This window comes from Mirounga angustirostris, unplaced genomic scaffold (assembly GCF_029215605.1).
Source record: "Mirounga angustirostris isolate CCGP_5_RB_7025 unplaced genomic scaffold, mMirAng1.0.hap1 SCAF_15, whole genome shotgun sequence".
NCBI classification, from domain to species: Eukaryota; Metazoa; Chordata; class Mammalia; order Carnivora; family Phocidae; genus Mirounga; species Mirounga angustirostris.
The window spans coordinates 43,170,699-43,459,056 of NW_026991723.1; the positions used below are offsets into that span (position 1 = coordinate 43,170,699).

The 288,358-nt window shown below is 40.0% G+C and overlaps 1 protein-coding gene across 5 annotated transcripts; it reads left to right on the forward strand.

Moving 5' to 3' along the window:
• The first annotated feature begins 13,898 nt into the window (after positions 1-13,898).
• On the forward strand, positions 13,899-232,327 carry SH3GL2 (SH3 domain containing GRB2 like 2, endophilin A1). Of its 5 annotated transcripts, none has more exons than XM_054509237.2 (10): positions 13,899-14,303; positions 174,571-174,741; positions 186,923-186,991; positions 196,464-196,536; positions 221,018-221,161; positions 222,004-222,137; positions 224,196-224,354; positions 226,100-226,203; positions 227,831-227,961; positions 230,719-232,327. In XM_054509237.2, the coding sequence occupies exons 1-10, from the start codon at positions 14,259-14,261 to the stop codon at positions 230,916-230,918; spliced, it is 1,230 nt and encodes a 409-aa protein (XP_054365212.1). In that variant the 5' UTR covers positions 13,899-14,258; the 3' UTR covers positions 230,919-232,327. The 5 variants fall into 5 exon arrangements, with proteins under 5 accessions (XP_054365212.1, XP_064436209.1, XP_045738416.1 ...); XM_064580139.1 differs by lacking the exon at positions 174,571-174,741 and adding an exon at positions 44,929-45,033 and having other exon boundaries at positions 13,906-14,303; positions 230,719-232,326; XM_045882460.3 differs by lacking the exon at positions 174,571-174,741 and adding an exon at positions 193,017-193,068 and having other exon boundaries at positions 13,910-14,303; positions 230,719-232,325.
• The last annotated feature ends 56,031 nt before the right edge of the window (positions 232,328-288,358 follow it).

Here is a 288,358-nt window from a genome sequence, read left to right on the forward strand (position 1 = left end):
CAATAAAGCTAAATTATATACCACTAATAATATAGCCTTAAATAAAGAGGAAGTTCAAGAAGAAATATTCATATTCATAGTAGGAAATTTTAACACAACATTTTCAGTTGTTGGTAAGATAGACAAAAATCAATTAGAAGATTTAACAACCTAGTTAGCAAACAGCCAGTAGACATACATGGAGTATTGGACTCTGCAATAGCAGAATATACATGATCTTCAAAAACACACAGCACATTTACAAAAATTGACTATATTCTGAAACCTGACACAAATCTCAACAATTTCAAAAGATTCTGATGAAACAGAGTATGTTTTGTGTCCACCATGGAATTAAGGTGGAAATCAATTATAAAGAGATATTTATAAAATGGTGCAATATACTTCTAAATCATCCATGGATCAAGGCAGAAATTATAATAGGAATTAGAAAATAGTTTGGACGGAATAATTAAATTATTACATATTGAAATCTGTGGGATACAGTTAAAACCACGCTTAAAGGAAAATTTGTAACTCTGTAAATGAGGATAGCTGTATATCAGTGAGCTAACCATTTATGACACGAAATTAGAAAGGAATTACCACCTTAAAGTAGAAGGAAGGAAAGAATAAGATCAAAAATTAATGTAATAGAGCAAATCAATAAACCAAAAATTGTTTCTTTTGGAGAAACTCTGAAAAACTGCTCAGACAGATCAAGAGGAAAAAAAAAGGGGAGAGAGAAAAGATGAACAAAACCAATGTCAGGAATGAAGAAAGCAACATCATTATAGAACTTATCGACATTAAATATATGGAATATAAGGACCAACATGATGTCAGTATATTTAAAAATGTAGATAAAATTGGGCACTGGGTGGTTCAATTAGTTAAGCATCTGACTCTTCGGCTCAGGTCGTGATCTCAGGGTCGTGAGATCGAGCCCCATTTTGGGCTCAATACTGGGTGCAGAGTGTGCTTGTCCCTCTCCCTGCCCCCTGCTTGCATTTTCTCTCTCTCTCTCTCATGCTAAAAAAATTAATAAATAAAATCTTTAAAAAAAGTAGTTGAAATTTACAAATTCCACGGAAAACAATAAATCTGATATAAAAGTAATAGTTCTGTAAATATTGGAAATAACAACTCTATCATTTAAAACCTCCCACAAGGTAAACTTTGGTCTTGTGACCCTAGTAGTGAATTCTACCAATCATTTAAGAAAGAAATGCCACTAATACTATATAAATTCTTTCAGAGATTAGGACAAAAGGGAACATACCGAACATGATTTATGATACCAGCATAACCCTGATACCCAAACCTGACAAGGACACTATGAAAAAGGACAATTTCAGGCCAGTCTCATTTCTGAACAAAGACAAATAGACTAATGGAATAGAGAAAAATTACCTGTGACATATATAACTGACAAAGGGATTGATTCCAGAATATATTGAGATTGTCTACAAATCAATAAAAAAAAAGACAATCCATTATGGGCAATAGATTTAAACAGCATTTCAGGAAAGAGAATATTTCAGTGGCCAATAAAAATATAAAAAGATGCTCACAACTTCATTAATAATACAGGGAATGTAAATTAAAATCATGAGATACCACTGAGTATCGACCAAGACAGCTAGTTAAAAGGACTGACAATACTAGGTCCAGTGAGGATATGGAGCAAAGGAAGCTGTCAAATGCTGCTGGTGAACACATAAATTGGAACAACGATTTGGCAAAAAACGATTTGGCATTGTTTGATAAAACTGAGCATACCCTATGTGTATGAGCAATTCTACTGTGACTGAGCAATTCTCTTCCTGGGTGAATACTCAACAGGTATGTTTGCATATGAATGCTAAGAGTGCCACAGACAAGAATGTTCTCGGTGGCATTATGCATAACAGCTCCAAACCGAAAGCAGCCCAAATGTTCAGAAAAGAAAAATAAATTACAACTGGAGAATCCTCTATAACCGGGGACAAGGAATGTGGGTTGGAAAAAGAAGACATCTGAAAGTGGTCCACGCTTTGGTGTAGACAAACTTGGGTGGGGAGGAATGGAATCAATACGAAGAGGATGGCTTAATCCACATCAGCAACTGTCTGTTCTTCACAAAAGCCTATCTTTAAGGAAGGTCAAGTGAAAATCCCCTGAAGGACATATGAGCCTCCCCAACTTGACCTTCCTCAAATTCTAATCTTCATCATGCAAAGCACGAGAAATCTTCATTCTTGTACTTTATTGGTTTAGCTCCTGAAAAGATTTCCTTTTCCAGGTTGTGGCGTTGTGTCCTGGACATTGTTCTGAAGTCAAGCCTGTGTCCTGGGGCAGAAGCAAAGCTGGTGGAAGAAGAGCCCTTAAGAGACACACAGAGCTGGACACACATTGTTGATGTAGGTTTGAATTCTTCCACTTCTTTCCAAATTGCAACCCTGGGCAAAATTACTTGATCTGTCCAAATTGCCATGTCCTCATCCATAAAATGGGGATAAGAATCCCTACAGCCTGCAGGTGTATGATGATTAAATGAGGTAATGTCTATAAAATGTCATACACAGAAAGATGCTCAAATGGTAACTATTAATATTTTATGTTGATTGATTCTTACTAGCTTCTGCTTTAGAATGTGTGTTTTGACCTTGACTCATACCTTGCCCTGCCTTCCCCTGACTACACTAAGAATGCTGAGAGTGAGTTAACCGGCTCAAACCAGACTTTGCTGGGTCTGAGAACTTGGACTCATCCCCCACTGAGCTGATAAGGGAAGGCATTTGCGTATCACCTGAATGCAGGCTGATTCCAATGGACAGAAGCTGGAAGGGGAAGAGAGACAAGAGGAGGGCAGGATGGATATCCAGGCAAAAAGAATGATATGAACCTCCTGACTCTCTTTTGGAAACTGAACTTCCAAATTACAAACATGTGAGGGCTTATAGCCTTCCTGGAGCTTGCTAGCCAGAGGGGATTTTCCTTGTTGGCTTTTTCCCTTCCTCTTTAAGGGGAGTTCTGTCTGTGCTAGCTCAATTTCTAGGTCTCTATGTTGTAGCATCAGGCAGGGGGAATCCACAAACTGGGTTCTGGGAAAGACAAAAGAATAGGGGCAGATGGAAAAGAACCATGTGAAAGGAGACAGCAGGCTGGGTGTTGAGAGATTTATTTGGAGGTGAGAGTCGGAGAAGGAATGGGGTTTTGAGGAAGCAATGGAGGACCATTTCAGAGAACTCTGTGAGTGGGAGAGCTACTCCTAGCCACAAAATGGCAAATCCAGGATTTGGAACCAGTCGTGCATCCTTTGCCGTGATCTATTTTAGAGCTTTTTTGTTACCCCCAAATGAAACCCTTCTCTTTAGCCATCAGCCCCAATCCCTCTAGCGGCCTCCCACCTCCAGCCCAAGGTAACCACTAATCCACTCTCTGTCTCCAAAGAGTTGCCTTTATCTTTTTGATAATGGCCAGACTAGTAGGTGTGAAGTGTTATCTTTTTTTTTTTTTTAAGATTTTTATTTATTTATTTGACAGAGAGACACAGCGAGTGAGGGAACACAAGCAGGGGGAGTGGGAGAGGGAGAAGCAGGCTTCTCGCTGAGCAGGGGGCCCGGTTGGGGGGCTCGATCGCCCGACTCTGGGATCATGACCTGAGCCGAAGGCAGACGCTTAACGACTGAGCCACCCAGGCGCCCCGAAGTGTTATCTTATTATAGTATTGATTTGCATTTCCCCAATGGCCAATTGCCTGAATTTCTATTTAAGTAAGATGCTTTTTGGATACAAAGTTAAGGGTACAGTTTTTAAGTTGATAACGTAGTGTCAAACTGGATTCTGGGAAAGACAAAAGAATAATGTCTTCATCAAAGTAAATATTATATTTAAAATCTTGGCCAATACAGTGAAATTGGAATTATTTTAATACCATTTCTTATGAAACTGGGTTTTTTTTCATACACATAAGAATTATTTATATAACTTCAGTAAGCTCATATTCTTTGTACATTTTCCTCTTGGGTCTTGGGTTTGTTTTGGAAATTTTTCTTAAAATAGCTAACATTCATCTTGAATAACAGTTTATGCTAGATAAGGAGTTTTTAAGTAACTTGTCACTATAAAATATGGTGAGAGAAATTAATCTGTTAGCGTTCTTGCAATGACCAACCAGAATGATCATTTTCAAAGTATTAAAAGAGGTTTAGAAGGTTTTAAAAGTTCATATTTGATTGTTTACATAATACAAAATATTAGACAAATGGAAGCTAAATGAGAGAGAATGATTTGATTATAGGAGACATGAATGCCTCTCCCTGAATCTAACTGAAAATTTGATGATTGTTTATGTTCAATGAAATGGAGGAAATTAGAAGTGGTATTTATTTTGGGGTGATCCTTTCATTTAGCTTCTTTGGCACTTTAATTGAAGTCACGGAAATATCTGGAGCTTTTAAAATATTGTCCAGTGTTGATCTCTCAATGTTTACTTGAACTTAAAAGAATTTCAAGATAAAATCTAGGTCCGAATGCTCCATCATTTTTTGGGTAGCACAATTATTTTTTTTTTTAGATTTATTTGAGAGAGAGGAGAGAATGCGAGGGGGGAGAGGTGGAGAGAGAGGGAGACAAGCAGATTCTGAGCTAAGCAGGGAGCCCAACATGTGGCTCGATCCCAGGACCCTGAGACCATGACCTGAGCCTAAACCAAGAGTCGGATGCTCAACAGACTGAGCCACCCAGGCGCCCCTTGGCTGGCACAGTTCTTCTTTTTTTTAAATTATGTTCAATTAGCCAACATATAATACATCATTAGTTTTTGATGTAGTGTTCAACAATTCATTAGTTGCATGTAACATCCAGTGCTCATCACAACACGTGCCCTCCTTGATACCCATCACCCCATTCCCCCATTCCATTCCCCCACCTTCTTAAACAGACATCGCTGAAGTACAAGGTGCACCTCTGGCTAACAGAGCTTCCATAAGGCCGGTGTGAGAGGTAAGCTCGTAGATACTGAATCACGAACTCCATCTCCCTTCCTGTTTGTTTAATGCCTAAAGGTCTGAGTTGCCCGTAAGTAGATTACAAACATCTTCAGTGTGTGTGTGTGTGTGTGTGTGTGTGTGTGTTGGGGGCAGGGGGAAGATCTGTGAGTCCAAAAAGGCTTATTCAAAACTCCAGCATGGTTCTGAATTTATAGTCTTCTGAATTTAGATTCCCTTCCTCTAGGTCTAATGAGTCTCTCCTGCTGCCTGGCTTGGTTGTTTTACACGCTACAGCCAGAGGGAGCACAGAGTAATGTGGGATGGATGATGGGTGTTATGTCCTTCTCTTTAAACTATGTCTTTAAATAGGTAGATATTGATCTAAGAGAAAGGTGGAAACGATTGTGTTTAAGTGGACCAGATATGGAATGGGAAAGAAGGGTCCCAGAAAATACCTTGTTGATGTTTATAAACATCGCTGCTTTGGGGACACACACTGTGAGGGGAGTAAGTTTTTTTTTTTGTGAGTTTCTAGGCCAGTGGCATCAGATGAGCAAATCTGCCAAGTACCTGTATTCCTGGTGTAGGGGAAGGGAAGGATGCTGAGGACTGAGGAGCGTTCTCGACATGATTCCTGAGTCGGGGCCCCCCCCCCGACTGTGGAAATCCTAATCCCCAGTACCTCAGAATGTGACTTTACTTGGAAATAGGTTCGTTGCAGATGAAATGAGCTCAATTAAGATGAGACCATACTGGGATAGAGTGGGAGCTTAACTCATAATGACTGGTGTCCTTATCAGAGCAAAATTTAAACATAGACTCACAGAGTCCGGAAAACACTGTGGGAAGACAGAGTTGGAGACTGGAGTGAAGCATCCAGAAACCAATCATCAGAAGCCAATGGAGGGCACAGAACAGATTCTCCCTCACAGCCCTCAGAAGGAACGAACCCTGCTGACTCCTTGAGTCGGGCTGTCTAGCCTCTAGAACTGGGAGAGAGGGGATTTCTGTTGTTTCAAGCCACCCACTTTGGGATAATTTGTTACAGCAGCCCTAGCAAACTGATAAAGGCCTCAAATCTCTACCCAGACTGCTTAATAATTTTGCCTCAATTGTTTTTCTTATAGAATAGAAGTAAAAATAACCTGCCCATTGTGAGGATGCAATGGGCTTCTAAAGGGGAAAACTTCTGGGTGGCTGTGTGCGCCTCCTGGCCTGAGGGGAATTCCCGAGACTCCCACCCCTCTCAGCACTCCCACTGCAACTGGTGGGAGACCAGCACTCAGCCTGGAGCATCGCAAGGACCCAGAGGGCGGGTTAAATCAGATCGCAGGGCCCCATCCCAGAGTTGTTCAACCAGCGGGTCAGAGGGAGGGTGTCAATAATTTGCTAACCCAACAAATTTTCAGATGCCGCTTCTGTTGCTAGTCTGGAGGCTACAGTTTGAGCTCTACGGGATTGGACATTTGGGGAAGATCTGTGGGGAGGAGGAAAGTAATAAGGGCAGCCTCAGAAGAAGCCTTGAAAGGGTGGGGGCTTTGTGTCATGTGCAGATAAACCATAGGTTGTACTATCATAAATGTCCTTCCCTCATGTGGGAACACCTGAGACTCTTGCAATGTCTTACTGGTTTCAGGTTCTTTTCTCATCTTCATTCTGAATTTGAAAGTTCTTTTCTTGTATGCCTGGGTTCGGGCTTGAATGTATACCTGTTGTTGGATCCTGAGACTCCCTGAGTGATGAGATTTGAGACTGATTGAAAGTTAATTTCAGGATCCTTGTCTCACCCCAGCCTCACCCCCATGAAGCCTTTTCACCAGGACTCCTCCCTTCCTTGGGTTCCTAACACATGTCAACCTAAAAAAAGAGGTAAACTGAGGCAAGCTCAAAATTCTCAAGAAGATGAATTATTTGGGAATAGCAGAGGAATTTCAATTCCCAACACATAGACTGTAGCCAACTACAGGCAAGTCCACTGAGGGTTTGGGATAGGCTGTATTTATGGGCAGAGAATGTAAAGAGGGGTGAGTTCAGTTAGTCTGTTAAAATAAAAAACAAATGCAGACTGGCTTTGAAAAATTCTCTGACCAGACAAAACCAGTCCAGTCATACAAAGAAAGTTCAATTCAGCCAATTTTGTGAGACCAGCCCGACCTGGGTGATTTCTTGTTCATGCCTCTGGAAACCATAAACAAAACTTCCCAAGGTTATTATGAGGCAACCCCCCGACCAATTCCCTACCATTTCAGAACATTCCAACATGATCAGTTTTCCGTAAATCAGACATTTATGGGAAATCAGTCTCTCAGTCCTTAAATTTTCTTTCCCTAAAGGCACATAGGTGAGATTTTCCATTTTATATCCTCTAGTTCCATTTTAGATTGAAATTCTTTCACACACATTTTCCTTATTATTGTGTACTTACGCATACATTCACCAGTCTTCATGGGCTGGCTACTAAGCAGCCTTCTTGCTGATTTGTGGGGTCCCATATCACGTTTAGCTGGGTGTATGAAACTAGGCCATCACTGTTCCTCAGAAACACCTTAAGTGTCTTTTTTTTTTTATTTGACAGAGAGAGCAAGAGAGCACAAGCAGGGAGAGCAGTAGAGTGAGAGGGAGAAGCAGGCTCCCCGCCAAGCAGGGAGCCCGATGTGGGGCTCGATCCCAGGACCCTGAGATGATGACCTGAGCGGAAGGCAGACGCTTAACCATCTGAGCTACCCAGGCGCCCCCACCTTAAATGTCTTTTAAGTCTTACTAAATTTCCCAAAACTTCTCTACCCACTCATCATTCATTCATTTATTTGTTCATTCATTCACTCATGAAAGGTCCTGTGGAGCACCTCCTGTATGCTAGGCCCTCAGTAATATGCTGGACACGCAGTGGTGCACAAATCCCCACCGGGCACATCCTTATGGGGTTTGCAGAGTAATGTGGGAAGGGAGGAGACAGACACAAAGATCACATAAATATGTTCAAAATCACTGCCACATTAAGTGCAACCGAGGAGCATGGTACTTAGTTCTAAAGGACAGTCATGGTGAGATTTGGGCCTGCTGGGAGGCCAGGGAAGCCTTTTGAATTGATATCTGAATGATGTGCAGGGAGTTAGGCGGGTATAAAGCTAAAGACAAGTATTTCTGCGCCAGAGAACAGTGCATGCAAAGAGCTAGTCAGAGGCAGGAACATACAGGGGACTGACTTTGAGCGCAGAGAATGAGGGTATCAGGGGACTGCAAGGGGTGCTGGGGGCCTCCAGGCTGGACAAGTGGCGAAGTAGCCAGATAGGGTGAGGCCCTCAATGCTGTGTGCTCACGGTCTGAGGATATGGGCCATCAGGCATCTCCCTTGCTTCCACCAACTGCTCTCCCCCCTGCTTTATCCCTCCACACCTTCCCACCACTACTCTGTCCAGGGGAGGAGACATTCCTCCTATTTTACCAGGTGACCTCTCCGTTTGGCCTTTCTTCCCCCCCTCCTGCATCCTTCATTTACGGGGCTCAGTGAGTCTTTAAATCTCTGGGATGACTCACCTGCCATTTAAGTGGCTCCTTCCCTTTTTCTTGAACATGTCTGGATCTCCCTGGCTTAAAAAAAAAAGCTAATTTTGCTGTCCTCTGACCTAATGACAGATTCTCTCCTCATCTCACGACTTCTCATGGTGGGTGTGTGTGTGGGGGGAGCAGGGGAAATGCAATGGGGACATCTGTCTTCGTTCCTCCCATGTCCTCTCTGCAGGTAGTTCTGCCTTGACAGAGCAGAGTTTCCTTACTATTATGTGTGTTCCACGGTCTTATGCTTGCAGACTGTGATGGGATGTCCTCCCCTCTGTAGTTCACCTTCAGAGTTAAGGGCATCTTAAAAGTTGCCGTCAAAAGGTTCCCCCTCATTCGACTCAATTCTATTTACAGGAAAAGAAAAACATTTCAAGATCTTTGTTCTAAGGAATTCCCTATTTGGCAAACTTCCTGTGACTGGATCTTGAGAGAAAATCGGTATTCTTGAGACAGTGGTGTTTTACTGTTAACTTAGATGTTTGAAATGCTATTTTAAAATAGTGCTTTATATCTGACCTGTTACTGAAGTCAAGTTTATATGTGCAGGCCAGAGATAATATAAGTTGTGCACATTTTTTTTTTTAAAGGTAAATCCGTTCTTTTTTTTTTTTTTTTAAGATTTCATTTATTTATTTGACAGAGAGATAGACAGAAGAGCACAAGCAGAGGGAGAGGGAGAAGGAGACTCCCGGCTGAGCCAGGAGCCCGATGTGGGGCTCGATCCCAGGACCCTGAGATCATGACCTGAGCCGAAGGCAGACGCTTAACCATCTGAGCCACCCAGGAGCCCCAAGTTGTGCACATTTAATAAAACCACCAATAAGTTTTTAAAAGGCAAAAAAAAAAAAAAAAAAGGCTCCAAGGGTAAATGATTTATTTAAAAATGTAAATTATCTATTCTTTTACCCCTTTTAAAGTATATTTTTGTGTTATTAAAAATATATATTATGATATAATAAATAATAACCAATATAAAATATATTAAAAATATAAAGTAGAATACATTACTTTTTTTGGTACATGAAGCTGATGCTGACAGAATTTTGGAAGACTGTACTCTGCGTTCTTCATACTGTTGACAGGTGTTTGCTGAACAAAATTATCTTTCCTTTTTTCACCTGGACTTCTCTGTCATCCAGAGAATGCTTTCTTGAGATGACAGAGTAGGAGGCATACTGTGACTAAGAGGCAGCTTTTCTCTGCGTGGCTAACCAGCTACTAAAATAGAACCTAGCCATGGGGCGCCTGGGTGGCTCAGTTGGTTAAGGGTCTGCCTTCGGCTTAGGTCGTGATCCCAGGATCCTGGGATCTAGTCCCGCATCCCTGCTCAGCGGGGAGCCTGCTTCTCGCTCTCCTTGCTTGTGCTCTCTTGCTCTCTCTGTCAAATAAATAAATAAAATCTTTAAAAATAAAATAAAATAAAATAAAATAAAATAAAATAAAATAAAATAGAACCTAGCCTCTTTGACACAAGTCTTTAACAGGCTGAGTACCCAGATCCAATGTTCAGGGTTAACGGCATGCCTTCGGAATCTCTAATGATAATATCCTAAGAGAAAAAAATAAGCCAATGGTAAGGATGCCCTCAGAATTTACACTTAATTAAGGTCGTTCTCATTCAGGAGTGGGCACTGCTCTCTCAGAGTCTAGTTGCTTGGCATTTATTTACCAGCATTTAGCTGCCAATTTCCAAGGGCCCCGGGAGGTTCAGGCCCTGGATGCCTGACACATCCTGTCAAGTAAACCGAAGGTTTGATTTGTAAGTCAGAATGTCAATGTCTTACAGGGAGAACTGATACTTACTACTCAATCTGCCCACTTTCGTAGAAGGAAGGCCAATGCAGAGCTTAGCAGGAACCGCAGTTGCTTAATTGCTGTATTTGAGTTGCTAGATCCGAACAAGAAATGGAACTAGGATTAGAATATTATTATAAGGCTTAGGTGGGGGTAGAGGGGATCGATCACTTAGGGTTTGTTGACTACAAGTCACAGGAAGCAGCAGTGGCTGAAGGAACAAAGGGGCATTTATGGGAAGGCCATCAGGGACTCTCAGGATTGACAGGAACCTGGAGATGCAGGCTGGGAAACAGCTGGGGAGTAGCAGTGATAACCACTGGATGGAGAGAAGTTCAGCCAGTTCCAGGCTTTCTGGCCCTCCGCTGGATCTAGTTTTTAAAATTTCATCAGGCTTTCAAAATTTCGATTGGCCCATATCTAGTGGGTGGCTATACTATCTGCTAGATTTGTAAAAACAAAGATAAGACCCTGCGTTCAACGACTTAAGAATCTTATATTTCAATTCATGTTAGACCAAGTTCACGCAGAGGCATACAATCATTCAGGATTCCACAAAGGAAGAGAGGCCGTGGGGTCCGAAGGTTGGGGAAACACTTCAGAGGAGTGGCACTGGAGCTGGGCACAGGGGCTGGCAGGATTTTTCTAGGGAAGTTGGAAGCATTTCCAGCTGGGATGTAAATAACAAAAGGGGCGCAGATATAAGAGCCTAAGGTGAACCACCCACCTGCTTAAATCCCCTCCTCCTTTTCCTGAGGTTGGGTTAACAGGGTTTAGTCAAATGAAGTTTTTGCAGGAAGAGGCCCCTGTGCTTTGAGGAGGACTAAGGAAATGGGGTGGGGGGTGCAGAGGGGGAAAGACCTATGCATTCCACCTTCAAGGGACAAAAAAAAAGTGTGCTTCTCTCTGTCCATTTGTTGTAGGGTGGGTGTAGGTGACAAAGTGGGAAGCCAGGCCATGGAAGGTGTCCTCCCTTGATTTCCCAGCTCCAGGAAAGGGCTTGTTAGTCCCATCCAGACCGAGTGGGGGCCTAGTGCTACTGGCAGCATCCAAAGGCCCCAAATCTTATGTTAAAGTGCTATTCACCCCAGGACAGCTGTCTGGGTCCTGCACAATCCATGTTTTAATGCCGGGCTCTTGAACATCAGACCCAATGTGGCAAGCATACATCATCAACGACAGTGACACATTGTTCCATTTTTCATCCCCATCGGTATTTATTAACACTGACTGGAGGCTCTGCCCTGACTTGAGGCTGGAGGCTAGAGTTGAAAAAAGTGAACGATGGACGAGGAAGTCACTTCTTCTCGTTAATGGCTTCTGTTTTCTCATCTGTAAAATAAAACGGGCAAGATTTAGCGCCTTTGTTTTGCTATGTTTCTTGCACTCGGTGAGCTGACACATAAAATCAGCAGCAGTTTGCCCTTGTGTGGGTGGGACGAGACGTGTCAGGGGCTGAGGGGAAAAAGATGAGAGCTGTGGCTTATCCTTTGCCACCTTGGAAAGAGGGGCCCGCTGCAAGGCGCCAGGGATGCAGCAGCTCTGTGCAAACTAGAGGTCTGGTATTTGCCAGAAGCTTTGGCATAATGCAAGGAGAAGTAGTGCATAAGTGATGTGATGGAATTATTGCTGACCATGAATTTCCTGTCCAATTAGTGAGGTGCTGTGGGGGTTTCATTTAATTGGACCTTTCCCGAGCCATCTAGGTTTATTTACCATGTTCCGTTGATTTGATCTCAGGGGAGGGAAGGGCGGCATGCTGAATTATAACAACCTTTTGTGAAACAAAGTTCTTCCTCGTTGACCTTTGATTCCCCTTTCCCTGCGTTGTGCTTCTGCATTTCGCCAGGAAGCCTGTGTCACAGCTTGTTTGCCACCAAAGAGGGCACTCATGTTGGACATTTTCCAATGTCTGGCACATTCGTCCCTCTGCATTCAAGTCACAGCAAATGTCTGGAAGGGTCTTCTGAATCACGTGCCTGGAAGCTCCTTGGGGTTCAAAGAACAGTCCATACATACCTTGGCATCTCACCTTACCCTCCCCCAATGCCTCCTACCCTGTTGCCTGCTAGTAGGAGGAGTTCAAATTTCTCTCGAAGGTAACATCTCAAAAGTCTTTATAGGTATACACTGTGGCTTCAATGGAAATCGTGGATTTACACAAGATCCCGGGGATGCCTGGCAGAACTAGCCACAGGTTCAAAAGGATTGAAAGTCCTTTCTGCCAAGGTAGTTCCTTTGATATATAGCAGGATGAGTGAACCAGGGAAAGAGAGAGACTTGTTTCATTTAATTTGTGTTTCAGGTAAGTATCCGGAGTCCTGAGGAGATTCTTCAGGTCCTCATTTCACACCTGTCACAGTTAAAGACCCGAGCTCATAAACCCCGGGCCCCTTTGCTTTGGAGAGTGGTTGCTCTCTCTCTTAGCAGCTTCACCAAGGCCCATTCTTCTACGAAAACGTTCCATTGTTCAGATCAGGGAGCAGGTAGGAAAAATGAGCTGTAAAAATACTTTTTTCTATTATACAAGTAATGAGAAATCATTTTAAAACTTGGGAGAAGAGAGACAAAAGTTCATTCCTAGTATCTCTACTCTAGCCCCCTGGTTTTCAGTGTGGTCACCAGAGCGGAGGGGAACTTGTTAGAAATGCACGTTCTTGGGCCCCACCCAGAACTAGTGAATGGGAAACTAGGACTGTGGGAATTTATGCTTTAACAAGTCCTCCGGGGTATTCCGATCCCAGCTAAAGTTTGAGAACTGCTCCACCAGCAGTCCTATTCTGCCATGGGTTCTCTTATTCACCCACTTACCCTGGCTTGTCACTCTGCCTTCTCTTTACAACTTCGGTCCCCATGTGGGGACAGCGTTCAAGTTCTTTTTTATGGGCTTCTCAGTCCAAGAAAACCCAGGAGAAGTGGCTGGTCACCAAGAACACAGAAGCCATGCAGCGCTGCTCTCCTACAAATTAATCTAATTGCATCAGTATTTGGCTTTAGCCCAGCCGTGTATATTTTGTTACATATGTAGTACTTGCACGATTTAGTATTATGCTTTTTCATGCGTAATGCTTAGATTGAAAATCCTAAAACCACTATCATAAGTGAATGGCGAGTTCATATTCGGGCTTTTCCGTATTGTAATCAGGATTAAAATGCTATTACTGTAGTAAAATCCCACATTCAATTCTATTTACCTGGCCAGCTTTAAGGTTTAAAAAATTTTCCCTTCTTTTTCAATTGTCATCAGACCAAATAAAATAAAATAAGTTGTTAGCTTTCCCTAACGTTTTGGAGGCTTAAGAGAGATTGAAACCAGGAACCAGGGCTGAAATGTTTTTTGTGACCAACTAAGTGGGCGCAAGGCAGAGAAGGAGCAATGACTTATTCATTACCCCAGACGGAACGCGCCTCCTTCCCAGGCTGACGAAACGCCAGGCTCAACGGGCGGACGGGCCAGCTTCAGGCAGTGCCACTGCGGCTACCTGGAAGCCCAGCAAGTCACCTGAGTCGTGCCGGTGTCCGGCCTGCCAAGCTGCAGCGACCGGCCCGCAGTCCGCGGGAGCACAGACCACACTCCCGGGCAGACGGACCGCCCCGGCGCTCTAACCCGGCGGCCCGCCCACGCGGCTGCCGTGCAGCCAGAGCTCCGCCGTAGGCGCCCAGGTAGCGCCGGCCGCAGCACCTGCCCGCCAGCTCCGCGCCCCGGGCGGGGCTTCCCGCGTCCCCTTTAAGAGGCCGCATCACCCGCCCCTGACGTCAGGGTGTCTCTCCGCACGAGCCCGCGTCCCGCGCCTCTCCGCGCCCCCGCGCCCACAGCCCCGGCGGCGGCACGACGAGCGGCCGCCCGGCGAGCGCGCCGCCCCGCTCGGCCCTCCTGTCCCGCGCCGCCGCCGCCGCCGCCTCTTTCCGGACCCCGCAGCCGCCGCCGCCCGCGCGTCCTCCCGCACCATGTCGGTGGCCGGGCTCAAGAAGCAATTCCACAAAGCCACTCAGGTAAGGCGCGTGACAGGTGCGCCGCGGGGCGGTCCCGGACGGAGCCGCGAGGGGCGCGCTCGGCGCCTGCAGCCGGCGGGGAGCGCGGGGAGCGCGGGGACCCCGGCCTGTGCCCAGCTCGCCCTCGCCGTGCCCCGCATCGCCCGCCCCGCCCGCCGCGGCGGCGGCCCGCGGCATCGGGGGCTGGGGGCCCGCCCTCCGTCCCCCTCCTCCGGCCGGGTGAGGCGCTGCGGACGCCCGCGAGTCCCTGGCGTCCCGCCTCGTCGCCCCGCGCGCCGCCCCCGCCCCGCCCCGCGCGGGAGCGGCCGGGAGGGGACCGCGGTTGCACGGTCGCCCCGGCGTGCGGGTGCTCCCGCGGCGCGGTGGGAGGTTAGGTAAAGTCGTCTCTTACCCGGTGACCTTGCGGTGTTTTGCCCCAGCTGTCCCGGGATGTGCTGGCGCGAGCGGTGGCCCGCGCTGGGGGTGACTGCGGTGATGCGGCGGTCTGCGCTCTTCCACTGTGCTTTCTGCATCTCCCCTTCATGGCTCCAGAGCAGTGGGACGATGGGGCTTCCTTCTGGGGAGCTCATGCGTTAACTTTTCCTTGGAGAACTCAGTGGTGAAGCTCCTTTGAGGCCAAGGCTTGACCAGCAGTTTGTGTGTCTTTAAGCATTTCCTGTGAGTTTTATAGCCTTAACACAATCAAATCATTATTTATTTCCAAGTATTATTTTTAGTGAGCCTTTTATATCTCGAATGTGCCCATATTCCTCTGTGGGGTTAGTAAGCTGTGATTACAAGTTACTTAATTCAGGTTCTAATACTTGACATTTCCTTGGGCTCTGTTGAAGAATTTTACATAGGGAAAGATAAGTGCATACTTATACTGTGACCCATTTCTTATGTAATGAGGATGGTTACTATTTTTTTTTTTTTAACCTTCTGAAACAGTTCTAGTTTAAGAGATCTTTAGTTAAGGACTTTGTTGATTTCTTTAAGTATTTCTTATTATTTAGCCTTAAATATTTTTTCATAGTTAGTCTTGATTAATAGTGAGTTTTCTCATAATTTCTCAGAAGTAGTGAGGTTTTTCCCAGGCTACCACAATAACAACCCTATTTTAAACCACATCCAGAAAAGGTGAGGTTGTGTTTTACAGAATCTTGGATAAGTTAGGGGGACAGATGCAGCATGAAATACATCTTGTGTGCATCCACATGTATCTCTATCACCATAGACTTGCCTTTGTAGAATCAGTTTTATCTGTTAGTTTGGGAAATACAGAAAACTAAGATGATTTCAGTAAAAATACGCATTACTGTAATTAGTTTTGCTTTTCCAGTTGGAGCTTTCTGAGTCCTCTCTGACAGATGTTTGTAAATATATTTGTAAAAATATTGTTGGTGTGATATGGAAGGCCTCTAATAACGTGACAGTTCGAATTCCTTTAGGTTTACAGTACAACTCATGTGCTACCATGAATTCTCAGGCAGGACTTCTTTGAAGTCACTGACCTTTTTAATTCAGGTACTTGTCACTTCTCTAAAGCAGACCTGAGCACTGAATTTACCAACACCACATCCCTTCTTCACTTTGATTCTGAAGACTTCCTTTGCAAATCTTGGTGCCCTAAAAGGCAGTTAGGAACCTTGGCAAAGGCTAAGGCTTGACCCCACCTCTGCTGTCAGTGATCTTGAGCAAGTTATTAAACTTTTGAATGTGTCCTTGCTAAATGGGGTTAATATCCATTTCCTAGAATTGATGCGAGTATAAATGAGTTTGTAGAACACACATAAGAACTGTTCAATAAATGCTATTAACGTTAAGGATAATTTCACTAGTATAAAATACTGTCCCTTATATTAGTAATGATGACACATGAGGAAATTATGGAAGCTAGTCTTTTTAGTTTTGCTGTTTTAACAAAAAACAATCAGATGGCTTCATTTCAGCCAAATCCTGAAGTTGTATATAACACTGAAGTTTAGAATTGGATCTAGAAACTAGAATTGTGGTATGAAAGGACTTCTTAGATTGTTGGAGGAGGTCTGCTTGTGACAAGATTAGTATTTCTCACGCCTGATTCAGATGATGAATCACTGAGTCATTTTCTTTTTACTGAAAAGCCTTTCATTTTAGAGGTGAAAGAACACACAATATCTTATCCATAACTTAATGGAGCATAATCTTAGAAAGCCCCAGGCAAAGGTTATTCTTCCTGCACATTTATTTGTATTTGAAGGGTGTGTAAAGCCAGTGCTAATGTTTGCCTGTGACGAAGATATTAGGGGACATAGCCATGTCCTATTTTTTAAGCCATTTTCCCAGCTCCATGAACGTGATCTTATCTACAAAGTAAGCTTTACACCTAGAATTATTTCCTTTTGAGAACAGATATGCTGGATTATATGGCCAACGTTCTTAAGTGAGTTCTTAAGTGGGTCCTCTTTTTTTTTTTTTTTTAAAGATTTTATTTATTTATTTGACAGAGAAAGACACAGCGAGAGAGGGAACACAAGCAGGGGGAGTGGGAGAGGGAGAAGCAGACTCCCCGCCGAGCAGGGAGCCCGATGTGGGATTCGATCCCGGGACTCCAGGATCATGACCTGAGCTGAAGGCAGTCGCTCAACCAACTGAGCCACCCAGGCGCCCAAGTGGGTCCTCTTTAGGCAAACATTTGTTTCTATGAAATTGAGTGTTTTGCCTACATTAGTGCAGGATGATATTTTTATTAATAAAGCCCTATACCTTTGGTGTTTGCCCACTAATTTGAAATCTCTAATGAGATGTGTCAAGACTGTTTTCTTCATTTAGAACTGATTATTTCTACCTTGTTGCTGACAGTTATTTTTAATATCTCTGATATTTGGAGGTGAAAAAAATGCTTTTGCTAAGGACAATTAGAGTGGAAAAGCCTTTCAGCTTGAGAATATATTAACAGCAAACATTGATCTTCATTTTACTTTAATATGCCTTATTACTTTATTGCTTATAGATATAATTTATTATGCAATTACAATAAATAGCGTGCTCTTTTTTTTTTACTGTAAAATAGAGCAAATGAACATGTATTATTCTACTTCTAGTGCATTTTACTCATATTGAGATTTCATTTGAGCATGAATAATGTCAAGTTTTTTCACTTGGTTTAAATTGGAAGCATATCAGTTAAAAATAGCTGTCTGGTTCCAATTAACATGCTGTTTTTATAAAATCTATACTTAATTATTATTATTTTTTTACTTTATCAAGCATTTATTGTGGACATACCTTGCTTTATAGTAACAGGGGAAAGTTTGTTACAGAGAAAAATTTATTAGGTCTTTGTGTTAGTTCTCTAGAGCTGCCATAACAAAGTATCAAATTGAGTGCCTTAAACAACAGAAATTTATTGTCTCACCCTTTTGGAGCCTTGATGAAGGTGATAGTAAGGCCATGTTTCCTCTGAAGGCCCTAGGCAGGAGTCAGGCTTCTTTCCTAGCTTCTAGTAGTTTGTTGGCAATCTTTGGCTTTTCTTGGTTTGTTTATACCTCACCCTGATCTCTGTCTTCCAGTTAGCATGGTTTTCTCCCTGTCTGTGTCTAAATTTCCCCTTTCTCTAGGGACACCAGTCATATTGGATTGGAGGCCCACCCTACAACAGTATGATCTCAGCTTAAGTCATTACATCTGCAATGACCCTATTTCCAAATAAGATCACATTCTGAGGTATTGGGGATTAGGATTTCAACATATAAAATTTTTGGAAGCAGAGGAAACATAGTACAACCCATTAACAGACATTCTTTTCTTTTTTTTTTTTTTTAAAGATTTTCTTTATTTATGTGACAGAGAGACACAGCGAGAGAGGGAACACAAGCATGGGGAATGGGAGAGGGAGAAGCAGGCCTCTCGTGGAGCAGGGAGCCCGATGTGGGGCTCGATCCCAGGACCCTGGGATCATGACCTGAGCTGAAGGCAGACGCTTAATGACTGAGCCACCCAGGCACCCCAACAGCCATTATTTTCATGAAAGCATTCACCAGTGTTTTTCTAAATATTGTCTTTAATTTAACATTAAAAGGACAATTCAGTCTGTAAATAACAACTTTATTGCATTGAATGAGATGTGCTTTCTTTCTTTCAGTGAGTTTGGTTAGGATATATACCTATTATAGACTATATATCTTCTATTTTTTGTTTGTTTTAAAGATTGATTTTAGAGAGAGTGTGAATAGTGGGGAAGGGCAGAGGGAGAGAATCTTCAAGCAGACTCCCCGCTGACCGTGGAGCCTGACACGGGGCTTGATCCCACAACCCATGAGATCATGACCTGAGCTGAAACCAAGAGTGGGATGCTTAACCAACTGAACCATCCAGGTGCCCCCTTCTGTTTTTTAAATGATAGAACTCATATTTGGTTAGGTTGTGTGTTATGATATAGTCTGGTGCATGATTATGGTCCCACTCAGATTCATCAACTAGAAAATTTTAATTACATTGGTATTTTATGCCTGTTTATCTAATTTTTTCATGCTTTCATCATATTTAATACTCTATTTTATTTTTTATTTTTATTACTTCCCTCTTTTAAAGATTTTATTCATTTATCAGAAAGAGAGAGAACACAAGCAGGGGAAGCGATAGGCAGAGGGAGAAGCAGGCTTCCTGCTGAGCAAGGAGCCCAACGCAGGACTCAATCCCTGCACCCCGGGATCATGACCTAAGAAGCTCAACCGACTGAGCCACGCAGGCATCCCTAAAATGCTGTATTTTATATAGGTGCTTTGCTCTGGAGAATGTTGCATAAATCTGTTTATGCGTTTATTGATTTGGTGAGACTTCAAACTTGTTAAGATATTTAATTAAATATTTAATATATATTAAATATATATTAGTTTTAATATATATTTAATTAAATTATAATTCGTTATAACTTTGAGGTTCTCAGTTCCTTAACTGCCTGCTTTAAGTGGTAAAATCTCTGCTACTTTCAAAATTTCAAGTATGACTTATTGGTTGACACAGGGTTTCTATACCTGCAGTCTTTGTCAGATTCTTAGGCTGGTGTCCACAATAGACTGTGGAGGGCCTATGTATTTTCTAAAATTATATGTTACATTTTGTATGTGCATTTTTCTGAGGGAGAGGGTTTTTAGCCTATCATCAACTTCTTAAAGGAATTCCTAATTCCTCTCCCGCCCTTCCTCCCATCAAAGTAAAAATGCTCTGTAACAAATTGATCATGTCATCAGGAGAGAATGGGGCAGTTCTTACAGTAACCATCACTGCATCCATTCTGTTACTGGGCTTTAGAATATCTGTTCAAAATGCAGTCTTCTCTGAACTAATTTTAGGGACAATCAAATATAAAAAACCTTTCCAGAGGTGTCAGGATTGAATGAGATAATGTCAGTGAGAGTACCATGCTTGCATAATAAGGATAACCTGAACTATGTTAAAAAAAAAAAAAAAAAAAAGGTAGTCAGTGAGCTCTAACTCACTGATACACTTGGCAAATGGATGTGTGGTGGGGTTTGAAATGAAAGTGATTTCCCTTGAGAATGAGATTCTTCTTGATTAAGTTTTTGTTGTTGACACAGTTATATTTTGCAAGCCTTTTCTCCCACAGTGATTCTTTAGCTTTTTTTTTTTTTTAAGGTTTATTTATTTGAGAGAGAGAAAGCGCACAAGTGTGTGCGAGTGCACGTGCCAGGGGGAGGGACAGAGGGAAAGAGAGAATCCCCAAGCAGACTCCTCACTGAGCGCAGAGCCTGACCTTGGGCTCCATCCCAGAACCCCAAGACCATGTCCTGAGCCGAAATCAAGAGCTGGCCACTTAACTGACTGAGCCACCCAGGCACCCATTCTTTAATGTTTTAAATTGATTTTAAATGAGTTTTGGTTTCAGCCTTCTTGAAAAATTGTGATGTACCTCCCAAATTAATTAGAAATACCCTTGAAAATGACATCAAGACTTGGTTGGGGAAAATGGTTATTGTTTTGAGGAGAAATACCATGTGGGAGGGAGGGACTTAATGTTGGGGCATGAGGGCAGGACTTAAGCTTGCAAGCAGAGTCCATTCTGCCAAGCCCCTTGTGCTGCAGTTGTATTCCCAGGGCATCACCCAACCCCAGAGCTTTCATTGGAGTTGGTAGCTTGAGGAAGTGAGAGAGGAGGGCAGCACTCATTGAGAAGTGAATAAGGAGAACTGGGGGAGGTGGAGTTTAAGAACAACTCCAGAGTTGAAAGGAGTGGGGCTTTCCTTCAGAAGTTAAGGCCAGGCAGGCAAGATTCTAGAGGATAAGAAATCAGAAGATTTCCTTGACTCTTCTTTTTTTTCCTTTTATTCTTTTGATCCTTTGTACCCTTGTTTTGTTCTGCATGTGGCACCAAGAGGGGACACAGGAGAGGCTCAGGAAAATGAAGTTTATTAAACTCACAGGATTTAGGGAGACAGAGACACTGCATACTGAGGGGGCCGCATAGGAGGAGGGCCAGGGGAGTGGGCTCAGCCAAGCAGGTGGGGAGCCAGGAGAGAGTGTGAAGACCAGTGGGTAAGTACTTTTATTGGAATCAGGGTGGGGTACAGAAGAGAAGGCAGAGGGGATTTCTTTGGTGCATTTGAATGTTACTAGGTCATAGTCAGGGGCAGGCAGAGAAAGGAACTTGTGGTGAGGCCCACCTTATCCCAGTGGTACACTTGGTCACCTGGGTGGGTTGCTCACAGCTTGTGTATATGGGGATGTTAAAGCAGCAAGAAACAAAATATGGAGAATTATAATTTTACAGGACAGCCTTTCTCAGGTTTGTTTTTTTTTTTTTTGGTTTAGATTTTCTTTATTGCCCTAATCCCTTTGGACTCCAAATGTTTAAAAGTGATTTATGTGGTCTAGGGGCACCTGGGTGGCTCAGTCAGTTAAGCGTCTGCCTTCAGCTCAGGTCATGATCCCAGGGTTCTGGGATCGAGCCCCACATCGGGCTCCCTGCTCCGTGGGAAGCTTGCTTCTCCCTCTCCCACTCCCCCTTGCTTGTGTTCCCTCTCTCGCTGTGTCTCTGTCAAATAAATAAAATCTTTTAAAAAAATAAATAAAAGTGATTTATGTGGTCTATAGTGGATAATGAAGACTAAGAAGAGAGCTATAGCTATACTTATTAAAATGTCATGATTGTAAGACCCTGTCAGGTGCTCTTGCAGACCATCGATAAAATATTTTCTTTTTTTTTTTTTTAAAGATTTTATTTATTTATTTGAGAGAGAGAATGAGATAGAGAGAGCACATGAGAGGGGGGAGGGTCAGAGGGAGAAGCAGACCCCCTGCTGAGCAAGGAGCCCGATATGGGACTTGATCCCGGGACTCCAGGATCATGACCTGAGCCGAAGGCAGTCGCTTAACCAACTGAGCCACCCAGGCGCCCGATAAAATATTTTCAAATGACACTAAATCATCAGCTCTGTCTCATGCTTCAGGAAATAAATTTACTGTTTATGAAGATTTTACATTTAGTACAACTTCTAAATTTGGAGTATGATGTTCTAGTTGCTTTGCTCTCACCTCCTTCTCCCCAGCCCCAGGTCAGATCATATATGGCATGGATGACTGTGGAGGAGCTGTCTATAATTTGTGAGAACCAGGTAGCTCCTAGGAGGTTTGCTTTGATGCTCGGTCTCCTCAAGGACCACCAGGCAGTATTTTGTGGCCTCTTCTGAATAATGATATCTGAAAGAAATATACATGTCTTTTTTATAATTCAGACTGAACTTTCCCCATAGATCTTAATTGGAGCAGTACCATAATGCTAAGAAATATCTCCGTATCAAAGTACAATACTTGTTAGGCACACGCGGCTAGTCTGCCTGTGCTTTTGAATGTTCAGGAATATATTGTCCATAGCGAACACTCCCATTTGGGAAAGGAAAGAATGGGAGTCCTGGCAGTTATTGTCCATACGGTGATGTCACATGGGTAAGCATTGTGAAGTACCAACCCCTAGAGCAGAGGAAGTTCCTTGGTTTTACCCTGGTTCTGCAATCAAGAAGAACTCTTTTGTTCTTTTTTCTATCTGGCCAGAATCTAGAGAGGGTGCCAGGGAGTGTGACCTCTGTGGGAGCTACAGAGCTTCTTTAGTGGGCTTCCTGCTTATTTAATATTTGTGGTTTGTTTTACAATTACAGGCTTTTCACTACTCATGGCTCATGGCCGATTTGGGCCATAAAATTCCTTCAAAAACTTAGGACACTTCTCATCTGTTTTCTTCTTGTCAGTTCCATCTGCTCGTTACCACAGTGGAATGTTTTTGGTTTCCATTGATCCAATGGATTTTTTTTATATGTTATTTCAACCGGTAGTTTGGTTGTGTTAATCTGAACTTTGCAAGAGCACTTCATGCTTTGGTTTAAGCAAGAAGTCTTAAGGGATGTTTATTGCTCAGAGCTCTTTTCATTCTTCTTCCCTGTTATTTCCTTCAGGGATCCAGGATGACTGGGGGGTTCTTCCATCTTTAAAATGTGGTTTTCAAGATTGCCAAAGGGAAAGACTATGTTGGAAGGAGTGTGGGAGATTTCTATGGGCCAGACCTGGAAGGAGAGAGTGGTAGGCAGGATACTAAGACCCTCCTTGACCCTCCCTCTTGTATTGTCGCCTCCTCTTTGAGTGCCAGTCATCCTGTCACTTGAAAAGATGTCCCTCCTGAAATTGTTACTTTATATGGGAAAAGGGAGATTATACGTTTGGGATTAATCCAATCACATGAACCCATTAAAAGCAGAGCATTTTCTCTGGCTGGTTGTGGAAGGGGAAGTCCGAAAGATTGGAAGCATGAGAAGGATGTTAGACGTGCTGTTGCTGTTAAAGGTGGAGCCCCATGTGAGGAGGAATGTACTCAGCCTCCAGCAGCAGTGAGCAGCTTTTATTTTTTTATTTAATTTTTTTTTTGGAAGACTTTATTTGCTGGAGAGAGAGTGAAAGACAGCACAAGCAGGGGGAGCGGCAGGCAGAGGGAGAAGGAGGCTCCCCACTGAGCAGGGAGCCCGATGCGGGACTCGATCCCAGGACTCTGAGATCATGACCTGAGCTGAAGGCAGATATTTAATTGACTGAGCCACCCAGGAGCCCCAAGAGCAGCATTTAGATGGCAGCCAGCAAGGAAACAGGGACCTTAGACCCACAGTCTTAAGGCACTGGATTCTGCCAGCAACCTGAATGGAAGAGAATTCTTTGCCAATGTCTGCAGATAGGAGCCCGATCTAACTGTCACCTTGATTTTGGCCTTGTGAGATCCTCATTGGAGAATCCGGTGATGCTGGCCTAGACTTTTGACCTGTAGAACTGTGAGCTAATAAATGGCTATAGTTGTCAAGCTGCTAAGTGTGTGATAATTTGTTATGCAACAACAGAAAGTTAATAGAAAAAAACATTCACTCCTGTTTATGTTCAATTGCCTGGAACTTCCAGCCAAACTGTGGAACCCCTAAGTGCAAGGGAGGAAGAGAGGAGGCTGGGAACTGTAGTCAAGCAGTGTACCCAGAATGTAGAACTGAGTGTTGGTAAAAAGCTAGAAGTCTTTGCCATCTCTTGTGCCTGTAATACACTCGTTTGCATGTGTGCTCGTGAGTATACACACACACATATACAAAATACACAATTTAAGTGTAATTTGCTGAATCAACTTTTCTTATTACATAAGGTTCAGTCTTCCATATGCCTTTTTTTTTTTTTAATATTTTATTTATTTGACAGAGAGACAGCGAGAGCAGGAACACAAGCAGGGGGAGTGGGAGAGGGAGAAGCAGGCTTCCCTCCGAGCAGGGAGCCCTATGTGGGACTCGATCCCGGGACTCCGGGATCATGACCTGAGCCGAAGGCAGACACTTAACGACTGAGCCACCCAGGCGCCTCCATATGCCTTTTTAAATACATTTGATATTTTATAGATTTTTCCCCCCCTTCATTGTTTAGGTTTTTTGATATTTATGTTTTCCTCTGATGAAACACATGCTTCTTTTTGTTTCCTGATCAATTGTAAACAGTGAGGCTGTTAATTACTTTCTGAGCAGCCTCTAAGCCTGGTAGTTCAGTGACAGCTTCATTGACCTGGGAGTGGAGAGACTGTAGAACATGGAGGAGCTTTTGGAATTACTGGTCTCCATCAAAGCCTAAGAGATTTTTACTAGTGAGAGTAGAGTGGTTGGCTGTTCACCCAACATCTATTTCTGTGCTTGGGGAAGGCCTGTGGCGGCACAGACATAAATGAAATGCCCTTATTGAATATGGACATATGAAACAGCTACATGGAAATGAGAAGTTGTTCATTAAGTGATTGAGGATTGCAGGTGCATGTGACACACTTTGTGTTGTTTGTCTGTGATACACTCCATGCTCTGGGACATGATTTGCGGATCCATGACCATGAATGATTTTCTAAATGCAGCTGGTGGACAGAGCCAGGCATATTTTGGAAAGGATGAGGTCTGGCACCCTCAGATGTCCTGTAAGGATGTGGTGTCAGTTGAGCAGCTTGGCTGGGGAGAGAACAGTCAGGCATGGTCTCGTGATGAAGTAACCTGAAGGTGGAGCATCTTGTTGGAATTGATTACAGAGCGGGTACAACTTTTACCCTTATTCTCTGCATCTGCTGCTTACTGAAGTGACCCTGGTGTGCTTCTGTATGTTGAGTGAATGCTGCGTATGGTGGCCTGCTGGACACGTTTATATTATTTATTGAACTGCTTAAGTGGCTACTTCTAGGCAAGACCTACAGATCCAAACCCTTTGCTGGCTGTGGCTTTCCTCCATCATGTTTGTAGACTGACTAACATTAAGTACTTTCTGGAGATATTCCTCACTAATACCATCAAGATTTTACTCATGAAAGTTGATATCTCTTGTTCCCCTTTAAATTAAGTTTAACAAACACAGTTGCTTGTCATTAAATTCTTTCTTGTTCATCTCATTCAATTATGCTCTGTGCATCTTTGGTCCCTTTGAAACTCACAAATCCAAAATCTTTTGATTTTCCACTGTTTTTGGTCATTACCTTCACCTTAAGCCCAGTCCATACTTTTCAGAGAGATACTTACAGTGCTCATCATTCATCTCTTCTCTAAATTTCTCTTTGTAGACATGGAAACCACCTTTTTCCTAGCTCCAACAGAAGCTGGGAAAGCTTGTCATTATTTACAGAATTTACATGATCACAAAATACTTGAACATTTTAGATGCATTTTATTCATTTTTTACAAGCTCTTTCACCTTTGTATGTCTCAGATGTACACATAAACTACCTTAAATGAAGGATGTGTCTTAAACAGCTTATCATAAAGTCTATCAGTACATTTGTCTAAATTTGATGATTGTTACTCTACTTTTATGAGGCAATGAATTACGCTGGTATCTTATGCTGTGTGTTGGTTTGCTTTTTATAATCTAAATTCTTGGTGTCTGATGTCATTGTGTCTCCTGGTTGCTGCCATGGATGATTCAAGTGAATTTAGGCAGTCAACTTTTGTAGACTCTTTCCCTGTGGTTAAGATGGAGTAATTTGTCCCCCAAATTTGTTACTCAGTTTTATCTTCACGAGTTTTGGGCATCTGTAGTCATCTTTACATTATTGATTTTACTTTAAAAATGAATCATTATATCATTTTCATAAATGGAAAAACCACTATCACTTTTCATAAATAGAACTATAGGAATTATGGGGTGCCTGGGTGGCTCAGTCGTTAAGCGTCTGCCTTCGGCTCAGGTCATGATCCCAGGGTCCTGGGATCAAGCCCCGCATCGGGCTCCCTGCTCCGCGGGAAGCCTGCTTCTCCCTCTCCCACTCCCCCTGCTTGTGTTCCCTCTCTCGCTGTGTCTCTCTCTGTCAAATAAATAAAATCTTTAAAAAAAAAAAAAGTATAGAAATTATCATACAAAAAATGTTAAATCCTAGACACTTTTTTTTTTAAAGATTTTATTTTTTATTTATTTGACAGAGAGAGACACAGCGAGAGTGGGAACACAAGCAGGGGGAGTGGGAGAGGGAGAAGCAGGCTTCCCGCGGAGCAGGGAGCCCGATGCGGGGCTTGATCCCAGGACCCTGGGATCATGACCTGAGCCGAAGGCAGACGCTTAACGACTGAGCCACCCAGGCGCCCCTAAATCCTAGATACTCGTGCTGGAGTAAATCTGTGAGCTTAAAGTTTATTCTGCTTTTGTTAAAAAAGGAGATTAACACATGTAAGACAAGCAGCACATATCCTTAAAATACACTGAGACTTTGTCCCTCACTAAATCAGAATAACTGAAAGAAGAATAAAGTGAATGTTATTTTCATTGAGGGAATCAGTGTTTTTAAGGACGTAAGTCTGCACCAACTGTATGGTTCAAAACATGCCCCCTCCCACAATTTGACTATTTAAATAGTTGGCTATTTTTGGCCTATCAAGGAATTTTCTGTCCATGACAGGGGATTTAATTATGGATCCTGAAAGACCACTTGCTTAGAGCAACACTGAGTCACCTGTTCTGTGCCTAATGTTCAGAAGGGAGGCAGAGTTGTCCTTCAAGAGAAGATCTTGGAAACATTTAGAAAATGGTGAAAGGCCATTCACTGTAAAGCTGTATAGAATGTGGTCAGCAGGAGCCCAGGCTTAGAAACTCAGAGACTCCAAATCTTACAATTTTCCCATTCTAAGGACCTGTGAGACCTCAGACAAGTCACTAGTCACTTGACTGCTACTCGTAGCCATTGCTGAGTTCCACAGTTGACGTAATATGGTCTTGGGCATGGGTTTAGGTTTTGACATTTTATGCTTTGGTCTTGTTCTCTGATTCATTATCTAAGTGTCTCTATAGTGATCTTTCTAAAGAGCAAATCTAATGTTGCTCCTCTGCTTAAAGTTCTTCAGTGGCTCCTTATGGCTTCTGGCCCAAAGCATAAGTATCATTAAAGAGTGTGGAGTGTGATTTGACCCGTTTACCAGTTTAGTCTCTTTGCTCACAGCTCTTTCTATGTGTGCTTAACTTTTATAGCTTTGTTCCACACAGACTTGCCTTTGAGCCTTTGCACCATGCCGACTCTTCGTAGAAATCCCCCTTCCTTCTTTTCCACTTTATGCTTGACTAATCACTACTCCTCTTTATGGTCTCAGCTTGCTGTTCTCTCAGAGAGATTTGTCTTTGCCTCGTTTGGTGTGGGTCACATGCCGTTCCATGTGCAATGAAAATATACTTTTAAGTATAGCACTTGGCCACCACACTGCAAGCACCTGTTATTTTCTTGTTGGTATCCCCCAGGGTGGATATAAAGAGGGGACTCTGTCTTTGCTGTCCTTCATTGTGTCCCCAGTGCCTGGGGTACCATAGTGAGCTTTCAAATGATGTTTGTTTTCTATTTATCCATATTTATATGTATTTAAAAGGGGTTATCCTACGCATCTATTTTTAATCTGCTAATTTCTGTTTAAAAATACATCATATATTTTTAAGAGTTAATTTAAAAGTTAAATTAAAACATGCCCTCATAAAATTGTAGGTTTAAAATAAACTTTCCTAACTGTAAATATGGCTAGCATGGCTGGATACTATTTTAAATCATTAACTACTTATATATAACAACCCTATGAGGTTGCCGCATTATTATTCCCATTTTATGACGAGGAAACTTAAGCTCAGAGAGGTGAAATTGCCCAATGTCATAAAGCTTCAGTGGCAGAGCCGGGATTTAATCCAGACCAACTGGTTTCAGAGCCAGTAACTGCCAGTTATTCTCAACTCTGAGTCCTATTCCAGTCTTAAATGTTGAACTAAGAAATATCTAAAAGCACTGAGTAAGCAGTGAGAAAAAGATACACACCTTAGTAGAAAAATTAGAAAAGAATATGGAAAGGCAATCCGTGAAAGAACTACAAGTGGCCAGGATACAAACATAAAAATCATGGAAATCAAATAGCAGCATGTGACATTTTTCGTTGCTTAAACCAGCATGATGAGAAGGATGATAACATTCTGAGTTGGCCAGGGTGTAAGAACATGCATTCTCATTTGCTGGGGGCTCCAGTAAACTCTTGTAACACTTCAGGGGATCAATAGGTCTCTTCTTTGTAACTTGTTTTTTAGGAATTTATCTAGAGAAAATAAATGCATAAACATGCAAAACTTGGTACACAGTTCTTCCCTTTGGTGAGTATTGTGAAAAAATTGGAAACAATGTAAATGTCAGATGATATGAGATGGGAAAGTAAATCATGGTATGTCTGTATTATGGAGTATCTATAGCCATTTTATCCATGGGACAGTATTTATTGGTGTAGGAATGTTCATGATTATTGCTAAGTGAAAGAAGCAGGCCATAAAATGCATTTGTAATAAGCCAAATATTGGAAAAGAGGAGCTAAAATAGTAGCTAAAATATGCTGAGAACTTATGTACCAGGCACTGTGCTATATTGCTATAATATTTGTGTTTCTACATTTCCTCCTCATCTTTTTAAGTTATTATGTTTATCACTAAATTTTCTTTCTACTCCATCATCTTACTGCTTCTTCTCATCCCCACTTCCTCAGGTTAGAAGGAAAACATGGAATAAAAGAATCTTTTTTTTTTTAATAAAAGATTTTATTTATTTATTTGACAGAGAGAGACACAGTGAGAGAGGGAACACAGGAGGGGGGAGGGGCAGAGGGAGAAGCAGACTCCCCACTGAGCAGGGAGCCCGATGCGGGGCTCGATCCCAGGACCCTGGGACCATGACCTGAGCCGAAGGCAGACACTTAACGACTAAGCCACCCAGGCGCCCCGGAATAGAAGAATCTTTAAGATATCAGTGAGATTGGGAATAAGCCCAGTTTCCGGCCAAGTTCTGAAACTATAAGCCAATGTATGTTGGCTCCATGAGGCATTTAGCTTGAGTATTAAAATGCCTGCCTTGCTCTCCAAAGAGCCCTGAACTAAATTGTGCTTCCTGGGTTTCTTCTGAATGCATGGCTGCTTTTCTTGTTTCTCTAAGAAGTATGGGAACCTCAAAATAAGAATGTTGCTAATGACCTTTGCTGGCATTTCTTTTAAATAAAGATTACACCCCCCGCCCCCCCACCATGCCCCTTATCCTTAGGAAAGAGTGTGTCATGGCTTTGTATTTTGCATAAAGGAAGAAGGGCAGCTAGGACATGTAGAGTATAGAAGAGTATTTCTGCAAAATATTCTTAGTAATTTGGTGCAAGATATTCAGTCTCATTCTCCAGTCCTTATGTACCAGGAGTCTCCTGTCAGTTCTTAGCTTCTTGGAAAAAGGCTTGTAGACAATGCCATGCCATCAGAGAAGAACAAGGTGATGTGGAGACACCCTAAGAGGATAGGAGACATTCCGAGTGATACCCTTTGAACTTGAATGCAGAATTCTGTTAATAGCCTCTGGTGGGCTTCTTTTTTGAGGACAGAAAATGTGAAGTTTAGGAAGCCATGAATGGAAAAATAATACCTCCTTCTTTCTACCCTGAACAAAAATAGAACAGAATTGGAACGATCATGACCATGAAGCACAGTCTCAGTAATGAGATGGGCAGGTCACTTTCAGCTTCCTCCCAGAGAGGACACATCTGGCAAGATCAATGAGAGCACCGAGGGTGGTTGGGCACAAGTGTGCCTTTATGGGTGGTTTGGCTTTCTCTGGGGCCTGGCACTCTTTAATGGCTTCAATGAAAAGTGCTTCGAGCACTGAGACAAATAGGCTGTGAAGTCATTTCTGGAGTAAAGCTTGTTTTTCCAGTCTCTGCAGAATCTCTTCAAATTTCTGGAGCCAACAGTAACTTGTAAGTTTAGAAATGGAGTCAAAGACTGTCTCAACAAATTGGTTTTCTTGCCTAGTAATCTGATGGAAGCCTATGCTAAACTGATGCTGTTATCTTCTGCAAAACTTCAGGTTTTGGTCCTCTTAAGTTTTTATAGATTTCAGCATTTAAAAATATCACTATAGAAGAATGATTTTTTAGTTAAGGTCAATGTAGCATAATGGAACCATGTTACCTATACATTCTTTTTTAAAAAAATTTTATTGTTATGTTAATCACCATACATTACATCATTAGTTCTTGATGTAGTGTTCCATGATTCATTGTTTGTGTATAACACCCAGTGCTCCATGCAGAACGTGCCCTCTTTAATACCCATCACCAGGCTAACCCATCCTCCCACCCTCTTCCCCTCTAGAACCATCAGTTTGTTTTTCAGAGTCCATCATCTCTCATGGTTCATCTCCCCTATACATTTTATCCTGTGTCCTCAGGTTCTTCTCTTAAGAGTGGAAGGGTTTTGCAGGAAACTTGTCTCATAATTGGGCATTACTGGTGGAAGGTGAGGTGTGTGTCTGATTTATATGTTTTTAAGTGCAGGTTATTAAAATATGTTTAATAAGTTACTCAAATTATTTTGATTTAAAAACTCTCTTAATGCAAGATGGATTTTTTTTCCTTTTTTTTTAAAGTAGGCTCCATGCCTAGTGTGGAGCCCAACACGGGGCTTGAACTCATGATCTTGAGATCAAGGCAGAGCTGAGATCAAGAATCAGACATTTAACCAACTGAGCCACCCAAGTGCCCCCAAGATAGATTCTTATTTGTATCAGTGCATTAGTCTGCTCTGGTTCCTGAGTGGACTGTTGGAACCATGAACTTCTAATTTATAGAGCACCCATGGGCTGGAAAAGGGTGTGCATCTCTACTTCTGTAGATTAAATGACTTCACTTTTGCTTGCATCATAATTTTGAAGATGCTCAACCTTTGCTTCCTCCATTTGGTCATGATTCTGATCCCAGCCTAGCATCTCTGCAGGTGAAGTAGTTCCCAAACCCGGCTATGCATCTCACTGGGTTCCCACTGCTGGAGACTCTCAGGTCTCAAGTTGATTTGAGGAGGGCCACACACATTACTTAAAAATAAGCCCAAACAACTCCTCAGCTTTAGAGACTGTTATCCAAAGAGTCTTCTATTAAATATTCTATTATTAGGTAGAACATGGGGGACAGACTCATACCAAGCCCATGTAAGTTTGAGAAATATTGGATCAGACAAAAGTAAGCATGTTTCTGTGCTTCAGGACTTTCCAGAGCCTGACCATCATCAAATGTTCAGAATTCTTGAAGCAGGATGTGGTCTTGTAGTTTCCCAAACTTAATTGATTAGTACATTCTCCTGCCCATCCCCCCACTTCTTTCTTTCTCTTCCCCCTTTATGCATCTTCAACAAAAAAATTAAAATTAAAAAAAAATAAAAAAAGATTTGTTCTAGATTACTTGTACATCAAATAAAAAATAGTTTTCCTTTAAAAGTTCTTAAAGTTTGATTTTGTTATGTGTTTCTCTACAGCATTACTTCTATTTTGGAAGAAGTGTTAAGGTCTTCTGAATAATTTCTCCTGCCAAATGAAAGTTCTTTATTGGGGCGCCTGGGTGGCTCAGTTGGTTAAGCGACTGCCTTCGGCTCAGGTCTCTCATTCTCTCTGTCTCAAATAAATTAAAAAAAAAAAAAAGAAAGAAAGTTCTTTATTCATTATGTCAAATAACTGGATCATTATGATTTGACTCTTTAAAAAAATTAGCTATAATATATTGTTAATATATTATTGTATTAATATAATAGCATACAAATATTAATTCTGTATATTACATCTCCATGACCTGTTTATTTTATAGCTGGAAGTTTGTACCTTTTGACTTCCTTTACCTATTTTCCCCACCTCCCACTTCTGACAGCTACCAGTATGTTCTGTGTATCAGTGAGCTTGGTTTTTTGGTTTTGTTCTAGATTCCACATGTAAGTGAATCATACAGTATTTGTCTTTCTCTGTCTGACTTATTTCATTTAGCATAATGCCCTCAGAGTCTGTCCATATTGTTGCAAATGGCAAAATTTCAGTCTTTTTTATGGCTGAGTAATATTCTGATGTGTATGTGTGTGTGTGCACACGTATGTATGCCACATTTTCTTTACCTGTTGATGGAAACTTAGGTTGTTTCCGTATCTTGACCATTATAAATAATGCTGCAATGAACATGGGGGTACATATACCTTTTTGAGTTAGTGTTTTCATTTTCTCCATACCCAAAAGTGGAATTGCTAAATGATATGGTAGTTCTGTTTGTAACTTTTTGAGGAACGTCCATACTGTTTTCCACAGTAGCTGTAGAAGTTTGCATTCCCACCAGCAGTGCACGAGGGTTCCCCTTTCGCCACAGCCTTGCCAGCATTTATTTCTTGTCTTCTTTGATAACAGCCATTTTAGCAGTTGTGAGGTGATCTCTCATCCGGTTCCGGTTTGTGTTTCCCTCCTAGTGAACGATGTTGAACCATCTTTTCATGCATCTCCCTTGGCCACCTGTGTATTTACTTTGGAAAAATAATGATTTGACTCTTTAAGTAGTAACTACTTAGATAATTGCTTCGCTAACATTCATCTCAGACTGGAAGCTCACACTAACTTTTCCCTTTTTGTTGTTGAATGTGGAATGACTCCTTAGCATTTTATAGCATGTACGTGCTTATTATACTGCTTGAACATCTTTCTGTGGAGAAGGCACATCGATCCTGAACCACTTAACAGATGGGAAAATGGAGGCTTAGTAATTTGCGGGACGTTTCTGCAGCCATGATGGTAATTATTACAAGGCTCTTGGTGCCTCAGGCCCTGCTAGAAGTGCCATGTGTGCTGATGGCAGCTGTGAGGGTAAGCAGCGAGAGAAGCAGTGCAAGGACATCAGAGGGAGGTTGGATGATAGGTCCCAAATGCTGCAAGCAGCAAGGGCTATAGAGGGTCTGTCCCTTCCTAAAACGCCATTAATAAATACAGAACCTCATTCCCTTCTCACACCAGAAAGAACTTTGAGATATGCAATAGTAGGTTGTTCAGGAACGTTATGAGGACTGAGGAGTAAGCATTCAAAGGTTGCTTCTTGGTAACATTGTGGGGGAAAAAAAGCTTTACGATATATTATTACTTGTTTATTTATTAAAGAGTAATTAACAGTGATGTTATCGAGTTACAAATAGGTCAGTGCAAAGGCCTTTAGCCCCTGTGCCTTGTAATGTTGTTTATATAGTCGATGTATCTAATACACGGGATCTTTGTTTTCACTGTTGTTAATTAATGTCCCGTGGATGAGGGAAATTGCTCAGAACTGGGGCTCCTCTATGGGGAATAGACTTTATTCCAATTTACACTCTCATTTTGACTTTATAGGTTCCCTGATTACAATGACTTATTTCTACTCGGTACAGTCTCATATTTTGTATTGAGGTTATTAGTCATGTAGAGTTTTCTGAGGCCAAATCTATCCCCATGAAGTATTGGCACTTGTCATGTTGGTTTTTGGAATGCCGTGGGAGTTCCTCAGACAGTCCCTGGCTCACCACCACCACCTCCCACCCTAGTCTAACCCCTGACCATCTGTGTCTCCCAGCATTCCCTCCTGCCTCCTCTCAGGTCACATTTTAGCCAGAATGATCTTTTCAAAACCTGAATATATCCTTGCTGCTTCTGTGTATTGAAAGTTTTCAATGGCTTCTGGTTGCAAAGACCAGCATCCTAGATAGTGAGCTGCAAGGGCCTGCCTGATCGGACTCTTGCCTCCCCACCCTGATTCAGTGCCAGTTTTCCCCCCACACTGTGCTCTGGGCATCCATTTGTCTTACAAACAGTAGGCATTACATCGATTACCTGCCAGGCTCTGTGCTAAGTTCTGAGTGTAGAGAGGGGAATAAAATACTCATTCCGTGCCCTCATGGAACTGACAGTGTAGTTCAGAAGATAGACCAGTAATCATGAAAATATATAGTTAGACATTGTCACAAGTGCAACATAGAAATAATAGGGTCATGTCTGACATTGTGCTGTGGAGAGAGACCACATCTTCTTCAGCATGTAGAAGGGTTAAGGGTTGTTTATTAGGTACAACCTTGGAAGCTCTTACCAGCAGCGATCATTCCAAATGTGAAAAGGTACTGTTATTTGCACATAAAAAAGAGCATTTGATGGCCTTACAGAAATTTGCATATTTTAATTCAGAGAGGAGAGTTTTGAGGGTAAAGAACTGTTTCTTGGGTGTCACTGAAGCTAGGATCTTGGGACATCTCCAGCTTGAGTAGTTTCTGTTGAACGAATAAGATTGTGTGACGTGATTTATATCCTTATCTTTTTTTATCAAAGACATTATCTCTGGCGTTTTAGAAGTGGGTGGTCATGGAGTGTCTCTCTGAGGATATGAATTTAAATTGAGAAGTTGAGGGTGAGAAGAAACCAGTGCTTTGTGAAGTTGTCAGCTAAGGGCGCAGCATGCTCAGAAGAGGCAGACATGGGCTTCTGTGGTCAGGCCGCTGTGGCCGGACCGCATGCCCACCCTCCCAGTATCTTGGGGCTAGTTCACTGCTACTCCTCCTTTAGCCTTTAATTCACATGTTATTTTTTGGTAGCCCTTTCTCTGATCCGTAGATTGGATGAGGTTCCCCTTAATCCATTTTCTGTGGTTTGTTGTTATGCATTAATATTGTGACCATTTGATTAAATGTCTGTCTCCTTCACTGATCTCTAAATTCTTGAAGGCAGGGATCAAGTTTCTCTTTGCTTACTTTTGGGGATGAAAAGGATTAAGTAACATGTATATGGTGCTTATCATTTAGCTTAACCGCATAAAAAATCCTATGGTGTAGGTACTGTTGTACCCATTTTACTGATGAGGAAACTAAGACACTGAGAGGTTAAGTGCCTTATCCAAAGTAACAACAGCCATTAGTTAATGGTGGAGGCAGAATTTGACAGTGGCAGTCCTTAAAATGCTGGAGTAGATTTTAAATCTATCCCTTAATAGTTCATTTATTCAGTCAATAGAACAGAATAGAAGATCTAGAGAAGGAAAGATGGCGGAGGAGTAGGGGACCCTATTTCAACTGGTCCCTGGAATTGAGCTGGATATCTACTAGACCACTCTGAGCACCCATGAAACCAGCCTGAGATGTAAGAATCTGGATCTCTACAAACAGAATATCGCAGGCGGTTGGTTTTGAGGTACGATTCGGGGAGCCCTGATTCCGCGGGCAGATATCGGAGGATAAACGGCAGGGGGGGGCGGTGCCTGGCTGTGGGGATCCTACACTGCCGGTGAGCGACAGCCTCGCACGCTGCGGATGGGGCACAGACTCGCAGACCGGTAGCGGCGGGGAAAGGATTTTAGGGCAGCCCCCGGGTCAGGAACCCGAGCAACGGGGTCACGCGGGTGAACTGGGAGCAGCTGGCGGTTTTAGAAGCACAAAGGGCAGAGATGTGCCCTGACCTGGAGGCAGGACTGGGAGCGCTGTGGAGGGGCGCACAACCCAGGACGCTGCAGTTTATAGCAGACGGACAGAAATGGAGACGGTGTGGCCTGGAGAGCTCACTGAAGAATAGGCTGAGATCTCTCTGCTCTGAGGCAGAGGGTTGGAAATGGTCTCTTCTGCTCTGACTCGCGGAAGAGATGCGGAAAGCCGCCAGAGAACAAAAGCCCCCAAAACTGATTCCCGCTGAGCCCATCCCCCGCCACAGGGGGACAGGGCAACTCCGCCCAAACAGGGTTGCCTGAGTAACAGCGCGGCAGGCCCCTCCCCCAGAAGACAGGCTGGGAAAACAAGAGGCCAGCAACCCTAAGGTCCCAAGAAAAAAGGTGCATCTTGCTTGGGTTCTGGTCAATAATTTGGACTCTATACATTCCCTCAAACACCCATCAACAGAATGACTAGGAGGAGGAATCCCCAAAATAGAAAAGACTCAGAGATTTTGACTTATGCTGCAGATTTACAAATGGATGCAGATATAACCAAGATGTTGGAGATGGAATTCAGGCTAGCAATTGTGAAGACAATGGCTAGAATAGAGAAATCAATTAATGACAACATAGAGTCTCTAAGGGCAGAAATGAAAGGTGAATTGGCAGAACTTAAAAATGCTATCAATGAGATCCAATCCAATCTAGATAATCTAACAGCTAGGGTAACTGAGGCAGAAGAGAGAATAAGCGACCTGGAAGACAATATAATAGATAAAAAGGGAAAAGAGGAGGCCAGGGAAAAACAACTCAGAATCCATGAAAATAGAATCAGAGAAATAAGTGACACCATGAAGCGTTCCAATGTCAGAATAATTGGAATCCTGGAGGGAGTGGAGAGAGAGGACTAGAAGATGTATTTGAGCAAATCGTAGCTGAGAACTTCCCTAATCTGGGGAAGGAAATGAACATTTGCGTCCTAGAGGCAGAGAGGACCCCTCCCAAGATCAAGGAAAACAGGCCAACACCCCGGCATGTAAGAGTAAAACTCCCAAATCTTAGAACCAGGAAAACCATCTTAAGGGCAGTTAGGGGGAAGAGATTCCTTACGTACAGAGGGAGGAACATCAGAATAACGTCAGACCTATCCACAGAGACCTGGCAAGCCAGAGAGGGCTGGCAAGACACATTCAGGGTACTAAAAGAAGAACATGCAGCCAAGAATACTTTATCCGGCAAGGCTGTCATTTAGAATGGATGGAGAGATGCAGAGCTTCCACGACCGGCAGAAACTGAAAGAATATGTGACCACTAAGCCGGCCCTGCAAGAAATATTAAGGGGGGTTCTATAAAAGGAGAAAGACCCCAAGAGTGATATACAACAGAAATTTATAGGGACAGTCTATAAAAACAACATCTTCACAGGCAACATGATGACAATTAATTCATATCTTTCAATAATCACTCTCAACGTGAATGGCCTAAATGCTCCCATAAAACGGCACAGGGTTGCAGATTGGATAAAAAGACAGGACCCATCCATATGCTGCCTACAAGAGACTCATTTTGAACCTAAAGATACATCCAGACTGAAAGTGAAGGGATGGAGATCCATCTTCCATGCCAGCGACCTCAAAAGAAAGCTGGGGTAGCAATTCTTATATCAGACAAATTAGATTTTAAACTAAAGTCTGTAATTAGAGACACGGAAGGACACGATATCATTCTTAAAGGGTCTATCCAACAAGATCTAACAGTTGTAAATATCTATGCCCCCAGCATGGGAGCAGCCATCTACATAAGCCAACTGTTAACCAAAATAAAGTCATATTGATAACAATACGTTAATTGTAGGAGACCTCAATACTCCACTCTCAGCAATGGACAGATCATCTAAGCAGAAAATCAACAAGGAAACAAGAGCTTTGAATGATACATTGGGCCAGATGTACCTCATAGATATTTACAGAACATTCCACCCTAAAACAACAGAATACTCATTCTTCTCAAGCGCACATGGAACTTTCTCCAGAATAGACCATGTACTGGGTCACAAATCAGGTCTCAACTGATACCAAAAGATTGAGATTATTCCCTGCATATTCTCAGACCACAATGCTTTAAAACTGGAGCTCAATCACAAGAAAAAATTTGGAAGAAATTCAAACCCTTGGAAGCTAAAGACCACTCTGCTCAAGAATGTTTGGGTCAACCAGGCAATCAAAGAAGAACTTAAACAATTCATGGAAATCAATGAGAACGAAAACACATCGGTCCAAAACCTATGGGATACTGCAAAGGCGGTCCTAAGGGGGAAATACATAGCCATCCAAGCCTCACTCAAAAAAATAGAAAAATCCTGAATTCACCAACTAACTCTACACCTTAAAGAACTAGAGAAAAAGCAACAAATGATGCCTAAGCCACGCATTTGAAGAGAAATAATTACAATTAAAGCAGAGATCAATGAATTAGAAACCAGAAACACAGTAGATCAGATCAACAAAACTAGTAGTTGGTTCTTTGAAAGAATTAATAAGATCGATAAACCACTGGCCAGACTTATCCAAAAGAAAAGAGAAAGGACCCAAAATAATAAAATTATGAATGAAAGGGGAGAGATCACGACTAACACCAAGGAAATAGAAACAATTATTAGAAATTATTATCAACAACTATATGCCAATAAACTGAGCGATCTGGATGAAATGGAGGCCTTCCTGGAAACCTATAAGCTGCCAAGACTGAAACAGGAAGAAATTGACAACCTGAATAGGCCAATAACCAGTAACGAGATTGAAGCAGTGATCAAAAACCTCCCAAAAAACAAGAGCCCAGGGCCTGATGGATTCCCTGGGGAATTCTACCAAACATTCAAAGAAGAAATAATACCTATTCTACTGAAGCTGTTTAAAAAAATAGAAACAGAAGGAAAACTTCCAAACTCATTCTATGAGGCCAGCATTACCTTAATCCCCAAACCAGGCAAAGACCCCATCAAAAAAAGAATTTCAGACTGATATCCCTGATGAATATGGATTCCAAAATCCTCAACAAAATCCTAGCTAATAGGATCCAACAATACATGAAAAGGATCATCCACCACGACCAAGTGGGATTTATCCCCGGGATGCAAGGGTGGTTCAACATTCGCAAATTAATCAGTGTGATAGAACACATTAATAAGAGGAGGGAGAAGAACCATACGGTCCTCTCAATTGATGCAGAAAAAGCATTTGACAAAATACAACATTCTTTCCTGATTAAAACTCTTCAGAGTATAGGGATAGAGGGAACATTCCTCAAGTTCATAAAATCCATCTATGAAAAACCCACAGCAAATATCATCCTCAATGGGGAAAAGCTGAGAGGCTTTCCCTTAAGATCAGGAACACGTCAAGGATGCCCACTCTTGCCACTATTGTTCAACATAGTACTAGAAGTCCTAGCAACAGCAGTCAGACAACAAAAAGAAATAAAAGGTATTCAAATTGGCAAAGAAGAAGTCAAACTCTCTCTTTTCGCAGACGACATGATACTTTATGTAGAAAACCCAAAAGACTCCACCCCCAAATTACTAGAACTCATTCAGCAATTCAGTAATGTGGCACGATACAAAGTCAATGCACAGAAATCAGTTGCTTTCTTATACACTAACAACGCAACTGTAGAAAGAGAAATTAGAGAAACGATTCCATTTACAATAGCACCAAAAACCATAAGATACCTCGGAATAAACCTAACCAAAGAGGTAAAGGATCTATACTCTAGGAACTACAAAACACTCATGAAAGAAATTGAAGAAGACACAAAAAGATGGAAAAATATTCCATGCTCATGGATCGGAAGAATAAACATTGTTAAATAGTCTATGCTACCCAGAGCAATCTATACCTTCAATGCCATCCCAATCAGAATTCCAATGACATTTTTCAAAGTGCTGGAACAAACAATCCTAAAATTTGTATGGAATCAGAAAAGACCCCGAATCGCCAAGGAAATGTTGAAAAAGAAAAACAAAGCTGGGGGCATCATGTTGCCTGATTTCAAGCTATATTACAAAGCTGTGATCACCAAGACAGCATGGTACTGGCCCCAAAACAGACATATAGACCAATGGAACAGAATAGAGAACCCAGATATGGACCCTCAACTCTATGGTCAAATAATCTTTGACAAAGCAGGAAAAAACATGTAATGGAAAAAAGACAGTCTCTTCAATAAATGGTGCTGGGAAAATTGGACAGCCACATGCAGAAGAATGAATCTCGACTATTCTCTAACACCATTCACAAAGATAAACTCAAAGTGGATGAAAGACCTCAATATGAGACAGGAATCCATCAAAATCCTAGAGGAGAACACAGGCAGTAACCTCTTTGACATCGCCTACAGCAACTTCTTTCAAGATACATCTCCAAAAGCTAGTGAAGCAAAAGCAAAAATGAACTTCTGGGACTTCATCAAGATAAAAAGCTTCTGCACAGCAAAGGAAACAATCAACAAAACAAAGAGGCAACCCACAGAATGGGAGAAGATATTTGCAAATGACACTACAGATAAAGGGCTGGTATCCAAGATCTATAAAGAACTTCTCAAACTCAACACCCAAAAAACAAATTATTAAGTCAAAAAGTGGGCAGAAGATATGAAAAGATACTTCTCTGAAGAAGACATACGAATGGCTAACAGACACGTGAAAAAATGTTCATCATCATTAGCCATCAGGGAAATTCAAATCAAAACCACATTGAGATACCACCTTACACCAGTTAGAATGTCAAAAATGGACAGGGAGAGAAACAACAAATGTTAGAGAGGTTGTGGAGAAAGGGGAACCCTCTTACACTGTTGGAATGCAAGTTGGTACAGCCACTTTGGAAAACAGTGTGGAGATTCCTCAAAAATTTAAAAATAGAGCTACCCTATGATCCAGCAATTGCACTCCTGGGTATTTACCCCAAAGACACAGATGTAGTGAAAAGAAGGGCCATATGCACCCCAATGTTCACAGCAGCAATGTCCGCAATAGCCAAACTGTGGAAATAGCCGAGATGCCCTTCAGCAGATGAATGGATAAAGAAGATGTGGTCCATATATACAGTGGAATATTACTCGGCCATCAGAAAGGATGAATACCCAACTTTCTTTTTTTTTTTTTTTTTTAGATTTTATTTATTTATTTGACACACACAGAGAGAGACAGCTAGAGAGGGAACACAAGCAGGGGGAGTGGGAGAGGGAGAAGCAGGCTTCCTGCCGAGCAGGGAGCCCGATGCGGGGCTCGATCCCAGGACCCCGGGATCATGACCTGAGCCGAAGGCAGACGCTGAACGACTGAGCCACCCAGGCGCCCCTGAATACCCAACTTTTACATCAACATGGATGGGACTGGAGGAGATTATGCTAAGTGAAATAAGTCAAGCAGAGAAAGTCCATTATCATATGGTTTCACTTATTTGTGGAACATAAGGAATAGCATGGAGGACATTAGGAGAAGGAAGGGAAAAATGAGGGGGGAGGAATTGGAGGGAGAGATGAACCATGAGAGACTATGGACTCTGAGAAACAAACAGGGTTTTAGAGGGGAGGTGGGAGAGGGGATTGGTTAGCTCGGTGATGGGTATTAAGGAGGGCACGTACTGCATGGAGCACTGGGTGTTATACAAAAACAATGAATCGTGGATCACCACATCAAAAACCAGTGATGTATGGTGACTAACATAACATAATAAAATAAAAAAAAATCTAGTAATAAAAAGTACAGGTATGTTGTGGTAATTTGGTATATGGTAAAGACAGCATTTCAAATCAGTGGAAAAAAGGGAATATTCATAAATAATGTTGGGATAGTTATCCATTTGGAAAATAAACAGGATCCTTTTATCACGCTTTATACTCAAATTTTAGGTGGTTGGAAATGTATGAAGGTAAAAGAATGTAAAGTAGTAAAGGGAAAATATGGGTTATCTTGAGGCAGAGAAACACTTTCTGAATATGATTGGTAAGGTGCACAGACTGTAGACTAAAGTGGGGTGATTTTTGCTGCACAAAAATGAACTTCTAAGTAGCAAAAGAATTCTAAATATGATTGAAATGGCCAATGGGATTAAAATATGCAGTGTACAACTATAAAATAATATAGACCAAACCCAGCTTTGGCAAGGGTATGGTGCCAAGGATTACTGTCACGTCCTGCAGGTTCTTCATTTCTGGAAGCCATTTAGGCAATGTGTGTCGAGGTATAGATTCCCTTTGATTAAGGCACTTCTCGGAACTTATCACAAGTAGGAAAATTGGAGACCTGTGCAAAGACAGATATTCAGAATTCATCACTCTGTTAATGGTGGTAAAATATTGGTACAGTCACATAGTGGAGTTCTATGTGGCCATTAAAAATGATGTAATCTGCCCCTGTTCGTGTGGGCACCTTGCCTTTGATATATTTGGGGGCATATGTAGCAAGAACCTATATGTAAAATTGTGGGCACGACCTGTGTCTGAACGTGTGGCTGGATGGACGTTTAGTACAAGGTTCACAATGTTATTAGTTATCTCTAGATGTGGGCTTTTGAAAGCTTTCTTTTCCTTAAATTTTGTGGATGTTGTTTCATTAAAACATATTATCTTTTGATAATAAGAAAAGTCTTTAGAAAATGAGAATAAGTAAGACTGTATCTTTTAATTTTTTTCTGATCTGAACAGTTTTCTAGCTTATGAAATGAAAAAGTAAGACATTTTCTTATCCCTTTATAAGTTTTTAAATTCTTGTAACACTTATTTTTGGCTCCTGTAAATGCTATTCCCATATTTGGCATTCCTAGCCATGGTGTTAGAGATGTTTGAAATATTCAGGGTACTGAACAGAAGGTCAAACACAAAGAAGGAAATGGGGTTCAGAAGCATTTTCATTAAAATTGCATGAATACTGGAGTTTATTCTACAGCACAAAGCCTTCCTAGATGAACTGGATCAATGTTTAATAGAAACGCCGCCTTTTAAGGATCTCTTTCTTAAAGTCTTCTGTTTTTAATTAAATGTCCTATGTTCTTTAACCTTAAAAGATAGAGTAAGACAAAGGAGGGAGAAACAAAACAAAACATCCACGTCAAAGATAGGAGTGTAATGTCAAAGGGAGAATTTTAAATAACCTCCCTACACAGACTCTCCCTCTCTCTTATTCTCTCCCCCCTCCCTCTTTCTCTCTCTCCCTCTTCCCTGGGAGATAATATTAAACAGTACAGCTGGTTCAGATTATGATCTTTTCTCAGTCGCATCTTCAGAGAACAGTTTAATAAAGCATTAATTATGTAGCAGCCCCATACACACTGTAGATAGGGATAATCTAGCTACATAACTTTGCTAATGATATATCTATAGAGTGCTATTTCTATCCTATTGTAAGGTATCCATTTTTAGTTACTAGGGGTATGCTGATTTCACAACTACAAGCAGCCATTTGATATTCAACACTGTATCTGGTTCAATGAGTATGTACCACTGTTTTGGATTTTGTAGAGAATGAACTTTAAAGATAGGTTTCATGATATTCCCCAGTGTGGGGACACATTTGGGATTTACAAAAAATCTACCCATTGTCCTAGGTGAGTGAATGTTAGAAGGCAGAGGGAAGAAAGGGATAAATTGTCTATGTAGGTAAAAAATGCCAGGTGAATTTAAGGGTCGGGGTTTAGGATACGAAGATTTTAACACATTGTTGGAGTGGCAATAGATAGCATATTTCTATAAATTTTGTTTATTTTGTTTGTTTGCATGCATGTTGTTTCTCCAGCTTTATCGCACCACCTGGCATCTTCAGTGGCTAGCACAAGCCCAGGTGGGGATGGGGATGGGTGTGTCTGTCATGCACAGGTTTGTCTCCTTTTGGTTGTTGAAGCTCATGTGGTATCATATTCTTTAATCTGAACCAATCTGTTACAAAGGACATTTAGCAAAATGGGTGAAAGGTGGAAAAATTAAATGCAGGGCTTAAGTTCAGAGGATATTTTTAGACTTAGAAGCAGTTTGCTGCTTTTTATGAAATGGTCAAGTATAATTAATGGTTCATGTTTCCCTCTTTGTTCATATTTTTCTTTAAAGGTTGAAATATTGGTTTTAACTGTGTGTGTGTGTGTATGTGTGTGTATTTGGTTCTCTAGGTTCATGGAAGTGTGGTTATTTTGTCTAATGACTATATGGATAGTATTTCCTTTTATTCCTTCCAAAGCATCTTTTTTTTAGTTGTTACAGAAATCAGATCTTCACATAAGCTTCAGAAAAGGTGAAGTTATATATTAAAATAAACCATGACAGTAATTAAAAATTTTTTTAATTGCTAGAAATAAAGGAGGAAGCCAGTGAGTGGTTAATTGACATTGTTAATTTTCAGGTCCTCTTGAATGCTTAAGCAGAGCCAGGAGTAATTTTTTTTAGATCAGTTTGAGTGGTACATTTGACGACTTGAGTCCTCCCTTCAGAACTTGGGATATGGCCATTGGGGGAGTGAGTTTCACTGCAGGGAATTATCTGTCTGTATTGGATTTGATTCTGTCAAATAGTTAGAATTAATTCTAGTTCTAGTAGTTACAAAAGAGAAGTGGTCAAGCTTTTTGTGCTGGAGGTCTTGTAGATCATTTCAGACAAGGGAAGCTGGGGCCTCACCATTTTAAGTGCCCTGCAGAAAGCCTTCTGGTTTAACTTGATGAGACCCGGTTATTCCTTCCAACACTCCCAACCTTTGAAAACCAAATTGGCTTCCTTTATATAAAGTGTTGAAAAATGACAAGCTTTGTTATTGGATGGTAGGACTTTTAAAAGAGGAAGAGACTGGAGAATGACGATCAGACATCCTTGACATTCTCCTCTGGACTCAAGGCAGGATGCTCTTGGCATCGCAGCCTCCTTCCTCAGGATCAGGCTTGCGAGAGACAGAAGTGATCCTAACTCATGGGATCATGACTTGGAATGGGGCTTTGGGCTTCCAATGTTTTTGTGAAGTTGCTTGCAATAACCTTTGAATTTGTTCTCAGGGCACTATCTAAACAAACTGGGTCTGTCCTGCCACTCCTCTGCCTTGAGGCTTGGCTTCCTATATACTACTTCAGCCCACGAGGTCCTTTAGAAATGTTCCTGTGTCTCTGTGGTCCTGTCTTCTCCAAGATGCTGCATCACATGCAGGAACATTTCTTTAGGTTATTTATCTCAAAACCCAGCCAGTGGCATGTCAGTTTGATTGTTATTATCGCAACTCTTTTGTTTTACTTAAGGAGTTTTGGTAGGTCACGGTTGAAGTCAGTTAATTTTACTGGCTAAATTATGATGAAGCATAGAAAACTCTCTCTGATTTGGTACATTTTTGCCAAAACATTTTTGTGTGACTTTAGCTTTTCTCTTTCCAGGTGTTTTGTAGTATATTCTGCTCTCGAGGCACGAGGCACCGGAGCTGCTTTCTCTCTTTCAGCCTTGCCTCCCGGAGATTGGCAGGTCTGGTGACTGTTGAAAAGGTAGATCTTGCCTTTTAGGTGAGACTTGACCCCTCGTGTAGGGAGTGACCTGGTCCCATTTGGAACTAGCAGTGTAAAAAACAAATGTTACTGATTTGTGAAAGAATTAGAAGTGATGGTAAGAACACGATTGATTGTCGTACTTTCCTCTTTATTCTTCCTTTTTTTTTTGAAAATGGAATGAGGGCAGGTAGGAAACACATGAACCAGAATGAAACAATTTCTTGTAAGAATAACAAATGACTTCTATTGCTGAATCGTTTGTCTTTTTATTTGTTTATTTGAACTAACTGCAGTGTGATTGAGAAATCCTACAGTTTTTCTAAAAACTAATGTGCTGTCAGGAACGCTCCACCTTAAATCCCCTGCAAAGTGTATTCAGATCTTTCTCATTATGGTACCTTTTTGGGAGATTATTTTCTTTAGGCAGCATGTGTTTATTTTATTCTTCAGTCGTAGGCAGAGAGCCATGCTTGCGATGGGAGCCTGGGCCTCGTGAGGGAGCAGTGCTGTGTGTGTCTGATTTCCATGACATGGTACCCAGTGTCGGGGCCTGTGCTTAGAGAGCTGGGTTCAGTTCAGGAAGGTGATTTGCTTATGAGAAATCTCCTGATACGTTAAGTATTTTTTAACATAAATTGAATCCATTTTACCGCCTTAAAAACCCAGTTACCTGGATACCCATGTCAACATTATAGTCACAATAGGCAAAGTGTTACGTATCCATCAACAGACGAAGGGATGAACAGATATGTGGTCTGTCCATACAGTGGAATATTATTTGGTCTTTTTTTTTTTTTTTAAGATTTTATTTATTTGCGAGAGAGAGAAAGAGAGAGAGCATGAGAGGGAGGAGGGTCAGAGGGAGAAGCAGACTCCCTGCCGAGCAAGGAGCCCAATGCGGGACTCATCCAGGGACTCTAGGATCATGACCTGAGCCGAAGGCAGTCGCTTAACCGACTGAGCCACCCAGGCGCCCTGTTATTTGGTCTTAATAGGAAGGTTCCTGTCATATGCTACACGATAAACTTTAACGACATTATGCTAAGTGAAATAGCCAGTTACAAAGACAATTACTGTATGGTCCCACTCATATGAGGTACCTAGACTGGTCAGATTCATTGAGGCCAAAAGTAGAATGGTAGTTGCCGGGCTGGGGGAAGGGGAGTGGGAAGTTATTGTTCAGTGGGTACAGAGTTTCAATTGGAGAAGATGAAAAAATTTCTGGAGACAGATGGTGGTGATGATTGTACAACAGTGTGAGTACTTAATGCCAATGAACCCTACTCTTAAAATGGTTGGTGTGATAAATTTAACGTTACCTATATTTTGTCACAATTAAAAACAACAACCCAGAATAAATCACTCTGATTTTTTTGGGGAAGGGGGGGCTTTGGCCACAGTGGGGTGTGTTTCTCCTGGTCCTATAATTGGTGCTGGGCATGATAGAGTGAGCAAAACTATTGGTCAGAAGGCACCCTACACATCATCTGCTCTGGCACTCACATTTGACAGGTGAGAAGCCAGGTCTCAAGTGAGGTGATTTGCCCACTTCATTGGTGGGTGTAATCCACCCACCTTCTGGCTCATCCAGTCTTCGGTGGAGGCAGGATAAAGAATAGTAAGAAGTGGGATGTAGAGTCATACTGCCTGGGTTCTGCTCTTGTATCCAAATTCACAGACGGTTAAATTCTCCAATCCTGTTTCTGAATCTATAAAATGGGAACTGTACCAGTATTCCATGAGGTTTTTATGCAAATTAATTGAGTTGACCCATATTAGGCACTTAGCTTGGTGTTCTTGTGCAAAAATAAGTAACAGATGAGTGTTAGCCATTTATTATCACTATTGTTTTGTTACTGTATTGTTTTGTTGTTTTGTTGTTGTTGTTACCGGCTTCTGCTGCAAGGAGGACTGGGGACAGAGGCCTTGGGAGTGAGGCTCAGTGGTAATCACCTGTTGGCTCTCTCTCCTTAGCCAAACTGCTGTCCGTGTTAACCAGTGTGAAACAGGGTGGATGAAATGCTCATCTTGCTGCGGTGATTGTGAAGGGAGGGACTGACCACTCGCTTCGTCAGTGCTAGTAATCTTGTCAGTCTTGGTGCTTAGGACAGGTCACTGCAGTCCGGAGGCCTGGCCTCTACCAAGTTATGGTCTTCAAGGGCGTGCTGAGAGCGGCCGTGCCAAGCTCTGACTTCTGGCTGAGGGTGCAGGTGTGTTCTCTGGGGTCTGCTTTCCAAGCCTTCTTGAGGAAAGGTCACTGACTCCTTTGGGTCAGTTGTCCCCAGAGGTTGTCAGCCTGCAGGTGGAGTTTGGCTGAGTTTGAAGCATGGACGGAGGTATGAGTGTTACTGTGCAAGTACTTGTGTTTCTGACCCTGGATGAAAAGCGTCCCTCACTACTGACTCATGTCTTGTTAGCTCTTTTTTTTTACTTGCTCAGCTTTACCAGCTTATGGGGGAAGACTTCATCCAGATTTGAGATTACCAGGGAGGTCATTTGTGCTCAAGGAAAATTCCTTTAACAAACGAGTACTGAGCACTCGTGTGCCTAGCAGGGAGTAAGTGGCTGGAGATGGAAAGGGAATTAAACGACCTTGCCCTGGGGCAGTTCAGCCCTCTGCGGCCCGAGAACTGGAAAAGAACCGGCAGAGATGATTTTCTTAGGCCAGGCAGCTCCTGGGCGAGGAGGACTAGAGCCAGTGTTGTGGTCATAACATGTATCATTTAAATGTGTGTGTGCTTATGTTCGGTGTATGTGTAAGTGTTCACATGTAAGTGAAATATATATGATAGACGGCATATCAAAAAATGCATGGCATGATGTTTGTCACAGTGTGTGACATCCCTAAAGAACCTCTCAGTATTGCGGACATCCAAACTGAGTGAATCCAGAATGACTTGAAAACTGGTGCCAGAATGGGCAGAGGACCCGGCTTCGGTCTGGGTCTGCGCACACTCCCCCATATCAGGCCCACGCACTAAGTGGACTTGGGGGTTTCATCAAAGTCATCAAATAATTTTATCTGCTCTAAACTTTCCACACTTGACTCCATGATCACTTTCACTAATGGCTTATTCTTTTTCCAAGTAGTCTGATCCAGTGGTTCTCAACCCTCACTGCTGAGTTAGTATCTCTTGGGGGAACTTAAAAAAAAAAAAATACCCCACACCTCTCCAGACCAGTTGAAGGAGAGGCTTCCCAAGGGATACCAACACGCAGCCTGAGCTGAGCACCACAGCCCATCCTTTGCTTAAATAGCATCCGCTCTCCCTTTCGATTGATGTGAACTGTGCTCATCTTCTTGTCTTAATGGCCCATCGCTGTACCAGTTGGGTTTCTTCTCGTTAGCCATCCTGAGAGGTCTGAGCTAGGAGACAAAAAGCTAAAATCCGTTTAGAAAGTTGATTATCAGATTTAATTGATGTCTTTGGTGAAGCGAAAGCTCAATATTCTCCCAGAGTCTGTCACCTAACATTTTCTCTTTGATGTTTTCATTTTTCTCCATGAGGTAGGTAAAAGAGGGGTTTAGTGTTAGATGTTCTGTGTTCCGTGATGCTGATAACCACAACCACCACACATAAATAAAACTGTGAAATTCAAGGTGTGTCTTGGATAGCTTCGCTTCTTATCTAGGCACCTCTCTTCTGGCACTGAAATGGCAGTTCAGAGATGGAGCATCTGCAGTCGTTGACTTCCTGTGAATTCCTCTGAGAGGTGGAAACACCTCCACAAAAACAGTGCTCCCGGAGGCGCGTGCTCACCAACCGATGCCCTTTCATCCCCACCCTCTTGTAGGGACTGCTACAGAGGAAGAGAAGCTGTGTGTCCAGGCAAAGGGCTATTTTACTGTGCTCTTTAAAACAAGGACACATTTAGCTGAACTGTTAGGTCAAATAAATCCTATTATGGCCTTTTCCAAAGTATTTTTTGCATAGGCTCTCTATTCATAGTCTGTATATTTACATCAGATTATAGAACGTGCAGTTGGCTCTTCGACTTGTTTCTTCAGAATTGGAATGGCTAAAACTTCCAGAAGGCTCTGAGAGTTTGCCTGTTGTGATTCTGTTTGCATCAACCCACAGCAGAATTGCCTCTGTTGAGGTTACCTGAAAAATAAGTTTGTGCCACTTGGTCCCATCGCAAACTGATCACGCAGAGTCATGGGTTGAACATCGTTCATTTAATGCTATATTGAATACTTTCTGCTCCAAATACTTGTGCTCAATGCTGGATATATTGATGATATGAAATGTTTTTTTACCCTGAAGAAATTAAGGATTTTTCTTTCCCTGTAGCCTACCTGTTGAATTTAAAACGGAATCCTTGTGTTTGCCGGGCTGACTTGCACTTGTATGTAAACAACTGAGGAAGTTAGTTATTTAGAAATACATATTTTTTGAATTTGGAATTTGGAAGCAACCCTCTTCATGGTCAGACCTTATTGTAGAAATCTGGTAAAGGACACTTTGATAAACAGGTTTGCCTCTCCCCCACCCAGATAGGTTGGAAGTAACAAGTATTTTCATTTTGAGTCATACTTTCTCAAGTGAAGTGACAGTCTGTTGACGGATGAAGCACAGTGATATTTTAAGCTGCTTTGACATTCCTGAGGAAAGCATTGTCAGGAACAGAGCCCTGAAGTTTGAGAGTTCTACATGCTTTTGTGATTCTTCACTATTTCTCCTGACATAGACATTTCAAGAAAAGCAGATAAAATTATTCCAGGTTCCAAGCAAAGGAGCTGTCATCTGGATTTGAGGTTGAAATTAGGTTGGGAAAAACATGAATTGTGTTCAGTAACATACAAGTGGAAATACAATTTAACTAAACCTTTTTAGTGCTAGTAATGTAAGACGCCTAAAATTCCTATGGAGGTGGCTGCCTTGCTCTTAATTCACAATAATGTAAAAAATAACAAAGTTTTAGTAAAGCAGCTCTTTTGGTGGATGGAGATCTAAGAGACCCACTGACACATAAAGATGCTCTGTTCTTCCACTGTCCTTATCCACATGGTAAACATATCCCAGCTTCTGCTGCTTCTGCGTCACCCATTTGGGGCTCTGGGGGATGCAGAGCTGATGAAGGCACCGTCCTTACCCCGAGTGGGCTTCCATCTATTAAGTGCTCAGCATTACTGAGCACTTCCTGAACAGTCATCTCCTTAGTCCAGTGATGTTTGGAGTGGCATCCCCATTTATAGACACACCAGTGGAAGTGCAGAGAGGGAAGAGCTTCCTCAAGATCACAGTTTATACGAGGGAGAATTAGGATGCGAACCCAGGCTGTCCAGCCTGAGCATCAAGTAGTTTAGATGAAATTTTTCTGGGATTTTGTGAGGGAGGGTTGAGACCAAAGAGAAGGAGCAAAAATGTTCAGCCTTGTGTTTAAGCAAATCCATTGGGCACTCCTTTTGGGTCATGGTCTTTACCTGTAAAAGTCTGACAGGTATGAAGGTAGCAAATCAAATGCCTACAGAAGCCAGGCAGACAGAGGAGTGAAGCCTGCAGGGGGACAGGGGTAAGCTGGAAATCTTCCCAATGGGGCAGACTCTGCAGCAGTAGCCCTAGGAAGGTGAGCCCAGCGTGGCTGGTCTTGAGTAGGGCAGTTAAGGTTTGAAAAACATCTGTGGGTCATGAAGATAGGTCTTTGGGCTCTATCAAGTTCGTAAGTCTCTAATGGCCAACTCTGGACATGTACTTGAAAGCATTTTGGGGAGAATTATTGAGCATGTGGAAAAAACAGTTTGTTTTCTTTTTTTTTTTTAAAGATTTTATTTTTATTATTTATTTGACAGAGAGACACAGCGAGAGAGGGAACACAAGCAGGGGGAGTGGGAGAGGGAGAAGCAGGCTCCTTGCAGAGCGGGGAGCCCGACGCGGGACTCGATCCCAGGACCCCGGGATCATGACCCGAGCCGAAGGCAGTTGCTTAACTGACTGAGCCATCCAGGCGCCCAAAACAGTTTGTTTTCTAAACGAAAGTTACAGGTCCTATTACAGAACTCCGGCTGAGCTCTGTAAGGCTGCTGCCTGAGAAGGGCACATGCTTCCTAGCACATCCCTGCTTGGGCTGTCCTTGGTGGGTGGGAGACTCTTGGAAACCATAGCAACAACTATTGCAAGATGTGCTGCACCAGCACTTTTCCCTGAGTCATTTTGCTGTTTCTGAACATGCCAGGCTACTAACAAAGGTATTTTCTGATGCAGGTGTACTGCACAAGTATTTATTTGTAAGTTAGGGTGGAACCCTTGGTACCACTAAATCGGATTTTTCTTAAGTCGGTGATTCTGTTATGCTATCACCTGTGTGCAGTTTTTTTAGTGTGGGGGAGCAGAGGGAGTGGGAGAGAGAGAATCTTAAGCAGGTTCCACACCCAGCGTGGAGCCTGACGCACGGCTCCATCTCACAACCCTGAGATCATGACCTGAGCCAAAATCAAGAGTCGGATGCTTAACCGTTTGAGCCACCCAGGCACCCCACCTGTCTGCAATTTTAACTCTACAGGTGTGGATTTGATATGATTTGATAGTTTCCTTTCTTTTCACCCTTTTAATTGATTTCTTGATTTATAGAAGTGATAACAAATGAGCTTCTGAAGATCAGTGCTGTGTGTGAGCACAGGGCTTTGATTCTGTTTACAGTATGTTCTGGCCGATAGGCATCTGCTAGGGCATTAGAGGAATAAAAGATGGGAGTTAAAGGCCTCTTACTCTTCTCAAGGAGTTTGATTTACACTGGGAGACACAAAAAGCATTTGTTTGACTGTGGGATTAGTTTCAGTGATTAATGTATTTGGAATGACTATGGTGATTTTAACAAGGGTGAAAGCACCCTGAAATGGGAACCGAGAACTTTGGGGAAATCTTTGAACTGTTCAAGCACATGTTTTAGGAAACCAGGTGTAAGCATTGTGATGGTTGAATAATGTTTGGATTTGGGCGGCAGGCGGTGGGTAAGGGGGGTGGTTGGTCAGGGAGAGGAGTATAAATTTCACACAGTTTTAAAGCAAAGCCATTGTAGAGTAAATTTTCTAAAGTTTTGTTTTGTTTTAAGTTGTCTTCTATAAAATAGCTTGCTGACTTACAGGTAGAATTGTGATAAAAATAGGGTGGTGCCTTCTCAAAAGGAGGCCTTCTCTTATGTTATAGGAACACTTTTTCAAATGATTACATTGTAATTAGTTAACTCTTTCTTTAAGGTTCTGGGCTCCTTACACTAAAGTTAATACAGTTAAAAAATTACTGTGTGAATAGAAAGAGGATGTTAATAATACCAGAGTATTAAATAAGGCTTTCATTTCTTTTCAGTAAAGGTTATATTTTCTTAAATTGGCAGTTAACTATTTTTCCCATTTCTCTAAGACTGTGCTCACTCATTATGACAAATTTCATTTCATGAAAAATGAAAATAACTTTTAAATTAATTTTTGGTGTTCACAGTATAGACCTTATATAATAAATATAACATTGCAAATAGAAGATATACTTTATCAGTCTTATTTCATAAAGTTTAGCAATTATTTTGCTGTAAGGAAATGTACAAGTAGAGTAACTCCATCTGGTTTTGACTGTCTTGTAAGAAATAAGTCGGTGAGTAGCTTTTTAAAATCTTCTAAACTTGTTTCTGAAGCTGTTTTTAGAGAAATAGATCATAAATTTGGTATTTCTTGAACATTTTCATTATTATGAAAGTAACCTCTGAGGTTAATTTTTATGGCATAAGTATGGGTTCATGATACATACAGTATATTTTTGCTTTTGGTTGAATTGTTCATGAAAACTAAAATATATTCTACAGCAGAATAAGATTTCTCTTATCCTCGGGTCACTACAATTTAATAGAAAGGAAAGCTCATTTAGCACTTTACTGGCTCCAGTTCCTTCCGGCTACAGCATAATCAGAGACCGTGAAGGTTCATGTCATCGTAGTTGTATACGTGAGATGTGTGTGAAGTGAGTTTGGGACATCATATCTGGGACTCTGTGACTACTAACCAGAACTCCCTGTTACTAAGCTCATGATCTCATTCTGACATTCTCATAGGAAGCTGGTGGATGCCTAAGACATGGACTCAAGCTTTTGCTGCCTCTCAGAACATGTCCAGTTAACCTTGGTCACTGAGGTCTTCCTTCCCTGGGAACTGGCCATGCCTTCACTAAACCCTGTCAGAACAGAATGAGAAGGGGCCTTGCCTTAACTTTGATCTTCAGTGCCCACAGAAGGAGGCAACAGGAATTGCCAGCCCCCAGGCCTTGTCCTCTCTCTCTGCAGTACTGTGCCTGGTGGGACAGGGAGGAAAAGCCCTTCCTGGGATACTCTTGTGGCTGGACTTGTGGCAGTGGCTTTTGCCAGTGCTTTAGGATATGTTTGGAGTCTATATATGTGGTACAACATCTGTAGTGTGGGAAGGACACAAAACCCCCTTAGCCTTGCCAAACCTGGGAGCTTGCCATAAACGCAGAATCTCAGGCTCCACCCCAGACATAAGGAGTCCTAATTTGCACTTTAATAAGGCTTTCAGGTGATTTTTGTGTACATCAGGTTTGGGAAGCACCAGCTCTAGAACACAGAGGATAGGAGATCCTACAGTTGAAAATAAGGTCGGGGTATGTGTGCGTGGGTATGTCTGTGAGGATGCATTTCATTTTGTTTATGTTTGTAAATGTGAGCGTGTGTTCATCTCATTGTATTTTTGTAAAAATAACAGATTTCAAAATACAGTTCACAGACCATATCATTCACTCATTTAAAGTGTACAGTGGAATGGTTTTTAGTATATTCACAGACTTGTGCCACCATGAACAGTCAATTTCAGAACATTTTCATCACCCCAAAAAGAAACCCCATACCCACTTGCACACACTGACCTTTCCTCCCAAAGCCTACCCCTCTTCCTGAAGGCCCCCGACAATCACTCATGCACTTCAGCCTTTGTGGATTGGATCTGCCTATTCTGTACATTTCATACGGGAAAGAAGTCATGTCATACATGGTCCTTTGGGTCTGAATTCTCTCAGCATAATGTTTTTAAGCTCCATCCGTGTTGTAGCATGTATCTGTACTTGTTTCTGTTGCTGTCATTTTACCCGCCTTAAGTTTATTCTGAGCAGGAGTAAGGACATGCTGCCTTTTCTCTTATCCTTGATGCGCTTGAGACAGTCTTGTCATTGTAGGGTAAGAATTGACAAGAGTGATTTTCTTAGTGTGACCATTGCTTCTCTTATGTTACAAGCTCTAGGATCTGAGAGCTGTGTGACAGTGAAATACTAGGAGCATTGTTACATGCTTTCAAAATTGAAGAAATAAAATATTAGTGTTTTCCATTTTCCTTCCAAGTGAAGTTTTAATTCCTTAATTTTCGACCACTATTTCCATAAAAGCAGTGGTATGCCATCCATGCTCTGTTGAAAACTATGCTCGTCTTTACAAAATATCCAGCTGATGTTGGTGAAAATTAAAGTGACAAAATATTGTGTTCAGATAAATAGCAACAATGGCTATATTCTTGGCAAGAAACCACACGATTGTCCCTCCCCCAAGCAGTCTGTTCCCTTCCGTTCTGAATGTTTGGTAATTTTCAGCGTCCCAGAGGAAGACAGCACTTTTTTCCTTAGTTGTCTGTGCTAAGCTCTGAAAATTTTATGTGTCAAATAAAGGACCAATTTGTTTTCCTTTAAATATCTAAAGACCTTTTAAGGAATCTGTCATACATAATACCTTACCAATTTGGGGAAAATCTTTGCTTGGCTCTTGGGCTTTCCAGTGATCATTTCATAATGCATTCAGTGTGTGGTGACCAGGAAAAGAATGGCAGGAAAATGTTTTTATACCTATATAGAAGTTATTTTAGCATTTCACTGCTCTCTTGTTTGTTGATCCAGCGTTTGGAAATGCTTATATTGGTTTTAGCAACGTGAAAAGCTTTCCCTTTCCTTCTTCTCCCCTCCCTGACCAAAGCTCATGTTAATGCCACTAAATAACCAGTGCCTTATTTGGCTGGCTGCCTGGTAAACCAGATGACTGACAACAATACTGGAGATCTTGTGTGGTCACTTTCTAAAGGGTTTTGTGCTGCTTTTATACTTTTGTCTCCCTCTCCTACTTTGGTGGGTAGACTCAATTATTTGGCTCTGTTTGAGAAGGCTCTGGGCAAAATGCCACTCATCTATCTTTTCAACTTTTGGGGACCTGCTTTCTTAACAGATTTCTTTGGGATATAAGGTTCTTTCTTTAACCCGACTACTCTTTTTCTGGGTGCTGTAAAATGCTGATCCTTCTCAGCAAATCACAAACATTCAGTTCTTCTTCAGTGTCCTGACAAGGTTGCAGTGGTGTGTATGTACATTTGTGTGTATAATGCTGAGAGTGCATGGTTTCCAAGAAGAGAAAAATGATAAAAACCTTTGCCCCCTTTTGACTTGGAAATTAACATGACTGCATTAGCCAGATCCCTCTGTTGGAGGAAATGGGAAAGATTGGATTGAAACCTATGTCAAGGAAATTGACTTGGCTGGATTTCAGGTAGCAGAATGAGCTGGCCCACTAAAGATCTGTGACAGTATCTTTAGTGGCCCTGGAATTGGGACAGGATAACTATTTTTTGTAGTAGGTCAAACTCTGGGGAAAAAGGGCAGAAAACCAACATTCAGTGAGAATCTATGTGTCAGGGAGTGTTGTATAAACACTATGCACGTTCTTGTGTAATAGAACAACCCTGTGGGCTATGTATTGCTATTATTCTATTGTTATTATTATCACCACCACTGCTTTATGAATGGGGAAACTGAGGCCCAGAGAAGTTAACTGAGTTTGCTTAAGTTCTGTACCTGGGCAGTGGGCGATAGAGGCTGCTACCCCCAAAGCTGGTGTCTTTTTCTCCCAGGTGAGGTTTGTCTTTGCTCTTCTCTGCTCCTGTTCTTTAAAGGGTGCATTTGTCATGATGGTGAGAGGCTGATGAAAAAACAATCAGATCTAGGACAAAAATACGAGATCCCTTAAGAAGTTCAAATTTTTCTGCACCTGGATCACTATACGGTAGCATTTCAGGGTACAGGGGCAATCTTCCTGGACCTCCAGAGACCTACAGAGGTGCCAAGCTGCCCATGATGCCCCTTGATTAGGGAGAGCGCCCCATCAGATTCGCCTGAGAACGCCCTCCTCTCTCTGCTGCGAGGGTCCTCTGTTACTGTGGCCCTTTCTAACTACTCTGGCTGTATGATGCCTGCCCACAGGTGCTATGTGACTGGTAGTAACACTGCTGAGTGTTTCTTGCTCAATTTGGAGAATCAAAGTTTGACATCCTGATGAGCACCCTCCAGTAGACGGAGGCTAGGACCTGCCCAAAGTCTGTTTTGCAGAAAGTGTTTTCTGATACCTTTTAGCAGTTCTCAAACCATATAATTTACCAGCTATATTTTCTATGAATAAATTGGGCCTTAAAAAAAAACCTGTGTACTCTTTCCATCTGTAGCATTTCCCCTTATAACACCTTATTTTTTATTCCCCCTAGGAATGCATGCTCATTGTAAATAACTTAGAACAAAAGTTAAATGAAAAAAAGCCACTACCCCATTATGAAGAGATCCTTATTAAAAAAATTCTATATTTCTTTTCTATAGAAAAATACTAATGCTAATCTTGTAGACCTCAAATAGCAGTGTGATCATTTTAATCAGTTGACAATTTAGTAGTTTAAAAAATAGTTTTCCACAGTTTTGCTTTCTTTAGCGCTTGGTAGGTTGTAGTCCTTGAATAAGAAAGTTAAAACTTATGCTCAGTGGCAGGACCCCAGTGAGAATCAGGATTATGAGGCGGTCTGCATTTTGCCTTCTCCAGGTCTCCTAATTAATGTGGCAGTGGAGAGCTACCTACCCATCATTCTGTTTATCTCACATCAGTCTTAATGTTTTGAGGAAAATTCATTTACTAAGCTATTGTGTATATACCTGTATCACACAGTGGATGAAGCTCTTAGGTTCCTAGGAAAAATATAAACTAGGAAGCTTTAAGGTTTTTTAAAAGAAGAAATACAACACTGGCACAGAGACTTAATGGCTTTCTGTGATATCCACAATGAATCAGTGACCCATTTTTTAGCTGCCTTTTGTTTGTTGGAGGGGAAACATGCATGGTTACAACTTCAACTGTAGCTAATTGGTTGTAGTGATACTTTTTAAAAATTGGAATCAACAAGGAGAAATCTGCCAAAATGACTTCTGTATACACTAAACTAATAAAAGAAGCTGGTTTTTTTTTTTTTTTTTTTTGGTGGAGGTGTGTTTTTATTTTTATTTTTGGGAAGTGGTGGAGGAAGGAGGGAAGAGCCTGAGGGTCTGGGAGTTGGAGGAGGCTACAAACGGAGAGCAAAGTGCATAGGTGGATTATGAATATATATGACAGCATGAGGGGGGAATAAAATATTACTGTTAATTGAAAAATTTTTTCTCATTATTTAAAAAACAAGCTATCACTTTTGGCATCATATCATTGATACAGTAAGTTACTTGTATTGCCTTTTTATTAATAGAGCCTGCTGTTTTAGTAGATTATCACATCTTTAATTTTTGTTCTAAAGAGACTGATAAAAATAGTTTATGTACTTATTTTTTATTTTAATTTTGTGAGTATATAAAACAGCATAGTGTAAAAGGTTAGATACTGTTGTATCTATTCTACTCTGCCTGGCTGGCCTTTAGGAGAGGCAACCAGTGTTCTGTCATCCCGTGTTTCCATCCAAAGAGAGTCCATGCGTATGTTGGCAAATGTGTATACATTTTCTTCCCCTCCCTTCCTTCCTTTCTTACACAAATGCTGGCATGCAAAATATAATACTCTGTGTCTGTTTATTTTCACTTCATGTACTTTGTAGATTATTCTGTATCAATACATTAAGAATTCCCTCTTTGTTTCATGGTTGGGTAGTAATCTATTGTATTATTATGCCATAATTTACTTAACCACTGTGCCATTGACAGATGTTTAAGATGTTTTCAGTTTGCTTTTTTGAACAATGTTCAGCTTATAAAATTGTGCACATAGGTAGATTTGTTCAGAAAGAAGTAGAAACCAATAGCTGAAAGATGATTTTAAGATTATCCCTGGATGTTAGACCTCTGTCATTGTTTCACAACTGGTGCTCCTTGGAACCCTCGTTAGGAAGGCAGATGTTACTGGAGCAGAAAGGAAAACAGGATTTAAAAGCCAAGTAAGCTTGGGAAATGTGGTATTTCCTATTTTCTTTTGGAGTTTCATAAAAGAATTAGCATATTAAAGGTTTAAAGTACTTCTGTGGTTTTAACAATGGCAGCAGAAAACCATCAAAGATAATTTTTCAGACTTATTTGAGCATCACATATTTCAAGGTGCTTATTAACATCTGTCAAGACGGTTTGAGGGAAAAACCAGTTTGGGGAATGTTGACCTGTGTGATTCCTCCCTGTCTCCCAAATTCCACAGATAGCCAAAACTAGCTAAATATATATATATTTTTTCAGCTGACAAATTGCTTGCCTTTGGAGTCCTGTTTCTTGACACCTGTAGCTTGCTCACCTCTCTGATCCTAATGCTTAACGTGAGAAATACCTTGTTTGGAGAGTTGTATGTCAGGGCCATCTTGTGTTGGTGAGCATGAAGGCAGATGGCATCAGGTGTTCTGCGTGGACCCAGTGTGAACTGAAGCCAGGAGTAGTGAAACCACATACTTGGGGACAAGGGCAAGAAGTTCATTTTGGCTGGGGCTTGGGGTTTAGTAGGAGATAGAGGAGAGTGGTGAGACTTTATAAAGTAAGTAGCACTCCAGCAGAAGTTGCAGTTGGGAGTTCTGGTGTGGAATATGGAGTGGAAAGCCGTAGATCTTCTTTTGCTCTAGTGCACTGGTTCTCAACCAGGTTCTCCACAATCCCCCTCCCACCTGGGGACATTTGGCAATGTCTCGAGATGTTTTTGGTTATCGTGATGGGGAAGGTGCTGTTCGCATCCAGTAGAGATAAGGGATACTGCTAAACATTCTACAGTTACACAGGACAAAACACCTCAGTAGCGAATTATGCAGTCCAAAACATCAATAGCACCCCATTGATAAACCTGCTCCGGTGGGATCCTACCAGAGTTGGGGACTTAGTAAATTGTCAGTATTTCTTTGTCCAAGCATCTGAAGTGGCATAAATTGACCCATGTGTCGTTTTGGACTGCTGCTTTGATGCTAGTATTTGCTACTGTAGATTCAGGACTCCTTATTCACAGTTCTGCAATTTAAAAAGCTCTGAAGCTGTGAAGTTAATTCATCATTTATCAGTAAAACCTTACCTGCATTGACTTCCCTGATGAGGGTTCCAAGGAGTCTGGATTTACTTCATTTTGCGTGAATGTGTTTGATTGTAGGGTGTTGGCCCAGACTTGGCTTGAGGTTTTATATAGAATTGTGGTGCAGTGCATTATCTTTCTAAAATGGGAGAAATTCTGTATTTGATAACGCTTTGAGCCCCAAGCTTCCGGATAAGGGATTGTGAGTTTATATATTGAATTGAATTTTTGCCTAATTTGGTTTCTTTTAAGAAATTAGATACTTTTAGTGATACTTACTGATTTTTTTTATTCCAAAAATGATACAGGATCGTTGTGAAGAATTTGATGAGTGCAAAAGGATGATAATATTAACAGTCATCCGTGCAGTACCTGCTGTGTGTCCAGAGCTGTTCTCCATGTTTTACATGTATTAACTGAGTCCATCTTCAGAATTCTGTTGTTGCTTCAAGTGGAGAAACTGTGGCATAGTGACTTGCCCAAGATCCCATATCTAGTAAATAGCAGAGCTGAGCTTTAAATTCTGGTACAAAGAGGAAAATCATCTATCATTTCAACAGCTAGAGACGTTAATTGCTTTAAGCAGTTAAGAGAGTAGTTGAGTGAACTGCAGTTTACTTAAATAGTTTTCTGTTGTTGGGCGTTTAGCCTGTTTTCAGTTTTTCACAATAGAACATTGGCATGAACACATTTACATATAGATATTTGTCCACATCTCTGATTGTTTCTTTAGGGAGTATTTTTAAAGGGAATTGCTTAGTCAGAGTGAATAATTTCTTTTTTTTTTTTTTAAGATTTTATTTATTTATTTGAGAGAGAGAATGAGATAGAGAGAGCATGAGAGGGGGGAGGGTCAGAGGGAGAAGCAGACTCCCTGCTGAGTAGGGAGCCTGATGTGGGACTCGATCCCGGGACTCTAGGATCATGACCTGAGCCGAAGGCAGTCGCTTAACCAACTGAGCCACCCAGGCGCCCCAGAGTGAATAATTTCTTATAAATTCTTCATATATGTTGCAAAACATGCCAGTTTTATACTCCCACCAGCACTTCACCCTCATCAGCACTGAATGTTAACATTTCTTCCCCTGACTTCTGATTCTGAGATGTGGTATCTTGGTGTTCTCTGAGAAGATGAGACAGATGGCTGGACAGTTTTTATATTTGTCAGGATATTAGGGTTAAAAAAAAACCCTGCGGGGTGCGGTGCTTGGGTGGCTCAGTTGGTTGGGTGTCTGCCTTCAGCTCAGGTCATGATCCCAGGGTCCATGGGATCGAGCTCCGCATCAGGCTCCCTGCTCAATGGGGAGCCTGCTTCTCCCTCTGCCGCTCCTCCTGCTTGTGTTCCCTCTGTCAAGTAAATAAGTAAAATCTTTAAAAAAAAAAAAATTCCAGGAAAAAAGCACCCAAATTAAGTAGAAACAACTGATTTTTAAAAGTTCAGATTTCAAAAAATTAAATTTTGTAGCCAGTTTCTTTTCAGATTGATCCATGCAGCTAAACTGAGGCTCCATTTTAAGTTATCGTGAAGACTTGGCAAAAATAAGAATATCCAGCATTGGGGACGTTCAGGTCAGAATCTTATTGGCATGTGATCATTGTATGACTAAAATGGCCATTGAATGAATACTCGTGGAGCACTTACTGTGTACCATACACTGCACTTTGTGTTGGGGATGCAGTAAGGAATATGTTTATAATAACAGTAATAGCAAAAGTCGGTGGCTTCTCAGGTGTCTCAGGTGTATGCAAAGATGGCTTATTTGCATATTATAATTCTGGCAAATAAGCCAGATTTGCATATTATAATGCTGGCAAATAAGCCAGCATTGTTCTAACTGCTTAGTCTGTTAACTCACAGGAACCCTATGAGGTCAGTACTATTATTATGTCCAGTTGATTGATGATATTGAAGCACAGAGAGCATAAATCACGGGGTCATGGACATACAGCCCCTAAGTGGCAGAATCAAGATCTGAACCCAGGCAGAGCCTGAATGTCTGGTTGAGGGGTAGACATTAGGGGGTTGGTGCAGGAATCTGGGTATGAGAAAATAGTGGTTTTAGCTGGCAATCCAGGTATGGAATTGCAGAGAAATGGAAAGATCAGAAAGTTTAAGATGGAATTCATCAGCTTGGATGTGAAAGAAGAGGGACAAGTGTAGGTTTTCTGGACTGAGTGACTTGCTCGATGGTGGTACCATCAGTTGGGTGGGGAAGATCAGGGAAGAGAAAGGAGCATGTTTTTGAGGGAAGTAGAGACGATTTTAGTTTTGGATTGGTTAGATCGGAGGGGTCTGAAAGATGGAGATGCCGAGAAGGCCATTATATCTGAAATAGTTGGGAGTTACTAGCTTGGAAGCTTACCAGATTTACCCTGGTAGTTTATCAGAAAATTTTCTTTAAATATTTGCAGTGTGTAACTTATGAGAAGGCTTTGCAGCTTTTAAAGATATTGACAAAGTTGCATTTGATGGCTATGGTTTTCAGGTATCAAACATGTAAAAATTTGTGTCATCTTACTGTACTTTTAAAAACTTATCTTAATGCCTATAGGTAACTTTATAATGTGGTTGTACTATTATTTCCATAATCAACAATGTGTGAATGAGTAGATTATTACCATTTTTCTTCACTGTAGGTAATTTTACAGCAGATGCCTTTGCATAAAACACTTCCAGCATCCAGGATTATTTCTTTGGAGGTAGATCAGAACTAGAATTATTGAATCTTAGTACCTGTTGCAGAATTACTTTTTTTGCTAATTTATGTTTACCAAATATGTGCAAGGCTTACCTCTTAACTCAGCCAGTGGGTTGAATGTTGTCTTTGATGATCTTTGTAACACCATTATTCACTCCCTACTTTTTATAACATATTCTATAATTACAATCATATGGTAGCTTTGTATACTGTATCTTCATTTCACTTTGATCAGTACCTGGTTGGCACAGAATATTGCCAAAAATTTTTACAAAGCTAATCAGATAAGAATATGGAGATATCGTGATCACTGTTGTTTAACTCTGTCTGAAGTGTTAATGCCAGGATATTTAAAGTTACTCAAGGTTCAGTCGGCCAGAGTCTGGCTGATGACAGCAGAAATACCTGGAATTGTGTAAAAGATGCCTCTTCTTCAGTGTGCATTTTGCCTGTCGCTATGTGTTAAGCGGCAGAGAATTAAAGCCATTATGTGCATAACACAGGACAGTTATCTGATTATTTTGGGCAAAATTAGAATGACTTTTAGACTAGAATCATGCCAGTGATTGTGTCACTTTTCGACTTTATTTTCCACTTTTTCCCAGTAAAAATTTTACTCTCCAACCTTTAATTTCTATAATTTTTCCTCCTTAGTTTTTTTTACAGCCAGTGTCCCTATTTTGTGTAATTTTCTCAAAGTTACTAATTCCTGCCTCTAGATTCATGGTCTCTGGTGTTTTTTGATTATTCCCAAATGAAATTTTGGGAAAACTGGGATCAATCTATTTGTCATTCTGGAATTTTCTGCATTCACAAACTGGCCTTTTCCTTGTGACCTTTTAACGAATTTGCATTATGAATTGTTATGAAAGGTTATTACTTAGGGATTACTTATTAATCTGGTTACTCGCCAGAGTGACACATTAAAAAAAAAAAAGTTTGTCCATCCATCTGGTTCTTCCCCTATCCTCTCAAACCATCATCAACCAGAAGAATTATAATATGCAAATAAGCCATCTGCAATGTCCAAATGGGAGGATAGCTTTAATTTCTTTGTCAGAGATCTGCCAGGGGCTGGGTAGTAATTTCAGTAGCTTTCTTAAGATGGAGAGGATCTCTTAAAGAGTACCTTGATCAGGGACTCCTGGGTGGCTCGTTCGGTTAAGCGTCTGCCTTTGGCTCAGGTCATGATCCCAGACTCCTGGGATCGAGTCCCACATCAGGTTCCTTGCTCAGTGGGGAGCCTGCTTCTCCCTCTGCCTGCCACTCTCCATGCTTGTGCTCTCTCCCTCTCTCTCTCTGACAAATAAATAAAATCTTTAAAAAAGTACATTGATTAAAAATGTTCCCATAATGGGGGTGGCTGTCGTTAAGCGTCTGCCTTCGGCTCAGGTCATGATCCCAGAGTCCTGGGATCGAGCCCCGCATCGGGCTCCCGGCTCCGCGTGAAGCCTGCTTCTCCCTCTCCCACTCCCCCTGCTTGTGTTCCCTCTCTCGCTGTGTCTCTCTCTGTCAAATAAATAAAATCTTTAAAATAAAGCCAGCAGGCACCATCTCTTAAAAAAAAAAATGTTCCCATAATAATAGGGACATTTGGAATTGGGTACCCAGGCCACTTAATCAGTTAAAAATTTCCTGTTTCCAGATTCAGCCTCTAACTGTGGGATGTCTGTGTTGCATCATAGGTGTCCTCAACTTCTTTTTTTAAATCCCTCTACAAAGAAGAAAAAAAGTGATACCAACTAAAAAAATATGAAAGAATATTAATTTGGATTGAATAATACTTGTGGGCCTGTTTTGTTCCCTGAGAAAGTAGGGTACCCACAGTGTCCCGATTTTCAAAATGAGAAAGGTAAGAGGCAGCAGTGGTAGGCCAAGAATGATGGATCCTAAGGTGGACCTGTAGGTCCCTCATTTGTCAGGGTATGTGCTTAGGACATTGAGGACAGACTGAAAGGTGTGATGTCTGTTGCTGTAGGGTTTTTTTTTTTTAAATTTTCCTTTGTAGCTTACTTATTTTAATGAAGTATGTATTTTTCAGAAGCATTCCTTATAGACAATAATCGAAAGTATTTGTTTTTTTACCAATACATGAGGTATCATTTGGCTCTTTTGTTGTAGTTTTTGAGTGAGGACTGCACTTGGTGTCATGTTGCAGAGTAAAATTATATATGCTCTTTTCTTAGTTCTTCCCTTTCTCTTGAGGTTTTGGATAACCATTTTTCTTTAGCTTGCTGTTATTTGGAAGCATGAAATAAAGCATTGGTTCTTTTTTTTTTTTTTAAAGATTTTATTTATTTATTTGAGAGAGAGAGAGAGAGCACAAGAGGGGGGAGGGTCAGAGGGAGAAGCAGACTCCCTGCCGAGCAGGGAGCCCGATGCGGGACTCCATCCCGGGACTCCAGGATCATGACCTGAGCCGAAGGCAGTCGCTTAACCAACTGAGCCACCCAGGCATCCCAATAAAGCATCGGTTCTCTTATTTCCCCTTCTATTTGAGCGGGCCCCTTATTGGCAAGTAAGAGTGAGGAATAAGAGGTTGGTGTCTGGGTGTTGCTTTTATCAGGCCCCAAGCTATCTCAGAATGTTCTCCAGATCTAGAAGCTATGTCATGTCAGTTTTGAGTAGTGTTTAAAGATCTAGTGGGAATCTAGGTGTAGTAGTCTAGTAAGTAGTGTGGTTGGCAATACGGACTTAAGTGGTGGTGTGTCCATGTGTAGTTCAAACCTTGGATGAGGATGAGATTTTATTATATAAGTTAATGTATAGACTGAGAATATGAGGGGATTAATTAAAAAGTTGCCTAGGAAGGAGAAATAAGAGAGGAAGTAGGAAATCAAGAAGGTAATGATGTTCTGGAAGCTAAGACATGGCAATGTTTCAAGAGGAATGTAATCAGGTAACGAGGGCACATGTGTTTTTGTTTGTTTTTACTTTTTTTTTTGGAAATACTTTCAAACTTACAGGAAAAAAAAAGTACAAAGAATGCCGGTGTACCCTTTATCCATATTTACCTGCTGTTAAAATTTAACCCTATTTGCTTTATTATTTTCTATACACACACATACACTGTTTTTCTGAACCATTTTGAGGATATGTTACATACATCACGGCCTTTCACCTCTAAATACCTAAATATTCATTTCCTAAGAATTGAGATAGTCTCTTAGGTAACCACAGTGCAGTTATCAACTTAAGTAAATTTAACGTTGATACAATTTTTAAAAGTCACCTCTAATATTTATATTCTAACTTGGCCAGTTAACTCAATGATGTCTTTTGTAATATTTTTCCCTCCAGTGTAGAATATAGTCTAGGCTCGGATATTTTCTTTTATTTCACCCATTAGCTTTCTTTAGTCTGAAACTCTTCCATAGCCTTGTTTTATCTCCTATGTCATTGACAGTTTTTAAGAATACATCCATCCCCCTTAAAAAAAAATAGAATGGTTCTACGTTTATGGTTGTTTGATGTTTCCTCATGATCCAGTTCTCCGTTGGACACAACATCCTTCCCAGGATGTCATGTTTAAAGGCAAATAAGTCTGTTGGTGGTGATAACTTTGATCATGCCAAGGTGTTGTCCTGTTTCTTGACTGTATAATTGCCATTTTCTTCTTAATCTCTTGCAACTAGTAAGCGATCTGTGAGGACACACTGTAAGATCATACAAATATCCTGCTTCTCATCAAAACTGATGCAGTATTTAGCATCCATTGGTGATTCTGTCAGATCCAGTGTTTACTGATAGGTGCCCAGTCATGAGTTTTGAACTCCGTATTCCTTCCATGTTTACCAGTCAGCCTTCAGCATTCTTCTGTAAGCAAGAACCCTCCCTTCATTCCTGTCTGTTACTGCTATGGAATTGCTACGAAATCCTGTTTTCCGGTGAATGATAGGTCACTACTGACCTCAACTATTTTGTTGCTCAAATTATCATAGAGTTGGCCAGTGGGAGCCCCTTCATGCTGGCTCATGTCCATGTTGTATTTCCCCATGATTTTATTACTTTCTGTCATAATGAGATATTCCAGCCTCAGCCCTGGATTCAGCCATTTCTTTGAGGAGCTTGGTTCCCTTTGGTGGAGAAAGGTTATAGTACTTCCAGGTGCATATCTTCAGTGATCCCTTCTGCTGTATGAAGTATTGGGCCCAGACTTTGAAAACTGCCAATTTCTTGGCTGATGAATTTCAGATCAAGTAGAAATGTTAGGTAATGAGGAAGGGCAGTTTTGGTCTGCAGTTGTTAAATGAAGAATATGTATTCAGAGTGTGTCTGAGACCAAGATTGTTCTTGTATTCATTTGTAATCCTTGGCTAGAGCTAGCCTGACAGATGGTGGTGTCCTTTTTCCTCCAGCCATATTTTTGTTGGGAGGGGTCTGGCCCGCATTTAATGAACATGCATATTCTGGTCCTCTTTCACTCCTGCATTTTTAGTTGTTCTGTGGTCTCACCAAGCTTGGTAGGTTCTCCCTTAATATTAGATTATTGCATGTGAATGAGCAGGTGGAGGAGGTGAGGAGGGGAAGGTGTTTTAGTTTCATCACAGAAGCAGCCTGCAGATGCATTCAGTCCAGGTCTGTTGTTGGCCGCATCCTCTTCTGGGAGCCCCACCTTGAATATTGCTGTGTGGGATGAGGGGGATCACAACCACAGGACTGTGAGTTCCTTTTTTTCACAAGCCACCTTTCTTCACTGTCTCCCACCCCATCCACCTGATTGTTTCTGACAGTTTTGTGCTGTGTGGAACCATTTAAGAAGTTTCCCCACGTGCCCTGTACAAGATTGTCTGCACAGTAGCCTGTGTGGTGATGGGGGAGAGATTAATTCTATTTCACAGGTGAGGAAGCTGAGCAAAGACAGCAGCTTTCCAAAGGGGAGATGGCTAGTCAAATGATAGAACCAGGACTTCAACCGAGTGTTTCTGTCTCTCAATTCTGTGCTCCTTCACCTTGGTCTTGGAAATTCAAAGACTGAAGAAGGTAAGTCAGTCCTCTAAAAGTGGCCTAGGTTTGGAACTTGGTGGCCATAGGAGGTGGGGTAGATTTCTTGCTTCTTAATCTGTTTCCTGTAAGGGGGCTCACATATCAAGGGTATAATTTTTCTGTGTGAAGAGAAGCTGAGGTCACTGTGTAACCTCATGGAAAACCAGACCCAGGAGTATGTCCAAACCCCAGGGTTACCCAAAGACAATTAGGGAAAACTGTACAAATCTGTCTCACTGCTTTCTGGTTGATGAAGTAGAGCAGAAAAGCTGTTCTTTTCTCCTTGTCTTTATTTTGGACTTTATCACCCGACCTCCCTTATCTGATCTGATGGGCTCTCTTGCTGGGGTGGGAGAGGGATCCTCTTATTTTTCTGGTCATGGTTCACAGAAGGAGGCTCTGGCCATTATGCACAGCAGATGGAGCCTGTGGGAGTCCATATTTGTATGCCTCAGCAGGTGCAGGTCTGGGATGGGTTCTGACCTCTACCTGGCACCTGTTCCTTTCACCGCCTCCATATGTCAGGAGAATCTCACCTCATATGAGTATTTCCACATTTCCTCTGGTGTGAGGCCAGGTTTGGAAGCACCAGCAGTGATGTTGAGGGGGACCTTTGTGAGGGGCAGTTGAGGAGATGGTTTGAGGTTAGAGAACAATATACAGCTGCCTCTTCTAGAAGCTTCACTGGGCCTGAGGCATCTTCAGAGAAGCCATAGTTGGGCTGCATCTTTTATGTTTCCTGCTCCAGTTTTGTTTTTGTTATTTTGTTAAAGGCTTCACGTGCTTGGATTTTTCAAATGGGGTGATATTTTTGTTGTTGTAGCTATTGTTTTTGACAATAAAACAGTGGCAATCTAGTACAGTTACTCCAAGGTGTATACCAGCAAGTCTTCACCAGTAAATTGAAGGCCGTTAAGTCAGGAGTTCTTCGGGAGTCTGTCGACCCCCCTGAAATGAAAAGCAAAATGTATGTGTGCATGAATGTTTTCTGAGGCAAAGCTTCCATAGCTTTCTACAGATTCCCATAGGTATTTGACAGCCCTTCTCCAAAGTACATCCTCTCATGTGTCTTTCCCACTCTCCCTCAGAGGACTGGCTTTGCTGGCTGTGTCCCTGATAGGTTCATAAATCCTTAAAATTGTGAGAGAGGCCAGGCAAGATGAGGTCTTAAAAAAGGCCTCTCTTTACTGCAACATTTTGGGTCCTGCCCTCCCTCCTCCCCCGCTCCCTGCCTGGTTCCCTGAGCAGGGCTCTGAGCTAGGATGGTTTTCATTCTCCTTGACTTTGTGTCAGGCACGTGCTGTGTGACTTTCCCTCATTTAATTCTCCTGACTACCCTGTTAGGTAAGTGCTAAACATGGAATACCATGTTCAAGCTATTAAATAGAGGAAGTGAGGCCACCTGTAAACTCTGCCAGATTCCAAGGCCGCTGTTCTTTCAGTACACTCAAGGAACAAGACACCAACTGTCATTTTTCTTAGCACCCACCAGGCCGTCCTCCAGTTCTGCTGCTCCTTGTTCATCCTGTAGGACACGCCAAAGCATGGATATGCCCAGGGGCCACCTTCAGCTTATCTGCCTGTGAGAGGCAGAGATCTCAGCTTGCTCTTTGGGGAGTAATGATAGAACTTTCAGAAGGTGCTTCATCCCCAGCTACTTTGCTGGATTCTTCACTCCTAGCCTAGCTGAGGGCTCTTCTAAAAGTGAAGACTGGAAACTATGGCCTTCTTGCCTACTGTAGCTCGACTGGAGACAGAGAAGTAGTAGAAATGAAGTGTTAGCAAGCAGACTCCATCTGTTATCTGGCCTTTAAAATTAGAAATAATCATAAGTAGAAGGTGGTTTTAATGTAGTCACATTGGCATGACAAATATACACTTTGGAGCTCAGGAATTTTAATTCTGGGAGTGTAATTTGTATGTAATGCTATGAATATCATCAATTACAATAATAAATTGCCGTGGCTGTGCGTTGATGGCATTCTGAGAAGGTAAAGGTATTTATTACCCTACTGTGCCCCTTCATCCTTCTGTGACAACTGTGTACACAGAGGATAAAACCCAGGTAAATCTGACATAGGCGTTCCCAATGACCTTGGCTGAAAAGACACTTAGCATCTAGAGTGGCTGTGGGGTTCTTTGTATGTGAAACACGGGGATAGTTTCTTTTCACTGCTCTAGAGGCTCAGTAGTACAACGATGGTCTGGAAAGGGTTAGCTTTGGCCTCTCCTCTGCTGTATTTCAACCTCTTCATGCTCACATTTCTTTTTTCCAGCCATCCCACTGGCTGGTGGTGAAGACGAGTGCCCAAGCCATGTGAGAGCTCTGAGCCCTCTTGGGTTGCAGGACCGATTCCCCTCTGAGGAATTATCTTTGCAGCACACAGCCAAGTTGCTGAGTATCAGAGACGTGACTGTGAGACCCTGGGAAAGTCGCTTCCACGCCCCTGAGTCTCAGTTTCCTCTTTTGAACATGATGACATCATCAGGATCATGGGTTGTTGAAGTATAAGTGAGCCAGAACAGATCAAGCACTGAGTGTTGTTACTGACACGTGGGCATTCAAGAGGTGTGTGACTCTTCCCCCTACTCTCACCTCCCCGTGCTCCCACCCCAAATAGAGCCTTCTGCTTGGCTGGAAGTAGAGGAGGCACATTAATCTATTTCTCAAACACAGTGCCAAGCTTAAAAATACATCTCTAGTTCTGGAGATGGCCAGAACACTTTATTTTGTGATGTGTGTGTGTGTATTAATCTGTGTGTGTAAGTATGCATAAGTCTGGGTCCTGCCTAATGATATGACGGGTGCCTTTGTGACTTCAAACATTTGACTTAGATTGGAAAATCTCAGGCTGAAAAAAGTAGAATAACAGATAATAGTTGAAGCTAGAAGTCTCAGCAGCTTGTTTGCAGGTTTTTTGTTTTTTGGGTTTTTTTTTTTTTTTTTTTTAATGGGTAGCTTTAATTTTCAGCAAAAAGTTCTGGGTAGGTTTTATCTAGTTAAAGAGAGAATTGCATATTGGGCACTAACTATTAATGGATGAAATCCTGCCAGCTACCCTTTTATAGATCTGTGTGAAACACGGCTTTGTATAGGTTGCCAGCTAAGAATTGATCTCAGATCCAATTCCATCAGAGAAGGTTTATTATTTTTAGAAGTAACGCTCACTCTAGCACAGCATACGGTGATATGTAATACCAGCTGTTTATAAAAATCCATGTTTTAATTAATTTCTAGAAAATTAAATTGCTTCTTTCCCCACGATGCCTTTTGTGTAAACTGTATGAAACTGAACCAGAGTTCAGGATGAGGCCTTTGCAGAAGACGCGGTGATGAATTGGGATGTTGACTTGAGACTATGGGGATCTCATGGTATTGGTATGGCTGGCAGCCAGGAGACCTGGGGTCCAGCCCCAGTCCTCCTCTCATGAAATGTGTCATGTGGACCTAGTCACAAGGCCATTCTGTGCAGTTATTAAATAAGGGGGCTGTATGGTCTTTAAAATCCCATGATGTATTAATTTCCATAAATAATTATTTTAGCTTCATGATAGAAATGAAATTCAATGTTTGTAAGTCTCTCTAAATTGTGATAGTCTATCCTTTAGAACCATGCCGCTGGGTAGTTCTGAAGAACAGTCTGGGAAAAATGAGATTTAAAGAATCTGGATACTGATTTTTGGCACACCGGCACAACATCCTCGTATCGAGTGGATTCCCTTGTTAAATATTCAAAGAGCATTTTTAGGTCACCTTAAACCTGTTTTTTGTTGTTGTTGTTGTTTGTTTTTACTTAAATCTGTTTCTTATTTATTTGGGTTTCACTTTTTGTGACTGTGCACTGGGAGGCCCACCTCCTGCATGATTTGTGACCAGGTTTCTCAGTTCAGCGAAGTCCTGTAGTCCTGTTCATTGACACTGATTGGGACTTTGAGATGCTTCCTCGAGTATTTTTGTATATTCTGACTTCTCTTCAACCAGTGTCTAAAGTCTGGTTCCTAGACTACCTGCAGTAGAATCACCTGGAGGTGCTTGAAAAGTGTGAATTTCTGGTTCACATCCCTTTCTTACGGGAGTCAAGTCTCTTGGGGTAAGACATAAAAATGTTCATTTTCAGCAAGCTTCCCAAGTGACTTTCAAATCTAAATCTGCCTCAGAATCACTGTCTTTGGGAATTGGGGCTGTTCCTCTAGTCATGTCCTCAGGGTCTAACATATAACTAGAGTTCAATGAATATTTTTGAGCAAATGAATCAGTACATGAATGGGTGAGTATGTAGTAGTTAATTAGAAAGCTATAGAACAGCGTTACCAGCCCATTTATAATGGAAGGCTCTGAAATATTTATTAGATGAATGAATGGTGTGATCACAAGGGGATGGAAATAATTTTTTTCATTAATTTCTAACATACTACCTTTCATTCCATAACGGTCTTCCAAAAACAATATATCTATGCTAGAATATGATTGAGTGCACATTGGATATTACTAGACGCTGCTCTGGTTGTGCACAGGTGTCTTTGACCACTGTCTTGGTGAGAAGCTTGCAGGAGAGTCCATGCGCCGGGTTGCAGTGTTAGGAGAGCCATGGAGTGGACTGACTGGGAGGGATAGAATGTGGTGCGTGGATGAAAAGCAAAAGGCGCATGCTCTGGCCCTTGCTTTTTTTGTTGTTTTAAGAGCTTGCTGGTGGTTACATAGCATCACTAGAACTAGAGAGTAAGCAGGCCAAAGATGCACCAATAAAAGAAATTACTGCTAATTAGCAGTTAATCTGGAAATCAGAGCTCTCCTTTGTTAGCTGTATAAGATGATGTAGCCTGAGGAGCATCCTAATCCTGTTTGGGAGCTGGGAGATGGAGCTTGGTTTTGAGGCCCAGTGTCTGCCTGCCCTTTATGGTCAGGACGGGGCTGGACCAGAGATGAGTTCCTCAGTCATGGCCCCCTTTTTCCATAATAACTGTAAGAGGGTTAAGACCCTCTTAATTGTTTAAGAACTTGAGTATTTAGCATGTAAATCTAATCAGAACGATGGAAAAGAGAGGTATGTAGCAATTGATTTAATTTGTGACCATTGATAGCATTAAAAAGCTATTAAGGAGCCTACACATGCTATGATTGCTTGATAGTCTAGTTTTAATTTGAATTATGGCATAGAGATAGTGATTCTATAGAGGAGAGGATGAGAGGAAGAATTGAACTGATCTTTAGCCTTATTCTTGGAAACTGTTCTGTTAATAAAATAATCCTAAAAAGGTAAAATGTACAAACTTAATAGCTAATGATGTACACATAGCAGACTCTTTACACATTTCTTCTAAGTAATTCTGTTTTGGCAGTACATTTTGTTTTTACAAAATAAAACAAAAAATTTAGTAATTAATTTTTCAGAGAGCAAGATGGATACCGTCTACCTTTATCCCTTCAGAATTGATGTTCCTAACATAAATTATTTTTCTAGTCTTCTGGGTCTCAGTTTTCTCATGTTTAAAATGAGAATTTTGTATCACAAATTAATATTTTAGACCTCTTTCAACTCTCACAGTTAGATTCTAGATAGGAGACTGTTTTCAAAATGGATAATCAATTAAGATAATGATTTACTTTCAATATTTTAGAACTTTTTACCTCTGTAATCTATGCTCAATATATATATATATTTTAAAGATTTTATTTAATTGTTAGCATGAGCTGGGGGTAGGGGGGTGGCAGAGGGAGAAGGAGAAGCAGACTCCCCGGTGAACAGGGAGGCGTGGGGATCGATCCCAGGACTCTGAGATCATGACCTGAGCCAAAGGCAGACAGTTACTGACTGAGCCACCCAGGTGCCCCCTCAGTATCTTTTCTTAAAAAAATTTTTTTACTGCCTCCATCCCCCCATCCTCTTTCCTAGATTTGTTCAAAATGTATTCTGTAGTTTGACTAAATTACTGTAGGAAGGCTTTGAATGTCAGATTGAACTTAGATTTTAGGTAGACTGGCAAAGGCAGTCTTAAGAGGGAAGTACATAGCAATACAAGCCTTTCTCAAGAAACTAGAAAAGTCTGCAATACACAAGCTAACCTTATATTTAAAGGAGCTGGACAAGGACATATTCCATAAAGGGTTAGTATTCAAGATCTATAAAGAACTTATCAAACTCAACACCCGAAAAACAAAGAATCCAGTCAAGAAATGGGCAGAAGACATGAACAGATATTTCTCCAAAGAAGATATCCAAATGGGCAACTGACACATGAAAAAATGCTCAGTATCACTCAGGGAAATACAAATCAAAATCACAATGAGATACCACCTCACACCCATCAGAATGGCTAAAATTAACAAGTCAGGAAACAACAAATGTTGGCAAGGATATGGAGAAAGGGGAACCCTCCTACACTGTGGATGGGAATGCAAGCTGGCGCAGCCACTGTGGAAAACAGTATGGAGGTTCCTCAAGAAGTTAAAAATACAGCTACCCTGTGACCAGCAATTACACTACTGGGTATTTAACCCAGAGATACAAATGTAATGATCCGAAGGGGTACACACACCCCAGTGTTTATAGCAGCAGTGTCCACAGTAGCCAAACTATGGAAAGAGCCGAGATGTCCATCGGCAGATGAATGGTAAAGAAGATGTGGTCCATATATACAATGGAATATTACTAAGCCATCAGAAAGGATGAATACTTAACATTTACATCGACGTGGATGGAACTGGAGTTTATTATGCTGAGCAAAATAGGTCAATCAAAGAAAGTTATATAGTTTCACTCATATGTGGAATATAAGAAACAGCACAGAGGATCATAGGGGAAGGGAGGGAAAATGGAATGTAAAGTCATTAGAGAGGGAGACAAACCATGAAAGACTCTTAACTATAGGAAACAAACTGAGTGTTGCTGGAGGGGAGGTGGGTGGGGGGATGGGGTGATTGGGTGATCGGCATTGAGGTGGGCATGTGATGTGATGAGCAGTGGGTGTTATATGCAACTGATGAATTACTGAACTCTACATCTGAAACTAGTGATGGCTAATTGAATTTAAAAAAATGTACTGTAGGGTGACTAACACAACATAATAAAAAAATAATTAATAGACTGAGTTTAAAAAAGAGATTTTAGGTAAACTGTATTCCAAGGTTGGGTTGCAGTTTCATCAATTCCATGAAAACTGCTGGTGGTGGATTTCTGTGCTGTTCCATCCCCTGTATTCTGTTGACCGGTTCCCTCTTAGGTTTCAGGGCAGTGATGATGACTAGTAAGAGGCCCTACGTATATGAAAGAGTGAAGAGAACCAAGAGTCTGTGCATACAAGGCCCCTGGGAACCTTGGGCATAGCGTATTCCTGGTTTCGCCAGGTATGGCTTGTGTGACACTAGGGAGGCCATTGAATATGTGTCTTGGCCTTTGCGTATCAGTAAAATGACAGGGGTATAGTAGATAAGCATTAAAATAGAAGACCTGATACTGACTTTCAGTGCTTTTAAAGGTGACTAATATGTCTTCTGAGTTGTCAAAGAAATTATACTAGCTGTAGTTTGAATATAACACAAACTAATATTCTAATTCACTAAATATTGGTAATCTAAATATGGACTAGAAGAGGTGGTTCCACACTGGGTGTGTAAGATGGTGTGTGGAGATGTAGGAAAAAATACTAGAAATTAGTATTTCTATATATTTCTGAAACTTAAGAAACTTATAAACTTTATATTTTGAACTCGTGTAGTTGGATGCATTCAGTTTATTAATAAAAATATCAGAGGCTTGCATGCTGAGATTTCTTACTGATTAGGGTTTATATTCAGAGTCAGAAAACCAGTAGAACTGATTATATTACTTTTTTGCCCAAAAGACTGTATTTCATTAGTACGTTCCAGTGTCTGATTATTAAGCAACAGGATCTTCTACCTTTCCTTGTGTAAGATTATGATACAGGATAATTGTTTGAATGTGTCCTATTCAACAAACCTTTATTGATTAACATGTATCTTGGGGTGTGCTGAGAGGGGAGTAGGTTTTAAGGATGGCATCTTTGACTCCACAGCATATGGTTAAAATATAAATAACAGCTTTTGTATTCTAATACCCTCTCTTTGTCAGTTCTTCGTGTTCACATTATCTTGTGATGTGTTTGGTGAATCTTGGCCATTCCAATTGTTTCTGCTTCCGTCTCTCTTCCTAGCCTTTTCTGGGGTTTGTTGTTTTGTAAGCCCACCAAACAAGACTTCTGGCAGCTCTGTAGATGAAAATATAAGGGCTTAATTTGATATCCTACAGAAAATAAAGCCCTGCCATACTGGATGTTCACATAAACTGGGCTGGGTTACTGTTGCTAAGTCAGGGCTTTGGAGGCATTAGGTTTAAGTGTTTTGAATACCACCTTAAGCATAGAACTTGGGTTGGGTTCTGTGGGACCTTAAACATTCTTTATTCTAACGCACTTTTCACTGACCTCTGCAAACACGTTACAGTTTTCAACATTTTTTCCTGAAAATGAGCTTTTTAATTTCCCAATATATACCTGGAGGAGACTTACTCTGAAAGACAGAGAGGTTGGCTTGTTGATGGTTTCAGAGCTGCTCCTATTGACATGTTCGTGTTTACGATTTGAAATTGACCATAAAATTGTCAATATGTTGTTTTAGTTTTGAAATGTATCTGATAATTCCTTTCTGGGCATATTAAAATACTGTTTTATTGGCAAGGGCATTTTCTTTTTAGGTTATTTTAGAAAAGATTTTTGTAGAGCTTAAGGACTTTCTTTTCTCCCTACAACATTGTTTCCTTGATCTGTTTATAGGAAAAAGGATCAATAAAAGGGTTAATATAACACAAACTAGTGAATGTCATTTTCTCTAATGCTGGCCTAAAATTGTCTTTGCTTTAGGAAAGAGCTTTAAAATTGATCAAAACTTCATGAGCAGCATGGAAGCATTAAAAAATGGACAGATGTTCTGTGTCATGCACAAACTGCCTTATCTGTCTGGGATTCCCAACATTTTATCCCACACCGAAACTCCTTCCATCTTTGCAAACAGTGTTCCATTTTCCTTTCAGCTAGACTATTTGTGTAAGAAAATGTTATGGTGCACAGCAGTGTGGTGTAGCCCAGATACATCATTCCATTTTCCATTTTTCCATGTTGACCTTAACTCTCAAAATGACCTTCTTCACTACTGGATTCATGCCAAGGTACAACTTCCAGCAGTTTAGCTGTTCTTACAGTGTTAAAGGAAATGCAGTATTTTCTTTTGGTCCAGGAAGATTATTTTCCCACTGTGCAAGATTACTACACATAGAGTGGGTAACCCTTACATCAAGTCAAATATTTACACTATACTGGAAAACAGTTCCAAATAGACATTTAAGTCAAATACTGTTTCTCTTGTGTCCATTGAACTGGCCCTAGTTACCTTATGTTTGGCATAGTCTCTAAAGCCAGAACTAAAATTAAAGCCTATTGTGTCTATTGTTGAAACAGTTGCCTGCACTGCGTTTCCTGGATTTTCTTTGTGGATTTAAATTCATGCGATCTACTCTAGAGTGTTGGAGAGTAGAGCAAAAAGGACGTCTTCAGTCACTTCATACATATGAATGTGTTGTGTTATTATTGCTCAGTTTTTCTCTTGTTTTGCTTATAGTAGAAAACCTGCTCTAACTTGCTGATTGCCTAAAAAGAAAAAGAATTCAAAGGATGGACAGTTAAGACCATATCACAGCTCTGACACATATTTTATTAATGAAGATTACTTCTTGAGTAAGCATTGCTAGTAAATGGAGAATGGTTGGGATATGGCCATCAGATTCAGGCCCAAACAGATCATTCTCAAATTCCTAGTCTTGCATAAGAGTTGCTTTGCAGCCCTGGGAGCCCCCTCCCAGCTCCCATAACCTCTGCTCATAGCTCCTGTGTAGCGCTGGTTGCATTGTTTATTATCTGTGGATATGTCTGTTTTGTTTTCTTCACTCAGTTGTGAACTTCTCAAGTTCTCTTAACAAGGGAATGAATTCATGTAAAAGACAGCATTCCACACTGGCCTTGCTAAGGATAGAGAAATAGTGGAAACAGTGGACTCTTTGGATAGAGAAGTATGCGTTGAGTCCTGTCTTAATCGTTTACAAACTGTGCACCTTTAGATAAGTGTCTTCTCTTTTTTGAGCCTCAGCTTCCTGATCAACTAAGCTGGAAAAATAACCTCAGAAGTCATTGTTAATGTCTTCAGGACCACCTCAGTGGTTGTTTTGAGGGAGCTGAAGGACGTCATGAAGTGCCTTGCACAGGTGCCCAAATGGTGGTCCTGTTACTCATGTCATACTCAACTTCCATTCCTCCCTAAAGCTCTCCTTTTAATCTTAAAACACTGATTTCATAAGACTGATGTTTTTCAAGATGTCCCAGAGAAACTCTTCTTACTTTCTCAATTCCCTGCACATTTTTTAAGTCAGGATCAAAAAAGTCATTATGTTCTTGGAAGTTCACTTATTTATTCATCCACTATACAAATATTTTATTGAGTCTTTGCTGCATTTTAGAGCTACAGATATGAAAATGAGCAAAACAGATCAGTTCCCTGTTCTAAAGGAGCCTCTTAGTTAATCATAAAGATAGACAAAGAGTCAGCAAGTAAATGAAAGCAGTTGGTTGTAAAAAATGCCATGCAGAAAACCAAATGATGAGGTGGGGAATAGTTGGGATGATGGAAAACTATTTTGAACAAGGTGGTGAGAATGGCCCTTTGAGAAGGTGACATGAGCTAGGAGACTGAGATAGTTCTGTCACCACGTTCTTCATTTTTTGTGGCTCTGGGAGACCTGTAGAACAAGGTGCCTTGTGGCCACCTGGCTCTTTGAACCAACCTCAGCAGGTAGATGGGCCTCCCTTCAGCCAGGCTTCCACCCTCTCTCCACTAAAGTAATCCTACCAACCACCCCACCCAATCAGCCAACAGGTTCACCTCTCCAGACTGTGCAGTACGGCTTCCTTAATTTCCTTGGCTCTCAGATTTCATGGATGTCAGAATCACTGGGGGTTTCTCAGAACTGCATTGCTAGGCTCCACCTCCAGAGTTTCCGATTCAGGTAGGCCTGAGAATTTTCATTTCTAGCAAGTGTTGGTTTGCAAGCTCCTCAGGAGATTCCTGGGTATAATCTGAAACCGGCCCCTGTATGTAGAAAGAAGGGAGAGACTGAAGAAAGAGTAGGCCACTCCAGAGTAGTAGGTGGCAGGTTTAACAAGCAAGGGAACTTGCATGTGAGACTTGTCTTGGGCAGCCACAGGATGAGTAGTTCTCTGCACCTGCCCCCGCCAAATCCTGAAAGTTTATGTAGAGGTCTTAACTGGGTTCAGTCATGTATACCATCCAGATGGTCTCCATACCACTCACTGTCTCAAGGCTTCATCCTTAGAGCAGCTTCCAGGAGTACAGGGAAGGCAAGTTGAATGCAAATTCCAAGGACAGGGGAAGAGGTGAGGAGCCTCCGATTGCTGGGGTCCAGCTCATGGGTCTACCAGACTAATAGCTTTTTGCCCTCAGACATGTAAGTTTCATGTATTGTGTCTATTTGATCTATTTATAAAATAAATACAGGCAGAGCTTACATAGTGCCTATCAAATGCTGGGCACTGTGCAAAGTGTTCAGCACATGTTATTAATATTTATAATGATCCTTTGGGGTAAGTATTATCCTTTTTCCCTATGCTACAGATGAGGAAATGAAGGCACAGAGAAGTTAGGTGGCTTCCAGGTCACTTAGCTAGGAAATAATGGAGCTAGTGTTTGAGTCTGGCTCCATAGAGCCACTAGGTGAAAATAGAGGTGGTGGGTGGTGTCTACCCCCTCAGGTGTTACATGACATTATATGATATAAGCTGTAGGGTGGGCTGACTTGCGTGTGTGTGTTGAAAGTCTGCTTCCCTTGGGGCACCTGGGTGGCTCAGATGGTTAAGCGTCTGCCTTCGGCTCAGGTCATGATCCCAGGGTCCTGGGATCGAGTCCTGCATCGGGCTCCCTGCTCCTTGGGAGCCTGTTTCTCCCTCTGCCTCTCTCTCGCTGTCTCTCATGAATAAATAAACAAAATCTTAAAAAAAAAAAAAAAAAAGAAAAAAAAAGAAAGTCTGCTTCCCTTATCCTTATTCCTTATGTGAAAATGAAGGCTAATTGTCCAGTTATTGAGTGTGTTAAAACACTGACAAGAAAGTGACTTTTTCAGTAGGAGTGCCTACTAGCCCAGGGTAGTTATGGAACAGTGGCCCTAGAAAGGTGAGTTGAATAAAGGTGTGAATTTTGAATGGTGGGAATTAAAATGAACGCATTGGCATTTTTTCTTGTGTTCCTGGATTAGATTTCAAATCTGAGATGTCCTGCACCAAACACAAAAACCATGAACTACAAAAGAAAAAAAAAGTGGTGAAATGGACTTTGCCAAAATTCATAACTTTTGTATCTTTCAAAGAACATCTAGGGAAGCAAGCCATGGACTTGGAGAAAATATCTGTAAAACATAAATCTGATAGAGGGCTTGTGTTCAGAACATATAAAAAACTTTTGTGTAGTAATAAAAACAACAACACAGTAATAAGAAGATAGGCTCCCTAATTAAACTTTGGGCAGAAGATTTGGAGAGGCAGGTCATAAAAGAAGATACAGATAACCAGTGAACATATGAAAAGATGTACATCATCACTAGCTGTCAGAGAAATGCATATTAAACCCACAGTGAGATAGCCCTGCGTACCCACTAGAATGGCCAAAGTGAAAAAGACTAACAATACCAAGTGTTGGTGAGGCTTTGGAGCAGTGAGAACCCTTATATGTTGCTAGTGGGAAGACAAATTGGAAAACAGTAGGGCACTGTCAATATTATAATGTTAGACATACATCTGCCGTATAACTCAGTCTAACTCCTTGGTGTTTGTCAAAGAGAAATGAAAACATGTCCATACAGACTTTCCTGGGAATGTGCATGGTAGCATTAATCATACTAATACCTGGACACAAGCTAAATGTTGTATGTCTGTATTACGGAATGCTACTCAAAAATAAAAAGGAACGAAATATTATATGCAGATACATGCCAGATTTTAATGACTTAAAAATTATACTAAGTGAAAGAGATCAAAGTCAAAAGAATAAATATGGTCTGATCCCTTCTATATGAAGTTCTGAAGTTGGCAAAACTAACGATAGGAAGCCGACCCATGGTTGCATGTGCCTGAAGTTGGGGAGGTCATATCGACTGCAAACGAATACAGAGAAACCTTTCAGGGTGGTGGTATGGTTATAACTTGGATGTTCTGGAGCTTACAAGGTTGTGTACAATTATAAGATCTGTCACACTGTACAATTAAAATTTTATTGTAATTTATTATTTTAGTTGTAATTAACTCGGGAAAGTATAAATTGTACCTCAAGAAAGTGAAAACATTTAAAATATATATAGCCTCCTCCAACTTCTCTTATTTGCTTCTACCCGTGAAGCATTCTGCCATGTTTCTTAATTAAGCGTGGTAATAAAGGATTATTCTTCTAGCATTTCATATTATTCTTTTACTAGTCATTATGTGAGTAGAGAACTTGCAAAGAGGTTACTTTTTTCTTATTTATTGTTTAAAAAAGCATATTAATCCATTTTGCTGGCCCTTTATTATTTTTTTTTCAAGAGCATTATTTTCATTCATTATTAAAAAGGACCGGTTTAAGGGGAAGGGGGAACAACAACAAAAGGACAGGTTTATGGTACACATTTTCTGTTTGGAACTATAGCTTGTACTTCATAATATTCAAGAACACTAACACCATTTGTATTTATTTAAAAGTGGCTCTCTCAGCCGGTTTTCTCATTTGTGAAACAGGCTGAGCAGTGCCCTCCTTGCAGGGCTGCTAGGCATGTGGACCGAGACCATCCGTCAGACTTAGGGGTCCCGTGCACAGACATGGCTCTCATCGGGACCACCGGATCTCCTGTGTTTCCCAACCTTTCTTACAGTTTTCCCAGAGCTGAGGCCTGAGAAGGTTTTGAAAGGTTTAACTTGAAATGTTTATTTACGGTGACTATTTTATTTAGTCATTTACTGTGTCCTTGAAATGACCAAATTATACAAAGATTCAGATCAGTTTTAACTGAGGGCTCGTAGAATTTTTTTTTCTTTCAACATGTTGCCTAATGTAGCATAATAGTTAATAGCATTATGGATTTCAACTTTTTTGCTTAAATTCCAGGGAAGAATGTAAATATAGAAAAGCTTGCCTTTAGAGATTGCCCAAATTTATGCATACATTTTAAGTGAAATAGTGGAATTGAATTTAGATATAGAATTATATGATCCTTTTTATGATAAAATGAAAATTTCTGTTTGGTTTTTACCTGTATGAGCTCATTGTTAAAAATTGTTGAGCTTTTATAAGGGAGCCTTTTTAGGAGTAGATGCTGATTCTTTTATCAGTTTTCTAATATTATAGTCTCTGTGCTGTGCTGAATATTACAGTTTCACCTCCTAACAGCCAGTGGTGTTTGCAATCAAAGAGCTTTTCCAGTCCCTCTGAGATTAAGCTCAGTCACCATCTCCCCACTGCTCCTGGAGTGCATGCTGCTTATGGTAGCAGGTGAGAGGAGAGATGTGTCAGTGAGATCAATCCATAAATGCTTCAAATTCAGATTCCTGTTTTATTATGATCTGAAGTTAACAGGGCACAAGCTGCTTTTCTAAATTGACCTGTGAAATAAATTTGTTTTGAGAAAAGATGGAATGCATTTTAATCACTAATCACAAACGTATTTTTGTTTGTTTCTCCAGTGTGCAAAAACACTATGTAAGATACTGTGGGGAAAGACTAAAATAAATAATAGCTAACACTCAGCAAGTTCTCATTGTGTGCCAGATGCAATGCTAAATGCTTTTTGTGGGTGATTTCATTTAGTGTTTACAACAGCTCTTTGAAAGAGCTCTTGTTAGTTACACACAGACACACACAGACACACAGACACACAGACACACACACACACACTTTATCATTTGAGGAAAATGCTGCAAATGGTGGAACCAGGATTCAAATTCAGACCACAGAGCTGGTGTTCTTAACTCTCACCACCTTCCTCATCTGTAGGATGGGGATAACAAACTAGCATGTTGTGAGAGTTCAGTAAGTACTAAAAACCCACGGTATCATGTATAAGGACTTATCAGTAGCAGCTGTTAACAGCTACCATTGGGATGAGATTGTAAAGATTAAATAGGTAATATATATAAAGCACTTAGGACTCATTGTGTCATGTAGGCACTCAGAGAGACATCCTTTAAATTGGACCTTGAAAATTAACAAGATTTTTATATATGGAGATCAGTGCTTGGGGGAAGGAACATGATCAAGATTAGGGGAATGCATGTACAAAGGTATTGAAGTGGGATTGAGGACTATCAAGTATTCAGTTTAGTTACATTAAGGTACTTAGGAAGAATAGGAAGCTGGATAGCAAAGGTAATTTGGGGCCAAATCATTAAAGATGAATGACAGGCAAAGAAGTTCGCCTTTATCCTTCTTTAGGAAGGGCAGTATGCCTATTTAACTTGCTCATAAATGCACAATATTTATTTTTTAGCATTGGCAAATTAATTATTTAGACGCTTGAGAAGGAGAATTCCCTTGGACTATTTTCTTGTTGGTGTTATTTAATACATTCATTTTCCAAAATGTACTAAGATAGTGTCTAGATAGAATCAAAGCTGCTCTGAAAATGAACTGTTGGCTTCTTTCAAGTAGCTTCTTAGGGTTCTAAATTATTGTGTTGATGGATCTCAGATATTGTCTCAAGTCTGTCTTTTGCTGTATCCATATGTTCAAAAGAGCTTCCTGTGATAGTTTGGTTTCATTCAGGTTAAAGTCATGATAACTCCTAGAAAGAGGTGACAATGTAGGTTGCAAATGAGGACCCAGCTGCAAAGTATTGTGAACTGTTCATCACATCATCAGTCAACCCTTTTTCAGTTATTACAATGAAATCTAGATACAAAAAGCATGACTTCATCAAAGATTTTATTTTACTCTAATTGTGTTGTATGAAAGTGCGTGTTTAAAAATAGATCTGTCAGTGGGGGCTTTTATGCTTTATTCTCTTAACTCAAACATTCATTATAGTGTTCTGTAGTATACATTTTTAAAGGCAAAATTACAACCATATTTTGAATTTAACAACTCACTTTACCTCACAAATACTGCTTTTCTGATTTGGTCAAAAGGTCTCTGTTTTCAATATGATTAAAATGAAATAATAATTACTAGTTGTATGATAAAGCTAAATCTGTAAGTCACCAAATGTGTGATATTTTTTATTTTTCCAAGTGTGTGATTTTTAAAAAGGCACTGGGAAATGCCATAAAACTTACTTTTTCGACTCCAAATGAAAAGTAAATTAGTTTTCTGTGTGCCTGTTGAACTTACATAAGTGAGTTTAGCTCATTAGACTTAGCTCAAATGAGGCAACACAAAGTTTCTTTTAATAAAACTATATATAAGGCATCATTTCAGGCATAAGGAAAATAATGTTTTCAGTTATTTTGAAAAAAAAATGTATAATACTGTTTTTCCTAGAAAAGTTGAGGTACTTTTTTGCTATGCTGGAATTCTGAGCAGATAAACATTTCAAACCAATTTGTTACACATCTCTTGTAAGAGAGAGAAATGAGGAAGAGGAATCACAGTTCATGGTTTTGCAAGTTTGTACCAAAATTGTATTTAATATATCCAGTGTTCCACCCAGAAAAAATGTAGAATGACTCATACTTTAAGTTAATCTAGAAGAAAAGCCTTCATATCCACTAGTTTTTATTTAGTGTCCCACACATTTCTAATATATTGATAACAGCATCTTCCTTGGAGGGAGTAAAGTTGACTTTCTAACAGCTCTGCCTAGAACTTTAACTAAAAACAAGTTGGGATGATGTTATTTTCATTCAGACTTTCAATATCAGTTATGGAATAAAATATTGCACATGTGTATTGTTATAAAATAAGTAACACATGATTACTGCCAGGATTTTTACTTAAACTAGAAATAAATGACATCCTTTTATAACAATTTGAAGGACACAAAAGAACATGAAATCTGGCCTGCTATTTGGGGTGATATCTACTTGATCTTTTCATGGTCAACTAACTGAGATATATTTTTGTAAAATCCTAGGTAAATGTTAATATAAAGGATAAAGCAGGCCTTCATACACCTGGTCCTATTTGGAATATATTAATACATGAGATTGCTCATGATAATTCTTTATTTTAAAGCCTTTAGAGCCTTTCCTCTATTCCTCCCCTTTGCTGTTCAGGTCACCCTGATGTCCTAATTATAGAACCATAAGAAATCCCCCAGACCTGAATTCTGACACCGTATCACTGATCCCAGACCTTTTCTCTGAGTCTCCTCTTTCCTCTATATTTGTGTGTGTGTGTGTGTGTGTGTGAGAGAGAGAGAGACAGAACATGTATACTGTTTCTTGACTTTGCTTCTTGATTTTTTTCCATAGTTTTTTACTGTTCTTACTTTATATATACATAACTAATTTTAATGGTTTTTGTTTTATTTTCTTCCCCCCAAATTTCTTAGCTATTAATTTTTCTTTCATATATATTTTTAGAATTAGTTGTCAAGCTCCCTCAAATGCTTGGTAGGATTTTATAAGAAGTGCACTGATGTTATAAATTAATTGTAGAGAAACTTGACATCTTCAAAATGTCAACTCATCCCTTCCCATGAACATCTTTTCTCTGCCATTTATTCAGACCTTTAAGTGTCCTGTAGGGTTATAATGTTTTTTATTTGAGAGTCTTGCACAACCTTTGTTAGGTTAATTGCTAGCTATATTGTCTTTGTTGCTGTTATAATTAGTACATTGTTTTCCTATTTTCAGATTGATGATTGCAGTACAGAGGAGTACTATTGATTTATGTATGTTGGTTTTATACCTGACAATTTTTTTTTATTATTATGTTATGTTAATCACTGTACATTACATCATTAGTTTTTGACGTAGTGTTCCATGATTCACTGTTTGTGTATAATACCCAGTGCTCCATGCAGAACATGCCCTCTTTAATACCCATCACCAGGCTAACCCATCCTCCCACCCCTCTCCCCTCTAGAACCCTCAGTTTGTTTTTCAGAGTCCATTGTCTTTCATGGTTCGTCTCCCCCTCCGATTACCCCCCCTTCATTCTTCCCCTCCTGCTATCTTCTTCTTCTTTTTTTTTTTAACATGTAATGTATTATTTGTTTCAGAGGTACAGATCTGCGATTCAACAGTCTCACACAATTCACAGCACTCACCGTAGCACATACCCTCCCCAATGTCCATCACCCAGCCACCCCATCCCTCCCACACCCCATGACTCCAGCAACCCTCAGTTTGTTTCCTGAGATTAAGAATTCCTCATATCAGTGAAGTCATATGATACAAGTCTTTCTGTGATTGACTTATTTCGCTCAGCATAATACCGTCCAGTTCTATCCATGTTGTTGCAGATTTATACCTGACAATTTTATAGAGCTCTGCCATTAGTTCTCCATTACCTTGTTATTCCCCTTTGTTTTATTTTTAGTGGTCTGTGGGTGATGTATTCTTTTGGCTTTTGTCTCTAAAGAAGTCTTTATTTCACAAGATAGTTTTTGCTGGGTAAAAAAATTTTAACTTGATTTTTCCTTTCAACACTTTAATGATGTCACTTGTATTTCCTGTATTTTCTCATCTTTAATATTGATATTAGTTATTTTAAATTCTTATTCTCTCTGTTCCCTCACTCAGTGGTTCAGTAGTTATTTTTCCTCTCTTATTCTGTCTTCACAGGTTTTGCCTTTTCTTATGGTGTGAGGCAGGGATCTTTGCCTGCCATTTTTTTTTTTTTTTTTGCCTTCTGTCTCTTATCAGTCTTGCCTGAAAGAATTCTAAATTATTACACTTTTAATGCTACTTGGTTTACTAATCAGTTCTGTTTGTTTGTTTGTTTGTTTTCCAGTTCATTGATTTCTGCTCATATCTTCATTCCCTGTCTTCTCCTTTCTGGCTTTATTATCTTGGTTTTGTCTTCCTTAATGAATTAAATTATTGGCTTCTTTTAAAATCTTTATTATTTTTATTAAAGGCATTTAAAGCTCAGAATTTCCTGCTATTATTATTTTAGGTGCATAAGTTTTGGCATGAGTTCTTCCCTTGTTGTGCCCTAAGGATTTTTAGTTCCCTTTAATTTATCTTCCTGAAATCACAAGTTGTTATTCATTATTATTTGTACATGTGTTATATTTTGGATATATGAGATATCTTCTAGTTATCCTTTATTATTTGTTTCTACCTTTATTGAGGTGAGAATATAATTTGATGTTTTTTGTGTAATTTTTTGAGAATTCCATTATGGTCTGTGAATAATCAAGTTCTATGAATATCACATGAGTGCTTAAGAAGAACAAATAGTCTGTGTTTTGAAAGTTTTATGTGTTATTAATTGATATATTTACATTTTTCTATCATCTCTGAGAGCAGTGTATTAATATTATATGTATCATTTAATCATTTAAATCTTCTATATACTTCCATGGGGGAGCAAATTAGCCAATAAAAATAGTTGGTTTATCTGTTTATCCCAGTACATCAGTCACTTGTATCCTTATATATTTTGTGGTCATATTTTTATGTACATATATCTCTGTAATTGTTGTATTTTGTTCTGCATCAGTTCTTTGATAAGTAGGTAAATTCTACTCTTTGTCCTTTATAATGTTATTGGCTTTAAATTCTATTCTACCTGATGGTAAAATTGCTATCCTGGTTTTTTTCCATTTTATGCTTCTCTAACATGTATTTTGCATACCTTAATGTTGACTGTTTGAGTCATGATTTTTTAAAAGCCCAATCCGAGAGTCTGTCTTTTGGTATTCAGTTTTATCAGCTTGCTTTTATTTTAAAGATTTTTATTTATTTTTTTGACAGAGAGAGAGAGATAAGCAGGGAGAGTGGGAGAGGGAGAAGCAGGCTTCCCATGGAGCAGGGAGCCCAACACAGGGCTCCATCCCAGGACCCTGGGATCATGACCTGAGCCGAAGGCAGACGCTTAACAGGACTGAGCCATCCAGGTGCCCTATGGTTACATTTCTGTCAGGCTTATTTTTGCCATCTTATTTTGTGTTTTCTATTTTTCATGCCTGTTTTCTTTCTTGCTTACTTGCTTGCTTCTTTTCCATCTTCCAATGGCAACTCTTTTGATCCCATGTCTTACTTTTAACCCTAGTTCTTGGAAATTCTTGACTGTTACTTTTTAGTTATTTTCTTACATCTGTTCACTCATCTTTATTCTTCTGAGACTCCTAAATTTCTACCTCTAGCCTCTAAATTTCTTATATTTGATTCTTCCTCTTCTTCCTCCCTTCTAGATGCCATCTGGAGAGTTCTTTGACCTGGTTTTCTCAGATACTATATTGATGGCTTGAGCTTTTGTCTTTCAGTCACAGTGCTTACATTCCTCAGATTAGTTACTCTGGAATTGTTACCTGCCTTGGTGATGATGTCTACCTGAAATTAGAAAACTGTGATGGAAAAAAACACAAGAAAAGATAATTACAGGCGAGTGAACAGAGATATGGAAAATCTATATACAATGTTAGCTAACAGAACCTAAACGTGTTTAAAATGCCAAAACCAATAATATATTCTGACCATGTAGAGGCTCAGGGTTTGCTGCTACACGGTGTTTTCTCATTAATGGTTTTCACTGACAACTTAGATTGAGAACCACTTAGCTTTTCTCTAAGTGAAAAATGACCCTCTCTGAAGCAGAAGTTGTGTGACTCTATGGGAAATCTTGTATGGAGTTAGGTTTGTCCAGTAGGAGGAAAAAGGAAAAAAAAAGAATTTTCATGAGTTGAGTTCTTTCTGTGTGGAAAAGACACCATCCCACAGTTTTCTCATTTAATTCCCACAGAAGTCCTCTGAGGGATAAGTAGCTACCACTCCCATTTTACAGATAGGGCCTAGAGAGAGTGACGGGCAGAAGGTGCTAAATAGAAGGCTTGGAAGCAGATTCTGAAGCAGAGTCACCAGCTTGAGATACTCTTGAAAAGAGAACCATGCGAAAGTTGTAGTGCTGGAGATTAAGCATACACTGTGTATGATGTGTGGGAAGGGGTAAAGAAAGACCAATATGTTGAAATGATTTGTTGCTCTAAGGAACTTAACTTAGAAGCCTGAAGAATGAAAGTGGTTCAATTTGAGGGCAGTGAATTGGGCTAGTTCTATAAAAGAATGGAACAGATACTTCTTTGGTGAACATTTGTGGGGACCTTCACAAGAGGCTGACATGGGGTGTACATGATAACCCAGCCTCAAGTAGGTAGAAGACATCAACTTTATAATAAAATAAGTTACTAAGAAGATTTTTTTTTAACCCTGAGAAAAGTAGTTGGGCAGTTTATTTACACAGCCAGGCTTCTGTCATTATTCATTCTGCATTTTAAGCTTTGACTTTTCCTTTACTTTAATTAGCAACTTGTTGCTAGAAGGTGTTAAGCCAAGGAGAGAGCCAGCAGGCTGCAGGATGGCAAGAAATCCAGAGTCAAATGAGAATCCTTTTACTGGTCAGAAGAAAACCAGGCCGGAAAAACTAATACTTCTCTGGCTGTTCCTTTTTCCTAATCCCCAGCCCCTGCTGCCCTGCTAAAGAATTAATCGCCCTTTTTCTATGTCTTTTTCATATATCATTCATAATCTCTCTTTACTATGGTATTTGTAATGTATTTCTCTTGTGGGTTTCTGTACTGCTTCCCCTAAAAATCTTTAAGAGAGAATGAGGATTGTTTTTTGTTTTTTTTTCCTCTGTGTTCAGTGAAGCTTTGTTATCCAAATGAGTGGATAAGCAGTAACTGAAAATGTAGCAATAGATATGAACCTTGCCTTTTGGCTAGACAGTGGAGGTTTTGGAGACTCTTAATTTGTTTATAAATGAGTTATGTCCCTGAGCCAGTAGCTAGACCAAAAGTGTAAATTAGGGTTCAGAATGAATAGAATTTAATGATGAAAGTAATATATATAATGTCTAGGAATCTCATAAGAAAAAATAAGAAAACTTTAAAAAAAGTTTTGTGAAAATAAAGTTGTAGGTAAACAGGAGTTTAATCACCACCGACCGCACTAACCAGTAGTGTGTGTGAATGAGAACTGGTGTGCCAAGGAGTATGAGAACACATTGTTTTGTAGCAAAAGTATAATTTCCTCTCATAAGGATGCTTAGTCTATAATAAGTAGAGAAAAATGAAGTTCTAGTAAAAAAAAGGAAGATAACAGGGTGTGGTAACGTGGACATTTTCCATCAGAATTGTTACTTTTACTGACAAAGATGTGCTGCTCCTATAGGATGTGATAGGATCTCAGCAGTGAGAGAGAATAGGTCCCAGAAGAAGCTGTGGTTCAGTGCTCTGCCGGTGTTCATAGATCAAATAGTTTTTTGCCTTTCTATAAAAAACCCCTTAGGGGAGGGAGGTGATGAAGAGGAATTGGATCAGCATGCACTATCCGTTTTCTCTGGAAATGCTTTGGACACCTAAGAGGCTTTAAGCCAGGGTCCATGAGTGGAAAGCTATAAAGGGTAAAGGAAAAATCACAATCCAACAGGTCAGAAGACTCTAATTTATTGTAAAATAAGTATCTAGATGATGTTTCATTGTCTTGTCTTTCAGAATGCACGTAGTACTTCCGTTCTCCAATCGCTGTAGAAGGAGGACAGCAAGGAGCACACGTTCAGGCTTTCTTTTCTTCTAGCCCCCCCTCTGCTATAGGGACATTGGGTTTTACTACATCTCTGGCTCTGCCTCCCTGATCATGCCGCTTGAGAAGTAGTGATATGAACTGAGTCTAATACAACACACAACGGCATGACTTGGCATTTCAAAATATGTATTATATAATGGATTGACTCATGTATCCCGTAAGTTGAGTCTGAATATGTAATTTTCAGCTGATTTGAGGAAAATTTGTTTTACATTGTACCTTAATTACCTAAAACCATAAAAAACCCCAAATAGTGCTTATTTAAACACACCACTTGCAAATGAAATGTTTTGTATATATACTGCCAAAGTGAGGACAAACGAAATGTTTTCAAATGGTGGTTGAAGAATTTTTTCTTTATTTTTCATATCAACTGACCTAGTGGCTGGGTCATAGTCTGGATCTACCTCCTCTGGCCTTCTAGCCCCATGCACAGCTTTTGAACACATGGAACATAACTCATCCATGTGGTCTGAACCTGATGATCTGAGGGCCACTATCCCTCAGTGATTGACTTCAGCCAGAGTCCCTGCCTGCTCCATCCCAAGAAGAGAGTAAAGGGGTTCTGGGTTGCTCTACACAGAGACCTGCAATTTTTTGACCTGCAGAAAAGTACCGTTAAAAAAGACTAACTTGGCATATTTTCATTTGGGATTACATTTGAAGTGGCTCATCTCTTCAGTTCTCTGTTTTAGTGCCCTGAAATCCTTTTGGCAGTAAAGTATGGCTATGTATAAGGTCTTCCTTTTACCATTTCTATGTTCTGGCTTCTAGTAATAGGCTTTTATTCTGATAAAGTTTTTGATTTAAATGCCACATAAAGGGCGCCTGGGTGGCTCAGATGGTTAAGCGTCTGCCTTTGGCTCAGGTCATGATCTCAGGGTCCTGGGATCGAGTCCCGCATCGGGCTCCCTGCTCCTTGGGAGCCTGCTTCTCCCTCTGCCTCTCTCTCTCTCTGTCTCTAATGAATAAATAAATAAAATCTTAAAAAAAAAAAATCTAAATGCCACATAAAAATATATGCATGCTCTGACTAGGGCTAAGAGTGTCCATATTCAACATATAAAATTTTAAATTGGTTTGGAGTGTCTGCAGATATTCTGTTAGTTATAAGCTAAGCTTAATTTCAAAAGCAGTAAAAATACTACCATGGCAATACTTTTAAACTTAAGCATGGCTTTGAGGTAACATTAGTCTTAATTTCATGGGCCAGTGAACTGCTCAGTACAAAGGAAAGGAGTTCTGACGATGCTAATAATTTTATGGTGATTTGTTCCCTGTGTGAAGTATATCATAATTATATCATACTTTGAGGGGAGAAGATGGACTAGAGAAAATTTGTGATCGCATTCTAGCTTCTGATAAAAAAAGTTGAAAATCCCTCAAAGATAAGTTTAAAATTCCTATTCTTTGGATAAACAGTTCTTGTGTTCCACCCAGAAGCTTCAGTCACATGACTTTCATGGTCCTTAATCGAGTTTGCTTTAAAGTGCAGTGTGAACGGATATCAAAGTTGCTGGGATTTGTATTTGTTCAAATATAGGACACATGATAAAAGCTCAACCAGATGATGTTTGAGAGAGAAAATTTGAGGAGTTCAAGTGAAAAATTGGGATGAGGGGTTGGAGAAGAAGTGTAGGCAAGGATGCAAAGTCACACTTTATTTATCTCCCATGGCTCTTTAAACAAAGTGACTTGTCTACTGAGAAGCAGTGCTTCATTTTTTGGGAGGACGGTTTGTGAAAGAGCTAGACTAGTTTAGAATTCAGTCTTCAGATGGGTTTCTTTTTTTTTTTGTTATTAAAGATTTTTATTTATCTGAGAGAGAGAGGATGAGCAAGGGGGGGGGGGGCAGTGGGAGAAGCAGACTCCCCACGGAGCAGAGAGCCCAATGTGGGGCTAGATCCCTGGACCTTGGGATCATGACCTGAGCTGAAGGCAGACACTTAACCAACTGAGCCACCCAGGCGTCCCTTCAGATTGGTTTTCTAAAAATTATTTGTCACTTAGGCAATACTGAATTTCATTATTTTCCCTCTAAATTGTGTTGGTAGATCTGTGTACAATATTATCTCATTGATCATTTATTTCTATTGGGGTGTTTTTAATTTTAATTATTTTGATGGACAGATTTGTACTCAGAAAGTTACCCATAAATAGGGGAAATGTTAATATTCTTTAATATGTACTATTTTTCAGATTAGCTAACTGATCAATATCATAAATTCAGTAGAGTGGTCTTATCAAAGGGCCAGTTTGTTGAAAGTTGAATTTTTTGCATGGATCCAGATATTGGATAATAATTTAGATATTGGACCATAACTTAGAAAAATAATTTTGTGCTACTGCTTTGTAGATTGTAAGTATGTATAGACTTGCCTGTGGTACATTGGTGAAAATTTGTTGTTGTATTTGCAATACCACAGGTTCTCAATAATAAGTAATTGTTAAAGTATATGCATATGATCATTATCTTTTAATTCTGTTCATACTTTTAGTCATGCAAAGAAGAAGTAACTGCTAGGGGTAGCTATTTAAATTACATTCAGATATCTTGAGGAGCTTGTTTGAACATCTTTTATGCTTATCAAAAAAAGGCTTTTCCATCAAAAGGAATGAGATCTTGTCATTTGCAACAACGTGGATGGAACTGGAGGGTGTTACGCTGGGCAAAATAAGTCAATCAGAGAAAGACATGTATCATATGACCTCACTGATATGAGGAATTCTTAATCTCAGGAAACAAACTGAGGGTTGCTGGAGTGGGGGGTGGGGTGGGAGGGATGGGGTGGCTGGGTGATAGACACTGGGGAGGGTATGTGCTATGGTGAGCGCTGTGAATTGTGCAAGACTGTTGAATCACAGATCTGTACCGCTGAAACAAATAATGCAATATATGTTAAGAAAAAAAGAAGATAGCAGGAGGGGAAGAATGAAGGGGGGGAAATCGGAGGGGTAGATGAACCATGAGAGACGATGGACTCCGAAAAACAGAGGGTTCTAGAGGGGAGGGGTGTGGGAGGATGGGTTAGTCTGGTGATGGGTATTAAAGAGGGCACGTCTGCATGGAGCACTGGGTGTTATGCACAAACAATGAATCATGGAACACTACATCAAAAACTAATGATGTAATGTATGGTGATTAACATAACAATTAAAAAAGTAAAAAAAAAAGACTTTTCAATGGATAGTCTCTTGTTTCCTTAAAACATGTATGTGATTAAAAAAAAAACATATATGTGATTACCTGACAAGTTAAATAGACACAATTTAGGTTAGGAAAAGAGTTGATTAAAAAGGTAAAATAGCTTTTAAAAAAATTTATAGTGAAGATTGAAAAACTGACTTCATTTAATGATTTCATGAAAAAAAACACAAAAACCTTGGGTGGTACCAAACTGCTTGAAGTGTAGATTAACAAAAGTACTCCCTGGTACTATAAATGTATGAAAATTCTTAAATTATAAACAAAATGTGACTGTTCCTAGGGAATGATCATGAAATACTGTTTAAACCTCAAAGAAGAATGTAACTGAATAAACTTATGCACACTGAATTAGCATTTCAGTTCAACTTTTTTTTTTCTTAGCGCCTACTAGTTGCTAGGCACTTTATGTTGAGAATTAGTGTGTTAGGTGATGGATAACACACAAGCCTGCCTTCTAGGAGCCTCTTGGCTAGTCAGAGAAAGAGAGGCATGGATAGGCCATTTTATATACTGTAGTAAACACTGTGGTAAAGCTGTACAACGACCAGGTGTAAAATTTGGGGCAACAAAAGAGCAAGATTTGGGGGGCAGCCAGTCCTCTCATCGCCCTCATGTCACATCATGTAGAGATGAGATGTCTGGTCTTGGCAGGAGGTACAACCCGCATGGGTGGGCTGTTGAGGATGACTTGGATTCTGAGGTCAGCCCCTGTAATTACTTGTGCCTTTTAGGTAAGATCGTTACCTCTCCATTTCTTCTTCTGTGAATTAGGGATAGAAGTGAAAATACTTGCCTCACCAAGCAGTTACGCGGACCAGCAAGGATAATCATGCCTGAATGAGCTTTGCAAACAGGGAAACAGCATATACGTGCTGATTGCTAATATTTTTGGCACTCACTTTCTGACTTTTGGCTACTTAGACCCCTCTATGCACTAGATTTATGTGTGAAGAGGCATAAAAATAGTTTCTCTGACATAGGGTAATTATAAGTATTAAATGAATCAAAATTTGTAAAGCACAAAGAAAAATTGGTCACTATTTTAATTAATATTCTTGTAGCAGAAGAGGGTAACCTTTTCTGTGATTCTGGTGGAAGATTTTCAGCATATCCACATTCTGGTATTCAGATCATACTCTGTATTGGCTGCAGAGTGGGCTTAATGAATAGTAATTAAGATGTTGCCCTTTTGACCGTTATTAATAAATCATTAATTAAAAGCCCCAGTGTGGAGTGTCTGCTCCTGTTCCTCAGATGAATGGCCACTTTCACTTTACTTCTCTTATGAGATCTATATAGTGTCAGTGTCAGTTTCCTCTGGGTACTGTTTCCAAAGGAAAAAGTAAAACCTGGATGTATCGTATATAGACAACTATAGCAAGCTAAGTAGCCATTTCTGATACCCTCTCTTTTTTTTTTTTAGTGAATTATAATCCTTCCTCTTTGTTTGATTTCTCCTAGTGGCATATTTTAATTCCCCTCCCCTTTGGGATGACTGACGAAAAGCTTTATTTTATCTGAATTGCACTGGATCCTCACACTGGATATGTGAAGGAAAATAGTTTTATCATAACAATAAAAAACAGTAACAAATAATAGTGCTTATGTTTACTATGTATACCAGCTACAGTTCTAGACCTTTTTTAAAAAATTTTATTTATTTGTCAGCGAGCGAGCATACACCACAAGCAGGGGGAGCTGCAGGCATAGGAAGAAGCAGGCTCCCTGCTGAGCAAAGAGCCCGATGCAGGACTCAATCCCAAGAGCCTGGGATCATGACCTGAGCTGAAGGCAGATGCTTAACTGACTGAGCCGCCCAGGCATCCCTTTCTAGACATTTTTAATACATTATCTCATTTAAGTGACTTAACATTGTGAGATATCCCCATACAATTGGGGTGCCTGGCTGGCTCAGTTGATAGAGTATGTGATTCTTGGTCCTGGGGTCTTGAGTTCAAGCCCCACATTGGGTGTAGAGCTTACTTAAAAACCAAACAAATAAAAACAACAAAAACAAATGGATGTTTTTTTCAAAGGTGGTATTAAGCTGTGTTTGCATAGTAAGAATTCTGTCCTGTGTTTATTGGGAAGGGAGCTGTTGGAAATTATGGGGAGGGGTGTGGCTAAAGTCCTTCAAGCTCTTCCTCTAGATCAACACCCCTTTCTCTGTCAGGGTACCAGGAAAATCTATGAGAAAAAAGTCCTTTAGATTAAATCTTTGTATCTTTGGGAGCCCCTGCTTAAAATGCAAATGTCCATGGGGGAGTAACTGATTAAATAGGAACTCAGTTATGAAATTTTCCTCTTCTCATCAAGAATGGAACTGAATGAACTTCAAGTGACTTCTAATGGGAGAAGGAAAAAAAAAAGTGATGAAAGGTTTCTTCCTAGAGAATTAACTGGAGTTAGAACTGGGAACCCAGATAGGGAATATAGAGTGGGGAGGGAAAGTGGGAAAGGGGGGGAATGGGGATGAGGTAAATGACTACTGAGGTCCCTTCTTGTATTTACATTGGGATCCCAAATTATGAAGAAAAATCCGTTTGGCTATCATCACTCCCTCAGTGCTTTGTTTCTCTTCGATCCTCCATTGTGTGTTCCTGGGAGAACTCCTCAGCCCCATCCAGGCTCAGCAGGAGATGCTGCAGCTCTGGATGGCAGCCAGCAAAGCCATTCCTGAGTTACCTTGTAGGTATGGGAAACTGGGACATAAAAGTCATCCCTGGAATGTCAGCCCTTGAAGTAAGTGGGGGGGGGTGTGTGTGTATTTTCACACCAACATATTCTCACATCCCACGTCTCACATCTGGGCTGGAGAGACATTCATGAATGAGTGGAGGTTAAGAAAAGATAGACAATAGTTAATCTCTGGGCTCTATTTTTTAGATTCAAGGAGAGAACTCTTAGTCCTTGTAACTGAAAATATTGTATTTACATGTCCTCTAGAATCCAAGTTAGAAACTGGTAGTAAAACATAGAAATTAGTTTACTCTTGGGGTTTACTGATTATTTCATCAGATAGAGTTTAAAATTAGTGTTGTTTGATAAAATTTGAAATCGGCTTCCTTTGGAGGCACAAGATACCTTGACAACAACCTCCAAGCTAAACAAAAAGCAGTTTGGAAGTCAAGAAATATCTTACTTTTAGTTTAAGACTCACTACTTGGGAGTGCTTCATCTCCATTAAGAATGGAAGACAAAAATATTATGATTTTCATACAACGGCATTCTTGATATGACTTCAGGCCAGAGTCTACTAGTCTCTCTGACTGACTTTGCCCAAATGGTGAACATGGATAATGGTAACCCTGAGGGTGGTTATAAGGTTTAAATGAGACAATATGATGGCAGTGTTAAGTAAACGGGCTTGAATTAAGACTCTAGCATTTGTTAGCTATGTGGGAAACTTTATTTAATCTCTGACTTACAGGTGCCTCATCCATTAAAACCCTGGTTGTGGTAGGAACTTAATAAAAGGATATATGCAAAATGCCTGGCATGCATTAAGTGGGCCTGCCATTCAGATGTGGTTTTTTTGGCTAGAACTGTTTTAAATTGGAAATAATTGCTAACATTTATATGTCAGAAGAAATCTGGGTATCAGAAATCAGAGGATCTGTCAACATTACACCTGCATCTCTGGCTGGCTGCATTCCTCAAGCTGTGTACCTCTGAGCCTCGTTGGGTGGATCACTGTTCCCTGCTGACTTATACCTTCCCTGCTCATTTACTTAACGCTCTTTAACTGATCTTGTGGGCTTTTTTTTTTTTTCCCCAAGAGATGGAGGTTTGGGTTAGAAAGTCTGTAGCACTGAGTGGGATATTTGGCACACAACACCTGCTCAGTTAATGCTTCACTTTTTCTCTATTAGACCACTGGTGATGCAGTGAAGAGAACCAAGTTTAATCCAGATGATTTCAGCCCGGAGCTAGGTTCTAACTTAGCTCACTGACTGGGTGACCTGAGAAAACTACTTAACGACTGAGTCCCAACTCATCATTTTCCAAGGAAAACTGGAGTGTTTGGACCATCTGATTCTGAGTTTCTTCCGGTAGTGAACTGCCTGAAAAGTGGTATATATCACACTTAGACTTCTCCAGGGTGTTTGAAAAAATCTTGTGTGATGTCCTCTATATAAAATGATGAAGTATGGATTGTAAAGACAATTAAGTGAATTAGAAAGTGACTGAAAAGTAATGTTCCAAGTCATTGGGAATACCAGTCTGGTCAACTAAAGGAGTAAGTCTTTTAGCCCTGTGCTGTGGAAATTTTCATTGTTTGGATAGAGCTATTGGGGGCAGGTCCATCAGCGTAGCAGCTTTCATGAAGCTAGGAGCGATAGTCATATGATGGATGACAGGCCCAGGATGGAAAGATATCTTCACAGAATGGAGCGGTGCACTGTAATTGAACAAGGATAGATGTGCAGTGCTGTAATTTGAGATTGAAAAACTAGCTGCACAAGTACAGATGGGGAAGGAGATATTTTAAGAGTAGATAAAAGAGAGCTGGGGTTTTGGATGGAATGCTCAACCTCAAGGGCTCTCTGTGGCCAGCACTGTTACATAAAGAAAACGTTAGGACTTCTGTTCCTGTTTATTTAGACAAGAATCTTTTCCAAAAAATCAATTTTTTGTATATTGACTTACATAGTAGATGATAATATATGAATAAAAAAATACATTTGGGGTACAGGCTTTTTTTTTAAGCTAATAGGGGTGAGTGTGATCAAAAGTTCGGAGACTGCTGGACTGGAAGCTCTGTTTGTTGAGAGGTAACTTAGTGTAGTGGAAACTATAGGCCTTGGAGTCAGATATTCCTGAATGAGAATTTTGACTTTAAACTTAAATGCTTATGACTTTGCATAGGTAGCAGCTTCTTTGAGTCTCACTTTTTCATTAAGTGTAAGGTGTGTTAGAATACTTCTCTCAAAAGTATGGCGGGGATAGTTACAATGAGATGATTTTCCTGTTGTTTTTCAGTTATTGATTTCTAGTTTGATATTATAGTCAGAGAATATACTTTGTGTAATTTCAGTTTTTTTAAATTTGTTGTGGTTTTGTGAGCATTTGTTTATGAGAGTTTGATTATGATGAGTCTTGGTGAATATCTGTGGGCTCTTGATAAGAGTGTGTATTCTGCTCTTGTTGGGTGGTATGTTCTATGTCAATTAGATCCTGTTGGCTTATGTATTGTTCAGTTCTTCTGTATCTCTGTTAATTTTCTGTCTACTGGTTCTGTCAATTGCTGAGTGTGGGATAGGGTAGTTCCCATGATGAGATGATTTTTTTACAGTGTGTCTGGCCTGGTGTGCCCAGAGTGGTGAGCATGGTATAGCTTAGAGCAGAGAAGAGTTAATGCATGTGTGATATTAAGTCTCCAGATATTTGCAAAGCTGCTTAATGGAAAACAGTTGGTTGTACCTCTTTTCATATCAGAAGACTGAACAAATGCAAAGAAGCTGTATGGGAAGAATATTTGGCTCCATAAAAGGCAAGTGTTCTTATCCTGTAACTTTCCATGAATTTAATATATGAGTCTGTCACCATTAGCTTTCTGGGGTTTATAGAAATACTATTATGACTTTGTCCCTCTCATGGTTATTAAGCAAGCTTGAATACCAGAACCCTCCAATTCCTTCTTTATAAAATGAATTGGATAGGTTAGGCTTCTGGTTTTTAGTGACTTTCAGTCAGATACCGATTCAGTATTTGGCCCTCTCTTTTGGCATGTGAGCACATAGAATGAACATGTTTTCACATTTCATAGCAGCAAATGTGAAATTATATGCTTTCTTTTCTTTGGCCAAATCCTTTCTTAATAAACGTCTTGGGGAGGATATATTCTAATCAAAAGAAAGAAGTTATATGTTAAGTAACAAAAAATAGCCTCAGGCTTTGTACCTTAACAAAGCAGTCATTCTTAAAAATCGCATTTTATTTCTTTACACCTCATTTTCTGGAGAATGTTGTCAACTTGTTTGGGCTCTTTCTTTTTCCCCAGGGGGTTAAGAGAAATGAAAGCAGCTAAATATCTGTTGGTGTCAAGAAAGATACATAAATATGATCTTCTTAGAAACATCAATATTTAGTAATAACCCTAGCAGGGCCATATCATTGTGTTTTAGAGGTGTTTCTTTTAAATAACTTTATTGGAGTTTAAAAAAAAACCTGGCTGAATATTGATATTTAGCTGGTGATTTTTATAAAGAATAGTTACATTGACTGTGATGACTTTTATATTGAGATTTATTTCCCCTATAGATTTTTCTTCTCCATTCTCAATTTACTTATTTTTTTTACTATGTACCAGTGCTTTCCCCCCCCCTCTATTATATGGATTAAATTTATTTTTTTCATTATTTTCCTTCCAATGATTTGGATTGCATGCATTTTATTTCTGTTAGACTTAAATTTTAACATATGTACTCTGATTCATTTTACAAAAGATGAATCTAGCTTCTGGCAAAGCTTGTGAATCAAAGAAGTAGGAATTTATTCTGGTTTCAAAAAACATGATGGCTCAGGGGTTTGAAATCCAGGTTTTTTGTTGTTTTGTGACTGTCGCCTGAAGTTTCATAGTTACTTGTTAATTCTTACTAATGGTTCTGGGGAATGATCCATCCTAGAGTTGTGAAGGCTGGTGTAAATCTACTGTGGCAGGATTTAATGCATGCCTCAGCCCTGCAGACATACTGTTAATGGAGCTGTAATTAAAGTGAAGTTGCTGCCAGTGAGTGAACTTGGGTTGGAAAATGAAAAACAACAGCAAATAGTCAAAAGCAAAAATAGACCTTTCTTATGGAACCAGAGTAGCTATTGGAATAGCGTGAATTAAAGACTTGCCATTTCATTAGTGAACTGAAATTTTTTTTTTTCCAGGTGTGGAGAGAGAGACTCCTCCAATCACTATGTCTTGGTTGTCACCACCAGTGACAGTTTTAAATGAAAGAATGCTGAGGAGGAAAAATACTGAAGTGGAGAAATGTCATTTTTTAAAACTGTATTTGTCCTTTGGAAATGGTCTTTGGTTTTAGCTTTACTGTATTTGTATTCAAAAGCTTTCATTGAGTATGACCAAATGAAGTTGCTAGCAGCTAAAGGAACAGCTGTTGGAGTGCTATTAGGCTTAAATCTCTGATTAAAATATTGGAATTGTTTTTCTCATCTCCTTTGGGTAAAAATGAATTTCCATGAATATGTTAGCAAAGTGGGCTTCCTGTTACTATTTCTCTTACCATATGTGGTATCCAGAAATGTGCTGATGAAAAACAAAATCAAATCAAGGCAATTGTGATGTGGAAATTGGATCAGGCTTCTGGAATTTTCAGTTCTTGGCTTGCTTTATGTTACTTACTCTGAGATGCATGCGCAACTCTATATGTCTTTGCTTTAGCTTGTTGCTCTTTAAAGATGAAAATTATGATGAGCTTGAACTCATGGTTGTGAGACAGTGGAGATCTTTGAAAAAGGCAAAGTTCTGCATTTGAATGAATCATATATGACAATGTATTAATATCAACTTTATGAGATAAACTTATTTCACACAGGGAAAATGACATTGATTCTATGATTGTGTAGAGAATTCAGAAGAATTTTTTGGAAAGGGGAAATATTTTCCAACTACTTCCACATATAATCTTTATTCCTAACCCTTCTTCTTCTTTTCCCTTTAATTACTTCAACTGTCCTGGAATACGTGACATTCCAGGGGGAGGGAGAGTCATTCAAAACACAGAAGGAGATTTAAGAAGATTTTCTTTGCTTGAAAAAAATATTTATATTTCTTTGCTTTGATTATATTTTAAATAAATTGATAATTTTAAGTAATTTTTTATTTTGAAATGATGTCAAACTTAGAGAAAAGTTACGTGGTTAGCATACAAACTGCCACATATATACTTTACCCATATTTGTCAGGGTTTAACTATTTGCTTCATTGGTTTTATTGTTAGCTCTTTCCCTCTTATATACTATTGTTTTCACAACTATTTGAAAGTTAGTTGTAGACTAATCCTTAAATATCTCACTATGTATCTCCTAAGAACAAGGATATTTTCTTACATAATCTTAGTACAGTGATCAATACTATATCTAGTCCACAGTCTGATTTTAAATTTTGTCAGTTGTCCCAATAATGACTTTTATAGCATTTTTCTCCATCCTGGGTCCAAGACCCGTTTGTATGGATAGTACTTAGTTTTCATGTCTCTTTCCTCATTCTTACTTGTTATTTCATGACCTTGATATTTTTGAAGAGTACGGGCGCATTATTTCATAGAACATATCTTAACTAAGATTTGTCTGTTTCTTTGTATTGTATTCTAGTATTTGCTCATTTGTTTACTCATTCATTTACATTCATCATGGACTTATTTAGTGGTTTATAAGCTATTACTACCTGTATTTATTTTGATGTTCAGATTGTCCCAGATTTGCTCAGTGGATACTCCTTCAAACTGGCTCCTTAGCTTTTTGATATGTCTCCATCATAATTTGAGTAGTCCCTTACTTTCAGGCACAACATCATGGTCCAGCCTTTTTGTACTTTCTCTATTTCAGTACTGGAGTCAGCCAGTTCACCAAGGAACCCTAGGTCCTTTTAGTGGAGAATGGTATTTATATCTTGGTGCCAGGTGTGTGCTCATTGTACTCATTTAGGCCTTCTTGGAGGTCAAAGCTAGAAAGAAAGGAAGAAAGGAAGGAAGAGAAAAATATACATATATACATGCTGCCTATGATAAGTGTGTATACATATGTACACATAATGTATGTGTATACATCTGTCTGCCTATCCATCCATCCATCCATTAGAAAACATGAATTCACACTGATATTTTCAGTTTCAGTTCAGTACCACAGAGTTCATTCTAGCATTCATCCTTTCTGTATTTGTAACTCATTCACCATCTGTGAAAAACCCGGCTTCCATTATTCTCAATATACCTATTAGCTCAATCCAAAAAAACAAAGTAGTTTTAGAATTTCTAACTTATGTTACCATGAAAGAGAAACCTAATCACTAGAGTTCAATATTTGTTTATGATTCATTTTGTCTTTGGACTGAGGCTGTATAGCAAAGTAGTGCATTCAAAAGATACATGGGCTAGTTCCTTCTCTCTACAATGTGACTATGTTCTTTATTTGACATATAGTTGGTTCATGTTTCTGTTATATTCCCTTTTAGGATCCCTGTATTTATGCTTGTTGGTTTTATTTATTTGAATATATAAAACATTAATATGGATTCAAAAGTGAAAGATGTACTCAGAAATGTTGTAACTCCAATTCTTTCACACCATTCCCATCCTAGTTCCTAGTACATATAGGTAACTGGTGTAATTAGTTTCTGGTTTATCCTTCTTTTATTTCTTTTGCAAAACTATGCAGGTTCCTGAATATTTTCTTTTCCCATTCTTTCATGCACAAAAGGTAACATACGTTATATATTTTTCAACTCTTCTTTTTTCATTTAACAGTATATTCTGATGTCATTACATATTAGTTCCATAGAGATTATCCTCATTCTTCTTTATAGTAATATAGTATCCTTTGTCTGGATACTACAATTTGTTCAGTCAGTTTTCTAATGTTGATACTTGTTTCTGATATTTTGCAATCAGAAACAATGCTGCAGTAGATATCCTAATGCATATATATTTTCACAATGTTGGAGATGTATATTTAGGGTAAATTCCTAGAAGTAATATTGCAAGGACAAAAGGTGAACATATATATGTGATTTTGGTAGATATTGTCAAATTCCCCTCCATAAGGACTGTAGCAGTTTTCATTCCTACCAGCAGGTGTGAGAGGGCCTTTCTTCACAGCCTTAGCTAATACCCCATGGTAACTTCTCTTTTTCAGTGTTTTTCTAGGACGGATGGGGAGGAACAGTTCTATTATGTCATTGGCATATTTTGTCTAGTTTATTGAATTGCAAATGGGCCATCAAATGGCGCTTACTCTGTTTCCCCGACTTCAACTGTTTTTTCCAATTTAATTTGAAAAATAAAGTTATGGAATCAGATTTTATTCCTCTCTTACCTACTCAAAACAATGGGGCTTCTGTATATATCAGTGCTTATCAAACTTTAGTGGGCATCAGCATCACCTGGAGGAATTGTTAAACAAGGATTGAAGGGCCTGGCTGGCTCAGTTGGTTAAGTGTCTCCCTTTGGCTCAGGACATGATCCCAGGGTCCGGGAATGGAATCGTGTGTTGGGTGCCCTGCTCAGTGGGGTGTCTACTTGTTCCTCTCCCTCTGCCCCTCCCCACCACTTGTGTGCTTTCTCTCTCTCAAAAAAAAATCTTAAAAAAAAAAACAACCCACAAAGATTAATGGGGCCCACCACCAGAGATTCTGATTCAGTAGGTTTGGGGTGAGGCAGATTATTTGCACTTCTACAATCCCAGGTGATGCTAATGCTCCTGGTCTGGGGTTCCACACTTTGAGGACCACTAGTCTATATTAATGGAATGGCTTATGGAATATCTCAGGGAAGTTGTTAGATGTTATGACTGACACTGTATTTGAGAAATTGTATAGGACAGACATCATCATGGCCGTACTGCCGAAGAGACAAGTTATCTTACAGGCCTTTAAATCTTAGTACTAGAAGTAGATAGACTAGTCTAACTTTTTAAGTCATTCATTTATTGAATCATTCACTTATCAGATTTCTTGGCGTTCAGCTATATTTGTCAGGCATTGCAAGGGCTTCTATTTTACATACTGAGGAATTTCATAAGACAAGTTGAGTATATTTTCTGAGATCCTGCATTTTAAAAACAAAAAGCCCTTGACTTCAGGATGCTTTGAATAACTTTGGCAGTTCTGTGCCTTTTTGTACATAATTGACTTTTACTGTAGTGGAACTGAAAGTTACAGCTGAAATTTAATTTCACAAACTTAATAATGGCCTTACTAACAGATACTGACATCTGGGTTGCCTTGAGATAAAAATGTCTTTGGCTGAAACACTATTCTCGAGGTGTTTTTTTTTTTTATTTTTAAAGATTTTATTTATTTATTCATAAGAGACAGAGAGAGAGAGAGAGAAGCAGAGGGAGAAGCAGGCTCCCCGCCGAGCAGGGAGCCCGATGCGGGACTCGATCCCAGGAGTCTGGGATCATGACCTGAGCCGAAGGCAGATGCTTAACCATCTGAGCCACCCAGGTGCCCTATTCTCGAGGTGTTTATCTTGCCTCCATAACAGCTCTGTTACTTCATTGATGATAGTACCCATACCTTGACTGCAATGAAGCTACACCAGTTCGCTAATGCCATTGAGGTCAGTGTTGAATTGACTGGCAACCCACTGACTAGTGTCCGGGTGTAGTATGTCACAAGAGACCTAACACGGAAACTCACCTCTGCAACCTGATGTCTTATTTTGCCCTAAATTTGCTCTGGCATATGAAATAGGTATTTAAAGATCCTTGGGCGCTTGGGTGGCTCAGTCGTTAAGCGTCTGCCTTCGGCTCAGGTCATGATCCCAGGGTCCTGGGATCGAGTCCCACATCGGGCTCACTGCTCGGCGGGAAGCCTGCTTCTCCCTCTCCCACTCCCCCTGCTTGTGTTCCTGCTCTCGCTCTCTCTCTCTCTGTCAAATAAATAAATAAAATCTTTAAAAAAAAAAAAAGAAATAGGTATTTAAAGATCCTTAAAATGCAGATACTGAATTTATTTTAATGTTAAGATGATACATAGAAATTTCTGGCTTGGCAATAGTTAAAATTGGGAGCAGAAAAGGAAAATTTGAGAAATCTTGGTTTCCAAGCAACTGAATGCATAATATCAGACCCTTATACCACTTGCCTAATGTTGAGATGACTGAAGTGTAAATAATTGATTGAATGGAGACTAAAACAGCCATTATAGTCAACTGAATTCTAAGCTATTTGACTTGAGCTCATTATGGCCAGGTTAGTGAATAGGGTGGCTAATTCTTCAAGAAAAGGAGCCCAGATACAATCTCTGGCACGTCCATGGATCTTGAAAATTAGTTAGACTTAAATGCATTTAATTTTCAAACTTTGATTTAGGGACTGTGGGAATCTTGAGTGATGACCCATCAGGAGGTGAATGGGCTATAACAGAGCCTTGCATTCTCTCCCTTTATCTCCCCCAATATAGAGGACCTAAGGAATGATTATTCTTTTTTTTAAATTTATATTCAATTAATTAACATATAATGTATTATTAGTTTCAGAGGTAGAGTTCAGTGATTCATTAGTCTTATATAATACCCAGTGCTCATTACATCACATACCCGCCTTAATGTCCATCATCCAATTACCTCATCCTCCACCGCCTTCCCCTCCAGCAATCCTCAGTTTGTTTCCTATGATTTGAGTCTCTCATGGTTTGTCTCCCTCTCTGGTTTCGTCTTGTTTTATTTTTTCCTCTCTTCCCCTATGATCCTCTGTTTTGTTTCTTAAATTCCACATGTGAGTGAGGTCATATGATAATTGTCTTTCTCTGATTGACTTATTTTGCTTTGCATAATACCCTCTAGTTCTATCCATGTTGTTGCAAATGACAAGAATTCATTTTTTGATGGATGAGTAGTATTCCATTGTGTGTGTGTGTGTGTGTGTGTATACACATACATCTTCTTTATCCTTTCATCTGTCAGTGGACATCTGGGTTCTTTCCATAGTTTGGCTATTGTGGACATTGCTGCAATAAACATTGGGATGCAGGTGCCCCTTTGGATCACCATATTTGTATCTTTGTAGTAAATACCTAGTAGTGCAATTGCTGGGTCATAGGGTAGCTCTATTTTCAACTTTTTGAAGAACCTCCATACTGTTTTCAAAGTGGCTGCACCAGCTTGCAAGGAATAATTATTCTTATAAAAGAATGCAGAGTAATATGCCTTACATTCATTAAACTCTGCAGTAACATTCACTTCTAATTCTACCTGTGATATTCCTCTTTTCACTCTAGAAGCTTTCCCTGATTGATTTAATCTATGCTTATAGTTTTAATTCATGTACTTACACAGATGACTTCCAAATGTATGCCCTTAGCTTTATTCTCATGCTTGAGAATTCAGACTTGTATATTCCAATACATTCTGGGCATCTTAACTGTCCATTCATGAATCAAACTTGAAATGTCCTACAAGGAATTTCTGTCTTACCTTCTCCTCATGGTCCCTCACCTTGACCCAGGCTGGTCTACCTGTCCCTGGATGTGACCATCTCAAGTATCTTCTATACAGTACCATAATCTTTTAGAAACACAATTCTGCCTATGTTACTGCCTTTTAAACACTTGGATGAGGCTTGATCACCAACGGGATAAAGTCTAGACTCCTTGGTTCGACCTGATAGCCTAGTATGATCTTACTGTTGTCTCCTTTTCCAGCTGCTTGTCTTGACTTTCTCTACACATATTTTAAAAAGCAGCTATTTGAAACTGCTTTCAGTTCCATAAAATCACCATGATATTTCATGCATCCTCCCTTAGGATTGTGCTAGTCCTTCATACTGACCTTTGTGCTCCCTTTTGATTCTTTTGCTTTCAAGACTTTGCTCTGGCTCCTTTAAGATGCCTTTCTTGATTTCTCTTGCTCACCTACCTACTACCATCCCAGATTTATGACGTTGACCTTTCTCTGTGGTCTCCGTAGGACACCCTGTGTATGTCTCTGTAGTAGAATCTTGTTCACTTTATTGAAATCATCTTTAAGTTCCTTGAGTGGAGGGTCTCTGTTTTATTTCTCCTTATATTCCTCTTGCTTAGTATAGCTCTTAAAATCATTATGAATTGATCTATGCATTTGGAGATATACAGAATTAACTAGATAATAGTAGCAAGGAGTGTCTTTGCCTTTTCAGTGCCAATGATTGGTGGTGACATTTTTTTTTATTTACCTTGGGTATCTATTGCTGCATAACAGAGCACCTCCAAATTTTGTTACTAAATCAACAAACATTTCATCTGGTCACTGTTCTGTTAGAAAAATCATGGAATCCTAATTGGACTGGGCTCAGCTAGATGTTTCTTCTTTTGATCTTGTCTGGGGTCAGTCATATGTGTTCATTCATCTGATGGCTTAACTGAAGATGGATGGCCTACCATGACCTCACCCACCTGTCTGGTATTTTGTTGTTGGCCCTCAGCTCTGCCCCTTTCTCATCCTCAAGGGAACTGGCCCAGGCTTCTTTACATGGCAGTCTTAGGGCTGCAAGAAGGTGAGGGCAGAAGCTGCAGGCCCAGAAATCACATGGTGGCAATTCTTGCACATAGTAGATCAAAGCAGGTCAGTAGGCCAGCCCAGATTCAGGTGTGGGAAAATAGATTCCACTCTTGATGGGAACAGCAGTCATGTCACACTGCAAAGGAATGTGCAGACAGGGATGGAGGAATTTGTGACTTCTTTAAACCATCAGCACAGTATTCCTGGTTAGAATTGGATTGACTTCTTTACTTTTTGAGTTCTTTTTGCACATTGTATTATTGCTCTTGTCTTACATGCTTTACATTTTGTATGTCTTCCTTCTTTAGAAGGTTGTCTATTTTTTTTTGCATTTAGGAAGAACATGATAAACATTTGTATCCCCCCATAGTGCATACCAGATTTTTTTAATTTGGCAGGTTTTCAATAAATACTTATGGAGTGAATTATCTTTTCTTGGTTAAGAAATATTTCAAATACAGTTGGCCCTTGAACACTGTGGGGATTAGGGGTACTGACCCATCAAGTAGTCAAAAATCCATGTATAAATTTTGACTCCCCCAAAACCTAACTACTAATAGCCTACTGTTGACCGATAACCTAAACAGTCAATTAACACATATTTTGCATGTGATATGTATTATATGCTGTATTCTTAAAATAAATTAAGCTAGAGAAAAGAAACATTAAGAAAATTGTAAGAGGGGCACCTGGGTGGCTCAGCCATTAAGCGTCTGCCTTCAGCTCAGGTCATGATCCCAGGGTCCTGGGATCGAGTCCCGCATCAGGACCCCTGCTAAGTGGGGAGCCTGCTTCTCCCTGTCCCACTCCCCCTGTTTGTGTTCCCTCTCTCGCTGTATCTCTGTCAAATAAATAAAATCTTAAAAAAAAAATTGTAAGAAAGAGAAAATACATTTACAGTACTATATTAAAAAAATCTGTAAGTGGACCTGTGTCTAGTTCAAACCCACTGTTCAAGGGTCAACTATATACAGAAAAGTAAGAAAATAAAATAAACATCTATCTACTTACCATCTGAACATCTTTCCTGAGATAGACATAGTGCCATGAACTGATAATTAAAATAACATTGCCTTCTTAGTTACATTGTGAGTTGTAAGCTGTGTTGGCTGGCTTGGGCTTTTAACAACTATTTATGACCTTGTTTCAAAAAGAGATTGAATTCTAAATTTCAAGCACTCTGCCTTGCAAATTTAGTTGAGTCATAATTTGGGGATTGCTTTTAAAGCCAAGGAAATTCCCCTGCATGTGAATATTATAAGCATTTGGGTAATGTCAGTATCTATTTGGGAAGAATGAGCTAATTACAGAGTTCTTTAAGTTGTATAGAGGTTATTTTTTTCCTGGAACTTCAAAATTCTTTGTCATAAGAGAGGGAAGAGTAGATAAAGGTGTTTTAAAGATGTAGACATGGTGCTTCTGGTACAGTTATTTGTTGTCAGTAATACCCTGCTAAAAGTCCTAAAGCTTTTACTTGCATATTGGATTTGCTTTATGGATGACCAGTGAAACCCAGTAAAAATCCTAAAGCTTTTATTTGCATATTGGATGTGTTTCATGGATGGCTTTTCCCCAGAGTATTTAGAATAGGTGTGTGTACTAAAGGGAGCTGTAGGGTGAGAAAAGGCAAAAGGTTTAGTTAGAACAGGGAGAAATACATTCTAGTTTAGGGACTGTGCATATATTCTTAAGTTTACTTTGCCCTGTGTTCTATCTGAAAAACATAAACCCTGTTATTAATCTTAATTCCTGATCTTAGTCTCTGGTGCCCCACCCCCCTTGTTTGCCTCCTTTTGCCTAACTTTACTATAGAAATACTTATGCCTCTAGAATGGGGCGAATTTTTTGGTCAAAAATTTGAAAACTACATCACAGATCTCATTAAATTTTCTTCCTTAATACATAATTGTGCATTTCTCAAAGTGACACTTTCCACATCATCTCAATATAGGTTTCACAGCTCAGGTTTGTCTCTGAAAATGAGAGTGATGGTACCACCTTCATTGAATAAATAGGGTGTGGTTAAGAAGGCCTGAGACCTAACATGTTTCCCTAATTGATTTTTCCATCTTCCCTGGTTTCCTTTCTGTCCTTTTTAATTTTTCCTATTCCTTTTCTTTTTTCCATACTTCTGCCTCCCTGTTTCTTTTCTTATTGGCATTTCCACCGTATGTGCCAAATATCTTAGCTCCTCTGTCTTGGTTCCTTCCCAAAGAGACTGATGGAGGCCACTGCAGCCCCAGGGCTGCCCAGAGAGATCACAGGACAGTCCCCCAATGGAAGCATTCAGAGAGGGCCTCCTTCTTCCTCATTCGCTTTCTGTCATTCCTGTGGACTACAGGTTTCTGCCAGGGTGAGCACAAGCTTCTGTCTAAAAAGATCCAGCATTTACACTCTGACTTACTCTCTTTGAAGATTTAAAAAACTTTTTATTTTTTTCTGAAAAGATACGTCTGTGCCCATTTGTGCAAACACTGGAATCTGTTGTTATCTTGCTTTGATCATTCCCATGTTCATATGTACTGAATTATCTTGTTTTTTGCTTATGTTTGGCTTTATACATACAACATGGATTAGATAATTTTCTGGTGATGCAATGCTCCGACATTGTGAAGGTGGTATTTCAGTATTGATCTAGTGAATGCTTTAAAATATGATCAGCTGGAAGCTTTTAGCAGTTCATAACTTTACACCAAGTATTTATTTGGGGGTCTACAGTGCTTTTGAATGTATCAAATGAACGAGTTATTATTTCACACAAGTCACACCACATCTCTTAGCCATTCTTTCTTCCACAAACTTCGAAGGAATCTAAAAGTGATTCCACAAATCATTTTTAGGATATGTTGTATTCCTCTTAAGCATAGAGCCAAAGAGGAAGATAAGTGGCAAAAACAACATCCTAGTATAATTAGTACAGGATTGGAAGCCTGTGTTACAGGAACGGTGAGTGGTACCCTTAAAATATTACCGATTTTTGTCTTTTTCTGTTCTTTCTTCGTTCCCATTGTGTTGTCCTCTCCCAACTTACTGGATAAAACACAAGCACATTTCTATACCCACTTTAGGCTTTCCTGTCATGCACCCATGTGTCTTTAGGAGGTCTGTTGACTCTGAAGTGAGGAAACTTGGTATCAAATGGGATATATGTTTCTCCTTTGCAACACCCATTTTGTTAAGATGAGTTCTAAGAGGTAGCATTTTAACTAGAGTCCCAAGCACTTGCCAACATAATTCTAGTTAGCAAGTTGACATGATACATGTGCATTTGTGTGTTCGAAGTGCCAGAATCTTTCATATTAATAAAAACAAAAATTCATAAGAATGGGGTTCTGCTAGGATGTAAGGAAGCTGGAAAGAGTACTGCCCCTGTGCTTACAACAGTGAAAATCCAGGTAGTCCACAAAATCATAACTTTTTTTTTAATCCATCAGAGAGTTTAAGTCACAACTAGCCTACCATCTAAGGAAAGTCATGCTTCTCTAAATAGAGACAGGATGAGATGGTTCCTTATCTAGGGAAATGCTGGAAACCATATAAATTGGTAAGAAGAATTCAGCTAAAATTTTCTTTAAAAGTACTAAATGGGAGTGGCAGTTGCAAAGATAATATGCATTCCCTTATAGGCTTTTCTCCACAGACGCCACCAGGTGCTCATGGGAAAAATGGGGGCAGGTCAAGTGACTGAAAAAAGCCTCCTTTGTGGATCAGGCCTTGGAGGAGCTGAATAGCAACCAAATGCAAGAAAGGCTGAAACTCTTCTCCATTATCTCTATCCTTATGATGGAACAAAAGCCTTAAGCTTGTGGGGGAAGGGTAGCAAAACTTGTAGCCTCAGGGCATAGGTGAAGCTGTATTGCAGCTGGGGTGCTGGAACAGGAAAAACCCCCTCTATCCCTGGAGGAGGGGCAGGAAAATATTCTCCACATGGACTATTAGAACCCCTAACACTGGGGGAAGAGCAAGATTACTGCGAAGACCCTAGCACCAGACATACAAGTCCTGCCTGAGACTGAGACTGAACTAGAACAAAAGAAACACACATGCACACATGCACACGCCAGTTTCACAAGAACTGAGTAACAACTGACAATAGTCTGCTGCTGGGAAAGGGGAAGAATGTGCGGAAAGATCCCCGAGGTGCAGGCACAAAGGGAAGAGCTAAAGCTGGGGGTACAGCAGATAGTGAAAAAAATTATCTGGCCAACCAGCCCCACCTTAAGTACAAGATAACAGTTAAGCCATAGGAAGCCTATAATGCGCAGAGGGTAACCATAGCAACAATAAAACCCATATCCAGTCTCATCTCCTGTGTCGACTGAATCATCTCCCACACTTAAGGTTAGCAAAGTAGAGACATGATCATTTCCAGGCATAAATACTATATTTACCTCAGTCTCTCCTGTTCTACACAGGATGCCTGGCTTTCATCCAGCAATTACTGAGACACACAAAGAAGCCAAGAAGAGCAAAGAAGCAAAGCAATCAATAGAACCAGACACAGATTTGACCCAGATGTTAGAACATCAGAGAATTTAAAATAACTGTCATCATTAAATGTTAGCCTCATGGTAACCACAAAGGAAAAACCTATAGTAGAAACACAAAAGGTAATGAGAAAGGAATCTAAGCATAGCACTAAAGAAAGTTATTAAACCACAAAGGAAGAAGGCAAGACAAGAAGGAGCAGAGGATACAAACAGCCAGTAAACAATTAACAAAATGGCAATAAATACATACCTATTAGTAATTACTTTAAATGTAAACGGACGAAATTCTCCAATCAAAAGACATAAGGTAGCTGAATGAATGAAAAAAACAAGACCCAACTGTATGTTGCCTCCAAGAGACTCAGTTCAGGTATAAGGATACACACAGTCTGAAAGTGAAGGGATGGGAAAAGATGTTCCATGCAAATGGAAGCCAAAAGAAATCTGGGGTAACTATACCTATATCAGATAAAATAGACTTTAAAACAAGGATTGTAGTAAGAGACAAAGAAGGGCATAATGATAAAAGGGTCAATCCAAAAGAGGATATAAAACATTTGTAATTATTTATGCACCTAACAAAGGAGCACCTAAATACGTGAGGCAGATATTAACAGACCCTAATGGGAAATAGCAATGCAAAAACAGGGGAATTTAATACCCACTTACATTAATGGATAGATCATCCAGGCTAAAAATAAATAAGGAAATATCAGTTTTTTTTTAATTTCATTTAAATTACAGTTAGTTAACATACAGTGTTATATATTAGTTTCAGGTGTACAATATAGTGATTCAACACTTTCATACACCACCCAGTGCTCATCACAACTGATGTACTCCTTAATTCCCATCACTTAGTTAACCTATAGCCCCACTCACCTCCCTCTGGTAACCATTAGTTTGTTCTCTAGTTAAGAGTCTGTTTTTAGTTTGCCTCTCTTTTTTCCATTTGCTCATTTGTTTTGTTTCTTAAACTCCACGTGTGAGTGAAATCAGATGGTATTTGTCTTTCTCTGATTTATTTCGCTTAGCAGAATATATTCTTGCTCCATCCATGTTGTTGCAAATGGCAAGATTTCATTCCTTTTTATGGCTGAGTAATATTCCATGGTATGTATATGTGTGGGTGGATGTGTGTATATATACACACACCACATCTTTATCCATTCACCTATTGATGGATACTTGGGCTGCTTCCATAATTTGGTTATTATAAATAATGCTGCTGTAAACATTGGGGTGCATGTATCCTTTTGAATTAGTAGTTTTGTATTTTTTGCGTAAACACCTCATAGTGCCATTGCTGGACCCATAGGGTAGTTCTGTTTTTAATTTTTTGAGGAACCTCCTACTGTTTTTTAGAGTGGCTATACCAGTTTTCATTCCCAGCAATAGTGCACCAGTGTTCCTTTTTCTCCACGTTCTTGCCAACACCTGTTGTTTCCTGTGTTGTTGATTTTAGCCATTCTGACAGGTGTGAGGTGATATCTCATTGTAGTTTTGATTTGCATTTCCCTGATGATAAGTGAGGCTGAGTATCTTTTTATGTGTTTATTGGTCATCTGTGTGTCGTCTTTGGAAAAATGTCTGTTCATGTCTTCTGCCCATTTTTAATTGGATTATTTGGTTTTTGGGGTGTTGAGTTTTTAAAGTTCTTTATATGTTTTGATACTAACCCTTTATCAAATATGTCAGTTGCAAATATCTTCTCCCATTCTCTAGGTTGCCTTTTAGTTTTGCTGATTGTTTCCTTTGCTGTACAGAAACTTCTTATTTTGATATAGTCCCAATAGTTTATACTTTTGCTTTTATTTTCCTTGCCTCTGGAGACATATTTAGAAAATTGTTGCTATGGCTAATGTCAGAGAAATTACTGCCTATATTGTGTTCTAGGATTTTTATGGTTTCAGGTCTCACATTTAGGTCCTTATTCCATTTTGAGTTTATTTTTGTGTATGGTCTAAGAAAGTGGTCCAGTTTCATTCTTTTTTTTAAAAAGATTTTATTTATTTATTTGACAGAGAAACAGCGAGAGAGGGAACACAAGCAGGGGGAGTGGGAGAGGGAGAAGCAGGGAACCCAATGCAGGGCTTGATCCCAGGACCCTGAGTTATGACTTGAGCCGAAGGCAGTCGCTTAATGACTGAGCCACCCAGGCACCCCTAGTTTCATTCTTTTGAATGTAGCTGTCCAGTTTTTCCCAATACCATTTGTTGAAGAGACTGTCTTTTTCCCCATTGCATATTCTTGCCTCCTTTATCAAAGATTAATTGACTATATAATTGTGGGTTTATTTCTGGGCTTTCTTTGCGGTTCTACTGATCTATGTGTTTATTTTTGTGCTAATATATTGTTTTGATTACTACAGCTTTGTAATATAACTTGAAGTCTGGAATTGTGATACCTCCTATTTTGTTTTTCTTTTTCAAGATTTTATGGCTCTTCAGGGTCTTTTGTAGTTCCATACAAATTTTAGGATTGTTTGTTCTAGTTCTGTGAAAAATGCTGTTGGTATTTTGATAGGGATTGCATTCAATCTGTAGATCACTTTGGGTAGTATGGACATTTTAACAATAAATATTATTTTAATCCATGAACATGGAATGTTTTTCCATTTCTCTGTGTCATCTTTCATCAGTGTTTTATAGTTTTCATAGTACTGGTCTTCCACCATTTTGGGTACAATTGTAAATGGGATTCTTTTCTTAATTTCTTTCTGCTGCTTCGTTATTGGTGTATAGAAATGCAACAGATTTCTGTATATTGATTTTTGTATCCTGCGACTTAACCAAATTTGTGTATCAGTTCTAGCAGTGTTTTGGTGGCATCTCTCAGGCTTTCTATATATACTATCATGTCATCCATAAATAGTGAAAATTTGACTTCTTCCTAGCTGATTTGAATGCTTTTTGTTTCTTTTTGTTGTCTTATTGCTGCGGCAAGGACTTCCAGTACTATTGAATAAAAGTGGTGAGGGTGGACATCCCTGTCTTGTTTCTGACTGTAGAGGAAAGGATCTCAGTTTTTCCCCATTGAGGTTAATATTAGCTGTGAATTTTTCATATATGGTTTTTATTATGTTCAGGTATGTTCCCTCTAGCCCTACTTTGTTGAGGGTTTTTATCATAGATGAATGTTGTATTTTGTCAAATGCTTTTTCTGCATCTATTGAAATGATCATATGGTTCTTATCCTTTCTTTTATTAATGTGATGTATCATGTTTTATTTGTGAATATTGAACCATCCTTGCAACCCAGAAATAAATCCCACTTGCTCATGGTGAATGATTTTTTTAATGTATTGTCAGATTTGATTTGCTAGTATTTTATTGAGAAGTTTTGTATCTGTGTTCATCAGATACAAATTGACCTATAGTTATCTTTTTTAGTGGCATCTTTATCTTGTTTTGGTATCAAGGTAATGCTGGCCTCATAGAATGAATTTGGAAGTTTTCCTTTTTGTTTTGTGGAATAGTTTGAGAAGAATAGATATCAGCTCTTCTTTAAATGTTTGGTGGAATTCGCCTCTGAAGCCATCTGGTCCTGGACTTTTGTTTTTTGGGAGTTTTTTTTTTTTTAATTACTACGGAAACATCAGTTTTAAATGACACATTAGACCAGATGGACTTATTAGATATATACAGAACATTTTGTCCAAAAGTGGCAGAATACACATTCTTCTGAAGTGCACATGGAACGTTCTCCAGTATAGATCATATGTTAGGCCACAAAACAAGTCTTAGTAAATTTAAGAAGGCTGAAATTATATCAAGCATCTTTTCCAACTACAGTGGAATCCAACTAGTTATCAATTAAAAGAAGAAAACTGGAAAATTTGCAAATATGTAGAGATTAAACATACTACTGAACAAGCAGTGATTCAATGAAAAAAATCAAAGAAGAAATAAGAAAATACCTTGAGACAAATGAAAAAGGAAATACAACCTACCAAAACTTATGGGTTGTGATAAAAGCAGTTCTAAGAGGAAATTTCATAATGATAAATGCCTACCTCAAGAAGCAAATTAAAAAAAAAAAAAGCCTCAAATGAACAATCTAACTTTATATCTCAAGGAACTAGAGAAAGAAGAAAGAAATGAAGCCCAAAATTAGTAGAAGGAAGGAAATAACGAAGATCAGAACTGAAATAAATGAAATAGAGACTAAGAAAACAATAGAAAAAAAATCAATGAAACTAAGAACTAGTTCTTTGAAAGGGTAAACAAAACTGACAAGCCTTTAACTAGACACACTAAGAGAAGAGAGAGGATGCAAGTAAATAACATCAGAAATGAAAGAAATGATATACTGATGCCACAGAAATATAAAAGATCATAAGAGACTACTATGAACAATTGTATGACAATGAATTCAGCAACTTAGAAGAAATGAGTAATTTCCTGGAAACATACAACATATAACATACAATTTTTAAAGGCTGAATCATGAAGAAATAGAAAATACCAGACATATGACCAACAGACACATGAAAAGATGCTTTGAAATCATTAATCGTCAGGGAAATGCAAATCAGTACAGTGAGATGTCACCTTACACCTGTCAGAATGGCCAAAATAAAAAACACAAGAAATAACAAGTGTTGGTGAGGATATGGAGAAAAAGGAACTCTTGGGCACTGTTGGTGGGAATGCAAATTGTTGCAGCCACTGTGGAAAACAGTATAACAGTATGGAGATTCCTCAAAAAATTGAGAATATAATTACCATATGATCCAGAAATTCCACAGCTGAATATTTATCCAAAGAAAATGAAAACACTATTTCAAAAAATTATACACATCTCTATGTTTATTGCAGCATTATTTATAATAGCCATGACATGGAAGCAACCTAATATCCATTGATAGATGAATGGATAAAGATGTGATACACACACACACACACACACACAGAGGAATATCACTTAGCCATAAAAAAAGAATGAAATTTTGCCATTTACCACAGCATGGATGGAGCTAGAGAGCGTAATGCTAAGTCAGTCAGATAAAAGACAAATACCATATGATTTCACTCATACGAGGAATTTAAGAAACAAAACATGAACAAAGGATAAAAAGAAGGAGAGAGGCAAACCAAGAAACAGACTCTTCACTATGCAGACCAAACTGATGGTTACCAGAAGGAGGGTGAGTGGAGGGATGGGTGAAAGAGGTGATGGGGATTAAAGAGTAAATTTATCATGATGAGCACTGAGTAATGTATAGAATTGTTGAATCATGATATTGTACAACTGAAACAAATATAAACTGCATATAGTATCTGTAAAATTGTCTTACCTGTTTCAATTTCTTGCTCATATCCCATTCAAACTAGAATTAAATGTGGCTCATGGCCATATTCAAACATCTAAGAGTCCAGCAGTTGATACTTTGGTGTGAAGCACCTCATCCTTTCTTTCCAAGCGAACACTATCGGATTGCATTCTTACTGAGGATTTTGTCCAACCATATGTTGCCATGAATTAACTCTACCACCTCTCTTCTTAAGAATCAAAACCAGTTTGATTTGGGCATCTTCCCCTTTCCAAATGAAATAGAGATGCAGTACTTAACTTTTCTTAGTGTTTGTAGATATTGCCTTGTGCATTCCATTTAAAACCGTAATCTAGTTTGTAAAAGAGATGGTGATGCATGTAAATAAAGCATCAGTGACACTCCAAAAAAAGGGGGAGGGTTAAGCGTCTGCCTTTGGCTCAGGGTGCAATCTTGGGGTACTGGGATGTTAACTACACTGGATGTTAGTGTATGTTAGCATCCCTGGATGTTAACTACACTGGAATTAAAATAAAAAACAATAAAATTAAAAAAATAATAAAATTAAGAAATAAATCCCATGGATCAGCCTTGAGGACATTATGCTACATGAGATAAGTCAGAGAGAGAAAGACAAATACTGTATGATCCCACTTAAGTGTGGAATTTTAAAAAAGACAACAAACCAAGTTCATAGATATGGAGAACAGATTGATGGTTGCCAGAGGCAGTGAGTAGGTAGATGGGAGAAATGGGTGAATGAGGTCAAAAGGTACAAACTTCCAGTTATAAAATATTAAATCATGGGGATATAATGTACAGCGTGATGACTACAGTTAATAATACTATATGCCATATTTAAAAGTTACTAAGAGAGATCTTCAAAGTCCTCATCACAAGAAAAAAATTTTAACTATGGTGACGGATGTTAATTAGTCTTACTATGGTGATCATTCATAGTATATGCAAATGTCAAATCTTTAGGTTGTACACCTGAACTAATGTTATATATCAGCTATAGCTCAATTAAAACAATTTGTGAGCCTGTATGTCTAAAAGTAAGGAAAGCAATAGAAAAATTTAGACTTGATGTGAGTTGGAAACAAAAATGAAGTAAAGTAGCAGTGTTCAATATGTTATAGGTTCTCATAAAGAAAGTAAACAATGTACATGAACAGATGAGGAATTTTAGTATAGAGGTAGAAATGATAAGAAAAAATAAAAGGAAAACACTGGAGTGGCAAACACAGTAAATGAGGTGAAAAATGCCTTGGAGAGCTCATTGGTAGAGTTGATACAGTTCAAGAAATAATCACTGTACTTGAATATAACTCAAAACAAATTTCCTACACTGCAACACAGAAAGAGGGAAAAACAAAAGCAGAAACAAAAAAAGCTCCAAAGAGCTTTAGGACAGTATTAAAGTTTACAACATATATGTGATTAGAATCCCAGAATGAGAAGACAGTAAAGAAGAAAAAATATTTGAAAAGATAATGGCAAATGATTTTCTAAAATTAATGATAGATAACAAATAACAGATCTAAAAAACTCAGTAAAGAGAAAGCAAGAAAAATATAACACACACTTATATACCATAGTCAAACTGCAAAAACAAAACAAAACAAAAAATCTCAAAAATTACTAAAGGAAAAAGACACATTATATATAGAAGAACCAAAGATAAGAAAGCAAATTTGATCAAAATGAGGCAAGACAGAAATGCTAAAAGAATGAATTATCAACCCAGCATCTCATATACAGCAAAAATATCTTTCAAATGCAAGAGAAAGAAAGGAAGCAAATCTACTAATGACATTATTCCTCATTTCACCGCCAGCTTTTAAATGTCTGTGGAGAGGAAGATAAGCATCTGGTCTCAGCCACTTTGAAATGAACTGACAGTTGTGTTAAATCACATATGTGTTTTCATCACTACATTTGCCTATGACTTTGGCGTTTTGCATGATCCTAGTATATGGTTGCAACTTTGATGGCTTATAAGGGTAAGGTGCTTGATATCTTATCAGTCAGGGTTCTCCACAGAAACAGAACCAATAGGAGATTTTGTGTGTGTGTGTGTATCCATATGGAGTGTGTATTTGTGTGCACATCTCAAGAGAGTTATTTCAAGGAATTGACTTAATTTGATTGTGTAGACTGACAAGTCCAAAATCTTCAGTCCAGACCAGGATGGGAGCAGAATGGATACCCTCAGGCAGGAGTTGATGCTTCTGTCTTGAGGCAGAATTTCTTCTTCAGGGAAACAGTGTTGGCTTTTAAGATTTTTCAGTTCATTGGATGAGGCCTACCTACGTTATTGAGGATAATCTTCATGTAAAGTCAGCTGAGTATGGATATTAGCCACATCTACAAAAACCTTCACAACAATACCTAGATTAGTGTTGAATTAAATAATGGAGTATTTAAGCCTAGCCAAGTTGACATAGAACTAACCATCACAGGATCCATTATGAGAATTGTGGGAAGATTGATAATGGAGTCTTTACAAAAGGGTAGAATTGTAAGAGTGGACTACATTTTGAGTATTTGTATTTTTGGGGTGGTGATAAGAATGATCCTAGACTGAAGATACATATTAAGTCAGTAAGAATTAAAGATACAAACTAATACTAAAACTTCCAAAGCCTTTAAGTTTGCTCATATGTTGTTAAGTCTGTGCTTTGATTTTCTTTTTTTTTCTTATTTTCCAGCTTTATTAAGGTAATCGACATAAAAAATTGTATAAGTTTTAAGGTGTACAAGATAATGATTTGATATGTGTATATATGCAAAATGATTTCAGTAAGTTTCATTAATACTGCACTTATTATCTTAGAATCATTTAAATGTCTAGAACCACTCAAATTTGAGTTTTTTCAGTCCAATTTCACATCTTGAACTTGCCCCTTTAATTGAAAGCTACCCTCTATGACTGCACAATTTAATTTTTATTTATTTATTTTTTAATTTTTTTTTCTTACTGTGCTGCCCAGTAGAGGATAGTTGAGTTAAAAGTATATTCTTATAACATAGACTTGGTGATAAAAATCAGAGATTAACAAGTGAACTATAACATGCATATGGTTAAATTGCAAATTATGTTCCTATAGAAAGTAATGGTATTTCTCTGTTCTTGTGAAATGGAAAGTCTAAAATGATGATTTATCTGTGCCCCAGAAACCATTGTTATGCTGAGTATATCTTATAATTACACTTATTAAACTAGAGAGAAATAATGACATAAATCTTAAGGGTTTATAAGGAAATGGTCATAAAGATTACTTATTATCTAGGACCGATAATCTAGAAAGTAATATTCATAGATGAGACTATGGCAGTTAGGTAGGATTAAAGGAAGATTCCTGCTTAAAGCCATTTCTGTTATGTAATGAAATTCTTTAAGAGATGGCTGATTGTGTGTTTTTGTAATTCTGTAATATTTAAAAGATCGGTACAGAGATTGTGTTGTACAATTCAATATGGTCGTAGCAGCTTTTCTAGTGTATTAGCTTTCTGCTTTCTGTGCTCACTGAAGTTCATCTCTGCCAGTCTCAGTCTACTTGGAAGATTCAAATACCTCTGAACTTGTTTTTTTTTTTTTAATTTTTTTATTATGTTATGTTAATCACCATACATTACATCATTAGTTCTTGATGTAGTGTTCCATGATTCATTGTTTGTGCGTAACACCCAGTGCTCCATGCAGAACGTGCCCTCCCTCCTCAATACCCATCACCAGGCTAACCCATCCCCCCACTCCCTCCCCGCTAGAACCCTCAGTTTGTTTCTCAGAGTCCATAGTCTCTCAGGGTTCGTCCCCCCCTCTGATTTCCCCCCCTTCATTCTTTTCCTCCTGCTATCTTCTTTTTTTTCTTTTTTAACATATAATGTATTATTTGTTCCTCTGAACTTGTTTTGAACTTTTTACATTCGTGAGATATAAAGTGGTACCAAGATTATTCAATTCTGTCCATTGAGTCCAGTATTATAGGGAGACAAAGCACAACATGGCAGCATTTTTGGCCCAGTTTTATAATCAGTAGAATTGTCTTTTGGATAGTGATTTTTTTCTTGTTGTATATAGTATTTGATATAGCTTGCTTTGGTCAACAGTTGAAAAAAATGCAGTTTGGGATGGAAATTGGGTGAAAGGAGATTATTGGATATTAGAGGAAAAGCACCATACATATTCTTCAACAGGTAAAACATTAGATAAATTATTTATAAGCAGAGGAAAAAGAAGATCCAGTGTTAAAATATAGCAGAGATCATGAGCACATCTAGTGCCCGGATCTGATTTCCAATACCATTCTCCAGTAAGAGGAACAAAGACACCTTGGAGAAATGGCTGATTCTAGGACTGGGTCAGGAAACATACAAAATGAGCCTGGAGTGTTTTGTAGTGCCAGAGAGTAAGAAGTTGCACCCCCTTCCCCATCCCCACAAAACAAACAAATTGACAGTTGATGAGTATATGTCAGAAGGGTGCAGAAACCTACTCAAAGAGCTCCTGAATGGCATAACCTGAGTTAAATAAATATTCATGATTCCATATTGATATAAGTAAATGATTGAATAAATTAATAAATGGTGGAGAAGAGACAAATATTCCACCCAGAAGAGTTCAAATAATTTATCTACTGTGCCCTAAAGGAGAGGACATGTAATTCCTCATTCAAGTGTGGGCTGCTCATGGAGCATCCCTCCAAAGACTATAGTATGGAAAAGGGGTTCTGGGGCAAAGAGTAACTTTATACTGGGGAAACTTGGCAAACACTACTTGATCCAGGTGGTCAAGGTCAACATCAACAGTAATAGTCATACTTGATAGCAGGTACCCTTAATATGATATAATGAAAATGGCCCTTTACCTCTGTGTTAAGCCCACAAACCAGTCCAGTCATGAGAAAACATCAGAAAAATTTCAGTAGAGGAGCACCCTACAATATTCCTGATCAGTAATCCTTAAAACAGTCTATGGCATCAAAACCAAAGGAAAGTCTGAGAAACTGTCATAGCCAAGAGGAGCCTAAGGGGACATGAAAACTTCCATGATACCTGGATGGGCTCCTGGAACAGAAAAAGCTCACTAGGCTAAAAAAGGAAGGAAATTAAATAAATTTTGCACTTAAGGTAATATATCAATATTGGCTCATGAATTTTAATAAATATACTCTGCTCGGATAAGGTGTTGATAGCAGGAGACAGGAACATTTTGAAGCCCTGCACACATAGCCCCTCTATAGGGTACCCTCACCACAGTCCCCAAGGCCCCACGTGAACTGGCCCCATCTCCAGTTCCCTGTCTCAGCACTCCCTTCTTTGGTACCACTCCAGCTATGCTGCCTGTTGGTCTTCCTTGAAAATGTGAAGACTTCCTGCCAGAGAGGAAGTCCCTGGACTTTTCATTGGCCGATTCCTTCTGGATCTTCACGTGTGCTGTTCATTTCATTCTGGTCTTTTGGCAGTACTGCCTTGTTAGGCCTTTCCTGGCCATCCTATTTAAAATTGTATCACCTGTGGTCTATAACCACAAAATCGGCTTCTTTTTCCTCATGGCACCCAGTATTTCCTGAAATTATTTATTTATTTTTAAACTTTCCATCCAGCCCACTAGAACTTAGGTTCAGGTCAGGGACTTGGTTGGTCATGTTTACTCCTGCATCTCTGACAACTGGACCAGCCATTGGTACACAGTAGATAGGCACCAAGTGAATATAGGGTGAATGAAAGAATTCCCAAATTCTCCTTCCTTCTAATGCTTACCCATATTCTCTGTGCTTCTCATAAAAATTTTTCTGTACTGTGCATTAGGTTTTGTATGAATGAAACATTGTTTCTCTTTTGGGTTGGTACACTATAGCAATTGTTATCTCTGATTTATCTCCTTACCCGGGCAGAATTGAGCTCCGTGCCTGGCAGGAAATTACTGTTCAGTAGTCATTTATGGGATGAATATTTGTGTTTGCTTTGCATCTATCCTGTAACTCCTTTTAACATAGTCCAGTGGGATGCCTCAGGCACTGCATAAAAAGTTGGATACAATCTGTTCTGCTTTAGGACTCCTCTGCCTTCCTACCACCCTCCTAAACTTCTCCATGCTTCAGCTCCCTTGATTTTGACGTGTTTGACTTTGTCTTATTTTCCCCTGCATCATATACACTCTTTAGAATTGGAGACATTACTTATATTTTACCAAGGCCTTGGTGTAGAAATCATGTAGTATGCCATCTCATCTTGCCTGATAATTGTGGGTATGAGGATCCTGGGGTCAGGTAAAGCCCAAGACAGGTGTTAGGGCACCTATCTGGGGAGGAAGCTCAACATTATGGAAGTACACTCTGGCTTGCAGAGGCATTCTGCCTAATGGGGGATTGATTCCCTCCCCACTCCTTTCCCAGCCCCTCACGTTTATTAAGAATGACAGGAAAAGTTCCAGGTACTGGGGATACCTAGATGAATAAAATACAAAGACCTCAGAGAACTTACAATGCAAACAAACAGCCCTCATACAATGTGAATCATTATACCTATGGAAAACCAGGGCCTTTATTCATGAAGCTTAACCTAGAGTCCACCTGGTAGAGCTTTCATGAATGAATTGCAGTCATAGTGATTAGCTAGAAGTAAAGAGACTTCTGAGTCATAGCCTCCCAAGACTTGCTCTCAAAGACGTGGCAAATACACTTTTTTTTTTTCTTAAAGATTTTATTTATATTTGACAGAGACACAGCGAGAGAGGGAACACAAGCAGGGGGAGTGAGAGGGAGAAGCAGGCTTCCTGCTGAGCAGGGAGCCCAATGTGGAGCTTGATCCCAGAACCCTGCGATCATGACCTGAGCCGAAGGCAGACGCTGAACCAACTGAGCCACCTAAGCGCCCTGGTAGCAAATATACTTTTTTTTTTTCATTTTTTTTCATTTTTTATTGTTATGTTCATCACCATACATTACATCATTAGTTCTTGATGTAGTGTTCCATGACTCATTGTTTGTGCATATCACCCAGTGCTCCATGTAGAACGTGCCCTCTTTAATACCCATCACCAGGCTAACCCATCCTCCCACACCCCTCCCCTCTAGAACCCTCAGTTTGTTTTTCAGAGTCCATCATCTCTCATGGTTCATCTCCCCCTCTGATTCCCCCCCCTTCATTCTTCCCCTCCTGCTATCTTTTTTTTTTCCTTAACATACATTGCATTATTTGTTTCAGAGGTACAGATCTGAGATTCAACAGTCTTGCACAATTCACAGCACTCACCATAGCACATACCCTCCTCAATGTCTATCACCCAGCCACCCCATCCCTCCCACCCACCCCCACTCCAGCAACCCTCAGTTTGTTTCCTGAGATTAAGAATTCCTCATATCAGTGAGGTCATATGAGACATGTATTTCTCTGATTAACTTATTTTGCTCAGCATAACACCCTCCAGTTCCATCCACATCGTTGCAAATGGCAAGATCTCATTCCTTTTGATGGCTACATAATATTCCTGTGTGTGTGTGTGTGTGTGTATCTCACATCTTCTTTATCCATTCATCTGTTGATGGACATCTTGGCTCTTTCCACAGTTTGGCTATTGTGGACATTACTGCTATGAACATTGGGGTGCACATACCCCTTCGGATCCCTACATTTGTATCTTTGGGGTAAATACCCAGTAGTGCAATTGCTGGATCATATGGTAGCTCTATTTTCAACTTTTTGGCGAACCTCCATACTGTTTTCCAGAGTGGCTGCACCAGCTTGCATTCCCACCAACAGTGTAGGAGGGTTCCCCTTTCTCCGCATCCCCGCCAACATCTGTCGTTTCCTAACTTGTTAATTTTAGCCATTCTGACTGGTGTGAGGTGGTATCTCATTGAGGTTTTGATTTGGATTTCCCTGATGCCGAGTGATGTTGAGCACTTTTTCATGTGTCTGTTGGCCATTTGGATGTCTTCTTTGGAAAAATGTCTGTTCATGTCTTCTGCCATTTCTTGTTTGGATTATTTGTTCTTTGGTGTTGAGTTTGATAAGTTCTTTATAGATTTTGGATACTAGCCCTTTATCTGATATGTCATTATACTTTTAAATAAGCTCCTCCTGTGAAGAAAGGGGCGTGTTTGTATTTTTGTTTTCACCTTACGCTGCCAAGAAGTGACTAGTTATTTTTTTAGATTTCCAAAGGGATAAGGACCAAATGATTAAGATTTCTATGCATTTTCTTGTCTACCTTGGGAAGACTTTCTGGAGGAGCCTCATTCCAGGGTTTCAGTAACCCTAAATACTATGTTTTCCATAATCTTAGAATCCAGGAGTTTTAGAGAATGGTTCCTCAGGTGATCCTTTTAGAAAATCTGTACTTAAGGCAATTCCTGTGCTTTAAGACTATTTTTATGACTGCTACATGTCAAGGTTGGTTTAGAATAATTTTGCAGTTGTGAAAAGCTGTTCAGTTGCACATAACTGCATTTGTTAAATCAGGGTATTATGCTTTTGGCAAGGTCCTAGATTCTGTTCAGCTAATTCCTTTCCCAGATGATTTTCCTATGGTATCAGTTCTTAATTTCTCATGGACCAGATTCTACATGTGTATGGAGACAGCAAATTTGACCTTTAAAAGAAAGTAATTTCTCCTTTGCTCATACCTTTGCCAAAAGAGCCAAACTCCCATTTCCTTCTGCCACATCTCTCATTTCTTCTTTTCTTATTTAGTTAATGATAAAGATGTCTCCTGGCAACTTACGGTGAAATAGATCTAGAGCTTAAGGAGTCTATTTACAACCCATTTTCTTTAAGACAAATTTAAGGCAAGTCAAAATAGGCATTTTCTGTTCCCACTCCCCCATCCTCAGTTTCCTCCTAGGTACCTGAGATATCAGCTTTTGAATTTTATATTTGGGATTTGTGAATATCCTTATTTGTGTTTGTAGGGACAAGTCTTTAAACTGCTGGTAGTCATTTGCATTTTAGCATAAATTGTTTAGATTTACTGTTTGCATTGACTGGGCACTGATACGATAAAGTTTTGGTGAGGAAGAACACAAAAGTATAATTTGGGGCCGTGGAAGAATGCTTATGGACAGAGATCTGCTAGGGTGCTCTAGTGGGCAACCTCGGTATTCTCAGAAGACTCAGTGTGTTTTATTCAGCAATTACGTTTTGAGCTCCGGTTGTGTACCAGGTAAACTGTTCTGGATGCTGAGCATGTGCCATGAAGAAAACAAAACCCTTAGACCTCATGAAACTTACTCTTCCCCAGTAGTTTTGCACCTTGATATTAATTGTTCTGCACACACTTTGTTCAATAGAGCAATGAACTGCTGAGCTCTTTGACAGTGGCACTGTATCCAGATGCTTCTTTGGTTCTTTATTCCCTGTTCTAGCTGTTGCTTTATAGCTTTTGCCAGTTTTGACTCTTCTTTTGGAACCTAAATTGCCCTTTTAATTCCTTGCTAACCCTAACTCCACTTGTATTTTACCTTGTTAATGAAAATAATATTACCACTCTTCTCAGTAAAAACATTAGAAACACATGTTTTGTTTATCTCTTCGGCAGATAATAAAAATTGGTTATTAACACATTACTTAGAACACCTCTCACTAACTTTTATTTTTGGGGGTGGTCTACAAATGAGTCCCTGTATAAATGAGTTGCTATTAATTGATTTTTATCAGAGTTTATAGCATGTTAAGCCTGGTCTTCAGTTTGTTTGCTTATGATTCCTGCATGTGAAACCAAAAGCACTGAGTTCAACATATGAAACATGACTGGATTTTTAAAAATCTGCTCTTTAATTTGCTACTCTTGCTTTCAGATAAAATTGAGGAGATTTGAGTTACAGAAGATTTCACACCAACTTCGTTGGTAGTTGGTTGTTAAATACACAAACTTGTACTTTTCCAAGTAACAATATGGATTATAGATTTCCGCATTCTTGACTGCTATTTAGACTCTTTTTTCCTGGAGTATTTTTCTTCATCTTGTCAGTATTTGATTTTGACTTTAAAATTTTGAATGCTTTTGACAATTATTGTAAAGTACTACATACCCCATGTAAATCGTCCAATATTCTTTGAGGATCTGTACTGAAGAGTTGCTTATTTCAGCCATCAGAAGAAATGCCCTAATTTAAAATACCTGTCAAAATTATAAGTGTAACCAATTTCTGAGATTATATTTCTGAGGCATACTTAACTTACATGTGAAATAACATGTGCAAAGTTATATTTTTGAAATGACGAAGTATTGGAAAGAAATCATATAAATGTATATATTAATAGTAGATACATTAATGGAAGGTACATCTATAGTAGAATAATGGGCAGGTGTTAGAAAAGTAGAGGGGGCTTGCTATGCATTGATATGGAGGAAAGCAAGGTGCAGAACACTCATATTATGATAGTTTTTATGTAAGCAGTGGGGTAGTAAATGCTGATTCTTATTTGCTTATTTTGCTTAAGGAAACCCTGGACAGGGAGCTCCTGGGTGGCTCTGTCGGTTAAGCATCCAACTCTTGAGCTCAGTTCACGTCTTGATCTCAGGGTCATGAGTTCAAGTCCCATGTTGGGCTCCACGCTGGGCATGGAACCTACTTGAAAAGAAAAAGAAAGAAACCCTGGACAGATACCCAAAAAACAAATGTGATAGCTTGTAACTGTTAGGTGGGTGAAATAAGGACAGTTGGAGGCAGAGATGGATAGGAAATACTTCACTGTATACTTTCGGGCATTTTTTTTTTCCTTTTAAGTAGACTTTATTTTTTAGAGTAGCTTTAGGTTCACAAAAGAATTCAGCAGAAAAGTACAGAGAGTCCACATACACCCCCGTCCTCATACACTCACAGCCTCTCCCACTGTCATCCCCTACCAGAGTGGTTCATCTGTTACAATTGATGAACCTACATTGACACATCATAATCACCCCAAGTCCATAGCTTACATTATGGTTTACTCTTGGTGTTTTATATTCGGTGGGTTTGGACAAGTGTATAATAACATGTATTCATCATTATGGTATCATCCCGAGTATTTCCATTGCACTAAAAGTTCTCTGCTCCACCTCTTCATAACTCCTTCCCCATCCCAACCTCTAACAATCACTGATTTATTTATTTATTTATTTTTAGAGAGAAAGAGCGTGAGAGGGTGAGCATGAGAGTGGGATATGGGGGGTGGGAGAGGGGCAGAGGGAGAGAGAAAATCTTAAGCAGGTCCTGTGCCCAGTGTGGAGCCCGACATGGGCTCGATCTCACGACCCTGAGATCATGACCTGAGCCAAAATCAAGAGTTGGATGCTTAACTGACTGAGCTACCGAGTCACCCCACAACCACTGATCTTTTTATTGTCTCTGTAGTTTTGCCTTTTCCAGAATCTCATATTGTTGGAATCAAGCAGTATTTAGCCTGTTCCAATTGGCTTCTTTCACTTGGTAATGTGCATTTAAGGTTCCTCTTTTCATGGCTTGATAGCTCCATTCCATTTATCACTGAATAATATTCCGTATGTACCATGGTTTGTTTATCCATTCACTTACCAAAGGACATCTTGGTTGATTCCAGGTCTGGGCAATTATAAATAAAGGTGCCATAAACATACTTGTTCAAGTTTTTGTGTGGACATAAGTTATCGACTCCCTTGGGTAAATACCAAAGAGTGTGATTGCTGAATCGTATGATGAAAGTGTGGTTAGTGTTACAAGAAACTACCAAACTGTCTTCTGCAGTGTGCCATTTTGCATTCTCACCAAAAATGAATGAGATTCCTGTTGCTCCACATTCTTGCCAGATTTTGATGTCAGCATTTCGAATTTTGGTCACTCTTAATAGATGTGCATTAGTATCTTGTTTTAATTTGCATTTCCCTGATGACATTTAATGTGAAGCATCTTTTCAAATGTTTATTTGCCATCTGTATATCTTCTTTAGTGAGGTATCTGTTAAGGTCTTTGTGCCATTTTTAAATCAGGTTGTTAGTTTTCTTATTGTTGAATTTTGAGAGTTCTTTGTATGTTTTGAATTTATCAGATGTGTCCTTTGCAAATATTTCCTCCCAGTCTGTGACTTCTCTTTTCATTTTCTTGACAATATCTTTCACAGGGCAGAATTTTAAAATTTTAATGAAATCCAGCTTATCAATTATTTCTTTCATGGATCTTGCCTTTAGTGTTGTATCTAAAAAAGTCATTGCTATACTCAAGGTCATCTAGATTTTCTCCTGTGATACCTTCTAGGAATTTTATGGTTTTGCATTTTACATTCAGGTCTTTGATTCATTTTGAATTAATTTTTGTGAAGGATATAAGGTCTGTATCTGGTTTCTTTTCTTCTTTCCTTTCTTCCCTTCCTTTCCTTTACTCTCCTTTCATTTCCTTTTTCCTTTCCTTTCCTTTCTCCTTTCCTTTTTCCTTTCTTTTCTCCTTTCCTTTCCTTTCCTTTCCTTTCCTTTCCTTTCCTTTCCTTTCCTTCCCTTCCCTTCCCTTCCCTTCCCTTCCCTTTCCCTTTCCCTTTCCCTTTCCTTTCCTCTTTCCTTTGCATGTGGATGTCCAGTTGTTCCATCAGCCTTTTTGAAAGATTATCTTTTCTCCATTTTATTGGCTTTGCTCCTTTGTGAAAGATTAGTTGACTGTGTTTATGTGGGTCTATTTCTGGGCACTCCATTCTGTTCCACTGATCTATTCATTATTTCACCCTACCACCCTACCACTTTGCTGATAACTATAGCTTTATAATAAGTCTTGAAGTTGGGTAGGTGTTAGTCCTCTGACTTTGTTCTTCTCCTTCAATGTTGTGTTAGATATTCTGGGCCTTTTGCTTCTGCATATAAACTTTAGAATATCCACAAAAAAACTTGCTAGAATTTTGACTGGGATTTTGTTGAATCTATACATCAAATTGGGAAGAACTGATGTTTTGATAATGCTGAGTCTTCCTGTCCATGGACATGGAATATCTCCATGTATTTAGTTCTTCTTTGGTTTCTTTCTCAGAGTTTTATAGTTTCCCTCATATAGATCTTGTATCAATTTTGTTACATTTATACCTATTTCATTTTGGGGGGGTGCTAACATAATTGGTATTGTTTTTAATTTCATATTCCATTTATTCATTGCTGGTATATAGGAAAATGATTGATTTTTGTGTATTAACCTTGCATCCTGCAATCTTCCTATAATTACTTATTAATTCCAGGAGTTTCTTTGTTGGTTCTTTAGGATTTTCTATATAGACAATCATGTCATCTGCAAACAAAGACAATTTTATTTCTTCCTTCTCAATCTCTATGCTTTTTCTTTTCTTGTTTTATTAGTTACGACTTCCTTTACAGTGTTGAAAAGGAGTGGTGAGTGAGGGCATCCTTACTTTGTACCTAATCTTAATGGAAAAGCTTCTAGTTTCTAATCATTAAGTATGATATTAACTGTAAGTTTTTTGTATATGAGCTTTATCCAGTTGAGGAGGTTTTCCTCTATTGCTAGTCTGCTGAGAGTTTTCATTGTGTGTGGGTGTAGCATTTTGTCATATGCATTTTTCTGCATCTATTGATATGATCAAGTAGATTTTCTTCTTAGGGTTGTTGATGTGATGGATTGTATGAATTGATTTTTGAGTGTTGAATCAGCCTTGCATACTTAGGATAAATCACACTTGGTTATGGTATATAATTTCCTTTATACATTGGTGGATTTAATTTGTTGATATGGTGAGATTTTTCCATTGATGTTCATGAGCCCCGTATATTTTTTAATACTCTTTTGTTTTTTGTTTTTTTTGAACTATGTCAGTATATTGCCCATTAAAAATGAGAAGTTTTTTCTTCCTTTTTTTTTTTTTAAAGATTTTATTTATTTATTTGAGGGAGAATGAGCACAAGAAGGGGGAGTGTCAGAGGGAGAAGCAGACTCCCTACTGAGCAGGGAGCCTGATGCAGGACTCGATCCCAGGACTCCAGGATTATGACCTGAGCCAAAGGCAGTCACTCAACCAACTGAGCAACCCAGGTGCCCTGAAAAGTTTTTTCTTCTGTAAAGTTGTTCTCCATTTGGGAAACTACGTGTATACCACTACTGAAAATTGGCTTTGGATATTTACTCAATGTCTTTGTGAACAATGTCTTTGTGAACAAAGTCCATGACACATGGACTGGGTTCTCTTTTTGAGATTTTTGATTCCTGGCAATCGTATCTCCTCTGAAAAGCACCCAATCATTATGGTAATAATTTAATTTCTGTTGACAGAGGGTTTATTATTGAATGTATAATAGAAATTTAAGAAGCTTATTATTGGTCTGGATTTATATGAAGTATATGTTGGATTTTATTTTACTAGTTTCTCCTATACCACTTTTCAAGATTTTCACTGGTAGTTCTCTCTTTTTGCTAGTTGGAAACCTTCATATTATTCAGAAAGGAACAATCCTGGTAAAGAAATTGGAGACAGAAGTAGATCTTGGAATGTACCAAGAGTCTGGTATTGATTGCCCATTTTTTACGCTAATAAGAAAACATCAGTTCCTTTTCTCTGGGGAATTTCTTAAGTGTTTTATTCTAAAAGCAACTGTTGCTTTTTTATACCACAGTCCTGGATTTGCTGTATATTAAGCATGGCGTATCTGTACTAGCTCCACGGTATTGACTATCATTTCCCCTTCAGAATTCAATTTATAAAATATCACCTTTATTTTTCTTTCTGTCAACTGAGAGAGTAGAGCTGCAGCCATGAGAGGAAAAAACAAATATTTGAGGGTGTGACTGTTATAAGTGTGTGACAGATAGAAATGAAAATAAAGTATTCCTTCCAGATTTTTGTGTGCCAGAAAAATGGGGTGATGATTTCCCTGAGGTGTTGCTCTGAGGTATTAAAATAACTAGGTTAAATGCCAAATTGCATAATCATAGAGCCTACTAAAATTTTTGCAAATAGGAGGTTAAAGACTGAAGTGTTTTTTGTTTGTTTGTTTTTGTGGTAGGCAGCCCTTTGGTAACATCTGTCACAGCAATCACGATGTCGAATTTCAAGAAAATCCAATAAAAATTCGAAAACACTGTAAATTGAAAAAATAATTAGGAAAAGATAGAAAAATTAGAGATCGCTATAGGGGAAACAGGCACTGCAAAGATTAACAGAAGGAATACAGAGGAAGAAAATAATTAGAAAACATAGAGTTAATAAGAAATGTCTTCCTGTTCTCTGCCCTGGCTTTATTCAGTGGGTGAAAATTCTGGAATGTTCAGTAGCAGACCATCTTACCAAGATCTTTCCATTTTCCCAAAATGAAATATACTTCTCTGTCTTCTTAGGATGACAGGCACATGATGAAGGATGGGAGAGGAATTCAGGGACCCCATGAGCTTGTTTTTGCTTGATGCACAGTGGATTAGATGCCTGAGGTGTCAGGAAATACCAGAGCTTTTTGTTCTAGAAGGCTGGATACTTTACCCAGCTCCTCTCCTCTGCACGCATAAGGAGTAAGTGGATGATTATCACTGAGTCAGTAAGGTTTTTGGTATCACATAACCTCAGTGAAACAAATGCGATTGCTTGGGTCTCCATGTAATCCTGCAGATGGAAACTTTCTGTAAGCAGGAGGTATCTGAACTCCCGGCGTGCTCCCCGGAGCCTTCTGACCTTCTCTGTGAAAAGCCCTCTCTATGTGATCCAGGTGGTGGTGGTGGGGCGAATGCAGTTGTATAATCATAGTTTCTTTTTCAGTCAGGTTGCCTCTGTGCAGAGAGCTAGGAGTGGATTTCTTCTTGGCAGGAACAAGCAAAGAAAACTCTCTACAGATTTTTTTTAAAAAAAGAGAAACATTATGAAAAAAATCTCAAGGGCTCTGAAATTGGAGAATAGGTACATTTTCTGAAGTAATTTGTAGGGAGTATTGGAGTCATTTCTTAGGTCTGACCTTAGTAAGTCATAGAGGCCTTTTGTATTGATGTTACATTTTTAAAAGGCATCTTGACAGATTGGCTGGGGTTGGGGGTGGGGGGGCGGTGGGGAAGGATCACTAGACCAGGAGTGGGCAGGCCTCTGCTAATTGGAATCTAGGCTGTGTTACTGTCTCCGTTGTTCTGAGATCTGATATGAATCACATAACCCCCTTCCCCTTCAGTGAAGGCCCTCTGTAACCCCCAAATCCCTTTCATTCTCAGCCTGTTGTTGTAAGCAGGGGTAGCTTGAGGACTTGGGGAGGACCAATTTCTGAAATTAAGAAGATACCTTTTTTTTTTTTTAATAGATGATCTCATTTAAATAGCTGGCTTTGACTCAAAGTATATTTTAACTACAAATTGCTGTTACGTTTGTGTTTTCTAATGATTTCAGATGTATGTTTAATTGGCTATGAAGAAAGCAGTTTGTAAACAAAACCAAAGAGAAAATACTTGCATGTATTACAGCAGAGGGGTGGGCACTTGCCTCTCAGGGATTCGTCTGCTCTTTTTGGTGCTTCTTATTCTTCACATCTTTTGTGTGGAGGCTAAAACTCAAATTGACCTCCATGTGTCCTTGCACGGTGTCGCCATGACCCTCCCTCTTCCTTCGCTTTCTTGGACTTATGCTCATTTCAGGGTGATATTAGCAGACTGAACACAGAAGTCCCAGTGTCCCCTACAGATATAACAGTTTATTTAAAAACATATACAGAGAGAAGAAGGGCTGCATCCTTAGGAGGTGAACTGAGTCCAGTGTTAGATCTTTGATGCTGACACAGGCTGGTCATGCCTCCTCAGGTCAGCTGCCTCCCACAGGTATTAGAGAGGCCGGGTGGGATGTGGATACTCAGGGCTGGGCAGGTACACTGCAGACAGCTGTACAGATGGTCTGCTCTCTTACCTGTTTGTAGCTGGCTTTCCACGTCAGCTTGGGCTCTTCCTCAAACGTATTTCACATACACTCCAATCAGAGTAATAGCTAGTTCCAGGTCTTGTGTTCACAGTCTAACCTGAGGAATTCAGAGCAACCTTTCTAATTATCTGGCATAAATAATTCCCCTGTTAGCAACTTCATTGGCCATCTCCTGGTGCATAATTTCTATTAGTGACTTTGTCAGTGAATCCCCATCATTGCCTCCCAAACAGCTTTTTAGACTACTGAGCTTGGAATGGACCAAGGAGGCTCTGCAATATCCCACAGTTTTGTAGATGCAGAAGCTGCCAGAAGTGTAACCCAAGTCTCCTGATTGCATGGCCTGGGTTGCTTCTCCTGCTTGTTTTCTCATTTGCTCTGTTGTCATGGTATTGCCTAAAAGGAAGAAGTAATACCAGGTTGGCATTGAATCTCCACATCTGGAAATGGGCTGTTAGTACTTGAAAGGTATATCCAGGGATGCATGGATGGCTCAGTCAGTTAAGCATCTGCCTTTGGCTTAGGTCATGATCCTGGAGTCCTGGGATCAAGCCCCCAATCAGGCTCCCTGTCAGCAGGAGTCTGCTTCTCCCTCTGCCCCTCCCCCTGCTTGTGCTCTCTCTCTCTCTCTCAAATAAATAAATAAAATCTTAAAAAAAAAAAAAAAGGCATATCCACTGTTTTTGTCCATGTGCTTACTTTTACCCCTAATCTTGTCTCATAGCTGCTCTTGTAGGATTCTATTGTCAGCCTTAAATATATTTGACCAGGTACCCTGTAGAGGATCCTGGAAGAATTCAAAAATGAATATTGTGTACTCTAATAGAATCTTGGATAGGAAGGCTTGGAGACTTGCACTCAGTTCCAAATACAGCTGCTCACTGATGGATTTGCTTCACACCTTAAACTCTCTGGATTTCTGTTGTCTTGCCTAAAACAGGGTGCCTTCTGACTCTGGGGGTACCTAGGTGGCTCATTTGGTTAAGCATCTGATGCTTGGTTTCGGCTCAGGTCACAATCTCCGGGTCTAGGGGTCGAGCCCTGCGTCAGGCTCTATCCTCAGTGGAGTCCGCTTGGGATTCTCTCTCTCCCTCTCCCTCGACCCCTCCCCACCCTCAAATAAATCAATCTTAAAAAAACAAAACAAAACAGGGTGCCTTCTGACTCTGAATTTCTGGCTCATAAAACAATCCAAGCCATATTGACAAAAGTTATTACTCTTAACATCAGCTTTTGAGGTAGAGAGCTTTCCAGACCTGCTCTGAGTTCTGGATTATGTAAATACATGAACTTCTCTGTATCCAGTAGCTCCTAGAAAGTAAAATGCAGCTGGTGGCATTTTTGAACTTTGTTTATACCAGCCTATTTTTGGTTCATACAGAAACAGAATTAGATTGAAAGGCAACCTCATCCTTGTGCTCTATATCCCTTTACTTTTTATGTTGGACAGAGAAACAAAGGTCTTGTGGTCATTAACCCTTAAGTTGGAACACTGAACAATATTTATGGGGTAATGTGGGGAAAGCAGTGTAGTTATTAAAGAACCGTTATGGTTTATAGTTCTAGGGGAATAAAAAAAAGAAAAAAACGTGTGCTCACAGTTGTGTGTGAGAGGGAGAGAGAAAGAGAGATCTGGAAATTCTTTGTGAATGGGGAGAACCAGCAAAAAGTCCTTGGGAAATTTTTTATTATTTTAAAAAAAATCTCTGTGAATATGTTTGTATTGGAATAGTTCTGAATCCCAGACCTAGATAAACTAAGGAAATAGGACATAGTATCAAGAGGTAAAATTTCATCAAAGTTGATACGCAATAAATAACTGAGAGAGAAGAAAAGGAAATAAAAGATTAAGCTGGATGGATAAAATTACAGTTGGCAGGTTATTTAACAAACTCCTTGGCTTTGTTTCCATGTATGTAGAGGAGTTAGACTATAAAACTGTTTTGTGTAGGTCATAAGTATAGTGAAAGATGTTTCTGACCTTGAAGGGAAGCTAGATGTTTCATCATTTTTTCCTTTTAGTTTTTTAGTTTTTGTTCTTTTCCTAAAGGTATAGTGTATGCAAATTGTAAAAAAAAAAAAAAAAAAAACAAGAAAAAGAAAAGAAAAAGAAAGAAAGAAATACAGAAGGGCATGGAGGAAAAAAGCCAAAATTCACTGAAATATTTCCATATAAATAATCATGATTGATTCACTGTCAGTCATTTGGTGAAGATACTAAACTTCTGTGCAATCAGCACAAACTGTTTCATAACATTCAAGGTGAAGAAAACAAGTGGGCACATCTATATTTCTCCAAACTCAATTAAAACCAACTGAAATACATACTCTCCAGGCTGAAAGACATTTCAGTGTCACCCTCCAGGGATCTCGTCCTGTCTCCCTTACTCCACAGTGCCACAGTCCAAAGAGGAAATTCCCTGAGATCAGTTCTCAAGCAAGGAGGAGCTTGGTGTCCATCTCTGTGCTGCTGTCCCTGCCCCTAAGCATCCTGCCGTACTGAGCACTAGCCCCCCTTGGCTGCCCAGGGGTGCTTGCCTATGTTACTGTGAAGCCGCATGACCTCACGCTCCCAACAAAGGCCATGGGGTCCTTTGAATAAGGACACCCCTGCTGGGTCAGTGCTTCATCCATTTTACGAGCTACGTAGAATTTCACTGATGACATGTGCCATCATTTATTTAGCCGTTCATTTAATGGTAAACATTTAGGTCATTTTTGGTATTTGTTATAATTATTTCATGATGAATGCTCTGTTCTATCGGTTTTTTAGACCTCATACCCAGGAGTCACATTGCTGGGTCAAAAGGTGTACCTTTTCACGCATATTGGAAATTGGCATTCCGGAATGGATGCACCAGTTTGTTCTCCCAATGAGAGTACATGGGAGTGTCCTGCATTGTCACACTTGCTGGTGATCTCTGAAAGAAGAAAACAGTTCTGGCTACCATGGTCTCTGAAGAGGAGCAAAGGGCCACACACACAGGCAAAATTATCTCTAAGGAACTCGAGTTCCTCTGTGGGTTCAGGATCCATCTGCCAGGGATTTATTGTTTTTCTTTTTTTAAAAAAAATAAATTTGTTTTGAACTGGTCGCGTCAACCCATTTGGATTCAGAGGATGGACTATTTATCTCACATTCTCTCACTGTATTTGAAGAAGGAGCTGGATTTCTCTCAGCCTCCTGAGCATTTTTCACCCTTTCATTGTTTTTCAATATACATACGATTTACCAGTTGAATTCTGAATTTAAATTCAGAAATTCCAAGTTAAAATTTCCTAGAGCAGCATCCTAAAACCTAGCTGTAAGTTGAAAACTCAACAGGCCCCAAAAGGAGCTGAAGCTCCCTCTCGGTCCCCTTTCTCTGTGGTTTCCTGTTGGTTGGGTTAGGTTAGGTTAACCAGTGCTAGTACCTGATTCTGTCTTTCTTGTTTTTGTGAAGGTAACCAATCATTGTCTACTCTTTGTTCTTCAACCAGATTTACTTGCCATTCCAAAGTTTTCATGTTTTCCATTTATTTTTCCCTTCTTTTTTGGAACATTTCCTATATTCTATGCTTGTGATTAATTTGAAGGGTCTCCTAAGTATTACAAAGGCCCATGTTAAAATCTTGTCAGCAGTAAACCATATGGTTTCCTAGATGTTCTGTAGACTAAAGAAAACACTTATTCTGATATTTTGAATCAAACTCCAAGGACTTAAACATATAGTATAAAGATTTTTAATATTAGAACCATATCAAGTAGAGTGGCAGATGAATTCATCTCAAAGGCCTGCCTTAAAGAGGTGGATGGAGCTTTTGGCTTTGTCTCATAATGCAAAAATGGAGTGTGCTTGCCCTTGGACAAGTCATTTCAGATTGGACCTTCTTGCCTTGTGGGTAAAATGAGGTATAACCTTCCATCATTCCATAACCTCTCACTTTGAAGGGGGCTCATAGAAGCAGAGTGAGAGGCAGTGAAAATGGAGTTACCAATCCGGCAAGCAATACTCCCTCAGCGGTCTGAATGAATACAGTCTCTACATGGAAGTCTGTACACAGAATCTTCCCAGAGGAATAAGGAAGACTAGAAAAATTGAAAAAAAATTCTTACTACAAAATATCTATAAATGCTGGGTAAAATATAACAGGTATATGTTTTAATGAATAGCAGAGCTAACCAGACAGTAAAGGAAATATCAGGGACCCAAAATGAAGAGGGAACAGAAGACTTCAGCGGTCCGGGGAGAAGCGGGGGTATAGGGGATGGTAGGAGGTGGGGAGTGAAAATAGGGCTTGACTTTTATTTGCTCTTTGAGAGGAGAAGTTGGAAGCAAGTCACCCTTTCCTAAATACAGAACTCAAATAATAACCTTTAAAATTGCACACATGCACATGTCCTGATAATGCAAAGCAAAATAGCCAAATGATAAAAAAAAAAAAAGTAAAAGTTAAAAACCAAAATATTACCTACAACATGAGAGAATTAAGACCAAACCCATGTGTATCCTAAGGCTGCTATAACAAATTACCACAAACTAGGTGGCTTAAAACAAATTTATTCTTTTATAGTTCTGGAGGCTGGAAGTCCAAAATTAAGGTGTTGGAAGGGCCATGCTCTTTTGAAGGCTCTAGGGGGTCTTTTATGTTTCTCCTAACTTCCTGTGTTGCTGGCAATCCGTGGTATGTCTCGTTTTATTGACACATCACTCCAGGCTCTACCTCTATCATCATGTGAAATTTTCCCTGTGGTCTTTCTCTGTGTCTTGTCTTAGATTAAAGGCCATCCTCGTCTAGAATGACTTCATCTTACCCTGATTACATTTGCACTAGTATACCAAGTAGAGGCAGACCAAAACAAACAAAAAACAAAAAAACCCCAAACCCCCCAAACAAACAAAACACAGAGATTTGAACCTACTATCAGACAAAATTAAATTGAGGGTAAAAAGCAATAAATGAAGCAAATAATGGCTGGGTTTTTTGTTTGTTTTGTTTTTTTACAGAAGAATGCTACCCAGTAAATGTATAAGGCATGATAGAAAAATCACAATTTTGTAGCCTCCAATGAGAAAAAATTGGGTCTGAGAATGGCTGCTAAAGGATGCTAAAGCCATTAGTATATTTTCATGGTGCCAGGGTGTTAGCCCACACAATTCTTATTAATTGAAAAGGTAGAAATGTATCTTTACAGTGGAGGCCACCACCTTAACCAAACTAAGCATCAGTAATAGTGCGACAACCTGACCTTGTATGCCTCCTGATGCGATGTAATATGAGGCCCACGTAACCGCCTAGGAAGCAGAAAAATAGTTAACCTAGATCTAATTAAGCCTGTGTGTCTAACTTTGCGGTTTCAGCAATATAGAGGCACAAGTCAAATAGCATAATCAAAAAACAATTAGATGAAGTGTGGAACATTCTCAAACAATTGGTGTGGTCTGTTAAAAAAAAAAATCATTGTCATGGAGATAAAAAAAGCGTTGCGGAAACATTTCAGAAATAGAAGACTAGAAAGATGTCAAGCATACAGCCTGATTGGATCCTGGAACAATGAGTGTAAAAGATGTTTTAAGGACAATTAAGCAAATCACACAGGGATAAAATATTAGATGATATTAGGAAATTGTTATTTTTTCTTAAAGTATGGTATCAGTATGTAGTATTTGAGACAATATTCTTAAGTGATGCTTAATTAAATATTTGGGGATAAAAATGTCATGAAGTTGTATTTGCTTTCACAAGGTTAAGTAAAAATATGTGTGTGTGAGAGAGAGATGTGCGTGTGTGTATGGCACATAGGGAAAATTGTTAATTTAAAAATGAAGATGATAAGTATATGGGTAATCTGTATATTTCAAGTTTTTAAAATAACAAAATGTTGGGAGGTGGGGTAGGAAACCAACTTAGGCTTATACCAGATCAGCAGTGATGGCTTAGTATCTGGAAAATTGCCAGTACATTTAACCGTATCAGGTCTAAGGAGACATATACAATTATCTCCATAAGTGCTAAAGGCATTTGACATAATTCTGTATTCATTGATTACAATAATTCTTAATAGGAATAGATTAACATGTTCTTAATCTGCCTCAGTCCCACAAATTAGCATCATACCAAAACATTAAAATATTCCCATCAGAGTCCAGAACAAAACTATCACTTAACTTTATTCTGGAGGTACTTTGTTCAACAAGGAAAGAAGGTAGTCTAGCATTTTGGAAGAGACAGTAAAATCAAGACTATTATCAGTTATGATGAATACTTAGAAAACTTTATGCAATCAATTTGAAAAAACATGACAAACAATTAGCACATTTATTTTAACATACAGAAATAGCTTACATAGATATAGCTTACATCGATACAAACAACTACCAGTTAGAAGATATAGTAGAAGAAAAGACCTTATTTGCAGTAGCATTAAAAAAAAAAGAATAAAATGCCTAAGAATAACATTTCTTATTTTAAAAATTAAAAAAAAACAATAGAAAATTCTTCCCAGAAGACGTAATAGAAAAGCTTCTTATGTTCTTTCTTGGATGAGAAGACTCAGCATCATAAATGTATCAGTTTTTACCTAAATTAAGCTATGAATGTAGTATGATAATTATAAAAAATACTGTTTTAACAAAAGAAGGCTTTCATAGATTATATGGAGGGGTAACCAAGTATAGCCAGGGAATATATAAGAAAGAATCATAAGGAAGAAGTAAGCCTGACAGATATTAAGCACATTAAAAAATCTTTAGTATTTAAAACAGTATTACTGATTCATGAAGATACAGATCAGTAGACAAGAATAATGAATCCATAGACACAATACATGTGGGAATTTAATATGAGATACAGGTGGCATTTCGAAACAGTGAAGACAGGATATATAATTCAATAATTGATGGGACAAATGGGTAGCCCTCTTAGAAAAAGTTTGGACCCATAGAGCATATCTTACACCATGATAAATTCCAATTGGAGTAAAGATTTAAATACTAATGAACGAAACCATAAAAGCACTAGAGGAAGCCATGGTAGGATTTAAAAAATAATCTTGGTTTGGTGAAAGCCCTTCTAATTATGACACCAAACCCAGAATCTTATGTAGGTACCTACATAAAAAGAAATCATGGTACATGGCAAAAAAAAAAAAACCACTGTAGGCAGAGTCATGGAAAAATTTAAAGGAGAAAGAAAAAAACAGTGAACCCTCATGTGCGCATCCTCTGATTTCAAGCATTATTAACTCATGGCTAATCTTCCTTATTTTGAAGATAATTTTTGCTGTCATAACATCTTGCCCCAAAAATCTGTGTGTGTGTAAAAGACCATTAAGAAAAACACACTAAAATAACATTATGACAACTAAAAATTCTTTAATATCCATAATCATGTTTAAGGCATAGGAAAATGAATCTTCTGGTAAATAATATGCACATAAATATAAATATATATGCATATATATGTATATATATTTGTATATGGCACATTCTATGAATTTAGAAATGTTAGGAAAAAATAAGAAAAGAAGGAATATGTTGCAGAAATTCCTATTAAGCTAAATTTAGACACCTCCCTTGCAGTGTCCCAAATGCTCTGAATCTGTTAATGCCTTGCAGTCAGCTGGTTATGTCCCTTGATTATCCTTTTGTTAATCCTGGATCTTGCTCTGACCTGAATGAAGCCGGTTGCTTTATCCTGCCCTTAGAAATTGCTTAGGGCTATGACAGATGATAACCCAGCAATCTCTGATAAATTCTGCAATGTGTGTATACCTCAGATACTAGCAGGAGCCTCACATTCTTGAAAGAAGACTCAACACAGATGAAATATAGAGATAGCCTGAGTGCCTCCAAAATTTCCAGCCTGTCACCAAATGAAAATATGGTAGTGCAATATTTTAAGGATTTCGTGGCTCAGGAGAAAAGACCAATAAAAATATTTTTTAACAATTATACTATGTGAAACTCTTCATGAAGATATTTAAAATGTTTTCAAGACCAGCTAACTGTGAAATTGATAAAGGCCAAATTTTAATATCATAAATTGGCTTTTTAAATGAGGGTCGTTTAAAAATAACATGACAGTTTCATCCAGTTTGTTTTACTAAGAATAGAGAGTTTTTCTGAGACCTAGAGCTGAAGCTGATCAAAATAATAGATGACAGATTTTAAGTAATACTTAAAATTGTATTATTTGAGAGTGTACCCTTTTATTCTAGAGTAGCTAAATGACTTGCTCAGGGCCCCTCAGGAGAGCCTGGACCACAGATCTCCGGACCCCTAGCCCTGTGCTCTTTCTACAGGACCATAATTCTTTTTATACCTTTAGATATACCTTTACATCAGTTATCTTCATTCCCTGAGAATGTGTGTTGAAGTTTTTAGTAGGGCATGCTAGGCCTGAATGTATTTTTATGCTCTTTTTATTTTTATGCTCTTTTAATTTAAAACCTTCCTCCACATTGCGTGTGATTCTAGCACCTTTTCAGGAACTTTCCTGTTCTCCAAGTTTCACCAGCCTCTCGGTTCTGCCAAATGCAGCAGGAACAACTGCTATTCCTAAAGAAATGCTTAGTTCACTTTATTTTCCTTTGATCTTTTCTTAGCCTGGTAAAATTTTATGGTCATTTATCTCTGTCATAAAATGATTGCAGTGCATTTAATATTTCCTGTGTTAAATTACATAGTACATGCTGTTTATGTCTTCATTCTGGTTTCTTTCGTGTATAATGGAAAGTTTTGTTTACGAAGGAAGATGTGCATCTTTTTATTTTCCTCCCAGCTTCAGACATCTCATAGATGGGCAGCTCACGTTCCTTGGATCTTCCTCATTATTCTCTTTCTGATATCTCATACTAATCTCACACCATTAAGATGAGTAATGACAAGAAAAAAATCGAGTCCTGCTTCCCATATTAGAGGGCCTTAATTAAGAGCTAGAGAAGGCTAGAGAAAGTGGCTGAAGTGTTTTGCCTCAACAAAATGGTAAGTGTTGAAAGGAAATGCAAGCAGTGTGCTTTGTAAGAGAATTGCAGTATCTTAGGGTAAAAAGGGATTTTTAGGCAACTTCTGTGTCTCACCACTTACATACAAAGTCCCTACACTGCCAACCAGTGGTCAGCCAACTCATGCTTGACCCACCCTGAAGACCAGAAATTTGTCAGAGCAGCCTAGAGTGATAGAAAGAACTTGGGCTTTTGAATCTGCTGGCTCTCTGGATCCTGACTGCAACACATGTGGTCTATGACCTTGGGCAAGACCCTTAACTCTCTGCTCCTCAATTTCCTTATTGTGATTTTGTTAGATTGTTGTGAGAATTAAATTAAATAGTACTGCTGTTCTCAGCTAGTCTCTCACATCATCCAGTACTCTGAAGCTGAGTTGAAATAGATCTTCTGGATCTCATCTCTTGGTTCTGAGTCTGCCTTTTGAGGCCATGAAGAATGTGCTGTAATCTCAGTAGGTATCCTCTAGTGGCATTCAATCTCAGATCCCAGCTCTTTCTTTAGAGCTGTTTCTTGTCCTTCATGTATTTGAAAGCTGTGTAATCAGAAGACAGTTGCAGACGAAGCGTTGGCAAGCTGGCCGCACCTCATAGCATTCTCTGTGATCACTTGCATCTTCTGCATTTTACTGAGTTTATACTGAGCAGTCTCATTAGTGACCTTGGTGTATTTAGGAACAGAAGCTCAAATTAAATTTAAATGTTTCATTTCAGTCACCAACTGATGTGGAAAGATCGTCACTGTCTGGATGCATATATACATATGTTTCAGTAGAAGAGAAAGAGAGACTTGTAATGGCATCAGACATTTATTTTATAGCTGTTAGCGTTTACCTGTAAGTCCCTACCACTAAGATATAAAGGACAGCCCATACGTAAGTCTGTTCCATTTGCTGCTGAAAGCACAATGCTGTCCGTTCAACATAAACAAATAATTAAGCAACCTCAGAGGGATATACTATCTCACACACCCTCATCACATGCATTTACTCTTCACATTTCCCCCCAGATGTGAGGTGAGACCTGGAGAGGTGTATTTTCCCACCTGTCCTCTTGGAAGCATATAGATTTCATCTATGATATTCCCATTATATTAGAGTATACACAGAGAATTCAGCAAACCTTCATCTCTGGGCATCTCCATCAGGAATTCACTGTGATTCAGTGCTGTTTTCAGGGCATTGAAGATGGGTAGGGAATGCTGTGTCCCTAGATTCTGGACTAGTCTTTTCTTCCCCTACCGTCATCTTTGCTCTTCTCATTTGCAGTGCTGCTTCTTGACATTCTTATCACACGTCTACTCCTTCCTTCTTTTTACTGGTTTTTCTCATTTTTCTACGATTTCACTTGTACTTGAGTTTGGCTTTTATAGTCAGTGATGCTGAATTTTGCTTCAGTTTAACAGATTGTCACATTTTCTACGTTTTGAGTTTGACTTCTCTTGGCCCTCTTTCATGTCAGATGTTTCTTCCTAGAGAAACTCTACCTTGAGTAATTTAAGAACTCTAGGAGATAACAATTCCGGTTTGAGGTTATTCTAACCTGGGCTTTTAAGCATGTAAAATTTGTGGATGGAACCCTCAGATCTTGGCTTTCTTAGAAATTTATTCACATATATAGGTAACAATATATATGATTGTATTACATGATAACGCCTAAATTAAATGAGCACACAGTCAGGTATCCCCAGTGGCTTTCACAGACTGCTTTGCTTACCCTCATGTAGCTCAGATAATAAATGCCCTTTGTTGTGCTACAAATCTGCTATGTCAAGGAGGTCCACTTCTGAGATCAGTTTAAAAGTACTATTTATTTATTTATTTATTTATTTATATTATATTATATTATATTAATCACCATACACTACATCATTAGTTTTTGATGTACTGTTCCATGATTCATTGTTTGCATATAACACCCAGTGCTCCATGCAGTACATGCCCTCTTTAATACCCATCACTGGGCTAACCCATCCCCACACCCCCCTCCCCTCTAGAACCGTCAGTTTGTTTCTCAGAGTCCACAGTCTCTCATGGTTCGTCTCCCCCTCCAATTTACCCCTCCTTTATTCTTCCGTTCCTGTTATCTTCTTCTTCTTCCTTTTTTTTTTTAACATATAATGTATTATTTGTTTCAGAGGTAAAGTACTATTTAAAAGGCTGTCTGCATGACCCTGTTTAAGAAATTAGGCTATGCAAATCCAACCTGATTCCAAGATTCAGGTTTAAGGAAATTTGAAGTGCGTTTGAGGTTCTTTGTTACCATAGATCTTAGATTTTACTGGAACAGAAAACCCTGAATTTTAGGCTTCTGAATTTTTGTGTTGGAAGATTCCAGCACCACTGCATTATCTTTAATTCTGAGTCTTAAGGCTGTAAATTTTCTCCATGTTCAGAAATTGATTCTGTAGCCTTGGTACATTTCTGTTTATCAGTTTGTTTCCTGCTGCTGTGATTCTTACACCTATCAAAACATCTTGTTTCTAATGTAGGCAAAGTGTTTAGCCCAGCGGTTCTGCTGATCAGTAGTGATCTGGATTGTGCAGGTTGAAATAGTTCCCAGAGCTTATTCATATAGGGCCCACGAAGAATGCATTTGGCTTGGAAGAAGCTTGTTTTGTTTATTTGCATCTTACTTGCAAAAGAGGTCACTCCTTTACATTATCTGGCATGGACCAAGGCCATCACCACTTTTAGTACCAGCTCATGAATAGAAAGCTCAGTGATGTGGTCTGTAAACTTTTTTTTTTTTTTTTTCCTGCAGCAGTGCCGTCTGGAAAGCTAGAAACTTTTTGGAAAAATCTGACATTTTTCTTTACCAGAAAGATTGACAGTTAAAAAAAAAATCAATCATCTAGCATGCACAGTTAGAAACTTATTAATTTTAGTTTGAATTGTTGTTTCAGGAAAACCATTATCTATAATTCTTCAGGTTTAGCTGCATGCTGATATCTAATATCTGATATCTTATTAGACAGTGAAGCCATTTTTGGTCTGTGTATGAGTGTAAAACAGAAGCTTATTAAACATTTAACCAAGAAGTCATACTAGATTCCTAGTCCCAGATACAAGAGCATACTTCTTGTGTGGCTTTTTCATAAAACCGGAGGCCCAATCCATGCACAGATACTCAGCAGAGAGAGGTGCCCCAGATATTATCCTATTTCTAGTACCATATCTGACATGCAAGTGGGCTTTGTATCATTGGCCTCTTTTCCTTCATTCTGCTTAGCAGGGCGGGGGGGCGGGGGGGGGGTGGCCCAGTGCATCAAAGGAGCTTAAGACTGAAAAATGAAATCAACATATGAATGACCACATGTGAAAAAAGTTTTTGTCATTACAAACATATATGTATTATGTGCATATGCATTTAACCTGTGTGTGTAATGCACACATGTTTAAGCTGTATTCTGTCTCCTCTGTTACTTTGCTTACTTAACAAAATAGCAGTATTTTCATTCTTTGGACAGCTAAGATGGTATTTATTCATTCAACAAATATGTATCAGGTGTCTACTATGTTCTGTGCATTATGGTGGAGTATTGGGGACACAAAGAGGAATAAAACTACGAATCTTGTTGTTAAGTGGTTTGCAGCCTTATAAGGGAGATAGAAATGTAAACCATTTAGAGTGAGGGGAGTGCTGATAGAGGTTCTGTATACCCAAGGTGCTTTGGAAAGAGTAAGGTTCTCAGGAGAGGGGGATTCTGGGGAGGAGTGGAATTGTCTGGGAAGGATGTGCTGTATTGAGGAATCTGAATTTAACCTAAAGTCAGTGAAGGAACTGTTAAGGAATGTTAAGATGGGAGTGACGTGGGTCAGATTTACCTTCTAGGCAGTTCAGTCTGTGGACTACCAATCCAGGAATGAGAGGGTAAGGCTATTTCTCAAAATATTAAGCCTGAATTACCATGTGATCCAGCATTTCCATTTCTGGGTATATACCCAAAAGAACTGAAAGCTAGAACTTGAACAGATATTTGTACACCCGTGTTCACAGCAGTATAATCACAATACCCAAAAGGTAGAAACAACCCAAAAGTCCATCCACAGATGAATGGATAAACAAAATGTGATATACATATAATGGAATATTTTTTAGTCTTAAAAGCAAAGGAAATTCTGACACATGCTACAGCATGGATGGGCCTTGAGGACATTATGCTAAGTGGAATAAGCCAGCCATCATTTGAGAAGTGTATTAATCATACCTACTTTGTAGAACAACAGGGTAGTCCTAATTTATGTAAAGCGCTTCAAAGGCTACCTGATGCACAGTAACGCCTCAGGAAACATTACTGCCACTACTAGTGTTTCTTTGTTTGAAGCAACAGCTTGTGAATTTGGCCCATTCACCTTGCTTACTTATCTTCAAAGGAATGTCTCATTTTTAACAGCTTTATTGAGGTATCGTGGCTATAAAGTAGCTGTACATATTTAAAGTGTACAGCTTGATAAGTTTTATATATATCCATCAACCACCGTTAAAATCCAGAAAGTGAGCATACCCATTACACCCCCAAAAGCTCTCTTAAGCCCCTTGGTAATGCCTCCCTCCCACTCCTGACTCTGTCTCCCCAGGCAACCACTAATATTCTTTCCCTTACCATAAATTAGTTTGCATTTTCTAGAGTTTTATATAAATGTAATTATACAGTATGTATTCTTTTTTTGTCTGATTTTTTTCATTCAGTGTAATTACTTTGAGATACATCCAAGTTTTACATGTATGAATAGTTTATTACTTTATATTGCCAAGTATATTCTATTGTATGGATATACCACAGTTTGTTTATTCATATGCACCTGTTGATGGATAATCGGGTTGCTTCCTGTTTGGGGTATTGCATATAAAGCTGCTATGAATATTCATCTATAAGTAGTTCTATGCAAAAAACTTGGTATTTTGTTTTGTTTTGTTTTAAAAATGTATTTTTTTATTATGTTCAGTTAGCCAACATACAGTACATCATTAGTTTTTGATGTGTAGTGTTCAGTGATTCATTAGTTGTGTATAACATCCAGTGCTCATCACAACACCTGCCCTCCTTAATACCCCTTACCTGGCTATCCCATCCCCCCAGCCCCCTCCCTTCTGTAATGCTCAGTTTGTTTCCTGGAGTCTGGGGTCTCTCAGGGTTTGTCTCCGGGGTCTTTCAGGGTTTGGCTTCCTCTCTGATTTCTTCCCATTCAGTTTTCCCTCCCTTTCCCTATGGTCCTTTCTAGCAAAATAAATAGGTATTTTATTTCTAGAAAAAAAATTATTTAAAATGGAAGAAAATGTATTTATTATTTACTTCACTGAAATAATCCCATAAGAATAATATAAATCTGTTTATTTGAAAGGATCAGATTCCATTGTATAAAGCAACATGGTCAAAATAAAGCAGGAGTCACATCACATATCTGCAGGGGTAAGAGTGCAAATAATTGTTCAAAATCGTATGGTTAGATATTATCACTAAAACAGTGTAGAGAAGATGTGGCTGGAACAGAACAAAAACTTGATGTTACTGCTTTTTTAGAGCTGGATCAGCGATCTGTCCTACTTAAAAATGTGTTGCCTTTAATTACTTTAATGATAGTGGTTTTAGGTGGAAGTGCCTCTACTTATACACCAAAAAGCAGCACGTTCTTATTCCTTAGTTTTATTCTTCATTCTTATGTTTTCTCTTCCTCAGACTATGACATATCTGTGTCACAGCTGACATTTTTCAGTTTTACTCAACGAATACTGAGACGTATACAGACCAAACTGAGATAGCTCAGAATTTAGAGAATAGTGGAGGATGGAAGAGAAATTGTGTCTATAATCAAATAATACAAAAATTCTTGATTTTAGGCATACCAAACTAGGTTCCATACTCAAAACCCCCTTAAAGGGAAAAGGAGTAGTTGTTGAATATACATTTCTGTCCCCTTTTTTTATTCCCTCTTGGGTAAATCTAGGAGAGGGATGGCTGGATAGTAGATACGTGTTTAAGTTTTGAGGAAACCACCAAAGAGTTTTACAAAGTGATTGTTCCATTTTATGTTCCAGTAGCAGTGTGTGAGAGTTCCTGTTGTCCCCATCCTTACCAATGCATGGTATGGTAGGCTTTTTTTTTTTAATATTTTATTTATTTGACAGAGAGAGACATAGCGAGAGAGGGAACACAAGCAGGGGGAGTGGGAGAGGGAGAAGCAGGCTTCCCACGGAGCAGGGAGCCCGATGTGGGGCTTGATCCCAGGACTCTGGGATCATGACCTGAGCTGAAGGCAGACACTTAACGACTGAGCCACCCAGGCGCCCCTGTGGTAGGCTTTTAAATTTTAGCCACTCTAATAGGTTTGCAGTGGAGTTTAGTTGTGTCTTTTTTTCTTTTACGAATTCTTTTTTTTTTTTTTTAAGATTTTATTTATTTGAGAGAGAGGGAGTGAGAGAGAGAGAGAGAGAGAGAGAGAGCGTGAGAGAGCACATGCAGGGCCAAGGGGCAGAGGGAGAAGCAGACTCCTGCTGAGCAAGGAGCCCCATGTGGGGACTCGATCCCAGGACGCTGGAATCATGACCTGAGCCGAAGGCAGACGCTTAACCCAGGCGCCCCTTTAGTTATGGTTTTAATTTGTATTTCTCTAATGACAAATGATGCTGAACATCATTTTCGTGTGCTTATTTGCCATTCCTATATGTTCTTTGATGATGTATATGTGCAAATCTTTTGCCCGTTTTTTTATTGGGTTGTTTGTTACTAAGTTTTGAAAATTGTTTATGAAGTTCTTTATTAGGTATATGCTTTGTAAATATTTTCTCTCAGTCCAGGGCTTGACTTTTCATTTTCTTTTCTTTTTTTTTTTTTTTTTTTAAGATTTTATTTATTTGCGAGAGAGAGAATGAGAGAGAGCATGAGAGGGAGGAGGGTCAGAGGGAGAAGCAGACTCCCTGCTGAGCAGGGAGCCCGATGTGGGACTCGATCCCGGGACTCCAGGATCATGACCTGAGCCGAAGGCAGTCGCTCAACCAACTGAGCCACCCAGGCGCCCCTTGACTTTTCATTTTCAAAGCAGTGTTTTTAGAGGAGCAGAAGCTTTAATTTTGATGAAAATCTAATTCATCAACATTTTCTTTTATGATTTGTGCTTTTGGTGTCATATCTAAAAATCTTTGCTCTATAATCTTCACCAGGGTTACAAAGATTTTGTCCTGTTTGCTGTCAGAGATTTCATAGTTTTAGGTATTAGAGTTAGATCTATGATGAGGTTGAGTTAATTTTTGTATATGGTAGAATACATGGACTGAAGTTTTTGGGTGTGTTTTTGTATATGGATATCCAGTTGTTCTGGTATTATTGGCCATAAACTGTTCTTTCATCACTGAATTGTCTCTTCACCTCTGTAAAAAAAAAAAAAAAGTTTTCCTATATATCTGGATTGATTTCTGGACTCTTATCCTATTGATCTCTTTGTCTGTCTTGACGCAAATACCAAACCGTCGTGATTACTACAGCTTTATAGTAAGTCTTGAAATCAGATAATGTTAGCTCTCCAACTTTGTTCTTTTTCTAAGTCCTTTTTTTTAAAGATTATTTATTTATTTATTTGAGAGAGAGAGAGTATGAGTGGGGTGGGGAAGAGCAGAGGTAGAGGGAGAAGCAGACTCCGCACTGAGTAGAGAGCTCGATGTGGGGCTCCATCTCAGGACCCTAGGATCATGACCTGAGCCGAAGGCAGACGCTTAACCGACTGAGCCATCCAGGCACCCCTTTCTAAGTCATTTTGATTGTTCATATGCTTCATGTTTCTTTTTTTTTTTTTTTTAATTTCTTTTTTTTTTTTTTTAGGATTTTAATTATTTGCGAGAGAGAGAATGAGAGACAGAGAGCATGAGAGGGGGGAGGGTCAGAGGGAGAAGCAGACTCCCTGCTGATCAGGGAGCCTGACGTGGGACTCGATCCCGGGACTCTGGGATCATGACCTGAGCTGAAGGCAGTCGCTTAACCAACTGAGCCACCCAGGCGCCCCCATATGCTTCATGTTTCTGAGTGGATTTTAGAATGTTTGTCAGTTTCTACACATACATGAAAAGACTGCTAAGATTTTGATTGGAATTGCATTGAATCTATAGATCAACTTAGGGAAATAGAGATCTTAACAACATTTTCTCTGACCCATGAATGAAGTATATCTATTTAGATCTTTTAAATTTTTTCTTAGCAATGTTATAGTTTTCAGTGTACGGGTCTTGTACATCTTTTTGTCATATTTTTCTCCAAATATTTTACATTTTTGATGCTATTTTATTTTATTTTTAAAGATTTTATTTATTTATTTGAGGCAGAGAGAGAGAGCATGAGCACTGAACAGGGAGCCTGACGTGGGGCTCAATCCCAGGACCCTGGGGTCATGACCTGAGCCAAAAGCATATGCTTACCCTACTGAGCCACCCAGTTGCCCCTTTGATGCCATTTATTTTTTAAAATTTAAATTCAATTAGCTGACATATAGTAAGTATATCATTAGTTTCAGAAGTAGTGTTCAGTAATTTATCAGTTGCGTATAACAGCCAGTGCATATCACATTACATGCTCTCCTTAATATCCATCACTCAGTTATCCCATCCCCCACCTACCTGTCCTCCAGCAACCCTCAGTTTGTTTCCTATAGTTAAGGGTCTCTCATGGTTTGTCTCCCTCTCTGATGACTTCCCATTCAATTTTCCCTCCCTTCCCCTGTGACCCTCTACACTGTTTCTTATATTCCACCTATGAGTGAAACCATATGATAACTGTCTTCCTCTGATTGACTTATTTCACTCAGCCTAATACCCTCCAGTTCCATCCATATCGGTGTAAATGGTAAATATTCATCCTTTCTGATGGCTCAGTAATATTCCATTGTTTATATATATCACACCTTTGATGCCATTTTAAATGGTATTTTTATTTCAGCTTCTGATTGTTCATTGCTAGTATATAAAAACAATTGATTTTTGTATATTGACCTTATAATCTGCAATAACTTGCTAAACTCACTTATTAGTGCTAGTGTGTTTTTGTTTGTTTGTTTTGTTTTTGTAGATTACATTGGATTCTCTACACAATCGTGTCATCTCTTTTCTTCATAATTTGGATTCTTTTTATTTCCTTTTCTGTCTTTATTCTATGATAATAAATATCTCATTGGCTAGTAACCTCTGTTACAGTGTTGAGTAGGAATGGTAAGCATCAATATCCTTGTGAACATTCTGTCTTTGTTCCTGATCATGGGGGGTGGGGGCAGTGGGAAAGCATTCAATTTTTCACCATTGAGTACAATGTACCTGTAGATGCCCTAGTACCTGTAGATGCCCTTTTTCATTTTGAAGGCATTCTTTATATTCATAGTTTCTTGAGAGTTTTTATGAGAAGTAGATACTGGATTTTGTCAAATGATTTTTTGGCATCGATTGAGATGACCATATGATTTCCCTTTTTTAGTTTCTTAATATGGTGATTGATTTTTGGAATGTTGATCTAACCCTATGTGCTTGGGATAAACTTCATTTATTATTCCTTTAAAATTTGTAGAATCTGTAGTCATGTTGCCTCTCATTCCTAATATTAGTGATCTATGTCATCTTTTTTTTTTTTCCTGATAAGCCTACCTAAAAGTTTTATTGATCTTCTCAAAGAGTCAGCTTTTGGTTTTATTGACTTTTCTCTATTGTTTTTCTGTCCTTTATTTTGCTTTGAACTTTACTATTTTCTTTCTTCTGCTTACTTTGGGTTTAATTTGCTTTACTTGTAGTTTCTTTCTTTTTTTTTTTTTTAAAGATTTTATTTATTTATTTGACAGAGAGAGACACAGCGAGAGAGGGAACACAAGCAGGGGGAGTGGAAGAGGGAGAAGCAGGCTTCCCGTGGAGCAGGGAGCCCGATGCGGGGCTCGATCCCAGGACCCTGGGACCATGACCTGAGCCGAAGGCAGACGCTTAACGACTGAGCCACCCAGGTGCCCCTACTTGTAGTTTCTTAAGATGGATTCCAAAGGCATTGATAGAGACCTTTTTTCTTTTTAATATAGTTGTTTAGTGCTATAAATTTTTCCTTAAATACCACTTTAGTGATGTCCTACAAATTTTGATATGTCATATTGTCATTCAGTTCAAAATACTTTCTAATTTCTCTGGGATTTCTTCATTAACCAGTGATTATTAGAAATGAAATATTTATTTATACATATTTGGGGATTTTTCAGAGACCTTTGTGTTACTGATTTCTAATTTAATTCCATTGGGGTTAGAATATATACTTTGTATGACTTCAGTCATTTTAAATATACTGAGACTTGTTTTATGGCCAACAGTATTGTTTGTTTTGCTAAGTATTACATGTATACTTGAGAAGAATGTATATTTTGTTGTTGTTGGGTGGAGTCTATAAATGTTAACCAGGCCAGATTGGTTATAGGGTAGTTAAAATCTACTATACACCTAGTGATGTTCTTTCTACCTATTCTAATTACTGAGAAGGGGTACTGAAATCACCAACTTTAATTTTGGATTTATCAGTTTTTAATGTTTTTATATGTATTATTGCTTCATTCATCTGAAGATCTAATATTGGGGCATAAATATTTAGGATTATTATATCCTCTTGATTAATTGATTCCTTTATTATTATAAAATAACCTTCTTTGTCCCTGGTAATATTCTTTCCTCTGAAATCTATGTTTTCTAATATCAGAGATATTATTTTGTGTTACCATGGTGTATCTTCTTGACTTGTGTAACCATGTGTATCTTTTTCTGTCCTTTTATTTATTTATTTATTTTTAATTATGTTAATCACCATACATCACATCATTAGTTTTTGATGTAGTGTTCCATGATTCATTGTTTGCGTATAACACCCAGTGCTCCATGCAGAATGTGCCCTCTTTAATACCCATCACCAGGCTAACCCATCCTCCCACCCCCTTCCCCTCTAGAACCCTGTCCATTTTTCAGAGTCCATCGTCTCTCATGGTTCGTCTCCCCCTCTGATTTCCCCCCCTTCATTCTTCCCCTCCTGCTATCTTCTTCTTCTTCTTCTTTTTTAAACATATAATGTATTATTTGTTTCAGAGGTACAGGTCTGTGATTCAACAGTCTGGCACAATTCACAGCGCTCACCATAGCACATACCCTCCCCAATGTCTATCACCCAGCCACCCCATCCCTCCCACCCCCCACTGCTCCAGCAACCCTCAGTTTGTTTCCTGAGATAAAAAATTCCTCATATCAGTGAGGTCATATGGTACATGTCTTTCTCTGATTAACTTATTTCGCTCAACATAACACCCTCCAGTTCCATCCACGTCGTTGCAAATGGCAAGATCTCATTCCTTTTGATGGCTGCATAATATTCCATTGTATATATATACCACATCTTCTTTATCCATTCATCTGTCGATGGACATCTTGGCTCTTTACACAGTTTGGCTATTGTGGACATTGCTGCTATAAACATCGGGGTGCACGTACCCCTTCGGATCCTTACATTTGTATTTTTGGGGTAAATACCCAGTAGTGCAATTGCTGGATCATATGGTAGCTCTATTTTCAACTTTTTGAGGAATCTCCATACTGTTTTCCAGAGTGGCTCCACCAGCTTGCATTCCCACCAACAGTGTAGGAGGGTTTCCCTTTCTCCGCATCCCCGCCAACATCTGTCATTTCCTGACTTGTTAATTTTAGCCATTCTGACTGGTGTGAGGTGATATCTCATTGAGGTTTTGATTTGGATTTCCCTGATGCCGAGCCATTTTGAGCACTTTTTCATGTGTCTGTTGGCCATTTGGATGTTTTCTTTGGAAAAATGTCTGTTCATGTCTTCTGCCCATTTCTTGATTGGATCATTTGTTCTTTGGGTGTTTAAGTTTGATAAGTTCTTTATAGATTTTGGATACTAGCCCTTTATCTGATATGTCATTTGCAAATATCTTCTCCCATTCTGTTGGTTGTCTTTTGGTTTTGTTGACTGTTTCTTTTGCTCTGCAAAAGCTTTTTATCTTGATGAGGTCCCAATAGTTCATTTTTGCCCTTGCTTCCCTCTGTCCTTTTATTTTTAACTTATTAGTGTCCTTATGTTTAAAGTGTGTTTCTCATAAGCAAATATTGTGCTTTATTCTTTTATGCCATCTGACAATCTCTACCTTTTAATTGGAGGTGCTTAGACCATTTACATTTAATGTGTTTATGATATCTTTAGGTTTAACTATATCATCTTGCTACTTTCTGTTCATTCCATCTGTCCTTTCTTTTCCTCTTTTTTTTTCCTATTTTGGATTATTTTTATGATTTGAATTTATCTCCCTTGTTTTATTGGCCATATGTGTTTGTTTTGTTATTTTAGTGGTTGCTTTAGGTGGTGTACCATATCCATCTTTAATTTGTCATGGTCTACCTTCAAGTGATATTTACTATTTTATGTATAGTATAAGAACCTTACAGCAGTGTGCTTCCTGTCTTCCCATCTTGCACTTTATATTATTATTGTCATATATTTTACTTTTAGTTGTATTATAATCCCCAAGGCACATAGTTATTATTTTTGTTTAAAAAATCATTTATCTTTTAAATACATTTTAATAAGGGCAAAAATCATGTATTTAACTGTGTATCATTTTTTATGCTCTTCATTTTTCATGTAGATTCACATTTCCATCTGGTATCATTTTGTTTTTCCCTGTATCTTCTTTAACATTTCTTCTAGTGTGGCTCTTATGGTAATAAATTATTTCAGTTTTCATATGTCTGAAAATATGTTTTTGCTTTTGAAAGTTGTTTTCACTGGATAAAGAATTTTTGGTTGACAATTTTTTTCTTTTACTACTTTAAAGATGCTGCTCCACATTCTTTGCTTTCTGTTGTTTATGTTGTCATTCAGAAATTTGGATCTTCTGTATGTCACATGGCTTTTTTCCTCTTTTAAGATTTCTTGATTACTCGTTTTGAGCAATTTGATTATGATTTACTTTGGCCCAGGTTTCTTTATTTTCTTATATTTAGGGTTCACTGAACTTCTTGGATTTATGGGTTTATCCTTTTCCTAAAGTTTAGAAAAATTTCAGTCATTCTTCAGATCTTTTCTCTGCCACACCCAAACTCTCCTCTCCTTCATGAACTAAAATCACCTGTGACATTGTGAACTTACACTCACTTGAACTCGTCACACAGCTCATTGATGCTCCTTTCTCTTTGGTTTTTTAGATTCATTTTTTTCTCTGTGTTTCATTTTTAGATACTTTCAATTGCTGTGTTTTCAATTCCACTAATTTTTTCCCCTGCAGTATCTCCTATTGTTAATTTTTCATCTCAGACGTTATAGTTTTCATCAATAGTTGTACCCAGTGATTTGCATATATATGTCTTTATTTAACTTTTGAACATATGGAATATAGTTATAATTGTTTTAATATCTTTGTCAATTTTATCATCTCTGTCAGTTTTGAGTTGGATTTAATTGGTTGGTTTTTCTCATTATGGATTTTTTAAATTTTTGCTTCTTTGCATGGTTGTGTGATATTGTGAATTTTACCGTATTAAGTGCTGAATATTTTTATTCTATAAGAATTCTTCAACTTGGTTCTGGGATGTAGCTTAATTACATAGAAATGGTTTTATCCTTTTGCATATTGCTTTTTAGACTTGCTGGGGAGGAGCAGTGCAATGTTTAGTTTATGACTAAAGCATCTTACTTCCCACTATTGAAATGAATCACTCACCTTTCTGAATACTACACTATGGGTCAGTTATGGTTTTCCAGTATGTCTGGTGAGAATAGGCAGTATTCCTGGCTTTGTGGCTTTGTGTGAATGTTGGGTACTATTCCCTCTGATCTCCTTGGATAGTTCTTTTAGTATTCTTGGTTAGTATCCTCACATGTGTGTGTTGATTAGTTTTCTGCTGACTAGTCAAGAGGACTCTCTGTAGACCTGTGAGGTATTTTCCCTGTGCATCTATGCAGTTCTTGCCACTCTGGTAGTCGGTCTTACAAATTCTAGCCATCTTGGTCTATCCTTAGACACTGCTCTCTGAAGCTTCACCTGCGTGAAGCTCTTTGCATTGTGGTCTAGAAAATCTCTCACGGCAGCAAGTGAGGACAGCTATAGGGCCCTTCTCACTTGTTTCCTACTAGTGAGGGATGAATGTCTTTCATTTCCTGATGCCCAGTCTTGAAAACTGTTGTTTCTCTCACACATGTGTATGCGCACACATACACACACACACACACACACGTATACATACATATTATATGGTTGGTTGGTTGGTTTCAGACAGGAGGATAAATCAGCCCTTACTTACTCTATCTTGCTCTGGAATTAGTCTGATTTGAATTGTCAGAACCTATGAGCTAAATGATCTTTAAATGCATCCAATGGAAGTAGTGATAGAAGGCTGAGGGTCTCATTCTCTTTCTATCCATAACCAGCCTGTGTAAGCTGTCCCAAGACAGACGCATGGAGCCTGCTAGTTGGATGGAACTTTATAGGTTTTTGTGGCCAATCGTCTCACTGATGCTTACAACCCTTTTTGTACAGTCTCACCTATACTTTCACATTTTGGGCAACTCTCCTTTTTGAAGAATACATTTTCTATTTTAGATGTTTTTCATGGTGAGAAACTTCTTTTTAATATGAGCTGAAGTCCATCTCCTGCTTTGCTTACCTCCATCTAAATTTGTCTGGTGATGTCATGTGAAATTAGTCTAATCCCTTTCCACACAATAGTCCCACTCATGTTTGAGGACTTCTTGCTTGCTTCCTTCTCCATTCATCTCTCCAGGATAAATATCTCTTGATCTTTGTCAGTCTCAGTTGTCTCATTTCTAGAATGTGGTATTTGCTTAAAAAAAAACAACAACAAAAAACGGATTCTTGTGTCTATGAGTGCCTTCTTTAACGAGTCAGATACCATGCCAGATGCTAAGGATGCAGAAGCGAATATGCTTTCTCTGCCTTCCAGAAATTCAGTGGGGGAAGGGAATTCAAATGAGGCAGCACAGAGATAAAAGTGCCTATAAATGGAAGTATGAAGGGTATGCTGGGCCTGGCCCAGGATTTTAGGAAAGATCAAGTTAATTAAGATATTCGAAGTATAGTCTATACACTATAAAAGGACTATAAATGTGTTTGGTATTATCATTATTAGCAGTAGGCAAAGATGTATCAACAGCTGATCTGTCCCCATTATTTTTTCCCGAAGTATGTTATGCCTCTGACCTTTTCAATTTTGAAGTTCTGTTTGAAATCCCTGGGTTCCACATACTTAATGAGTTTTGATATGTGATGGTGCCCATAGGAGGTAAACCCTGCCAATAAGTTCACTTCTCCTCCTGCTACTGCAGATTATTTGGGCTCAGCTCTCATAAAAGACAAGTTGTACCCAGTGAATTTTTATGTGAATTCAGATCTTGTAAGCTAGGGGTTCTGTAAATCCCTACTGCTGCTTTATTGTTTCACACTTCAAAACTCTAGATGGCAATGATAATACTTCAGTACTTAACATATGAGAAACAGAAAACCACTTGCAGAAGAAAGTGTTGGCAAAATTCAGATATCGTGATTCTGTAGCACTAGGTCACTCTTTGCCTCCCTCACAGGGTGTTAGAACTCCTTGTGATTTTTAAAGCATGTTATTACATTGCCAACAATGTAAGAGGAAGAACTATATATTAATGCTGCTGAGGTTGGGGTTTAGGAGGACATACAATGTGGCAGCATTTCTTACACTTGGGGAGAATGTTAAAAATGCAGATTCCTAAGACCCCACCTCCAAATATTCTGATTTAGCCATTTGGTGGGTATTGGGGGTTGGTGAGCTGCAGTTGTCTTGAAGTTAGTTTCTGGAAATTCTAGTACAGGTGGGATCTGCTTTGAGAAACATTGGTGGGGGAGTGAGCCTGTGATGTGAGGGAAGTACATCTTCTTGTCTTGCTGCCTTTTTTTTTTTTTTTTAAGAGATTATTTATTTGAGAGAGAGAGCAAGCATGAGCAGGACGGGGGCAGAGGGAGAGAGAGAAGCAGGCTTCCCACTAAGCAAGGAGCCTGATGTTATGCCTGGATTGATCCCAGGACCCTGAGATCATGACCTGAGCTGAAGGCAGAGGCTTAACTGACTGAGCCACCCAGGCGCCCCAGTTTTGTCTTGTTTTTGATGCTGTATGTGTTCTTCCATCCTTGCCTCCACCAACTTCGAGGGTCTACTTGTTATCAGGAATTTATATCCTGAGGAGTCAAAAAGATGAGTTACATAGTTTTTGTTCTCAAAGAATCTTCAGTATAGCCTGAAGATACCTTTGTACCCTGGTTTAGTCAGAGTAGCTATAGGACTTTGAGTAGGTTGCTTTTAAACTTCCTGAGTATAATCTGGGGCGCCTGGGTGGCTCAGATGGTTAAGCGTTTGCCTTCGGCTCAGGTCATGATCCCAGGGTCCTGGGATCGAGTCCCGCGTCGGGCTCTCTGCTCCTTGGGAGCCCGCTTCTCCCTCTGCCTCTCTCTCTCTCTCTCTGTCTCTCATGAATAATAATAATAAAAAAAACAACTTCCTGAGTATAATCTGAATGATACAATCTACCTATTCTTCAGGGCTGTTGGGAAAACTAATGGGAAATCAAGTACCTTCCCATAGTCATGACAAATGTTACTTCGTCCTGTCCTAGCGTTAAATATGCTGAATGTTACTTACTTTCCAGAGTGGCTAAGCTAACTAAGATTCCAAACTCTACAGCTATAGCACTGTAAATGTGAGTTAACTATTTCTAGACCAAAGGAACTGTTTCCAAGACTATTTCCAATCAATGTTTTCATGATCTGCCAAATTTAGGACAAATTATAAATATGAAGAGAGAACAAGATCTTACCTGAAATATAAAGTTCAGCTTCTGGAATCAGACACATGTCTTCCCCTGTGCATTGGAAAGTTTGAATGCTCTTGTACTTACCAATATTTAAACTATAGTACTATGTGGAGAATCTTTTCTGCACTTCATTTCTTGTTCCACCTGCGCTAATAAGCTATAAATTGCATGTCTTTTTGATAAGTAGAATTTCTTTTTTTATTACTTATTTACAGAAACTCCCATATATTTTTGATACGTTGAATATCCTATTTATAAAGTTATAGTTGACCCAAACAAACAAAATCATCATTGACAAGGTAGATATGAATTTGTAATTTATCAGTATAATGAAAGATGTTTTAATTTATTCTGCTGGTTTTAAAATTATAATTTTAGTATAATCTCATTTCGCAAAAAAAAGAAAATTAACTTGGTACCAAGACATAACACAACAAAGAGATTAACCTGAAGATGAATTAATTGCATGATCTTCTGACTCTTCAGAGTGGAGAAAGGACAATCAAACAAGAAATTTACTTCCTAGCATTTTTTGATGTCTGTAGGTGTTTTTCACCTAAAATATGAGGGAATGTGAGAAATAAAGATAAAGGACTTAATACTCAGTTTTCTACATTTTACTTTTAAAAAAGCCCCATAGCCTGAGGAATTAAAGATGTACAGCAATCCAAACTGGTAGTTCTAAATGTATGAGCCATGACATCCACTTATACCATGACCCCTTCATAGGTAAGCCTCCAAAATGTGTTCAATGTATACAGTTAACGTTTGCTACAGTAGTTTCTACGTTGTCTTCAAGAAGAAACATTTTGATGAGATTGAATGGCAATGTGCTTTTCAGTGAATAACCATGGCAGATCAGAGGTGGGAAGTTTTATTGGAAGATCAGGCTGGTAACCAAATGAGGTCTGTGTGTCAAGCTGCAGTGGTCACTTCTTTATGAGGCTTCTCGCACTTCCTTTCTTGCTAATGTGCTTGGGTTCTACATCTCTGTTTAGCCCCTGAGATTGGCGGCTTGGATTGACTGCCTGGATTTTGGCTCCTAAATGCAGACCCACCAGACCCCTTATCTGACTTGGGAAATTCGCATTGAAATGGCCACATCCAGTGGCTTCCATGGAACTTGATTATTTCAGGCTTTCTTTTAGGATTATAAAAGTAATATACATTCATTATGAAAAGCATAAACAAATAGAAGGAAAGAAATTAAATTATAATTCTCTCACCAGAGATAGTTTTGATATTTAGAGGACTTAGTCTTCTCATTTAGATTTTCTATATGTGTATTTTTTAACAGGATCATACGTTTTAAGCCTGATATATTTTCACTTTACAACATGTAATGAATATCTTTTCCTTTATTTTAAGTAGCTGTGCGTTCCTTAAATGAAGATACCAAATTTTGCTTAACCAGTCTGTTGTCTGTTTCTTAGTTTCTTGGGAAAGTTTCTCTTAAATTTCCTAGTCCTTTTTTAGCTGATGTAAGGAAAAAAGTGTATTTTCACATGTGCTCACTTATATCCTTGTTCCTCAGTATGCATTTGTGGTTTTGACTACCAGTAAGAAAATAAAGACCATGATATAGGGCAGTGATGTCAAAAGTAATGCTTAGGCATCTTACCTCTGTGGTCCCAGATGATCTCTTAGCACAGAGATAATGAGGCAGAATTAGAGCCCAGACGCTCTCTACCTTACCTGTCTGCATTGACAATAAAATGGTTACAATAATATATAATAATCAAATAAGAATGATTAAAGTCATAACCAACACTTAAAGCACTCACTGAGTATTAGGCACTGTTCAAAATGCCTTCACACATTTAAGCTAATTTAATGTTTATAACCACTCTGGAGGGCATGGACCCTCAAACACAACAATATAAAGGATATTTCATATTACTAAACCATAATTCAGACTTAAGCGGGAAAAAGACAAAGCAAATTTCTACCTATGTTAAAAGTCTACAATAAGAAGATTGAAGGTCTCTTGAATAGGGATGGTGAACAGCAGTCCAAAAGTTAGCAGACCTTTCTGCATTGATATATCTCTGATGCATTAATGATCGTTGCAATAAATGTATCAACAGAGGAAAGCAGTAGAGGCAGCAACCAGAAAAAGTACTGCAAAATATAAATACTTCGTTGGTAGTTATTTTTATTTATTTATATATAAAGGTTTTATTTATTTATTTGACAGTGTGAGCAAGAGAGTACAAGCATGGGGAGCTGCAGAGGGAGAGGGAGAAGCAGGCTCCCCGCTGAGCAGGGAGCTCCGTGTGGTTTTTTTTTTTTTTTTCTCTAAAGATTTTATTTATTTGACAGAGCACAAGGAGGCAGAGCGGCAGGCAGAGGGAGAAGCAGACTCCCCGTTGAGCAGGGTACCCGACGTGGGACTCGATCCCAGGACTCTGGGATCATGACCTGAGCCAAAGGCAGACGCTTAACAGACTGAGCCACCCAGGCGCCCCCATTGGTAGTTTATTTTTGAATGCTCTGCTTAAGATGGGCCAGATTTTCTGACCCTTTTAAGAGGAAAAAGCAGTTCTTTTTTTTTTTTTTTTAAAGATTTTATTTATTTGACAGAGAGAGACACAGCGAGAGAGGGAACACAAGCGGGGGGAGTGGGAGAGGGAGAAGCAGGCTTCCTGCCGAGCAGGGAGCCCGATGCGAGCAGGGAGCCTGATGCGGGGCTCAATCCCAGGACCCCGGGATCATGACCTGAGCCAAAGGCAGACGATTAACAACTGAGCCACCCAGGGCGCTGGAAAAAGCAGTTCTTATGAAGTGATAGTCTGCATAGGGTTTTTAGTGACACTCGTAATCCTAGTCAAATGTAATGTAGCCCAAGATGCACATAGAACACTATAATAATAGCTAAGGATTCACTCCCTCTCTACCCAGTTCCATATCCCCTTGGAAGTACAATCTGTAGACTGTTTTTTAGATGAGGAATCAGAGGGTATTGACAAAGTGAAACACCTGCCCAAGATGATATCACCAGGAAGTGGGAGGATTAGAACCCAGGAAGTGTGGCTTTTCAGGCTTCCTCTGTTTATCTCAGTTAACCTCAGACCTGATCTGCACCAGTCCTGATCATAGTGATTATGAAAATCTTCTATTTAGTGAGCTTTCTTTGTCTCCACTCTTGAACAATTGACAGTTTTTCCTATATGCATTTTCAACTTACAGGTTCTTATAGGTATGTGGCTGTTACCTTCTCCCTGCTGGACAAGATCTTGTTGAATACAGTTAATATCCATTATTCAGGAGAAAACATTTTCTCCATGCCATTAGAACATTCATTTCCTTTTGGAATATTTATTTGGTTTTCTATTTGTAATTGTAATTTTGAATGTGCAGTAAAATGCTGGTTTACAAAAATTCCTTCTGTTATCAGATGGCTCATCAGGATTTAGACACCTACAGGTCACCTCCCTTCCCTGTCCGATGGGACTGCTACTATCACCTCTTATTGTCTTTGTAAATTGGCCATTTTCTTTTGTGTAATTTATGTCTGTATCTGATTATAACAACTAGGCTTCCAGGAGGAACTAGTAGATGTAGCTGAGAGATGCATACCCAGGGCACACTAAACACAATTAGCAGGTTCTTCGAGTTAGCTCATTATCTCAGCTTGACTAATGCCCATGCTCTCTTTCTCTCACAGATGTCTTTTACCTAAATCACCAGTGCCTGATTGGTAAATTTGCCTTTATTATAAAAGATAAATAGCATTCAACAGTAAAAGCTCACTTAGAACACTCAGAAGACAATAAAAAAATATACTGTTTACTGAGAGCCAAAGCAAGCTTATTGCAGTGGTATAAATAAATGGTCTTTGTGAATTTCATTTGTGTTATTTCTGTACCAAGGTTTTTATAATGTATCCTAAAATTCTCACCTTATATATTCTTTTGTAGCACCAATAATCAGTGTTTAGGGAGCCTTATAGCATTTCTTCTTACTGTACCCACTATTTTTACAAGCCTTGAAATCTTACATTTCCAATAAAAAATATGAGTGGGGCACCTGGCTGGCTCAGTCAGTTAAGCATCCAACTCTTGGTTTCAGCTCAGGTCGTGACCTCAGGGTCCTGGGATTGAGCCTTGTGTCAGACTCCATGTGCTAGGGATGGAGCCTGCTTGAGATTCTCTCTCCCTTTCTCTCTGCCTCTCTCCCCGCTCATGCACACACATGCACACTGTCTCTTTTTCTAAATAAATAAATAAAATCTTTATTTAAAATATGAATGAATAAATTTTTTGTTGTCTTATATAATTGGTCTCACATTACTTTTACCTTCAGTATCACCCACATGGCTCACGTTTATAAGCTGTTAATAATAATTCCGTGATCCTTTCTGAAAACTAACAAATGATTCTATATATCTTTCATACCTCAACTTAAATACAGATGGCTCACTGACAGATTTAGTTGAGAAATGTATCTCAACAGTCTGTTGAAGATGAAAGAGCTGTTGACTTCTCATAAACATTCAAACCATGTATATGGGAGATTTTCTCTAACTTCAATAAAAAGGCAGCTTTCAGATAGAATCATTCAACAACTGAAATCTGTATTTTCCTTCATATTTTCTCAGCATGACTTTGCTGTGGTAATTCTTCCACATTCTTCCTCAATTTGCCTGAGAATTCCTATTACCTATGAAGACCATTTTCAAGTATGTTTTTGGGGGGTGTTTCTCTTCACAATCAAAATGTCCATATCTGGGCGCCTGGGTGGCTCAGTTGGTTGGGTGACTGCCTTCGGCTCAGGTCATGATCCTGGAGTCCTGGATCGAGTCTCGCATCGGGCTCCCTGCTCAGCGGGGAGTCTGCTTCTCCCTCTGACCCTCTCCCCTCTCATGTGCTCTCTCTCATTCTCTCTCAAATAAATAAATAAAAATCTTAAAAAAAAAAAAAAAGTCCATATCTTTTCCTGATTTTTCTTTCAGCACTCTGGCTCCCATTGTTTTTGATGAGAAGTAAGCTGTTTATTTTACTGTGGTTCCATTGAACAAGTTGTTTTTCTCTTATTTATTTGGGCAATTTACCTTTGGCTTTCAACTTTTTTTTTTTTTTTTAAGATTTCATTTATTTATTACAGGGAGAAAGAGCATGAGGAGGGGAGGGACAGAGGGAGAAGCAGACTCCTTGCTGAGCAGGGAGCTCGATGCGGAACTCGATTCCAGGACCCCGGGACCATGACCCAGGCCGAAGGCAGACACTTAGCTGACTGAGCCACCCAGGCGCCCAGCTTTCAACATTTTGATGAGACTGAAAATGGTTCTCTTTGCATTTACTCTACTTGCAGTTCATTGAGCTTTGTAGAAGGGTAGATTAATGTTTTTCATCAGACTGGGAAGTTTCTGTTCCTGTCTCTCTCTCTTCTGGTATTTTCATTATGATTATGTTGTACACTTAATAGTGTTCCACCTTTCTGAGACTGTGTTTATTTATTTTTGTTCATTCTTTTTCTCCTTCTGTCCTTTGGATTGCTTAGCCATTCTATTCATGTTATCATGTTTGCGGATTGCTCCTTCTGCCAGTTCAAATCTGCTACTTAGTTACTCTTGTGAATTCTTCATTTCAATTACTGTTTTTTTTTTTTTTTTTGACTCCAGAATGTCCATTTGGTTCTTTTTCATAATTTCTTTTTATTGATACTCTCTATTTGATGAGACATTGCCATCGTGGCTTCCTTCACTTCTGTAAGTATGGTTTCCTTTAATTCTCTGAATAGATTTATAAAGGCTGCTTTCAGGTCTCTGTTAATTCAACTTCTGGGCCCCTGTAAGTTTCTGTTGCCTGTCTTTTTCCTTTATTTCCCTATTTATTTATTTATTTAGTTAGTTATTTTAAGTAGGGTTCATGCACAGTGTGGGGCTTGAACTCATGACCCTGAGATCAAGAGTCGCATGCTGAGCCAACCAGCCGCCCCTACATACATCATTTATTGATCATTTGTGTTTAAGCTGTCTTCGCCATTTGAGTTTGTGTTTGGCTTATACACTGCTCTCACAGTTCAGGGAATTCACAGTTTCCTCCCGCTTTAAGTCTGGTAGTTCAGAGGTCTTTCCTCTAGTCTCTCCTGAATGGGTGCAGCTCTGGAAAAGGCCATGAGGGATGAATGTATTTTTATTACATCTGACTTCCTGACTTACTCCGAGGTTAGAGTGGCTTGTTGCTCAGCCAGTGCTGGCAAAAGGTTGTGCTTTAGCCCCTTTTAGTCAGTAAGGCTTCCACATTTTGCTGATGGACCTGTGGTATAACTTGGGGAATTTTTTTATGTCTATTCTATATACCACTATGGTTACTCCTGAGGGGGTTCAGCCTAGGATGTGTTCTTGACCTTCTGGCCCCTCAGGGATATGTGTGATCTCAGGAGGACTCTTCTTGGATGTCTCTCAGGCGCTCTCTATTGAACTTATGGCTGGTTCACTTTGTTCTACTGATACTGTGAAGCTGCTAGCTCCCATGTAATTAATTGTTTGCCATCAGAATCTCCATTGTTTTTGACAGAGTCCTTAGGCATGGATGAAGTCAGACTCTTCAGACAGTGTGGTGGAGCTCTCTGTAGTTAGGGCCTGCCTCTCCTCCTGAGCAGAACATCCGTGCCCCTGCGGTAGAGCTTTGGGCAGAGGCAGCAGCCTGCTTCTCCTAGAGGGTCAGTCCTTCTCTACAAGCAGGCACTGGGTGGCCCCTGGTCTTCTAGCTTGCTTCTCTCAGTGTACAATCTCTATATTCTAGGAGTGAGCTAGAATTGGGGCAGTTGGGGCCCCATTATTCTCAACTTGTTGCTCTTGAGGCAGAGCCCTGCCCTACAAATGGGAACTGAGTGGGGGAGGGGAGATGTAATGGTCTTAGCAGCCCCCGCCCAGCTCTGTGTTTCGGCAGTGGGGGGGCTGGGGGTGGAGGAATGAGAGGCACAGGCAGCTGGTCCCTGTCACGTGAAGCCATATCCCTAGATTAGCTGCTGGGAAGAGAGGGAACCCTCATGTTCTTGGCCATATCCACCCAGAGTAGAACTCTCATCACATGCTCTTTTTTTTTTTTTTCAAGGCTGTGTTCCAAGTTAAATGACATTTAGCTCATCTGATGACTAATCCTTCACTGTAGTTGTTTATGCTCATTAGTTTAAGCTTTCTTTTGTCTTTATGTTCCCTGTTGTTAGAACTGTGAATGCCACTTCATAACAAATAATAAATGTCTGAAAATGAGTGAATGGATGAATGAATGGATGAATACCATACTTTTCAAGCGATATGTTTATATTTACCCAAAGGGAGTGATACATGTAATGGGGATTTCAGTACTTTGGGACCTGCTGGGTGTGGAAATAGGTCTAGGCTCTCCTGACTCAGCCCAGTAACAGCCAGCCAGAACTTTTAAAAATAAAAGGGGTATGAAAAACCACTACATAACATAAGAAAAGAGAACCCCATAATAGAGCCAACCTCACTAGCAAAAAAAAAAAAAAAATAATAATAATAGGGGCATGATGTACATTTTATAGAATAAGAATCACAGAAGATCAGTTAGTGTGAAAGGATATGCAGCTTCTCTGGTAATCAGGAATATGGAAATTAAAACAGTGATGTGGTATAAATTAATAACCATCAGATTTGCAAAAATTAAGAAACCTGTGAAACAATATTGAGGAAGATGTGGAGAAATAGGAATTTTGCTACACTGCAGGTGGGGCTGTAAATTGATGTAACTACTTTGGAGAGTAACCAAGTTGAAGATTCATGTACTCACATACTTTATGACACAGTAATTTCACTTCGAGGCATTTATCTTAAAACTCTTCCTGATGTAGCAGGAGGCACTCACAAAGGGATGCTTATTGCTGGATTGTTTGTAATAGTGAAAAACATAAAACAACCTAAATATATATCACTAAGGAAATGTATAAACACATTTTTTAAGATTATTTATTTATTTATTTGACAGAAAGCAGAGAGAGACACAGCGAGAGTGGGAACACAAGCAGGGGGAGTGGGAGAGGGAGAAGCAGGCTTCCTGTGGAGCAGGGAGCCCGATGCGGGGCTCGATCCCAGAACCCTGGGATCATGATCTGAGCCGAAGGCAGACGCTTAACGACTGAGCCACCCAGGTACCCCTGTATAAACAAATTTTGATATAGTCTTACAGTAGAACATAATATCCAGTTAAAGCGAATGGTTTACCTACAGCATATTGTATAAATTTCATGTGTAAGAAATTATAGAGGGATAATGTACAGTGAGATACCATATATATGTCAAAAAAAGAAAATAGGTCTTTATATTGTTAATGGATACTATGCTATAGGTGTCAGCAAACTGTGTCTTGTGGGCGAAATCTGACCCATGGCCTGTGTTTGAACAATTTACAAGCTGAGAATGATTTTTATATTTTCAGAATGTTGTAAATACAAAAAAGGGAGGGAGGGGAAACTGATTATGACTTTTCTCCATAGCAGGTCAAACCTCCAAGGGAAGCTTTGAATTTTGAAAGAAAATTTGCTATATAAAAGAAGAATGATTTAATTAAAAAAAATGTGTGTCATAGAATATATCTGATTTCCTTAGCCCATTGGGCTGCTATAACAAAATGCCATAGACTGGGTGGCTTATACATGGCAAAAATTTATTTCTCATAGTTCTGGAGGCTGGAAGCCTAAGATTTGGTGTCTGATGAGTTTCTTTCTAGTTTATAGAACTCATATTCTTACTGTGTCCCTGGATGGTAGAAGGGGCAAAGGAACTCTCGGGTGTTTCTTTTATAAGAGCACCAATCGGTTTCATGAGGGCTCTGTCCTCATGATCTAATCACCTCCCCTAGGCCCCACCTTCTTTTTTTTTTTTTTTTAAAGATTTTTATTTATTTATTTGACAGAGAGAGAGATAGTGAGAGCAGGAACACAAGCAGGGGGAGTGGGAGAGGGAGAAGCAGGCCTCCTGCTGAGCAGGGAGCCCGATGTGGGACTCGATCCCAGGACCCCGGGATCATGACCTGAGCCGAAGGCAGACGCTTAACGACTGAGCCACCCAGGCGCCCTAGGCTCCACCTTCTAATACTGACCACATAGGGGGGCTAGGATTTCAACATGAATTTGGGGGGGGGACACAGATATTCAGCCTGTAACACTGACTTTCAAGTGCTAACTATTTCTGTTTTCCACTTTCCTAAAAATGTTACTGGCTCCTATACATATGTTCTGTATGCCGAGATTCACATCCCCTCAGCCTAGCCTGGGTGGACAGGTCCAGCATCCCACCTCCAACCTTTGTGCCCTAGCACTTTCTTCTCAGTCTTGGAATTTTTGGCTTTTCCTGTGTGTTGCGTGACATATCAGTTAAAGCACCTGTAGGCAGCCTTTGACCAAGGGGAACATGAGTCACATGACTGCCTGAGCTTCCTTACGGTTCTTCCAGGGAGCAATACTGCATGGCTTCTCACAGGGATCCTTCAGGATCAAGCCACATTGCCAAGCTCCAGCTCAGAACACACCTTTGGCCTTGCCTTTCTCTGCCCCTGCCCACTCCCCCCCTCTGCTTGCTGGGACCATTGCTCCTTTATCCGGGTCCCAGCAACTGCTTTGGGGATCTCCAAACAAAGAGACACACGGGCTGTAGAAGAACAAAACTGTCATTTGGGAAGGACAGTAATATCTCGGGGGGCACAGAGCATAAAAGGAGCTTAGATTATATTTGTGACGTTTTATTTATTTAAAAGTATCCATAACAAATAGGGCAAAAAAATGCTAGCTTTTAAAAGGCCAAGTGGCTTTTATATGGGTGTTTACATTTTGGAGTTTGAAATAATGTGCTGGCTTTCTCTGTGAAACTAGTCTTCCTCTTTGACTTTCAATTTTTCTTTGGGATCCTGTTTCTTGCAGTGCTTAAAACCCAATTTCTATCTAGGCATGTTCATCATATCTATTTGAGTGGAATTAATTCGTTATGAGAATAAAAGAGAGGTGCCTGGATTTAACTAGTAGAGAAGATGCACCATAGTAATTAAATAGCAGGATACTTTCTCTCCATTTCTTTCTTTCTTTCTTTCTTTCTTTCTTTCTTTCTTTTTTTTTTTTTTTGTACTTCACAATATAACTTTCTCTTCCAGCAGTCGTGTGGTATCTAAGACCTTCTGCTTTGCTAAAGATAATCTCCTAAGCTTTAAATGACAGGCTGATACATACTCTAAGTTAGGAAATATTATGTAAGAGTAGGTGGTAATTCACTCAAGAGAAATACAGTTTGTAGGAAACTATAAAATAATTCATTGGAAAATTTCTTTTAGGTTTCAGAAAATTAAGTCCTACTGTGGGTTTTCATGTGCTGTGTAGGGAGGGGAACCAAAACCCAAACAAAAGAACAACAACTATATATATACATAATATGTTTTATTTTCTAAGCCTACTTAGAGAACAGGATGTTTTCATTAGCAAATTTGGGACTTGATGCATGCAGGACTTCTTCCAGAGAGAAGCCATATGTTCTCTTGTGCACGCCAGACTTGTGACAGTCACGATTCTGTGGTCCTGCAGATGAAAGCAAAATGTTGTAGAGCCCTTACACCAGGAATCAGACCTCTTCCTAAAGCAGCATCCTTTGTGATGCCAAGCGTTCATGTGACTGAGTGACTTTGTGTGAAGTATATCTAAAATCATAAATCCTCTCACGTTTTGCCCTCATTGCTCCAAGGAAGAAAGTCTTCATTTAGTCCAAGAGGGTCTGCAGGGTGTGGGTCCGGCCGGCATCTCTAGCTTCCTCATGGATGCTTCCTCCTTCCCTCTCTAACCTTTATTCTTGCCGGCCTCTTGGAAGAGCCAGGCTTACCCCCCTATTCCTCGGGGCCTTTACATATCCCCCTCACTGCATCTTCAGTGCCTGACACCTAAAAGACATCCAGCAAGTATTTTTCAAATGAATTAATGACAGATATTAGAAAGTAGCCAAATTCTCTCATGGCGTCCATGGTGGAAAGCAAGCCCATAAAAGGCTGCCTTTGTCTGATTCCTTCTGTTTTGTGTATTTTTTTGCCTTTATCGTTTATCTTTTTTATTATTATTATGTTCAGTTAGCCGCTGTATAATACGTCATTAGTTTTTGATGTTGTGTTCAATGATTCAGTAGTTGTGTATACCACCCAGCGCCCATCACAACATGTGCCCTCCTTAATACCCATCACCCTGTTTTTAGTGGGTGTTGAGTAGGTCAACTCTTGCTCTCACTCTGCTTTCTCTAGCTGCTTTTCATTAGATATTTGTCAACAGTCATGCCACCGTAAAAACAAAACAAAAACCCCCGTTTAAGATAGTACTGTTAGAGAATGTGTCCAGAGATACCGCTAATTACCCTGTTTTCTGTATCTACCTTTGCCTTCAAGCTTTGTTGCCGGCAGAGGGGAAAGAAGACAAGGCAACTACAGTGATTGTTTAGGGGAATATCAGCAAATAGAATTGAATATAAAAAGGAGGTTAAAGGAAAAAAAAAGCAGACCAGATTAGTGTAGAGGTTGGTGTGCTTTTCCCCTGCCTTCTCTGCTCCTACGTTGCCGACCAGCTGTGTACCAGGGCCGCGTTAGGCACCGCGAAACAGAGATGAGCAAGACTGAAATCGCACTGCCTTCCCAGAACTCTGAACGGTTGGAGAGGCATTCAACTCGATGACAGTGATACGAAATGCAGTCTAGCAGGTGCTGGGTAGAGTGAGGCCCAGGGGCTGTGGGAGCCCCAAGGGGTTTGGACTTCTTCCCATGGGAGAGAACAGTTGACCCAGTGGTGGTGATTCAGGAGGCATATAGGTGAAGGAAGGAAGTTATGGACTTATTACTGAAGGGCAGTAAAACCGAATTGATTTTAAAAAAGTCTTGTGACCAAGAAAATTTTAGTAAGAATTTTTAGCCACATGAAGTTATTGAAAACAAGTTCGATGTTTTAAAGTATTTTTGCCCATTAAAGTGTCCTCTGATGCTGCTGCCATCTATTGATTACAGCCAACCCAAGCGGACCCTTTCCTGGGAAACAGGTTCTACTGGGTCTGGGAATCAGGACCTGGGGTTCAGTCCTGTCTGTGGTCCTGCCTGGCTGTCTGAACCTAACACGTCTGTTCCTCTTGCCCCCACTTACTCAGGGTTCCCATCCCTGCCCTTCTCCCTACTCTCTAGCACACATAAGTACCCGTGAGATAGTGTGTTCCCTTCAACACTCCCAGTTTACTCCTGCAGTGATTCTCTTCTGATGGGTGACCAGACCTCCCCTTTCCTCCAGCCTTCACCCAAAATCATAATTGGAATTCCTCATTTTGCCATAAAAAGCAGGCTATACTGTATAGACTTCTGAATGTGTTCCTTTTCCTTTCTTTTTCTCCTACTTACACTCTTGCTAACTCCATGAACCAATAAACCACAGAACTTTAGTAAAATGAGTTGATTTGACAAGAAGAGGTCACTTCTGAAAAATGCATTCTCAGTATAGCATTACATTCTGAAATGTAAATTATAAATTCAACTCTAGTAACGAGCATCCACAGCTATACCATTTTGCTCTTAAAGATCCTCCTCTGGAATAATGCTGTATATGGTAATGGCCCTCAAACCTTTAACTGGGCTGTATTTTGGAATGTGTTTGTGTTTCTTCTTTCCACCACAAGTTCGTCCTAGGTAAAAGCCTTCTGGAAACCTCTGCCTTGCTGTCACCGTGTCCATGAAATTCCATGTGATGTCACCTTGTGACTCTTAAGGAAGTACTCTAAGTGGTGCTTGTAGGTTAATGACACAGATCCTTTGCATTGGTGAGGTACTTTACAGTGGACAGAGCCCTTAGTTACCTTCTGTGATCTTCATGACTGCCCTGTGAGGTAGCTTTACACCTCCATACAGTGGAATGTTAATCAGCTGTAAAAAGGAATGGACTAACGACACATGCTGCAACATGGAAGAACCTTGCAAACATTGTGCTAAGTGAAAGAAGCCAGACACAAAAGACTACATAACTAGATGATTTAATTTTGGTAAAATGTCCAAAATAGATAAATCTGCAGAGACAGAAATTTGAGTAATGCTTGTCAAGAGGTGGGGTATCGAATGAAATTGGGGGAGGAGCCCAGGGAGTGATGCTAATGGGTACAAGGTTTCTTTTTGGAACAATGAAACTGTTAAAAAAAATTAGATTATGGTGATCATACAACTCTATAAATACATTAAAAATCACTGAATTGTATACTGTAAATGAGTAAACATTGTAGCATATAAATGACATCTCAATAAAGCTGTTAAAATTTTTATTTTAATTCATTCTTTTTTTTCCTACCTCCCAGACCTGAAGGACAAGAGACTTCAAAACAGCAGACACTGGGCCCCCTTCTTAGTATCCATTTGGCTTCACCTTTCCCCCCGGGTACCCAGCCTCTTGAAAGTCTGTCCCTTCTAAATATCCCTCTGTCCTTTCCTCTCATGTCCAACTTGAACAAATGAGAGAACAGCTTCTAAGAGTCCCTGAACTCACCACCTACTACTGACCAGGAGGTGCTGACATTAGCACATTAGTAAGCTTGTGCAGAGTTAAAAAGAGAATATTGCAGCCTGTGGCCTTTCCATTTTACTTTTTGGCATATTTTTATTAGTGCTCTGCAAGCAGTCATCTCATTTAAGAGCAAGTCTCCCACATGATTGGAAAGCACTGGGCTGAAACTTGAAAGAAAAGGAAGCCATTAGTGTTTGGAATGCTTGAATAGTGTTTAGAGCCTGTCCCCAATTTAATGCACAACTTTGAGCCCCTGTAAACCTGTAGAAAAGCCAAGTATTTTCCTGTTGCTTATCAAGTGCTCTCTCTCTCTCTCTCTCTCTATATATATATAGAGAGAGAGAGAGAGAGCACTATTTAAGCACATATATATGTATGTATATACATACATACATGTATTTATAAAAGAGTATGAAATACAACTATTGGTACATAGTGGATTGAGGCAGTCGGAAATGGGACAATCAAGTCAGTAGCTTCTTTTCACACCTGGAAAGCATACTGGGAAAGAGGAATCAAGTTAGCTCTTAGATGGTGGGGGATGCAGTGACATTACTCTGAAGAGATGCTCCAGCTATTGTAGCTGCCTTTTCTGTTACATGTACCCTGGAGGAGCAGAGGACACAGGAAGTTATAATACTAGAGATTGTGGGTAAAATGGCAGACCAAGAATGTGTGTGATGCGGGAACCTCTGCCACTTCTCTTCTGACTTCAGCATGAGCCTGCGCGGTGTGAATCTCCAGAGAGTTGGCTGCAGTGCAGGCAGCAGACCTTGAAGTCAGGGGTAGAAGCCTATTGGTGCATCTGTCAGTGCATAGCCTTCCTAGATGGTGATGGGCTGATTAGCATTTAGGAAGTTCTGCCGGGGATCATAAATGAAATCTATATCTATCTGTCCTGTCACTAAGGTGCTTTTTAAGGTTTTTGGTTTGGATGATGGAATTTCTGCATATGTGAATTATCAAACTTGATATCTCGGATAGGGATCCATCTTTCTGTCTTATGTGGTTATTCTTTGTTCCCAGTTTAATTCCTTTGTCAGCAGGTCAGTGATTTTCCGTAGAAGATCATGAGTCTGGTATCTCTTCGTTGAATCACTTCCATGACCATCTCTGAAGTCTCTTCATAACTTTTCCTTATTGTTATTTAAGGTTAAGCTTATGATTTGTTATTGCTGTTATGAGCATGGTGCTAACTTCCTTTGGCTTAGAAAGGGAAGAGCATTTACCTCAGAATAGAGCTTGGCTGCCACATTTGGTGACATAAAATGCTATATGGAGAGCTGATTATATTGATGTGTGAAATACTTGTAGGAAATCTCTCCCAGGTTTTCAGATCCCCCTTGGCTTGCAGCTTGTCCCTGATGATTTCTTTCTTCAAAGGTGAAGTACCTACCTGTGGCGTGTGGAGGATGTGAAGTACCTACTTGGGATGTGTCCAAGCATAGTGATGAAAATGGAGCACGTTCGGAGCTGCTTGCTCTGAAGCACAGCTGGGACTCAACAACTGTCAGGCACTCTACTTTGCATGGGCATTTCCCCTGCTTCCAAATGGTAATTTTATAGGCATCAAGTGAGATGGAAGAAATTAGGAGGATGTGTTCCTGTTGTCTGATTCCTCGTATCCTCTCGATCACATGTATTTTGCCTTTGAGCCCATCGTGCTAACCTGTATCACATAAATAGCAGTTTGCATGGTCATAGAGCTATCAGACTCTTGAATTCCAGTGGCTCTTGGCATGATTGTTCTAACCACCACCCCACTGTCCTCTGCTTCCATCCTCCGGGGTTGCTTATACTCATTTGAGAAACTAATTCCTTAGTTTCTTTGATCCTTCTCTTTCCAGATTCTCCCTTTAGTTTCTGACTTCTTTTTTTTTTTTCATGGTCTTTTTTGTTGGTTTCTCCCCCTGCTAGCCCTTAATTATTGGTGATGCTCAGGGTTCCCTTCTTGACCTATAACTGCTTGCTGGTGCATGTTCTACCTGAGCAATCTCATCTGCTCATCTCCTACTTTTACAAATCAAATATAAAGTGCTGACTCCACATATCTCTCTCTTGTCCTGACCTCTCCCTACAGATTCAGACTCATATATCGAATTGCCTGCTGGACATATTTTATTTGGTTCAAACCCAGTGAATCTATACCTGAGTTCTCTTCATTTGTGTTGATCCATCCATTTGCCAAAGTCTGAGACCTAAGAGTCATCCTAGAGTTCTCTGCTTCTCTCTTATATCAAATTAGTCACAAAGTCTTGATTACTTTATGCCGTAAATATTTATTGAGTCTATCCTTACTCCCAGAGTTCTTGGTTCAAGCCATCATCTTCCACCTGGAAGATTGTAGGATTGTAGTAGAATTCTGACTGGTGTCTTTGTCTCCAATCTCCTTTTTTTCCCAAGTCAGTCTTCACTTTGTAATCTAATGATTTAAAAATTAATTTAGCTATGTCATTGCTCAGCTTAAAAGCTGCTAATGGCTTTCCATCATCGGTGAGCTAAGGTCTTATAGTAAGTCACTTTGGAATATATATTGGCTGTTTATTAAAAAGTTAAATGTACGTTTACCACTAGACCCAGTGGTTCCCCTCCTAGGTTTCTACTCAAAAGAAATGAGAAAATATATCCACACAGACATGTATGCAAATATTAATAGCACTATTCATAATAACCCCAAACTGAAGCAACTCAATGTTCATCAGCAGGAGAATGGATAAACAAACTGTGGTATAACCATGCAGTGGAGTACTACTCAGCTATAAAAAGGAACTGAACTACCGATACAGGTAACAACATTGAATCTCAAATGCCTGTGCTAAGTGAAAGAAGCCAGGTATTTAAAATTACCTGTTGTATGATTCCATTTATATGACATTTCTAAAAAAGGTAAAGTTATGGAGATGAAAAACAGATCAGTGGTTACTGCCACCTAAGGGTGGCAGTGAGCATTGACTGAAAATGTGCACATGGGGTGATAGAACTATTTAAAACCGCATTGTAGTGATGCTTGCACAGCTACATAAATTCACCAACACTCAGAACAAAACTAAGGTCTTTGGTGTGGCCCAGAAGGCCCACCACCACTGGATCTCTCCTTCATCCTACAGCTTTAGTTTTTGTCATTCCCTGCTTTATATTCTGATATCTCACGGCACTGAAATATTTGTACTTTCCTGCAAATACTGTGTTTTTGCTTGTTTGCTTTTTGTCACATGGTAACTTCTACAGGAGAAAGCCTCTTCTGTTTTCCATGTCTACTCTTCTGTCCCACTTATACCCGTTTGAGAATTAGCTCCAGGATCAGCTGTCAGAAGATTTCCCCAGTCTTGTCTTCATATCCAGCTAAGGCCAAATTGTCTATCCTAGACTCTGATTATAGTCTACTTTTTTTTTTTTTTAAAGATTTATTTATTTCGGAGAGAGAGAGACCGCAAGCGGGGGGCGGTGGGGCAGAGGGAATCTCAAGCAGACTCGCCGCTGAGCACAGAGCCCAACACAGGGCTTGATTCTACCACCCATGAAATCACAACCTGAGCCGAAACCAAGAGTCAAATGCTCAACTGACTGAGCCACCCAGGTGCCCCGGTATTCTACTTTAAAAAAAAAAAATGTACTTACCCCATTATATTGAAATGGTTTGTTTATATATATCCATATATCTCACCAGACTGTAAGTTTCCAGAGACGTGCCATGTCTTGTTTGCATAGGGAAACTCCGGGGCCAGCAAAATCCCTGGTACATAGTAGGCATTCGAACTGAGTTTGTTGCATTCATTCCATTTGATGAATTAATGTAAAAATGATTTGTTTTTATTTTTATCAGAAGGAGATTTGCATCAAAATAACCCTGATTTTTTTTGGGGGGGTGTTGGATACCATAGCATATTCTTTTCAAACACTTTGCATGGTATTTTCTCTTTTCTTCCTTTTCCTGATTTATTATCTACCTTTGGTCTACTATAAGTAGCACCGTGGCAGGTAGGAATTGTGTCTATTAGTGTTCTCCAGAGAAAAAAGAACCAATGAGATATGTAGGCAGAATTTCTTCTTTCTCAAGGTAACCTCAGTTTTGTTCTAAAGACCTTTCAGTTGATTGGATAAGGCTCACCTACATCAGCAAGGTTAGTCTCCTTTACTTAAAGTCAACTGATTGTGGATGTTAACCACATCCATAGATTATCTTCACAGCAATACCTAGATTATTGTTTGACTGAAAAACAGTACTATAGTTTAGTGAAATTGATACCTCAAATTAACCATCACGGAAAAGACATCAAATTTTTAATTGTAAGGGGTCTTAGAACTCTCCTGGTTATCTGAGCACACCCTGTGCCCACCCCATTTGTGAATGAGGAAACAGAGGCTCAGTGAGTTTGGGGTTTCATTTCACAAAACAGAAAATGGCTTTCCAGCAGTTTCTCTTAACAAGTGAAAGCCTAGGGCTACTCCATCTTGCCTTATCAACTGAGTCATCAGATATTAGGTTCTAAGTCATTCATTAACCAGGACTGAAACCTCGAATGAATTATTGGTACCTTTTATTTCCCTTTGTGAGTTCTGTTTTTCTTTCAAGAGAATTTATGGCTGAACTTTAAATAGAATTTTAAAAATACTACATGACATAATTCTGGCCCCAAGTATAGAGTCTATTTTTAGCACACATTGTCCTTTTATATCTTGTTCAATTTCAGTGACTTATTGCAGTGGACTATGAAAATGTATAATTTTTTTTCTATTGTCAGAGATGGGAAACTTTATGGAAGTATTCTCTCCCTCTCCTGAGCCCCCCTCTCCTAAATGATCCTTTATCTGATAAGGAGCTAGCTGATTTGGGAAGTTGAAAAATAGAGAAATGCTGGTTGTCTTTTATTTTGTACATTTTTCATACTTTTAAAAAAAGTTTTCTAGAAGAGGGGTGCCTGGGTGGCTCAGTCGTTAAGCGTCCACCTTCAGCTCAGGTCGTGATCCCAGGGTCCTGGGATCGAGCCCCACATCGGGCTCCCCGCTCCGCGGGAAGCCTGCTTCTCCCTCTCCCACTCCCCCTGCTTGTGTTCCCTCTCTCTCTGTGTATCTCTCTGTCAAATAAATAAATAAAATCTTTAAAAAAATTTTCTAGAAGATAAAAATAGGATCATTTGCAAATGAAACTACAGGTGATAGTATAAACTGTCTTTCTGGGGAGGGACTGAAGTTCTGCATGATACTTCAGTAATCGGTCCTACCAATCCCCTTTGAGTTGGGTACATAAGTAATTAGCTACATAGTCAATGAGAAATTCTCACTTTGGGGAAATAGGGCTTATAAAGTTACTACTTTTAATCTTAGTGAATCACACCAGAAATAATTATAACATGATGTAAATCAGTTACTGTATTTTCTATATAGTATTTGACCAGAAGAAAGGGGAAGATTGGAAGCTGGGAAAAGGGTGAAGTGCTTAGCCCACCCAAGCTCATTTTAAAGTTTTTAGCTCCAGATACTTAAAATCAGTTGTTATCCTATTGAATTCTTAGGGGTTAGGGGAAATCACAAGTTTTTATATCATGTAAAAAGAAACTTTCCACTTTCCACTCTTTAATATACAAATTCTACTTGAGAGTAAGAAGTAGAATTAGCCCAATTTAGATAGATAAAAATGCCTTTAATCATTCTCTAAGAAAATCGGAAGTTTCTGGTTGGGAAAAAATAAATATATATATTTTTGAAATTCACTTTCAAAACATCATGGCATTTAAGCATTCCAATTTAATGACAGCTGAGAAAAACTGGTGTGAAACTTATATTCCATGAAATGAATCTACCCTGCCTTTCAAATATGGGAATACCACCATCTGGAAAAACAAGATCTACTTTTTTTAGACAAATACCAAGAAAGCACTGCTGTAATTTTGACTGTCCTATTTCCTTCTGAATATTTGATATGTCATCAAGTATTTGATATGTCATCAAGTATTAGAATATTTAATTTTTGGTACCTTATTAATAAATAATGATTAAAGAACTTTCGTGGAGAATTAGAATATGGGCTTCTTTTATTTATTATCATAGGTAATGCCTTTCTGCAAGTACTGGGAAAACAGTACTGTGTTCCATAGAGGTAGTTACCATAACTTCTTTTTAAAGAACTTGTGCATTAAGTAATGTTGTTTTTTAATGCATTTAAATTACTTAGTATTTTTTTGACCAAATATAAGAAACCAACTTAAAATTTTGCCTTTCATGTGAGTAAGACCACTTGTTAAGACATAATAAACCCTTATTTTAATAATGGCTTTTGTTAGTTTATAATGTGCTCTTTATATGTACATTCCAATTTAATTATTTAAAAAATCCAGTGTTGGATGATGTTGTTTTTCATTTCTTAGGTGAAGAAATTGAGGCACTAAGAAGTTACGCATCTTCTCTTTCACACAGCTGTTGGATGTCATTGTCAGGGCCAAATTCATGTCTCTTGACTCCAAATCCAATTTGTTCTGAAATCTTAATTCATGTGGCTTTCAATGACTTACTTGTCAATGAGGTTTCATTTTACGTATAAATAATTTTGTGGATTGATTCATAGTGCAGATGGGCAGGATAGTGTATGAATACAGTTCTTTTTGCTGTGAACAAACTAGGTATGATTAACGTATGGATTGTTAAAGTATTCTATTTTAATATGAGTAAACACATTATGTAGCACTTCATGAATTATTTTTGATTTTTTTAAAAAACACTTGGGAAAAGCATTATATTTACTTTCATGTGTGGGGTTATATATATGTATGTATACACATACATATAAATATGTTTGCCTGTGTGTGTGTTTATACACATATATGTGGATATGCATGTAAACTAAAATACATATATATTTAGAGTCAGGATTAATGGGAAGAATATATATTATTAATACTAATTATAATTGTTCTAAAAGTAATTTGGTGGGTAAATGTCAAACGGTTATAATGAAGAGAGAATTTTCTTTAACCTTGGCTATAAATAAAATATACATCATAGATTGTTGAATTTTCTAATTTTTTGCCTGTTACTGATAGAGCAAAAGATATTACACTTCAGGGAAAGATTAAACTCTGAGAAAGAGATACAAAACCAGTGCTAACTCATAGTTAAAGGTCTTCCTTTAATTTATGTATGATTTTTGGCCTTAGAATAATTCATTGAGATCATTTTTTCACCTGATAATTGAATGTCTACTTTTCAAGCACTATGTTAGTAGGTACTGCAGCCTTAGACATTTTTAAACAAAGAAGTATGAGATATGATTCCTGCCTTTAGCATCTTAAAATTCAGATGAGCAAATATCTCAGCAATTTTATTCATGAAGTGGCTAATTCCAGGTAATCCAACAGATGATGCACTAAGAATGCAAATGAAATCTAATAACTTCCAGCAAAGGGGGGGCAGTTGGGATGATCTAGAAGGTGAGATCTGGGTGATCATGTTAGATAATCAGTAGGATTTAAAAAATAGAAAAAGGAAATAGGCCTTAGACAGAGGGAATAAATACAGCACATTTGGTGGATGGTAAGGAGACCTAGCCTTGTATGATGTATAATAAGAGACAAGCTAAACAAAAAACAGAAAGTAGGAGGTAAATCACTTTGCATGAATGAATTTCATATCTAGTCTACTGAATTTCACTGATGTCATTTTCAAGGAGACCTCTATAAAGGCAGTTGGAAACAGGGTAGTGGGGTCTTCAATGTTTAGTAAATGAAATGCAATGCAGGGAAAAATCAGAGCTGGATTTAGAGGAGGGAGTGTCTTTTTCCCAGAGGTGCCAGTTAATGTGGGGGAGGATGAGTCATTGTTGGAAAGCAGTGCAGCATCCTCTGGGCTGTGAACAGTGGTCATTTATTTAAGCTGTCTCTTGCTACTGGTTCCCTTTGACATTTTTCTTACTTGGTATATGGAGAAAAATAGCATGAGACAACGCTACTGCAGACTCAGAATTAAGACTTTTAATTTAAAACGTGACTTGATTGTCTTATTTTTTTTTTTTTTTTTTTTTGGAAAGTTGTGCCTTTTCAAAGACCATCCTAGAGTGAGGTCTTATTTACCTCACTTTATGTTTTCTTTGTCAACCTAACATTAATATTTACAAAAGGACATTGTAGTTCAATTCCACAAATCTTAACCAAGTACCTGTTGTGAGGAATACAATAAAGAATCATATGACCTCACTGATATGAGGAATTCTTAATCTCAGGAAACAAACTAAGGGTTGCTGGAGTGGGGGGTGGGGTGGGAGGGATAGGGTGGCTGGGTGATAGACATTGGGGAGGGTATGTGCTATGGTGAGCGCTGTGAATTGTGTAAGACTATTGAATCACAGACCTGTACTTCTGAAACAAATAATACATTATATGTTAAAAAAAAAAAAAGGAAGGGCGCCTGGGTGGCTCAGTTGGTTAAGCGACTGCCTTCGGCTCAGGTCATGATCCTGGAGTCCCTGGATCGAGTCCCACATCGGACTCCCTGCTCGGCAGGGAGTCTGCTTCTCCCTCTCCCACTCCCCATTTGTGTTCCCTCTTTCGCTGTGTCTTTCTCTGTCAAATAAATAAAAATCTTTAAAAAAAAAAAAGAAGATAGCAGGAAGGGAAGAATGAGGGGGGGAAATCGGAGGGATAGACGAATCATGAGAGACTATGGACTCTGAGAAACAAACTGAGGGTTCTGGGGGTGGTGGGGGGATGGGTTAGCCTGGTGATGGGTATTAAAGAGGGCATGTACTGCATGGAGCACTGGGTGTTATATGCAAACAATGAATCATGGAACACTACATCAAAAACTAATGATGTATGGTGATTAACATAACATAATAAAAAAATGGAATGGCAAAAAAAGAATAAGAGAGGAAGGTGAAATTGTTGGTTTGATTGGAATACAGAGTATATGTAGAGTGTAATGGTAGATAAGATTAGAAGTGAAAGCTGTCAATGTTGTGTTAAGGGGTACAATTGGGAGTTTTGAACAGAGGAGTTTGTTTTTTGATGTTTTGGATTTTTTTGTTTCATTTTGGGTGGTACAGGGGAGTATATTGGCTTATTTGTACTGTTTTGTTTGATCCAAATACCTTTGCTGATGTTCATATAAACAGGTGATCAATTAAAAAAATATATAGGTGATCATTTTCTCAGGTGGCAAGCATATTAGCCAAAGTATATTAAACAGCATCTGAAAATATTCAATACTATGAAATCTTGGTTTTAGGAACCATCTTACTGGAAAATAGTAGGGCAAAACTATTCTTAAATAATTGGTATTAAATAAGGAAAACAAAGACCAGATAGAATCAGGGAGCCTATATTCCTCACCTTGACCCTTATTCATAAAAAGATCGAAGTTTTAGTAATGACATGTAAAGATCAGGAGGGGCAAATATTTGCTATGCTCCTAAGTAATGAGTCAGTGTTATGTAGCCCACTGTTCAATTCAATGCCTTGATATATTTAGGTCCTTTGTGACCTGAAAAAATAATAGCCCCAAGAACAATGTAGATGTCATTTTGAATATTGCTTTTTTCCAAGAATCTAGTTAGATAAGAAATTTTTATTATATCAGTCAACCAATCAGATCGGTACCAGTATCTAACTGCTAGCCTCATTTAGTATCAAACAACGGGAGCTGTTTCTCGCTCAAAGGTCAAGTTTTGTAGAAAAGAGAAAAGGCATGGAATCTCTCAATCAAACTTTCTTTCTCTACCTCTCCCTCCCCCTCTCTCCCTCACTCACATCCACACTAAGTATTTTAAACCAAATATGTAAAGCCAGTAGACTGATGTTTTGGCCTAGGTGTGAGTTATAGGACTAGTTCTAAATTACTAGTGGCCATTGTGATGCTAACCTGTTTTTAAGTGCCAAAAGGGGGGAAATTAAAATCCCAGTTGAGCAAGTTGAGATTGAAAGTGTGATATAGGCTTTGTGCTTTTGATTAAGGCCATATTTTATTCTCCAGAGATAATCAAAATGTGATTAACCCAAGGTTACCAGGATTCTCTAATGTTACTATAAATGGAGACATTTCTCATCTATTTTTTGGTGATAATTTTGTAAATAAAAATTAAATGTCTCCCTTATAGATCATGGGAGGGTCTATTTTTGACCAAAATCAGATGTCAGGATATAGTGAGTTCCCTGACATTGGAGACAGTCAGGTAGAACTGAGAGACAGTTGATTGGAGGTTGTGTAGCAAATATTTCTTGATTTTGTTAAGACCGACTACAGTAGAGTTTCCCAGTCCAAATTTAACTGAAAACCATGTACTTCAAGAATAATAAGACACAAAAGAGGCTGAAATATGAGCTAAAACTGTCATCAGCTGAGCAAAGTGAAAGGGATTGAATCTGTAAAAATCACAGTAAAAATTTGTTTGGTAATAGCAAAAGTTGAATTAATAACCTATAAGGCTCCTTCTCTTCCTGATCTTCTATAACTTAATCCCAAACATGCAGGTCAAATCACTGGCACTTGGATCCCATCAGGAGATTCTAAACTGAATTCTAGGGCCTTCTATCCCCATTTCTGGCTTGGTAAAAATATTTAAGAAATAGGCAAAAAGGGGCACCTGGGTGGCTCAGTTGGTTAAGCGGCTGCCTTCAGCTCAGGTCATGATCCCAGGATCCTGGGATTGAGGCCCACGTTGGGCTCCCTGCTCAGCGGGGAGCCTGACTCTCCCTCTGCCTGCCGCTCCCCCTGCTTGTGTTCTTTCTCTAGCTGTCTCTCTCTCTCTCTCTGTCAGCTAAATAAATAAATAAAATCTTAAAAAAAAAAAAAAGAAATAGGCAAAGAGCTGATTTCTGTTCCATATTACAGTCAGGCTTTAGATTAGGTGGTATTGATGCCAGGCAAATCCTGGATCTGTACGGACTGCTAGAATAGTTGATAACTAGCATCATTCAGGACACAGGTTAAGTGAGAGGGCTGATGTCAAGGACCAAGGGTTAAGGCAGCAAATGTAATGAAACTTCAGGCAAAGAAGCCCAGCACCACGGACAGCTCCCGAAAACTAGGCTAGGGATGCAAAGAAACCTAGGGTTTAGCTTGGAAAAACTGCATTCAGGTCCTGGTTCACCTGTTCCTAGCTAAAGATCACTAACTTGGACAGGCAGTTTAACTTCTGCAACCTTCAGTTTTCTCATCTGCAACATGGGAATAATATGTGCTCTACACAGTTCTTGTGATATTTAGATGATAAATTGCAAGTGAAAGTATGTGTCAGCTATACAAATGAAAGATGTTAATATTGTTTTTGTTAGTGTTACACTTTTAATAATTGACATTTATTTACCCAAGGTTGTATAATATTAATGAAAATTGATAGATTATTCTCAAGATTTGACACAACAGTTAAAAAAAAACTGATAGGGAAACCAGGATACTATAAGCAGGTATTATACTTCATTGGTGAGAGAAGGGAACTGGGATTTACTGCCTATCTTGTGGGTTCAAACATAGGTTCTTATTACTATACTATTTAATTTTCACAACCACTCTGTCCCCCTAGCAAAGAGTAGAGGAGTCTGTCTCTGCTATGGCCTTTCATCACAACACATTCCTTCTGTTACTACTGCTGGGGTGAAATGGGTGGCATCTGGTATACAGGACCAGAGTGGTGATAGAATTCATACTCTCAGTTTTTCCAGTAGTGGTCTCCTCTAAAGGTTTTCCTGTTGGCAGAAAGCAGGAGTGAAAGAGAGATAGGGGGTAAGGAACACACCAAAGCCCTCTACAAGGGGATATCAGAACTCCCCATTGCCAGGAGACAGAGCCATGTATCCAAGGACTCCTTTAGAAGGAGATAGACCAGACTTACTGGGATGACCCAGGTTGTTACTGAGATTGCTACAGGCCTGGCCTTGTTGGTAGCCTTCCCTGCAGAGTCCTTCAATCCAGTGATTATTGAAGGAAATGAAAAATCATACTTCAATATCTGTGTGTGATAACTTTAATACAGTGACATCTTTTTTTAAAATTTTATTTTATTATGTTGTGTTAGTCATCATACATTACATCATTAGTTTTTGATGTAGTGTTCCATGATTCATTGTTTGTGTATAACACCCAGTGCTCCATTCAATATGTGCTCTCCTTAATACCCACCACTGGGCTAACCCATCTCCCCAACGCCTCCCCTCTAAAACCCTCAGTTTGTTTCTCAGAGTCCATAGTCTCTCATGGTCTGTCTCCCGCTCCGATTCCCCCCCTTCATTTTTCCCTTCCTACTATCTTCTTCTTCTTTTTTTTTTTTTTTTAACATAATATATTATTTGTTTCAGAGGTACAGGTCTGTGATTCAACAGTCTTGCACAAGTCACAGCACTCACCATAGCACATACCCTCCTCAATGTCTATCACCCAGCCACCCCATCCCTCCCACCCCCCACCACTCCAGCAACCCTCAGTTTGTTTCCTGAGATTAAGAATTCCTCATATCAGTGAGATCATATGATACTTATCTTTCTCTGATTGACTTATTTCGCTTAGCATAATACCCTCTAGTTCTATCCACATCGTTGCAAATGGCAAGATTTTTTTTGATAGCTGCATAATATTCCATTGTGTGTGTGTGTATGTGTATATACACATACCACATCTTCTTTATCCATTCATTTGTTGATGGACTTCTTGGCTCTTTCCATAGTTTGCCTATTGTGGACATTGCTGCTGTAAACATTGGGGTGCAGGTGCCCCTTTGGATCACTACATTTGTATGTTTGGGGTAAATACCCAGTAGTGCAGTTGCTCAGTCACAGGTTAGCTCTATTTCAACTTTTTGAGGAACCTCCATACTGTTTTCCAGAGTGGCTGTACCAGCTTGCATTCCCACCAACAGTGTAGGAGGGTTCCCCTTTCTCTGCATCCTCATAAAGGTAGCATCTAACTACCTTTATAATTAGAGTATTTTAAGAGAAACAAAAGTCTCATGTCATTAGCATTTAATATTCCTGCCTTTGATGAAACTAAGGTATTTTTCTTGTGATCACTTCATACATTTTTATTAGATTTAATTTAAATCTTTATTTCAGAATAGAATAGGACATTTAACTTTTTAATGAACATGAATTCTACATGTGGAAAATGATTGTTTGCATATGTAAATTGATGAATATTAAATGGATCGTAATGGGAATTGATTGGGTAGCAAAGAAATACCCTCAACTTCTTTCCATATGATTTATCTCATGTTTATAAGGATACAGACAGCTACAGGCAGCTTTATAAGATTGCTATTCACATCCTTTTATCTGAAGATCAGCTGGGCTGATTTTTTTTCTTACCAGTTTGATAGATGCTTGTGATTATCTGTTCAATAGCCCATTGGGAAACAGGTTGAAGAATTAGCAATTTTCTACCTAGGTAGCATTTTAGACCCATTATCAGAGGGAAATGATAATTGTATGATGCTGTTGTCCCTCAGAACTTTCAAAAGGAAAATGTTAGTGATTAGGTAGTTATATATATAATGTTGTATATAATAAAGAACACTGAGGTTGAAAGCAGAAGAAATAAGTTCAAATTCTTGCTTCAATACCTACTGCATGCCTGGTGTTTAGCAGGTTGTTTAAACCTTCTGAGCGACAGTTTTCTCCTATGAAAATGGGACTGTCCACTTACGTCAGAGAATGGTTGTGAGATTATATTAGATGATGTTTCTGAAAGTGCTTGAAACTTTTAACAAAAATTTTAAAAAAGAAACTTTATTATTCTCCTTTTTGTTTGTTTTCTTTAGAAAGTGAGTGAGAAGGTTGGAGGAGCTGAAGGAACCAAGCTAGATGATGACTTCAAAGAGATGGAGCGAGTAAGTCTTCACCGCTTAAAGCTCCCTTTGACATGCAGTTGTCTAGCATACTGAGAGGGGGAGGGGAAACGGCTTTCCTCTGGTACCTGAAAATGCATTTTGTTATTTTAAAAGATACTCTCCTTTTGGTGTCTGTTTTAAAACAGAAGATGCCAAGTATCCAGTCTTCCCTTTGTACTACCCTGAGAACAAAGCCTCCACAAAGGTGAAATGTCATAATGTACTTTCCTGGTGGATTTTATCATTGCTTTTCCAAACAGGGACAACATGAAGTTCCATTTGAATCGGCGATGAGGTGGGAAGGAAATCGGGGAAGGCAGGGGATGGTGTCCCAAGTGTGTGGGGACAGTCTGAGTCATTGCCTGGCTGGGGCAGACTGCCTGGTGGGGTCATGCCAGCAGAGGCAGAGGTGTGGTGGGCAGGAGGCCCGAGGGACCTGCCAGCCTTGGCCCCGGCTGCACTTGCACTGCTTGTTCCTCAAGTCAGGTTATTGCTCTGAGTCTCTTATTTTTGTGTAAATGTCAAGTGAGAATACTACTCCCTACTTGGAGGATTTTTATTAAGGATTAAAAACAATGTAAGTCATTTAGCGTTCTGCTAAAAGATAGCAGGTTCTCGGCAGGTGAGGATGGAGGTGGCAAACAAAATAGCCCATTTCGTTTTTCTTGTGACATCCGCCATATTTTCTCTTTGAGGCCAATCATAGAGAGTGATAGTTAGGCTTACAGTGAAGAGTGTGTGTTGCGTTGTGCCAAGAATTGTTTCAGATGTTCAGTTGCTGATGGGTAAAGGATCTGGGAATACAAACCCTGTACTTGAACAGAGGATATCGAAAGCCTACAGAACCTAGAAAACCGCATTTTTACTTAGTTCCCATCAGTTCCGGCAGGCTGCCTCAGTTTTGCTGTTTGTGCTGTTTGTGTGAAGACCCAAACAAAGAAAATTCCTTGGTACTTTGTGCCTTGTCTTTTTCAGTGTTTTTTCTTTTGAGTTCATTGATGATGTCAGCAAATTCTTGTTTTGTGCTTCCTGTAAGCCAAGCATGTAAGATACAGCAGTGAACCGATAAACAAGGTTCCTTTTTTTTAAATTTTTTAAATTTTTTTATTTTTTATTTATTTATTTGAGAGAGAGAATGAGAGAGAGCACATGAGAGGGGGGAGGGTCAGAGGGAGAAGCAGGCTCCCTGCCGAGCAGGGAGCCCGATGCGGGACTCGATCCAGGGACTCCAGGATCATGACCTGAGCCAAAGGCAGTTGCTTAACCAACTGAGCCACCCAGGCGCCCCTAAACAAGGTTCCTGATGCCTCAAGTTCATAGTCTAGAGGGGAAGGCCAACTTTGGGCAAATACTGACCAGTGTGGCTAGTATAACAAAACATGGTGCCAGAGAAGCTTGAAACAGAGGAAACACTCACACAGGGTGATTACAGAAAGCCTTCCTGATATTCCAGTGATGATGTGGCGGATGAGTAAGAGTTATTAGAGACTCATATGCCTCTGGTAGAAGAAACAGCAAGTAAGAGAAGGACACATTTGAGTTCCTGAAAAAAAAAAAAAAGAGTCGCCAAGGGACAGGGGTCTTGTGAAATGAGGCTGTGTAGTGTTTACCTAACTGGTCATCCGGGCTAAGTTCTTGAGGTGGACGTCATGATAGCACAGGGCCCCATGAGAGAGATTTAAAAGAGTCCTGAGTCCCAACCAGAAGTCTGGGAGGCCAGCCTCTTACACCTAATGCCTGACAGCTATTTGCCCCCAGTGGGGCAAATGAAGTCTGCATTGGTCCTTATTTCTCAAATCTGGACAGTTCTAAGTACCACGTGATCTTTAACTAAAGCTAGTAGCCACTGCTGTCTGTGGTTCTGGAAATGGTATTTTACCCAGCCATCTTCTGCAGCATCTGAGACCAGACACTGACTCACTTGCCTACAATGACTTGACTTCTTCACTCCCTATAATATTAGAGTTCCTCACGCCTCATAAGAAGCAGCTTGTGGGTCTGTTAATTTGCACCAGCCTCTGTTTCCACCCATTATTTCTTGATCCCCTTATCCTTTGAATCCTCCTTCTCCTCTCAGGTGGGAATTTAGAGCATGCCTCCCCAGTGCCATGTTGTTAATGACAGATTAGTCAGGTGTTGAGGAATTTAGACCTAAGGAGTCAGAATTTGAGTTCAGCTTTCAGCATCTGCCAGGACTAAAGATAATAAGGTAGGTAGCTCACTGACTATGCTAAGGCAAACTTTCCATTTCTTAAGTGAAACTAGAAAGAAATTGAGAGAATAGAGTAGAATTTATCACTGAGCAACTCATTAAACCTTTGAATCCACTACAGTCTTGCAAACTAATTGAAATGAAAGAGGATCTTGTGTTTTAGTTCAGGTAAAGACCCAAAGATATTCTTCTGTGTCTGAGAGTAAAGTTTATTTCTCCTATTTCCTAGAAAATAATTAGCTTCTGAAGCTTTTGTTTCAAAAAAATATATTCCTGGAATTAAGAAAACAAAAAAACAACTGCTGCTGACTGTTTAAGGAACACACCTGTGGTTTTGTATTTGGGTTTATACCTAGTAAATTGAGAGATTTACATTTCAGATTGTTTTATTGCATTTTACTATGCACATTTTTTTTAGTCTTATCTGTGGCTCTGGGCAAATTTTACTCTCTACCCATGCAAAATTTGCATTAAAGGTAAAGATTTTTGTGGTAATTGGAAAGCATGTGTCTTGGATTTGGAATCTAAAATCTTTTCTGTCCTGTTAATTTGTTGATTACTCACAAAAACATTTTAGCTCAGTGTTCCCAAGCCTACAAAAGAATCACCTATCCACAGTCGGTTTTCTGATCAAGGATTTGGGGTAGAGAGACCTTTTTGTTCAGCTGTGTCTTAGAGGTGCAATTAGACAACAAAATGAAATAAATTAGAGGTTCGCATCAAGCAGCACTACTAGGAGAGAGAATTGGGTATTCCTAGAGGTTGTTTCTCTAATCAGCTACCCCAGCCCCTCTCCTGCCGAGATGCAGTAAAATTACACATGTGTCTCTTAGCCCTCACAGCTCCCAGAGCTGATTGGTGGAATCCTGCAGCTCTGTTGTCTCTGTGGGAGCCCTGCCCATAGCCATTTCTTTCTTCCTCTTAAGTGCCTTGCATAGAATTGTTTATGTGTTAGTTTTAAGTGGTATCTGTTGCTTACAAGATTTGTTAGGTACAGACTAAATTTCTTACTGTGGTGTAGACTTTGTGTAAGATTTGTTTATTGAGAAACTACAGATTTTTTGTCAAGAGGAAGTTCTAGAATTTGAGGGATCTCTAATTCCTTCTCAAATTTCCGTCTGTTGCTACAGTTTTGTATGTGTGTGTGCCTATGTGCATGTGTGTGTGGTTATATTAATTAATTCATGTGGAGTATCTGTAAATACGTCCTCCATGTGCAAAGTGTTGTGCTGGGCATCAGGAATACAAAGATGATTAAGTTACAGTTCCTGCCTTTAGAGGGCTTCCAGTTTTGATGGAATGAATGGGCACATAAATCATGTGGCTTACAGGACATGGTGCTTGGTGCCCTGTGGAGGATGTCCATGAAAGACAGGTTGGTTTCATGGAAGAAAGACTGGTGGAAGCTTTCTAGAGAAGAGGGTACCTGAGCTAAATCCTGCAGTTTTCTCTTCCCTCTGCATATAACGGTAATATAGAAGTCCAAACCAAGGGGTATAGCCCTCTTTTTGCAGCCTGAAAAGTGTCCTGGGAAGTGCCTTCTGTTGAAACCAGGAGAGGTTATAGGGTTGGAAATGTGGCTATGTACCACTTCAGTGAGAATGGAATTCTGAAGGGCAGCCTCAAGTTTTAAGACATGCAGGATGCTGGAAAAGAATGGGGAGAATGCCATTCCATATGAGAATGAGAAAGAGTGGGTTATTTGCAGAGTGGGGTATGGGGAAAAGGCTGATAGGAGAATGTCCATGGTCATTATCTTCATATATTTAATTAGTCCTTGGGTGGAAAGGGGTTACATCTTTCTGGCCAACTCCAAGTGGTAAAAATAGAATTAATGAGTAGAAACTCTAGAGAGAGAGAGAGTCAGGCTCAGTGTAAGAAAGAACTTTTGACTGTCAGAGCTGCTTTAAAAAAAAGCCATGGCTATAACTGAATTCCCCATCACTGCCCATGTTTAAACAGTAGCTAAAACCACAGTGTGACAGTGGTGTGAGGCACACTGGTCATCATCTTTTTGGAGTTTTGTGGCAAGTAATTTGTTACTAATAATGTCACATTTTAATAATACCACTTCATTGAATTCTGGTGGTTTTATCTCAAATGAAGGAGAAAGGTATAAAGTCCCAGCCAGCAGGCTCAGAGTAACACCTATCCCTGAGTGCACCTGTGGGTGGCTGTCATGCCCCATGAGTATCTTCATGGATGTGGTGGTAAAACAGAAGGTGGAGATGACCATGCTAAGACCCTCACTCACTGGCATAGACTTGTAAGATGGGTGAGAGCCCCAGACAAGATGAGCTTTAAAGACACCTTTCTGCTGATCCCAAAATTCAGGGGAGTCATGTTTCTTCTCAGTGATGTGTTTACAATACACTTCCATGCTAATATTCATTAAAGGTAATGCCTAAGAAGATTAGCAAATATATATATATATACATACACACTGGGGAAATTTCAGTTTAATGCCTTGTTTATTTTTATTTTTCAACACACTATTAATTAAGCTTTCTGAATACCAGATAACTGCTGTACACAGAGCAGCTTAAGAACAGGTACATTAATTCTTCCAAGTCAGTAGGGAACTATTAAAACATCCTTATTGGGCCAGCCTGTATCTCACTGCCACACAAACTTTCCCAGGGAGCTGTTTTCATTATGTCTCTGTGACTTATTTAATTAGGTGTCTCATTCAGGGTTCTCATTACTTTAAGTGGGTGTGTGTACATTTTTAATAGGTTCGTTTTCTTAACTTCAGTGGTGGAAAAATGAAGAATTTGAAAAGATTTTAGTGTTTCATATGGCACATTAACATTTCTTTTTGTGTAACCACTGTGGAGTTATCCCATGTCCAGGTGGATGCTTAATTCATCTATTTATTATTGATCATCAGACCCAAAAACTGTCCTCCATTTTAAGATACCTATTTTTTCTTAAACTCTGCTACTGCATCCCTGTGACAGCATTTGGGATGATGCAGTATCTGATGGTATAGGGTCGGATCTTTAATCCTTTTGGTGCCCCACAAAGAATGCTGTGTAGTTCATGTGTGTTGTCACCTAGGTTCAGGATGCAATGACTACTTTTTTGCTAGTGGAAAAGGTCATATTCAGATGCCTCAGAACAATAACCCTGTTCCAGTCAATCCAGTGCCTTTGGGTTCTCTTGTGTCTTGTCTCTAGAGGCTGAGGCAGCTGGTGAAATGATCAGCATCCACAGGTTCAGTGTGGCACATGTTGGTAAAAATAGAACCCTAGCAAGGGAATGGCAGACTCTTTCTGTAAGCATATTAGGCTTTGTAGGTCAGAGAGCCTCTGTGGCCTCTGTCGTAACTTCTCACTTCTGCTGAAGAGCAACAGCAACTATTGATGATGCCTGAAAGGAAAGAGCATTGCCGTGTTCCAGTCAGAAGACACTGAAATTTGAATCTCATGTAATTATTATGTGCAATGAAATAGTCTTATTTTGAATTTTTCCAACTATTTAAAAATATAAAAACAGCTAGTGGCCCAGATTTGGCCCAGTGGCTACAGTTTGCCAATTCTTGCTTTTGCCCCATAAAGAAATATGGTATAGTGAGTAGAGCGGGTTAAGAGAGCTCTTTTTCTCCCTACTCACAGTTGTAGATCACAGGACTGGAGAGTGGAGGAAGAACATCCTGACTCTAAAGTATGACAGTTGCTAAAATCCTGGTATTGAGAAAATTGGAAGAAAAAAGACCAGAAGGATATATGCCTATGCTTTTACCTTCAGAAAAAAAACTTACATTGAATTTTTATGTCCTGAAAACATACCTATTTTTATACATATTTACAGTTTCACCTCTAAACAGCCTTTGCTGGTGGCTCTCTACCGCTCTCCAGACAAGGTGAGTTAAAGAAATGGAGTCTCAGCAACTCCCAGCAAGGAGTTGTAATTTAGGATGCATCAAAATTTATTTTCAAGTAGTGGGAAAATTTGGGCATTGAGGAAATCATGAACTGTATGTTATAAGTTCAGAGCTAAACTGTTGTTCTCAAATGGGAATGAACTCTTGCAAGTTAGGATAAATTATTTAAGTGGAAATCTTAGTTCGTATTAATTATAGCAGGCCTATTAATAAGAGAATATGTGCTTTTGGACATGGCCAGTTTAAGTATATAAAGAGCTTCCTAGCAAGTACCTAATAAGGCACACTCAGGGTTCTCACAAGGTAATGGCCCTCCATGACTGACACACTATAGCTTAGCAAAAAGGCTCCCAGACTTTATTACCAAGGACAGAGAAGTTAGAACCTGGTCAGTCTCCTACCTGCAGATGGCCATTGGACTGTTTAGTTCATCCAGCGGTCCTTCTCAGAAAACCTCTGACCCCCGACCCTAGAACTACTTTTCTTCCCCTCACAGCCATAGTGGATGTGTGACCCCAGACAGTTCATTTCCCTTCTCTAGGTTTGAACTTGCACATTCAAAACATTAAGGCTTTGGATTAGATGTTCCACTGGTCTCTGTTATGTTTAAGTGTATCAAGTGATACCTGTCACGGTAAAATCAAGAGCAAGATGCCTGTGAATGAATTTGCTAATAAGCTGTTCCACAGATTTTGAGGACTTAAAAAAAAAATACCCAGAAGATGGGATGGCACATGTTTTCCCCCTGGTCCGGTGTTGTCGGCCACTGCCAGATGCCCAGCCCCATCTGGGAGATGTCGCAAAGAGCTTTGCAGCTCTAACTTGGGCTCTCTCTTCATTTGGGAGGTGACTTTGTTGCCTGTCTATGAGGAACTTATGCTTTCAAGAAGTCATAGGGTAATAGTTAAGAACACAGACTCTGGAGCCATAATCAGGCGAGTTTCTTAAACCTCTCTTTATCTATTTCACGGGTTTCTGAGGATTAAATGAGTTAAGGTATTTAAAGCCCTTAGAATGATTTTTGACAAACAGAAAACACTTTATGATGGTGATGGGCATAATTATTATTGAGGGCAGGGATAGGAGAAAGTTAGAAATTGGTTAGTAGCCTAGGAGCAGATGACCTCAGAATATCAAATGGTCAGTGGACAATTCAGTTCCTTCTCTGGCTCACTCTCTTAGAAACCTTGAACTTTGGAATTGTTTCTTCTCATAGCCACACAGGACCCTTGGATACACATTTGACATCCAGTTCCTTCATCCCTATCATACAGTCTTTAGGAGATCTATGTTTCCCTCCCTCCCTCCTGTTACATGTCATGCATGTAACCTGGATTTTCGGCATGTTTGTCGTGCACACAACCTTTTATTCACTTCCATGAATTCCATGAGTGCATGGTTGGTATTCTTCTAACCCTGCCAGTACCTCCCCTGTGGCCACACAAGTCCTGTACTGCACAACTCCAGGGAACCCCTGTTCACTTCTGTACTAAACATGACTTGGTACATACTCAAATCTAAAGCATCCTACAAACTCAGGTCAACCAAAAGGACATGGTACAGGGTTCCTGTGTAGTCCTGCACCTCTTGAATAGGAGTGCTTCATAAGGTAATTTTATACCATGATGACCACACGAGAAAAAGTGGTTTCCTCTGTTAATCACAGTAATAAGAAACTCCTTACACAAAAATATGACTGCCATGGAATAGGAAATTATGAAGTACTGAAAAACCAAATTGAATGATAAAATATGCTGATGGATTTTGGTTTGGTTTCTGATTATGAAAGACATTTAGCCCATCCATAAAAGGCTGATTTTATATGTAGGTATAGTATCTTACTGAAAAATTTCTTGGAATTGAGGGAGGGGCACTTGAACTCCAGTTAAAACAAAACAATAAAGTCCCCATGGACTTAATTGGTATCTGAAATTCTACCACCAACAATTTCTTTCACTCCTATGTATATCATATAGCCCATGCACATACCTTGGATAGGAGGATGCATTTGTTTTTATTAGTTAGGTACCCTGTGGAGTGGAGTGAGTGAGTGGACCACACATGTGGATAAGGAAAGGATTTTATCGGGGAATATAGAGTGGACTATTACAGACTCTCCATGTAAGGAGGAGGGCCCAACAGAGAGAGGGCATGCTGACCTGCTGAACGCAAATGCTGACCATTCAAAATTTTGCAGAGATAGACTCTAAGATTGAGATTTTGATTTGGAATTAGCCAAAAGTTTAGGGATTGATTAGAAGTGTTTGCTCAAGAGTTTTATATATTTAGGATGTTCTGAGAAGTTAAATAAAAACTTTCCATCTCTTAACTTGAATAAACAGAGTTGATGTTGCATTTTTCTTTCTTTCTGTCCCTGAAACCTGCCACCATGCCTGGCCCACTGTAGACATCCCATAAATGCCTCTGGGGCAAAATATGATTCATGATCTCCACGTTCTTTTTCTTTTTCTTTTTTTTTTAAACTTTTATTTATGTTTATTTTATGTTAAATGTATTCATGGGCTATATGTTTTTATTCCTTTGGGTTTTTTCCCTTAGGTGCATGTGTATGCATGCATGTGTGCATGCAGCCTCCTCTTCTGGTTTGGGAAAAGTTCATTCTTTTCAGTAAAAATCAGCTCAGTGCACCTGAGTGAGCTCATGTAGGGGTTAATCTATGAGCTCTGAAAACCTGGGGTTCACCTTGGGGGTTTTACTCATCTAGACATGCTCAGTGACCAGAGAATCCACATGAAGAACCTTAAGTTCAGCATTATTCCCTGCATTTTAAGCATGTACAGCAAAAATTCAGTATCTTATTGGGCATGGGACCCATATCCAGCCCCACTGTTTGGCCTGGGCACACTTACCATCTCCAGCATTGTAGCAATGGGATGGCACATATTCTATAAAGTGACATAATTTTGTTGGCATTTTGGATATGCATACTCTCTATGGCTTGGGCAGTTTCAAGGGTATTCTTAAAGTGAACACAGAGATTTGAACCTCTTGATTTGCATGATTGTGTGGGGGTTTCTGGGTGAAGTTGATAGGGAACCATTTTCAGAGACCATTTCAGGCCACTTAGGGGAAGAGGAAGCTATCTCCACCTTATTTGCCAGAAGACAGTGAAGTATGTTTTGAAACATTTTAGGAAATTCCAGGTTCCTCGTTCAGTAAATAGGGTTTCCACATCTTGATGGAGCCTAGCAGAAGGTGAAGCGGTTCTTCTTCGGGAGCATCTCCAGCCCCTCACTGTCCACTGCAGGGCTTGGTTCTCTGTTGTAGCACCTGTTGTTGTATCTACTCAAGCACAACTTGGGAACTGAAGCTGATAATTCTTGTCCGTTAGAACATCTCTTTTCTCATTCCAGAAAGTGGATGTCACCAGCAGGGCTGTGATGGAAATAATGACCAAAACAATTGAATACCTTCAACCCAATCCAGGTAAGGGATTGCTTTATACTTTCAGGGTGTCCCTCCAATGTGTAGTTTCTCTTTGATCGACATTTAGGTTTGGTGTGCTTCTCCTTCCTCAGCCCACCTTTCTGGAGCTTCAGTGACTTCCTATAGAGCACCTTAACTGAGGAGGGAGGACTTTTTAAGGCTCACATCGAAGTACTGGAGGATTCTGTGATATTTTGGCTGATTCTAGTGTATTTAACAAACAGCATAGCATGGACAGCTTGGGTGGCACATCATGTCAGGGTAGCTGCAAACTGCAAGCAATCAAACTTTAATTCTCAAGGGATGGTAAGAAAGAATTGGGATAATTTTAAGATAAGATATAGTAATTTCCAGAAGGTGTGAAAAAGTAGGAAGTTTTTGTGAAATATGGAGGGTTTCTGTTCATACAGCATCACTAAAGTTTTTGGAGGGTTGTTCTTGATTCCGATTCTTCTCTGAGTATGTGGCTGCTTAGCATTTGTTCCCACTAGCTTGTGACGTTTTGAGAGAAGCAAGTTATAATAGAGATCATGGATCTCGCCCTTGAAAGGAGAACCAGGCAGAACTGGGCAGTGTCTGTAGGCACAAGGTATGACAAAGCAGAACGGCCTATGTCCTCGACCTCCTCACTCCTCTTCCTGACATCAGTCCCTAACACAGAGCATAGGAAGGCTGGAGGAAAGCCTTGAAGCATGGCTGAGTGTATTTACGTGAGAAGTATGAATATTTAGAAAACTCACTTTTGGGACTAGTTTCCTTTGGGAGTTTCAGGTTGGGAGTCTAGTGTCTTTGGTGGTCCTGGGGAGGGTGGTCTAGACACTGTGTCAGCCCCAGAGCACTAGTGGGCAAGAGATGAGAAAAGGAGAAGGTGTGGGGTAGGAGGTGAGTGAGTGCCACAGGAAGTTTGCCTAGCTCTCTACTGCCTCCTGCTGCTGGTGGAGCTTTCGTCCAACCTTTATTTACCTGGGGAAGCACAGCTACTGTCTCAGACATGAACAAACTGGGCAGGAATGACATTCTTGATTTTTTTTTTTCTTTTTAAAATACATCAGAGATGGGATTATTCTGTATTTTCCTTCCTTATATACATACAGGGAGGAAAATACAGAAGTAAGAATAGTAAGCTATAGGAACTAGGAATGTAACTGATTGTGAACCAGATGATTAGCAAATTAGGCAAAGAAGAGCAAAAAGGAAGTTCCTAATTTTTACCAGAGCCTTCTCTGTGACCTTTATATTCATTCCACAGAGATGCAAGGATCTCGTCGATGGTCATTTATTCCCTAGTATTCCTATCACAACCGTGGTAGGTCAGGTTCTGAGGAGAGCTGCTCAACCTGCCTCACCAAAAGAAATCATTGAATAAGGGCAGGAAATTTGTGTTTTTATCTTTGCATAGAACTTTGAAGTGCTCTCTGATCTCCTGGGATTTGCACATGAATTGTGCTGGTAATTCATTGTTGTAGGGCTAAGATAATTACAGGGTAAGGGAGGGAAAATAGACTATTTATTGAGCACTAATGCATTTTTAGGGCAGTGCTAATTATATACACTGTCTCAACTCTAAAAGTAACCATTTTTTTCTGATTGGAAAAATAACACACAGTTGAACAATTCATAATTATGGAAAAGGGACTAAAAATCTACCGTAACCACAAATCCTTAGTGGAAACCATCAGCGTTCTTGAGTATAATGGAACTCTGTTGTAGGTAGCTGTAGTGTGTGGAATGGTATGCCCCCTCAAAATTCAGGCCACCCAGAATCTCAGAATATGACCCTATTTGGGAATAGAGTCTTTACAGATGTAATTAGTTAGTGATCTTGAGATAAAATCATTCTGGAGTTAGAGTGAGCCCTAAAGCAATGACTGGTATCTTTGTAAGAAGGGAAAACACAGAGATACGGGGAAGAAAGCCATGTGAAGTGGAGGCCGAGATTGGAGTGATGTGGCCACAAACCAAGGAATTCCAAGAGCCACCAGAAACTGGGAGAGGCAAGGAAAGGATTCTCCCAGGCAGCCTCTGCAAAGAACCAGCCCTGCAGACACCTTGATTTCAGGCTTCTGGCTTCTTGAACTGTGAAAGAGTAAATTTCTGTTATGTTAACTCACACAGTTTGTGGCATTTTGTTATGGTAGCTCTAGAAAACTAATACAATGGGCTAGCCTTATTTTCTGCAGGAAGAAACAAGGGCCCGAGAATTTAAGAAACATTCCCAAAGTCACACACCTAGGAGAGGATGAAGTCAGAATTGGAACCCAAGTCAGAGGGGGTACAACAGAAATTCAGAAAGGAAACAAATTGTGGGATTGAGACTTATTTTTATTGTAATAAAAAGGATTACAGGAGGTGGTAATGGGGGAGATAAGAATTTTTAGAAATGACATTTTTAATAAAATGCTGAATATGTTTATTAGCTGCCAACATGTTGGTTTTATGGCTATTTGAAAATTGAATGGACATCCACCACCAAGAAGAACAATTAAGGCCATCCCCAGGCAATCCCAGTTTGGTTTCAGAAAAACAGTTATATATGGGCAGGCCATATATATGTACAAGTAAAGTGTCACCCAGAAGAGTCCAGAACAAAACAAAATTTCATATACTTATTCTATAGAATTTAGACAATCTGTATTTAATTGGTTTATGATATATGTGATTTAGTTCCTCCATCATTTTCTCACCCTGAGAGAAGACTCTTGGCTATAGCACTTTTGAAAGTGGCTGGTCAAGTATACTTGTTCACTATCCCAAGTGTCCTTGACAAGTGTATGTAGGAGTCTAGCAAACACTCAGAGGCACCCAGTCTTTGGGTATAGAAGAGCAGAAAAAGAATATTCTCAAACTCATACTTGGTAAATACTTTGACCACTCAGCCTCTCAGTGACCCCAGGAACTGGGTCAACCAGTATGTATCACCAGATGCTGGTCCTGAATAAGCGAGGTCTAGCTTGGGTCAGGACAGAGACTGATGCTGACCAACAGATTTACATGGACAGGCTGGTAGGGTCAGTGGAAATTCATGCTTTGAAGGTACTTTGAGAATATGTTGGATTAGATTAGTATTCTGGGATGTGTTCTGGCTTTCAGATCTTGTGGAGCATATCCATCTTTTATATTCTTAAAACCCAGTTCCTATTGAAATGATGACCAAAGAGAGTTTGATTAATTTTCATGAATCTATAGATATGCTATACACTGTGTGGACCCCTTATCCACTCTTGCCCACTTCCAGAGTGAGGTTTTTTGAAAGGCAGATCTGATCATATCATTATCTTGCATAAAGCCTTTCAATGGCTTTTCATTGCTTTTAGGATTAAGTTTTAAATTTTTGACATGGCTTAAAGGGCCCTTCTTGCATGGTTAGTTTGCTGTCTCCCCTCCACCTTGCCAGGCCAATAGTACCCTTGGGTGCAGCATAAGGTCATTTAAAAGCCTTCCTTGACCCCTGACTAGTTAGGTTCCCCTGTCAACTTACCTGTCATGATTCCGGCTCTTTCCCTGGTGGCAATGCCACACTTGCTGTAAATGTCTGTGATGTGTGTGCTTTTGTTTGTCTTCCCCTGTAAGGACAGGACTGTGCCTGTCTTATTCCCATGTCCCCAGTCCATAGCTGAATTCGAGACAACCAGTGGCACTTGGGTATTTGAAGAAATGAATTATAAAACACTGTAGACAGTCATTGGCTAAAGTGATAAAACTGCTGTAATATAAAGAGGAGAAGGAAAAACTCTTGTTTTTCCCTAAACCATCAGCTCAACCCATATAACTAACATTTATCAAGTGCATTTATTTTTATGCAAAGACCAACTTTAGTTGTATTAGGGGTGGAAACAAGACGAAGATTGGGCCCCTGACCTCTGGTACTTCACAGCCTAATAGCATAAGATACATACATGCTGAGGAGAGCAGCCTGGAGGGCTTCAAAGCTAATTCCTTCTGCGAATTCCACTAATGAAGTGAACAAGGGTGAATGGGGTCACAGGTTTACAGGTATGCCCTGTGAACCAGGGCTTTCAAGAACATAGACCAGAGAGCTGTAAAGTCTTCTACCACAGATTGTAAAATATTCTGAATGGAACAGCATAAACCAGTACAAATTTGCAAACTACTGAGAAATAATTCAAATATGAAAAGTACTGTACTGATCGTGAGCTCTTATATTCTTATGGCATCTAAGAACAAAGATCATTCAAGAAGATATAAATCAGTTTTCTTATATGAGTAGTCTGATGCCTTATGGAGAAAAAAGTACTAAATCAGCGTTGTCGAATAGAAATAGATGCAAGTCACATGTGTAATTCTGAAATTTCTAATCTAATGTTGAATAGAAATAAGATGCAAGCCATCATTAAAGAGTAAAAAGAAAAGGAAAATTGATTTTAAATAATATGCTTTTAACCCAATATATCCAAAATTTAACCAATATTAAAATATTCAGAAATTTTACATTCTTTTTTATTCTTGTGCTAATTTTTGAAATTCAGTGTGTATTTCATACTTACAGCACAACTCAGTTTGGACTAGCCACATTTCAAATGATCGATAGCCTCATGTGGCCAGTGGTTCCCATAATGGACAGCTCTAGATAATTTGCCATTAAAGCTATTTATTATATTTTGATATATGTTTGTTGTTTAGCTCCTTGGCTTATGTATATTGGTGGTGGTTTTTTTCAGTAGAGAAATGAACCCTTGATTTTAGACTAGGATATCTTTAATTTTTTTTAACCTTTTGCAAATCTATTACATTGTACACCAGAGATCTTCCCCTGAAATAGAATGATGGACATGGCCAAATTGGGCTGCGTTTCCTTCCCAGCCTTAGCTTAGTGATTGTGACAGAGGCTTTTTCAGTTTGCACTGAAAAGTTGTTCTGACCCTGAGAAGTTATATAATCCTGTGCAAATTTCCAAGATGCATAGATAAACAGCAGTTTGGATATGAAAAACACTGTGCACAGTCAAGGTTTGATTCTCTACAGAAATGCTCTTTCCTTGAATGCCTGCACGATTTAGCTTTCTCCAGCATGCCTCAGATTGTGGCATTAAATCGGGGTCATTTTGTGCCTATTCATATTTTTTTAGTAATAATTTTAAATCTCATTTGTGGATTGTTGCCTGTGGAAGTAAAAGTTAGCTGTATTAATTTTGAAATATCTCATTAGTCACTGGAAAGATATTACATCAAAACTGTTATACTTCTTTCCCACAGGCTCCTTCCAGAGATGAAAATGCACTGATTATAAGATATTTGGTGACAGTGGGACTGAAATCAATACATGTATTATTTGGCATTCATGTATTCAAATCCTTGGCTCCACACATCCTGAAATTGCTATGTTTCCTGGAGGGCAGGTCCTCAGTTGTATTCATCTTTTTTTTCAGGGCTCTTAGCATTGTGCCTGGTTCATTGTTGGCCCTCAGTATGTCTTCTGATTAGATGCACAAATGAATGTATCTATTTTTCTCTTAAAGAATAGGGGATATGTATGGAGGCTGGTAGCCAGAGCTTTTACTTTTCTAAATCCTGACACTGAAAAGTAAGGAAAATGCATGAAGGACAGATGACAAAAGTAATTCTGAGGAAAATGTTGCTAAACTTGAAAGGAATAGGGTCTTTCAGGGATGAACATATCAAAGAGGAAAATAAGGTGGGTGGTATGTGGTGTCATTCATATGCTATATGTACTCCACAGGCTGGAGGGTTTTCCTATTTTCACTGCATCTTTGGGAAAAATGGTGAAAATGAATAGGTTCCTAATATATTTGAGGCACCTTAAATGATCCGGTTTTAAGTCAGCTGGCACTGGTAGATTACTGATACTCATTTCTGTGTCTCTAAGGACTGCTAAAGCCAGACCTTATTTAAAATATACTTAATCATAACAGATATTAGACATTTAAAATATGCATACATAGAGAATATTAAGCTAATGGAGTCTCACTCTAATAGCCTTGAATCCGTGATCCCCTACTTGCGTGTGGTGGTCCCTGCTCTTTGTCTGTCTCTCCACATCCCTTCTCGCTCTCGTGCACCCTCCTGCAGGCCTCCTGGCCTTACAGTCTCTCTGGGGCTTCATGCTCTTTCCTGCAGCAGGACTTGGCACTTGGCTGTTCCCACTTCCTGGAATGCCCACCTGCCCCTTACCTGACATCTGTCCTGTTACTCATCCTTCCTACTTTGTCTTAAATATCACCTCCCCCGAGAGCCATTCCCTGAGCCTCCTCTGAATCAGCTCCACTCCACTGTTGCATTCTCGTGAGGCCTGCACGTGAGTCCTCTCCACAAATCTCTCCGGTGGTTCCCATTTAGAATAGTATTGAAAGCCATTATTGTGGGTTACAGGATCGACGATCTGACTTCATTTCCTACGTGCCTGCCCGTCTCCATCGGCTCACTGGGCACCAGCATCTCCAGCCTCCCCGGCATTCCTCAGACATACAGCACTCCCACTCATCCGGACGGTGCCCGCCCTGCTGGCATCACCTGCTTCCACATCTTCTCAACAGCCTCACTCAGGTCTCTGCTCCAGTGTCGTCTTATTTGTGTGGCTTCCCTGACCATCTTGGTTAAAACACCACTCCTCATCACTACTTAAGACCTTTCTTATTATTTTTCTCCATGGCACTTATCACTGCTTTAACTTTTATTGCATGTTTACTGGTTAAGGTATGTCTTGTCTCTGCCACCATAATTCAAGTAGCCCGAGTGCAGAATTGGTGTTCATACACTTCAGTCAAAGAGCCCTGTTCTTATCTTTTCTTGTATTTCTCATGGTATTTACTTTTATATGTTGTTTTTATTTGTTCAGTATCCTGCCTTCCTCCCTTGCTACTCCCCTGCTTTATATTCTCCACATAGCAGCTGGCTCATTCCATTAAAGACATAAATCATATGTCATCATTCCTCTGCTTATTATTCTCCGGTGGCTTCCCACTGAACTGAGAGCACATGTACTGGCTGTGAGGCCCTCTGTGATTTGGCTCTTGCCCTGTGCTGGAGCTTCTGCTGATCTCCATCCACTCTCACTGACTTCTGATCCTCAGCCGTGCTCAGCATGTTCTTGCCTTGGCTCTTTGCACATGAAGTTTCTCTGCCTGGGACTTTTACCCTGGCTCCTGTGTGGCTGCACCTTCTCTTTACCCCACCTCCCCTACGCAGTCCTTCCTTAAACACCCTGTCCTCAAGTAGCCTCTTCTCACCCCTCTCATATCCCTCTTATTCACCTGTCACCATTTGAAATCATTGTGTGTTTTCTCTTTTTAAAAATCATCTGCTCATCACCCACATTTCCCATTTTAGAATGTAATCTCCACCAGGGTAGGGACCCTGTCCTGTTTACTATCCCTAAGATACAAATAGTGCCCTCAGTAGTAAATCAGTGCTATTTATCTCTCCCACTGTATCATAAACTCATCAGAGACAAGACTGTATTTGTTTTGCTCATTTATATATACCCAGTACCTAGCACATTGGTGCTTAGTAGCTGTTTAATTTGCTGAATGAATGAATCAAATCATGTTAAGCATATTTAAGCTCCATCTATAGGAGTAGCTGACCTCCCAGGTAGAATCATGATCTACAGAGCTGTTACTCTATGTAATATCTACTTGGTGTCATGTACAATTAATACATTTCACAGTTGCTTTGGAAAAAGTGTGGAAGTGTTTAATCTCATGTTTTAGATCATTGGGCTGGAGCTATTGACAGAACATATTTACAAACACAGATAATTGTTCCCATTCAGAGATTAAGTAATTTCTCCAAAGTCATGCAACAAAAGAACCAGAATTCATGTTCAGATATGACTGTCTCCACAGTCCATTTTGTTTTCACTGTCATATTCTACAAAATGTGGAGATACCTTTAGTCTTGGGATGTGTGGTGAATACATTCTAGATTGACCTCTAATGACCCAAACCCTTGCCCAATACCTTCCTTTTGAGGTAGGTGGGATCTGTGCCTTGCTTCTAACCAGTAGAATATGGCAAAATTAATGGGATCAGCACTCATGTTGCTTGATTAGGTTACAGTATATGGCAAAGTTGATGGGGTGTTCCTCCATGATCACATTACTTTATATGAATCTTTCTTAGACCAGAGTGAGAGATTCTTCTACTGGCCTGGAAGAAGCAAACTATTGTGTTTTGACTGCCTAAGGAGAGGGCCAAGTGTCAGGAGTTGAGGATAGCCTCTGGAATATAAGGGTGGCCATAGCTGAGAGCCAGTAAGAAGCCAGGGCCTTTGGTGATACCACCACAAGGAATTGAGATTTTGTCAACAACCTGAGTGAGCTGCAAAGCAGATTCTTTCCCACACAAGCTTCCTGATACCAAGATGGCCTGGCTGATACCCTGACTATAGCCCGTGAGACCAAGAACAGAGGACTCAGTACATTGTACCTGGACTTCTAACCTACAGATAATAAAGGTGTGGCTTGAAGCTACTAGGTTTGTGGAACTTTCTTATGCATCATGGAAAACTAATACAGTATGGCTGTTTGTCCCCCAACTAGAGCTCCTATTTCAGGCATATCCATGTCTGCTCGGGTCATCTGGCCATTTGCCCTTATCACTTTTGGCTTCCTGGATACCTTCCATGAGAGCAGGAGGTAGATTAGGAGATACCATCTGCATCTTTGCAGCTTAAGATAAAGTCTCCCAAATTCCCTAGGGAGTGGTAGGTCAGGTCCACTCTGTGCTAAGACTGAAGATACCTTTGAAACACGAGACAGTGAAAAGCACTGGGCACACTGCCTGACACTTTGTAGGGGCTCAAGAAATGTCACTCACCTTCTCTTGCCAGAGGGTATCTCAGGGGCTTACCTAGCGATTTCTCCGAAGTAAGATGCACGGGACACTGAGACCTCCACAGATACGGCCTCCAGGGAGAAGTCCTACTGCAGGACCCTCCCCACACAATAACAGTACAAATGTCCACGCTCTGTCTGCTTCCCGAACCAGAAGAAGTAAAGGGCTCATGATGTTAGTACTCAGAGGGTTGTGTATTTTTTCAAGCTGCAGGAGCCATTCTATGCTCCTGTGATGTAATCTCCTGTTTCCCAGGGCTCCCTGTGAGTCCTGTACTGGCATCGAGCCACACCCCTTGTGGAGGTGGGAGATGTTCACTGTCCCATCTCATGGGTTCTTAGGGCTGCTGTGGACCACCACTCAAGTGTCTTAAAATACCTCCCCGCTGCCTCCCACTCAGCAGGGCAAAAGAAAGCTCTGATGCCTTGGAGAGAAGTGTTACATAATTACCATTATTTGGGTTGAGAGTAGCATAATCCAGTGCTAGAGTTGCATATTTGTATAAGTCAGTGGGCAGATCTTCCTCTTCCCTTTCCTCAGTCTCTAGAAGAATATTTATAGAATATTTAACTTGTCCTTGTTACCATGTATTTCTTTTGCATCCTTTAATAATTATTAATGTGCAAGTCCAGGGAACACATTGCCTACAGTGTAAGGAGCATCAGAGGGCTCATTTCAGATTTGTAGATACTCTGAGATTTCACCTGGGAGAATTAGGCCATTACACAGTCATCATGGGCTGCCAATGTGAAATATATGCTGAAGTGTTATTTACTACATATATTTTGTTGCAAATATTAAGTTCCAAATCTAATTTAGTGTGATTTGGGGATTTATGCTCAGATTTCAATTGTAATCTCTGACTAGGCCTTACAGATTTAGTTAAAATAATTCAGAATTAATCTGTTGCACCAGCTAAAGGCATCATTGAGCCTTGATAGGTAATGAAGAGGGAAGCAGACTTTTAGCTCTTGGTGGCCATTTTGATGAAATGGCTATCAACCACAGTTTTCTCCAGCCAAAAGGGGGAAAAGAACTCACATTTACTTAGCACCTGCTTTGATTTCATACATCGCAATTGTTGTGATTTTATCATCACAACAATTCTATCCCTAAGTATTACCATCTCCCACTTATAACCAGGCTGGGTGAGGCTGAGAGGGTGAGCACCTCTCTTCCCTGCAGAGCTGGTGGCAGGGCTGCAGTCTGAACCCTGTCCTGTGATATTTCTTTGATAGCATGTGTCTTCACGTTAATTAGTAGGAAATGGAAATAGATTCTGTCACACAGGAGAATATCACTTTTGTCCTCTAAATTTTAACATACTTGTTCACAGTGTTTGCTGTATTAAGTAATTGATTACTCCTAATGAAATTTGACAATTTTCTACAAGAAGGGAAAATAAATTACCTTTTTGTTTTCCTTGAAATACCTATTTTATCTTTTAAAAAATTCTTATTTTTGTAAAGAACCATAAACAGAAACCAGATCATTAGGAAATAATCTGGCTGTAGTGTTCCTTCTTGTGGAAATAAAAACAAAGAAGGCTTAAAAGAAAGAATAAAGTTAAAATCTTTACATTGGAGTTTTTAAAGTAAGACCTATTGATTTTGAACTCAGCAGTGGTTTTGCAAAGGATGAGTTTCATTGGTTTTGAAAATTGACATTAGGTTGTGTACACTACGTCCTTCTCATTTGTAAATGACCTAGTCCACTTATCCTAGTGAATTCTAGTGTATACATGAGAGATTTTCGCATTTGAAAGGCTTTGCAGAAATCAGGTAAGCCAGCCCTCTTACGTTCAAGATGAGGAAGCAGAGGTCCCGAGGGGGTTAAGTAGTTAGCCAAGGTCATGTAGATGGAAAGCCCTCCAATCCCCTGATCATGGTGCAGCACTCATTCTGCTTCCCAAGTCACAGCGTCTCTCACACTTCCTCACCTCTGCATTTTTAATCACCTAACAAGTGTAAATATAGCTAAAGCTGACAAGTCCTAATTTGACCTATTTTAACAAAGATGTTAATAAAGCAACAAAAGCCAGAATGGCATTCTGGGACGAGAGCGGGCTTTTGAGACATAGTTAAGATTCAGTTTTGGCTCAGCTTGTTGCTATGTGTCCTTGGGCAAGTTGCATCATTTCTCTGTGCTTTACTTTCCTTATCTACAAGATGGAGAAACCAAACCTGCCCCTCATATTATTGGGAGGATTGAAGAGATGATGCATGTGAATTACACATAGCAGATACTTCAGAGATGATAGCTAGGATGAATCGTGGTCCTGATCTTTAGTTTTTCAAAAATATATCAGGATTCTTTATAAATTTTCAAACCAGATGGTAGCACTTACGAATACTAGTAGGAATCATTAAGCATTTGTCTGCAACAGATCTCTGTTCCTTTGAGCAACTAGGTTTGGTTTCTGTAAGGTGAGTAGAGAGGTATCTCCTCAAATCTGGAAAATTTATTCCATGTCTTTGGTCTCCCCTACTGAATGCTACATTCACTACGTTAGAACATGAAAATGTGACTTGGAATATCGTGACCGCCCCTTCTGAGTGTCATATGTGTTCATCAACACAAGCCAGAAGCGGGGGTTGGCTTTTCTTCTTCCCTGTTGTGACAGACAGATGCCCTGTCACTGTGTTTTCTTATTTGAAATTTCACAGTTAAAGAGGGAAAGAAGCTACTTCGAGAACATAATACAGCAGTTTAAAGCAGGTTGTAATTTTGTTTTTATTTATGGAAGGTCTCTCCCCAAACACCCCTGTTATCATTGAGGGTGGGGAGGAAAATGAAGTGCAAAAGGGCAGACTCACTGCTCATCCCTGTCCTCCCCGCTTCAGCAAACACGCACTTTCATCACCCTGTGCCCCTGCATCCCCTCCTACCCTGTGCTCACATTTGTGCTAGCCTCTTCATTCCAGCTTCCCGTGTTCCATAGAGACTGTTGGTTTCTAGATCTAGAGAAATCCCATTTGCTATAAACCTTGATTTTGAATTACAATGAATGTAATGAATCTTTAAAAAAAAGATAACATCAGGACTCCCCCCTCCTCTTTTTTCCCCTGAGGAAAGAGAACCTCCATCCTCTGCTATTGCTGTCTTTGGGACCAAACCCCCTTAGAAAATACCACTTTTGCCTTGTCCTCAGAGGCTTGGGACCTACACATCTTCACATTTCACAGAAGCTTTCTAGAAAAAAAACCTCAAGGTTTTCCAACAAATGTCTGTCAAAACCTCAACACCCACTCATATGAGTGTGCTACATCTGTTTTAGAGAAATAAATGGAAAACTGTTTCTCTCTGCACTCTACCCACAGAATTCTTTTGACACCAGACACTGGGGTTTCTCTCACGCTGACCAATTGTCCAACTCCATTTGGTGTCCGACAATTCACTCCTGACCCCATCTACCTGGAGTTAGTGTCAGTTCCCACAGGTTAAGGGCTCAGTCCCACAAGATTGCCCCCACTTTGGACAACAGTCCCAAGGCTGAGCCTCTGGTGCTTCTGACCCCTGCCCTGTGGGTTTGATAATTTGCTAGAGTGGCTCACAGAGCTCAGAGAAATACTTATTTAATGTTTACTAGTTTATTACAAAGGATATGACACAGGAACAGTTAAGTGGCTAAGTGGAAGGGATACATAGGGTGAGGTATAGGAATGGGGCCTCCAGAATGAGTTTCTATTGTTTCAAGTGGCCCAGTTTATGATACTTTGTTGCAGTAGCCCTAGGAAACTAATACAAAAAGTAATAAACTGTTTATTTCAAATTGCTCCTAAGTCTCTGCAGCACTCATTTTGGGGGTCTTCATAGGTTCAAATTGACAGTTTATCCCACTTCCAAGCACTTGGAAGAACATTAAGACAGGAAGCATGCAGGACAATGCCAGGCATTTTCTTCAAGGGTGGTTCTATCAGCTGTCCATACAGCAGCCAAGGGTTATTTCCTGGCTTTCCAAAGGACAGCTTGGGTTCTAGAGAATGAGAACATAACAGGTTGCAGGGGGAGAAGGGGCTTAGAGGTACCATGTCCTAAATAGGAATCAATATCACTAGTATCACTTGTCACTTCTCAGGTCCCAGTAAGGGATATCGCCAGTTACAAGATTCATTATACTTAGAGAAGCCTAAAACTAAGGCTTGTCACCAGGCATTGATCATTCATTCATAATCCTCCCAGTGTATCAATCAGCAGTGAAATTTACCAAAAGCAGTATTACCTGGTAATAGGTGATATTACACCTTTATCAGGTCTCCAGGGGAGCAGAGCAAGAGAGTTAAAGTCATTCACAGGGAAGGAGAAAAGATTTTAATATTTTATTCATAGTCTTTTCACCATCAAAGTAAACGTAGACTAGAAACTTCTATTAAGTCAAAATTATAGCTCCTTTAGATTTAATCCACAGATATAGAGGTAGTAGGACAGAGAGGAAGGAAGTGAGAATGTAGAGTTTTCTGAACATCCTCTTGTGCCTTCCTTTTCTCTCTTACAAACTCTGTTCCTTTTACCTAGACGGGGCTGTCTTGTCCCTGTGCTTAGTGTCATACTAGAGACATTAGATTTTATATCTAAATCCACAAACTCTAAAAACTTTCATCTTGTCCATGATAGTCTGGGAATGCTATATTTGTTTAGTTCAATATAACTCTTGGTTAACCTACTTTCCATACAACAAAGAATTTTCTCATGTTGGTGATAGCTTTGATTTTATTCAGTATTTCCTCGAATTCCAAGCACAGTGCCATATACTTTAAAAACTTAATTTCTAATCCTCACAATAACCCAGCAAGGTAGCTTTGATTTTCTCCATTCTATAGAAGAGGAAAATATTTTTTAAATTATGAGTCACATTTATTCTAATGCAGTTTTCTAAGCCCTGGGCACATACCAGTAAATGAAGCAAACCAAGACCCTGACCTCATGGAGCCTCCAGTCTAGTGAGAAGAGATTGACAGAGAGTGAATATCCAGTGTCAGGTGGTAGTGACAAGCACATAGGACTGTGTCTCCTATTTTGAATGACATGGGAACCCATTAAAGGGTTTTGAGAAGAGCGACCTGATCTGATTTACAATGAAAGGGATTCATACACAGAATAGATTATAGGGGGCAAGAGTGAAAGCAGGCAAACCAGTAGGAACCTCTTTTAATAACCCAAGTGAGAGATGATGGGGGCTCTGACCAGAGTGACAAGTGCTCTGATTCTGGATAGGTTTTGAATTGCAGAGCTGACAGAATTTACTGGCAGATTAGATGTGATGTATGGGACAAAGAGAGACATCAAAGATGACTATAAGGTTTTGGGCCTGAGCAAGTAGAATAATGGGTAGAATTGGATTCACTAATATAGGGAATACTATAGTTTAGCTTGAGCATGTTAAATTTGAAATGTGTAAACATCCTCGTGCAGTTAAGTAGATACTAGAATATATGAGTCTGTAACACAGTGGAAAGGTCTGGGCTGGAGAGAGAAATTCAAGAATCATAAGCTTACTGACTCAGCTAACTGATTGTCCAGTCCAACAAGAGATGGGACTCCATTGCCCAAGTGTGCTTGTTCATTTCTCCAGAGTACCCTTAGGGACATGTTTTATGCTCTGACCTCCTAGATAGTCTAAATCAGTAAGACAGAGGTGGAGTCTTCAAATCTGGTTTTAAAATGTTTTCTAAGACATAGAGATCAATGGAACAGAATAGAGAGCCCAGGAATAAACCCACACATGTATGTTCAACTGATCTATGAAAAAGGAGGCAATATTCAATGGGAGAAAGATGGTCTCTTCAACAAATGGTGCTGGGAAAATGGGACAGCCAATTGCAAAAGAATGAAACTGGACCACTTTCTTACATCATACACAAAAATAAACTCAAAATGGATTAAAGACCTAAATGTGAGGCCTGAAACCATAAAACTAGAAGAAAGTATAGGCAGGCAGTAATTTCTTTGACATTGGAAAGACCCCCTTCCCACTTCCTACTTTCCCTAATTGATGTTAAGAATCTTTTTTCCTGGGGCACCTGGGTGGCTCAGATGGTTAAGCATCTGCCTTCGGCTTGGGTCATGATCCCAGGGGTTCTGGGATCGAGCCCCACATCTGGTTCCTGGCTCACTGGGGAGCCTGCTTTTCCCTCTGCCTCTCCCCCTGCTCGTGCGCGCTCTCTCTCTTTCTCTCTCTGTATCTTTGTGTCTCGAATGAATAAATAAAATCTTAAAAAAAAAAAAAAAAAGAATCTTTTTTCCCCAGACTAAAATCTGATTTAATCTGAATTGAAGCTCTTTTAAAGGTCTATATCTGAAATAACTCTCTGTCAGAAACCTTTGACAGGAATCATTGTCTACAAAATAAAATCCAAGCTCCTTAGCATAAAAGTCAGGCCTTCACCATCTGGTTCCAACTTTGTGGCCTCTTCGCCTAAGCCACAGACTTTTTGAAGTTTCCAGATATACCAGGTACTTTCATGTGCCTTTGCTCATAGTCTCCAGGGGTCTAGAATGGCCTTTCCCACCACTCTGCCTGTATAGCTTGCTTTTTGAGAAAGCCCAGCTCAGGTGTCACCTGTTTCATGAGCCTTCCTAGCCTTACTGTTCTAGATGGAATTCACTGCTCTTCTCTGTGATGTGAATACATTAGGACCTTACCCACAGTGTGGGGTCTGCTTCGTGTCATGGTGAGTGGAGTGCTCTCTGACTCTCCAAATAGACAAGAAGCTCATTAGGGCAGAGGCTGCACCTTGCTTCTCTTAGAGTCTCCCTAGCATAGTCCCTTTCACATAGTAGGTGCTTAATAAATACTTGTTATGTTCATTTTATCATAGAAGATCTTTAAAAGACTTTTGGTAAATACTAATTCAATCGGGCAGTGCAAATCCAGAATTTTCCTATATCTGGGAATACATAATTGTTTCTGGTGTAAACTATTTATTGACTTATAACTAAGTTAACCTTTTGTATCCCCTTAGCTAGGGTTTACAGTTTAGCTTAGGAACCCTCTTTTTCAGGGAAAAGAGAGCCCATATTCTGATTCCAGGAGATTTTGTGATCAATTTCTTGTCATTTTCATATAAACCAGTTTTTCATGACATAATTTAGAGATGAATTGCTACCCGAGCGCCAGCAGTACTAAGAGTAAATGGGAAGTAGGATTCCACTCTTCTGTACTTTAAGAAATGGAAGCAAGATAAATGAAAAGCCTTGGCAGCCTCAGAAATCTTAAAGGGAAATGCCAGCTAGTTTGCCATCAGCATGACTCGCTCTCCCAAATCATCATGTCAGATCACTTTTAAATAAAGACATTTGGCCCACAGTAAATAAGTAAGCACATGCTGTATGCTTGGCCATATGCTAGAATTCAGTAGGACATGTAATCAGGAAACAGACATACAGAAAAGAGAGAAAGTATCATGAGATATCAATGTATATACAGAGCACAGTAGAGACATTAAATGAGGGAAGGGGTCACTTATACTTGGAGGCAGTACAGGTAAAGGGTGATTGAGAAAGACTTTGTTAAAAAAACAGGGTGGGGGTGGGGTGCTTGGTATTATGTTGGGCAGGTGATGGAGAGAGGGAAGGCCATTCCAAGAAGAGGAACAGTTCTAATAACTTGAAGAAACCGTTAGAAGTTTCCTATGTCTGAAGGCCAGTGTATGCTTTCCTCAAGCTCAGTTTTCTATCTAATAAGAATCACTTGTGACATACATTATGTCATTTAATCCTTACATCAACCCAAACCTGTGAGGGGGGAGGTACCATTTTACAGGTGAGGAAGCTGAGGGCCAAAATTGCCCAATATGAGATAGAGCCAGAATTTGTACTCAGACAGTCTGACTCCAAACTTCTTGTCTTAATCCTACTTTGTTAAACTGGCTCCCTTTTCTGATGTTCTTCCCACAATTAGAAGCTAACTCCTACCTAGTTATTCTCTTTTATGTCTGATTCTGAAAACATAGTTTTGCAGAACTGAAATATTTACAGCCAGTTTTATTGACTTATTTTCAGGGTTCTTTCTGGGATAGATCATGATTTTTTGAGTTGAGATATGAGACCATCACACATTGTATGATTCAGGGTTCAATCAGGGAAAAAAAGTCATTGTGGATATCATGGAATAAGAGATTATAAGAGTTAGAGCTTGTACAGTTACAGGGAGATCTGGGTAAGTAAAGACCAAAAAAGTAGAGTTTAAGGACCAGAGAAAGGTCACTGACCAGCCTTGACCCAGATGAATGAACTTAGAAAGGAATCTGAAAAGTGGGCCGGTCCAGCTACTAATGCAGAGCTGCAAAAGCTATGGAAGGCAGTAGAAGGTTGTTGGTTCTTCAGGGTTTCTACCTCTGCATTTGCAACAAAACATCTTTGGTGGGTCTGTGGTCACTGTTGATGAGCAGAATCAGCACGTGAGAAGAGCTGGACAAAGAACAGGGAAGAGGGAGAACACGGTGGAACCCATTTGTAGCTCTGCATCAGTTTGTCACCTCCTCTGTACAGTGACAGCCTCCAGAATGTTATGACTCCTGCTTCCCCTTCAGCTCCCAAGTCTTGCACAGCCTCACATTCTACCAGTTCTAACTGTGAAGCATGTGGGGAAGGGATGCTGGGAAATGGAGTTCCCCATACACTCAAGCCCGCGGTAGAGCACATCAGCGCCCATACTCAGAAAAGAGAACTTGGAAGGGTTGGAATGAAGGAGCACTTGCCCCTGTCTCAGTGCCTGTTGTGTGTGTGCCTTTGCTAGTTACTGTTAGTGCTCTTTATCAGTGAATACAGGTAACAACCTTATGAATGATTATTTTTCAGGAATATACTAGCCAGCAAGATTTTGAGCCTGGATTTTTACCTATGTTTGTCTGAGCCAAAGCCAATGTTTATTTTAATGCACTATGCTGATTTCTGTAAAACACAAGACCTAATGGCTTTCTTGTTTGCTCATTTGGATTAAGAAATAAAAATTTTAAAAACCAAGAAGAGGAAGTGTAGTGAGTTTCTAACTACCCAGTAGTTACAACACTAGGCCAAAAAGTTAACTGACTTTTTATGGAGCACAAAACAATGGGACTCCCCCACACTCCCTTTTTTTTGGGAAAGATCAGTCTTTTAGGGTCATCCTAATTTCAGTTCTTGCTGTTTAAGTTGACTAGATACATTTGCTTCTAGAAATCAACTGGCTGTGGACTCATCAAACCCTTTTCTTTGATGATTCTTTGATGGCATTTTACTTGTTAATCTGTATGTTTTCTTTTCCTGGCCAGTTCTCCTTAAACCAGTTAAGGTATAAAACTTTTTGTTGAAAGATCCTTGAGGTTAGAACAGTGCCCAGATTGTCAAGATACCATGAGTGTCACTTACCCAGTTCAGCCACTAAATTAGGTCTCCTAAGGGAAAAGAGAGTGGGAAGTATTTTAAATTTAGGTTTTTTTTTTTTTAATAAGGGAAGTAATACATGTACATATTATACAAAATCAAAGAATTTTATAAAAATTTTTACAGAAAGCAGCAGTGCACTTGGAGTTGCATTCTTTCCCCCAATTCCCAGAAACAACACTTTCAAGATGCTTTTGGCTCTTTCTTTGGTTTTTCTTCTAATCTTGAAACAACATGCTTATGTTGCTCCCTGCTTGGTTTTCCAGTTTTAAGTGTTTTCTGTTTGATTTCCAATTTGGAAGATGAGAATTGTTTGCTCTTTTCTTATCTTCCCATTCTCCCACATCCTTTCCCTTCCTTATTACCAGTATGTTTATGGCAATAATTTTTGTTAGATTAGTATTCAGTATTTACATTTTATGCCCTTGTAAACTTGTATAGAGCTGAGACATATAGTATGATTATATTTCCTTTCTTGTACAATGTTTTTGTTTTTCTAGGAGTTAATATTTGTTTTATTTTTCATTTTCCTTTTTTTTTTAAGATTTTATTTATTTAAGAGACAGAGAGCACAAGTGGGGGGAGGGGCAGAGGGAGAAGCAGACTCCCCGCTGAGCAGGGAGCCCACATGGGGCTCAATCCCAGGACCCTGAGATCATGACCTTAGCCAAAGGCAGACGCTTAACCGACTGAGCCACCCAGGTGCCCCTATTTCTCATTTTCTTCGCTTTTTGTGTACCATTCATTAATTCTTTCCCAAACCCTCTGCCATGCACATGAATTTTCTCTCATTAACATTGAAACATGTCAGGTGTTGTTATCTTTGAGATATCTGATGCTGCATTCTAGATTGGTTGCTGTCTTAGTTTGAGTTCCCCCAGAAGGAATCCATGAGGTAAGGATTTGAGCACAAATGGTTGATTTGGGAAGAGATTCCAGGAAATTTCAAGGGAAGTAGGTTAGAGGGGAAACCAATGAAGGGTGCATTATAAAGCAAGGTATAGTGGTTGATAACTGTAACTTGACCTCATGGGGGATCATGGTGAGAGTATAGCTCCTTTGTAGTCATGGCTTCCTGTGTTACATGTCCCTGATTATGATGTGTAGTATCAGCTACAGTTGCCCCTCAATGTGTGATGCACAGTGACTCTCTTGAGATCTCCTTTTGTTATCATTTTTACATCTTTCCTTACATTGGATCTCTTTTTTTAGATCCTATACCTGTCCCTTTTCTTGATTTATACCTTCATTTTGGTAGAATGCCCTTCCATTAGCTTGGGAAGAAAAATGATCAGAAACCTTCCTTGTGTGTTTGAAAATGTCATCATTCTACCTTCATGCTTCATTGATAATTTGAATATAGAATTATATATTATTTTCTCTAAGAAATTTGGAGTCATTGCTCCATTGTTTTCTGAGGAAAGTTCTCTTGTTCATGATATTCTCATGTTCAGTGTCCTTCTAATTCTTGATATTTGTATATAACCTGTTCCTTTCTGAAAGGTTTTAGGAACTTTTGTTCCCAGTGAAATTTCATGTTAATGGTCCTCCTTGTGGACCCGCTTAGCCATTGTGGTGGGCATTCGGTGGACTTTTTCAATCTGGAAACATACATTTATCAGTTCTGAGAAATTTTCTTTAACTTTTAAAATTTCTTCCCCTTCTATGTGTTTTCTTTTTGGAACTTTCATCATTCAGCCACCAGACCCCCTGGACTAATCCTGATTTTATGCTTTCTTCTGATTTTCTATCTCTCTTTAAAATTTTGTCCTCCTTTTGGGGGGGGATCTGCCTCAACTCTGTGCTTCTAATGATTTTTTAATTTTATAGTTTAATTAAATTCACATATACAGTTAAATTAATTTCTAAGAGTTCCTCTGTTTTTTTTTTTTTAAGATTTTATTTATTTATTCGACAGAGGGAGACACAGCGAGAGCAGGAACACAAGCAGGGGGAGAGGGAGAAGGAGAACAGGCTTCCCGTGGAGCAGGGAGCCTGATGCAGGGCTCGATCCCAGAACCCTGGGATCATGACCTGAGCCGAAGGCAGATGCTTAACGACTGAGCCACCCAGGCACCCCTCTGTTTCTTTTTTTATTTCATGGGTAAAGTATCTTAGACACCTGAGAACATTAATGATAGTTCTTTTTCCCTCCCTGAATTGTTTGTTTCCTATAATTGCCTTATTTGTTTTGGCTCTGTTATGTTAGAAGCCTTTTTCAAAATCTAGTGACAGTGTCTGTCTTTTTCCACTTAGGTATAGGGCAGTAAAGCTGTGTGGGGGTCAGTGGAAGCTTATAAACTGTAATGGGTTCTTTCTAGGGTGATCAGCCTGGAGTTGGTGTATTGGGTGCTTACAGCTATCAGTGTCTTTAGGTCCCTTCTGGATTGGTTGTATTCCCCAGAGAAGAATCTTCTAGTCCCCTATCCAGAAGGTATTAACCTGGCTGCCAGTTCTCTAGGGGACAAGTAGGGGAAATGGGTGGGGGAATCTCACAGTTCACTGTGTGGGCTGGCCCTAATGCCCTGTTTTTAATATGGAATCCCACCCTAAGCAGGGTTGGTTATCTTCTCTTCTCTCCTAAAAAAACTTTTATTTTTCAACAGAAGGAAACAAGTTTTCTAATTCCCATTCTCTGTTATGCTGCAAAAAGCTCTTAGGCACATGAGCCAGAGGAAATGAGCATAGTCTACTTCGGGAAACCATTGCCATGTTATTCTACTAGTTTTCAAGATAATCTGTTCATTCATTTATTCTCCCTTCAGTGGACATGTGTTAAATATCCACTGTGTGTACAACTTTACGCTAACCCTGTCTGGGAGATAACACAAATCAGCATACCAGGATCCTGCTCTCGTGGACCAGGGGAAGGTTTGCTGTTGAGAAGCTGTTTTAGCAGTAAACCCAATGGGTGGGACTTGAACTCTAGGGTAGTGATGCTGGGACAGTAAAGATGGGATGTCGCCTGAGAGACTGTAAAAATTTCTGAGGAAAGTAAAGTGGTGGAAAGGAAAAAAAGATAGTTTGAAGGAGAAGAGACCATATTATAGGAATTCTAATGTCTAAAATTTGTATTTTCTGGGCTTATTCTCTGTTTCTTAAAATATAACTTTAAAAAAATTCATTTAAAAACAATTAGGTTACATTTGAAGATGATGAATTCAGAGGTCTGATGATTGCTTTTAAGAACACAGAAGTTTGACTAATCTAAGATTCTTAATAAATATTTAATGAGTTTGTGAATGAATTTAAAAGCCAGCCTCTTTATAATATGAAGAATAATATGTGTATTAATAGATATTTTAGATGATTTGAAGAAATAGATAAAGTAATAGAAATGGTTTTCTTCCTCCTCATGAAAGTGTAGAATATATCCAAGATATTCTTAAATAATTAGTAGGAGAATAAAGCTTTTTATAATTAACCAACATTTGAAAATGATGACTTTAAAAATCAGCCACAGTATATTAAACCATTTCAGTGACTTCTGGTAAGTACTTACCACAAGATGACTTTTAACAGAACTCAGATATAAGAACAAATCAATATCAACTTTTGTAAAAGATACAAGTCTTTAGGGTGTAGTCAAATAGTCAAAACAGGATTGAAAAGGGTTGACCGCCGTATGTGTTTTCAGTACTCTATTTCTTTGGTCTCCATTTATCTTCTTTCCTTCTATTCATTCTGCAATTCTTACTGTCTGGTGTTTGCTTATTTCATTTTTATTTGTGCTTTTATTAGTTCTTCTCTGTGTTCCCCAAGTATCTTGGGCAAATTAGCCATCATTGCATCTTTTATCTGACACCTCACTATACTGTGAGCACACTGAGGGCAGGAACTGTGTCTTTTCTGGATCTCTGATATGACTGATTTTAGAAGAGGCTTTGAAAATATGCTCTAATAATATTGTTCCCTTGAAAATGTGTGACCATGTGGCATTTTCAATTTTTGAAATTTAACGTGTATTTTATATACTTTTCTCTGAAGAGCAGAGTAAAGAAAATGTGAGTTATATATATTTTTTCAATTACCACCAGGCTTTGCATATGCTGTTAGCCCAGCTAACTGCTACTCACTATGTGATTCTAAACGACACTTCCCTCCAGAATCCATCTTTGCAATGCTCCACCCCCATAGACTGAGGTGATGCTATCCTTCTGTAACTTGCTATAATTCCCCAGCATGACACTGAGTATATACACTTCACTCTAATTACTTATTTATTTATTTATTTATTTATTTATTTATTTATTTATTTATTTATATTTTTTATTTATTTATTTGACAGAGAGACACAGCGAGAGAGGGAACACAAGCAGATGGAGAGGGAGAGGCAGAGGAAGATGGAGAGGCAGAGGGAGATGGAGAGGCAGAGGGAGAAGCAGGCTTCCCGCTGAGCAGGGAGCCTGATGCGGGGCTCTATCCCCTGACCCTGAGATCATGACCTGAGCCACCCAGGCACCCCTCTCATTGCTTTTAAAATAGATGCCACCCTTAGTTCATTGTGAACTTCCTAAAGGCAGGCAGCATAGTTGCCTTGTTCATTATAATATCCCTGGGGCAGGGCTTGGAGGAACCCTCTCATGATAACTCTCCCCATCTCCAGTTTCAACCTTGGAAGCCCAGATTTAAATAAAAGTCTATTTGTGACATATGGAAGTGTTAAATTACTACATTGTACACCTGAAACTGATACAACACTGTATGTCAACTAACTGGAGTTAAAATAAAAACTTAAAAAAAAGTAAAGAGTATTGGGAGCCCATAAATCCCACCTTGCCTCAGCTCAATAGATGGCTGCCATGTCTACTTTCACCCTAGCATATTCTCTTGAGAGGTCTCTGAACTTCAGGATTCCAGGCACATATCCTCACCTTGGCCCTAACCCTAACCCAAGCCGAGGAAAAAGAAAAAAAGATGATGATGGTGTGTGTGTGTGTGTGTGTGTGCATGCAATGGAATATTAGCCATAGAAAAGAATGAAATCTTGCCATTTGCAATGATGTGGATAAAGCTAGAGAGTATTATGCAAAGCAAAATAAGTCAGGCAGAGGATGACAAATACCATATGATTTCACTCATATGTGGAATTTAAGAAACAAAACAAATGAGCAAAGGGGAAAAAAAAGAGGGAGGCAAACCAAGAAACAGACTCTTAACTATAGAAAACAAACTGATGGTTACCAGAGGGGACGGGGTGGGGAGATGGGTGAAATCGGTGATGGGGATTAAGAAGGGCACTTGCTGTGATGAGCACCAGGAGTTATAGGGAACTGTTAAATCACTATATTGTACACCTGAAACTAATAGAACATGATGTTAAGTAACTGGAATTTAAATGAAAACTTAAAAAAAAAAGCCTATTTGAAACAAATGTTCAAGATTAACTATCAGCCACTGAATACCAGAAGTGCTTTTGGCTGTGAATTCTATCAGGGTTTCCATGCCGATGGGATCCTGGGCATAGTCCTAGGCTGATGTACAGCCCCAACTCTAATAATGAACCTGAGGAAACCTAGTATCCAAGCATCAGGAAAGTCTCCTTCACAGTGTGTTAACAAAACTTTTTCTTCCATGAAAACTGGAATTGCTTTCTAGGCATCCCCTTTTGTCAAAACAACCCCAAAAAGAAATTGAAGTGCTGTCTTTGTGGCATAAGACTAATTCTCAGAAGCCATTGTGTGCTAGGGAAGTGATGAAGCCTTTTTAATGAACACGATATTTCTGTTCTTCATGGGTCTGTTTACGAATCTCAGTTGAGCAGTGATTTTGAAAATAGGGGTGTAAGTGAAACTTGGCATAAGGCTCTCACACTGCAAGAATTAACAATTTCCTACTTCTGTCCATAGATTCCTAGAATTGAAATATAAAACTGGAATCCTAAAACCTAGAGAATACATAATTCAGAGGTTTTCAAAATGCTTTCCGTGGGGCCTCCCAGCTCCACGGAGGTACTGCTGGGGCCGCCATAATGAAGAGAAGGTCAGAAAGCTGCCCAGGAGAATGGGGAAGAGCACATGACAGTGGGTGGGATCTCTCCCCAGAAGGGCTTTGCCTTTTCTGTTAAGTTCCTCATAAGACATTGAGAGAAAGGGAAAGTTCAGTGATGAAAGAAAATTTATATCTATCTATGGGCCAGCCTGCACATACTACACATGAAGACACTGAGGCCGGGAAGGTGAAGATGTGCTTGCCTGTTGCTGAGCTGGTTTATGGACCAGGTAGTTAGGGCCCGATTCTCCTTCCAGCCCGGTCTCCACTGTATCACGTTGCCTACTGTGAAAGTGTTTGCTCTCTCTGCTCCAGCTTCCAGAGCTAAACTCAGCATGATCAACACCATGTCAAAAATCCGCGGCCAGGAGAAGGGGCCAGGCTACCCACAGGCAGAAGCGCTGCTGGCGGAGGCCATGCTCAAGTTCGGAAGAGAGCTTGGAGATGACTGCAACTTCGGTAATAAGTGCTTTCCACACTTCACTTCTTTCATTTGTCCACGGGGATCTTGTGCCAGTAAGATGATCTGCAGGAGATGATTTTGGTTTTATATTTTGGTTCTCAGTTTTATATGTCCTAGAGACAGAGGCCAAAAGTTTGCCTTCAGAGGCGTTTCATCATTTTTAGTGTGATTTGTCATAGTTTTTTTTACTTTCTTTTTCCCTGATGAGATCCCAGACTTCACGGTAGCCAGTTGACATATCCAGATGCCTGGAAACTTACTGGGAAGTGTGTCCGCCATGACTGAGTGTTGAGGCAGGGGGACCAGTCAGCATGATGTAACACCCTGCCCTGTGAGCTTTCTCTTTGGTCTCTGCTCTTGCTTACATGGTACCCAATTCTACGGCCCCAGGTGAATTCCTTCACCCCTCTCTCCTCCGACACTCAGTCACCATATAAAACACTTCTGTTTCACTCCTTCATGATGGGAGGTCTCAGCTAATGACTGTCCTTCCTGTTTGAACCCTGATCTCTGTTCTTGGTATTTGCTTCTACTCAATGCTTTTGGCATTAAATGGGTTCCCTGCTAGGGAAATCCAGTAGTGACAAGGGAGGGCAGGGAGCTTCCCCAATGGCTTTTTAAAGGACAAGCAAAAGTTTATGTTCTTCATAATAAGGGATACCATCCCCTTGGTAGCATTGACTCTGTTGTACTGTATGAACCTGTCCTAGGTAGAAACTACACTGTTCTCTGGAAGGCATTATATTTTGCCTGTCATCTCGGCTGTGGTGGCCCTCTTACTGCATGTACATTTCAGCTTTGTCCTTTAACATACAAGAGACTCATTCTTCCCTTGCAGGCCCAGCGCTTGGTGAGGTGGGGGAGGCCATGCGGGAGCTCTCGGAGGTGAAAGACTCTCTGGACATGGAAGTGAAGCAGAACTTCATTGACCCCCTTCAGAACCTTCATGACAAAGATCTGAGAGAAATTCAGGTATCTGCAACTGATCCTTTGGGAAGTGAGTGGTTTGAATGTACAAATGTAGGTGCCCTTTTTCCCTCAGAAAACATTTTTTTAAGCTTATTGTGTGTGATGAGGTTTGGATTACAAAATAACCCAGCAAGATAAATTGAGAGAAACCAGAAATGCAATACTTTATCCCATTATTATGACTGTGCCGCTTATGAATATTACATTTGACTTTTCCACATTGAGTTTTCAGGTTATCAGCCTTTTTTTTTCCCAGAAGAATAATATCCTTCCCTGATACTACCCAATTTTATTAATTACTGCTTTCTGGGCTGATTTCACCGTCTGAAAGGCTAACTGTATCAGTTGTTAGCTTAGGTAAATTGTTATACTGTCACTCTATAAACACGTGTTTTCATATTTTCATAGCGATTATTAGGACTGAGGAAGAATAACCATCCTCTTTATAAAACACGTAGAGCTGTTCCAAAGAAATAAAGTTCAACTGGCTCTACCTCCAACTAGGTCTGTGATGTTTTCTCATTCATTCCTTCGACAAATACTTGTGGAACCTCTCTGAAATTTAACTTTATTGTAACATGGTCATCCACAATGTGAAGTCCCCTAGATCTCTTTATTCTAGCTTGAGTCTCCTTCATCCTATCACTTGCTCAGGATTGCAGTAGTAAATGGCAGACTCACTCTTAAACTACAATATTACCCCTGACTCCAGTACTCTACCCTCCAGTTGACTACAAGTTCAAATGTGTTACAAGAATATCCCTTCCAAAGGAACAAACATTTAACTTGGATCAGGGCATGGATGGGAGGCAGGGTGTACAGTGGGAGGAAAGGTCTAGGATATTTTTCTTCCTCTTTTCCTTTTCATTTCTTCACCACTCCCACTTCTGTTTTCATCTCCCTGCCTTTATTTCCATACACACCCAGGATCAGGGAAACCTAGTGTTTTCTCCCACCCATTAGTAATGGAATACTACAGCCCTTAGAATAAAAAAGATAATTTGTAGCTTTGGGAAATGACTTTCCTACTTTGTCGCTAGAGGGTTGGGCAGAGGTTGGGTGGTCAGGCAGTGGGGAGGATGTGAGGAGGGATTTTGAAGAACACTGTGGGGCATTAGACCCCGTCTAGCATCCCTTCCAAGTTAGAGTTTTTCCACTGAGTTTCATCATCTACCAAATGGGAGACTTAAACTTATCAGTGGTTCCCTGAAAGCTGCATCAGTCAACAAGGGTAAGTGTTAAGATATAGATTCCTAGGGGCACCTGGGTGGCTCAGTCAGTTAAATGTCTGCCTTCAGCTCAGGTCATGATCCCAGGGTCCTGGGATCGAGCCCCACATTGGGCTCCCTGCTCCACGGGCAGCCTGCTTCTCCCTCTCCCTCTGCATGATGCTCCCCCTGCTTGTGCTCTCTCTCTGTCTCTGACAAATCAATCAATCAATCAATCAGTCAGTCTTAAAAAAAAAAAAAAGTATAGATTCCTAGACCCCGGCCCTAGATATTTTAATGCAGGTGATCAGTAATTCAGATTTCTGATAAGCAACTTAGGTGATTCTCACAGACTGGTTTCCTCAAAGATAAAGCCTTTCTAGTGTTAGTGTGCTAGGACTCAAAAAGCAAGAATGCTAGTCTTTCCCACTTCTTTTCAAGGAAAGTGTTTTTCTCCTACCTTCTCATGAGACACCATTTCTCTTGAAGATGGGAATTTGTGGGTTCTGTGTAGCAGTGTTTTCCATGTGGGTGGCCATATGCACACATTCCCAGCTTCTGTCATGGGATGGAAAGACATATTCCAGCTTGGCTTTGGCCCAGCAAGGGCAGAAAATAAAGGGCACTGGTAATTCGCAGAATTTCTTTCTTGCTCTTAATTATTTTTAAAGATGCTTCTCCATATTTAGCTTTTGGAAGCATTTGCCCCAGTGATGCTGGGTTTTGGTGATGTGATATTTTAGAACTTAACCTGTCTTATTTTGGAAGCTCACAGGCATGATGGAGAAGTGAGCTGTAAATAGGCCTTTCCATGAACGCTGTCAAAGCATATTCCTGCCCTTGACTTTTTCAGCATCATCTAAAGAAGTTGGAGGGTCGACGCCTGGACTTTGATTATAAGAAGAAACGACAAGGCAAGATTCCAGATGAAGAGCTCCGTCAGGCTCTGGAGAAATTCGATGAATCTAAAGAAATTGCTGAGTCAAGCATGTTCAATCTCTTGGAGATGGATGTGAGTCCCTCTCCTCTGATTTCTAATTTAATCTTGCCATTGAGGCTCAAGATTATGTTAGAGGGTTACATAATTCAAAAGGTTCATATCTAATTATACTATGTGGTGAGAACCTTGGTAGATAGTTATTTCTTTAAAATAATTTGAAATAAAGTAGATCCAGAAATGGTAAGGGTTTTGTTTTTTTTTCTGTATTTCCATAGTTTAATTTAGTGAGATATTTGTCTACTAATGATCTTAAAGAATTACCAATTGTGAGAAGATGAAGAATGTTTCTGATGATCCATGTAAAAGTCCAGTAGCTTGAAATACTTTGTCAAAATATAGGGCAGATTGACTTCAGATTATAAAAGAATATCACCTAAAATGCATTTAGAATTGAGGGTTCAGTATAGATTAAGATATTCTATATTTTGAAGTAAACGTGATATTTTCTTTCAAAAACTAATTTCAATTGAGATTGATGATTGTAGCATAGATGCTGTACTTGGGGGCAATGTAGTTTAAAAGCTGCTTTTACATTTCCAGTGCACCAAAATGTTATTATTATTTATTTTTTATTTTAGAGAGGGAGAGAGAGAGACAGCGGGGAGAGGGAGAGGGAGAAAGAAAGAATCTTAAGCAGGCTCCACGCCCAGCGTGGAGCCCAACATGAGGCTCAATCTCATGATCCTGAGATCATGACATGAGCCGAAATCAAAAGCCAGATGCTTAACCGACTGAGCCACCCATGTACCATGCCAAGTGTGCTAAATTATTATTCATGGCTTTAGAAGTTATATTCTGTTGAGTTCTTTCAGCCCTGTAGTCATGAGGACTTATGACCACTCATGTAATAAAGCCAGCTAACCAGTTTTCAAGTTCCTGCTCACTCCCACCTCTGACCCTATCAGTTGCTGACCAACTTCTTCCAAGGTGTTTATAGAGCTTTTATGTGCTTATCACTTAACTGCTTTGCCCTGACTGGTGATATGGGAGGCGTGTTGAACATATCTGGACCTTCCCACCACCCAGAGACGGTGTAGGTTGGTGTTTATGTAGAACAACTGGTGTCCCACCTACCTACTGAAGAGGAATGCTGTAGGCATGGGGCTGACCTGAATTATAGTGCTCCTTCCCTGCACCCAGGGCCCCATTCCACCCCCAAAACTCATGGGACAGCACTGACTTTGCTGACTTGGAGGACAATATTCAGCGAGATCACAACCTGAGACATAAAATGAAGAGTAACTAAGGATGCCTAGAATACTGGAGCTGAAATGAACCCAAGATGTCACTTGACCCAACCTCTTTATGTTACAGAAGAGGCAGAGAGGACAAAATTTTCCATCCTACCAAACTGCCTCCATGTTGCCTCATGTGAAAAATCAATATTCACATTTTTATTAACATTAATATATTAACAGCATGGAAAGCATAGGGAGCAAAGGCTCCTTTGGTCAATGTCTCTTTTTCCTATAAGAAATCAATAAAATTAGCCAAATCCTACCTGGAAGTTGGTAGTTAAGAATGAGATTGTTCAGTGAGAAGTGTGTGATCTTTAGAAAGATTCCTGACTTCTCCTCATGGTACTGACAGTTATAAGCATGCAAATGCTTCTTATCCTTAACTGATGTGGAGCCTACAGAATCTCTGAGCAGTGGTCTGTGGGTCAGGAGCAGCTCTGTCGTATGTGTGGGGCAGTAGGAGATGCTTAAGGATGGTGACCTGGTAACTGAGGCGTGATCCCCCCCATTGGCCTGCAGATTGAACAGGTGAGCCAGCTGTCTGCGCTCGTCCAAGCCCAGCTGGAGTACCACAAGCAGGCCGTCCAGATCCTGCAGCAAGTCACCGTCAGACTGGAAGAAAGGTATCTCACAGTTCCTGAATGATATATTCCCATTTTCTTCCTCTGAATTGATGGGTAAAGAAATGGAAATAATAGAATACATTTGAAGAAAAACTCTGCCAAAATTCCTGCTGATCCTACCTAGGCACCTTGTGGATCATTCGTTTTGGTTTTCTTGCGTCTTTGTGCTTTGTTTTACTTTGTTACATTGAATCTAATCTTGTGTTGATGAGAGGTCAGGATGTGGGTTGTATGTTGGCTGCCACAGATGGGAAACCAGAATGCTGCCAAGGATAATGGGCGTGATTTGCTGAACAGACATTCTGGGTGGGTACTAAAGGCATATCATCGTCAGTCTTCTGACAGCCCTGTGAACTAAGTATGATTAGCCTCACCGACAGGTGGAAAGCCCAGGCAGGTGAAGTAACTCGCCCTGGGTCACACAGTGGTGCAACAGGGGTTTGCCGGGCAAGCAGAACCTATTTGAAAGCCTGTATCTTGTCACAGCGTTTCTCTGAGTGGTGAGCAAGTCCTCCGCTATCAGAGAGACTGCTTTTGTATGCCTGTTCCTCCTCCTCAGATGCACCCCACGGCCGGGCAGAGGTCGTTTTCTTTGTGACTAGGTCTCCCTGGAGTTGCAGAGCACAGCCTGACAGCTGTAGGCAGAGGCCCCGCTCTGTCCTATGTGTCACTTTGTCTGTCTTTCCTCAATGCACCCTTGTGGGAATGTGTGTCACACTCTGAAGCATCTAGAAAGACTTAAAACCCTGCATTTCAACATACTAAAGAAATATTATATGTCTTTGTGACATCCATTGAGCACAAAGGGCCATTTTCCTTTTTTCCTCTGACATATGTTCAAAGTCAGTATGGTTCTATAATCACCATAACTTGAACCCTCCCCATCTTTGCGAATCTGCTGTACCCTTTGCTTCATGAATACCTGAGACTGTGGAAAGTACTTAGGGGTGTGGGGAAGACATTAATTGGCCATACCTTTCCACTTTCCTCCTGTCTTCCCTCATTTCTTTCCTACTTCTTGTATCTCAGACCACTCACTGTTCTTAGGGCACACAGTATTTCCTCCTTCCAGACCTATTCCAGCTCTTAAACTCTTTCTTCTGGAAAGGACTGTTCATCTGGAAATGACTCTCAGCTGTCTTTTCTCCCCTTCCATAAGCCTTCCTGTGGACAGGTAGACGCCTCCCTGCTTGCACCCCCGTGTTCCTGTAGCATTCTGTGTCTCTCCAGAACAACACTCACCACGGTTTCTGGTCCTCAAGTGTTTACATTCTGTCTCCCTTACTGACCATAAGCTGCTTGAGGGCAAGAACTGTGTCGTTCTCATCTTTGTGTTCCCTGCACCTAGCAGAGTGCACATTTGCAAAGTGAGTTCTGAATAAATGAGGAAGTGAGGGATTGAGAGACAGGATGAAGATGGTGAGGGCCGGACCACAGAGGGACATCACGGAAAGCAGAGACATACACAGAGAAGGCTAGTTTTTTTGTTTTTTTATTTTTGGTTGGTTTTTTTTTTGAGATTTTCCCTGCTCCACATTAGTAGCCTTCCTGGATGTTACTGCTTTTCTTTTTGCTTCTTAATTGGCTCCATACTCTTATTCCCCCCTCCCTTTTCTTTTTAATGCAGAATAAGACAAGCTTCATCTCAGCCTAGAAGGGAATATCAGCCTAAACCACGAATGAGCCTGGAGTTTACAACTGGAGACAGTACTCAGCCCAACGGGGGCCTCTCTCACACGGGTACACCCAAACCTGCAGGTAAGGAGCTGAGACCTGCAGGCCCCATGACCCAGGCCTTGGGCACAACCCGTTGACACTTTCCCAGAAATTCTAGGCACAGCCCAGTCTGGCTGCACAAGAACTCTACAGTGATACATTTCTTACAGGATGGTTTCGTCAGGTAGAAACTCTTCTAAAGCACGTCTTCCTTCGTCTCTCATTGATGATTTCTTTCCCTCCTTTTCCCCCTTCTCTCCTCTAGAAAACTTTCTTTGTACATCCCTTTTTCTCTCACTCTCCATCATCAGCACACATAAACCTCCCAAGTAACACATTTGACTTTGACCTTCGTTTGTGGTGTTAAGTCACCCTAATATGTCATTTTGGTGCCAGGAGCATCCTCTTCCTTTTCTGTTTTTCCCTTCTGTGTTCCAGCACGCATGAGGGTGAATGCCCTGGCAGGGCGCGCCCACAGACACTCACATATAACCCACAGACAGCAGCTCCAGCAGCATGTCCAGCTGGAGTTCTTAAGTCACCGGAACATATGGGTGAACGCCTTTCTAGATGAATGTATTTTGAAACTCAACATCAGCTAGCTTTCCCTCCTTCCTCCACCTTCAACCAACTCATTGTAGCCTGGTAACTGAGGTTAGTATAGTAAAAGCTGAAATTTATTTTCTATCAGGAATATTGATGTATACCCAATAATAGGTTCTTTTAGTTGGCACCATTGCTCTCTACCCCCGATACACAGATTAGGTAAAAGCCTGTGCTTGAAACATTTTCAACCATAACAATTTGCTTGGGTGAAGAAGTGGAAACTATCTTACACTGGATATGGACTTCCAAGAAATGCAGTGTCTCCTCTTTTCCCTGGAGCCCAAGGCTTGACATTCTGTAGTAGGAAATGTTTTATGAGGTGCTCTCTGGAGACCATGAAGAAAAAGGAGGGTGACAGTTGGTGCTCTCTGCCCTTTGTGTTCCCCTCACTGCTCAGAGCCCCCAGGGAGGGGTATACGGGACAGTGGCTCTTAGAAGGTAGCTGGCTGCAAGGACGAGTCATGTAAGTTGTGATGAGTTTGCTTCTCCCTCTTCAGAAACCAACCATGTATTTCACTCTTCTTTTGGAGACTTGTTCATTTTTTGCTTTCTTAAAGTAAAAAAGTAGTTGACATTGTTTCCCTTTAAAGTCATCTAGGTGACACGGGAGCTGTATGCATGTGTTTTGAGTTTACGTGCTCATGTGGAGGCGTGCTATATTAAATATAGATGGTCATTTAAAATAGATCACTTTTTTTTTTTAAGATTTTATTTTTATTTATTTATTTGAGACAGAGAGAATGAGAGAGAGCATGAGAGGGAGGAGGGTCAGAGGGAGAAGCAGACCCCCTGCTGAGCAGGGAGCCCGATGTGGGACTTGATCCCGGGACTCCAGGATCATGACCTGAGCCGAAGGCAGTCGCCCAACCAACTGAGCCACCCAGGCGCCCAAAATAGATCACTTTTAAGATATGATTCCATTCTTCATTATTTTACTCAAGGCATAGTATGTTATTTTTTGTGTGCCAAAACTCCCATGTACTCATCCTTATATGTGCAACAATTTACCAAGAGTAAGTTATGTAATTTTTACATGATCTCACGCAATAGCCACAATAGTAGTGTGGAGTAAGTTCTGTTAGTTCTAATGCTAGACAAGGAAACTGAAAGGGAAGTGCCTTGTACAAGATCACTCAGAGTATGAACTTGAACAAAAAATGAACCAAATTGATGAGAACTGGTATGAGGGGTCAACTACTCTTTTACTTTAAGAAAGCAAAAAATGAACAAGTCTCCAAAAGAAGAGTGAGATACGTGGTTGGTTTCTGAAGAGGGAGAAGCAAACTCACCACAACTTACATGACTAGTCCTTGTAGCCAGCTAACTTCTAAGAGCCACTGTCCTGTGTATACCCCACTAGATTTATCTCTTTAGAACTGTTTATCTAGTTCTATTTATCTAGCCAAACAGAACGGAAATACGTGTCTTATGTTGTTTTGTTTTCATCACATTAGAGCAGTTTTCCAGAGGCTGGAGTTTTTACCTTTAAAAAATTAGCACTGCACTGTTATCCTGACGTTGCCAAGCATTGTCCATGTAATGGACTTGACTCTTTCACATGTACGGAGATTTTAAAATGCTAGCATGGAAAGGATTCAGGTCATGTTCTATTTTTTTTTTTTTTTAAAGATTTTATTTATTTATTTGACAGAGAGAGACACAGTGAGAGAGGGCACACAAGCAGGGGGAGTGGGAGAGGGAGAAGCAGGCCCCCGCCAAGCGGGAAGCCCGATGCGGGGCTCGATCCCAGGACCCTGGAATCATGACCTGAGCCGAAGGCAGACACTTAACGACTGAGCCACCCAGGCGCCCCTCAGGCCATGTTCTATTACCCGAAAACTCATTAAAACTCCTTAAGTCACTGGGTCTCCCATCTCTGGACATTGTCAGGAAGGCATACCTTGGCGGACGGTGTTGCATGTGTCACAAGCATAGATGAGGCCATTGTTCATCCTGGAAATGGAAGCAGGCGTCTAACGACTTCCAGGAATCTGAGAAAACTTCTGAAGACTGCTGAAGGGCAGATGCTATGCAGTGGACTGGGGACTAGCCGCAAGAGGAAGCTTCAGCAGGAAAGAGGAGTGAGGGAGGAAGCCAGGTGGATGGTAGGCCAGGCAGGTTAAGCAGGTGGTAGATATGTGAGTTAAATACCCCTTGTCTTTCTGTGTTCTTCTCTCCTGCTTTCACTTCTAGGTGCCCCAATGGATCAGCCTTGCTGCCGAGCTCTGTACGACTTTGAACCTGAAAACGAAGGGGAGTTGGGTTTTAAAGAGGGTGATATCATCACACTCACTAACCAAATTGATGAGAACTGGTATGAGGGGATGCTTCATGGCCAGTCAGGCTTCTTCCCCATCAACTATGTGGAGATTCTGGTTGCCCTGCCCCATTAGAATGTTAGGCTGGCAGGCTTACCTCCTCTTGACCCAGATAGTTAAGTTTAACCACTGCTTCGGTAATGCTGCTTACAACACATCCCAAATGCAGGCCGCAGTGGTCCAAGTCATCAAGCCCCACCGAGTATCTTTGGTTGACTTGTGTGATCCCACAAGAGTCATGGTGATGGGGGGTATCTTCTTAGGCTGGTGGGCATGGCATGTGCTTTTTAAACACCATCTGAGACCAGCCAGTAGTCACTGAACTGCTGTTTACACGGTTCTCAGGAGGCTGTGGCTTCTTAGAATATGACCATGAGCCACATTACAGTAAAACCATCCTACTGAAGGTATAATCTATCACCTGGGGGCCATCTCAAGGTCTCAGGTTCTCCATTTCAATAGGAGAAAGGTCTTGATTTCCCATTGTTCCCTCCCAAATACGTGAGTCACAGAATTGTAGAAGAAAGCCTCCCTCACCAGCAACTTGTCTTCTGGTCTGAATGAGTCAGTCCCTGATGCTCTCAGTAGGAAAGTGTGGAATGTGAGTTAAAAACCTTTTCTGAAAACAGTCACTTTTGTTCCTCCCGATTATGCCTATTTCTGAGGGACAGCCGGTTTTCTTCCCTCCCTGCTCATAAAGCCAGAGGGGACTCCCGCTGTATTTCTAAGTAAGGCAGTTAGCAGTCAGCACATGGTAGGAGGGGCTGAAGAGAAGAGATGGTCCATTATGAGGAAATGGGAAAACATCTGGTTTCCAAGCTTAAATTTCTTGCTGCAGAGAAACCACTTATGTATTTAGGCCATTTCCAAAGGTACAGGGAAGAGGGAACACATATCTTCACTTCAGTTTTATTTATGAATTACGTGCTTCATGAGTCCATTTGGCACAGACACACAAGGAGAAAAACACAAGAAACCATTATTCCACTAGTTCCTAGACCAAGAAACAGTAACTGTCTTTCCCGCTTCCACCTTGTGTTCTTTGAACGTCATTTGTGCAGATTCTGCCCTCAATGAGGACCAAATAAAGATGATTTTTGTGCTTATTAGCAGGTTAAGATGTATGGCCGCACCTGCAAAAGTTTTTCCCACCTCAGTCCTGACTTTTATTTCCGTCCCTTCTATTCCATCTTCATGTTGTGTGCACAGTGCTGTGTGTAAGCCTATGAGTGGTTTTTTGGTTTTGGGTGTTTTGGTATCAGTTATGAAGTCCTGTTATGTGTTCAGAGTTCTATTTATCTAGCTATACAGATTCCTTCAGAGGTTGAATGTGCAGCTTCGGATGTGCCACCTCCGGTCGTGGGTCACATGGAGTGAAAGGCAAATCTTACTGCTTAATGTATAAACCTCTTACCACAGGAAGCATCGCCGTTTCCAATAAATATTGCTGAAGAAACAACCAAAGGCTCTGGTCCTTGATTTTGTGTCATTTGGGGGGGGGTGCGTGGTGGTCTCATTTCAGTCTCCGTTGCCTTCTGATGCAGCCAAACCAGACCTGGTTCTGACCTCAGATATTCCTCTCTGGCAGCAAGAAGTCAACCAGCCTGGACATCGGTAACTTCCTGGTAATCCTAGGAGGAAGGTGATTTGGGAGAGAGGATAAGAAATGGGGGAGAGGAAGTCTTCTAGAAGTTACATGAGACACCACCAGTGGTGATATCAAAAGGATAGAATGTTCAGAGACACAAATAAAATATGTCATTTCAACCAGTCTTTTGTTGTCTTTCATGCTTAAAGAGAAAGAAATAAGGAAATATAGATTGGCCAAAGCCAGCATTCTTTGTGTGTGTGCACGCGCACCCGCATGCATGTGTGGAGGTGGGGGAGGGGAGTTGTGCCTACAGAATTTGTATTTTCTGAGCTTCTGAGAAAATAAACACGTTTTTTATATATTGGGTGCACTTTGTATTCTTCCATGCTGAGGCTAATAGTCCAAATAATCTGATCTGACATGAACAGTTTTCATCTAATATGTGAAGTTCTATATGTGAGCTGCTCTAACATGAAAATAATATTTTTGCTAGCTACCTGAGTTACGGTATTACAGATCAATTCTTAAAACCAATTTTTAAAAAGAAATTACCAGTGACATTGTGAATAGAGAAAATATAGAAAAATCGCAGGTAAACTATTAGAATCCATAGTTATAGAGTTACTGAATATAAGATCAATATTCAAAGGTTACTTTATTTCTATATACCAGTAACAATCAATTAGAAAAAAAGTAGTTAGAAAAATCACTTAAAAAATTCAAACCCATAGGTATAAGTCTAATAAGAATTATATAAGATCTCTACACAGAAAATTATGAAACATGTTTGAGAAAAAATAAAGACCTTAATAAGTAAAGAGATGCTCTGTGTGGATTGGAAAACTCAGCATTGTAAAGATGTTATTTCTCCCTAAATTGACCTATAGATTTAGTGCAATTTCAACCAAAATCTCAGGAAGCTTTTCTTGTATGTGTGAAAATTGGCAAACATAAAATGTACAGGGAAATGCAAAGGGATATTTCTTCTTAAAGAACAAAAAAGTTGGAAGACTTACTCTTTCTAGACATAAAGCAAAGTTATAGTAATTGAGATAGTATGATATTGATGCTATAATAGGAAAAAAAAAGATCTGTCCAGAACAGTGAGCCCAGAAAAAGACATGCATACATTTAACCATATTTGAACCACTCCATTGTTTGTAATATTACACATCCAGATAGGATTGTACCTGTGGAAAAGTAGTTCTATAAATTCAAAGGGAAACCAATAGCAAGACCCTGCACCAAATAGAGTAATCTCATTATGGGTCAACATCAAATGAAGCAAAAGTATCATGACCACATTTTACAGGAAGAACTTAATATTTATTTGAGGGAGTCTTGGAGAACATTAATAATACACTCACCAGGTTCAGTACCATGTGAATTCTGTATTTTTATTGAAGAATAGTAAATGCCTTTTTACAAAAGTTTACTGAATGAGCAGGCAGTTTTGTGGACCACCACTGGGGAAGTTGAACTCACCCCAACCACTGGTTTTAAGACTAATCACAGAATAAATTGTCTGAAATAGAAACAGAAGCAGAACTAAACTAAAGTGAACTGAAATGGAAAACAAGTTCAGTGAGGCGATTGTCCCATTTTATTTTTCTTGAAGGTCTGACAGTTCTTAAAGAGAAAAATTTCTCTTTGCTATAAATAAGGAGACAGCAAGAATGACATGACCAAGAATTGAAATTTCCTTGGGACCGTATAGTATATAACATAACTCCTGGAATGTGCTGAGTCCTATTTTGTGTAGGCTTAGCAGGGACTTAGGCAACCAGGATTATCTTGAGACTGTTTTCAGGACAGCCTCTAGTGGTCTCATTGAAACTATGGGGGCACTTTTAAGGCTCCTATTTTAAGACTCTCTTATTGACCAAGTTAAGAACCATGCAGACTGCCTTTCATCCCATGGGGATGGTGATGGTGACATAAGAAGAATTTAATGGTGAACTAAGTGGCAGCCTGAAGCCTGCCTCCACTTGGAACTCTGGGTGATGGTGGCTGAAGACTCAGGGCAAGATGGAGAGGTGGCCACACTGTCAATTCCTAGGCCCAGCAATTGGGAACCAGTTCTGAGCCCCCTTGTTAAAGGAGCTGTCGAGGAAAAGAACAAAGCTATTTAAAAAAAACAAAATGAATAAATGAATGCTAAGAACCTACAGGTCAGGCCATTGAATGTCACTCAGCTATCACGTATGCCTAAGTCATGTCATGGTGGCCTTCCACTTGAGACAGGAAGAGCTATGATTCTTGACAGGACTGGAGCAGGTTGTCAGCTTTGGAGGCAGAAGAATGGAGAGCAACATTGATGACAATACCATTTTCTTGAAAAGGAACCCTGGACGTTTTTGTACCACCTATGTGATTAGATGCTGATATTCACCCAAGGCTATGATTGTGGTAACTTCCTTCAGACAAGAAATGAAGGCGTCTACAGCAGGGGGTGGAGAATATAGTTTTAAGTATCCAGAAAATTCAAAGATATCTGGAGTCTTCTCTGTAATCTGGGTTATTTTTGCCTCATGGCAAATGTGGTCTCAGAAACCAGGGTTTCACACTACTGTGTGTTGTCTGAAAAAAATGTGGCATTCACTAAATCAGGAATTTTTCTTTCTTTATATTCCAGGCAGGCAAACTGTAGAGTTATTCAGCTGGCAGAATCTATCCTGATAATAGGCTTTTAGTGGCCTTTAAGCAGTTTGTATTTATAAATAAATAAATAAAAGTGTATTTATAGCAGTGTTTGAATTTCCTATCATTCTTTTCACACCAGGAAATCAGGCACATTCAACACTTTCATAAGATGATACTTGTAATTCAAGGGGGAGGAAATGAAAAAGATCATTATTTATTACGCCCTATCAAGCACTTTGTTAAGCTCAATATATATGATTTTGATTGAAGGCTAAGATTTTAAACCTTAAACTCTTAGCTCTTTGGGGTTGATACACTAGATGAAAGCTCTGTAAACAGGTTGATTGTTTACCCAAAGTAGTGTCTGATGGTTACTGGATTTAGAGCATATAAAAGAAAAATGAGAACTTGCCAACGTTATGAAATATCTTAGCAAGAGAGCGAAATGGTGAGCTGCTTAATGGTGAAATTAAGAGACTATAGGGTCATATAAAAGGCTTACTTTATAGAATTTGAGATGTAGGAGATAAAGCAGAAGGTAGAGAGATGCAACATTTTATTTATTTTTTATTTTTTTTATTCTTACGTTAATCCCCATACATTACATCATTAGTTTTACATGAAGTGTTCCATGATTCATTGTTTGTGCATAACACCCAGTGCTCCATGCAGTACATGCCCTCCTCAATACCCACCACCAGGCTAACCCATCCTCCCACCCCCCTCCCCTCTAGAACCCTCAGTTTGTTTTTCAGAGTCCATCGGGGAGACGCAACATTTTAAAAGCAACATTTTTCACACTTTATTTCCCTGCTAGTGTTTCGGCTTTCTTAAAATCTTTCCATGTGTGCTTGGTAAAAGAAACATGACATTCCTTTGTTTTTCTAAACCAAGTTAGGTATGGGTGCTGTCCTGGCTCGCATCACAAGTGGCAGGCACTGCTCTCTCGGTTCTGCCTGTGGGGAAGGGCCCCTGGTTCTGGGCCTCGGGTGGTGCTGCCGCCAAGTTTTCTGGAGCAAACGCTGGTGCTCTGCTAGAAAGCACGGCTGGAGCCCTCTGTGCCTGAGCCCCGTGCAGGGTCTTCGCTGAGGCCCCCGAGCTGCAGGACCAGCACTCTGCGTCCCTGGGCACAGAGCCATTTCCATCGGCATTACCCCTTGTTCATGGAAGTCACTTGACGGCAGGAGAATAGGACACATTATCTACAGCTCTCTCCCACCTGTCCCAGATACAGCGATTGACTAGAGTTTCAGAAAAGCCTTGAGTCTAGCAGAAGCTTCCATGTATCTTATCAAACCTCTGCCTCTACCAGGACTTTTGGAGGTAAACAAATCCGAAAGGTACCCAGAGTCTCCTAAACTTACAAACGACGGGCGTCACCTGGGGGTACTTATACAAGTGGCGCTTGCAGGTCTCATTCTGGCTACTCGGAATCCGACTGCCCCTAGAGGGGCCTAGGAAGCTGTATCTCCCACCAGAAAGGTTTAGGAACCAGTCTGCTGTGGTGCTTCTAAAACCCACATGCGTCAGAATCATGCGGAGCTTGTCAAAACAGATGCCCGGGCCCTGCCCGCCGTGGTCTGGGATGGAGCCCAGGAATTGGTCCTGGTTCCTGGACCACACTTGAAATGGTGCTGCTCCACGAGATAAACTTAGGGAGAGCTAGCTGCTTCCTGATATTTAGGCTCTGCCTTTGGTGTTGAGAATCATGACAAAACAGATGCATTCAACAGTTCTCTTCCCCAACGCAAATGTTCTTTGTGCTCATATACCGAACAGCACTTTCTGTGGAGAGTGATGGCTGGGAAATCCAGGCATTTTGCTGCAGACCTAAGAGGTCCCACTTCAGTCGTATGAGGGTGGCCGCTTAAACGTGCCCTGGAGAGTCTGTGTCAGCATTTTTAGCAAGCTTCCCAAGTGGTTCTCACATTCAGGCAAGTTTGGGGAGCGCTAGTCCCTTTTATAAAAAATGTTTTAAATATGGGGACACGTGGCTGGCTCAGTCAGGAGAGCATGACTCTTGATCTCTGGGTCGTAGGTTCAAGCCCCACGTTGGGCATATCATTTACTTAAAAAAACCCTGAGAGGGGCACCTGGGTGACTCAGTAGGTTAAGCGTCTGCCTTTGGCTCAGGTCATGATCCCAGGGCCCTGGGATCGAGCCCCGCATCAGGCTCCCTGCTCGGCGGGGAGCCTGCTTCTTCCTCTCACACTCCCCCTCCTCGTGTTCCCTCTCTCACTGTCTCTCTCTGTCAAAGAAAGAAATTTTTTAAAAATCTTTTAAAAAAATGTTTTAAATATGAAGCCAGCTGTTTCCTGACTTTTTCTATTTTTTTCTTTGATTTTTTTTTGAAACATTCACATTTATCAATTGTTTAGGTAGATTGGATGCATGTGTTTCCACCGTCACTCAGTGGTGTTACAAATCCACAGCCTCCCAGTGTTTCCCCGCATAAGCGGATGGCAGAAGAGACACACTGGGTTTGAGTCTGCGCTGACTTAGAATTCCCACCTTCTTCCTGGTCCTTCCTTCATGCTTTACTGCTCACTTCATGTCTTGTGAGGGAGTCAGAGAGAGGTATGTCTATGGCGAGACTCAACGGCCTCAGATGGAGTTAATGTCACATCTCATGCTTTTCTTCTTTCGATCACTGAGTCACAGGTGTCAGTCCCCATCAGAATGGCCAAGAGTGCACGCTGAAATGCAGAGGCTTGCGTCCTGACCGCAGAGATTCTGGTCCACTTGTGTAGAGTGGAGCCCCGTGTCTGTAGGCTTACCTGGCATCCTGCCCCACGCCATTGTGCTTCTGCAGCCGGTCTTCAGGCCACACTCTGAGAAACGCCGGGTCAGACTTGGAACCTTTAGATGTGTGAGTGCCTTGGAAGAGGTTTGCTTAGAAGACATGGGTTGGCGGCTAAGAAGGGGAGAGGAGGAACGAGCTTCCTCTTGCCCCATAGCGCCAGCACTTTCCATGGAAAGAGTCCGTTGAAAGTATTGCAGAACGCACAGGTTAATTCCTGACATTTAGCAGTAACGCCCTTTTCTCTTGCCTGGGTTTTTCTATTTAGGAACATCAAAGGATCTGAATTCATTATGTAGGAAATAGAGATGGGAGGAGGAACACAGCTCAGGAGCCTAAGGAAAGCTGCACTGACGGACTTAACTTACCCAATCACCAAGATTTTCATGCCATCTGATGATCCTATGCTTTACGGTTTTTTTCCCTATTGTTTCTTCCCCCAAAGTAGTTTCATGGGACCTAGATTGCCCTCTGCTGGCCAAAAAAAAATACATATATATATTTAAAGATTTTATTTAATTGACAGAGAGAGACACAGCGAGAGAGGGAACACAAGCAGGGGGAGTGGGAGAAGGAGAAGCAGGCTCCCTGATGCGGGGCTCAATCCCAGGAATCACGACCTGAGCCGAAGGCAGACGCTTAAAAACTGAGCCACCCAGGTGCCCCAAACCTATGTATATTTTAACCAGTTAAAAATCTGACAAATTTCCCTGATTTTTTTGATCATCATGCATAAACAGAGCTTAAGTTCTCCTCTTTCCAATGGCATGATGCTTAAGCAACTGATCTTTTGATGTGTGAGTTATTTTGGGCACATCTGGTATCACACTGATACCCAGTGAAATAATGTGTGATTTTCATGAAGAGAACAGAGATCCTGCTCTTCCAACAAAAAGTGTGGTCGGGGAATCACACGTCGTAGTTACCCAGCTACAACATGACCGACTGGCCGTTTACGATGGCCACATGCTTATCGTGTAGGGACAACACTGTAGTCTCACGGCACCTTTCTGAGGCTAAGCTGGGAAGAAGTAAGTCACGGCATTTCGCCTGGACAGTAGCCTTCAAGAAATGCCATCTTCAGAGACAGTAATTAAAGCTACAAAGTATAAACAATATCCTTGGATTTCTAAAGTCACTTTCTTGAGGTGATGATCTACCTATCATAAAATTTACCCATTTACCTACCATAAAATTGACTTAGCCTAAAATTTACAGTGTAATGATTTTTAGTAAACTTATAAAATTTTGCACTCTCACAGAAATCCAGCTTTAGAACATTTCCCCCACCCCAAAAGTGCCCATTTGCTGTTTATCGCTGCGTCTACCCCCACCTCCAGGCAACCTCTGCTCTGTGAGTACTGTACTTCTAAAGTATAAAAATTGAGACATTTTAGTTAAGTGGAAAAGCTAATGGTCTAATTGATAAATGGTGCTGGCATAATTGGACACCAGCTGGAAAAATATCCCATCTAACATGCTCACCTCCGTGAATCTTCTCACGTCTTCCTTAACATTATGCCAGGCAGCTTCGGCATCCCCGTCTGGTTTACTGTAGGCCGTCATCATATGCAAGCTGCGAGGAGCTATCCCAGTGACGTAGTAGGGTTGCTGCAGGTGTTGGTGCTGAGTCACAGGAGGGGCCTCCTACGCCAACAAATGCTCTCCTTGTCCAGCCTTATATTTTGCACACCCGTTTCAGCACTCCTGAGATCACTCCCACACGTCTTCTCCTAATTCCCGCCAGGGCATGCTAGCCTCCTCTTCTTTCAGTGCGTAGACTGTCCCCGAGCAGGAGCCGCATTCCTCTGCTGTCAGTGCGCTGAGCTACGACACTGCTCATCAGCCTAGGGGCAGTGAGAAGCAGCAGGGCGGTGCTCCCCAAGTAGTCGTCACCTCCAGTGACACAGTCTTTGCAGGGCCTCCGAGCAGGTGAAGTGGCGGGAAGATTGGCTGCTTTCAGATGGGATGATTTCGGGGGACCTGGAAGTTCAGGGTTCTGAGCCTTGTCCACTGAGATGGCTCCACCCCAGTCCTCTGGGTCCCACTTTTCCTGACTTTGACATAATGGAACTATCGAGGATGCTGATTTAATTTTCTTTGCAACTTTGCCTCCTTGATGGATTTTGAGCTTGATTTCCAGCACAGTATGCCCTACAGCTGCAGGAGATAGGGATCTCCTAAATGCTGCCCTGGAGGCACTCTGGTTCTCACAGTTTATGGTTGGCTGACCTGGAGCTATCATTTTTTTTTTTTCAGGATATTCAAAACAGTTACCAAAGCCAGTGAAGATCACAATCCTCATAATTACCATTTCCTTATACTGCTCAAGTGCCACTCTTCACCTTCCACCTGCACCTAATCCTAATCCCCGGCAGGTAAGAACTCACTGTGGTGCTTTGTCCCTCAATGACCACCGTAAATGGGGTCTTGCCTTTGGACTTGTGGGTGATGGGCCCCCCAAATTCCATTCTGAAATTCTGCAGAGCCTGAGACAAAGGCTTGCATGTAGGTGGTTTGTTTTTTTTTTTTTTTTTTTTTTTTGAGAACTGTGATCCCAGCAAGCAGGAAATTGGGACAGAAAAGCAGAAAAAGCAAATACAAAGGTACATTACTGAGCTGTGCTCCTGCTTGGCGACTAGTGCTTGAGGATCTACTAGAATCTACCAATGAGAAATACTCAGTTGGGGAATAAAAGGGTGAAATGTTTATCAGTTGGCTCCTATCCCCCACACTTCTGGGTTTTGCAGAGCCGAATACAAAAGTGGGTTCCCAGGAAGTGAGAGTGAGGCAGCCTTCACCCCAAGGCAAGACTCTGTCCTCCTGACCTGTGCAAAGCCAGTCAAAGCTTGCATGGAAGGGGATGCGGTGCTTTGGCTGGAGTAAGAAGTAGGGCCAGGAGGACTTTGAAGTGGTGCACACTATGCCCACCCTCCCTCCCTATGTAGCTTCTGCTCAATTCATTTTTGACCTTCTCTCCTGAGATCTTGCTACTCTTATTATATTCAAGGGATATAAGCATCCCCCACCCCTGCGCGTCTTCCTAAGTAGCTTCTGCACCTGATTTGGACAGCCCTTAGGTGCTTTTTGAGGATTATATATCTCCCTAGTTTTGTTCAAAATGGCATTACCCACACTGATGTTGTTTCCATTAATCTCGTTTTGTATGACATCCTGGAGGAGACCTGGAACGTTTCTGTCTCATGCTGTCACACTTAGGCTGGAATTCCTACATGGGTTCTTTTAATCACAAGGAAATGGAAACATCAGGTCCTTGAGTGAGAGAGGAGTCCGACAGTTGCACTCTCTCCAGCCTTGCCGCCACACAGCCCAAACACCATTCACACTCTAATTGTGTCGATTTTAGCCCCTGCTGAAGGCAGGCTGTTGCAGTTGTCTTCACAGTGCTGTCCCCAAAGCCAGCGGCGGCTCCCCCAGTGAGGACCGAGGGCACACACGGTCCAGCCTCCGTGCAGGCCATCAGCTGAGCATTCCCTGGGTGAGGGAGGACATGTTCTGACACATTTTATTGTTTTCCCTCAGGGCAGAAAATATAAGCCCTCAGTGATATCTTATTGCAACTCTTACCTCATTTGTGGCAGATATCTCCCCGTGCTTTTATAAAAACATAAAAATCAAGCAAGCATGATTTCTAACCAAAGAGGGACATTTTAACATATTTTTTCTTGCATTACTGCGTATGAGTGACCTGTTTCCTAGGAAAAGACTCCAATGCTTCAAGTCCATTGTAATAGTCTGTTAATCTCTTCTGCTTTGCAGGAAGAGGGATCTTCCAAGTGTTTCCCACAGCCACTGGCATATATTATCTCATTCAATCCATCCAACAAACCTAACAGAAAGGTGGTGTTAGTCTTACACATGAAGGAACTGAGGTTCAGAATTCTAACTCAAGTTTTTCTGACTCCAAAACCCAGTCTCTTCTTGCACCATGCACACAGCTTTTCGAATAACTTGTATTTTGTGGATGAAGGACACAGGTTTCCAAATTCAAAGCACATGACTGCCCGCCCCACCCCCCATTTACTAGCTTTGTTATGTTAAGTAGATTTCTTAAACACTCTGTACGTCAGTTTCTTTGTTTGTAAAATGAAAATACAATACTACCTACTTCATTGGTGTGATAGATGGTTGAAGGTTGAGTGAATTAACGTAGTGAAGTATTTAAAATAGTGCTTGGCATGGGGTGCCTGGGTGGCTCAGTTGGTTAAGCGTCTGCCTTCCGCTCAGGTCATGATCTCAGGGTCCTGGGATTGAGCCCCATGTCAGGCTCCCTGCTCAGTGGGGAGTCTGCCTCTCTCTCTCTCCCTCTGCCCCTCCCCACTCTCAACCCGCTTATATGTGCTCTCTTTCTATTTCTCAAATAAATAAAATATTTTAAAAAGATAAAAAGTAAAATAAGTAAATAAAATGTTTGGCACAGAGAGGGCATGTCATGTAGTTTAATAAAGTCAAACCAAAGGCTCAGATTCTAGGACTAGAATCAGTTCTTCTGACTTTTGCTCCAAAGTTTTCCTCTATGAAGCATTTCTGAAATGGTAAAGTCAATGGGAAAATGAATGTATTTTCCAAATGCCCTATGCATCTCTTTTCAGCAAACTTTTTATAACACTAAACAGTGACATTTGGTTATTTGGAGACTGCATCCAGTTTTGAATGATTCAAATGCATTCACTAAGAGAGCATTTACTGTTCATGCCAGAGAGAGAACAGGAGCTCATAAGGTTAGAGACAATGGGGTTTTATTTTTGTTTTTATTTCTTTTAAAGATTTTATTTATTTATTTGACAGAGAGAGAGACAGCGAGAGAGGATGACATAAGCAGTGGGAGAGGGAGAAGCAGGTTTCCCGCTGAGCAGGGAGCCCGATGCGGGGCTTGATCCCAGGACCCTGAGATCATGACCTGAGCCAACAGTGGGGTTTTAAAGAATGGAGGTGGCAAGGTAGAGAGATCAGATCCGTGGAGGCTAAGCAGGCAGGACAAGACATGCCCTGTGAGGCTTTGAAATGGTTATAGCTCATGCTTGTTCTACACAATATAGTAGTGAAATGCTTGATTGCAAATGATGGTAACCTAATATGTACTGAAACAAAAACAAGAAAGGAATTAATTCATACATGTAATTGGTAAGTTCAAGGACATACTTCAGGCAAGACTAGATATAGGGGCTCATCAATGTCGTTAGGGCTTATCACTCTCTCTCTTTCTCTCTCTCTCTTAAACTTCTCAGCTCTTATTTCTACTTCTATTCTTATGTTGGCTTCATTCTATCCTGCCATAGAAAACTCTTGGCACATCATGGGAAGATGATTGCTGACAGATCCAAGTGTTCATCATTACAGGAAGAGGGGCCCTTTTTCTCCAGTATCTAAGTAGAAAAATCTCATGGAAGAACTCTGACTGGCCTTGCTTGGATCCTTGTCCACAGTTAGACCAGTCAGTATGGTCTAATGACTATGGTTAGGTGGATAGGGTCCCATGAGAGTCCCAGCCTTGGTCATTGCTGTCCCTTGTAGAAGAGAAGAAGCAAGGCTCTGCATTGGAGAATAAACAACTCTCCAACTGAGAAAAAAATGCTGGGCAAACAAAACCCCATCAATATCCCCCTTCCCTCTTATATTCAATCTCAGGCTCTCTCAATTGTTCTCTTCCTCTTTCCCCTCTAGTTTTGTTTCCGTCTGGTTTCTGGCACTTGTTTTATTTACCTTTCATAATCCCACCTGCCCTTAGACTTAATGCCTACATCAGATCCCCCTGACTCCTGATTCTTGTGTGCACCTCAAGGATTGTGCCTCAGATGAGCTCTTCTACTCTTTGTGCTTTGGACAACTACCTTAAGTAAGATGTCCTTTGGCAAGCCTATGGAGCCCAGCTTCTAATACCAGTTTCGTCTTCCCAATTACATTGAGCTTCTCAGAACTAGAGATCTTGTGTGACATCAGGATATATTTAGGGTTCGTGTGGCTGATAGTGGTAAGGCTTCAGTTTATATAAATGCACTGAAGACAGTGAGGTGTGGGATTTGAAGAACATTGGAATGGGAGGGACGGACATGAGAATTAGTAATATATCAGTAAGAGCATTGCTGTAGCTCAGGTCCTGGGAAAGCTTTATGACTTTGAGATTAAAGGGAAACAGGATCATTCCAGAGTCAGTAGGGAACATGGGAGCATTAATATTACTTCCTTTTATTTGGAGGAAGTGTTGATAGGTCTTTTAAGACAAACTGAAGATTTCTTCTCCATATCTTTATTTTTTTCTTGCAATTTGTTGAAGATCATAAGATCATTCATTTAGCAGTGTGTTCTGTATGTTCCTAATAATTTGGTGGTTGGATCCAGAGAAGTAGCTTGATCAAATTTAATCTTGAACTTTTAGCAAGACTACCTCTTACTGTGTTCTTTCATCAGGAGGCATTTAATCTTTGATCATTCCTCTTTTTGTGATTTTGGCAGTCAGTGATGATCATTCCCTAGGTGCATTAATAGGAATTACAAAGTAATGATATTCTATCATTTGTTCTTTCCTTATTTTCCAGAACACTTCTATAAAGATAAAATTCCTTTTAACTGCTATTCATTTCCCAGTGAAACAGTGTGTATAGGAAAGGCAGGATAAATTGTTGATTTTTGTTCATTAGCATCTCTAGTAGTGACCAAAGTTTTTTGTAAGTACCATTATGAACTCATGGATCTGAACATTTAATATGTTTCAATCATTAGAGTTATCCTTACTGATACTCAAATTGCCCCTATTTTGACCAGCGTGAACCCCATCACCTTGGCTTCTGAGTCCTTTTGATGCAACTCAAGGATTCTCTGCTAGCATCCTTGCTTTCTGGTAAGTAATGTACAGGCTCATCTGGTAGGTTTCTTGCTGCAGAACTGATATTGGTCATTGCTTTAAGGAGTCCTGGTTCCTTTGAGCAGGAGATAGAATATCAAGACCACAGTCTAGGTACTAGGGAGTTATTTTATCTTCTGAATTAACAAGAATTCCAAGTTAGTCAATTACAATTTACATAAGTAATATGTAGGCTCTGATAGTTACTAATTATGTGAAAAAGCTCTACAGATTTTCAGAAAATTTGTAGGATATATTAGTCAGGGTTCTCCAGAGAAACAGAACCTAATAGTTTTTCTGTCTGTCAAGCTATCTATCTATCTGCATATGTATATAATGGATTTTTTTTATGAGGAATTAGCTTATGTGATTATGGAGGCTGAGAAGTTGCACAATCTGCTGTCTGCAAGCTGGAGACTCAGTGATGTAGTTCTAGTCCAAGTCTGAAGGCCTGAGAACCAGGAAAGCTGGTGGTATAAATTCCAATCCAAGGAAAGGAGAAGACTGATGTTCCAGCTTGCACAGATAAGCAAGCAGGAGGGAAATGGATCCTGCATTCTCTGCTTTTTGTTCTATTAGGCCCTCAGTGGATTAGATGATGCCGACTGACATTGGGGAGGGCAAGCTACTGTAATGAATCCACAGATTCAAATGCTGATCTCATCCAGAAACACCCTCACAGACACACCCAGAAATAATGTTTAATCTGGCTGAGTGGCCCAGCCAAGTTAACACATAAAATTGACGTCACAGAGGGTATGTTTGACAATATAGGTATGTTCACATAGTTTTGTGGAATGCCCCTAAATTATCTCAGGAAGATCCTCAGGGGCTTCTTCAAAATGCAGGCTGTTATCCTCCATGAGGGCTGAAGCTGAGGTATAAGAGACTGTATTTGTGCTTGTTCTATGTTCCTCACCTATCCCTACCCCCATCAGCCTTTACCTCAGAGATATTTTGTGGTAAGGTGAAAAACAGAGGTTGCAGGAAATCCTGTTCTCTGCTGATACTCAAGCTTATTGAAGGGGGAGGGGATGGTAGAGAAGGGATAGCCTATAAAGACAAGAAAAGGGGAAAATCATTTCCTGCGTATCCAAAGGAGCCTGGAGGTGGAGAAGAGAAGGAAACCCCCACCAGTAATGGGGACTTAGTGGCAGTATGTGGGGAATCCTGGGTTGTCTATGTGATAAATCTAAGGATGTTGACCACTGGCCTATGGGCTCAGAGTTTCCTTCAAAGCAGATTGAGCCCTGTAGGCCTGAAGAATGAACACTTCTGTGTTCTCTGCTAACCACTGTCATTAACCAGAGAGGCCATCCAGATGTTTTGATGTTGTGCTAGGACTCTTGCATGATTTGGGGGAGGTGGGAGGGCCCCAGTATTGATTGGGATTGAATTTTTCACCAAAGAGTTAATTTGCTGAGGAACTATGATCTGAGTTGGTGTGCAAAGTTTATGCACCTCAACTCCCCTCCCAAACCTCAAGGACCTCACTCCCTCAATTAACACCTCTTTCCCCTCTCTGATACCTTGGCTGTACCTCCTCTGCTGGTTCCTTCCCCTCAATATGTAAACACATTTAAATCTCCCTCACCTTGAAAAGATCGCCTTCCCTGGGCCCCATGCCTTCCCTAACTATCCTTCCAACTCTCTCCTTTTCATAGGCATCTTCTTGAAATAAAGGTCTACTTGGATCATATCCATTTCATCCCTTTTACTCTGCTGGCTCTGGCTTCTTCACTCAGCACTCCGTGGAACCCCTCTGGTTAAGGTTACTGAGGGTGTCTTTTCTGACCCTATTTCACTTATGTCCTCTGCGGTAAGAAGTTGCTTTCTGGAACCTTTCTGTTTCATTGGTATTTGTGACACTTCATTCTCTTTGCTTTCTTCCTTTGCTGTTTCTCAGAATCAACGTGGCTTTTCTTCTTACCTGTCTTGGAATGTTGGTCATCAGGAACCCTTCCCTGACCCTCCTCTCTTGTCTCCCTTGCTCTATATATGCTCCCAAAAGAGTGACTGGCTCAATTGCCAGGGCTTCAGTTACCATGTCCGTATAGATATGTTGAAAATCTTTATCTTAAATCCAAGATCAGTTGTAAAATTCAGTGGATTCCTGGACCATCCTTTACTCCCCAAACCCAGCGAATTCATCACTTCCATCCCATCCTTGATGTGCTCCTTCTCCTAAATTCTATATATCAAAGAGTGAGCGGTCCATCCACTTTATTTTCCAAGCCCCAAAGTTGGAATTCACGAGGAGTCAGTCAAGACTCCTCCCTTCATCTCATCTTCTAGCTGCCCTCATGAATGACCATATCCTGTCCATTTTACTTTCTAAATATTTTTAAATATCTCCCTTATATTCCATTCTTAGCAGTTCATATATCAGGCCCTAATCTCTGCCTTCCATTCCCATTCACACTTAAACTTTTGCAAGTATCCCAGTTGGCCTTCTGGCCCCTCATCTTACCCTTTTCTATTAATTATTTGCTTGTTATCAGCCTGATCTTTCTGAAATGCAAATTTCATTGTTACAGCTTTCATTACACCTTCTTTTCCTCAAGTCACAGAATAAGGATTGGATTATATCAATGAGCATGCTTTGGCTATAAATAACAGTATGTAACCAAGAGTGGCTTAAGTCATAAAGTTAGCTTTTTCTCATAATAAGTCCAGAGATGCGTGGTCCTGGGCAGGGGTGGTCCAGCAGCTCTGTAATGTCATCCTCACTGTGCTGGTGATGTCACCATTCATAGCCACTAGATGGCTGCTATATCTCCAATGATCACACCTTTACAAGACAACTTCAACATGCAGATTGAGAACAGGGTGCTCTCTTCCTGTCTCCACTTTCATCACAAAAGAAATGATATCTCCTGGCACATGATCCCTTTAATCTCATTGGCCAGGATTGGGTCACATGGCCATATCTGGCCATTAGAGAAGTTAGAGATGTCAGCATCGGGTACTTTCTGCCACCAAATGAAAACAGACCAGCAAAGGAAAACAGATGAGGTTGGCTGGTTGAGTAGACAACCAATAGTAATTGTCCCAGCTTTCAACTCCTGGAGTCCTCAAATATGTTCTCTCTCACCTTTATGCCTGTGCATCTGTGGCTCCATCATCTGGAATATAACTCCGTATGTTCACACCACTCCCTTCATCTGGCTAACTCCCACCCTTTTACAAACCTCAGCTCAGGCATCACCCCACACCCCTGTATGATGGATTACGTGCACATCTTGTGTTCTAGATTGTATCATTTACCCCACCCTGTTGTAACTCAAATTTTGGTTCCTCACAATAATCTTCAAGCCCCTGAAAACAGGGACTGAACAGGACTTTCCTAAGAAAACAGTCCGTTTTCTTGGAAGGGACTGGAATATTTTTTAATAATCCCATTTATGAATTTAAATATAAAGTTGCTACCTCTGTGATTCCCGCCCCCTCCCCCATGGTTTTGTTAGCTGCCAATGGCCAGTAGAGGGCACCCTGGCCTTTGAAGTTCCCTTTTTGGATCCTTGGATTCCTTTAGAATTAAGTTTGCTTTTATTTTATTTTCCCTCAAAGAGGTGCTGATTTTGAGTTTCTTGATCAAAAGACTGAAATCATGCATTAGTTATCTAAACTTATATTTTGTTTGCATAATGCACCCATGGAGTATATCTACGACATTCAGAGTTAGGACATACCTTCACTTACCTTCTGAAGTTTATAGCTAAAATGAGGCACATTCTAAATCCCCCTCCTGGGGCAGAGTTGATGCAGCTGTTGAGTTCTTGACAGTAGCTGAAGTGGTCTGAAGAGCATAATCCGGTGTCTTGAAAATGTACTAACCATTCACCAGATCCAAAGCCTGCTCCAGTCCCTCACTTTGTGGGAAATCACTTAGGCCAAGTTGGCCTCAGTGGTTTTGATAAGTTGCAAGAGTAAAGGTAAATGTTATTTCAGGACTGGAGCAGGGGTGGGGTGAGTCTGGGTTAGGAAGTGAGAATAGTGTATCATTCATTCAGTCAGCCAGTTTTTTGTATGTTTAATAAGTATTTGAGAAACTACCATGTGCCTGACATTATTCCAGTCAGGGATATAGCAGTAAATAAAACAGATTAAATCCTTGACCTCATGGAGTTTATATTTCAGGGAGGGAGATAAACAAATAAACAAATGCATAACAAAATATCAGGGAAAAAAAATCTCAGGGAAAGAAGTCCATAAAGCATGCTAAAGGGCTAGAGAGAGGGGGAGGGTGCTATTTAGGTAAATGCCAGGGAGAGAACATTCTAGACAGAGGATTCAGCAAGTGCGGGGCCCCAGTGCAGGAGAGAGCCTGGTCTGTACAAGGGATTGAAAAGAGGCCAAAGGGGCTGGAGCCGGGTTGTGGAGAGAAGGTGGTGGGAGATAGGTCACAGGTCAGAAGAGCAGCAGGGGAGGGACAAGGAGGGCTTGGGAAGGCTGCACGTTTCTTGTCAGTGTGATGAGAAACCGCAGGAGCAGAGAAGCCAGCCAGGAAGTTATTGCAGAGTCCAGGACAGAGAATCGGTGTCCGGACCATGGTGGCAGTGACAGAGGTAGCAGGCAGTGGGCAAATTAGGGAGCATTTGAAAGATTTTAATGTTTTTTTTTAATTTATTTATTCATGAGAGTCAGAGAGAGAGAGAGGCAGAGGCAGAGGCAGAGGCAGAGGGAGAAGCAGGCTCCCCGCCCAGCAGGGAGCCCGATGCAGGACTCGATCCCAGGACCCCGGGATCATGACCTGAGCCGAAGGCAGACGCTCAACCATCTGAGCCACACAGGCACCCCGCATTTGAAAGATTTTAAAGATGGAGTTTCTGGGACTGATGATGGATTGATTATATAAAGGGTGTATATGAGAGAGAGAGAGAGACAGAGGGAGAGATTGGTCAAATCCAGGGTCTCATTTTTCTCTTTCTTTTTCTGGGGATGCAGTTTAAACCAAGATCAAGGCAGTCATCTGTCTTCAACTCTTGGACCCTTAACACCAAGCCTAGCACCAAAGAGCTGTAGTTTATGCAGCTGTTAGCAGGGAGGAGCTCTGATTTCAGATAACAGGACCATGGCATGGGGGCTTCCTTCGTTGTTCTATAATTGACAGCAGTCTGTTGGTCAGGTTTGGAAAATCTGATGTAAGATGTAACCAGAGGTCTTACCCTTAGTGGCCTCTGTTTCCCACGCCCCTACTCTCTTGTCTACTCTTTTACCTGGAATGCAGCATTTCATTTTGTTAGCTGAGGCAAGCCACTTTGTAAACGTTCATCCCCATAATCCAAGAAAGTGCATTTTCTATCCCTTCCAAAAGTGACATCTCAGTGTGGCATTTGTTATGATCTCAAGACAAGTTTGCAGAAAGCATTGGTCAGTGCTGATTATAATACTTTTGGGTCCTGTGCCTGTAATTCAGGGAGCTGCAACCAAGTGGCGCCTGCAAAGTCTAACAGGGTAGGCCTCCTCAGGCACCCATAACACAGTAGTAGGAAGAAAGGGCAAAATCCAGTCTCTCTCTCTCTTTTTTTTCCCCCCAAAGAGCTTGCAGTTTATAGAAATGAACTCCATTAAAAACTATACTCAATAAGTTGGAAAGAATAATAGCAAAAGAAAAAGCCTGTCTTTTATATGCTTCCCAATCTCTCTCCTTCTCTGCTGCTCACTGCCTGTTTTAGACCCCTCCTGCTCAGATCTCCCCCCTTCCAACAAGAGCCTCCCAATTGCATCCAGGCTTCTTGCCAGTCATATCCTTTATTTTTTTTACCCCACAGAGATCTTTCCAAATTAAAAGTTCGGTCTCGTCACTTTCCCCCTAAACATGTTGCCCCGTTATCGAGTTATCTACAGAACAAGCCCTGAGCTTTAAGTCCTTCCTAGTCTGGGCCCAGTTTACCTGTACCTTTCCATCTGCTCCCATGCCATCATTTCGACCCTGTGTTCTCTTGATATTGGCCACACTTGGAGTTCCTTTAGTAAGATTAAGATGTAAATCCGAGCCTTTGATTTTCTCTGTGCTGTTCCTTTTGCCTTCAGTGCTCTTTCCTTTTTCCTTGAAAACTCCATACTGATTCTCCAGTGCCGGCTTGGCTCAAAGCACCTCCTCTGTAAGACCTCACACATCTCCTTCCTGACAGGTCCTCTCCATGCTGCCATAGCAATTTTTAAAACCTCACGTGACTCTTACAATGTAGAAGCTAATAACCAAAGCCAGTATTTGTTAGGAGCTTTCTATGTGCAACGGACTCCATGAGGCCCTTGCTCTTGACAGTAATGTGAATATATGTCTCCCATATGAGACTGCTTGAGCATCAAGTTTTGTTTACATCCTGTAACCTTTCAGGTTTTAGTAATGTATCAGAGGCACAGTAGATGTTTATGAGTTGTCCATTGATTAAAGACCCGAAGGTTTTGGTTTTGATCTTGTTGGTTCTTAAGTACTTCCTGATGATTGTAAGAATACCGGTAAGATTTTGTAAGAGTTACTATTAGAATTCTGAAAAGACTAAAATATGCCCCTTTGCACTGGGATGAGGTTGGGGGGGATGCCTCATTCCCCAAAGGCCATGCCACAATTTATCACAGAGGGAAAACCAACTCACTCCTCTCTCGTATTAAGAGCATTTTCAACTTCCTGGCATTGCAGATCTAACATGTTTTGGATAAGAAGATGAAATGTAATCGAGTTACCCAGTGTGTTGTTGTGAGGGTCTATTCACATGTGTGCTAAATAAATAATTCAGTTTTTTTCCCTTCCCCTTGTCCCCTGTACAGTTTAAAATGTTTTAAGGAGTTCTGATATAAAAACAGAGAACAAGTAAAAAAGTTTTTCTTCACTCTGAAAAGTTGCAAGGGATACTAGGAGTTTCTATTCAGTGTGTTGGAATTAAAAATGTCACAAATATAGGGAATGATGTGGATTCAGCTTTCTCCTCAAGCTGCTTTGGACCCAGAAGGATGGAACATCTGCAAACAAACACCTGCTTGTTCTTGTAACTGCAGGGGAAAGTAGCTAATCTAAATTCCTACCATGAGAACTCTAGGATGTGCAGGAATATTTTTTTCCATGATGAGTAAGAGAAGGTTTAAAAAAAAATGGAGATACTTGCATGACAGGCTGATTGGTAGATGTGTAATCAGGCCCTTCGAAACCTGGATTAAGACTGTTAATGTAAGGAGACCAAAATTAATGCCTGTGTGAGGGTGGAAAAAATTTTCCCTTCTTCCCTTCTAGGTTCTTTGGCTGGTTTAATAATGAAACTGATACAAGACAGATTAACAGGAGAAAAACAAACAAATTTTGTAGCCTAGAAGCCCCTTCAAACTATGACAGCGGTAGCGGTCTGGGAATACAGAAGGGAGCAAGACCTTTTGAGAGGACATGTTTGGAAAACAGAAGTTGCCCTGTTATACAAGATTATCTCTGGCAATAGCTCTCCTCCTGGTGAAGGCCCTTTTTCCAATGTAAATTGAAGAGTTGAGTGGGAAGTAAAGAATTTTTCCTAAATCTGCTAGGCTTTGATTGCCTTTAGCTCAAAATAATGCTCAAGCCAAAATGACATATTTTGGGGTAACAAATTCTGCTCCCCGTCACCTGCCTCTGGGATGAGTGCCAGGATGTGCAGAGATACCCTGCTGAGAACACAGCAGTATAGCCTAGCACAGAGCCAGAGGGGAATGTTTAGTGTAAAAGGAGGAGGTCCAGGAATCTTGGACCTAAATTTCTCAAGACAGGAGACTAAAAATACCAGCAGGGCATGTTCCTGTCCCAGAACCTAACAAGGAGACACAAAATTGGTGTGAAATGAAACTTTTCCCATCCATTCCAGAAAAGGAAAACAGAATCAGTAGCAGCTACCAAAGGAAAGTCCCCATCGGGCAAGCAAAGAGCGACCCCAGGGGTGGTGGGAGCACCTCAGTGGCACCTCATGTGACCAACCTGGGAAGAGAAGAACTTCAGGAGACTTGGATTTCCACTCATTTTACTGGCTGTCCAAGGGAAGCTGCAGTTAGGTTCCTCATTTAGGGAGCACAAGAAATGTAGAAAAATGTAGAAATGTAGAAAAACACAAAACTGAACAAATCATCCATAAGGTGTACTGCCCCCCAGCCATTATGTCTAGACACGACGGGGTTCACACTGACTAATCTTGTGAGTGTGTGTGCTGGGGGAGGTGGAGCTTAGAGGCTTTTCCCTGCAGTTCTTGCTATGGTGTCCTATCATGCACTGTTTGTGTGTGTCTCTCTCTTGCCTGATTGTGAACTATTCGGGAGAAAGAAGCAAACATTATTTTTGTGCCTCTAGAACTTAACTGAGAACCTAGACTGATGGTTGATTAACAAATCTTGGTGAGGGGCACCTGGGGCACAGTCAGTTAAGCGAATGACTCTTGGTTTCCGCTCAGGTTGTGATCTCAAGGTCATGAGATCGAGCCCTGCGTCAGTCAGTCTCTGTGCTCCTCGCCGAGTCTGCATGAGATTCTCTGCCTCTGCCCCTCCCACCACTTGCATTCTCTCTCTCTCAAATAAATAAAACCTTTAAACAAACAAACAAACAAAATCTTGAATGAATCAATGAGTGAATAAATGAGGACATGCTTTGGTTCTCTTTGCCCCTGAAGCCTGACTCCACATACAGATTTGGTTACCAACTCAGGTCCTTGGGCTCTCCAAGCAAAGAAATTAACTGGGGCCAAACAGGAATTCCAGGGGCGCCTGGGTGGCTCAGTTGGTTAAGCGACTGCCTTCGGCTCAGGTCATGATCCTGGAGTCCCGGGATCGAGTCCCGCATCAGGCTCCCTGCTCAGCAGGGAGTCTGCTTCTCCCTCTCCCACTCCCCCCTCTTGTGCTCTTTCTCTCTCTCACTCTCTCTCTCTCAAATAAATAAATAAAATCTTTAAAAAAACCAAAAAAAAAAAACCCCCCAAAACCCCAGGAATTCCAGGCAAGACTTTTACTGGGGCTTATGCTCCTGAGCAAGGGAGATAGCACAAAGGAAAGGGTCCTTCAGGCTGACTCCCCAAACAAAGGCCAGGGAAAGTTTTAAAAGAGGCTAAGGCAAGAAAGGAGTGACTTCTAAGGATGCAGGGGCAGGAAGAGACACACAAAGTTGTGTGTGCAGACGCAGTAGATAGCACAAGCTCACATGCATGGCATGTCTCCTTAGCATGTTAAATCTCCACCCAGGGCACGATTTTTCATATTATAAGAGGGGGGAAGGTCAGTGCTGGGGTACCCCTTGGCACAGACTAGTTTGGTCAGGTCTTAGTGTCTTTGTAGTCAAGTTCCTCCTTTGGTAAGCAGTCTGCTTCTGCATTCCTGCAAGATAGGCTACTCCAGAGGCATAGGGTTTCTGCTATCAAGGAATCCTGGGTTTCACAGTCAGGGTTGAAGGGACCCAAGTCCAGTCCCTGCTGTATCTCACTTCTAAAAAGTATTTCTGTAAAAGCTGAGAATGTTTACCACTAGCACAGTCTCTTACATTTTAAAGGTGCAGGATTGAGAACAATTGCTTATCGAAAAGATGGATTCATGATTGACAGGTTCCTTCAGTGGGCAGGAGACAAAGACTTTTTTGACGTGTGTCTCCAGATGCTCTCTGAAGACAACCCAACTTCCCATGGCTCTGACAGGGGACCAAAGCACCACTCACCTCTACTTAAACACTTTTATACCATAGTTCATGTGATTTTCAGGCTCTAGGAATGGGGGTGCCAAAGGGAGCTGTGGCAGAATGCATGTATGTGGACCCTGCCTATCTATATGAAGTTCAGTACAGATTAAGCAGGTTAGCAGTGTGTTTTTATTTGGTTTTTGTTTACTTTGCTTTATTATAAGCTTGTTATCAGCATCATTATCATCCTCATCATCATTGTCATCACCCCACCAAAATACCTGTGAGGGCAGGTTAGGCTTCAAACAAACAAACCACAAATTCAGGCAAGCCCTAAGTGTATTCAAGAACAGACAGATGGTAGAGGTAATTTACACTCTTAAACCCAATCTCTGTGAGGATGGACCTCAAATGGAGAGCTCAGGAGAGGTATCTTTTCGTGATGAACATCTTTGTCTTTCATGAGGAACTCGGACACAACTTAACCCTATGGATGGGGTTCTCTGTGGAGAATCCCCCAATGGGACCTGTTAGCAAAAAGCCCACTCTTGTTTCTGGGGTAATTATAAATTAGTTGACAAGTTTCTGTGATTCCCAAACCATAAGAACATTTTATCATGCTGCAGTTAAATTAGCCTGTGCTGGGGCAGAATTGTTTCTGTCCACAGCTGTTTTTCAGCAGTTCACAATTACCCCACTCTGCTAAACTGCTTTAAAAGTAACTAGATTTGAATGATTTAATTATGGTGATGATGATTTCTGTAAGGTTTGCAAGTCTCTAGCATTTAAGCTTCTATAAGACACTGTGACTCTTGCATCTCGTGGAAGGAGATTAATAGGTAGTTGGGTGACCCAGGAAGTTTAGAACCTGTCTTGCCCCAGCCTCTTGCCCCTGGAACTGGAGGGAGAAGAGGATGAGTCGAGGCAGAGGGCCTGCTGGGCCTAACCTGGTCTCTGACTTGGCCAGCTCGAGGTCTCAGACAGTCTCTCTCACCTGGAGTGTGCTGGCTTAAGCTGGCAGAAGGGGGACTTCCTGGATTCCATTTTCTCTTCTGAGCTTTGTCCTTAAGGGGGAGGAAGGGCAAGCCCAAGGAAAAAGTGCCCCAAGAAACAGAAAGGGCCAAATGCTGCAGGCAGCTTTATAAGCAAAAGATTCTTGTTCATCTGGAGAAGCCCGTTGGGTCAGATCATTGGGCTGCCAGGGCAGTGGGAGCTAACACCAACAAAAAAGGAAACAAAAGCTGCCCCCAGAAAACAACACTCCAAAGCTGTGCCTTCCTGTAAAACTTTTTCATAAGCATGGTGGTGTCCCTGGATTTACTCTTCAGTAAACAGAGAAATCATGCATGTCATTGAATCAATTCGGTCCAAAGTTAGTGTTGTATTAATGATAGACCTTATAGTCTTTGGAATAAATCTGCTTTATAGGAATCAAATAATTATATGGAAACATCCAAATGCTGTTTCACAGTTATTCAAACAGTGAACATGTGGTAAACATGTTTTTTACTATAGCTGCCCAAATCTGGCTTGTCATTGGAAACACCTGGGGAGCTTTCAGTTGCGCCCTTAGAAATCTGGTTTTCCAAGTTACCAGGTCTTGCTGTAACTGTGCCATGCTGCCTCCACAAGTAGGCATTCTGTTTATGTTCCTTATTTAAGCACTTGTCTCTATGTTTTTCTTCTAAAACCTGACTATTCTTTAGGCCCAGTTCATGTCTCTTATCTTGGATGAGCCCTTCTATGAGTACCCCATTGAGCAAAGTGCTCTATTATCTGAATACTTACAGAATCAATTTCCCATTTTCTATCCTTCATCATTTTTGAGGTCTGTGAATCTGGTTCCCTCTGACCTGGGGACAACCAAGTGTATAACTCTTTAAGATCTCCAAGAGATTAATGGCCACACAAACAGATGTTCAATGTACATTTACTACTTTAAAAAAAAAAAAAACAGAATTTCAAACCTAAATTGATTAATGTTAAATACTTCAGCTTTGAACCTACTTAGAAATTTGTCTATTGCTAAGGAGAACATGAAATTACTGTGAAATTGGCAGCCTAAATGGCAATGGTGGGGCTTCTTTAAAAAAGAAGCTTTCTAAGCCTAGGGCTGGGTAACACTAAAAGGGATTGAAGGCTCTTTCTGTGCAGATCTCAAAGGTAAGCCAGTCTCTGGGATAGCCAAGTGGATTAAGGGGCTGAATGAGAAGGTCCATATTGAGATTTTACATGAAGTAGTACGGTACAGGCAGTCTTCCCTTGCATGGCTCCAATGTGCATACATTTCAGTTACTAAAATTTAGTTAAATAACATGAGTCCCACAAAAATATTTTAAAATTACCATAGCATCCTAAGGAATTGCAAAATAATTTATGACTCAGTCCAGGCAACGGACAAATAACTATGTGAATAACATGCATGTCATGATCAGTAACCAATCATGTCATTTATATCGAAGTCTGCAGTGACTGATCAATACACAGTTTGCACAGACAGCAAAGCGTGTAGTTGTGTTACCTCCTCATCTCCTTGTGATAAACCCACCCGACATTTTATAAAAATGGATAGTCAAGAGGAATTTGACCAACAAAAATGGAAGGGCAACAAAGAAATGAAAATTGAAATCTGAATCCAACACAAATGGAGCCATAGAAGGGATTGTTGACTGTGGGAACGTTGACCCTGCTTTCTGAGAGATTCTAAACAGGCAGTTGGAAGAACTTAGGGAAGATGAAATTGTGGATCTAAATTAAGGAAAGTGCTTGTGACATAAAGGATGAAGATACCCCAGAGGAAGTGGGGATATCTGGCAAAGAACTTCACGTTAAAGGAACTTTCAGAAATATTTCATGGCATTGGAAGAGTAAAGGATATAATATTGGAAGTAGATCCTAACACAGAAAGGAGTATGACAGTTCATCAGCATATGAACTATGCTTTCTCTATATACTAAATTACATGATGAGGAGGAGAAGGCAAACACTGTTCAAGCTGCCCTTGACAGGTTTTTTTTTTTTTTTTTACTAACAAATAAAGCATTTTGATTTTTAATGTTCCTGATGTTTTAAGTTGCAATGTACTAAATAAATATTAGTTTTACTATTTCTTTTCATTTCCCTATCCACTTATAACCAACAATAAGTTTTTAATATTATGATAAATTCTTTAAAGGTCACAGAACAATTGTAATTTTTTCATTGATTACTAAGATTGCTTTGCATGGTTTCAGCTCATATGGTCATTTTTATAGTCCTGCACTGCCATGCAAAGTGAGTGAATGGTGAGTTACCTGTTTTAGTCAAAGTAGACTGTTATAAATTAAGAATGTTTATTGTAATATCTAGAGTAAACATTAAAAATAAAAGTCACATTAAAAAGGTATAGCTAAAAAGCTAATAGAAGAATTCAAAGAGATTATTTAAAATGAATCAATTCAAAAGGAGGTAGGAAATGAAAAATAGTGAAACAAAAAACATCTTTTTAGATAGCAACAAGATGACAAACTTAAAGCTGTCTATAGCAACAATTACATTAAGTGTACATGTACTAACCACCTTAATTAAGTCAGAGATTGTCAGAATAGATAAAAAATCAACTGTCAACTATATGCTAATTTCAAAAGACAATTTAACATAAAGACACTTATAGATAAATGTAAAAGCATAGGAAAAAGACGTTCTATACAAACAGAAGTATAAGAATGGTAGTGTAGTTTTTTAATGTCGAAGGTAGTAGACATCAGCAAAGAGATTATCAGAGATAATGAGGGACACTTCATAATGATAAAAAAGATTAATTCAGGGGCATCTGGATGGCTCAGTTGGTTAAGCATCTGCCTTCGGCTCAGGTCATGATTCCTGGGTCCTGGGGTCAAGCCCTGTGTCAGGCTCCCCGCTCAGTGGGGAGTCTGCCTCTCCTTCTCCCTTTGCACCGCCTCCCCCCACCCCTGCCCTGCTCATACTCTCTCTCAAATAAATAAATAAAATATTTAAAAAAAAGATGAATTCATCAAGAAAACAATCATGAATGTGTACATATTCAGTAATTTCAAAATACAAGAAATAACTGATGTAATAAAGGGATAAATAGAAAAATCAGCAATCATCATTAGTGATTTTAACACCCCTTTCTCAGTAATTGACAGAATACTTAGTCAAATTCAGGACAGATAAAGACTTGAACCACATGCTGACCCAGCATTACCAGAATATGACCCATAACCTCTGTAGCATACACAGTCTTTCCAGTGCACATAGGTAAGGGACTTCCATCAAAATAGACCATATGCTGGTGCATTACATTTTAAAAGACTGAAATATTACACAGCATATTTTGTTACTAAAATTAGAGATAAATAGCAATAACATAATGTATGAGTAATATGTAAGACAATTTCTTAAAAAATTTGCATCTTTATAAGCATATTTTGCTTGGGTCCAATCATATGTTCTTTAGAACTGTCATAAAGAGGCCTCATCTCATTGCTTTATTTTGAACATTGTAAAATGGCAGCATTGAGCTCATAGGAGCTATGATATTTGAATTAATTAGAAGAGCACCCAGTGGTGCTTTAGGCAGCAGATGATGAAAAGGGTTAGCTATTAGAGGAACAATGATGCCAAGTGCTTTGGTTTTGCTTATCCTAATGGCATATAAAGACATTTTAAAATTTCCCCAATTTTTTTTTAAGCCACTCTACCAATTTCTGTCTTTTAACTGATTTTTTTTAGACAAATTATTAGCAAATGTTAGGCCTTAAGTCTACCATGTATTTTTAATTTTTTGTTTATCCTTTCTGCTTTTCATTTCTGTTTTCCTTTTCCTACCTTCCTGTGGGTTACTTTAGTAATTTTTAGGAATCCATTTTTATTTATCATTTTTACATATTATCTGCAGTGTTTTTGAGTGTATCACTTGCTATAGCCTCTTTATTGATTACTTCAGGTATTTTATTATCTATATTCTATGAATCTATATGACACATAGTCTAGTGGTGTCAACACTACCAGTTAGAATGGTGAATGGTATATAAGAACCTTATCCTACCTTATATCCCTTTGCTCTCTTCTATTTATAATATAATTGTCTTAAGTAAATATTAAATTTAAAAAGTGTCTTTACGTATACTGAGAACCAAATCAGAGAGCATTAAAATTTTTGCTTCAATTGTCAAGCATGATTTAGAAAACTCAAGAGGGAAAGTAAAGTTTTCTTTCTTTATATCTTTGCTCTTTCCAGTGTTCTTTCTGCCTTCTTGATACCTCAAGATTCCTTCCTTTATCATTTCTTTATGTTTAGAGAAAGGAGGCATGGTTTGTTGCAGACAGGTGGGGACTGAAGTCCGGGTTCCCTAATTGAGCTCCAGTGACATTCACTCCCCATTACTGCTGGCTGAGGTGGGAACTGTGGACACCCTCACTGTGCCTCCACTTACAGCGCCCTGGTACCTGTCCTTAGTTTGAGGTCCCTAGCCTGCCTGCCTTTTGTTCTGTACCTTGCAGAGTCTTCTTATGTTTCTTTTATATGTAATTTCTGAGATCTTTAGCTGTACTTAATATAAGAATAGGGGAAAGTATATGTACTCCATCTTTGCAGATGTGGAAATCTTAGAAAATATTGTTAATGCAATGATAATGAAAACACACTTATCAAAGTTTGTGAGGTGCGTCTAAAGAAGTACTTAGAGATATATAACTCTAAAAACTTATATTAGGAAATAAAAATGATCCACAATTGGTGACCTAAACCTCCACCTTAGAAAGCTAGAATAAAGAGGGCAAATTAAATCTAAGTAAATAGTAAAAGGATATAATAATGATAAAACACAACAAATGGACTAGAGAACAGAAGAATAGAAAAATTCATTGAAATCAACAGCTCTTTCTCTGACAAGATCAGCAAAATTGATGAGCCTCCAGCTAGAGGGATGAAGAAAAAGAGAGAAAAAGAAGACACAACATACCACTACTGTCAGTTTTAATATAACACTTGTTTCAAGATGTGAATTTTTTCCAATGCAATTGATACACTAGGGAACACTTTGAGCATAATGCACTCTCACAGTTATTTGTGTGTGATTCTTCCCACAGGAAACACTGGGTGAATGCGGAAAACTGCACCCAGCTGAACCGAGCTACCTAGGGATACATAAAATGCACACAAGTGCAGATCTCAAACATCTACCAGGTACCTCATTTCAACAAATGAGTGATAAACCACACCATCCACATGAGGAGTTGGAGCTTCGGTCTAATTTTAGATAACTCTCCCTCCCTCACTTCATAATAACCCACAAGGTACAACCCTTCTGATGCCCACTTCCACAACTAAGTTTCAGGTCTTTTTTCAAAGTAAAATGCCACATATGTTGTAGTATTTATGTATTTCTTTTAAAAAATTGTTTATTTATTTATTTAGAGAAAGAGAGCACATGAACCGGGGCGGGATGGGGGGTGCAGAGGGAGAGGTAGAGAGAGAATCCCAAGCAAGCTCCATACCCAGCACAGAGCCCGATATGGGGCTTGATCTCATGACCCTGAGATTATGACCTGAGCCAAAACCAAGAGTCAGGTGCTTAACTGACTGAACCACCCAGGTGCCCCTATTTATGTATTTCTTACCCATTTCACAAATGTATAACTGCTACTGTTTTAAATAAATTCCTAACATTTTTTGTTGTTATGTTTCACTGAGAAAGTTCTTGGATGTTGTACCCCATCCCTATTTTCCCCATAAGCCTCATGGATTTTACTATGTAATTTTGCATAGCTAGTGGTTTTTAAGAATATATATGTAGCATTATAGAAAAACTGACTTTGCTGGGTAGTTTACTAGGTGATGAAATTTAATGCTCCAGACAGCACTACCAGATGTTTTGTGCCTCCTGATATGGTGCAATTATACAGCATTACCTATGAAGAATTCTTACCAAAACTCCTGAACCTAAAACTACTCAAGCCTTTAGATTTAACTTCCATTGTAAAGAAAAACAGGGGAGAGAGAAAAAGGTTAAGTGACACCATGAAGAAACAGATAAATGGAAAATATTTACAGTCACATGATTGGCTTGGTCTAATTAAATTCTACCTTGAAGAAATCAACTATAAAATACATATTTGAGGGCACCTGGGTGGCTCAGTCGGTTAAGCGGATGCCTTTGGCTCAGGTCATGATCCTGGAGTCCTGCGATCGAGCCCCACATCGGGCTCCCTGCTCAGTGGAGAGCCTGCTTCTCCCTCTGCCTCTGCCTGCCTCTCTGCCTACTTGTGCTCTCTCTCTGTCAAATAAATAAATAAAATCTTTTAAAAAAATAAAATAAAATACATATTTGATATCACTGGGATAGTTTGTTGGAGACAGGGTATATTACATGATACTTTGCAGTTATTGTTAATTTTAAGAGCAATAATGTTATTGCCATTAAATCACAAAATGTCCTTATTTGGGGGATATAAAAGCTTAAGTATTTAGAAGTGACGTTTCCTGATGTCTATAATTCCTTTAAAATACTTCAGTAATTTATACATATATACATATACATACACACATATATACATGTATATGGAAGTACATATGAAAATAAAAAGCAAATATGGCAAAATGTTATGGGTGTTTATTAGACTAATCTTTTTACTTTTTGCACATTGACATTTTTCATGTTTTATAATTTTACAAAATTGACATGTAAGAGGAATTAAAGTATTTTTCACCTACTCTTTTTTTACAGAAACTTAATGACTTTAGGGATTCCCCTGGGTGTCAAGGTTAATTTATCCTGCCTGCACCAAGTAGACATGGTCCATTCTCTCATTGCTCTTGTGTCTTCTGTTTTAAAAAGCACTCAGCTCAGGCGGCCTGTGCCCATCTTTGGGATTCCTTGCATTCCTTCAGGATATAAGATTCCCATTGTATTCTCTTGTCTGGGCCACAAGAGAAATTCAGCATAATTTTCTCTCTCTTACTTGGATTTTTTTTTTCCTCTGAAAAAAAGGAACAATCAGATCAGAACAAAATCTGAACAAGTAAATGGAGTAGTATTTAATAGACCCCAGGAGAAAAGACAATGTTCTAGAAGCTTGGGATTTAGAATAAAAGTCCTTTCTGCCTGTAGCAAAGACTTTAGCACCAATGAGCAGCTCAAGGGGGAAGGCAGAGCCCGGAGAATGATTCCAAAATGTGTGTGCCTGAGTTGTGCTTTCAGGCAAAACCGGGCACAGCTAGTCTCTCTCTCCCAACTCCTTGACAACTAGGAGCTGCTGAATCCCAGCCAGGCCTGGAGGAAATAGATACCTGAGCATACCAGACACAGCAAACAGCTCATGTGCATGCTGTTGCAGCGATTATAGAGAAATCTTAGAGGTGAAGGGCAGGGGGGACAGGTAACCAGAAGAAAAGTTAAAGGTATTTAGAAATGATTACAGGAATTTTTAAAATTTTTTTTCTCCTTTAATTTTTCACTGGAAGAGGTGATTAACTGTAGCGCATCCAGAAATAGTGTAAGCTAAACATAGCTTAGCTGGCAGAGGCTGTTATAAAATAGAACTTGGGTGTGGGAATGATGCCTCTTAGCTGTAATCCTTCCCCCTGGGTAAAGCGATGTCAATGCCACGAACTCAAACCAAGGTCAACCTTGAGAATTGAGTGTAAGATCTCATCTTTTTAATTCAGGGGGAGATAGTTCATTCTTATAGGTATGCAAACTAAGTTAGAGGGCCCTTTTGTTTAATAACCACACCTTTTTAAGAATTGGAAGAGATGGCTATTAAGGTTTAGTTCAGATTCCTGATTTTATGGTGAGAACTATAGAGATCATTTATCCAGGCTTATATAGCTAGTTAGTGGAGAGGGTAAGACTATAAATTCAGAGCTCTTCTCACTATAGTAGTGGTTTCTCCCCATTTAGGATTATTTTCCCAATGGATTATGACTAAACATGAACACATGTAGAGTCTGATTAGAACGCAGATGAGACTGTGCATTGGCCTAAACAAAACCTTGTAAAACCTTAGTTAGGTGCTTGGAGTTGGGGAGAAGACTATAGTTGGAGAGCCATAATCTGCAAACTAATTAGTCTTTAGTTAGAGACAGGTATTGCCTTATAGGTGGTCTAACCTCAGGGGATGCTCAGAGAGGATTCTGGGGGTGCCCTCTGAAGAAGGGCATTAAATCTGGGTGGGGGTGACTGTGTGGAAGGAGAGAACAAGTATTTCTTGTATGTGTCATGGGATAAGACCAAAAACCGTTAGGAAATAGGAAATGTGGCTCTGGACCCATATTGGAAATACTAGAGGAAATCTGGTAAGACTAGAAGAAATATTTCTTCATACTAAAAGAAATCTCTCCCAGCCTCCAGCCTTAGTACAGTCCATTCTACATGGGATTCCACACATTTTCCTCCAATAGAAACTTCATAGACAATTCTTTCTCTCTATGCTTTAAAAAACACTTTTATTTTGAAATAATTTCAGATATATGGAAAGTTTGCAAAACTAGTGTGAAGAATTTCCATATATTCTTCACCCAGATTGCCAGTCTGTTAACATTTTACTGATTTGATTTATCTTTCTCTTTTTTGGAATCATCTGAAGGTACATTAAAGATATGATGCCTCTTTATGCCTAAATTCTTCGATGTGTGTATCTCAAAACAAGAGTATTCTTCTACATAATCATAGTACTATTATCAAACCAGGAAATTAACATTCATATAGCTATCGTCTAATCAACAGACATTTCCATTTCATCAGTTATCGCACTAACGTGCTTCTGGCAAAAGAAAAATTCAGTTTTCTGGTTTAGGACCAATCTAGTTTTGCATGATGCATTGGTTGTCATTGTCTATATAGTTTCCTTCAAGTTTCTTGGTCTTCTTAGACATGTTTGAAGATCACTGGCCAGCTGATTTGTAGAATGTCTTTCAGTTTTGGTTTATCTGATGTTTCCCCATGATTAGATTCAGGTTATATCTTTTTGGAAGTATTACCACAGAAGTAATGATGCGTTTTTCTCAGTATATCATCTCAAAAGGCAAAAGGCCTAAAACAATTATTGCTAAATGGTAAATATTTTCAAGTTCCATCGTTCCTTCCACATTGGTTCCCATAATTTCTTCCATATCTGTTAGTTGCCACTGGACTGTAGCAAAGAGACTGCTCTTCTTTCTCATGTATTTATTTATGTGTTTACATAAGTATGGGCCCATGGATTCTTACTGTATTCTGTGGGTTATAATCTGCACTATCACTATTTATTTTGAGGCTGAAATTGTCCCAGATTGAGTCTCTTCAAGCTGGCTCCTTACCATTTGACATGTCCCCATATTCTTTTTGCACGTCTCTACTTTCTGACCCAGCAAGATGTTTCAACTTCATCTTGTACTTTTTCAGCTCCACACCTAATACCAGCCATTTCTTCAAAGAACCCTGATTCCTTTCAGTGGAGAATCGTATTCAGAATCTAAGATTTGGGTGTTAAGTTTGTTTGTACGGGGAAGTCCCAAATGACACTTTCACAAGCTTTGCTTTTATCATCTCACTTTGGGAACTTGCTGGGCTTTTCTGCTAGATAAGGCTCAGGGTCCACTTTCCCCATCTCAGTTCTGGTGCTGTTTATCTTCCAGGAAGAAGCTTCCATCTGTTTGTGCTCATTTTCACAGTAACATCTCTTTTCCTGATGTCTAACAAAGTAGGATGCAAGCTGCCCAGAGCCCAAGAAGGGTTCTCTTTATAGCCAAGTCCCACAGCAACCATGTATTCTGAACCCAAAACTAAGGAATTGCCATCTTAAAAATGCTTGTGGATAGAATGGATCAAGGTAATTAAAATCAGGGAAGTCCTAGAAATTGTATTCATCAACAAGTACAAAAGCCTCACTCTTTTTCTTTACATGGGATCACAGTCAAGAAAGAACAAAATTGGCAAATATGGGTGGAACTCAGCATTTCAAAAACATTGCTCATGAACCTGTAACCTGTTACCCTGGTCTATGTTTCCCAACCATTTTTTCTGAGAAGGTTTAGGGAAGGCCCCTGTCTCTTATGCCTCTTTAATTCCTGGTAGTAAAGCTCACAAATCCTTCTCTCTTTCTCATCCTGGATATCTCAGGGCTGACTTAGGCCCTTGTCAAAGCATTTGCTCTCCATACGAATTCCTAAATGCTCTAAATATCAACCTTCCCCCAAAAGATCAAATGCAGTGAGTGACGGTAGACAGAAAAAGTAACTAACATAACAGATATGTTTCACTTTCTCAGTTTTGAAAGTTTTCCCGGGCCAAGTCTGGCATTTTTATTATGTCTTAAAGTTGTGCTTTGTTATCATTTCATTTGGAAGCATATGTCTTTGTTTAAAAATGTGTGTTAGTTGATGCCAGCTGTGTATCCTGAAATGTCTTCTTGGAGTGATAGCAGTTTTTATGAATCTCCGAGACTGTGGCCTTTTCTAATGCAATGGAAGCAGAAGCACAAAGGAGGCTTGTCAGAGCTGACTCGCAGCTCAGGGGCTTGGGTTCATTGTAATCATAGCTAGCCATGCATCTTGCATACCGTGTGCATTGCTGCCTTCAGCCTATATGGTAACTTTGCACAAATTAGGTGCCTTGAAGGTCTCGGACTCACAAGTAATGGGTTGGTCATTTCCACTCACAACTCATTAGCCAGGATTAGACACATGGCTTCACCCAATCACAAAGTGGTCAGGTAGTGTTCTCATTCATCATGTTCCTAGAAGCAGGGAGAACAGGGACTATTTGGCAATAAGACCAATGACAACTAAATGCTTCAGATAGGTAAAATAGTAATGTTTCTGGCAATATGTGGCCTCTTAGATTCTATGATAGATTGTAGCTTTTATGGATAGTAGTACTAGACTATTAACAGGATTTCTTCCTAGCCCTACCATCACAAAGGCGCAAAATTCAGTCTTGTGTCATAAAAACACTCACAACAAATAAACTGATCCAGAAGCTCACCGGATATCTTTGTGGGAGCTGATGCACCAAGGTTGTGCCATTTGCATGTGTATAAAAGGAGCTAGCCTTGGCCCTCCCTGGTGTTCCCTTGCTGGTGTTACATCTTCTCTCTTTGTCCTGTATTCTTCCCCCATCTTGTGGCCATTGTAAGTGCTGCCTGGGCCCAGAGTGGCTCTGCCTTTCTGAGTCCTGGTGGTCCTGTGGCTCTTGCCATGACACTGTTTGCCCTGAGACCCTGGCCACCTTGCCATGTCCACTAGAGTTAATTAGCCCTATTTTAGGCAGGAACTGCTGTAGAGCCAAGGCTTGGGATCTGGGGATGACTGCCTATCATCCTACCCTGAGCCCTAGTACTGCTCTGAGGTAGCTTCTCTGGCTGTCTGCAGCCCAAGCTGGTGCTCGTATCTAAGCCCTAATGCTGGTTTCCCACCTTGCTAGTTCCCAGGAATGCCACAAGTTCACTGTGTAACCTGTTTTGCTCTAGCTGCAAATATCATCACTAGCCAGCAAAATGTCCTTTTCTGGAGCACCACGTGATGATGCTGAGGAGACTGTGGCTATTAATGAGACTTCTCACAGATTGTTAAAGAGCTTCTCCTACAGGAGAGAACCCAGGAGAGAAAGGCTGTTCCTATTGCCTGTGAAGCTTTAAACACTGTGCAAGGCTTAGCACCTGCTCTACAAACAAACCACTTACTCTCTCTGAAGACCCGTGGCAAACATTCCTGTCCTTGCACATTAGACTCCAGCCCCACTAAGCTGTCTGAAACTTCCCACTTTCTAATTATGCCAGGCTCTCTCATACCTCAGGTCTTTATGTGATCTTTTGTTTAGAGAATCTGCCACATCTTGCTCTATCCAGCTGATTTTTTATACATTCTTCAATATAAGGCCAAAGGCTCCCACCTCTTGACACCATCCCTTATTTCTGCAGCCTTTCCCACTCTCCCTTCCTCCAAAACCCCACTGAATTTCAGCCATACGCATGCCAATCTAATCATTGCAGTTGTGTTTTTGCGGCGAGCTCATTGAAGGCAGGAGCCATGACCTTGCATTTCTGTGTATCTGGTCTGTGGCACAAAGCCTGGAACATTATAAAGCTCAGTAAACGTCAAATGGATGTGGATCTGTGCTCTTGATGAAGAGAATAGGAAGTTAGTCACCAGGCATGCACTCTTGAAGGCTCCAATAGGAGCCTGTCACTGGAAGTGGGAGGTAACACCAAACCTAAGACGGAACAAATGAGAGGAGGGAGAGGGCAGTGTCATCCATTTCAGCTTTCCTCAAGTCTAGTGAGGAGGGGAGGGACCAGGAGTGATGCTAGGGAAGAAAGATGGGACTCTTCTCAGGCACCACTGTGTGCTAAGGAATTGCTGAAGTGACTGAGGCTGGTAAGACAAAAGCCTCGGTCTAGAAAAGATGACTGAGAGGCCCACTCTACAACCACAACTTCACTGCGGGGCACCAGCTGCCCCCTGGAAATGTCCTGGACACCTAAGTTTGGGAAGCCCAGAGCTGGATTCATCACTACCCCTCCACTTCCTGGACTTTCTCCTTGGCAGGGGTCCTACCACACTCCCAGTTGTCTGAGCCAGGAATCCAGGTATCATTTATGATGCCTCTCATGCCCTTACTTCCCACATTGGACCCACCACCAGCACCTGTCCGTATTTTCACCTGGATGTCTTTGGATTCTGCTTGCTTTTAATTCCATTGTCTTATCTCTACTCCAGCGTCACTGTCTTAATTCAGGCAACAATCTCTCCCAGACTTCAAACTGATCTTCCTGCCTTTAGTCTGAGCACGATGCTGCTAGATACTTCTCTCCACCCCCCCCTTTTTTTAAAGATTATTTATTTATTTATTTGACAGAGAGAGAGAGAGAGACAGTGAGAGAGGGAACACAAGCAGGGGGAGTGGGAGAGGGAGAAGCAGGCTTCCCGCCAAGTGGGGAGCCCGATGTGGGGCTCAATCCCAGGATCCAGGAATCATGACCTGAGCCGAAGACAGATGCTTAATGACTGAGCCACCCAGGCGCCCCTCTCACTTTTTTGAACACTTTGGAAGCTACTTATTGTTGACAGGATAAAATAAGATTTTATCTTGCTGAGATATAGTCACCTTCATGTTCTGGCCCCTTCTTCAACATCAAGCTTTATCAGTTCAGATTCTTCAGCTGCAAGTGGCAGAAAATCCTGATGCAAAGGACTTTAATTGCTGATCTCCTAAGTGGCAGACAGATATCTAGAGTTTGTGCAAGATGACCCCTTGGAGTACAAGAAAAGAATATTAGAACTTCCTAGAAGTAAGAAATCAAAGTTTGCTAGTATTTTAAGTAAGAAATGGCAGTGGTGGATTCATTAAGTCCTTATGATGCACGGTAGCCATGAAATCTCCTACAGATATAAAAACCTCGAAGAGGAGAATCCAAATTTTGTGTTTTTTTGTGTTTGGCTTTTTTTTTTTTTTCTTGCTTGCCATAATGCTTTTGGGATTCATGCATGATGTCATGAGTTGGTACACGTTTGACAATTAGTTTTCCGAAATGTTTGTTCTATTTTTTACTCTCACTAGTGGTCTGTGAGAGTTAGGTAGATCCATATTTTCACTAACATCTGATGTCAACAGTTTTTTTTTCACTTCAGTCATTCTAGTGAGATGGTATTCCTTTAGGGTTTACATTTGCCTGATGACTAATGATGTTAATCACCTTTCATATGCTTATTAGCCATCTGTATATCTGCTTTTGTGAAGTATCTTTTTAGGTCTTTTGCCCATTTAAAAATTTGACTATCCTTTGTTATTTGTAGGAGTTCTTTATATAAAATACATAAAAGTACTTTATTAGATATATTTACTATAAATATTTTCTTCTAGTCTGTGACTTGCCTTTACATTCTGTTACTAGTGTCATTGGATAAGCAGAAGTTTTTTCTTTAATTTTGGTAAAGTAGAATTTATGTTTTTTTCTTGTGAGTTTAATACTTTCTATATCCCATCTAAGGAACTTTTGCCTGATTGTGAAGATACTCTCTTATACTTTATTCCAGTATAGAATGAAAGTGAAAAAGGCACATAACCTTTTGGTATTATTATGAAATCAGTTTTGAGTTTACAGACTCCCTGAAAGGGTCTCAGGGACCCTTAGTGGTAGCCAGATCACATTTTGAGAACCTATACTCTATATTTTTGCTGATTTGGGGGGTATACCTCTTCTACCAGGAGTATGAAAATCTACAACTCTGTCAGATTTTACTTCATATGTTTTAAAGCTCTGTTATTTTGTGAATGCAAATTTGGTATTTTTATGTTTCTCAATGAATTGGCGCTTTTATATGTTCCTCTTTATCACTGTCAATGCACTTTGTTTTGAAGTCTAATTTGTCTGATATTCATATAGCCACTCCAGCTTTTGAAAAATACATAAATAATAATTGTATAGTATATCTTTTGTCATTCTTTTAACTGATCTGTGGCTTCATATTTTTTTATTAATCAAAAAATTTATTTATTTCAAGCTTTTATTTAAATTCTAGTTAGATAACATATATGATAAAATTGGCTTCAGGTAAGAATTAGTGATTCATCACTTACATATAACATCCAGTGCTCATCACAAGTACCCTCCTTAATACCCATCACCCATTTAGCCCATCTTTAGCTTTTTAAAAATACAGAAATAGTAATTACATAGTATATCTTTTTTTATCCTTTTAACTTATCTGTACCTTCATATTTAAAGTGCATTTCTTGAGAAGAATGTGTATTCTGTTGCTTTGGGATGGAATGTTCTGAATATATCTGTGAAGTCCATTTGGTCCAGTGCATCATTTAAAGTCTTTATTTCCTTGTTGATCTTTTGCTTAGATGATCTGTCCATTTCAGTGAGGGGGGTGTTAAAGTCCCCCACTATTATTGTATTGTTGTCGATGTGTTTCTTTGCTTTTGTTATTAATTGCCTTATGTAATTGGCTGCTCCCATGTGAGGGGCATAGATATTTACAATTGTTAGATCTTCTTGTTGGATAGACCCTTTGAGTAGGATATAGTGTCCTTCCTCATCTCTTATTACAGTCTTTGGTTTAAAATCTAATTTGTCTGATATAAGAATTGCCACCCCAGCTTTCTTTTGGTGTCCATTAGCATGGTAAATGGTTTTCCACCCCCTCACTTTCAATCTGGGGCTGTCTTTGGGTCTAAAATGAGTCTTTTGCAGATAGCATATCAATGGGTCTTGTTATTTAATCCAATCTGATAGCCTGTGTCTTTTGATTGGGGCATTTATCCCATTTACATTCAGGGTAACTATTGAAAGATATGAACTTAGTGCCATTGTATTGCCTGTAAGGTGATTGTTACTGTATATTGTCTGTGTTCCTTTCTGGTCTATGTTGCTTTTAGGTTCTCTCTTTGCTTAGAGGACCCCTTTCAATATTTCTTGTAGGGCTGGTTTTGTGTTTGCAAATTCCTTTAGTTTTTGTTTATCCTGGAAGCTTTTTATCTCTCCTTCAATTTTCAATGACAGCCTAGCTGGATATAGTATTCTTGGCTGCCTATTTTTCTCATTTAGTGCTCTGAATATATCCTGCCAGTCCTTTCTGGCCTGCCATGTCTCTGTGGCTGGGTCTGTGGCCAATCTAATGTTTCTACCATTGTAGTTTACAGATCTCTTCTCCAGAGCAGCTTTTAGGATTTTCTCTTTGTCTCCGAAACTCGTAATTTTTACTATTAGATGACGGGGCGTTGACCTATTTTTATTGATTTTGAGAGGGGTTCTCTGGGCCTCCAGGATTTCGATGCCTGTTTCCTTCCCCAAATTAGGGAAGTTCTCTGCTATAATTTGCTCCAATATACCTTCTGCTCCTCTCTCTCTTTCTTCTTCTTCTGGGATTCCAATTTTCTAATATTGTTTCATCTTATGGTATCACTTATCTCTGGAATTCTGCCCTCATGATCCAGTAGTTGTTTATCTCTCTTTTTCTCAGCTTCTTTATTTTCCATCATTGGTTAAAAAAAAAAAAAAGAAGAAGAAAGAAGATAGCAGGAAGGGAAAAATAAAGGGGGGAAAATCAGAGGGGGAGACAAACCATGAGAGACGATGGACTCTGAGAAACAAACTGAGGATTCTAGAGGGGAAGGGGGGGATGGGTTAGCCTGATGATGGGTATTAAAGAGGGCACGTACTGAATGGAGCACTGGGTGTTATACACAAACAATGAATCATGGAACACTACATCAAAAACTAATGATGTAATGTATGGTGATTAACATAACATAATAAAAAAATAAAAAAATAAAAAATAAAGTAAGATAAAAGAAATAAAGTGCATTTCTTGTAGACAGCATATAATTGTTCTTGCCTTCTTTTAACTCTGACAATCACTTTAACTTTTTATAAAATTAGAGTGTTTAGTCCATTTACATTTAATGTAATTATTGACAAGGTTTGGTTGAAGTCCACTGTCTTGCTATTTGTTTTATTTGTCCTGTTTTGGGCTTACTTTTCTTCCTTTGCTGATTTCTTTTGGATTAGTTGAATATTGTTTAGTGTTCAGGGTGCCTGGGTGGCTCAGTTGGTTAAGCGGCTGCCTTTGGCTCAGGTCATGATCCCAGGTCCTGGAATCGAGCCCCACATCGGGCTCCCTGCTCAGCAGGGAGTCTGCTTCTCCCTCTCCCTCTGCCTGCTGCTCTGCCTACTTGTGTTCTCTCTCTATCTCTCTGTCAAATACATAAATAAAATCTCTAAAAAATATATTGTTTAGTGTTACCTTTTATATGCTTAATTGGATTTTAGTTACACCTCTTTCTTTTATTTTGTAATGTTGCTTTAGGGATCAAAATAGTCATCCCTAACTAATCATAGTCTACTATGAATTAATGTATATACCACTTCATATACAATTAAGGATCCTTAACAGCATATTTCCATTTATCTCCTTTTTCTTTTGTGCTATTGTTGTCTTACATTTTACTTTTACATTATAAACCACACACTGCATTGCTTTGATTTGTACTTTAAACATATAATAATTGATCCTTTTTGCCATGCATACACAGATTCATCTTCAGGTCAGGAATATTTTCTTCTATGACTTATTTAATTACATTTAACAATGGCCTCAACTCCACCTCTTCTTTTTTCTCCTTCTGGAACTCTCTTGTTTTTCAGTTTGCCTCGGTATACTCTCATCTTTTTGTATTGTAGCTCAGTTTTTGAAAATATTTCTCCCATTCATCTGGCTTGTGATTTGAATCTCAGTGGTGATTCCTTTGTCCATTTATTTATTGACTATATTCATCTAAATCATGTTTTTCAGTGCTGAGAGCCATCTTTGTGTTGTCCTTGAATCTCTTTAATAACTGGTTTTCCTGTCCAATTTGTTGTTAGCCTCCTTCAGCAGCTCTATTTCGCTAAAGGCCAGTTCTGAATGTTCTACTTGTTCTCCCCCCATGACTGTCAGACACCCTCATATAAAATTGTTTTTTGATTTGATAGTCTGCTCACTTAGGCTCCAGTTCAGCTGTTGATGCATTTTAAGTAGGGCTGTCTCATGAGCAATGGAAAGCTTGGTGATCTCTGTTCCTTTGAGCCAGTAGAAGAACTTTATCATCCTCTACTGAGATGGCAGCATCAGGAAGAAGGCTTTCTGTTTCTCAGCCAACTTGGGGTCTCCTACCTTAAGAGTATAGAAAAGAAAGTTCTCTTTTTCATCTTCTCCTAAGCATCTCAGGGGCAGGGAGCCCAAACCTACTTATGTGGACCTAGTTGCCCTTCTCTTGGTAGTGTTATTGGAATGAGAGGTGGGGTGCATAAATCTCATGGATTCAGTTCTCCTTCTGTATCCTTATATTCTAATCTTTGATCTTAAGGTTTCCAACTTTGTTTCTAGGTTCTTACCTGGCTGAGGCAGAGAAAGTCCTGCACATATATTGATCACCACCTTCACCATTGTTAACTGCATCCATAATACTTGATGCAGGAGAAGTAGCTGTATTGGAATGAAGGGAGTCAGGTCATATTCAAGCTGCCTTCCTTCCTGAATATTCTACTCTAGAGACTATTGTAAAGCAAAGGAAAACACCACAGAGATCACCAAGGTAACAATTATGTACTCCATTGAGTGGTGTGTTAACAGTGTGGTATAAGGGGGAGACTTTGGAGTCATCCAGCCCTGGGCTGGAATCCCAGCTCTGCTACATACTCATAGTTATGTAGGGTTGGTTAGGCTCACTTTTCCCTTCTATAAAATAAGGAAGAAGAGAATTCTTTTATAGAATTGCTGAATTTAAATTAATGAATACATGTAAAGCTTCTATCACATACAGGTATAGGGGCCTTGTAGATTCCCTTCCTCCTTTTCCTTAAAGGTCTTTTTGCTAATGTTCACCTATTTTTGTGTCTCATTTGCCAGCTCATAGACATGTCTCATAGCCCAGAACAAGGTACCCAGAGGATCTCAGTTCCAGCCCAAGTTTTCCTATTTTAACATTTTCCCGGTTGTGTGGCTATGTAATGCTATGACATGTTCTTGTACTGTAAACAGAAGTGCACCACACCCGGGATGTCCTGAAACAGGAAGAACTGATTTCTTACGTAAGAAGCGTGATTTGAAGTAGAGAAAGAATATTTCCCAAAGCTCTGGAGTGAGCTCTGAATATGGCCTGGATAATGTTACATGTGAAAGAGAAACTGGATCTGGACAGGGAGAGAGTGAGGGCAAATGAAAGATGAATTAGGACTGGTAAAAGGACAGGGATAAGGTTAGGGATAGAGAGGGAGAGGGACTGGAATCATGGAAAGAAGTGTGGAGCTGAGTTGCCTTCCTTTTGCATGTGCCTCACAGGGGCGCAGCACCTGCCTCAGGGGCACAGCATACAGGCAGAAAAGGCTACCAGTTGATGGCAGCTTTCTTGTAACCAAAAGCCCACCAGACCATTGGCATGCCCTGCCTTTCTGGAGAACCCAGAAAGGCAACCTGCAAACTGACTGTTAGTTTGCTCCACCCAGGGCCTCGTGACATTGTCCCAGATATTCTTATTTTGCCCTGCTCCTTATCTTTATCTAGTCTCCTGCTATCACCTCTGCTCCTGACCCTGGTGCTCAGTGACTGAATTTGGTTTCCATGGCTTGGCTCTAATGCTTGCTAAGAGGCTTAAAAGTCATCTCTTCCTTTAGCTCCTGGTGGTAACCCCATTCCAGCTTTAGCACCTGCTTTTAGAGTGGAGGTTGACTATCAGTCTGGCCACTAAACTAAGTTTTCCTTTCTAGTGTGCCTGATTATATCTCTTCTGTCCTTCCATGATTTGAAAATGTCCTTGTTTTAAAGTCTAATTTTTCCAAAAGATAATTCCTTACTGTCTACACAATTACCACTATGATAATGATTACATTAGCAGCTACTGTCTATTGATCACTTACATGTAGCATTCATTATTTCTAGCACTTAGAAAAGATCATATTCTCCTATATAATCAGCAGCAGTTGTTCAGACAGATTAGCTAATCAGTGTAAGTGAATGAAAAGAAGTCAGGATGTAGACTGGAAGTGAAAAAGAAGTTGCAAAAAAAGGCTGACAATTTGTGTCTTCAGGGAAGCCAGGGTTATTAGGTAAGAAAACTGGCTAGAAGTTCACCATAAGCTAAGTTTCTTTTACATAACATTTTGTTTAGGGAAGGAAAAAAAGAGCTGGGGAAAAGCTCTTCTTTTACCATTTTCTGTTTATTAATATACAAACAGTTCTTCTAGCTAAGAGACTAGGTTTACCAAACTCCAAGTTGTCCAAAATAGAATTTGTTTTAAAATCAATGTGTGTACTCCAAATTAATAACCTAAGTTTCCACCTTAAGAAACTATAAAAAAAAGGAGTGAATTAAACCCAAAGCAAATAGAAGGTAGAAGTTAAAGGTTAAAATAGACATCAATGAAATGAAAAACAACAAAATAGATAAAATCAATGAAAACAAAAGTTGATTCTTTGAGAAAATCAACAAAATTACAACTTCATCTAGACCAGTGGTTCTAAACCAGGGATGATTTTTCTCCTCAAGGAACACTTTTCGGTATCTGGAGAAATTTTTAATTGTCATACCTTGGTGTATATGCGCATGTGTGCATGCTATTGGTATCTGGTGTGTAGAGGCCAGAGATGCTGCTAAACATTCTACAATGCATGACAGCCCGCTTCATAATAAAAATTGGGCCCAGATATCAATAGTGCTGAGGTTGAGAGCCCAGAAAAAAGTGAAGTCACAAATTACCAGAATAGGAATGAAAGAGGAGACATCAGTACCAACTTCACAGAAATTAAAAGGATTATAAAGGCATCCTATACAAAACTTTATGCTAACATATTAGACAATTTAGAATAGGAAGATTTATAGAAAGACAAAAATTAATGAAACTGACTGAAGAAGAAATATAAAATCTGGGTAGACCCATAGCAAATAATGAATTAGACTAGTAATTGAAAACCTTCCCTCAAAGAAAAGCCTAGGCCCAGATGTCTTTACTGGTGAATTCTATAAAATATTCAAAGAGAAACCATATGATAATTGTCTTCTCTTTGAATATTTTATAGAATTCATCACTTATATGTGGAACGTAAGGAATAGCATGAAGACATTAGGAGAAGGAAGGGAACAATGATGGGGGCAATCAGAGGGGGAGATGAACCATGAGAGACTATGGACCCCGGGAAACAAACAGGGTTTCAGAGGGGAGGGGGGTGAGAGGATGGGGTAGCCAGGTGATGGGTATTAAGGAGGGCACATATTGCAATGAACACTGGGTGTTACATGCAAACAATGAGCCATGGAACACTACATCAAAAAATAAATTAAAAAATAAAACTGCCCGTGTGTTTCCTAAAAAATAAATAAATAAGTAAAATAGTCAAAGAAAAAAAATACCAACTCTTCAGAAACTTTTCCATAAACCCTAAGCGAGAACACTTCCCAACTAATTCCAAAAGGCTAGTATTACCCTAATACCAAAGCCAGAAGACATTATAAGAAAACCATAGACCAATATCCCTCATGAATCTAGATGCAAAAATCCTCAACGAAATAGCAAAATGAATCCATCTACATATAAAAAGGATTATACACCATGACCAAGTAGGATTTCTCCCAGGAATATAAGGTTGGCTTAATATCTCAAAATCAATGTAATATCATATTAATTGAATAATACGAATAAAGGGCAAGCCCATATGATCATCTCAATAGATGATAGATGATCACAAAAAGCATTTGACAAAATGTAACACCCATTCATGATAAAAACTTACAATAAACTAGGAATAGAAAAAAATGTTCTCAACTTGGTAAGGGATTCTACAAAAAATCTATAGCTAGCATCATACTTACTGGTGAGAGGCTGACTGCTTTCCCCTCTAAATTGGGGAAAAGACCATACATTGTATGATCCCATTTATATAAAATATCCAGAGAAGTAAATCTGTAGAGACACAAAGTGGATTAATGTTTGCCCCTCATGGGAATGGGGAATGACTGTAAATGGACACAAGGAATCTTTATGGGGTGATGAAAATGTTCCAAAATTGGGTTGTGGTAATGGTTTCATAACTCTGTAAATTTACCAAAAATTAGTGAATTGTATAATTAATGTGGGTGGATTTTATGGTATCTAAGTTATATTCAACAGAACTCTTAAAATATCACTATATGGGTGTGGTGTATGTGCATACATGTAAGTAAGAACAATCATTTGAATTTCTGAGGGCTTGGGCCCTAGTCCTGGCCTGATAACTAATTAGCTGTCTCTCTTTGGAAAAATTATGTTATTACTCTGAATCTCAGTTTCTTCATCCATAAACTGAAGGGGCAAGGATATTTGATTTCTAAAGCTTCTCCAGTTCTTCTGACATTGTGTGCATCTGTGTGCTTTCATGTGAATTGTGGCACATAGGCTAGGTCACAGAGGAATAGATGGTCACTTCAAAAAAAAGGTGTTACTCTGTGCTTTAGAGAGTAGGAGACTAATAGGATGGGAGGACCTGTTGGAGCTCAATTAGGGCTAGGTTACACCTTCACCATGTGAGTGAGAACAGAGTAAGGGATTGTTCAAGCCAAAGCAGCTACTTAAGCAGCCTGGCCAGGATGAGAATCCACATACTGGCCCCTAAGTCAATGTCCTTTCCCAAAGGAAAGGTGTCCTTTTATATTTCTTTTTCTAGGAGTTGGAGGGAGGTAATCTTGGAGGACAAGTAGGCAAGAAAGGACTGTGCCTGTACATGTGATTTATATCTTCATGCAGGTAGATGTGAGTCTGGGTCTGAGGACAGTGGGAAGGATGTTGCTGTATATATGTCCAGTATCTTCCTTACACAACAGTTAACACATACCTCCCTTTTCTACCATCTTTTTCCACTTGTCTCTCTGCCACTGAGTAAGGTCACCATAAGCATCAGCTTCCAGGAAAACCCCATTCATTATTCAACCGATACTTTATTCCTATAAAAGTCAAACAAAAAAGTAATCATATAAAAATCAGAGTATAGTAAACTCCCTGTAAATTCATGGCCTAATTTCATGGGTTCCGCCCTGCTGTGTTTCTGGCTGTGAGCATGTGGGTCCAGGTTCATTTCTCTCTCCCTTTTCACTGCTGACTGCTTTCTCATGGCTCCTCACCTCCAAGCTAGATCCCAGAGCATGAATTAAGGTGCCAATCTGTCTGCCATCTTGTACTTGTGTTGTAGGTGAAGTTACTTGAATCTGGAGAATTTGGAAAGTTTACATTTGACTATCAGGATAATAAAAACCCCAGTACTCATGAGCTGCTGTTTATTAAGCATTGTGTGTCAAGCAGAATGTGAAGCTCTATGTACACATAAGGCATTTATTTCTCAAAACAACCTCATGGGACAGGCACTGTTATCTCCATTTCCTTGTGAAACAACCAAAGCTCGGAGAAGTTAAGCCGAGTGTTCAGTGATTGAGACTCCCAAATAAGTCTGTTTCTAGAACTGAGCTCTTAATGCAACCCAGCACCATCCTGCCCCTGAATTCTATCTCATCCCAATCCAGTGTCATCCCTATGTTCAAATACCCTCTTCCATACCACTGTCAACAAACCATCTTAAGCATGGCAAGGAAACTGCTACCACCGGGGCACCCATTCCATACTTGAGTGCCCTTCTGCAGCTCATACCCAGTATTTTGTCCTGAGCTTCTACACAAATATGTTATGACCTCAACACTGCCTTTCAAAATGAAAACAAAAAAATCAAACAAAGCATCGTGTCCCTTTGCCCCTTGAGAACTCCTCCCCCTCAATGGTCCCAGTCCTTGAACAGTCTCTATGTGACAGGGTTTTGCATTTCCCTTCTACCTGGGTTTCTCTCTCTTGGACATGCCCCAGGTCATCATGACCCCCTCTTAAAATGTGGTGGAAAACTTACAGCACAGAAAGGAATAATAACATTGCTTCCTCTTTCTAGTTTCTATACTTCACACTATTTGGTTAGTTACTTCAGGAAATCAATTTTCATCTGTATATGGTTCAAATAAAATAGATTTAGAAATTACAGCTGAGTACTTGGTTTGGGCTTCAAGAAATACTTGTTAAATGCCTTATGTATTCACGTCATCTAATTTCAGACTAATTGATTGACTCTATGTCTACTTAAGCTTCCTGATAATTTTATTTCTTGATCTCATAATCCAAATTTGGCCAAAGGTTTTTTTCTGGTCCTTTGAAAAACTGTCCTTTCCTTTAGAGGAGGAAGAAACAAATAGAACCTTCTTGCTGTGAAGAGTCTGGCTGAGCCGTGCGGCTGAGCCGAAGGCGATGAATCCTCTGTGTTCATTCCTCTCCTGACTGATTGCCAAGCTGCATATTTGACCACAGAAAATGTTGAGGAGCTCTGCCCACTCCAAGTTTAGCCTTGATCTTGTTGAGCAGCAAGAATGTCTCTGTGTCAATGGCTAAAATTACCTAGTCAGGCTTTCCCTACCCCTGGCCTGCATTTTCCATCATCTGTTTATTTGTAGTGGGAAGAGATCATCTTCCAAAGTGGGTCGAAGCAGATAGATTCAACCCTACCCCCTGTTGAGGCATAATAATTTTCTAAATCTGCCTGGGGATTCAAATTGGTTCTGGATGCTTTCCTGTCACTTGGGTGGAGGGCTTGTCCCTAGCATTAATATTGATGGAGATAGAAATTATTGTTGCCTATCCAGTTTTGAACTGGCACTTAGAGTTGAGTTTTACAGTCCTGCAAAGATTCAAAAAGAAGAAGAAGAAGAAGAAGAAGAAGAAGAAGAAGAAGAAGAAGAAGAAGAAGAAGAAGAAGAAGCAGCAGCAGCAAAATGCTTGCCAATTTCTGCAGTTCTTGAAGCATTCAAGCAGTAGGGTCCTCTATGATGCCCTTAAATCGTAGGAACATTTCCCCAGCGAGGCCCCTGTCCTGTAATTCTACCTGAGAGCAACTTAAGCTCTGTTTGAGGTTGTTGCCTTCTTCCTAAGGTCCTACGCAGAAGGTGATTCAGTGAGATGAAATCTGAGCTGGGCCTGGCATGCCTGATTTTTAACACATGTCTAAAGCATGTATTTAGCTGTCACCGAGAGATCGGACAGTTTATGGGAGAGGTGCTAGGTACAAAGGACCAGCAGTGGGCATTCCCAGCACACACGCACTCAGAACATGCTGTGATCTGAGCTTCCCCTTTCCCCAGAGCCAAACACAACCTATGTAATAAAAAATAACCCCATTTACAAGGCACCAGAATAAGCCACACCATAGTTTTCTTCTGGGGACTCCCTACAAGGATATTGATGCATGTAAAAACAAGTAACTATAAGCAGTTTGCTCATCAAAAGTATGTTTTTCCTTCTTGGATTAAAATACTGCAGGGAATGTTTGATTCTAGTCATTGCCAGAGATTCTGGAACCAACCAAATTTCTTAGCACTGGGATTTCTCAGCAGTTGGACTGCTTCTAGGTGTGGCTCCTAAGACACTTCCTCCTGTCACTATTGAACACCTGATAAGCATCCTCTAAACACAGGGCGTTGCACTTTATTATCTTGTTCCATCTTCACAGATACCATGCAAGGTAGGCATTATTTTAGCCTCTTTTAGAGATGGCAGAAATGAAGCTCAGAGAAGATAAATCTGCTCCAAAGCCACACAACTAGTGGGTTGCAGAGCTGACAAAGTAGCAAAGAGGTCAACAGAGCCTAAGGCCTCCATCTCTAAAGCCTCTGTTTTTAAGTGCTATGCCCTAATGCCTCTATTGGACCTTCTCAGGCCTGCTTCCTATACTGCCCCACCCACCTTTCATCCAAGTTAAGTGTTACAATTACCCTAAATCATCTATTGCTTCCTCCAGGGAAATGAATTGTCAAGCTTAAAAAGAAATCCTACCATTTTCTTTGAGAAAGGAGAAGCCCCCGTGGGTGAGAGATGCTCACCCAGTCACCAGCCATCCCACCCAGGTCCTAGCCAGCCTGCAGAGAACACCAGCCCCGGCGTACCATCTGACCACAGCCGCGTGGAGAGGCCCCAAGTGAGCACTGCTCATTTGAGTATATCAAACCCAGAAACATAAGAAAGAAAATGAAATTGTTGTTTTAAGCCACAGTGTTGGGAAATTTGTTATGCTGTAAAAGATAACCATAGTGAGTTAATATGCTAATTCACTTAATATCTCATAGTACCTAGTGCTAATGCAGAAATATTTCCAGCCTCCCATACACAAAAATAAACGAAAAAGTTTCCAAACCCAGAGAGGATCACTGGCTGCTGAATTAAATTTTGTTGTCATTAGGTTGAAGGGCAGTGAATGATTGGAGCTTTAAAAAAGAATCCTTATCAGCCTTTCACGCCCATGTTGTGACATAATGCAACCGAACAGGTCTGCTGGGGAGACGGTGGGGAGTAAGGATTGTCAAAGCTCAATTACTGTTTGTGTAGTTCATTACTGACATTTATACTTCTGACTTGTCCAGCATGCTTTTGAATTTGATTTTTCAAATGATTTACTGGGACTACTAGAGAATACTTCACAGCATGAAGGATGGCAAGATGTACGTTCTTTGAATACCAGATGGGTCACTAGTAGACAGAAATGTGAGTGGGGAATCTTATTTTATAAATGCTTCCTATGTTTGAGGGACTATCCATGAATATCTCATCTAATCCTCATTCAAACACCTAGGGGAGTTGCATTTCTCCCTATTTTATAGATGGGAAAACTGATTCAGAGAGATTGTACTTTGAAGGTGGCTGGAAGAGCCAGCCACCTCCGTCTGATTCCAATGTCAGTTCTCTTTTCACTCATTAGAGTCAGATACACAGAGCCACCCAATGTGCAGGATGAATGGGACAGTTGCCCCTCCCACCCTTCTCTGAGGCAGGGGTCGTTCTGTGACTTCTCTCCAGCAGTGCATGGCCATCATTGAACCAAATGTGTGCTGCCTGGCTATGCGCTTGTGTTATACTCTCTTCTCCCCTTTGTCCAGTCTCAGAATGCCAAGTTCCTGCCCTGGGGTAGGGGGTGGGGAACACTGGTATCTGATAGTGCTGGTGCTCCCTGGGGTGGATATCACTCAGGCTTACTGGCTCTTGGGTCACCATCATGTTTCCAGGGGTTTGGTCATTCAGAGCACAGTCCTAGATGACCTCTTTTCATTTGCAAAGAAAATAGAGGCTTTTGCACATGAACATCCTGGTCTGTAGGGTGCTACTAATCTCTGCCCTCTTACTCCACCACATGTCTACTTGTCATAGCAGAAAAGTCCCAATCACAGCTTACATGGATAGTCCTATACTTGTCATTATTTATTACTCTATGACTGGACCAGAATTTGTCACAGTTCCCCTTTTCCTCCAATGGTGACATACACTTCTTTTGCTACTTCAAGATGACTCACTTATAGTTTTAGATAAGTCAATGCTGCATTTAACTCTTTCAATTCAGTTTAAATTCTTGGTAGCTTCCCTGGACCATGGTGACTGTCCATGTATTGTTCTTTCTTTACTGACCATTGCTCTGCCTTCCCCTGCCCCCAGGCCTGGGCTGTGGCCCTGGTGCTTTTTTGCATCCTCTGCTGAAGCACTGGTGGGTGGTGTAGTGAATGGATCTCCTCCTGGACCCCATGCCACCCCTGCCCAGCAACACCTCTGCCCAGTAACCCTGAGACTCGCCTTTTCTTCCATTAGCTTCTCATGATTACCTCTGCATCCTGAGCCACCCACCGTTCTAGCTGGTAGAGTGCTCCCTTTTCCCATGGAAGACGTGACCATCATTAGTGTTGCTCCCCAAATATCTCTGAATTATTCTTTCTGGGCCCCCTATGGGTGGCTGGAGCCGTGTGGTTCATTTGACCAACTAGCAAAAATGAGGTGAGTCAAGGTAAACATTAATTGTCCGGGCAAGAGCCTCCCGAATACTCTTTCCTCTGCCAGACCACCCAGCTGTATCCAAGATGGCTATTGATCCATTGCCCTGGGCCCTGAGTGTCAAAGACAAGCTGACGTCTCTGCCAACTAGTGATGGTTGTGTAGTGTGCTCAAAAATATACAAATCTGAGGAGTGCCTAGCTGGCTCAGTCAATAGAGCATGTGATTCTTGATTTCAGGATCGTCAGTTTGGTCCCCATGTTGGGGGTAGAGTTTACTGTAATAAAAAAATTAAAGAAATATAAAAATTTGTTAAGTTTCTTAAATTTCAGGGCTGTTTGTTATAGGATTTTTTTTTCCCACAGTTTTTCCCACGCCCTACTGGAGGCCAGGAATACTTATGGGGTGGGTGGAGGGGAGCTATTTCAGGCCCTCCCTGCCTAATATGCCATTGCTATTGCCCCATTTTTCTCTACCATGGTGACTGAGGCACACTGGGAAGTACTGCTGTTCTCTAAGTCTATCTGGGTATTTCTGTCCTGCCTCCATCCCCTTGCTGGTTTTGACCTTGAGGGGTGAGGCACAGAGCAGGCGCACCTTGGGGCTCTCCTCTCGTAATCTCTTTGAGATTTCCTCTCAGCCAAGAAAGGGTTTTTATCTCCTTCCTGGGTGATGGGAAAATTAACATATTCTGCCTCCTTCCTATGGCTTCCTCCTGCCGCCCTATGGCTAATTTCATAGGCCTCTGCTGTCATCTCCAGGTCTGCCTTGCACGGTCCAGCCCTGGCTTTTTTCTTTCAACAAGCCCCAGCTCTTACAAATCGAAAACACTCAGCTTTCGGTCTACGGCCATACCACCCTGAACGCGCCCAATCTCATCTGATCTCAGAAGCTAAGCTGGGTCGGGCCTGGTTCGTACTTGGAAGGGAGAACACTCAGCTTGCACACGTGCCTTACCAGGGACTTGAGGAACTCTGTCTTGAAGCTGAGAGCTGAGTTTTTTCACTGAGGATTGTGGGTATAGAAAGCCATTTATAGGCAGGTAGAGGAAGATAAATAAAACAGATTTTTAAAAAAGATTTTATTTATTTATTTTATTTATTTGAGAGAGAGAGAGAGAGAGAGAGAGAGAAACAGCATGAGAGGGGAGAGGGTCAGAGGGAGAAGCAGACTCCCTGCTAAGCAGGGAGCCCGATGCGGGACTCAATCCCAGGACTCCGGGATCATGACCTGAGCCGAAGGCAGTCGCTTAACCAACTGAGCCACTTAGGCGCCCAATAAAACAGATGTTTAAAAAAAGTTGACATTGAAACTTCCTGTCCCTACATCTGCACACTCATACCTGGCTCTCGCATTCCCTATCATCAGAACTCTGCTCCAGTCTGGCCTTGCCTCTCATTCTCTTCCCGAATGGCAGTGTCTCCCTTTTTACCGGCTCTGTATCCTCAACATTTAACCACCTTTATGTTTTCCCTGTTAAATTTAATGAAGAAGTCATTAGACTGAGGTGCTTCTAATGACTTAGCATCCTACATAGCAAACCAAACCTAAGCCTGTAATGCCTCAAGGTTAAGAAATCAAAACCTAAAGACAAATACAAACAGCCAAGGAGTCTTTCCCAAATAAGGCAACTGCTTAAGATTTGGCCAAATAATTTCCTTGTTTTGCTTCCACATCTTCTCTATAAAAGTCTTGCCTCTAGCTCTTGCCAGTGGAGCACTCCTAACCACTCTGGCTTGTCACTGCCCAATTTGAATAGATTTTTGCTCAAAGAAACTCTTAAAATTTTTAATACACTTCAGTGTATCTTTTAACATCCCCATCAATACAGACTTACAAACAAAAACTCAACAAAATTCCTGCCTAATTGTATGTCCACTTCTATCTCTATCCTCCATGACACTTTTGAAAGAGGAGCATACTCATCTGGTCTTCTTCACTCCCAACCCCTTCCATTTTGGCTTTTGAATCCAGTGGGCATGTCTTCCTTGACCTCCCAGCAGGATTTGCTCTTCTTGACTTGTGGCCTCTTAAAGCTCTCCCCTCCTCTGGCTCAGGCTCTCCTGGGTTTCCTTCTACTTCTCTGACCATTTGTTGGCCCCCTTAGTGAGCTCGTCCACCTCTGGACATACTTTTGAGGTTGCTGTTGCCTTGGGTTCCACCTGTGGCTCTCTTTACTAACTGCGTCCTCCTCCAAGGACTTAGAGACCATGAGACATGTCCTTTGCATCTGCCTTCCAGCCCTTTAGAGTTTCTTCTTTGTTCCTCTGGAAACTGGTGCTTAGACACATGCCTCTTTAGCCTTCTGATGGAAAGCAGGTTGCAGGAGGGTACTTCTTGTCTAGGGAGTGCTGCACCCTCTATTTGCTCTATAAATGATGGTAGGGAGTGCTGGCATGGGGTCTCCGTGCTCTGGGAGACCTCTCTTTGCCTAAGCACACCTTTGATCCTGCCTTTCCCATCCCACAGCTTCTTGCAGGAGTAAATGTAGAGTCTCTTTCATTGTCCACTCCTTGATGGTAACAACCCTGCTGCTTCCCACGACTTGAGAGTTCTCCAGTCCAACAGGCACAAGATGTTTTGCGCTGAGGTCTCAAGCATTTCTTTCAGAAAGAACTGCAGTATTTGCCTGGGGCGGGGGGGGGGGGAGGGAGGAGGGACAGAATACAGCCTCAGGGAGGCCTTGTCATAGGAGCTGCATTTGGGCGATGGCAGCCTCCGTGTTGGGTAAGGATTGTTCCTAACCGCATCAGCCCTGGCCTCGTCCGTGTGCACTAGCAGTTCTCTCTGCCAGGTACATTCTTTCCCTTCCTTTTTTCACTTTGTGTAGGGCTCTGCTCGAGGGTCGTCTTGTCACACCAGCCTGTGTTAGCTAGCACCCCTCCATCACTCTCCGGCAACCTCCATGTTTTCCTTATCAGATATCATCATCTGACACATTTTAATCTATTTGTCTACTACCCTTCTCTCTTTACTGGAATGTAACCTCCCCCAGGCAGGGATTTTTACGACTTTGTTCAGTGCTGTATCCCCAGCATCTTCGACAAGGCCTGGCATACTCAGTCCATGTTTGTTGGTAGATGAATGAATGAAGGAATGACTGAATGAATCATGACATTTCCCATGAGAACAGGTAATTTTAGGCAGTAGATTTTAAACTGCCCTAGATAAACCAAGCCAAAAATCTTGGATGCAACCTTGTCTTTCCTTTCCCCAACATTCAGTATTGTTCACTTAGTTCTACCTACTGGATGTCTCTGAATGCAGTCCCCAGATCTCTGCCCTCACCCCAGCCCACATCCACATCATCCTTCACCAGGGGACAGCCACAGCAGCCTCGTGCCTGTTTTCCTTGACTTTAGGTCCTCACCCTCCAAATCATCCTTCCCACTATAGCGAGAGGGTGTTGCCAACACACAAAACTGCTAATGGCACTGCCTGGATTAAAAGACTTCAGAGTCTTCTCATTTCCTCCAGGGTCAGCCCTACCTCTTTTGCGTAGCATATGCTGCTCTTAAGATCTGACTTCCCCTGAACCCTGCAGCCTTATCTCTAATAGCTTCTCCCCTAGACTCAGGGTTCCACCCACTGGCTCTGCAATTCTCCACACCCTCCCAAGCCCCTTCACCTGGTTCCTTAACCAGGACTTCCAGAGAGGGGAGTGTGGAGAGTGAGGGGCCCTCCTAACCGGAGAGTCTTCAGACTCCAAACCAAACACACAAATGACGCAGCTTCTGCTGCTTCCTTCCTCATCCCCCTTCTGCATTCAAAGATGACCCTCTGTTTTCCTTTGCCAATTATGTAATTATAACACTTCATTTTAATTGTCTGCTTATCAGTTTTTCTCATCCATCAGATTGTGCGTTCCTGTAGACAAGGTCTTTTTATGTATTGTTGGTATGCTCAGTCTCAGGGGGGCGGGTACTTGCAGGGGAAAGCCTGGCTGAAAAGATCCTGAATCAATATCATTTTAACAAATATATTCATTTTGTGTGAATGAATTGAAAGGAAAATGCAGTAATCTTCTAAAATGAAGGAAATCCAAGTTATTTTAAAATAACTCCTCCTACTAATTAAACAATTTCATATTTTACATTCCACCTCCTCCGGAGTATGTGATGTTATTGAAAGTAGTATTTTGTATTTGTATACATACCCACCTTTAAAAGTGAATATTTCCAGGACAGAGTGCAGAAAAATGTAACTCAGCATCCCGAAAGAAATGATCAGAATAATGCACAAACATTTAAATTGGGGGCTTTGAAAACTGAAGTGTGTTTAACCTGTTCCTGGTGCAGGTGCAGGGCCAGTGGGGCAGCCCTTTCTCTGGGCCACCTCCCCAGCATCCCTCCTTCCTGCTCTGGGATTGACGGCACTTAGAAACGGAAGTGGTTATACAGTCTCCAAGGTCTATTTAGTCTTTGGCCTAGTTTTTGAATTTGCCAAAAAGGAGGCCAATTAGTTCCAGGTGTAATGCTGGGGTCTCTGATGTGGAACTTCCCTGTTGGGAAATTGGCTCACACCTGCCGACAAATGGCTCCAACCTCATTAGCAAGCCTCTCTTGCCTATGGGCTGGGAAGGGAATTCTGTTCACTGGTTTTATTTCAGAGTCAGTGTCCCATATCTCCTTGAGAATCAAGTGTGCATTTGGTAATGTTCCTTTCATAATGTGAGAATTCAAAGGTCTTTAGGTCCTATATGTTACAAGCAAGAAATGACCCCTTGAAAGATTAGATCTCAAAGCACACTTTTATTGAAGAAAAGCATTTCCCTTTAGTTCAAAAAAAGACATCTGTGTTGATAAAGCCTCTCTTGCCCCCTCATTCACGGTGTGGCTCCTTTTGCCCAAATGGGTGATTTGTCCCCAGGGAGAATGATGTAACAGTTTCTTTCTCCATGAAGGAGCATAAAGTAAAAACCGTGCTGAATTTCACGTGCTGTAAAACCCCTTCCTTAATGCTTTCCAGTGTAGAATGCTCATCTTATACACCGCTGCAATGTTCCCAATTACAGTGTTCCTTTTTCCAGCCCCTGGGAAAACCAATTTTACTATTAGTCGTACATACTTATGGATCCGTGTTTTCATTCTCAACCAAGAATCATGGCAAATTCTCAGCAGCTGATATATATGTATCAGGAACTAACATTGTTCATTCTTCAAAAAGCTCCCTGTAGTGTCAAATGGAACATGAAAATCATGGGGACAAGAAGGCAGCCCCAACTCCCTAAAAGCCTGTGGCTCACTCTGTTCATTTCCCCAACTCCTGCCAGGCTCTTGGTCCCTATGGTTTAAAAAGAGGCCTGTGACCTCAGACTTGAACTTTGGGGAGATTGTCCTGACCCGGATATAAAGAGCATCTATGAGCAAAACATGAGGATTTCATTAGGAAATGTGTTCAGGAGGTCGGACAGCTATGTACCAAGAAACAAACTCTCATTCTTATGTAGTGGATAAAACTGGTGAATGGTTTAGGGTTGATTAACAATTAGTGGCATTTTATAGCATATGCTATGAACTTTTCAAAATGGAAGCAAGGGAGGCACCTTATTTTTAGCAGTAGAGTCTAACTTAGGCATCAAGTGCATTTAAGAGCAGAATCATGGAGCAGTGTATGTTTTGCTCCATGAAGATCATAGTTATAAACCAGGTACCACTTTTTTTATAAATGC

Excerpts from the sequence above, each read along its gene's own strand:
- SH3GL2 (XM_054509237.2), top strand. The coding sequence starts at position 14,259 with ATGTCGGTGGCCGGGCTCAAGAAGCAATTCCACAAAGCCACTCAG. Across the intron at positions 221,162-222,003 it reads TGGAGATGACTGCAACTTCG|GCCCAGCGCTTGGTGAGGTG; the intron begins GTAATAAGTGCT and ends CTTCCCTTGCAG. Across the intron at positions 226,204-227,830 it reads ACCGTCAGACTGGAAGAAAG|AATAAGACAAGCTTCATCTC; the intron begins GTATCTCACAGT and ends TTTTTAATGCAG.